Source organism: Botrytis porri (genome assembly GCF_014898465.1).
Source record: "Botrytis porri strain MUCL 3234 chromosome Unknown BPOR_017, whole genome shotgun sequence".
NCBI lineage: Eukaryota > Fungi > Ascomycota > Leotiomycetes > Helotiales > Sclerotiniaceae > Botrytis > Botrytis porri.
Genome location: NW_024066091.1, coordinates 336,718 through 598,039, shown reverse-complemented (window position 1 = coordinate 598,039; position 261,322 = coordinate 336,718). Strand labels below are relative to the sequence as shown.

Below are 261,322 nucleotides of genomic sequence, written 5' to 3'. Positions count from 1 at the left end.
TTTCGTTTCCTTCGTTGTTAATCGTGAAAATCTGCTTATTACTTTGGAGGTTCAACGCTGTAGTGGGTTTCTAGGCTATGAATACCCTAATGAACCTGTAGATCTAGAGATCTACGCCTCCAGTTGAGCTCTTCAAGGGCTTCAGTATAGGCTTTCAAGTGTAGAGATAGCCTATAGCTGGTACTAATAGACTGCTTCTAGTACGGCGAGTTTCTCTGAGTTAGCCATCTCTCCGAGTAGTTCTAATCACCTGACCCTCGCCCTAGATCTCGTGACTTTAATATTTCGAGCATCTCTCGTCTAAATCTTGAAATCTAGTATGTTATTTTAATCGTTATATCACGAGTTCTCGTCTCTTCTACTTGAGTCTACTATCTTACTTCTTTTAGTTATCTTCATATAATAAATCTCTTATGAAAGATAAAATTGAATTAAGTACTCATTGTAATGTGGTTTATCATCGAGTGGCCCATATCATCGAGTGGCCCACTTTCACCTCAATTTACACTTTCAAACCCATATTATTCAACAATAATTGAATCAATTAATTGAAATTATTAAGAATCTAATAATTTAGGATCTATTACATTATTTTGACAGATTCTTGTATTATATCCTGTTTTTCCGTATTTACTATAACATCAATTAGAAGATACTTCCCCATTAGAATTCCCCCCTTTTTAATATTCATTATATTGAATCTAAATATCAACCTTTTATTAAGATAATATATTAAGAGCCTTTTATTCAATAAGTATTCCTCCTTAATATAATTGATTTTTTTTTGTGCGTTAATATTTATTTAATATCTTATTTACTATCTAAAGTATACAATTCTTTATATTTAAAAGTATATTCTTATAAGCTAATCTCTCTATATCTTTAATTAGAACTAATATAATTTCGAATATAAATATAGGAGAGTTTGATTGATAACAAATTATTCGAGATTTAATTAATATTGATTAAGAAAGAGCTTCTATTAGGTTGCGAGGGGTTTGAGAGATTTATTGATCTAGATCGAAAAAGGGAAGAGTAAATATATAAATTTGAATATCTAATTTCGAGAGTACAGCTTTAAAATTAAATAGGATTAAACCTATTCCTCGGAATTCTAATTTTATATTCTAAAAGATGATTAATTCTTTATATATAATTTTAAAAGTTATAAAGAATTCAATCTTTGAAATATAATTAATATATATCTTAATAAATCCATCAATTTGATTATTATATAAATGTTTTAGATTACTAAAATAGTCAATATCAAGTAATTGAGTTAAATAATTTGAATATAATAATAAATATAAATATATAACATTGTTTTCTTTATAGTATATTTAAAAAGCTATTGATTTGTGACTTTTATGTTCATTTAGTATTAACATTCGATATTTACCCTTTCTTCGATTTTTAATATACTTATTAAAGTATTTCAATCATTTTAAATCTGTCTTATTATTCGTTTATCTATTAGATATAGGTTTAATAGCCTATTCTATAGAAAGATTTGTTTCAATATACCAATTAAAGAAATGAACTTGTTTTTGAATTATTAAAAATGAGGGAATAGTTTCACCCTTTTTATTTCTGTATATTATTGTTATAACTTATTTTCAATTACCTGGCTATACTATCTTGCTTTTGTTATTTCGTTTAGCATTAGTTATTACTATTGTTGTATATATAATCCCTATTATAAAACCTGTTTCATCGAAATTATAGAAATCTCTATCCAAAATATCGTATTTCGCTCATATATTCGCAATTAGTTGAAATCATTTTTCAAAAAGCTTAGAATCCTTACAAAAAGCTCTTTGAAAGTTATAAATATAACTAAAACATGTCTTTAATTCAATTTGATATTTTACAAATTGATGCACCTAGAGCTTTTTAATATATTTTGTATTCTTCAATTCGAGAATATTATTCACTATATCTTTTATATTCTTTAATTTAGATGGAAATCCTTTTAAATCTATATCGAATATATATTGAACAATCATTTCTTCTTCTAATTCTATAATCTTATAACAATTCGTTCGAGTTTCTATATAAAAAAGTAAACCTTTTATTTTATATCGAAAAATTGTATAAGGAATATTATAAAGTATAGTAACCTTTCAAATACTTAATTTTTTATTTTTATGAATAGCTTTGATAGTAAGAAGTATATAAGCTTTTTAATTATTCGAATTCATTATAGGTTGTTGATAAAACGTGTGTTGAAAGAGACAGGTGTAAATTGAGGTGAAAGTGAGCCACTTGATGATATAGGCCACTCGATGATAAATCACGTTATATCATCTTAATATAAGCTGTTATAACATGATTTAACACCGAGTGCACCATATCACCGAATGCACTACTTTTACTTCAATTTACACTCTTCAATTTCAACATACAATTTATCAATTATTTATTATATAATTAAACAGAAAAGAAGCTTAAATACTTTTAATTATTAAAGCTATTCAAAAAATAAGAAATTCAATATTCGAAAGATTGTTAAGCTATATAATATAATGTATACAATATTTCTTTACAAAATAAATGATTTACCCTCTTATTGTTACGGGAGCTGCCTCTAGGGTCACGTGGAAGTGGCTAGAGATCTCTCGAGGTGGTTTAGACTAGACTTCAAGTAGGAATTCAATAAGGTTGTAACTGGTTGCAATTCTCGTAACTATAGTAATGAAACTAATGATTGTTCTTGAGCACGAAGCTCTACATTATAATGAAACCCATTCCCTTATATAGATTTTCGTACCTTATGAATCGACAAGTCGATTACCGTAAAGCCGATTTCGACAAGTCGGTTTCCTGATCACGTGATGTCCATCCCGTGACTGGTAATGATGCCACCGCTTATCTAACCTGTGCTCTCTAGCCGACCTGTGACTGCTGCTTACCCTGTGCCCACTGTAGGGTAGGTAACAACAAAAGATAGGTACCTATCTTTTAATCACTGATTACTTATCTGGTTACCGCTATCTTTCGTTACCCTTCAATTCAACTGTCCCTACAGTGCTGTTTTCGTAGGTTCCAACACCAAGGCCTTAGGTTTATCTTATAATCCATGTTGCGGTGCGGGTACCTCCGTAACAACCGGCTTTATGATGGGCATGATATGCCCCGGAATGATTGTAACTAATGCTGAACAAAATGGCAGAAGAAAAGCAATACAACCAGGCAATCGAGAGTGGGCGATAGCGATCATATATGGCAATAGTGAGGGGAATACTATACCTTCATTTCTAATAGTTCAAGAACAGATGTATCTTTCTAATTGGTATACCGAAACCGATTTTCCTATGAATTAAACTATTAAACCTATATCTAATAAATAGACAAACAATGAGACAGGATTAGAATGGTTGAAACACTTCGATAAATATACAAGAAATCGAACTAAGGGCAAATATAGAATACTAATGCTGGATGGATATGAAAGCTACGAATCAATATTATTCTAGAATTATTGTAAGGAGAATGATATTAAATGTATATGTTTATTATTATATTTAAATCATTTAATTCAATCTCTTAATATTGAATGTTTTAGTATCTTAAAACGAAAATATAGTACTCAAATTGAGGGGTTTATAAAAGCACATATTCATTATATTTTAAAGGTTGAATTCTTTATAGCTTTTAAAATTGTATATCAACGATCAATCACGAATCAGAATATGAGAGCTAGATTCCAAGGAGTAGGATTAGTTCTATTTAATCCTGAAGCAGTACTTTCTAAGTTGGATATTTGAATCCATACATTTACTCCCCCTCCTTTTGATTTAGATCTCTGGATCTCTCAAACACCTCAGAATCCTATAGAAGCTCTTTTTTAATCAATATTAGTTAAATTTCGAATAACTTGTTATCAATCAAGCTCTCCTATATTTATATTCGAAATTGTATTAGTTTTAGCTAAAGGTATAGAGAGATTAGCTTATGAGAATATACTTTTGAATATAGAGATTTATATACTTTGAAAAGCAAATGAGGTATTAAGTAAGTATCGATGTGTAAAAAAAAACTTAATTATATTAAGGAAGAATGCTCATTAGATAAGAGGCTTTTGATATATTATCTTAGTAAAAGGTTGATATTCAGATTCAATGTAATGAATATCAAAATAAGGATAATCCTAATGGGGAAGCATTTTCTAATAGATGCTATAGTAAGTGTAGAAAATCAGGTCATAATTTAAGAACTTGTCAAAATAATATAATAGATCCTAGATTATTAGATTCTTAATAGTTTCAATTAATTGATTTAATTGTTGTTGAAAAATATAAATTAGAAAGTGTAAATTGAGGTAAAAGTGGTGCATTCGGTGATATGGTGCACTCGGTGTTAAACCACGTTAGTTAAGTAAATCTTTCTATTCAGCAGATGAAATATCTCGTCTATTGTTCTCGAATCTACTCTCTTGATATTTCGTAATATTCTTAAGAAAGTATTAAAATAAAGTAATCATAGTTTCCTTGTATATATATATATAAAGCTTAGTATCTTTCGTTTTTAGATCTTAGTAGTTCTCGCTTGATTTATTAAAATCTATAGTCTTACTTCTTCTTATTCTATTTATATAAGTAACTACAATTCTAAGAGTCAGTTTAGTTTAATACTTGAAATTTATTTTTTGAATATATATTATAGAAGTTTATCTAGTTTCAAAATATATCAGTTAGATCGCTTTTTATATCTAATCTAGTATAAATTAGATACACCTATAGTCTTCTCTATCTTATTATATAATTTTAAATAAGTAAACCTATCTAGTATTTTTAAGAATCAGTTAGTTTAGATCTATTCTAAATATCTCAATTTCTTCTCATCGAATAAGATATTATAGGAGTATAATGACTAGGGGATTAACTCTTGTCTGTCAATTTCTTTAAGAACTCAACTACTATAAAAAGATCTCATCTCATTTAATCTAGATGAGTATTCTGAAGAATTATATTTGAGCAAGAGTTTCTACTTTAATTACGCTTATAGCTTAGATTTGATTTTCTATATTCTTTTATAAATGTAGTTACTAAGTTCTCGTCTTTAGTTATAGTCACGGTTAAGTCTTATAAGTCTTAGAATAATATATATAATAAGTTAATCTCAAGTATATCTTATGGATTGTAGTTATAAATTTATAGTAAATTACTTAGATACTAAGGTTGTGTAGGAAGATAATAAATAGACGATAGTAGATTATAGTCATTTTTCATTTTACAAGAAATTACTCTCATGTCTTATATTAGAAAATAATTTACTCTTATATCTCATAGATTCTATAATAGTAGAGAATAAATATTCTATAATAAATGGTAGATTCTAAAAGGCAAATTGAACTCTATAAGTAAAGAGGAGATTGAATGAGTATCTTACTAATTTTCCTCTGAACTTTTTACACTATTCTTAATTTCAATCATTTGAGATTAAAGGCTATAGACTCGAGATAGATTTGTTATAGAATTTGAGAGGTATGTATTGATTTGAGAAGAGTACAGATAACGTAGTATTTACAATGATAGGTTCCAATTGCTAATACCGTATTATATCTAAAGAGCTGAACTCACAAAAGAGAGTAGTAATTGGTACAAATGAACGTCTGATGTGTTTACATTAAATTAACCAGTTCGCAAATGGAAATGAAAGTAGGTATGAGAGTGGAACTCTAACTAGTATTCTTGTATGGCTAAGAAGAAGTATTAATGCCTGGACATGTTATTATTTTAGAGAAGGAACGTTCATTGAGATCGTTCTATCTGTTGATTTGAGAAGGACTCAGATGATGCAGTATCTACAATGGTAGGTCCTAAATGTCAGAATTCTATCTTGTCTAAAGAGCTAGCTATGGATAGGAAGAAACAATTCATATATATATGAGACTATCCCTCGCTTAGCTTACTTTAATAGTCTAATGACTTGAAGTTATTCATCTATGTTCATATTACTATTAAATAAATAAAGTACGATTCCTAGAATAAATGAAGCCTGAGGGACATAGGAGTAACTAAATATTCATGTTATTATTGAAATCCTTATATACAATAGATATTGATGAATATCGTTGATATAGTAGATGACAAAGTAGATTAGCCTATTTAGAGCTATTCTCTTTGAAAGAATCTTGAATTAAGACAACTGACTATGAATCTTTCTCTAGTAGTTCAATAAATCAAAAGGTTATAAGCCCGGCTGCGCATCTCTTACTACACCGAAAAACGATAAACTTGCTTCTTCTGTAATTACTAGAGCCCACGAACACAATCATAATACGCACGCTGAACCAAACTATTCAACGTTTTTCGATCTATTAACGATGTGAAAACCTTCGTCTTGTTAGAATCAATAATAAACATTTCAAGACCAATAAGACTAGTATATAAACTCGACTTGATTACGATATAGCCTTGCCAATCAGAACATAAATTTTGAAGATTATAACAGATTTAAAGTATTTGGGAATGTACTGGTATAGTAGACTTGATTCAATCTTGTTGGGCCTTGAAAATAGGTAATATGAAGACTAGTAACTAGTATGTATCGGAGATCGTTATTAAGTATTTGAGCATTCGAAACCTTTGAAACGGTTCACAAATTCCATGCTAGTATATTAAGAATTATTTCAATAGCTTTCCATTTCGACTACCTTGGAAATTTAAATTCACTCTGTTTAGTAATCTTGATTCAATATATAAGGGAATAATGTATATATTAAGGGGCGAATGAAGCAAGCAGTACAAAATAGGGTTATTGAAAGGCATCGAGTTCGGAAAGGAAAGCTTTGCGTTACTATCTTTCCGATGAGGGGGTGTGTTGAATGTTGTTTGTACAGTAGCTGACTGAGTATATCAGCTTAGTTAGGGCTCTCATTCTACATAGAACCTTCAGTTAATATAACTAATCCCACGAACCTTTTTATAGTGATTAAATGGTGAAAAGATGTAGACTATTCTTATAGTAAGAGTTCTGGAACCTCCTCACCGTACAGATTTCGATTTCCCTACTAAAACCATTAATTTTCCAGCTTTTAAAGCCCCTGTTTCTTTACACAAATTTCATATAAAATGATAGAAAGAATTCAAAATCGATTTAGGATTAGTTTAGTTATATATAAAAAAAACCTGGTTTATTTTTAAATATTTTATTTATAAAGTTATAAGCTATTAAAGATAAGAATTATAATTTTTCTAAAAAAATCGCTTATTTTGTATGGGAAAAGTGTTACAAGTTAAAAATTTATAAACAAAAATAATTAAAAATAAATTATATATTTTCTTAGATAAAGAATGATATTAATTATTTATTTTGAAGTTTTGAAAATAAAATTCCTTGAATTGAAAAAGTTATTAATTTTGTTAATTTATATAGAAATACATTATTTTTGTAGAGATTTTGTTACAAAAATTTATAGGGTGGAGTAAATAAGTTCGATAACTCTTATATGATTATGATTATCGAGAAGAATACTTAGAACGTAAATATCTACGTTGATTCTAGATTCTTCAGATGTTGTCACGCTAGCTCCTTAGTGAGAATTCGAATCTATAAGTCGGGTACCCTACTTTCGGGCCACCTCTGTTTTGGGCCACGCTTTACTATTAAAAATCTCAAAAAATGGAATTTTTAACTTTCTTATTTATGAATAGAATTTATTGAAAATTTGTATATATATAATTTAGATCGTTCTGAATCTAATCTGAAATTTTTAGATTTTTAGGATTTTTCTGTATTGAAATCTAGAGCTTCAAAATATCGATTTTTTATTTATATGAGAATTACATATAAATTTAAAACTTTTATAAAATCTTTAATAACTTTTTAACAATAATTATTCAAAGAAAACTATATTTTTTTTTGAAAGTTTTGAGCTTAAATCTATATAGAAATTCAAATTTTTTAATAAATATAAAGATATAGTATACAGTGAGTTGTTACGACAGACATCACATGACACATTCGCGTGTCACGTGAGGGAGCCTTGGGGAGCTACGGGCTCCAGGAGCATACGGATCCCAGGGGCTCCAGAGGACGAAGGTCTATATAACAGAATGAGTTTCATTATAATATGGAGCTTCGTGCTCAAGAACAATCATTAGTTTCATTACTATAGTTACGAGAATTGCAACCAGTTACAACCTTATTGAATTCCTACTTGAAGTCTAGTTTAAACCACCTCGAGAGATCTCTAGACACTTCCACGTGACCCTAGAGGCAGCTCCCGTAACATGAGTTTGAAGTAGTATAAATAATCTCTGTAATATTGAGGGTATTCTTTTAGATATCTATTTATAAAAAGTTTTCTACTTTTTTTATTTTTTTAAAATAAATATATTACAAACTTATAATAAAACTTTTTAGTTTATTTTTAGCAATTTTTATTAAAAAGTTTATTGAAGATTTTATAAAAGTTTCAAATTTATATGTGATTCCTATATAAATTTAAAAATCGATATTTTGAAGCTTCAGACTTCAATATAGAAAAATCCTAAAAATCTAAAAATTTCAGATTAGATTCAAAACAATCTAAATTATATATATACAAATTTTCAATAAATTCTATCTATAAATAAAAGAATTAAAAATTCCATTTTTAGTAACGTAACGTATGGGGAACTCGGACATATGGGGAACTCGGACACTTTTAGCCCATCACCAACTTGAAACCGCAATAACTTTTATTATGCATACCCAATCACCTTCTACATCTGCTCAAATTGAAGAGAAGCTTCAAAAGGCTATAATTTCACTTCAATTGAAAGAATTTAAATCAATTAGAAAGGCTGCAGAGCATTTTGAAGTCCCTAAGTCTACCCTAGCTGATAGGCTGGCTGGGAAGAAAACACGTTCCCAAACCCACGAAATGGCTCAAATTCTTTCAAACGCAGAAGAAAATACTCTTGTACAATGGATTTCACGACTTACCATCACTGGATTCCCTGCTACACCTATGTTGGTGAAGGAAATGGCCGACGAAATTCGTCTTCGACGCGTTCGGGTCGCGTCATCTCGAAATCCTACCTCGACAGAAATTCCACCTATAGGCCACGAATGGATCTATAGATTCCAAAAACGACATCCAGAACTTAAAACATGCTATTCACGTCAATTAGAGTCTAATCGGGCTAAAGAAGCAACTCCGGAGAATATTCAGGCTTGGTTTGACGCGTTTCGCACGCGTCTCATTGAGCGAAAGTATGAATTAGATGATATGTATAATATGGATGAAACCGGATTTGGAGTTGGAAGTACTCAAAGTACGCGCATTATAGTCGATTCTACTCAGAAATCGAATTGGAAAGTTACAGCTGGCAAGCAAGAATGGATAACTGCATTTGAATGTGTCAATGCAGCTGGAAATACTCTATCACCTATGGTCATTTTCAAGGCTCAGAATACGAATTCTGCATGGATTCCAAAGGACACACCTCAAAGCTGGCAGTTCTCTACTAGTACAAATGGATGGACCTCAAATAGCTATGGATTAGAATGGTTAAAAAGGGTTTTCGAACCAGAATCCAAGAAAGTGTCAGGTGACCGACCTCGACTTTTGATCATGGATGGCCATTCAAGCCATATTACAGGTAGCTTTATTGCTTTCTGTATAGATAATGATATTGATTTACTTATATTACCTCCTCATTGCTCTCACTTGCTTCAGCCACTTGATATTGCGGTGTATGGGCCAATGAAACGATATCATGCTTTAGAGGTCGATCGATATTCTCGAGCTGGTGTAAAGCGAATCCAAAGAGCTGAATGGGTAGAACTCTTTCAAAATATTAGAAAAAAAGCATTGAATTCTTCTAATATTAAAGCTGGCTGGAGAGGAGCTGGTTTAGTACCTTTTGCCCCACGAAAAGTACTCGATTCATTACCATTTAACTCCTCCCAGCAACCTTCTACTCCACAAATGAGAACCCCCCAATCAAGACCTAGACTTGTCTATACTCAGGAGTTCTCCTCCAGATGGAACAGAACTAAGGCAAGCAAATCAGATCTTTAATACAGCTCTAGCAAGCAGTGGTTCTCCTGCATCGCCAACTCGTCGATATGCCAAGAGAATGACTAGGCTTGTAGAATCTCAAAATGCTGAGATAGCCCTACTTCGGAAACAGCTCTCTGATGCTCAGGAGGTAATTGAGACTCGAAAGAAAAGAACTAAAGGCAAAAGAGTCAAATTACAAGGTCAATTTGTCTTTAGTACTAAGGAAGTATTGAAAATGGTACGTAAGGCGGAGGAAAAACCGAAGGAGAAAAAGCCACGAGGACGGCCACGCAAACGCCCAATTGAAGAATCAGAAGAAGAGATTGAAGAAGAAGAGCTAGAGAATAGTTCAAGTGATTCGGAATTGGAATTGGAGGATTGTGTGGCTCGTAGAACAAGATCGCGTGTAGAATAATTGAAAAAGTGTCCGAGTTCCCCATATGTCCGAGTTCCCCATACGTTACGTTATAAAAAATTATTTGAAATAAAAAAGAAACGAAAAAATAAAAAGAAAATAAAATTAAAAAATGAATTTATATTTAGTATTGAAGAAGTATTGAAAATTATCGAAAAGGTTAAATAAATACTATTATTAAAACAATAATGTAGTAGATTATTCAAATATCAAATTGATTAAGTAAAAGAGGAGATAGAAAAGGAAAAGGATAATGATAGTTCAATTGAATCAATGATAATTGTAGATCACCCTGTAGTATGTAGAACAAGGTCAAATAGGAAAATATGATTTTTGTGACCTATATTATGATATGACCCACTTCTAGTCAAGTTACGTTAGGGATGAATCCAATATCTAAAATCTTCTTAATAACGTGGAGGAAGTAAATACTCCAAGGTTTTGATTCTTGAATTGTAGTCTGAACTATCAAACAACCTGCGGCGGGAAAGCTTAGAGGATGACAAGATTATCGTTTGATTGAAAAATTCACATATATAATATGCTATAATGAAAATATTATCACAAGAGTGAATACTATTTATCCTTATAAACCAAGCTTCTCGTAATATGCCCTCAAAATTATTGAATACGAATTTCTATCAAATCGTGCCAGTTCATGTCATTATCCTGTATCCCAACGCCCCAAAGACCAATCCTTCAAAGTCAAACCAAAATATCAAAATGGCCCTTGTTCTCCCCTATTGGGTCCCTATTGGGTAACATAATCCTTCATCCCCTTGATCAAATGCTCCAGATTTAACCTCGTACTCCAAACGATCATACTTTTGATTCCCTTCTCCTTTGTACCTTGCACATCTCCCTTCTCAACACTATTAACATTATTATCCTTGTCCGTCAATCCAGGCGGTTTGTAATATTGAAATATCTGAGGTTCCACTGAGAAACATTTCATATCCAAGTAACCATCACGACAAAGCGACGCAAGTGCATTATCAACAGGAAGATTATTACCACCTTTTACCGCAGCCATAAGAATCTTCTGAGCTCCACGATAAGAAACTGCATATCCCAACGTACATTTGGGAGAACCAGCTTTATGAACTATACGGGTTCTTTCGGGATAATCTGCGAGGGTTTGAAGATATGGTTGAGAAGATTTAGGAGCAACGGTTTCGTCGTTGTCAATTCTGTAGATCTCATCCTTTTTCCCTTTGTGGAAAGCAGAGGGAAGTTCTTCGCCACAGTGACCTAACCATAACATATCCCAGTCATCACCATAGGGGGAATGTTGACGTTGAGAAAGTGGGATGTGTGATAGAGTGCGGATCCCCTTGGCGAGTTCGGGGAGTTGGGTTCGGAGCCGGATATCCCAGTCAACATCGTCTTCCATGATAAATACTGAAGCAAGTTTATTTTCTACGATGCTGCGTGATAGCAAATGCGAATCAGCACCAAGGTATTCGTCCCTTTAAGAATGTAAACTGATAGTGAATAGTATGTACACACCTTCGTATCACATTCATGTGACCCCGCCAAGGACCCATCGCTCCTCCATTCAAAAAATGTACCTAGGTCAAAGCGTCAATCCTCAGTTCTAGTGCCATCGTCCCAATATGCAGTGAAGAACGGGTGCTGTTGTAGAGTATATATCACATACCGGCGGCTTGGCCTTATCGACCACTTCATCACTTTTGATTCCATCTACAAATTGTATCTCGAATCCCGTTAGAGACGCAGATAATACTATTGCATCCCGTGTATCTGAGTGTTCTCTCAGCCCTATGACCACTACTTTCTCGAACTAGTTGATTATTGTGTTAGCAAGCGATATTCGCCTAATAAAAATTGGAAATTGGAGGAGGGTGATACGTACACCAAGCGTCGCATTACTGGCTCGACCTATCTCCGAAATGGTGTCGGCCGGTATAAGCTTCTGATCGGAAGTGGCGGATACGTAGTTGCGGATATCAGAAGATGACTTATCTGAGTAGTCTAACCATGTTGAGGTTTGTGGTGATTCCTGACGAGGCTGGAGAGAGATAAGAGTGATGAACACGAGGGCGACAAACGCACCAAGAAGATAAGGGCGGGTTCTTTGGGGGACCATAATTGTTCTAATATTCCATATGCTGATAGTAATTATGAGGCGTACATAAGATAATGATTATCAAAAGGTTACATTGGAACGGGAGTACGCAAAGCTGCAGAAAATAGGGAGGTCGAGGACAGACTGGCCGAACGAAACTGCCCTCTTTCGTGATTCAGCAAGAAATTTCCTGATCTTCGGGGTAGATGCATTGTGGAGCCATCACTGCAGAAGTTAAAATAGAATAAGGATTTTAAAGGAGGCATGAACCTTTTGTCACCTGAGCGGCTAACGGGGGTAACTCAGACGCTAATCACACCACACGCCTATCATTTGTTCCGTTTGACACGCGAAGCACGTGAAATGAGAAATTAAAAGAAGAAAGATCCGATAAGCTGGTACCGCACTCCGCATTAGGGGCTGGAAATTGCTATCACGTTATCGGCTCGGTATTAAGCGCTGGACGTTGACTTCCAATGCCCCTGTGACCGATATCCCTACATCTTGTACACTTGATTTATTGAATTAAAAATTAATTATAAGTTCAAAAATCATTAGAATGATTTCAAAATTGAGATATCCAGATATTTGAGAGAATTTAGAGAAAATATTAAATCTTTGAAAGATTTAAAATATAAAACAAAATAGTAATCGATTTAAAGTAATATTATTATAAATTAATAAAAATTTATTAAAAAACTATATTAGAATTTATTTATAGAATAAAAAGCTAAATTTCTGAATTCTTTTATATTAATGTTACTAAATAAAATCCTAAAAACTTGAAATATATCAAAAATTATGTTTTAAACATGGTTTAAAAATATGTTAAATCTTTTTTGAAGTTTATTTTTATAATTCTCTTAAAAAGCAAAATATATAAACTATCTTTTCAATTGAATATATTAAATTCAAGTTTCATCATTTACAAATAATATAATATGAATATGATAATTTTTTTTAAAAAATAATAATAATATATAAATCAGAATTAAATTTATTATAAATCAATAAAAGAGAAAATTAATAATTAAGAAGAATTTCTTGAATTTATCATACTATAATGCTTTATTTATCTTATTTTCTAAAAAATTACTTTAAATCTATTTTTAATAGAATTTTATTTAAAAAAAGATTTCTTAATTATTAGTATTTCTAAAATATTAAATCTTCTAATTGATTTTCAATTTGATTCTATAATATTTTTAATCTAAAATTAATACAGAAAGAAATTTTATACTTGAAAAATTAGATTAAATAAGAGTTTTTTTTGAATCCTTTATAATAATTATAATTGTTGGGCAGACTTAATAAAGTGTGTATATACAATATGTATGATTAAAAGGGTTATTTATTTCTATCTACCTTTTTCGTATAAAAAGGAAATTGTTATATCTATATATATGTACTACCCTTATTTATGTATTTCATGTGTATATAAAGTAAAGCGTGATATATAATGTCATATTGTTGATTATATATTCTGATATAAACTTAACTTTCTTTTTTGTATGAATAAAATTCATATAAATCAGATTAGTATTTGGAACTTATAACAGGCAGTCATCTTATTGCTTAATCCAATCTCTATTTCCTATAATAAATTAAACGAGTGTAATAAATTTCGTTTTAAATTAATCAAATACTATATTAGAAAACCATCAAAATTATCAAAATCTAAATCATTCTATTATATATATATTCTCCAGTCGTATCGGACGATATATCTAGATTCGGTATTGTACTAATCCTTTTGAAACTATAGAAAATTCGAATTTAATTGATTATCCGAAATATATATTAGTTTTCTATTAAGATATAAGTAGTTTATACTATTAATTACCCCCCCACTTGTTTGTTACGGGAGCTGCCTCTAGGGTCACGTGGAAGTGTCTAGAGATCTCTCGAGGTGGTTTAGACTAGACTTCAAGTAGGAATTCAATAAGGTTGTAACTGGTTGCAATTCTCGTAACTATAGTAATGAAACTAATGATTGTTCTTGAGCACGAAGCTCTACACTGTAATGAAACCCATTCCTTTATATAGACCTTCGTTCTCTGTGCTCAGTCGGATCACAAATGATCCCTCTGATCCGATCAACTGGATCACTAATGATCCCTCTGATCCGGTTACCTAAGCGTCGGGGTCACGTGACGTCTATTGTGGCAGACCATCGTAACACTACATTATATAAAATGATTAATATTATTATAACAAAAAAAAATTATAATAAATAAATTAATAAAAAAATTTCTCAAAATTTCTATAATAATTTAGACTTATTAATATTTAATGATATTATAAAGGAGTTATATATAAAGAAAAAGATTTTAAATATAATAAATGGAAAAGAAAATCCTCTTTAAAAACCATTCTTATTTATTTTAAAGAATATTTTTAAAAAGGTTATTAATATGTAGAAATAAAACCTTTTTATAATATTAATAATTACTTTATATTAAAAACTTTTTTTTTAATTTTAATATAATATAATATATAGTTATTGTGTATTATTATTAATTTCTTATTAAATCATGGTAAAATTTATTAAAATCTATAAAATATACTTTTAATTTTTAAATTCTAAAATCGATAGCTTATATAAATAATTGTATAATTAGATTAAAAATCATATAATTTATTTTTCATAATCTTCTATATTAAAAATTAAAAATTAAAAAAAATTCTTCAAAATATTAAAATTTACTAATAAAATACACTACGAAAATCATAAACTTTTATAAATAAATTTTTAAACAATATAATTAACGATTTGAAAGAATTCAAAAAGTATAAAGAATATGATTTTATTAAATATTAATATCGAAATAATATATATACTTAAATTTAAATTTAAATATTTAATTGAAGTTATTGATTTTATATATAATAAAAGTAGTTAAATAGTCTTTTTAGATGTGATTTTGATAAGTGACTAGTAGTAGTACGCTAGTACTGTACCTAGTACTTATATTATCGGAATTTGTATGAAGGATTTTATTCTTACACTCTCTCGTTTAATATATAGGTTATCAAAAACTTGTTCGAGATAAATCAGATGATAGAATCTCAAGGATCGGATAGCAGATTAAATGAAGATTTGATGTTCAGGATGATGTTAAATAGCTTATTAGATCGTCCAGTGAGTTAGAATACCCAGATAGGTAGGTATACGAAGAATAAGAGATGAGCGGAATGATCTGAAAGAAAAGAGCTTCTGGATTCTGGAAGATGTGTTTTGTAACTTGTAGGGAGATAGAGTATGGTGTATGATAGGGTTTGTGGGATTGAAGGGTGGAGAGTAAATTGTAAGGGTGTGCTGAGAACGAGATGTAGTGTCCACGTTACTTTGCCTCCTATTCAATGCTTTCTCGGGGGTTTATATCGTACCCCCTTTCTACTTTGAACTCTGATCGTGACATAGCGGAAGTATCTCAATATTCTATTGAAGTTTTACTAATGGAATAGAGAATTTCAGACACAACGGATTGATATACGGGGGAGATAATTGTGCTTGGCAATGATTTCGTGAGAGTATATTATCGATTTATTTACTACAGTTCGGGATTCAAGAGGATGATGTTGTTGGCAGAAATCATCAGCGAGTCATTTGGGAATACATCTACAATTCTTTATTCTCGCACGTTCTATAGATGGCTATGTGAGCATTCTATACATTAGGTATCAATATCCACCTGGACCTCGATCCGACTTTCCACATACCAGCTCGTAGCTACGTAATCCAACCCATACATAACGTTCAAAATGGTATCTCGTATATAACACCAAGCCCAAGTAGTCCGAGATTATCAGTACCATCGCATAATACAAGTTATACAAAAGAAGAAGAAACCACACACTCCCTCCATCCTTCTAGTGAAAATACTACCTCCTCATTTCCATCCCCATTCCACATTCCAAATTATATATACCAAATTACATCTTCCATCCCCCTATCGATCCCCAGAATCAAACCCACCACAACACCACACTACTCCATACATTTCTTTCCATCCCACTACATCTCAACCCTCCTCCCATTAACCTCTAACTCCACAGGTTTCACATCTCCCGGTAAAAATTTATCCATAGATCTATCACGTGCAGGCGTAAGAAATCGGATACGAAACGGGATATGAATGGAGTTCGGCACGAGAAACCGGCACGGGACTCATAGATGGATCGTAGTATTCATGCGGTGTGGAGTCGGGGAAGGAAATTGTGGAAGAGATGTGTTGTTCGTGTTGTGGCGAGAGATTTGTTGATGGGAAGTAAAGTTCGCGTGGTGTTGAATTGGGTATTGAGCCATGTGGTGGACTTGTAGGAGGAGAGTAGTTTTCGTGGGGTGTTGGATTCAGTGTTGGGCCAAGTGGTGAGTTTGTAGGTGGAGTGTAGTATTGATGTGGTATTGAATTTTGCACTGGGACATGTGATGGATTTGTAGATGCAGAATAACATTGATGGGGTATTGTGTTTGGTATCGATGTGGATGGTGAATCGTAAGACATTTCTGAATTTGGGGTTGATAGTGAGTCGGGGGGTGTGGATAGTAGTTTGAGGGATGAGTTTTTCTTTGCCCAACGATATTTTCGGAGACCCCAGAATAGAGCGGCGAGGAATTATACGAGGAGGAATCCAATTCCAATTCCCAGGCCGATGGTGGGGGTGCTGCTAGATTTGTTTGGAGAGGCGATTTGTTGGGCGATTTGTTGGGAGATAGTTGAGGTTATTGGGGTGGTTGAAGTTCTTGGAGTTGCTGAAGTTGTTGAAGTTGCTGAGACTACTGAGGTTGTGAAAGGTGTTGAAGTTAATGCGGTCGATGATGGGGTGGGAGAAGATAGTGACGAAGTACTTGAGGAGACTGGCGATACAAAATGAAATCCTGAAATCCCTTGAATTGGGACTGGTATTATTTGAACTATGTTCCCATGCCAGCTGATGCATTCCGGCTGCTGGAACATTGAAATCGATATCATCGACTGTAGGTGTCCAGAGAACGGAATAATTGTAAACATCTTGATTGCCTTTCATGATTTTAGTAAGTGTATTACAAATGGAATGGGAATAACTCACCAGCAAGAAGGAAAAGGTGCATATTTTTGAACTACTGTATTATCTCGTGAATCTGCGCGCAAAAGCCATAAATTCAAAAGAAAATCTCCATTTTTAGCAACATTAAATGTGTGAGGTGTCCACGTAAGGTTTACCAGAGAAGTTGCAGTGACGTTAACTGGAGCCTCAAAAGTCCATCTCTGCGCCATGTTTTTGAAAGAAAGCGTTTTTCAATGTATCAATGGCTATAATACTATCTTGATAGTGCTTGTGCAATGAATACAAGAATCGAAGAAAACAAAAATACCACGACTTCTCGATGTATGAAGGATATCTGGAGCGGAAGGTATTCGGCATGCCACCAAGATCATCGCAAGGGATGCTAATTTTGGAAGGTGTATGTTACGACGGATAACAAGAACTACAGGATTAGCATCACGTGACCATAAAAGCCGACAATCGAAATCGACTTTCGACTTTCGACTTTCGAAACTCGACCATCGGCTTTCGACAATCGACTCAAGAGTTAACAGAGCAGGAAGGTCTATATAAGGGAACAGGATTTCATTACAATGTAGAGCTTCGTGCTCAAGAACAATCATTAGTTTCATTACTATAGTTACGAGAATTGCAACCAGTTACAACCTTATTGAATTCCTACTTGAAGTCTAGTCTAAACCACCTCGAGAGATCTCTAGACACTTCCACGTGACCCTAGAGGCAGCTCCCGTAACACCTTGTAATTTAATTCTTTTACTTTTAGTTCTTTTTTTCGAGTTTTAATTATTTTTTAAATATTAGCAAACTATTTCCAAAATAGAACTATTTCAGTATTTTGAGATTCTACAAGTTTAATTATTCTTTTAGTATATCAACAAATTGATGATATAAGAGAATCATTATTTATTAAAACTTTATTAAAGGTTTAATTTACTTGTCTTAGTTTTGTCCCATTTGAAAGAAAGCTTTTAAGTATAAATAAATCTAAATTTTAATTGGAGATTCTTATTTATAAAGTGAAAGGTTATTGGGAGGAATTAAATAATAATGAATCGAGTACTTTTCGTGGGGTAAAAGGTACTAAATTAGCTTCTCTCCAGCCAGCTTTAATATTAGAAGAATTTAATGCTTTTTTTCTAATATTTTGAAAGAGTTCTATTTATTCAGCTCTTTAAATTTGTTTTATATCAGCTTGAGAATATCGATCGACCTTTAAAGAATGATATTGTTTCATTAGTCTATATACTATAATATCAAATGATTAAAACAAGTAGGAGTAATAAGAAGGTAATATAAGTAAATTGATATTCTTTTTTATATAAAAAGTAATAAAGCTATCTATAATATAATTTGAATGGTTATTTATAATTAAAAGTTGAGGTTGATTGTTTAATACTTTCTTGAATTCTAATTCGAAAACTCTTTTTAATCATTCTAATTTATAATTTTTTGAGACTTATTTATTTATATTAATAAAGAACTGCTAGCTTTGAGATATATTCTTTGAAATCTATATAGAATTTGTATTCTAAATCTTGAAAATGATTATAGGTAATAGAGTCTTTTCAGTTATATTAATATATTCAAATATAATTATTCATTTTTGCTTGTCAATTGTAACTTTTCAATTTGATTTTTGAATAGAATTGATTATAATATATATACTTTGAGTACTTTTAACTTCAAATCCAATTTTGTTTATATTATATATATTATCTAATTTATAATTTCGTTTAATAAGACGTATATGAAACGTGTCAAATCAAGCCTGAATATTCTCTGATATTACCTCTTTAGCTCAATTAGACTCTAATTAATATGAATAGTATATTTTAAATTCTAAATATCGTTTTTGGAATTTATAGATTCATTTGTAGTCTATAAATGGAATTTCTATTAAGGTAGGAATTCGAGATGATATGACCTGAATGTATCGAAGACGAATTTCGTCGATCATTTCCTTCACTAATATAGGTGTAATAGGGAATTCAGTAATAGTAAGTTGTGAAATCCATTGTACAAGAGTATTTTCTTTTGTATTTGAAAGAATTTAAGCTATTTTATAGGATTGAGTATATAATTTCCTTCCAGCAACCCTAGCTATAAAAGTTGATTTAGGAACTTCAAAATATTCTATAGCCTTTCTAATTGATTTAAATTCCTTCAATTGAAATATAATAATAACATTCTATATCTTCTCTTCAATTTGAGAAGATATAAAAGATGATTCAGTATATATAGCAAAATTTGTTAGGGTTTGAAGTTAATGATAGGCTAAATGTGACCCGATTCCCCATATAACCTGGTTCACCATAAGTTACATTATATAATTCACTTTTAATCTTTAATAATTATATTATATAATAGAATGAAAATTATTTAATTCTTATATAAAAAGGTTAGGAAAAGAAACTTATAAAAATTATTAATTCTAAGTAATATTATAAACAAAAAGCTCGAGGTGTATATATTGCAACAATTTGTTAATCAAAAACATTATACAACCTATTTATTACTATATAATATTAAAATTTATTAAATAATAATATTAAGGTATTTAATAAAAAACTTAAATAGTAAATAGGAAATCTTGATTGAAGACTTTCGTTTATTTCTTTTATATAAGATTATATAAAACTATTTATTTTTATTAACAGGTTTTTTGTAAATAATAAAGATTTAAATAGTTAAATAGGTTTTATCATTATATTAACAAATGAGGATATATTAAATGAGAATATATTTAAATTGATTAGGAATATTATACATTATAATAATATAAAAAGCAAAAGAGTTATATATAATATAGTAAAAGTTATAGATATTAGTCTTATAATAAAATTAATTCTATAAATTATCACCTTTTAATTGAATTTACCTAATATTCTAGTTATTATCTGTACAGATTCGTATTTATTGTATAAATATCTTATTAAATTGGGTATAACAAAAGAGAAGAGATTTATAATTAATATAATGATATTATAGTAATTATATAAAAGAAAAGAGCTTATTAAAGTTTAATAGATTAATAAACTTAATAATATTACCGATATAATAATAAAAGAAAATCTTAATAAAATGTTAAAAAGATTTATTAATATAAATACTCTTATTATATATATTGAAGAATAAATAAAACGAAAGATATATATAAAAATTAACTAGATCTTTATACAAATACAAATTATAATTAAGAATAAAGTTAATAATATTTTGATTTTTTGATTTTATTTTATAGTTTTTTTTTCTTTTTTAAAAAGTTTTTAATAAACAATTCAATTTCAAATTAGAAAAATATAAAGAAAATTTAAGAATTATACAATGATATATATAAACTAATTAATAATAAGTAATTCTTTAATAAAACTAGAACTAAGTAAAAGAGAATGTTTGCGAGCATCAAGGATTTTTAGATTAATTGATAAAGAAAGAGTAGAACTTCAATTAGAAGAAGTATAAAAAGAAGGTAAAGGTTAGTATTGTTTATTAGTGATATAAGAATACGAACAATCGGATTGTATATATCGAATCCTATAATCTCTTTATTTATAATTCCTATAATTATTATCGAAATATCTTTATATACAATAACAATCTAAAAAGAATATAAAACTATAATAACGATATTCTCTACAAAAATCCTCAATAAGAATTTCACAACTTTATATTAATAAACTATTTATATATAATATTTGTATTGTACAAATTTATATAGGCGTAATTCAATTATATATGTATAAAACAGGATTATTTAGTATTACCAAAAGAGTAAGTTGAAGATTATTATGATAATATAGTATAAGGACTTATTTGTCAATAGGGAGAATAGGATTTTGATTTAGATCCACTATTACATTTACTGTATTATATAATTAAAGGGCTTTATTTATATAAAAATATTAGTATATTATATATAATACAAAACTAATAACAATGTTACGATGGTCTGCCACAATAGACGTCACGTGACCCCGACGCTTAGGTAACCGGATCAGAGGGATCATTTGTGATCCGACTGAGCACAGAGAACGAAGGTCTATATAAAGGAATGGGTTTCATTACAGTGTAGAGCTTCGTGCTCAAGAACAATCATTAGTTTCATTACTATAGTTACGAGAATTGCAACCAGTTACAACCTTATTGAATTCCTACTTGAAGTCTAGTCTAAACCACCTCGAGAGATCTCTAGACACTTCCACGTGACCCTAGAGGCAGCTCCCGTAACATGTAGTTTATTAGTGAGCGGGTTATATTAATGAATAAGTTATTTCATTTTATATACAAAATTCATTTATATGTAACTATGTACTTTCTTTACATAATAATATAATTTAAAGAAATCTGAAAATATTGAAATTTAATTATATAAATATCATAAAAAATTAAATTATTATAATAGTTATTATAAAAATAACTTTTTTGTAACGAAAATCGTGACAATTTCTACTTTTTTTAGAATATAATAAAAATATTTATAGAAAAACTAGATTTATAAAAAGCTAATTTTTTATTGTTATTGAAAATTCTTTTCTATTTTCAAAATAATGATTAATTAGTTATTAAAATAAGAATATCGAAAAAAGGCCTAATTTTGATATATTTTCAAATGACCCATTTACTAATATGACCCGCTCACTAATAAACCACGTTATTTCAATAAATATAATATATTTCCTCTCTTATAATATAGTTTATCATCAAGTGGTTTATATTACTAAGCGAATCATTTCAAAATATATCAAAATCAATCATTTTCAAAAATTTATATTCTAATAATTAATTAATTTTTCTCAAAAAATTAGAAATTAATAAGAAATAAAAATTTCAAATTCGAAAACCTAACTTTTACATAAATATCTTTCATTATGTTTCAAAATATTTCAAAATTGTTATGATTTTCATTATAAAAAAACTACTTTTATAATAACTTTCATATTAATTCAAATTTTCAATAAAAAGTTTGAAATTTATAATATTAATATTTTGAAAAAAACTCTTCTTGACTTTTTTCATGTTCTTTGTTTATCGATACTGTGATATATCAATATAATTCTTGTCAATGGTATGGATTCTCATACAAGGAGATTTCGTTTCAATTCGTGTTCAAAGACATTCTACGATTCGTTGTCATTGGAATCCTCAAACATCGGAGTTGACCAGTTAGACAATGAATATTGTGACATCTTATCCAAACACATTCACAACTACCATTTCAATATGCCGTTCAGTTGGGACCAGGACTCGAGATGACTTATTACTTGGCACGGCTGAATCAGATACGTGGACAACTTATCGATGTATTGTCAGACTCTTTCGGTGGCGAAAAAAGGAATAATGATATGTGAAGGGCAATCACGTGAACCTCCTCTCAAAGTATCTCTATATTTTGAATCCCTCAATTATGTTGAGCAAGGAGAAAATATACAGATGCCGCGTGATATTCTATAGTGTCTTGGCACTTGTGTCAGATTTCATCTAATCATAACTCAGGCTTCGAAGGCATCGATGTAATGAGTAGAGTCCCTCTTTCCACCACTACTCAATCAACATGGACTAGGAAAGATTCAAAAGATAAATCACTATCTCGATACAAACATCATCGTCACCATAACCATGCATCTTAGATACATTCACTTCTGCCTCAGTCGTCAACTTTGCCTCAGTCATCAACTCGGACCCAGCTACCAAAGGATTGACTACAGAACGTGCTCCATCTAAGACCTCGAAGGAGTATGTTCACCTCCACCATGAAAGTATCGGAGAATCAAGCTGTGATAGGAAGGAGAATTCGGAAGATCAACATTATCAGTATCACAATCTCTCTACAACTGCTTCAACAACTAGCAGCACAGTTAGAGGTAGTAATCTATCTCAGGCTTGACACAAGTATCTATAAGCAATCCTCACTTGCATATCAGATACTGACATACAATAGAAAGAAGAACCTATTTGCTTGTCATCACCATGCACGGAGACAGCAACAATATAAACATCATCACTATGACAATGCATTTGCGATAGCATCTACTTCTGCTTCAACTACCAGCAGATCAACTAGAGGCAGTGACCAAGGCTCAACTTTCGAAAGAGTCATCTTCAATCCTAGGTCCCAAGAAGAGCAACTCGCAGGTGTTGGAAGCTGTATGGAAGAGTACGATGATAACTATGGTGGGTATGGTGGGTATGGTGGAATATATCCACAAGGAATGAAATTAAGAGACAGAGAAGCCAAAGGAGAGGGAAAGAGATGACTAGGTGATGAGGTAGCATGATCAGGTGACGGTCCTGATAGGTAATACCTGATTTGATATGATCCTCTCATCTCGATAGAAGCATTAGAGGAGTGGGATGAAGTATTTTGATGGCGGCTGGTAGTAACAAGGTTGGGACTCCTCAATAACATTAGCTTATCAACCAGGAAAACTACTAGATTCCCATCTCTCGGTGTGTTCACTTTGGGTGATGATGATAGATGGACTTGCTCTAGATAACTCCACGGGTTATCCTTGACTCGATATCTTCCAATGCATCAACCCATCGAGCCATATAGAAAGTTCGAGCTAATACCTCCATAGTGAGACATAACCCAACCAACAAAGCTACAGAGCCCACGATGAATAATTTCCCCATGGCTTCGTCTTCACCAATCCCGATACCAAATAATGATATATCTCTCCACGGAGAATCTCCACGGACAATCTCCACCGTGGACACCCCCAATCCTCCACCCCCACGCACGTTTCCACTCGCTTCCCAACGCATCAACTCGGGCACTTGCGGTTACGCATTGGTAATTGGACGCGGAGGAATAAATTTCCGGTGGTGGAGAGATTGTTTTTTCGACATGTTTGAATCTCGATGTCTCGAGATCTCAACACTTTTCCACACATCTCATTCATTATATTGTATGACCGTCAAGAACCAGCCGTGGAAGCATGCGATATCGCATGCGCCATAGGAGAACGATAAATTATCGGGACCGTGTTAGGGTGATGAACGGATTGAGAGATAATTGTGGGAAAGTGCTGGCGCTTGTTGATGATGAATATGAATATGAATATGAATCAGGGTATGCGGTAGATGGGGATACCGTATATGGGATTGTGCTTGTGGGGGAGCTAAGAAGCTGGATAGCTACCCAGGGATTGAAGAGGTGAAAGTGGATTGGTGAATGAAGTTTGACGTGTGTGAGTGAGTTTAAGCTTTGCTATTTGGGAGTAACGGGATGAAGATACGGTAGAATGATGGAAGGGCCGAGACTGTTTTCCGCCTTTGGTGTCTATATCTACCTTTCTAGTAGAAAGTTTGATGTATAAGGGGGATTTATTTTGATAGTCAGTTGGTTAGTTGGTTAGTAAGTTAGTTAGTTAGTTAGTCGTCAGTTAGTCAGTCAGTTAGTCAATCAATCAATCAATCAATCAGTCAGTCAATCAGTTTATCTTATGATTGAATCTTGGAAGAAAAGATAGAAAAATAACATGTGATCATATTTGTAGTACAGGAATAGTGAAGATAGAAAAATAACATGTGATCCTATTTGTAGTACAGGAATAGTGAAGATTGATAATAAACCCGATAGAATGAATCACGTCGCGAATCGTGTCTCATGTCTCATGTTCAAATCACGGGAGAGCGGAGACTACAGATGCCGCGTTATCCCAATCGGAATAGGAAGGATCTGTCATTGACGCTGGTAACGCTAGAACACTTAGGGTATAAGCTACCCCGCATTTTTGGGAATCTCTGGAAACCTTTGAGTGTTGGGGTGGTTTGTTGGATTGCACCACGAAAAGTTAAAAAAGGTACCAAAGCAAAGGGTTGCCAAGTGAGACGATACCAATCCAGATGGGATTATGGATCCATTCCATGCATACCTGGTATACGAGTACATACATGTGAGGAGTGAGGAGTGAGGTGTGAGGTGTGAGGTAAAAGGAAGGTATAAGGTATGAGGTACAAGGGGATGAGTATGAAAGTATCAGAGGCTGAGTATGAGGATGTTGGTGGATGAGACGGTGAGATTATCTTTGCTACAATCATCACAATAGATCGCCATCTCCAAAAGATAAATGTCCATCATGTGGCCATGTCAGAAAGATATGATTCAATGATAACAAGGCTAAATTCATCCCTTTTTCTTTGTTGTCCCTGTGGTATGACATGAAGCATCTCCGAAAACAGTCAACGATGCATTCAGGAATTACATCAGGCTGAGAGATATCATGCTCTCTCCCCCATTGGGTAGGTGAGGAGATACCATCCCTAGGTAAATACGATGTATATCAGACCTTGGAAGTATCACCTCGGGAAAACAAGAAATGAGAAACCTGAACCCTTGCACCACAACGATAACTATATCAACAAACAATCTTAGATCATAATTCGCACCGAACATGAAGAAAGAGGAGAGGAGAGGAGAGAATCAACACTCGCATTAGCATAGTAGTAGCATCAACATTAGTATCAGAACTAACGAGAAACATCCATTCCTTTCGTTTTTCGTTTCATAGACACAAGAACAACCTTTGCATCCACACCAGAGCAGGTATAGCATGAGCTCACCCAACTCCATACCCTTCCTCACAACACCAAAAGTGCCTTGCAAGCCGCAGCCAAACAAAACAAGATTCAATCAAATCAAACCTTCGACCCCGCACCCAATAATCCATCCTACCACTCTTGCTTCAACATACCAAGTCGACCAAGTCGACCAATGGGAATTCCACATCATCCACCCAATGCGTTGAACCCCATCAATCCCCGAATACTTAATCATGGTCGTGTGTGTCTTTGGATACATTTTATTTGATTTTTTATGTTATTTGATCTCCATAACTCCAGCTTCATTTCTCTACATTACCTCACACTACTCACAGCCACGTCGTCTTATCGGCACACAGGGCTGTACATGATTGATATTGACTAGGGAGACGATCGACCGTGCATAATCCATATCGACCCAGATCCTACCAGCCAAGCCCACTTTCTGTCCCAGAGGTACGCGACGGTAATCCGGTTGGAATAATCCGGTACACGGAGCATTTCAAGTGAGTAAGTAATGTTTCTCTATTGTTCGATTTTTCTTTTACCAAGGTTATCTATCTACCTTACCACTCGTACCGATTTCGCATGCTTCCCTCAGACTTCCCAAGGCCTTCGTTTGTTTCCGGAGTCAATCCCGATCAATCCCACGTCCGTTTCACACGTTTGATGACGCCTGGCTCCTTTATCTGAATCGATGAAAATAGTCCAATTATATTGATCAGATTCCCCACAGCCCACAAGAATCAAAGGTCGTTCTTGGATATCTATTTACATATAAACACCATGTCCCCCGTCCATTCTTCCCTCGTGAAAGATATACAGTCAGTTGGGCTAACAATTCACGGCTGCTTACAGAGCAAGAAGCCTGCTCAAGATCACATCAATCTACCTTAACAACCCATCCATTTATCAAATCATCCACAATGTCCACCACCAATTCCATCAAGCAAGCTGCCGAAGCAGCACGAAATAGAACATCAGAAGCAATGGAAACTACCAGACGACTTGCCGACTCTGCCAAAGCAGATCCCATAGCTGTTAAGAACGATATCCTTCACACGCCATTCATGCGTGCCGCTCTCCCTTTCATCAACGGAGGTCTCGCAGGCATGACAGCCACCACCGTCATCCAACCCATCGACATGATTAAAGTGCGTCTCCAACTCGCCGGTGAAGGAATCCGCACCGGTCCCAAACCCACCCCTCTGTCCGTGACCCGCGAGATTCTCGCGTCCGGCAAAGCACTCGACCTCTACACCGGTCTCAGCGCAGGCCTCCTCCGCCAAGCCGTCTACACCACCGCCCGTCTTGGCTTCTTCGATAGTTTCATGACGACCCTCTCCGCTCGCTCAAAAGAAAACCACACCACCATTGGCTTCAAAGAACGCGCCGCCGCAGGTCTCACCGCTGGCGGCTTGGCAGCCATGATAGGCAATCCTGCAGATCTCGCTCTGATCCGCATGCAATCCGATGGATTGAAACCACTAGCTGAACGCAAAAATTACAAATCCGTCATCGATGCTCTCACATCCATTACCAAATCCGAAGGCATCACCGCTCTCTGGGCGGGCTGCGCACCCACCGTTGTGCGCGCCATGGCACTGAATTTCGGACAGCTGGCATTTTTCTCCGAGGCAAAATCACAACTCAAGACACGCACGGATTGGAACCCGAAAACACAAACACTTACCGCTTCGGCCGTCGCCGGTTTCTTTGCAAGTTTCTTCAGTCTGCCATTTGATTTTGTGAAGACGAGATTGCAGAAACAGGGAAGAGGAAAAGATCGCGTTTATAAAGGCATGGGAGATTGTTTTGTCAAGGTGGCGAAGGAAGAGGGCATGATGAGATTTTATAGAGGCTTTGGTACGTATTATGTGAGGATTGCGCCACATGCTATGGTTACATTGATTGTGGCGGATTGGTTGGGTTTTATGACTAAGTAGGCCCACGGGTAACCTTGGAAGTGGGTGTGGTGTGGCTGGAAGCTGGAAGCTGAGGAGCGGAGTGGAATCACCTTGGAGAGAGGGAAGTAAGTGGGTCCCTTTTTCAGTTGAGGTTGGAAGACTTGGGGAGAAGAGGTAATGAATGAATTTTTGATATCGTAGCATTGTTTGATGGGATGAAATGGAACGGAGTTACAAATTCAGGATACCGATTTTAGGGTTGGATTTTTTCTTGTTCAGCACTTTTGGATTTACATTTAGGTTTAGGATCTAGGATTCAGGATACTCGGAATTAAATTCCATTTAGTTAACTTTATTCAAGATTGAGCATTCCATTACTATTTGTATTTGTATTCAAATTTCTTACTCCTTTTTATTCATCTCCTTGGAGTATTTAAAGAAAAATACAAATAACGTGGTTTATTATCAAGTGACCTATGTTATTGAGTGGCTTAGTTTCATTTCAATTTATACTTTCAAATTTATATTATTTAATAATAATTGAATCAATTAATTAAAACTATTAAGAATCTAATAAGTTAGAATTTATTATATTATTCTGATAGGTTTTTATGTTATATTCTATCTCTCTATATTTATTATAATGTTAATTAGAAAATATTTTCTTATTAAGATTTCTTTCTTCTCGAATATTTAATTTCGAGAGTATAGCTTTAAAATTAAATAGAATTAAACCTATTCCTTGAAATCTTGATTTTATATTTTAAAAAGTAATTAACTCTTTATATATAGTTTTAAAAGTTATAAAGAATTCAATTTTCGAAATATAATTAATACGCGATTTTATAAGTCCTTTAATTTGTATACTATATTTTTGTTTTAAGATATTAAAATAGTTAATATTAAAAAACTCAATTAAATGATTTAAATGTAATGATAAATATATATATATATATATATATATAATATTATTCTTTTTGTAATATAATTGAAATGATATAGATCTATAACTTTTATATCTATTCAGTATTAATATTCAATATTTACTCTTTCTTCAATTAAACATATATTCATCGAAATGTTTTAATTATTCTAAGTCTATCTTATTATTCAATTACTTATTACTTATATATTTAATAGTTTAATCTATAAATAAAGGTTTTTCTATATACTAATTGAAAAAAATACGTCTATTCTTAAACTACTCGAAACGAAAATATAATACTCTCTATACTATTATTATACATAATAGCTATTACTCATTTGCAATTACCTAATTATATAGTTTTACTTTTGTCGAATCTCTTAAAACTAATAATAATCATATTAGAATTTATAATTCTCATTATAAAATCTATTTTATTAGAATTCTATAAATCACAATTAAGAATATTATATTTATCTCATATCTTTAAAAAAAAGTTAAAACTACTCTTTAATAAGTTTAGAATCTTTATGAAACAACTCTTTAAAAATTATAAATATAATTAAAACATATCTTTAATTCTTTATAAGTGTCAAGGTATACATGTAGTTGGCGCCGTGACAATAAGATTTTATAAATCAATATATCTATTACTTTTTAATCTTTTTTATATCTTGTGATTTAAAGATATAATTAATCATATTTTTTATATTTTTATATTTAGATATAAAATCTCTCGAATTTATATCAAGTATAGATTGAATATAACTTATTCTTTTAATATTATAAAATTATTAATTATTTATTAATATTCAATATATAAAATAAAACCGTTTATTCTATACTAAATTATTATATATAATATATTATAAGATTTAATAATCTTTTATAAACTTAATTTTTTGTCTTTTTAAAAAATCTCAATGATGAAGAATAATCAAGCTTTTTTGTTAATAGATTTCATAATGAATTATTGATATATTATATATTGAATTAAAAAGATATGAATTGAGATGAAAGTAACTCATATAATAATATGACCTACATGCTAATGAACTACGTTATATATTCGTAATCAACCGAAATCACTCTTTAATAAACTTAGAATCTTTATAAAAAGCTTTTTGAAAATTATAAATATAGTTAAAATATATCTTTAATTTGATTCGATATTTTATAAATCGATGTACTTAAAGCTCTTTAATATTTTTTATATTTTTCAATTCGAGAATATATTTCGTTATATCTTTTATATTCTTAAATTTAAATAGAGAATCTTTTGAATTTATATTAAGTATATATTCAAAAATAATGTTCTCTTTTAATTCTAAAAGATTTTAGGATTTAAATTAATATTTAAATTAGAGAATAAAACCTTTTATTCTACATTATAATATTATATTCAAAATATTATATATCTTTATAGCTTTTCGAATACTTATTTTTTTATCTTTCTACATAACTTCAATAACAAAGAGTATATAAATGTTGTTTTCTCATATAAGTTAATTATTTTATAATTATTTAATAAATTAAAGAATTTATTTGAAAATTGTACATATTAAAGATAACTATAAGAAAATCTAAAAATTAAATTGTGTTTTAAAAAATCAAAAATTAATGGAGTTATAGGTTTTTAAAATTGAAATTCTTCAAAATTCATAACATGTAATACTTCTCCTATACAAAAAAATGACTTTTTTTTTAATTTTTTAAAGATTTTAAATTTAAAAGTCTAAAATTTTATTTATAAAGAAATTAAAAATATTTCATTTCATTTTTTTAATTATTTGAATGATTTTCAATTATATATATTATTTTTATGAATTTAATTCAAAAAAGAAATTGAATTAATATATAGTTTAAAACTTGAAGAATTGAGGATTTTTAATGTGCTTTTACTTATTATGCGATAAGCCGGGGCCTAAACTCTTATAAATTAGCAATTTTTAATTCTTTCAACTTTAAATTTATAAATTCTTAAATAAAAATAATAAAAAATAAATTATACATTTTTTTAAGTAAAGAATAATATTAACCATTTATTTTGAAATTTTGAAACTAAAATTCTTTGAATTGAAAAAGTTATCAACTTTTTTAATTTATGTAAAAAGAATATTATTTTTATAGAGATTTTATTATAAAGCTATATGAGGTATAATAAGAAGGTTTTAGAATTCTTACTTCTTAGGCTATTAGGTATAATAATCTTAATAAAATTCGCGTGAAATTTATTTTCGAAAAAAATGAGTAATTTCAATAAATAGTTATAAATCATTCATTTAATTAAAGGTTTATTTTCTTAATGATTATATGAATATTAATTATTAGAATCTAGTGAATAGCTTTAATTCATTAGCTATCATATTACAGGAGTAAGCGAATGCGGCATATAGTAGTCCTAAGCGAAAGCAGAAGAGACTAGCTCTTCTTGTAGCGTCTATATAAGGCCTACAACTTCCTGTATTTAACTAGCTCTTTAGACAGAATACAATATAGACATCTAGGACCTACGAATACCGTGAGTACTACGTCTTTCGTATCCTTCTCGAATTAATAATAATCTTACTATTTATAAGAACTAAAGTACTATATATAAAGTTGATTCGTTTGTTCTGAGACTCAATTTAAGCGATATGATTGATTCAAGTCCTTGTATATAATATTCTTGATATTGTAATATTATAGTATTATAACTTAAAATGATTTTTCTAATAAAATTCATTTAAATATCTTATTGAATTCAATTTCAATTAAGAAAATAAATAAAAAAAGAGATAATCATATAGAATCAACTGAAGCCTTTGAATTTATTTAATTTTTGTAATATTAGTTTTAATATTAGAGTCTATATAATAAATTGAAGTTAAATTCTTTTAAGATTTTAAAGTTCATATAATCAATATAAAAGAGAATACATTAAGTATAATGTGGTTTATATTAATAAAATTATTTTAGTACTTAAAGTTTTCGTAGTATAATAATATATTTATTAGTTTAAATGAAGAAAATTGAAATATAACCTATAAATATTATATAGTAATGAAAAATTGAAATGTAACTCATTAATATTATATAATAAAATGTAATTCAAAATTAAATGATTAAATCAAGATTCTAAGAAAAATGAAAATTGTGAAAATTATGAAAAATAAAAATAATTTATTAGTAAACCAACTTCGCTTATAAGCATTCAATAAACTTCTTTTCAAATTTTTATAATAATAAAAATTTATAAAAAAAATAATTATTATATTATACTTTCTTAAGCATTTCTTCGTATCTACTTTATACAATTAGACACACTTAGCGCATCGTATAGTCAGAGTAGCTTAGCTATAGATAGACTAAATCGATTAAGAATTTATTACTACTACTACTTTCTTAAAAAGTAAGGGGTTCGAGGGCTCGCAGGCCCCTAACATATTTACATAAACGCTTATCGATATTGAAATTTCTAAATCAATAAAAAATCAGAGTAATATTTTATTATATTTTGAATAAGGTGAGTTTTTATACAAAAAGGCCTTTTGCGTAAACTTTATACATAGTATTGTATGTATAGGTCGGGTCGAATGGGAATTAGAGCGAAATATGATTTCGATGAGAATATGTAGATAGGTAGGTAGGTGGGTTTCTAATGACGTGGGAGTGAGGAATTTGTAGTAGTTTGTAGAGCTATGCGATGGGATGGAATGGGATGTAGAATCTATAATTTTGGGAATTTGAACTTTTGAACTTTTGAAGTTTGGATAGCTATTTACCTATATCTTTATCAATTGCCAATGCCTATATAGATATCGGAAATTAAGAACCTGCGGAAAGAATCTACTTCTTGGAGAAGTAAAGTTATATAATGTGGTGATCTTGTACATATAGTAGATAGATCACATATTCTGGGAATTATCTATCTACTCATCTAGTAATTTAGTGTGTGGATTTTATGTCTTCACACAAAGATCTGGAAATTGAAACGGGGAAAGCTTGGTACTGGGATTTGGGATTTGGGATTTGAGAGATAGGATTTTGAAGAGTTTGGAGTGGAGGATCAGAAGAGAGATGGCAACTGAAGATTCGCACAACGATTGAATTTTGAGAATTTTTGGATTTGTATAGATGGATGGATTTGATTCTTAGAAGATTCTTAAGTTCCATTGCAAATAAGTGATAGATACCACTATATATAATCCTCCCCCAAAAACTAACGAATGAATTATTGAATTGATCTTTCGCATCCATTTTATCCATCTCATCCGATACAATTTCTTCATCTTGATGTTTGAATTACTTCAAGAAATATGTGATAATACATAGCACTTATCTATACCCTTGATTTCGTAGACTCTCAAAGAAAAGATCAGATAAATCCGGAGTCAGCTTGTTTTGTATCTACGATATCTTCTCCCTATTCCCTCAGAGATATCTCGCTCCCCTGTATCCTTCTTCCTCTCAACAACACAAACCCATACATAGTATTCATCGCCTTTTCGTTCCGAGAACATGGAGCAAGTAATCCAACCTGCTGTTTCTAGCCTTTGGTCTCCGCTTTCTGTTTTTCGTTTCCAGCTCTACGTGATATGGATAGAATATTTCTGATACTTATGAACTCTTATACAAAGCTATCTACTCTACTCCACAACCCCCTCGATATATTCACAAAGTGCAATACACTTCCCATTACTCAATCTATCCTTCATGGCTTATCAATCCTCATATCGAATTTCAAAAGCTTTCAGCCTCTATATCGCTTGATTCTAAGACTCCGAAACGCAAATCTCATCTTTTGGAAGTTGGGACTTGTATCAAAAGTTCGTAACACATGACGGCAGAATTTTCCCTCTTTTCTCTCAATGTTATAGTCATGATGGGGGATGGACTCTTCGTTTTGACATTCATGTTCAGCAGAAGTATCAAATGCCCAGGCACAGGAAATAAGAAATAAACGCCTTGATCACATTTAAACAAGAATTCCAGCAATTGACTACAATCGATGTTGAAAACTTTTAATAAAAAGACTTTGGCATTCTGTGGCTAGGTAGTAAAAACTTCTAACACTTACTAAGATAATAAAAAGCACAAAGTCCGCATCTCTGGTCCGCATCCAGAGATGCGATGATATTCCTGGTAATTGAGTAATAGGTTGTGAAAAAGCTAAAGATGGGTATCGCTTTGTCTACTAAAGAGGAGGAGGAATATAAGAAATGTATATCTTGAGATGTCGGATATTATCTCATATCATTCATCGAGGAATAATATCTCATATCCTCCATCCTATCTAAGTACCTAGGATATATCCTGACATCGAATTTGATTTCTGACTAGGAGAAGAAGATTCGACTTGGTGTTCAGATGAGGATGTGTATTTATCAGTAATGTCTAAAGATAAATTGATGTGTATCAAGTATCTAAGTATTCATCAACATCATCCCTTTAATTTTATCACAGGGTTGTCTGTCTTCGAGCTTTCGACTGCTGGGCTGAATTGTACACCAGATACGATATTTCATATAAAAAAGCAAAAGCAAATGTAAAGATATCAAGAAAGGAAATGGGGATCAAATCCATGGAACTTTAGTCATATTGAGAAGGCTTTTGAAAGTATTATTATTATTGATAAAATAATTGGGCATAAAAGAGAGAGAAGAGAGAGAAGAGAGAGAATATAAGCTCGTTTCCTTTTCTACAAAACAAAACAGGAAAAGAAAAGAACGAATAGTTTGGAGTATATTACGAATAGACATCGTGTGTCAAATCATGAAACATTCAATTAGCAGAAGTAGACATCAAGTTAAGCCAGCAGCCAAATGCTTCAAGACACTTTTATATCCGTGTCGACTTCGTTCAGGATAGATACATAGAATATTCAAATACCCAGTCGCTTGAACTTCACATAGCACACTATATCGTCCAATTTCATTCACTATTCCATAAGAATCATTCAAGAAGATTAGCACAGAATACATAAGTCCTAGATAGGTAGGTAAAAATCTCACAATTTTCCACTTTCCTCTTATTCCCACGCCCAACCAGCACCCACCAGCCGAAGAGGTATTTTAAAGCAGGAAAGGAAGGCATCTATCATACACCTCATAATTAAATTTCTCCATCAAATGAGACCATCCATAGAACGCCCAGCCGCCGTACTGAAATTTTTGCGCCCGCTACCTTATCAGTAGATCATTGAACATATCATATGCATGGTTTTCCTAATTGTTCGCAAGTATCCCGAAATACCACCCCTTCACTCCGTTTCCCAGATCGAAGCCCCTTTCAACCTTGCGTATCCTTGATTGCGACGAGAAGATCTGTCATATAAGTTGCCTGTTTGAATTTAATCGAATTAGTGAAAATGACAAGAATTGATCATTGAGAAAAAGATGAAGTTGAGTATTCAACACTATAAGTCATAAAGATATAAACTGTCTCCCCACGACCTTGCGGTCAATACGGATGAACGAAAGTTATGTGAATTTGTTGTGATAATCATGTGAGAGTTGCTAGACAAGGGAATTTTTGAACTGAGAAGAGGGTTTGGAAATAAAAGAAGAAAGTAGCGTACCAAAATCTTGTTATGCGCATAGATAGCAAATAATCTCGGTTCCACGGGCTTAAACAACCGATCAACCCAAGACACTTCACCCTCCTTGAGAGCCGCCTCCTCTGCTTCAGTCTTACTGACATTCCTTGCCAAGTTTCGGAGAACGAGTACTGCACTGAGTGGAATACCTGCTGCATCATTATGCTCATCGACAGCTGTGAAATGGTATTTGAAGCTTATACGAGGTGGCTGGACAATGTATGATGGCTTGTGTTTCTTGGCTGGTGGAGGACCTGAAGGTTCTTGTGATTCACGTTCGCTAGCAGGGGTACGCTTAGGAGGGAGATGAACTTTGATGTGGGTAGCGGCTTCCGAAAGCTTAGTGGCAGGAGAGGAGCGGAACCGAGAACATGTATCCCATGCACAAACATATTGTTGATTTGAGGCTGAATTGACGTATTTGTTGTCGGCATTAAGTTGGGCTCCAAAATGAGTTTTGAGGATATGTTGATAACCTGCTTCAGGAGTCATATAGAATTCTCCGCAGGGCTTTCCGAGATGAGTGCGCCATAAGCACTTGGTGTATGCCTCTCCCTGTAGGTCTACTGGCTCACTGCGGCATCGAATTCCTTTAATGATGAATTTTGTTACGGGACCGTTTTGAACTTGTGCATTCGCTTTGTCGCCAAAGGTTGTGCTCACATTCTTGATAAAATCTGCAGCAGGAAGAAGTGGTTTTGATGTTTGTGTGGCCAAGTAATTAAATTGTTGTTGATAGGCGTGCCACAAGGCAATTTGTGTGATGGACTCATCAGGATCTTCCTCATAGAGGCAACGTAGCCAGCGTGAACTGCGCTCTGGCTCGTCAAACTTAGCAATTTCGAGTAGTAAATCTTGTGGAATAGGCGCAATCTCTGAAGGTGCAGGCTTTCTGTACTGAGTTCCAAGGTTAAACTCTTTTTCTATGATGCGAGCGCCATGCATAAGAAGTCGCGTCAACTGTTTGACCAATGGCTCTGCTTTCACCTCTGTGATAAGGTAATCCACATTCTCAACAACCGCTGTGTATTGATAGAGAAAATCCAAACAAGCATGGGCAAGGTCTTCGTCATTTAATAAAGTCCAATCAATAATGTTTTGTACAGCGGATGCTGGTACACCCTTAAGGAGGTTGTTCTCCTCCAGATTCATTGATATTCTGCTGATGGCTCTCAGGGCAGTCAAGATAGCGCCTCGATCGTGTGAATCCAATTGTGCGAGGAGTGAAAGGTAAAGGGGATCTCCAACCTCAAAGTGAAGATACTTGGTAAGCTGTTCAGCAATATCTAAAGCGTAGTGTTTTAACTCTACAACGGTGTCTGAATTGGGGAGGTTCAAGGCAATGGTGAGAAAATCTCGTAGAGGTGCAAGTTCAGATACGTAGAAGGCGTTTTCCTCTAACATGACCATATTTCTCATTGTTAATGCTGCCTCGTTGATCTGAAGAAGAGTATCACTAAATTCTTCAGTTTGAATGTTATCATCAACTGGTAGCTTAGCTAAATGTTTGATCCTTTCCAGTATGTCCGGTGTGCCTTCCAGACCGTTGATTGTGTCAGTGGCAGAGATCATGTCGCCATCTTCTGTGTAGGATATTTGCCAGTGAACATCGTAAAATAATGAACTGACTTCGAGCATCTTCTCGATTAGAGCTTCGGCAAGACCTGGAAATCCTTCGAATTTGTATTTGTCACCACGTTCCATGGAGATTTTAACCAGATGGTGTAGGGCGTAATCTTGCTCAGCTTTGATGCCTGATCTCAAAGAACAGAGGCAGCGAACGTAGATGTTAGGTCCATCAAAACCAGCTTCGCGAATCATTAGTACCCACTCTTGAGACGGAATAACTATCTCAGAGGAAACATTAGAGAACTTACTGCCGGGTAACATCATCCCCCTTGGAATTGCGCTGGCTTTGGCACCTTCTGCGGCCGCAGCTGCATCCTCCAATGCCTTCTGACGTCGCGCAAACTCGACGGGGTTATTTCCAGGTGTAATTATAGGTCGCAGTGTCAATGGCATCTGGAGTCGAGGTTCGTAATTTGTAACCGCCAGCGACATATTTTCGGTACCAGAGGAAGGGTTATGGGAGAATGGACCACCAACTCGTGGCATATGATGTTGATGTGAGTGAGAGGGTGTTTGGTGTTGAGGTAAGTGGTGCTGTGGAGTTGGTGGAGGATGGGAAGTCGCGGAAGGATGTTGTCGAACTTGTCGAGATGGTTGGGTATCCGGTTGAAACAATACCCGCTGTGGAGGAGCTTGTCGTAGACCTCGAGTCATTCTGCCTCCAGATCCAGGTGTCTCTTCACTTCCATTTCTATCGCGCACAGGTGTACCATCATCACCAGAAGCCTCCGAATTCTCAGTACCAAGCATGCCAGTTTCTCTACGAATCGAGGGTCTGAAATTCTCCATCGTCCGGAAAAGAAGTCCCCCTCCTTTAGCGGTTGTATCTTCCAGGATTTCTCGGGGAGGTGGTACCTTACCATGGTACGTTGAGATTTCATATGCGGCGAGGTATTTGTAATATGTTGTTTTGAGACTGAATGCCAGCGCAGGTAAATTATTAGCTCCCAAGTTGAAATCTGAACCAAGCTTTCTCCAGGCAAGTTTTTCGTCGCTAACTTTATCGTAGCCACCACGCTCAATTACAGTATTGTAAAGGTGCAATAGGTCGATTGTCTTGGTTCCAACTCGTGGTTCAGGGTCGAAATGCGTGCCTCTCTTTTCATGATAGACTCTAAGCTTTGCGATAAAATCCTCATATTCGGGAGTATGAACGATTGAGGTATCGTGGTGAATAACTCTTGGGGGCGCCATTGTAGTATCCTGCCATGCGATATTTATGGCGATCCAATGGTTGTCCGAAAAGCTTCTTTTGATGCGACAATTAACTTAACGCGTAGAAATTGCGACGGCGACGCGATCGGTCGTTAAAGGTCGTGAGCTCCGGACTGATTTTTGGGCAAGAAATGTAGGTAGGTATACCCGAAATTTAAGGTATTCAATAATCCATTTGATATGAACGCTAGGTGGAGGACCGTGCATCGTTTGGCCGAAGCTTAGTGGCATAATAGTTGCCATAGCTTAACATTTGATGAAGCTATCTCCAACTTTGAACAATCTTCCATAACTTCCCTTACAACAAGTTGTCTTCAGTTCAATTCCATGAACGAAATCCAGTTGAAAAGGACAACTTTTTGAAAGGAACCTAATAGATTCAGTTAACACAGGGACAGCGACAATGATACGAGTACCATCCTAAATTGTCATTGTCAGCATTACTATCATTCAAACATTGATCTCAGACTTACAAATTCCCGTTACTGACTTCCACAGTGTTTATCATCACAAGGTTTTCTATATATTACTCCTGTTCTATTCTTTCTTTCTTTCTCATCTCTCGTCTCTCCATTCTTTTTTCAATATATCATCTATGCAGTCATTGTGGTTTATTTTTCCTTCCAGTATCCTTAATTTCATAATTCGAGATGTCTCGTTTCTTCTCTCAAGAGTCTCCCACTTTCTCACAATCGCAACTCAATTCGACCATCGTCGTCCCTCTTGTCAAGTTCTCATGCTCTTTAACCAATCAAGGTGATACCGCAGGTGCTCAATGGACTCATTACTCGAGAAGTGATCTTGAACTTGTGATTCAAGAGGTGCAAGTTAGTAGTTCAGGGAAAGAACAGCATTTATTGATGAAAGTAGTGGCAGGCGCTGAGTATTTGGTATGTGATAAATCTCTGTGCGAGGCTGTCATTGTTGTAACACTTTTCAAGGAAGAACAGAATTTAAACGATATTGTGATGGTTTACAAGAACTTCGTTTCATCTCCTGGTAGCGAGATTCCAGTGAGAGTAGTTATTAAACCTCCGCTTCTCGCATTGCGTTACCCAAAGCTCAATGATGTAAGTTAAGAGCGCGGCAAGTTCCTTTCTTCCCTTTCATAGCAGCTGACATTAGTTCTTTAGATTCGTAGGTTGCAATTCAGGTTTCGTGGCGACTCAGACTTCAATCATGTTCTCAATATCTTGACAAACTTGGGTTTGACGGCAACAGAAAGTTTGCCATCAGGGCCTGGCTTGCAATTCCGTCCACCAACTGCAGACTCGACATCTTCAGGAAAATTTAGTGGGCAATCTCCAGCTGTAGGTTATCTTCCTTCAACCCCAAACAGCGAATTCAAAGTTCCCATGCGGCCAGACTCAGCTAGTTCTATACTTCAGAGACCGATTAGCTCATATACTTCCCAATCCGACGATTACTCCTACATCAGACCGCAATCTACCATTTCAATATCTTCATATATGCCTCAGTCTAAACCATCTGCCGAGCCACTCAATAGAGCACAATTATTATATGTTTCTCAGTTCGAGCGAGAGGTGTGTCCTGTTCTTTTCATTTTATTTAATTTTGGTTTTAATCTTTTGATAGCAACAACAAAGCCAATCCTTAAACTCTGTGATGAATACCTCAGATAAAGTGCCTGCAAATGGTAATGCATACATGAATCGAATTTTGTTGCCAAAGCCAGAAGAATCCCAACGTCAGTTTTCTACCTCGCCTTTCTTCGAAACACAAAGGAAGCATTGCCTACCCGATAGATTGACTGCATTTTCTTCGGTAAATGATCTACACAATTCAGGGAATTCAATACACCAAACTGCGCTAGAAATTTTTAGTCCAGGCGAAGATCGTCCATTGTCTTGTTCGACTGAGTATCCGATCTTCGGTGCACCAGGAAAACGCCCGATATCTCTTCCAACCGAGAATGATATTTGCTTGGGCCTTCCCATACCACCAAAGCGACAATTACCATTTGCAACTGTGAAAGATTCTTTGAGATCCAAATCTGTATCCCTAGCCGATAGCAGTAGACATGTTCAAGCTCCACAACAGCGAAAGCGACCGCTTGAAAATTTCATCAGAGAAGGTCCTTCAAATGAGAGTATTGCACCTGTTAGAAAGCCAGCAAAGAGACGAGTTGCAAGTCGCAAGGGTACGAAGCATCTACCAGAAATCAATGGCCCATCAAGTGAAGCGTTTTCGTCAAAAGACAGTTTAGCAAGTGACACCCTTGGCGTTCCAATACAGACAGGAAAATCACCTCTTCTTGAAGCTGGGAGCATTACAAAACCAACCGTATCAGATTCTCTGCCGTCAAAAGTGCAAACAGAAGGAATCAAGGCTGGACAGCAGTCTGTACCAACTCCAAAAATGGCGGATAGATCTACTCAAACTCAAACTCTTTCAGGTCGAGACCACACAGCGGCTCCCAAACCTGCTTCGAATGCTCCTGTCGTGGACCTTCAGTCGAGACTACCGACAGCATTTGTATTACAAGGAGATTTGGATCTCGTTATGTCAAGATACAGTTCAGGCTCGCGGGTAAATCTACCGCCAAATTACAACGATCTTCCCGATGACAAACGGCATAAATTGATCAACGATTTTATCATCAAAAACTTAGAGAATGATGACTTTCTCAAATTATCGGAGGATATGGATGTTTCTTGGCGTAGGATGGGTCTTACAAGATAATCGAGATTTGTTAGATCACTCCATCAATGACCATTGATGGAAGAAAACGGCATTTGGCTATTACATGGATCTGATGCTTTATTTTTGCTGGGTACTGGTAGCAACAAAGTACGGGTATACAATTGGCTAGACATCTGGAAAGCTGTGGATGGTTTAACTCTACAACACTGATCATCTTCTGCTAACTTTACAGAATTAACAACAATACATAAAACTCATCGTCTATGTCTGAGTCCACCCCAAGCGTGCGCCATTATATACTCTACATCACGATGACCTTAGCAGCATCGAGATCGATCAATTCTCTTAGTCATTCCATCACCATTCTCCACCGATAGCGTAACGAAAGACTCGTGTAAAAACTTTCCCTCCTGTCATACCCCATACTTGGGCCGCTCCCTATATATTTAGCGTTTATACCATATAAGTATATATGATGGAAAAGAATTACGTACATTTAAATGCTGACTTACCGCATTCAATGAGACTCCGGTGAACATCAACGTGATGAAAACTCTCTCTGCGCCATTACTTCCATTGGGTCGCTCTGCGGCAATCAAATGTCGATTTATAGGCCGATAGTCTGGTATTCGATACTGATCTCGAGGCCAGAACGAGGGATTATCGACATTCTCTGGTATATTTGAGGTATTCAGCGGTTCTATCATATCATTTTATTCCCCTATCTTCACCAGTGTGATGAATGTCATACTCGGCCAGGGTCTGACGGGAAGAGATAGTAATGGGATTATCTGTTATTGTGGTCGACATTCTTTCGAAAACGAACAGAACGAAGTAATTGCTGCAACAGATAATTTTTCATGGGGGATAATGACAGCTACCCAGTTATTGTTCGAATTAATCTACGAACATGCCTTATCTTGAGCAGTGGATTTTTTGGAATCTCGGGGAAACTCCTCCTCACCCTCCACATTCCGTCAACCCCTAGCCTCTCCCCGCATCTCGGATGAGGAGTATTTTGATTCCCTTGAATTTTCCGATATCTATGCTCTATTCTATCTAAGATATATCATTACATAAACCCTTTTTTTTGTAACATTTTGTAGTGCAGGTATCAACATAGCATCATTCGGCATTGACAATCTACGAGCATCTGCAATTGATGGCAGGTGCGACAACGTTAGATACAGACAAAATGAGCTTCAGTGTCTTCATAAAGCTCTACGAAACAATTTTGACAATATCACCTCAGCAATATCCGAAGATCCCTTCGGCCACGTTCAGAAAACCAATACTGAAGTCCTGTGCGTGTTTTACCTTGCTTCTGACGTTATCCGGAGATCCTATCAAAGGCTCAATTTCGAGGAATCAATAAGCAACGAATATAAGGTTGCTAACGGTAAGGATTTCTTGTCGTGTAAAATTGGAAAGGGGTTAGTGGTCATTCGGCCGACGACACACAAAATTTTACTCAATCATATGTCCGATAGCAATTGCTATCACTGCCGGGAACTGTGTCTGTTTAGAGGTACGTGCAACAGATATCTCTGGATAGGTACGAAATATATACTGAGAGATGACTAGCTTGGGGACATAATTTTAAAAGTTGATAGCATCTTGAAAGAATTGTTACCCTAAGCCCTAAGCAACGACACATTTTACATCTCACCGAGAAACCTGGAAGCCCCCTCGATCCTTGAATCGGCACTATTAGTCGATCAAACAAGCAAGTCTTCAACCTCAAACATTAATCAACTCATCTCAAAATCGTCAGATCGAATAGTTGTAGTTGTTGATTGAACAGCAGAAATTGAAAGTGCAGCAGAATCTATTGTCACTGCTCGATTTTCTTTTCAAGAAACTTCGGCATATAGTCCCGATTTAGTTATTGTCAATGAATTTGTCAAAAGTGATTTGATAGAAGCTTGTACGAGACATGCGAGCAATTTATTTTCCTCCAATAGCAGTAGCCAAAGTAGACAGAACGATAGAAGTTCTGCCACCAAAAAGGCACTCAAGGATGCTGAAAACAAAAAGCAAATCTCATTTTTTGGATCCAACAATTTTGTGCTTGTCGATGTTGTGGGTAGGTAAATATATCAATTTCTATGCTTGTTCCCAATCAAAATGGCAGCTAAGATACAACCATTACAGAGATAAAAATTAGCGGCTGCCACCTACTAGTCATGGAATAACAAGTTTAGTGGATGTCATCATGGCGCAGAAATCAAAGTGAGTTCACATAATTTCGTCCAATACTCTTAAGTTCAGTATCTAAAAAATATTCCCAGATCTCCATTACTCGCCTTGCACATCTTTTCAGATCTGTCAACCGTAAAGTTTCTCGCTCAACATTTCAATGCCAGCACCAGTTACGTAAACCATATCCCACTGCACCTCCTCGTGGGGCCCGCTGCTCCCTCAACACCACTTCCAATTCCTGCGTGTCACAAATATAGTGTAGAAATGTATTCATCTCCATGCTCACAATACATTTCTCTTCCGCCCGAAGCACTCTTGCTTCTTGGAAAAGTTGTTGCAGGGGGTCACAGAGCCATGAGCTTCTCAATAAGACTCAGAAGATGGCCGTAAAAGCACTGCCAGAAACGGTTCAGGCTCCTGGTCATGCCATTGGATTTTTTGAACAGGGAATTCTGTTGGGTGGAGATTTGTTTCTGTCGGTTATGATCCCGGCTTTGGGGTATGTATCTTGGGTTGGAGGGAGATCTGCTTGGGGTATCATTGGGAGGCTGTGGGTGGGTCGGGATTGATTACTTTTGGGATTTATCAATATGAGTTCGGTTCTGTTCAAGTATGTTTGTTTAAGTTATGTCATTACTCAATTTACTTTTTGGACGCAAATTGCGAGATAACCCCCTATTTGCAATCTATAAAGGACTGTGAAAAAGATCTCGTCTTTGAGGCCGCTGATAGGACTGAAATATTTGAGAGGATGTTTCCTATCAACAACTTGGCACAATTTTAAACATTGAGAGAAGCTGTTTTAGGATGTTGAATTTCCCAAGACTAAGCACTAATATATGACAGTGTTATCCTTTGGGGTTGAATCTAATAGAGTCGAATGGGGAATCATCAAATTGCTAAACACGCTAATGTGCACAAAAAAATCACGTAATTTAAAGAACTCTCATGCTCCCCCAAAAGCACCTAAACCCTGAGCTTTGCCCGTTATTCTCAGATTCCCAGATCCCCAGTTGCCAAAAGTATATTGGCTATTACACATATTCCTCAGCTCCCAATCCTCCGCCCCCATCACAGCAACAGTCCCCCGATCCTCAAAGTCCCCACAAAGCCCGGCCACAAACATTGCAGCCATAAAATGATCATCTGTGCCACGCGCATCACGATATTTAGATAATTTCATTAACATTGTCACTGCTCTTCGCAATTCTGGTCCGGGGTTCTTGGTCATTGCACCTTCGAATTCTTGGCGGCATTCGAGCATTGCGGCATCTGGGGGAGATTCCATGGCAAAGTTATCTATAGGGAGGTTGTGGTTAGATCTTAGAAATAGACGGCGATAGTAAAAGATTGATTTATACCTCGATATATTAACATCTGAAACCAAATATCCCGATACAAATTGTGTATCGCGCCTCCCGTTCCGATGAAGAGCACGTCTTCTCTTCTTAACGGTCATAACGCAGTTCCTACCTTGGTATGACAATGAGCATCATATCTTGCGTTCATAGAGATAATAGTCGTTGGCGGGCATTCATCCGGGAACATTCGTATGAGGGTTAAATAGTTATCATGAATCCAATCAAACTTACCATTGAGCTTCGCTCTGAGCCCATTCTTCTTCAGAAGTTCAACACAGCGAGTTGTCATATGAATGTCAGGATTTAATTTGTATGGAACGTATTTTGACGGATGCACATAGGCCACTGGAGATTTTCCTGGAAGGGAATTCGAGGCGACTTCGATTTCGTTGCCGAGAGTTGCCCAATGTGCTCCCTGATGAGTTTTTTTAATGAAATGGTAGATTTTCGGGGTTACTCGAGGAAATCTTTTTACTGACCATCATTACCACATGTTTAATCCCTTTTGCTAGAGCTTTGTCGCCGCATTTTCCCCAGTATGTTGCACTATCGGATTCTTCCCCAAGCATCATTGAGGAGCCATGAGAGAAGAAATGAACAGGAGTCAAATTCGTTACCGCGGCCATTTTTACAGACATCAATTTGTTCTTTCGAAGTTGACTACAATATTTGCCGAATTTCAGGATAAATTCTTGTTAACTCAGTCGGATTTGTATATGGACTAAAGTAATTTATCTGCGCTATACACTGACCCAAATGGACCGGCCTAGTACGAGTGCATGTATGAACCCCTGATCAGTCAGTCGCCCGTAGCGTCATCCCGAACGGAAATCTCGCTTCCGTCATCATTCCCCCACATTCCGCAACCTTTCCATAATACCTAGCTCGGCATTTGACAGCAGCCCGGTAGAGACTTTACTAAAGCTCGACCTACTAGTAACGGTGATTTAGTGATAGGAAAGACACCGGGCTCTAGAAACAAATAAACTATTGTTTTGATCAAGTACATCCTGATCACTTGGCCGAAGAGAAATATTAATCATTACCGAATTAACATTTACGATGACCACCACCAATAAATCAGGGATTTCATGGAAGTCGTTGAAGACAAAGAGAATGGATTGGTATCTGAGAAAAATGTCTCTATTCCGATTAAGGCATCTGATCTTCCAGTGAGATGTAATGTCTATAGATCAATTGCTCCAGAAGGAGCCAAATTCCCTGTCCTTGTGACATATGGACCTTATGGGAAAGATGTTCCTTACGATAAGCGAGTTTAGACCACCAAAGGTCTTTCCATACAAATTAATTATAGCTTAAATCATATATACTGACATTGTCGTCCCGAAAGTTTCTTCGTCAAATCCTTCAGCAAGGTAAATTCTGAGCATAAAAGTAAATATAGTGCTTGGGCAACTCCAGATCCAGTATCCTGGACTTCCAAAGAATATGTTATTGTGAGGGCAGATGAGAGAGGACTGGGTCAAAGTCCTGGACTCTTAGATACAATATCTCGAGGCACGAGCGAGTGTTTCTTTGATGTTGTTGAGTGGGCATCGGAGCAATCTTGGTCTTCCGGAAAAGTTGGACTATTAGGAATCAGTTGTTATGCAGGTATGAGATACCGACTGATCAGATCCTAATTTGTCTATTTTATGCTGATCTATCATATAGGCAGTCAATGGCGTGTCGCAGCTCGTAGGCCAAAGGGTCTTGCGGCTATTACTCCATGGGAGGGAATGACTGATTATTACCGCGATCGGTGCAGACATGGTGGAATTCTCTCAGATGAATTTATCCGACTTTGGTGGAATATACAACTTATCTCCAATCAATATGGTCGACCTGGACGTGCAGCTTTGAAATAGGGTGAGGATACCACAGAAGGGGATTTGGATGAAAAGACGCTTCTCAAAAATCGTAATGACCAGACTATCGATAATGTAAACAATCGCTTCTTGGATGACGAGTATTACAAGTCAAAAGATTTCAATTTGGAGGATACTGAAGTTTCTGTTTTATCGGTGGCAAATTGGGGGGCATTTTGTTGCATCTTCGAGGTGAGTCTGTAGCCGAAGATGATTTAAATGTTCGCTGATGAGAATTGCAGGCAATGTAAATGGCTACATGTGGGCAGGTTCCAAGTCGAAGTATCTCCGCTTCATTACTGGATGCCACGATCTTCCCTTTTACTACAAAGAAGAAGTTGAATTACAGAAATCATTCCCCGATGCGTTTCTCAAGGATGACGATAAAATTGGCTGGTCTATCCCCGGAAAAGTCAGCCCTGTCAGCGTGGTTCTTCGAAAAGGAGATGTTGGTTACAATAATGCCGAAGCGGAAAATAAATATAAACGAAGAGAAGAAACAGAGTGGCCATTAGCAGGAGCCCAATATACCAAGTTCTATCTCACACCAGAGAGAACACTTCCCAAAATCCTGCCAGCATCAAGCGCAGACGAAGTTTCATATGATGCGCTGGGAACCCTCAAAGATCCAAAACTCGACCATTTCACAAGCGCACCATTTGAGCAGAAAAAAGAAATTACTGGACATATCACCGCACATCTGAACGTATCCCTCTCTCCTTCTCCGACAGCAACCGCCCCGGAGAAAGACATCGATATATTCCTGACCCTCCGCCATATTTCCCCCTCAGGTGAAGGAAATTTTCTACACCGGCACGGCAGGAGATCCGGTTCCACTAACTAAAGGCTGGCTCCTAGTATCTCTCCGTAAGATTGCGGAGGACCATCCGCGGAATCTACCATATCAACCATATCACGAATATCGTTCGATGGATGTTCAGGAAGTCAAACCGGAAACATCTTATGCAGTAGATTTTGAGGTACGGCCTACTAATGTTGTGGTATAGAAAGGGGGGAAGATTGTGCTAGAAGTGAGTTCGGGGGACACTCAGGGAAGTGGAATTTTTTACTCATGGGAATGAGAAAGATAGGTGAGTTTCTTGTTTCAATTTTTTGTTTTGGTTTGCTGTTGTTGAGGTAGGTATATATGTGCTAACTTTGACATTCTAGATCCGTAGACAGGTTTTCGGGTAAGAATAACATTCATTTTGGTGATGGACAGGAGAATTTCGTCACATTACCTATTGTTCCGTCAAGATCATAAGGTTTAAATACACCTTTTTGTCATATGGTATCTTGAAATCATAGAATTGAAAATTTCATCCAACTTTGATCATTTTGTTCTGGCTTTATGAAGCGTGGACGATCAAAGGCTAAGTGTATCAATTCTTGTGTAATTTGCATGAGATGAAATGTGCAGTTCGAACCGGAAGTGGCAAATGTCAACTGTGATATTATTCATCGGAGGTTAAGAGCCTTTGAAATAGTGAATAAGTCTAGGAAATGCTATTTACTCGCCATAAATCGTTCATGAATATCCCACAAACTTGTGTCCCAAGTCCCGAGCCTTGAAATAAAATAAATTGATATTTGTCATATCCCACTGGTACTATTCTCAATATAAGATGGCAGTGCCCATCTTCCAGGAACCCCAAGATCAAGTAACAGTCAATAAATGGATAGTATATAGGACGAGTACATTCTAACTTATGAATGACGCATGAATTGGACGAGAACACCTTCAAAGCCCATCATTGTGTCACAACTCACATCTCTACATAGAGCTGTCATCGGACAGAAGTCTCTTATTTTTAGATCGATGCAATTGAAAACGAGACAATGTCAACTGATGATATAGGCACAAATAATTGTTTATATTGCAGAACACTTCAATCATGATTTAGCCGTCTCTTCACAAATCCTTAACCACTCTTCCTCACCCCCCTCCATTCCACCCAAATCCTCGTTCAACTCCTTCTCATCTTGACCAATAACTAGTTTTGCCTCCGTCAAGACATACAGCATCCTTGCCCACTCCGTCTCACTACAGTTCCTTCAAGCATGAGCGGTAGCCTTCTGCACACAAATGTCACCTCTCTTCAAGATCCTCTATTCCCCTCCATCCAAAATCAACTCTACCTCTCCCTCGATAACCGCCCCGTAATCTAAGCTCGTAGCTCTATGCATGGGTGATACAAGCCCTAGTTCCATATCCACAACTCGGAGGATGGTACTCCCTAGAACGATTAGGCCTGGTAGAGAAGATAGATAATTTGTGTAGCTGGATACATCTTTGTTGGAGCTCATTTCTACCGGGAATTCTGATTTGTAGTATCCCAGAAAGAAATTGGCTCCTTTGTCGGCTGTCCAAGTAGATTCTGGGGAGAGGGAAGAGGATATTAAGGATTTGCCGTCACGGTCACGGTCGGTGATGTGTCGGGAGATTTTGGGGAGCGGACTAGGATCCACTGAATTAATCATCTTGACAATTATGTAGTGTAAATCTCGATCGAGTCGGGTATGTTGAAGTAGGTATTTGGAGATACGAAGGGTTGGTTATCGGTATATATTCGTTAATGCGTATTGTGATATTACTTCCATAAGGTCAAGAATAGTTAATTGGATAAGTAAGTAAGTCTCTGCAAGTAAGACAAATGCCGCAAAGAGGAACAAGATAGTCCAATAATAAATTGATTAGATTCTACCCTCAGATTCGAGATACTACCGGGACTATGACAATCTTTCCATGATTTTTGCATTTGGGTTCAGTAATCGAAGGAATGTCCGCATGTCGCTGGGAGGAGTATGTGGGCCGAGTGGAGGGTGACGATATAACAACGAAACTGCCGGTGGGTGCGGGGCCCCATACGGCATCGAATTGTGGAATCTGAGACCACATACAGGAATTGATTTAATTTTCTGAAGCGGAAGCTAATCACGTTACAAAAAATCAAAATGGATGCCTGTATCCCGGCAGGAAGCCAGAGAACGGACTTCAGCTCGGAGGTTGTAAGATTACGTCCATGAATGAGAACATACATAACCGATTTCCCTACTATATGCACGTTTTTATTATTTATGTAAAATATTGAATTAAATTGAATTAAAAATTAAAAAAGCAATATTATAACTTGAAATTCAAATTTGAAATAATTGAAATAAATTGGTTTAATATTCTGAAATAAAAAATTTAAAAATCTCAAAAATTATAGTAATAATAATAATAAATAAGATATCAAATTTTTATAGAAAAAAAATATTTATTTATTAATATATTTATTAATATAATTATAAATATGAATTTTATTTAATAAAATTATAAAACTATATATATTATAATATAAAATATTTGAAAAAAAAAACTAAAGTTTTTATTGAAAATTTGAAATTATATTGATATTAAATTCTAATTTTTTTGTAGAAAATATTTTAAAGATTAATTATTAGTAAAATAATAAATTTATAATATTTTATTTCATTTTTAAGTTATATAATATTAATAATCTTTAAAAAAAATATAAATATATTAAAATCTATAATTCATTAATATTATATCTAAATAGAGATTTATAAATATAATTAATAATTTGATTTAATTTAATAATAAATATAATATAAATATTTATTAGTTTCTTTAAGAAATTTTAATTTTAAACATTTTTTATAAAGATTTTAATCAATTATTAAAGAATAAAACTATATTGATTAAATCTTAATTTAATAAAAAATTTAAATTTTGAAAATTTGATTATTAATTAACATTAAATCAACTTTTATTTGAAAAAATTGTTTTAAAAAATAAATTAATAATATTTCGAATTACAAAAAACTTATTTCTAAAGAATTTTATTTTAAAATAAAATTTCAAAAATAAAAGATTTTTTTAAATAATTTCCCTTAATAAATTAAAAATTTATATATTTCAATATCTAATATAATTCCTTTTCTAAAAATATAATTTTTAAATCTTTAATATTAGATATAAAATTTAAATTTATTTTAAAATATATTTTCAACTTTCTCAAAATAACTATAAATAATTCAAAAAATCTAATAATTCATATTAAATTTAATTCTTTTTACTTTTTTGATTTTTTTGATTTTTTTATAATATTATTAATGACAAAAAATCTATAAAAATCTATTATAACTTTAAAAATAAATTATAATATATTGTTTATTAAGAAATTATATATCAAAATTCTATATTCTTTTTATTTAATTATTTAATTAATTCTCAATTTAATAATTTGAAATTCTTATAAATCTAAATTAATAATATTAATTAATTATAGAATTGAATTTTAAATTGATTTTTATTTTGATAACGTAACGTATGGGGAACTCGGACATATGGGGAACTCGGACACTTTTTCAATTATTCTACACGCGATCTTGTTCTACGAGCCACACAATCCTCCAATTCCAATTCCGAATCACTTGAACTATTCTCTAGCTCTTCTTCTTCAATCTCTTCTTCTGATTCTTCAATTGGGCGTTTGCGTGGCCGTCCTCGTGGCTTTTTCTCCTTCGGTTTTTCCTCCGCCTTACGTACCATTTTCAATACTTCCTTAGTACTAAAGACAAATTGACCTTGTAATTTGACTCTTTTGCCTTTAGTTCTTTTCTTTCGAGTCTCAATTACCTCCTGAGCATCAGAGAGCTGTTTCCGAAGTAGGGCTATCTCAGCATTTTGAGATTCTACAAGCCTAGTCATTCTCTTGGCATATCGACGAGTTGGCGATGCAGGAGAACCACTGCTTGCTAGAGCTGTATTAAAGATCTGATTTGCTTGCCTTAGTTCTGTTCCATCTGGAGGAGAACTCCTGAGTATAGACAAGTCTAGGTCTTGATTGGGGGTTCTCATTTGTGGAGTAGAAGGTTGCTGGGAGGAGTTAAATGGTAATGAATCGAGTACTTTTCGTGGGGCAAAAGGTACTAAACCAGCTCCTCTCCAGCCAGCTTTAATATTAGAAGAATTCAATGCTTTTTTTCTAATATTTTGAAAGAGTTCTACCCATTCAGCTCTTTGGATTCGCTTTACACCAGCTCGAGAATATCGATCGACCTCTAAAGCATGATATCGTTTCATTGGCCCATACACCGCAATATCAAGTGGCTGAAGCAAGTGAGAGCAATGAGGAGGTAATATAAGTAAATCAATATCATTATCTATACAGAAAGCAATAAAGCTACCTGTAATATGGCTTGAATGGCCATCCATGATCAAAAGTCGAGGTCGGTCACCTGACACTTTCTTGGATTCTGGTTCGAAAACCCTTTTTAACCATTCTAATCCATAGCTATTTGAGGTCCATCCATTTGTACTAGTAGAGAACTGCCAGCTTTGAGGTGTGTCCTTTGGAATCCATGCAGAATTCGTATTCTGAGCCTTGAAAATGACCATAGGTGATAGAGTATTTCCAGCTGCATTGACACATTCAAATGCAGTTATCCATTCTTGCTTGCCAGCTGTAACTTTCCAATTCGATTTCTGAGTAGAATCGACTATAATGCGCGTACTTTGAGTACTTCCAACTCCAAATCCGGTTTCATCCATATTATACATATCATCTAATTCATACTTTCGCTCAATGAGACGCGTGCGAAACGCGTCAAACCAAGCCTGAATATTCTCCGGAGTTGCTTCTTTAGCCCGATTAGACTCTAATTGACGTGAATAGCATGTTTTAAGTTCTGGATGTCGTTTTTGGAATCTATAGATCCATTCGTGGCCTATAGGTGGAATTTCTGTCGAGGTAGGATTTCGAGATGACGCGACCCGAACGCGTCGAAGACGAATTTCGTCGGCCATTTCCTTCACCAACATAGGTGTAGCAGGGAATCCAGTGATGGTAAGTCGTGAAATCCATTGTACAAGAGTATTTTCTTCTGCGTTTGAAAGAATTTGAGCCATTTCGTGGGTTTGGGAACGTGTTTTCTTCCCAGCCAGCCTATCAGCTAGGGTAGACTTAGGGACTTCAAAATGCTCTGCAGCCTTTCTAATTGATTTAAATTCTTTCAATTGAAGTGAAATTATAGCCTTTTGAAGCTTCTCTTCAATTTGAGCAGATGTAGAAGGTGATTGGGTATGCATAATAAAAGTTATTGCGGTTTCAAGTTGGTGATGGGCTAAAAGTGTCCGAGTTCCCCATACGTTACGTTATAAAAAAGCGTGTATATAGTAGGGTCGTGTATGTAGTAGGGAAATCGGTTATCTTGAATTTCCTGACTTCTTGTGATTATATTGACAACGATCATTAAATCTTACGTGTAGTAACACTAAAAAGCGAATTCACTCTCGAAGAATTTTAATCTCCATACACCACACGATCTCCGAATTAACGATGACTACCAACGATAACATTAACGACCACTACAAACCTTTAAAGGTATTGATAGCGTGTGGTGGAATTGGAGGCCTCTCGGCAGCGATCTTTCTGCGGCAAGCAGGACACATTGTGGAGGTGTGTTGAAGTCCCTGAATTTTACCCAAGATGTCGAGACTAACTAGTAGATAGATTTTTGAACAGTCTCGCCTCGCATCTGAGACCGGTGCAGCAATACACATTCCCAGCAATTTAAATGGTCTGTTAAGAAGATTTGGTATGATACCAGAGGATCATAGCGCAAATCAGACAGAGTAAGTATCAGAGTATCGACCGGATGGAGAATTAGTATTTTCCAGAGATGTGAGAGGTCTATCAAAGGCCTATCCATACCCTTGGCAATTGATATATCGAGTAGACATTCATGATACACTAAAAGACATTGCTACTTCTAAAAACGGTATAGGAATACCAGGAATTCTGCATACCCGAAGTAGGGTTGCGTCTGTTGATGTTGAATCTCCTTCTTTGACTTTGGATGATGGATCTAAACACACGGGCGATTTCATAATCGCTGCGGATGGTATTCATTCAAAGATCAGATCTTTACTGCTGAAGAATCTTCCACCCCCAAAGCCATCTGGAACCAACGCTTTCAGATTCTTAATTCCAATCGACGAGATTCGAGCAGATCCTAAGACAGCACATTTTGTTGAGAAATCTAGACAAATGCTTCTACTTTACGGAAAAGATCGAAAAATAGTTGCGTATCCATGTAGAAACAATACTTTATTGAATATTGTGGCAATGCATCTGGAAGAAGAAATGGAAGCTAGTTCAGAAGAATGGAGTCAAAGTGCATCCAAAGACTCCCTTTTGAGTTGTTACGCTTCGTATACAGATGATGTTCAAGCCCTGCTAGTGAAAGTTTCCGCTGAAGATATCAAGCTATGGAGTTTACTAGATCACGAGGAAATGGGGAGAGAGAATTGGGTTCACGGGAAAGTGGCATTGCTCGGAGATGCAGCTCATGGTTTTCTTCCACACCAAGGATAAGGCGGTACTCAGGCAATAAAAGATAGTGCGGCAATCGGGGCTTTAATTCCATTGGGTACTTGATGTTCTGATGTCCAGCAACGTTTGAAGCTTTACGTTCAAGCCAGATATGATCGTGTTACACTCGTACAAGATTTCACTCGCCAAGCTGCATTTGAGACTGTTCGTGGAAAACATGGAGGAAAATTTATAGATCCCATGCAATTTATGCAGACAAACCTATCCCATGACGCTTACGATCATGCTCATGGAATTTTGATTCGGCATCTGAACAAAAACGCTTTGTATCGAAGAATGCCAATACTCCTTGAGCCTAGCCCAGGTCCAAGACAAGATTTTAACGGAAGACAACGAAAGCTCTTGAAGGCGGCATACAAAACAAGTCATATCACTTTCAAAGCATACAAGAGCTATCTATTGACTCTTTCGCCGTCTGATAATCTCCAAATTGGTACGGAGGGTATGTGGGCGACTGCCACATTGTCTGTCACACGTTGAAGAATCTAGAGTAGCTCGGAGGTAGAGGGTACTCAATGATAGGGTTATATGTTCATGATGTCGTACATAATATTTCCTCGGACAGTCACTCTGGTGATTCGGCTGACATGAAAGGTGATTTTTTGCCAGTTCTCTTCGAAAATATGGCCGATCCAATCATCACTGGCCGAGAGGAATTAGGGTTCTCGAAGGTATTTGCAACATTGGATGAAAATTCTAACTTGGAATCGTCGTTCGTATTGAGTGCTGGTTGGGAAGGTGCCGAGTTTTGTTGCCTAACCTTGAATGATTTGGGGGAGACTCCAAATACTGAGTCTGCTCTATGAAGTCCGGTTTTACACTATAAGGCCATTCCGTCGAGTATGAAGAAGGGAACAGATGCGGAGTACGCGACAACTTATCTTTCAATACCGACAGTGGAAGGAGAGAGGAGATGGAAGGCTGGGAAGGCGGAAATTGTATTCACGGATCTGGAAAATGGGAAACTAGAAATGGCGTTCCCAACTCTAGCAAACATAATCAAGGGGTTGAGAGGTGTCAAAGTTGTGGAAATCATAAGAGCGGGGATTCAAGCTTCAGAGTCTTAGCTCATTCTGTTATTTTGAGTGTTTTTCAAGTTATTTTCACCAGAGTTTTGTGCTGCTTGCGTTTAGGATGGGAGATACTCAACGTTATCTTCTACAAAATTTATTCCATTATCACAACCATAATAACTCTCTTGTATACACCAGCTCCGAATGGCGCCGTGAGTCATTTGAGATCTTTGAGTGTTCAAAACAAACCACAGAGGATACGTCCCAAGTACTGCTACAAGACGCTTGATTTGTTCAATTGAGAAATAGTAAAACGTTGCTACAACAGCAATCATGACATATGCTTTATCAATAGGCTTTAAGAGTTGAAAAACTAAATCTGTCGACTGTCAGTGAACATAAATGTCTGATTAGCTGAGCATGAAGTGAAGTAAAAATTAACGTCAGACTTATTTGCATCATTAAATTCAAAGTTCTCCTTCCACTAGAAATGATATTAAAGTTATGTTTCTATGAAATAATGTAGTATCGAATACAATTATCACCTGTTGAGTTTTATAGAATAACATAACTAGACTGTTGGTTCAAAGTCTATATATACGAGAATATATTATGTATCTGTCCTTTAGCGACTTCACAGAGCGACTAGCTGTCTTCGAGAGCCCGTGGGCGCCGTGTTAATAATACTTTCATGGATTTCTGACTACTCTAAGGTCTTCTATCATAATCCAACTCGTTGTTCACATGTAAGCACTACTTGTATTGTGTATAATTTTCTACCTCTTTGTACCTAGCACGATAAAGCAATGTGTAGTATGCCCACCATGACCTGCGCAGGAAGACAATCGAGCGGCAGATTGGTATCCCAGATTTACTCCGAACTCTTTCCGGCCTCTATCGGAAGCATGATCTGAACTCCATATGTTACACATCTGAGATATGGGTCTCTATTTATAGAACTTCTAAGCTTGCCTAGGCGAGTATTTCTACCCGTTGGCTAGTACTTCATTGGAAGCTAATTATACCAAACTTTATGAGTGTAATTGAATGCCTCATGTTGCATGTCTAAACCAGGCTCTCTATCTGTGCAGCGGCCATGTGATCTTTGCAATTATAACTCGAAAGTTTCATATTGTATATGTAAATGAGATCCCAAATAAAGAGGAACGAAGCAAAACACCTCAATTACACAGAATATTTTCTAACGTCACCTGATCCAAATACTTGTTCTTGCGCATCGAATTGAGGTTCACCGCGTAAATCTCAGACTATGCTGAAAATGTGATCTGAACTTCTAGGTTTGCTCATTCAGTTAAGAAGCCTAAGCCAAGATATTGGTAGATTCCAAGCAAAACGTGATTGAGTCTTTATATTGCATATCTGGATAAGAGATAACAGGCTCACGGCACGATTGAGTTCACTATGTTGCATGTCTGGATAAGAGATAACGGATTCATGGCACGATTAAGTTTTGATCGCCATTGAAGTGATACAATACAGAATGGTTGAGTTCATCATGGCAAGAACAAGCGAACTGTATTATGACATAATTAATGCATGGAAGATGAGAAATGATTCGATATGGATCCATCCAATCCATTCACTAGTCAAAAATGGAGAAGTATAGATACGTTAGGTCGATTATTATGGGTAAAAGTCTTTCAACCAAAGAGCTTAGCTGGATAAGGCCCAGAATCTACATATCCAAAGCAGAGTCCAATAAGTCAGCACTGATGCAGAGCATGCATGATTTGATTACCAGTTCCTCTACCTTGGGTGACGAACTTTAGGTAATCTTAGATCTTTTCCACACAATCCATAGGAGGGAAATTCTCAACAATAGAAGAATATTAATTCACCACATATGAAAACTTTCAATGTTTGATAACGCAAGCATGTTTCGAACATTGATAGATGATTTAAACGGTTTTGATCATTTCAGCGAGGCCTAATCCTCAAATAATCGTACTGATTAAAGATTCTCATTTGCCGATTGCACCTCGAAGTATGGGATCAGAGCTACTGCATACGAAGGAGCTATTACTTCACTAGGTGAAAACGGACGCTGGCTACCGTAGCCCAGATCGTATTGTAGGATGTTCATTCTTAGACATTTAACTTTCGCTTATTTTAAGCGGGCTCACCGATATGCCTTGGGCAATAATTCTTTCGCTGAGTCAAGCAAGATTGCTATGATGGAAGATGTGCTGCCATCATCGGGTATGAATCTCTTCAAGTAATTAAATTAGACATCAGTGCCATGCGATATCCACGTCTGAAAGTTGTCTTATCGGACGTGTCCTCAAGACTCGAGGGACTAATAATAAGAGTATTCTGAATAAAATCTCGACGAGAGTTGACACATGTCTTCAATATAATACAGCAATTGAAGATAATTTACGTGTCTGAAAGGAGTCTTATAAGAAAGAAACTTATAATAGAACTTGCTTGCCGCTCCGATCGTCTAATACGCATTAATCACACTTATTTTAGCAAATGACCTGTCCATTTTGTTGCATGTCTGCATCCACCTGTCAAAATGTTGGAGAGCCAACTAATCTCCTATTCTATTTCTAGCTTGCCATATCTGGCCTAGCACGCTTTGAGTAGAAATTGGCAGTATGTTGCACATCTGAATCTACCTGTCAAAAAATTAGAAAGTGGACTAATTTCCCGTCCACTGTCTTGCACCTATCAAATTCCAGATTCAATTGTAATAGTTTTGTTGCATATCTTGATTCACCTGTCAAAGAATTAGAAAGTCAACTAATCTTTAGCTCATAATGTCTGGCCTATCACACTCTGATAGAAATAAAATAACAGTATTTTGCACATCTGGATCCACCTGTCAAAAATAGACCCAAAGTAAACCTTTAGTTCACCATCTTCCACGAATCAAGTTCTGTATTGGAATACAATGGCAGTATGTTGCATATCTGATTCCCCTGTCAAAAATTAGGAAGCCGACTAACTTCCCGTCTACTATGTTACACCTAGCAAATTCTGGATTGAATCATAATGGTTTTCTGTTGCATATCTGGATCCACCTGTCAAAAAATAGACAGGTAGCTAATCGTTAGCTCATTATCTCTCGCCTAGCACACTCTAATAGAAATACGATAATAGTATGTTGCATATCTGGATCCACCTGTCAAAAGATAGACGGACAGCTAACTAATAGCTCATAATCTTGCACCTATCAAGTTCTGCGTAAAGCTATTACAGTCTGCTGTTGCAGGTCTGGATCCACCTGTCAAAACTAGACCGAAAGTAAACCTTTAGTTCACTATCTCTCACCTATCAATTGCTATATCGACCTCGTGTAATACAGTCTTTTGTTGCATATCTTGAATACTATCTCTATCAATAACCTCAGATTGCTATGATTATGTCATATATTCTAGAAAACACATGTAGATCTGGAGAAGTCTGGATACAAATTTGGCTAGTAAGAAGACTAGTATTGTCTACCTTGCTCTTTGTGGACAGCCTACTTCCTACCAATCACATTCCCTAAAGACAAAAAGATGTATTTTGTTACAAATCTGAAATGAGATTTCTATAAATAACTTCAGACTTCTACCTTTATATCACATATTCTAGAAACACTTATAGATCTGAAGTCTGTATACATATCTGCCTATAGGAAGACTACTAGCATCTATCCTGCTCCTCGCTGACTGCTCTACCAATCATACCCTCGAGAAAGGGAAGTAGTTGCGTTTCGTTGCATATCTAAAATTTAATTTCTATAAATAACTTCAGACTTCTATGGTTATATCATATATTTTAGAATCACTTGTAGATCCGAAGACTCGGTGCGTGTTTAGCTAATAGAAAAATTACTAGCATCTATCTTGCTCTTTGCTGATCACTTCCTACCAATCACACTCTTGGGATAGAAGAAAATGTGTTTCGTTGCATATCTAAAATATTATTTCTATAAATAACTCAACTAACTAAGAGCAATTTAATCATAGTGTGTGACATAGGAAAGGATCTGCGTAAATCCTCTTACGTTTAGGATCAAATGTTACTTTGAGCTAAACGCTTGCTGGTTGGCATACCTTAAGTGCTATCGTTTTCCTTCCAACTTGGAAACCAAGATAAACCGTCTACATGTAGTAACGTCGTTAAATTTTAGATATGCCTCTTTACAACCACATAGGTAGGTCACAGGAAATTCAATGTATCATTCAAAGGCTCAGAAAGCAGAAATTATGTGGTAGCAGAGGGTCACTACTGCATTCTTTCTTTTGCAACTCTTCTTCATTTCAAATATTCAAGCTTCTCACTATCTTCCACGAATTCCATGTACCCGACTAAGTTTGAGGCTCACAAAATTATTATCGCAAGGTATACGAGCCATGAATAGTATTTTGAAGCTTTACTTTGCTCCTGTCACTAAAAGGATAGTGATTACTGTGAAGCTTTTGAGAATAAGAAGCAAGAGTTCTTCAAACGGTGATCATTGTATGTAGGCCTAGCTAACTGAGGATAATCCTATTCTTTAAGTGGCAAATGCACGAGTCAGAGAGGATGCTGCAGTGCGAAGATAATTTCGATTTGCAACTGCAACGACTGACCAAACCTGATCGAGACAATTCCAGAGCGGCAATTGATTCAAAATGCCTTAAGAGATCTCATCCCATTGGTTTCTTTGTTCACCCATTAACTGTCTGCCTTTGAATTTCGGCACTTAATATACAGAGTATAAAGCTGAATGAAGCTCGGTTGATCGAAACACGATCGCACAAAGCTGGAAGTTTATACTGTTCTACACTTTTCATCTCATGAACTGACCTCTGCCACTTTACTGCTTTGCTGCAGGTCTAAAGAGTTGTAGATACATATTACTTCATTTCATATGCTATTCTAGGGTTATAGATACTCTCACCAGCTATGCACCTCGAGACGAACTCGTTCTACACACAGCACAAGATGATTGGCATTGAAATTCTTGGAATTAGAAAGGAATACTGGCATCTGTTTGATCATAAGATAGTCTAAACGGCAATTTCATCGATACATCTCCTTCTACGGTCTGTCTCCTTGCCTGTACACTTCCTTGATATAATGTCAAAAAATGCCCCCACATTTTAGTACAAGTATTCGCATGTGGATTTTGAGAAGAAATAAAACTGCGTCGGTGTCTTTGTTGGACTTCGTTGACATAACTAATCTCATTATTTCTCTGTGTGGGAGTGCGCCAGAAATGATATCCTTAGATATTTGCACCCGACGAAAATGTGTTCACCAAATGATGGGGATAGTAAAAACTACCACATCTGACATATCCACTGCTCTTATTTTTCGGAACGTTCTCGTGGCCTTTTCATTTCGAGTAATATTAAACATTGCAAGTTCCTTGGCCAGTCGTTAATGATTGACTACCAAGAAACTCTTGAGAGATGTTTGTGTGCGCTCGCTGTATGATTGGCCGGTATGGGTCTTCATTCTCAAAATATATCATAAATTGCGACGACGAGAAAGTCTATTCACATCCTGTACTAGAAAGGCAAGAGCGCTCACTAACGACAAACTTCATTTTGAACAATCAACGATAAGCCAAGGCCAAGTTTACTATGTCTGAGCGGAAAGTGAGTACAGATTTGGAATATGTGTCCAGATCGATTTCAATATTCATATATGTCTTAAAGAACCTCTCATGATCGAGAAACCAAGCGCAATATACCCACGAATTAAACACAGTGCCGAGTAGCTATAGAGCACAGTGGCTTTTGTTCGGTCTTAATGCAGGGCACAGGCAGAAGCCTTACTTGATTCATCTACTACCGAGCCATTTATTACTCAGTTCAAAATGCTATTTTAATTTGGTGTAACTCGAGATCCGGTTTCTACGTGATGAGGGAATTGTAATGATCTGACCCATCACGGCACTTAGTTTCATGCACAACTGGCATCTATTAGCGCTGGGAAGTGCTGGGAATGCGAAATGAGATCGTGGGAAGCCTGTGGTGAAGTACCACAGTCAAGATATAAATCAGTAGAATGAGATCTCATTTTATTTCACGTAATTCCAAAGAAGGCAGACATGTCAAGGAGGGCACTTTCACGGCTTACTAGTAATTGAAACCCCAAGTACAGCATGGAAAGAGCGATTGCCTTATTTTGGAGTACTGACTGACAACCTTGACACCTGTTAAATCGCCTCTACTAAAGTTTGGAAAGAATCAATTTAGCGAACACCGTACAATTAGTCGATGGGTATTTTCCTCATGACCAATGACAAACTGTGAATCATGTGCAAACCCTGCTTCTCATTGGAAGATGAAATTTACTAAATAAACTTTCAATGGTAGTCTGTCGCTCACATTTAGTGCTGCACTAGTTCATCGCTTGAGCAGACTAATCGCCCCACATTCGATCTTGAATTCTTCGAAAAGCCCAGCCAGGATTATACAGTATGTTTCTTCATGAAATTATAATATGAATGATTTTGATAACTACAAGGTACTCCATCGGCTTCTCCTCGTTTTTAAATCACAGAATTTGGCCCAGAATTGAAGAAATTCATCCTGTTCTTGGCGGTAAAATTGTGCTGGGTTTAAAAGTCGCCGCACTAAGCGAGAAGATGGGGGGGAGCGTACTAGCTAGGATAGTCGACTCTGACAACATAGCATTGAATTGAAAGCCAAATTTCGAAAACCGACCAAAATTTTGTCCAATGGGCAGAAGATTGAAGGTTTTCCAAACATATTATATTTCAGATGACCCGCGGCGCATTGAATTGAAAACCAATACTCAGCAGAGTCTCGAACTTCCAGAGTTTCCCCATTCGAACAATTTCTATTCTCACTCGTACAATATAGACACATTCGGCAATTCCCTATCGACCGATCATCGTTTCTTATACACTAAACACGAAACTTTCCAGAAGAGCGATGAACATTGAAGTAAGTGCAGCCCTATCACTTGATGCTCATCTGCTCCTTCCCTCTTTGGACTAGACTTCCTCCAATGTTCAAGGTCAACGTAGAGATTACATATCATTAAGCTAACTCATTGACATAGGAGCTACCAGAGCTCATCAAGAAAAAAAAACTTCGCACAGCTGTTCATCATCATCATCATCATCACCCCCTACAAACGAACACAAAACTTTCTCGTTCAAAAAGAAAGAAAAAAACATCAGAACGCATGAAGCTTCAGGAAATATCACACAATCGAACAGTTACGAATAATACTCAAAGCGACTGGAACCCAAAGCTAAATTGACCCCTCGACAAAATGGCCTATCAAAGAATGATTCAGCGCTGCCAACTGAGCAGCGCCGCGAATTGCTTTCTCAATTCTCACCGCGAAGATAACGATGCTGGTAAGCTTTCTTGCACAATAGTATGACAATCACTAATTCTTTAGAACGTATTTCCATGGATCGTCCTACAGCTCCTTATTACGATGGTCACAATTGGAAATCGACTGTGTCTGTTGCGATGGAGCTCGAGCGGCATAGATATTCCATGCTTCTGGATTTTCATCGCATCGGGACGCAGATGGAAGACTCGATTGATAGATTGTATCTTGGCTGTAAAGTAAGTCATACCTGCACATCTCTACTGATTGAAGGTTTTTGTCGCGACGATAGGATAGATGGAAAGACTTGATGAGGAAACAACACAAGCTGACGAGTTACTAGAAAGCAAAAAAGGTAGACACTGTACCCCAGACGCGGTGGCTTGTGCAACGAGGGACTGTCAAAGCCGACAAGATTCCCGCACACTTGCAGACACCCTTCGTTTTGAATCCCACTCCAAGCCGCGTTTCCGAATGGCCTAGGCACTTTGAGAATTCTCACCTCTCCGAGCACACTGGAAGGTTGGGGCTGCCGCTTGATCAAGATCATGTAGACGTGCATTGGAGCCGGGAACGTTTGAAAACCTTAAGAGCAAGCGCTGAGGAAAAGGGACGCAAAGATCAACGAATTTCCGTACAGGACTACCATGATACTGTGTCACTGTACATCCATAATCCCAAGAGTCCTGGTGGAAATGGGCCCATGCTTAAAGAGACGACTTTGTATTGGTGGGATAAAGTACCACAAACCATGGCAGCAATTGATTATGAGATCTTCAATGGAACAGACGAGGAGAAGAAGAAAGCCGAGACTAAATTGACCGAGCTGGAAAATCTTTTCCGACGTAATCAGCTCAAGAGAAAACAAATTTCTGGGGCCGATGGTCGTGCGAGAAAAGCGCAGAAAATGGCCAATCTCCACAGAGAATTTAAGAGATCCGGGTCTGTCCGGGATAAGATTGAGGACTTCGAACATATAAAGGAAAGAGGCGGAGAAGGTTATCTGGCAGTTAGCCATCATCTAAGTGCGGTGCCAGGATACATGATTTATGACTTTCAGAATGAGCGACAGCTGGGTACAGGATTGTGGAACAGTATTGGACCTGGTAATGGAGTCAAACGTGCGCGCTCAAGTCCTGTATGGCGTATCCATGATCCTTATGGTGCGCATAGCTCGTTGAGGTTGGTGAGCAATGCTAGCAGTGAATTTCAAGAAAAGTACGTCACGAAGGCGACTTATAGTCCACCGACTTCGATACATACAGTAGATGGCTCGGCCGAACCACTGCAGCAAGAGTCAGATCCAGAAGATACATATTTAGACTGGACACAATCAGACGAGACAAATTCAGACGAGACCGTATGCGACGAGATTTATCTCGAGACAGATTCCGATGAGTGCGAAATAGCGGAGGAAGAATCAATAGTGATCTAATAAGATGAGATTGGTAACGGGTATGAGCAACAAGAGGTCCTCCATTTTGCGGAAAGGCAACGACTTAGCCAGGGGCCGAAAAATTTCCAGGATTTTCTTGATACAACACTCACTTCTTATATCCCAGAAATGATCTGGACGGCATCCCATCAACATCGATTGTATATGAAGCCAAGTCGAGTCTGCACCTAATGAGGCTTCTCTATCTCTTTCGTCCAGATGTCGTGGATTCGTTTTCGCAGATACACTGGAATGTATCTTTCCAGGACTTTTTCCATCATTTAAAGAATCTTTCAGGATCAAGATTTCTTCCATCGCGTTTTTTGTATATCGTCTCTCCAAATCGAACAGAACAGCAAATGTATCAGAAAGACATATACTACGACTATTATCGCATAACACACACTTCCACCTCCTATCCCTCGAATATATCCGAATAATATCGAGTACATGAACGCAAACTCACACCCCAATATCTTACGCATATATCTGAAGCATGGTTTCAATCTTTGTTATTCGAAATCGAATCTGCCTGAAGCCGATCCGATACATATAGTGAAGTCCAAGCTTGAAGGGACTCATTCTTTGATTACGTTCGATTCCCGAAAATTTTGAATTCAAATGGTAGCCCAGGGCGAACCATTGTCAAAGACCGGCTGTGAAATACAATCTAGATTTTGGGTAGTCTCTTCGGACATCAATATTCGAAGTTGCTAAGTACCAAAACCGATGCTCGACAAAGACTTTCAAATTTTGGCTACCTTAAAGGAGGATCTCAGCATGGCTTCTTGGGTTCATTTCCCAGCCATAGCATTGGCACAGCGGATTCTCTGTGGCTACAAACTCAGGGTTTTTTCAAGATTATCAACCGATGAGTTTTGGGTATCGTGATACAAAAAGGATATATCGAATAATCAGCCAGCCAAAGTACGAATTCTCAACGCCTTTTCCGAAATGGGGCGATTATTAAAAGCTCCTTGATTCTAAAAGCAGCTTTTGTTCTAACATTGTCTACCTTATGACGATTCGCCACGACTCTAACTCAAATTATCTCTGGGAATATCACATCCATCGAAATGTTGACGGATGGAGCATTACTCCTACCCATAACAACAAGACAGATAAGATGCTCAGTAACGCTTTCTTTTCATACGCCCGAATATCCGAAGAAACGTTCAGAGTTTCCTTCCACCATTGAGAGAGAAAAACGAAAAAAGCGACTAAGGTCTGATTTGAGCGCCTGATGTTCTCGATGTAAAAAAAAAAAAAAAAAAAAAAAAGACTGGACACAGACTAAAGTGTTGCGCCTTTCAGGTTCAGGATATAGAACGATGTTGGTATCACTTAATCCGCCCAATAGCCACACTCTACTTTTCTTTGGAAATTAACAATTTGTTTCGAAACGGCGATTTATTGAATATATAAGAGATATAATTTGGAAATCATCATCATAGAAGTTAGAATAGAGCTCTTCTCAGAGGACGCCGACGTGAAAAAAGGATCAACCGTCCTACGATTTCTTTTATATATCATCGATTATATGTTGGAAATAATTGGAAGGATTTAGAGGGAGGAGGAGCCTTGAAAGAGAGATAATCAAGTTAGAATGTGGAAGAGGTTAAAATTTGATGCTTTACAAGATCTATCGAGCGAGGAGGGCTTTTAACAGATCTTTCCATTTTCCTTTGTCGATGGACGTTTATGTATTTGGAAATATAGCAATGAGAATACTTCAATATTAGGTGGCGGAACCTTGTGTAGTGAAAATAAATGTATGAGGTGAATAGAAGAGTGATCGAAGTATTGAAATCGTTTAAACGGTATGGTGATTGTTACCCAAGTAAGCTGACGATATAGGATCGTGATGACGCCCGGTGATGTATGCTAAGTACGTATGGATTTATTGTTAGCCGGGATACAAGGTGAGCCGGGATAGTATGGGAGGCGACATGAAGATAATGGGTCCGGATAAGCTGTAACCTGGTTGAAGATGAAAACAAGTGTGGTGTACAAAATGAATCCATGGAGGGGAAACCAAAGAAATACAGTTGGTGCGTAATGAACGATCTATAAATCATACTACTCAAAACAAACAGTGAAGGAACAGCAAGCATGCAAGAGCAAGACAAGCCGGCATCAACTAAGATAACCGGCAGCGAACCAGGTAAATGTATAGCAGAATGGTATTCATTCTGTAGGATATTTGTTTCTGTCTCTAAGGACTGGACCACTAACTATCAATACAGGTAGCGCTTGCTAATTCATTATTCATCTCTCGCATCGGTATCATACAGTTCCTTCCCTATCGACTTCGTCGCTCCACTATCGTCTCTCCCGGGTATCATACAACACTTGCATATTAAACTTTGCTCTCCCCGGTATTCTTCGCGTCATCCACGATCTTGTCTTCTGGGGCAAACTTCATGCTCACGCTATTGACACAGTGTCTCTCATCCGTCGGTGTCTTATAGCCTTCACCTTTAAACACATGTCCCAAGTGGCCTCCGCAATTCGAACATACAATTTCAGTTCGCTCCATACCCAAAGTACTATCTGTATGTCTTGTTACGGCGCCAGGGATATTGTCAAAATAGGCGGGCCATCCACATCCAGACTTGAATTTGTGTGAAGCTTTGTATAGAGGGGCGTCGCAGCCGGCGCAAGTGTAGACGCCAGAGTCGGGCATGTGCTTGTCGTATTTGCCGACATAGGGAGCTTCGGTGCCTTGTTTACGGAGGACTCGGAATTGTTCTGGGGAGTGTTAGATGGAGTTTGTGGATCAATTAAGGAAGAAGGGAATGGCAGGAGGGAGGCGGGGCAGACTATGTGGGTGGCAAAGGGCGAGAAGGGATACTTTACCTTTTGAAAGAACAGCTTGCCATTCTTCATCCGTCTTTTGCACTGGATAAGACATTTGCTGAGAGCTTGAAGTACCAAAGAAGGATGAGAGAAATGGGATAGTTGGCATTGATCTCAGGACAGTTCCTCGAGTGATGGGTTGAAGGGCTTTGTATTGTGTTGCTGGGAGGCGAGAAAGGGTATAATTGCTGATTGTATAGAAGGTACGGACGAGAGTTGGGAACGTGGGGATACGCATGAAGGATATTTATAATACTTTTGAGGATATATTTGATATTGAGGTATGGCAAATTGGACAAGAACGTAAAGGGCAGGGGGAGCTCAGTCTTATGTGGAATCATTGCTTTGTACGCCCGCGGGGTTAAACGCCACCATGACGGATTCTTAGCGAAGAACCATCACCGAGACATTTCATGGTCGGCCGTAGTCTCGCAAGGATTGTAATTGGGGCTTATGGATTGATTGCATCATGCATGCCGAAATCTTTAGAAATCTCTAGAGGATAATGGATTTGTTGATAAGGTTATGAGGTTATGAGGTTAATGAAGAAACTACTATTTTGGTAATGTGGAAACAACATTTCTAGCGGACTGGGCTTATGTCCAACCTGCACACTTTGACTTCAGCTCAAGCCATGCGTAAGGAACCAGTATGGAACCATCTTTTGGTGTTGACTTCACATACATGCACGGGAAGCAATACCGGATCATTGTAGGGGTGAAGAGGTTGATTCTCATCAGATGTTATGTTGGAATTGTTGGAATCAAGACTTGATCTTCATGATACGCGATGTGATGTGATATGAAGATAGTGATGTACACTGAATCATTGTCAGATTTAGTCAGGTTTAAGAAGAGACGTGAGAGAATCTAGAGCCACTAATATTACATACTAGTCGATAATTCGATCTTCGGTGCGATCGGGTGAATGGAGGGAATGGGAATATTATAACAGAAATCAACCTCCAGAACCAGACATGGAGGAAACATTTTGAGGTCTAGACGTTATAACTAGGTAGGGTGTTTATCAAGCTTTGTCGTCAATGTGATGTTGAATATCAAAGTTACAGACGGTCAAGTTTTACATTACAGTCATTTTTGAAATCCCCTTCAAAGATGTCTTTCAACAATGCATCAACAAACTTCAGTCTAACAGAAATTTTGATGAAAATCTATTACTATTAACTTTGGTGTGAAAAATCTTTCCAGACCATTTCCCCACGGTGAACTAAGACAATAGAAGATCGAGCTGATAGAGGCATCAACAACCTGGAAGTGATCGATCTGTCAATAATAACAGGATTTTTAGCCCCCCCCCCTCCTCATCCTCCTCCTCCCGCTAGATGCTTCTAAGATGATAGACCAACGATCACTCTGCATACCCAGATGGATGATGGATGGATGGATGGATGGATGGATGGATAGGTAGATAGATAGACATTCAAAAGGTCGAGTATAGTGCGGGAAAGTGTCAAGTCTACCATATAGATTACTACAGTAGCCATGATTCAAGAATCGTATTTCACATCTAGATGTGTATCACTAGGTCTCTCTAGCTAGGTACGACTGCTTCTATAAATCAGTCCTTCCGACGGCATGATAATCTCACCCAAAGTGAACCAAATTAATAATATAATAATTATATACCTATAACTTAACCGTAACACTCCGTATATTACGATCCAATTATTCAATTGTCCGATTGCCCAAATCATTCCCAACCCGTACCAATCTTGGGCCTCTCTCGGTAAGCTTATATATAATGACTTTGTTGAGTGGGGACGCAAGGCCGAGCGAGCTGTTCAGGCCTGTGCTGCGCTTTGTGTGTGGAATCAAGAAAGCTCCTTTCAGAAACATTTCATTCAATTCCTTAGGACACGCAACATAATCTTCCAAATCACTACATACAATCATTGTAATCGAAATTCTTCGCCAAAGGGAATACTCAATTTCATTTTCATTACACTTCACTTAATTTAATTTCGCCAGGATGTCGCGCAGGCCAGCAAATCCTCAGGCTGAGCGTATTGCGCAGAACACCCAAACGATAAAGAGTCTTTTGAAACTCGAGTGTAATAAAGTCTGTTGCGATTGCAAAAGGAATAAACGTAGGTTTTATCAATATGCTTCCATCCATTGTATGAAGTGGAAAGCTAATTATTCACTCTAATCCGTTAGATCCAAGATGGGCAAGCTGGAATTTGGGGGTATTCATGTGTATAAGATGTTCCGGAATACATCGTGGAATGGGAACTCACATAAGCCGAGTGAAATCCGTTGATTTGGATTCATGGACAGACGAACAAGTACAAAGCGTATTGAAATGGGGAAATGCCAGAGCAAACAAATACTGGGAAGCAAAGTTAGCCCCAGGCCACGTACCATCCGAAGCCAAAATCGAGAACTTTATTAGGACGAAATACGATTCGAAGAGATGGGTTATGGATGGACCAATTCCGGATCCCTCAACTCTGGACGTCGATGGAGACGACGATATACCCCTTGGACTTGTCAAGGAGAAGCACAACCTTGAAAGATCAACATCACAAAGGACCGCCCCACCTCGTCAAGCCCCTGCCCCGATCAGCGCCCCTCCTCAACAGGATCTCTTTGGTGGTGATTTCGGACCACCTCCGAGAGCGAGTACTGCCGGTCCGGTACCTGCGAGACCTCCACCAAAGTCAGAGCCGGCTCCGCCAAAGCAAACAAAACCGGCGGATTCCCTCCTCGGCTTGGACTTCTTCGGAACTGAGGCTACTCCTCCTAGTCGACCATCGAGTACAACACCTGCTCCAGGCACTCAGTCGAGACCTGACTTGAAACAATCGATTCTATCGCTTTATGCATCCGCTCCTCGTCCCCAAGCGCAACAACAGACATCACAAATCTCACATGCTTCATCTGGATCTTTTGGTGGTATGCAAGCGGCACCCCAACAATCGCCACAGCGTTCTACATTTGGAGGTCTGAACGATGCATTCAGCAGCCTAAGTTTCTCAAATGCAACGTCTCCTCCAGCTAAGACCACAGCTTTCTCCAACTTGGGTAACCTCTCCAGCCACCGATCTACAGGCTCTGGAGCTCAAATTTCTTCTCCGCCCCTTAGCGGCGGCGGATTTTTTGATTCAAAGCCAAAAGCAGCCGCTGCGCCTTCTCAAGTATCTCGTACATTCAGCTCCACAAGTGGGTTTGGAGCCTTTGACTCGGCGCCAGGACAATCACCAGCTCCGCAGTCCACAAATGCAAGATCCTCATTAGGAGATCTATTTGACTTCTCCACTCCTGCTGTACAAAACGTTTCACCGCCTAAACAAACACTTGCTTCACCACCTGCTCAATCATCAGTCTTCAACCTTTCAAGCCCTACGGCAACTGCACAAAAATCTCCTCCCGCAGCACCTGCTATGAGCAGCGCTTGGGGCAACACTGACGCATGGGGTTCAAGTGATGCTTGGGGTAGTTCTGCCAAAACTAGTCCATCCCTCACGAAAGCTACATCACCTCAACCTAACGCTGGGGATTTTGGTAGCTGGGGAGGTCTATCGAGTCAGAGTATAGTGCCAGGTACTGGAGGTAGTTTTAATACAATGGTTAGTGCTCCAAAGGTGACAGCAGATGATGATTTTGGAGGTTGGAGTAGTGCAGCCCCTGCGCCGGCTTCGAACGCGACTTCCGGAGCTGGGAAGCCTGCTGGAGGGTTCTCATCGGGTGGTGAAGATTTATTCTCTAATGTATGGGAGTGAGGATATTGCATGGATACAGTACGCTGTGGAGTGGGAGAGATGAGGGCAAGAATATGCGGGGCATATGAACATGGACGGATGGATGGAAAATGACATGAACATAGATATCCTATAAATGACAGACAATTCAAGGCGCAATTTAAATTTGATGTGTTTCTATACAATTCTCGCGTATATTCATTTCACCCCTGAAAGTGACAACCAACCATGCTACGAAGTATCGCCATGTATCCTAATCCATTCAACCGTAACACTGTATGCAACCGTTAACGCCCATTACAATGCCACACCCGCAGTTTAAAAATATCTGCCAGTGTCCTGCCCATACATATAATATAATACAATGCCTTCTTCTCGTGCTCCATCTCCATCTCCGTCTCTCTTTCTTGCTCATTCCATTTGTTTCCTTCTTCCAGGGCCATTCAGTTTGTACGCTCAATGTGAGATAGGTTGCCATTCTTGCGCTGCATCCTATAGATTCGGAAGTTGACCTTGCCTAACCCTCCAGCTTCAATCTTCAAACTCCCCGCTCCTATCATGTAAAGCCTTTAGCCCCTCATCTAAACAAATAACCCCCATAAGAACCACAAAACCATCACGCATCCAATAATCATCCCACTGAGCTTCAATATGGCGACTTTATTTCCCGAGGAAGCCATACGGCCTAGACGTGACGCGGATCCTTTGAGGGAGGAAGACATGCTGGAGAAGGTATCGGACTATTCGTGGGATACATTAGTCTTTGTTTGCTGTCTATGTGGGCAGTAGAAGGCAAGGAGAAGGGGGATGAGATGGGAACGAAAAGGAATACACACAGTATTATCAATAGCATCTTGCGCTCTGGCATTGTCATATATATCCACCGTCACGCCTCTCAATGCCGACACTTTTGCTGATAGTTCATTGAGACGAGAATTGTTTTGACGTTCGCGCTCGTATGCATCCGACATTTTGAATTGTAGAATTGTGTTTCTTGAGGTAGGAAAGTGTTGGGTAGAGCAGATGATGAGGTGAGGTCCGAAGACTATGATGTCTGTGTTTCAAATCTCGTGGGTCCCGGTGGATGAGAAGATGGATGGCTTTCTTTGTCTGCGAGAGTTGATATCCCAGTTGATTATTTGTGGTTTGTTAATTGTATAGTGCGATTAATTCTCGTGTGACAAGTATCTAGTTTTGAAAGCAAAGTTTCTTTGAGTTATTAATTCATGCAAATCGTGAAACGTAATAATGAGTGTATCTCAGATAATCCAGAGGTCAATTATGATTAGCCCAAAAAGGTCCAAGGCTGAGGCTGATTTGACACAGCCACAAGCTCGGCTCTCATTCCGTCCGACAGGTGATCATTTCATTTACTAAGAACGAACTTGTTAGTAAGGTTCGATTAATTGCGCACCAGCGTAGAGTTCCACGACGTCAAACAACGGCTCTCATCTGATTACTTTTTGACCGAATACCAACATTGGAGTTTACAAACTTGATCGGACTCTTCGGAACCCCGGCCTTTTTATTTGATTTTGGAGAGCTCGCCAGAACACATATAGGAACAGATATATTCTTGTATTCCTAATTAAAACATACTTGGAGTTTGAAGTGATTTCATTCTTATTACAGGATAAGGCGATAGTAAAACACCCCACACTTTGTCACCGAGCATCCCACACTTATTAATTCCTGGTTCGCGAACGCAAGGAGATACATTCATATCTACCTATCTGGACAGACGATATCGACCGAATAGCTTGCGCAACAACATACATTACAACAATCGTTCAAAGATCTACCTTACATAGGTATCAGTCTTCAATATGCCTTTGGGAATTAATAATCCGCTTCCTTCGTCTATGGCGTGTAAGTTATTACATTTGGTTAACCGGCTGATATAAGATTGTTCAATTGCAGGTAGAACATCTAAGCTGACATCTATTCTCTAACCAGCGGAATGCAAAAAGTGTGGAAAGATTTTGTCCTCATTTATTGATCCACGACAAGCTTTTGGACCAGATAAGATTATTCCACCACATGTTCTCGCGCAAGCAAAGGTGTATCTCCCTCCAAGATATATTCCTTCCCAGCCACCAAATTCTCGAACCTCTCACTAACATTTTTCTCACAACTAGGGCCTCGCAATTGTTACAGTTCTTAAAGCTGGTTTCATCGGTTCCGGTCGTTATGGAAATGGTGTGGTTATAGCTCGTCTTTCCGATGGTTCTTGGTCCGCACCCTCAGCAATTGGTATTGGTGGCGGCGGAGTAGGTGGACAAATCGGTTTCGAGCTTACAGATTTCGTTTTCATTCTCAATGATGCTGCAGCCGTGCGCACATTCTCTCAAGCTGGCTCTCTTACATTGGGGGGAAATGTCAGTATTGCCGCCGGACCAATAGGACGAAATGCCGAGGCAGCCGGAGCTGCCAGTATGAAGGGTGTAGCTGGTGTTTTCAGTTATTCCAAAACAAAGGGACTTTTCGCCGGTGTCAGTCTCGAGGGAAGTGCCATTATCGAGCGAAGGGATGCGAATGAGAAATTATATGGAAGAAGATTCACAGCCGCTGAATTACTTGGAGGCGCAGTACGAGCACCACCAGCAGCACAACCTCTTATGAATGTGTTGAATTCGAGAGCTTTCGCGGGCCAGAATCCTGATGATGGGATTTATAATGATACACCTGTTTATGACGAACGACATGATGATGTGGTTTGGGAAGGCAGAAGAGGAAGCGCATTGGGAGAAGGTACACAAAGAAATCGAGGCGCAAGTTTAGGACATAGTGACGATTATGTCAATCCAAATCGTCCTCAAAGAGCAAGTACATGGGCCGATGATATTTACGACAGACCTACCAATGGAAGCAGGGCCAGATCTGGTAGCGGATATGATGATGGTTATGTGTATTCTGATACTCCCCGTGCACCTCCAAGTCAATTTGGTGGTAGTGGAAAACTAGGACCAGGTAGACCTGCTGCGCCAAAACCAAAATTTCAACCAAAGACAGCTAGTTTGAGAAGTAATGAGGCGGTTGCGCAATTTACGTTTGATGCAGATCAGCCAGGAGATTTGGGATTCAAGAAGGGTGATGTTATTACGGTAACAAAGAAGACTGAGAGTACTGAAGATTGGTGGTATGTTTAGATTTGCTTTGCTCTTAAAAGAGGTTCTGGGATTCTGGGGTGGAGAAATAAACAGTCAATGCTAATTTGTCGATTCAATAGGACTGGTACCCTCAACGGACGATCGGGAATCTTCCCTTCGAATTATGTCAAAATGAGGGAGTAAATTTTGTCAATGAAGCACGGACGAGAATCATTCCCTACTCAACTTCGCATTTTAACACACTCTCAACCTCTACGGCCGGAACAATACTCTTGATTCGTTGCTGGTATATCCTTGTTTTCATATCCTAAATTATGGGAGTTCCGGGAGGTTTCATTTGCAGTTCCTAGGGGTTTTATACACATCTTTATGTTTGTTTTGCTAGCGAATCCATTTTTATCTTGTTTGCCGTTTTTCATTTCTCATATCTTTCGTGTACTTTTGGAAGTACATGGTTGTGGATAGAGCTTGGGCTCGGGCTTTAGGGTGCGGATGAAGAATTTGCGAAACGAAAAGCACAGCGAAGGAAATTCGTTGGTACATAGTGATGAGGAGAATTATGGGTAGGAGATTCGAAATGTGGATATAGAAATTAAAGAGATGAATTGGGGAAGAGCTTTTTTGGGATGGAGACGGTTAGTTTGGATTGGGGTTAGCGAAATAAGAATGAATAAAAGCGGTAATTCTATGGTATTTTTCAAGTTCCTGAAACGTGAATATGTGAGTCGAGATCGTAGGGCGAGTTGCTAAAGGTTAGCAGCTGGGTTTGTGAGGTTGCCTTCTTGCTAATCCAAGTGAATTCTATATCTTACTATTGAGTGAGACAATGTGATTCCAATGTTTGGTTTGGAGCACAATTAGACGATTCACAGATTCTATAATACATGTTCATCATTCACTCTCTTTATCAAAATTCAACTCATAGAGTGATCTGTTCACAAACCCCTCCCCCCCCTCCCGACTCCCGAGGCCCTTCGTCTATCCTAATTCCTTCTCTTTCCTTACGTGATTATATAAGTTCTCTCTCTTGTGCTGGTTGGAGAGAGTAGGGTTGGGGAAACAAAGGTTCTTTAGACTTAACAGGGTTGTGTGGGGAGTGAGTGGGTAGGTGAGTGAGTGGGTGGGTTTGAGTTGGGGAATTGGGGAAGGGAAGGGACAGGAACGGATGGGGGGGTTCTCGTCTGGAGTTTTGCGGGTGGAGGGATTGCGGGTGATGGTGATGATAAGAAAAACAACAAACAAAAAGAGTGACGATAAATGATTGCTAACTCTACGAAATATATCTATCGACCTCCCTCCCTCCCTCTCTCCCTCTTCCAATCTCTCAATCTCTCAATACGCAATCTTTTTAACTTTGCGTGTAAATCCCAATATCCAGAAGTGCTTCATGTCGATCCAAAGACCTTGTATCGCATCTGATTGTTGGATTTTCTTCGGTATTGGGTATGGATACTGGTTGATGGTGGGTATATATATATATATCCCTAGGTATGGGAGGTGGGAGATTCAAAGTTAGGTAGTTGGGAAATCGGAAGTCGGAAGGTGGAAGGAAGTTGAAGTTGGAGGTTTGAGGTTGGGATGTGGGGATGTGCGGTGTTACGAAGAAGGGTGGGTATCTAGCTAGGTTTTTGTGGTGATGAGAGAGGGGTGGAGGGTGTGAAAGGGGTATATGATGTTATTCACTGCGATTCTTGGATGGCTACTCACGATTAGGGATAGGTAGACGTTTCTCCGCTCTACCTACTTTCTCTCGGGGTTCTCTGGTGGTTCCAGGGTGGGTATATAAAATGCACTTTCCACGGAATAACAAACCACCAAAGATTAAACTTGGAACAACGGACCATGTGCGGTGTGCGGGTTGGTAGGCAAGTAAGTGTATGTGTGTGCGTGTGTGCAAATTGTGGTTAGAATTTGATTTAGGTATTTGATATAGGTGTTTTGGGTGTGGTATAAAGGGGGATCTTGGTGGGAGGGAGTGTTTTGGCAGTGATGTGGGAGTAGTACGACAGTGATCGAACTACGAAGAGCTAGACAGATAGGATGACAACCACACGGCTTTTTCAGCGACAGGAAAATGGTATTAGTCATTCCAAGCTCGTGGACTTGCATCGCGCACCCGAGAAACCTTTACTGGTGTGCTAGGTTCATCTTTTGCGCGGTTAACCCTTGGTGCTGCAACGTGGGACGCTTGATTTTTCATAGAGGAGAGCTTGATTTTGTACACAAGAGAGATATTTATGCTGAAAGGATCGAATTTTGACTCGGGATTTTCTTGAGCTCGCTTGTTTTGTGGGGGGTTTTACTGGATGTTTGTGTGGTTGTGTGGTTGTGCGGTTGTGTGATTCGCTGTTGGAATGGCGGGGAGGGGAAGGGGGCTAGTGGGGATTTGGGTTGTTGTGATTGTTGATTTGCTACCTATATAAGCTTCACTGAATAGATTTCTTTGTTGATCTTTAGATTTTCCAAATTGAAGAGCAAAGTCCAGGGATTGGGGAGGGGGGGGTTTGCGGCATTGGTGTTGCCGAACTTGGGGGTTTTTGGGAACTTGTGATCACTTGATGGAATATGAAGGTAAATGAGTGTGATGGATAATAACATGATTGATCAGATTGACAATAAAAGAGTAAGAGATGAAACGGCAGTGAGAAGACATAAAATAAATCTCGGGAATCCCTCAAAGTCCCCTCTAGATATTACGTTCTTCAGCTATTTTTGTTACGGGGAAAACGCATATCCACACCTCGTCGTTAGCTAGCTCCTTTTTAGCTCTCCTAACAGATTCCTAGATTCTTGCTCTTCTTGCTTGATACTTTCACACCATTTATACTCGCATCTCGCAAAATATTGGGATTCGAACCAAGATGTGTTTATTGATTCCATATCATATCATTCTCCACTACATGAATTTTGAGTGATTCACACATATTGGGGAAAGCTCTCAACCTCATTATTTACCTATGTTATTGTACTTACATACCCCTCATCACTAAGAGCTGAAGGAAGAGAAAGCTAAACTTGTTCAAGCTAGGGCACATTAGGCGGAGAGTTCTCGTCCTGTATCACCTTTCTCTATAAGAATGGATCTTCGCGGGGATTAGACTGAAACCAAGATAGTGCGCTCTGACAACTGTGGGGGAAACCTACTTGGCAGGTCTGTCAACATGGAAAGATGCTGCTTGTGCTTTTGGTCGGTAGATCAGAGACGAGGTTTTATGTTAAGCGTATAGTTGATATTGAAAATTGAGAGACGATGATAATTTTGTGTGGAGCAACACTCGTGTGCAACAACAGAAACTGTGGTATAGCAAACTGATAATTCGAAGTAGAAACATGGGATTCTAAAACTCATCGCTTCAAAGTTCACCATCGAAACGCTCAAGTTAGAAATCAAGAAGCGGGTTCCCGCCTCATCTCTTGCATGCTTCGCCTTTATCTGCTTTAGGTTATAGGTATTTCTGCGTCTTATGTAGTAGCTAAGTTCTGTTTCCTATCGCACTAGAGCGGAAAGGGTTGAGCATTCGTGAATCTTGATAGTGAATTTTGGAAAGGGGGAAGTCAGTTGTTGATGCATACAGTGGAATCCTCAATCTGATGGAATCATTGTAAGTTTATCATGCGAAAGCTAATCATGTGAATCATCCCTGAGATCTAAATCATACTTAGCCGATAAAGGTCCTCAAGTACCTTGACAGTTTCCGCGATGACTGTTATGGGATATATGTGCTTTTGATAGGAATATGTTATATAGATATCAAACCCCCGATTCTTCCAGTCTCATCTTGTTGGTTCATCAGCGAAAATTGCATTCAATAGGTGAGTTTGGGGATGGATTCGCCAATACTACAGGTCTTCAGAGTTTTGACAAGAACTTGGATGTATCTTCTGCTTAGTGTTCACTGGGTATCTGTTTTCTCTATTTCTAACATTTAATTGGATGTTGAGTAAACGATAGTAACAGAGGCTCGGGAGAAAGTGGTTCTAAGCTTGATGTGTGAAATGAGAACATATTTCAGTCAAATAGTATATATCTATTATAATGTATCAAAAACTTTGACACCTAATTGGATCACTCTGGTAGAATTCACAGAAACAGAACTTTCTCGCCGTCTGACCATAGCGCCAGCTATTGGGAAAATTATTATACTAGTTATAACACCAGGTAGACTTTTGGTTGTGATACGTGAGGGAATTTAATCTATTCAAGAAATAGCATTCAAGCTATTTATCTTCCTTTCCTTGAGCATTCGATTTGAAATCGAGAAAATGAGAAATGTGCCTGAATTGGCCTACCATCTTAACTTGACAACATGCGATCTTTACTCAAATTCTTGCAAGCATAATTGCACCCATCTTTGATGAACTTATTGTCTGCGCGAACAATGCTAAGAGGCTCAGCACAGTGTACTGTCATAGGTTTCAGCAATACCCAAGTCCAATTGGCATTAACGACTTCATTCATTCCCTCACATTCAGGAGTTCCTTTTGACGAAAGCAGCGCTTTAGAGTAGATATATATATCCATACGAAGAGGGAAGGGCTCTGTTAATAAGGGGCATGGATAAGTCAACTACCCCACTTTCCGACCACCCCCTGTTTCCGACCACCTAAAAAATTCATATTATCTACACTTAAAACTTTAATAACTCAATAACTATTGGACTTCAATGAAATCGCCTGTAGAATCACTTTCTATAGCACTAGAGCTATCATCTACCTCATCTTCACGATCTCCAGCTTCAATTTGTGTACGCCTTATAGCTCTAATCCCTGCGAACTTCGAATTTGGAGATACCACAACCTTTCGCCTTTTTCTAGGTAATGCTTCATCTAATTGATATTCTAGCTTTCTAATCTTATTCTCTGCCTCTAAGAGTTCATAATCCTTAGCATCGAATCCTTTTATAATCTTGCGAAATAGTAATCTTCGTGTTGGCAAATCGATCTCCTTCTCTTGAATCATTATATCTCTATATTTTCTGATATCGGCTCCTTTTTGAGGGGTTTTCCATTGAATAAACGATGAATATATATTCCATTGAAGAATAGGATCATCATCAGATTCAGGATTAAGTGATAAAACCTCTCTATTGCTATTTTCAAGCAAAAGTCGACTCATAAGAGGTTTAGCCATATTTTTGGGCCAAAGACCACTAGCTTGCCACCCAGACTTGATATTTTGAATAGTTAAACCTTCTATTCTAGCCTTCTGATAGCAAGAAAGGAAATTGCGCTTTCCAATTGGTGAGGAATCGGATAATAGACTTAATTTATTAAGTTCGATTCGATATGCACTTTTTAGGGGTGAGAACACAGATAAATCGAGTGGTTGTAGTACGTGTGACGTATGTGGTGGGAGAAATAAGAGATATATGTTGTTATTAAAGCATTCTAACATAAATGCTGTAGTTTCATGGCTTCCGTGTCCGTCCAAAATGAGGAGTCTTGAATTTTCCGGCTGAATAGGGGTGGTTTGAGGGATATAGATCTTTTTCAGCCATTCTAAAGCTGTAGCATCTGTAGTCCATCCATTTTCTGTAGCGGTAAAGTTCCAACCCTTGAATAGAGTCAAATCTGTTGGAAACCATTGTTGTTGAACTGATTTTCCCTTATATATTACAAGGGGAGTAATGCTTTTTCCATTGGCTGAAATGCATTCTATAAAAGAGGTCCAAATTCGAGATCCAGGTTGCTTTTTTTGAATAAATCTTCGATCAGTGCTTCCTACTACTAGTCCATTAAGACCCTGACCCTCCATTATACCTGCTTCATCCATATTCCATCTGTTGGCCGGCTTAATAGCCTTGATTTCAGGGATTGCGAGGTTCCGGAACCACTTCTTAATAATATCAGATGTAGCACCTGAAACTCGTGCAGAATCGATTTGATGTTGCTTCTTAGTTCCAATATTAGGATGCCTTCGAAAAAAGCTATGTATCCATTTCTTTCCAAGTGAGGGATCCTCCCCTCGTACAATAAGGAGGTGCTCTGCCATCTCTCTGATTTGACGATGTGTAGGGCTAGTACCAAGAGCTTCCTGTACTAATATCCATTCTGCTAGTCGATTCTCCTGAATTGGAGATAACTTTTGAAGTATTTGGGCGCCTTTTTGATGCGAAACTCCACCATATATTCGATCGTGAAGTGTGGTACGTGGAACACCATAATCCAAGCTAGCTCTTCGTATGCTTGCTCCATTTGTAATCGCTCTAAGAGCCTCTGCGATATCTTCTTCGGTATATCTATTCTTCATATCACAATTATAATAATATCAAAATTTCAAATCAATTGATTAAAGCATTGTTGAGTTATTCAAAGTATAAATTTTATAATTACTCAAAGCGGTGTGGTTTTTGAGGTGGTCGAAAAGAGGGGGTGGTCGGAAAGTGGGGTAGTTGACTTATACCAACTCGGGTAATCAATATCATCGAGCTTGACTCATTTTTTTGACAGTGTGAGTGAACTCAGACTATCCCATCGCTTAGCCAAGTGACCAGATGCAAAATTTCAAGAGCTGAGATCTTTCAATTCTAAAGTTGTCGGATCATCTGAATAAGCTGGAAGATTCAGATGAGTTTAAAAGTTGAATTGCCTCATATTGAACTATAGTCTGCAGTATCAGACACACCATGCAGGTTAGCAGAATAGAATAAATGACAACAAGAGGAACTAGTAGTGACAGAGTGTGGATTTCATACGAGGATACGAGACTACAAACTTCCACATTTCGGTACCTCTTTCCGTAGTAACTCGAGCTTCACAAAGACCTTGAGGTCCCATCTTATGTCCTTGTCCTGGGTCCACGTCGATTTCTTGCTCATCTCTATGAACTTGTGGGTATCAGAGAGCTTTATATATACGAAGATCGAATTCATTTCTTTGTACTTGATGACGCAATCATCGTTCTTCATTTACTTCTGACTTGAGTATATATGTTTCTTTTCACATAGATGGAAATTCCTCTATACACTATATTAGGGATCATGCCGGTGTAGGGTACCCGTTTCTATCAAGTAATTGAACAATACTTCGATAGATCTTAGGGTGATTACTTCTTTAAGCTATCTGTAATTTTAACAGTGCCTTTGATTATTGGTGTTGTCTCAAATATCGAACAATTTTGACGATTGCTATTATTTAAAAAGATCACTGTCGAAGATGAAAATATAGAAAGGAATTAGACGAGAGCATGCACTATTCAGTTTCCGAACGTTCAGATGTCATCCGCGAACTTAATCCTTTACTTGCAAGTGAGATACTTGGAACTGAGACCTGAAACGAGCTGTCGACTCTTGGATCTTCGTCGCTGCCTCGCCATTTTGTCTATGATACGTCTTCTTGAGGAATAATGCCATATTTAAGTTCCCTGAGTGTGGGAAATAAAATATTCTCTACGATGCACAAGATCTTATTACATTGTTTCACTTTTCTTTCCCCTCTTTTCATTCCAGATGACCCATCTACATCATCAACCTGATTCTGTTTTCATTCACCATGCTGGCCATATCCACCTCGCAGCTCTTTCGATTTCATTCCCTAGCTATACATATCCATTACACCGATTAATGTGGCCGCTAAGTCATCTAGAAGTTTTCCTTGGATATCCTGCAATGTTGGAGATTTGGAAGTCCGCTGGCGCGTGTTTAGGGATTTAGATGCATGCGTCACCAGGGTTTTGATCAAATTTTGTTGGATTCTACTGATAGGTAGGTATGTTTTCTGGGGTCATTTATCTATGATCTGATAATATATAGAAAGTTTGAATGGATAAGTGACAGCGATCAAGAAGTAGCGACAATCATCCAATGAAACGCAAAAGATAGACCAGAAACCAAGATAAGAGCGTCAAGGTATCTGAGAATTCCACCCGATCACGAAATACATTTGACGACGGCTCGTGGAGTTGGTGGGCAGACTTGATTAAATCGAAGTTGACAGTTCATTCAACGTTGTAGATTCAAACGCTCACAGGACAGGGAACTATATAGCCCAAGCTCTCGGATTCTAGCAGTTGTTATTCACCATCTCATCACCATCCACATACACATATTTGCACTAAGCCTGGAACAGTTTCCCCCTCTCCGACCCCTCTCTCAATAGCTCTACTATCCCGCGAATCCCATCTTGATTCACCTCATTCAAATACCCACTCACAAACTAAGGACAAGTATCATCCACATCCGATTCCTAGAAATATGGATAAGATCGCCTGCGAAAGTCAGACAAACTAGACACGAGAATTGGACAACACCAAGATCGAATCCCTGCAGGACAACAAAAGCAGATGAGTGCCTTCACGCATCCAGCATCTTAGACCTAGTTCGAAATGATTGTAGATGGGTGACCAGGATTAAGATATGGAGAAGAAAGTCATCGGGAAAGGAGCCATGGGATACTATACTTTTGTGTTGAGCTTATGGCAGCAACTGAATTTCTCATAGGGATGATAGTATTATGGCTGACATTACATCAGACTGCGTGATCTCGTGGACGGAGAAGGAAAAGGCTACATAATGTTAGACAATTAGAATCACCCAACTCAACTAGGAGGATTGACTATCTCCAATTATGTCCACGTTTCAGAGAAAGTCGACGTGTAAGATGGATATGAGTGATAGAAGCTGAGCTAATTGTTAACCCACCCTCCTTAGGGGGGAGGGTCCCGTCTTGTTTTGAAAAGTCGCTTCCAACTTCAATATTAATGATATTAATAATGAGTTGATGACAGCAAAGATCATTGAAGACAGTACGAGATTTATTGGACAAGTGATTAAGGACGATATAAAAAATCACATAAATTTCTGCTTGTGTACCTCCTCTAGGCCACTTAATCTACGTGGCACTAATAGTAAACTTCCGTTCTGGCTCTTCTCACATCTGTCTGTTTATGAAAGTTTTCAATTGCTGCTATACTGTGTAATGTCTTCGAGATGTTTGATTTATATACTCAACAGTTGAAGTTCAAAAGCACCGTACCCCCGATCAAACCCATCGCATTCACTTTACTTTCGACCTCACACGCCATTTCCTCGATACACAGAAAAGTGACGTACTTCATGTCTATATAAAGTCACCACTTGAACTTACAAATCCCCATATGTACTGACTCAAAATGCATGATGATATCAAGACTAAGCCCCTCGAATTTTTCATTCCCAGGTCTATATAATTAAGAGAGAGATACGAGCCGACCATTTATTATGCCCAAGAAAACATAACCACAGTAAAAAAATTGGCCAGGAAGAGTAGCGGGGGAATTCCAGATGATTGGCTTGTTGGTTTGATCAATGATATATCATTGGGCTCGCATACGTTCCTTGACAATTCAAAAGTTTGATGTGTATGATCTCGGATGAAAAACAATCATACTCACTTAACGACAATAGATACTCCCAATACTCAGAGGATAACAAAGCTCAAGGTGAAGTTCGAAAAGAAAAATGAGCACAATTATGCGTTATAATTTTGTTAAATTCCTCTGTACCTCAATGATCAAAAGGTAACTAAATTGGAGTGTAATTCCCAGACGAGTCAAATTAACTTTCTGTACTCGATTATCGCCATTGTGTAGAATTTCTTGCCAGGTGCATTATGGAGGTTGCTGCAAATTAGATATATAGCAAGATGAACGTCTGAAAGATTCGAGTATTCACTGTTTTTCTCTTCCAACATACTGGTACATATTTCGTCATCAATATACCGTAAAGTTCTTCCCTGATTTCTTCTCCACATCATTCACCTGCTTTACTACTACCTTTCCATACTGCTCACTGGTAACTCATTCGCTCATGCACATCAAACCTTCTTACATCACAGCCTTCCACTTTATATCCCCTCCCCCCAAATCTCCAACTTTCTCACCTGGTCATTATATAAGCATCCTTCCATTCCTCCATCTTTTCAACTGAATCAATTCCACACTACTGCATACCCTGACTAGGTGCCCAACAAGCATCGAGACTACTTCTCTGACACGTTTTTTGCTCCAAAACCAGTAACTTCATCCTTCCGAATTTGACCGCAAAATATGAGATTATAACAACGAGCATAAAGCAGACGAATCAACAAAACTCACACATGAAACGACAAAAAACGTCACAAGTAAACCAAAACCCCGCACTCAAAAATACCCAAGAATCGTATTCGAATCCAGACCACGTTTCATCCCAGCTGACAAGAACCCAAGAATCTACTCTCAGATCCTCTCAAGTCTCTCTGTCAACCTGTAATCTCTCATGGCATCCTCGCTTCGTAACTTTCGTGAAAGAATTAGGTCTCAAATGACAAGCCATCAGAATTCTAAAGCTCAATACAAAGCGAAGAAGACAGAGGAAGAGATAGTGAATAATAACAATATGATGATCTCAGGGACTCGAAGATTAAGATATTGATCTTACTAAAGCGCACAAACAATCCCACCACTGAGAATCCTACAGGTAGAAAACCATCCAAGAAAAACTGTCAATGTGGACGGGACACGATGTGCAATTCCTTGACAATACAGAAGGGGAATAAAAACATGGGTATAGAACCAAGAATTCTCGCGACGGCGCGGACATTCGATCGTGGATTTGAGATTGTCATCCAAGTCTTCCGTTGTCATTTTTCGGCTTTAATCTCTCGCGCCTTCTTGCTACATACCCTCTATCTCTATCTCGAACTTCCCCAAACTCCCCTCCAAGAACACGAGTTTCTCCCTTCACACCTACACAAACAGGAAAAGCAGCAGCAGCAACACCAGATCCCACCAGCCGTGTTTCTGCCTCGTCTGTATTCTCGATACTGTTCTAGACTCGAGTATCCATACAAGTGGTGTCTTTGAATACCACCAGAACGAGATTTTGAGGATGAAGTCCCCCCCTCACCCCCGCGTGTCCCCAAAAACCTTGCTAAGAGAAAATCAAAAAGTGAACCAAGATCGAGATCATGGAAGAAAGCTTTGCCCAGGTAGTAAACACCCCCAGCGAGAAAGCACGAGGACATAAACCCATCCACCTCCCAATCCACCACCGACATCCTCTTTAAAAGAGCCTCCCCCATCCCCTAAACTTGAAGCAAGATAAAAGTTGACAAGGACTTACACAACTATCAAGCCTGTGTTTCCTTCTGTGTTATGATGATACAATACCAAAGAAGCGAGTATATTCGAATCTATTTGTAACATGGTGGAAAGCTCGGAGATGTGCTGATGTATATATAGGATGTGATACGTGATACGAAGATTATCGAAATTTATTAAGCATACGGCATTACTAGGAAGACATAGATAAGTATGCGATGTTTGTCATTGATCACGAGCGGTTGTATATAGTAGGTTACTTAGTAGGTGGGTGTTGAATTCACGCATGCACAAGAATAATTAATGGGTTGTACGAGATCATAGATGATGTGTATGATACTTGTATTGTAACTATGTATCATGTAGTATGGATAGGTAGACTCAGAAAAGACCAGCATCTAAACAGCATTTGTCTGTGGTCGAGCAGTGAGCAAAGAATTGAGCATCAGGTATGTTTCAAGCAACAACGGATAATAGACAAATGCCTATCAAGAGATAAAATATGTCATCCCTCGTAAGAACCACGAGAGAATATGCTTCCCAAATCCCAATATCCAAATACACCTCCTATCCCCACTCCCTCCCCGTAAAAGAAATTTCTCATCTCAAAAGCTTTCAGAAAACACGAAGCATCTACTAAAATATTCGTCCAGTTCACATCACACATCAAGTTCCTTTTTGAAACCCAACATAAGCTGTCCCTATCTGGATATTCATCATATGAGCTTTTGAGAATCGAATTTCATCTCTCCACAGTATCTTTCTTATCGGTCCCCGTAAAGAAATAACGTTTGCACTAAATCAACACAATTTAGGTATCTGAATATGGAAGTCGGGTCCCTTGCCCCTCATTCCTCATCAAGTACTTGTTCTTACTAGCTAGGAAATGAACCACTGTTTCTTGAGAAAGAAATGAATGATGTGCAAGAAAAAAAAAAGTTAAGAAAAGAGAAAGGTGGGATGGGGAGAATCCTTCTCAACGAACACACCCCCTCCCTCCTTCCCCATCAAACTGTTTTCAAAAAGCAAAATGAGCTGTAGATTTTACACGTGTGGTCGACACATGCATGCAAACCTTCTTTCTGCATCGCCAGGAAACTGTCGGCGGTTATGCAGTGTACCTTGGACAGTAGTTTAGCACTCCACTACTCGAGCCTAAATGTGGAATCGGGAGTATAATTATCTGCAGGAAATTTTCATTCTATGCTGAAATGGATATCGAATATCGTAATCGAATATGTGAGTCCCATTTCAGCAGTAGAATATTTTCCATATCAGACTAAGTATCCCATGTATGTATGTAAAAACTTTAATCCGCTCTGAACGCGTCCGTTGTAAGATACATTCGGTGTAAATTCGTGAATTCGGAGTTGGTGATTGCCACAAGACGTTTGTGGTTTTGATATGCTGAGCTCGAGTCGAGATAACAAGCCTGATATTCGAAAGCATGGCACACGTACCTGTGTAGAGACGTTTGTTGGCTGCATTTATCGTTGTCGCTGCAAGATCAATAGATACTATGAGGGAATAAAATGATAGATGCAGTATCAATGGCAATTGCAGTTATCGATGCATCATCGACAAACGCCAATAACGAACAATGCAACGCACTGCCAAAGTTCCAGCTGGCTGTTCATTCTTTCCTCACCATTTAGTTGCGTGAATCGGGTAGTAGTACAGTAGGGCTGCGTGCTGCGTGCTGCATGCATCTCGTTCGTAGCTATGAGCGCTGGTGCGAATCGGACGGGACTGGATTGAACTGGATGGGACTGGACTCAATTGAACGAACTCATACCAGCAGTCAGTTCTATTCCCATGCCGTTACGGAGAAACACCTCTTATGTTCTTCATCTTCATCTCCATCGTAGATCGGATATTCGTGAGAGTTTATTTCTTTACGACCATCTATAACTGGTACTTTGAGGTACGTAGGCTGATTTCTTCAAAGGACAATATAATAAGGAATAGTAATAGTAATAGATAGAAAGATGTATCATTCTCCAAGAACAATCATGGTGAAAATTGAAGTGATCAAGAAAACAAGATTGAAGAAATACATGAAGTGTAGAAAGAAAAAACAAAAGATAGACGATGAAAGAAATTTTGTTTTTCTTTTTTTCCTCTCTTTCTCTCCCTCCCCACAAAAAGAAGAAAAAGAAAAGATTTTTTTTTCTTTCATTCAGGCACTGTTCATCCAGACTTCGAAGTTCCACCGTGGCACTGATAATGCGAGTCATTTAGGGGCTTTTTTCTTTTCTTTTTCTTCTTTTCATCATCATTATTACCAAGCTACATAATATACTCCGTACATAGAATCTCCATAAGAATGTCATCACTGATCAGAACTCCATAAAATTGTCAGATAGATAATGATTCATAAATTGTACAGTGATTATGTGTAGATAATGAAGGATAATTCATAAATGACGCCTAGATGAATATAAACTTCACTCGAGTCAACAACAATGACCCCCTTTCCCCCCCAAGAAAAAGGTACAAAGTACAAATAGATTACATCCCGGCCTACCTACCGAGTAAAGAAAGACCCTGACCCACGCACGGTAATGACTGGCCAAAGTAATATAATAAGCATTTCTCTCCCTTCCTTCTAGAAGATCACTATTAATAGATGGGGCAAGAGAGTATGTGGTGTGTACGCAGTAGGAGTAGAATCTAGGTATTTGCTTCAAGGGAGTTACGTCGAGGTAGTTCGATATTTAGACGATTAGTTCCCTCGATACGGAGTAGAACCATATGAAGGGAATCCGGGTAAGGCTATAATCATCTTCTTCTGTTTCTTCAAGAGATACCAAGAAGCTAGCCAACCAAGCATATACTATCAAAGAAGATTCAATTGTATTATTACCTTACCTCACCTGTGCCGTACATACATAGATATCTACCTACTCCGTACATCTCTTTAACTACCTAATAACTGATACTTCAAACCCTCATCGCTAGCTGACCCCTGAACATGAATCGAGAACGCAAAGAGAAACAGATCTCGTAAAATGATTTATTTAACCTTTCCATAGGTACCTAGGTAATGTTAAAAATTTCCATCAGATGACCTTTCTCTCAAGCTTGTATCATGGTATCAAGCCATTCTCCTACCAAAGCTTCCACGGATATGGTTCAGGATTCGGACGGAAATCGACGTCTGACTCTCATTCCAGCTCACACCGCTACCTAGGAGGTACCTACTCCCAATACTACCAAGAATATGAGGTTTACCTTTTTGGGCTCCGCAATCGGGTTATTGAATGAAAAAAAAGTTTATTCTGTAAAGTGTGGGAAATCAAATTATGTGAAAAGTGTGGGTAATTTAAGAAAAATAGAGGACAGATTTATTGGGTCAAAGACCCTTCAAATCCTTATATATATAAAAAAGTGGTTTGATCTTCGAGAATTTCATCATGAATTTCAAGGATTGACGAGTGAAATAAGTTTGAAGTAGGTGGCAAAATTATGGGTTGTTGTAAATTGTAAGTGATTTGCTGTCCATCAATCATCAGTCAATCATCAGTATGGCATCACTGCCTCCAGTTTTACCCAGTTGAGCCAGTCCACAATTCAAACTATTCCTTTCGTCCCTTCGTAAAACGGATCCAAAAAGACTGGGCAGTGTCAATCCGTGTTTTGGATGTCTCGACGCTCAGCAGTAGTGTTAACAGTAGTGTTGAACTCAGAATCGCATCAGATTTGTGACTTGTCCAACTCATAAGCTCCACTAGTTTCTCTTGTGATTGCTTGTTCAGAATATTATCTCCCGTCTAGAAAATAAGCATGGCCCTCCGATGGCTTCTAGAAGAAACATTAAACTTTTTGGGGAAGTTTCTCAAATCTCAATGCTCAATAATGGTCCATATATAAATGTTTCAATGGTTGCTCGGTACCGGCAGGGGGCTTGATACACCTTGTAAGACAGAAGAAAGGCGGGGATCTTTGGAATCTATGGCTCGAACAGCCAAGTCCCTACTCCTCACCCAAATTTCCACTCTCATGAGACACCATCAATTAAGAGAAACAAATACCCCCACAAACAAGCTTTTCAAATCTCCCAGACTGATACCATCCAAGTATGAATGAACAGAGAGGAGTGTAGGGAAACATTTTCCAAAAGTTAAAGATCTCGCCACATCTCATCTATCCATCATTTTGCGTACAGTTTGCAGCAATCGACAATCATGTACCTTGTCCCAATCTGCACCTTGTGGCAATCTGCGCATAAAGCACACCGCTTCATCCTCTCCCACACCATCTGTACGGTTTGTATGGACTCTGGGAATATCGGAGACAAGTATCCTTCCAAACGGTCAATCATCCCCCACGTCTTTTCGAACTTATCATGCACCGCCATGCCAACCTTCTCCTGCACAACCTAGTCATATCCTGGACATGCCAGCCAGTCTGATGGTCGCCCACCGCCGCCACCATGGAAGCATTCCTCTCTGCATTGATGTTCTAGCAAATATCCCGGCACTATAATCCTGGTTCCGGGCACTTCAATAGCGTTTTGAGTGGGACAGACTATGCAAATCAGCACGGACTTTGAAGGGAAGCTACCCTGTAGAACCCTGATCTGTAAGCTTGGGAGAAAGAAAGCTTCGGGGAGGCGCCGACGGAATTATAATAGAGGGAGAAAAAATAGTCTTTGCCTTTGCTTTAAAAGCTCTTTGACTCTTCCAAATTTTTATCTTATCTCCCTTTCATATCCCCTTGATTGCATTTTAGAAGATTCAGATACTCATCCTTCTTCCAATCCTCTCTACTCGTTTTGCCTGACAGCATTTCTGCTTTATATTCATATACATCGTTCGTCGAATTTTTGCAAATTATAGACTACTGTTTTTGGCTCGTCTCATACATCGATAGACCTTTGAAAGGAAAACCAAGAGCTGGATTCCTACATACACAGTCAGCATTATTTCCTTTCAGTGTTCTCTTTCCTTCTGCAATCTCACCAGTTACAAGAGAAGATAAAAATCATCTCCGGTCCGAGTTTCTTACAGCATAAGCAAATTCTGGTGTTCTCCTGTGAACTCCGAATTCTGTTTTGAGACTTGGACCCTTAATGATAAAGATATCTCTTGTGGGGCTTCTATGAAGCACCTAATTGTTCTTGCAGATTCGCATATCAAAAGGGGCAATCTTTAAACGTTATATTTTCCTAACAAGTTAGCAGACTTTTGAAACTTCAGCATACATACATATATACATACAGTTGACATTGTTCTTCATTTATCAAATATAAAAAAAGATCTGTTTCTAAAGGTTCGTTCAATATTCTCATCTCAAGAATTTCCTGATTTTGGACTCTTCACCCCACCCACACTCAGACCAGGAAGAAGCAGGATTAGGAGAGGAAGAGGGAGAGAAGAGAGTGAATTCTAAGAAGAAGAAAAAATGGAATTTGACCAGCTGGCCAATACTTTAGTATTCACTCTTAACTCTTTCTTGACTCCTCAAATCATTGCATCATTCTCTATCAGTCATTGAGTAAAAAATTTGGGTCTCGGTCATTCGGCTTTACTAGCTTGGTTGTAAGAATTACGCTAAGAATTTCTACTTTATTACAGAGCTCTTTTTCGAAATAACTCTTTCAAAACTTCCATACTTCCTTCCACATATACACACACAACTTCAAAAAAGTCTTCTTCAAGAGACAATCATCCTTTCGTTCTTCACATTATCTTACAAGTCACTTTAATTGTCAACGAAAAATACAAATATGTCTGCAATTCGTTCCTCCTTGATTCGGGCTGCCGCAAAGGCTGGTCGCAGAACCACCCCCTCCATTATCTCTCGACAAGCTGTTCGAGCTTTCACAACCACTCCACAAGCCAACGACTATGAGGCTATCCACGAGAAGGAGATTCCTGCTACAAAGTTCCAACCTGGTAAGTTCATTTGTTACTTCCTAACATCAAGGCTACGTGGAGGTTTCAATACTTCATGTAGTTTTCAAGCAGATTCTCCGGTTGTCAGTTGAATACTGACTTCTGGATGTCATAGGTTCTGGAGCAGAAAGAGTAACAATTCCAGTTGAGGAAGCTGCATTGGCTGCAGCTGTTGCAAAGGAGGCTGTTGACGTTGTCACTCCCCTTACACAAAGTGCATTCAAGGGCATGACCCCTACTATGCAGAAGATGACTTTGATGGGCAAGGTCGTTGTTGTCACTGGGTAAGTCTACATTTCTTGAATTCCAGACATATTTTGTTGGATTCCCGATCTACAACTTGATCTACAACTTGATCTCTAGCTCGCACACAAAATCAAATTTCAACAATTATTCAAGATTCGACCCTTATCGGTCTTATCATCTACACTAGTTGTTTAGGATTGATTTAGTTCAAGCATTATCTTGTTTTGAAAGGGAAATTTCAAGGCTAACGCAGAGTTAAAACAGTGGTGCTCGAGGCTTAGGAAACCACATGGCACGTGCATGTGTCGAGGCTGGAGCTAAGGCTCTCGTTATTTTCGATGCCAACCAAGAGTTGGGTGATGCCTCAGCTGCCGAGCTTTACGAATTGACCGGAAACAAGATCCCCATCTCCTTCTTCAAGGTTGATGTTCGTGATGCCGATGCGATTGAGTCTGCTGTTGCCAGTGTTGTCGCGGAACATGGTGCTCCAGATGTTCTCATCAACTCTGCAGGTATTGCCGAGTAAGTACATATCAGAACAATCTGGCAGAAATTTATACTAACAACAATTTTCAGCTCTAACATCCCCGCCGAGACTTATGACCACAACATGTTCAGACGTCTTATCGACATCAACCTCACTGGATCTTTCCTCATGTCCCAAGCCGTCGGAAAGGCTATGATGGCCGCTGGCAAGCCAGGATCGATTGTTCTCGTCGCCTCCATGTCCGGCTCTATCGTCAACTACCCACAAGAGCAATCCTGCTACAACGCCTCCAAAGCCGGTGTCGTTCAACTCGGAAAATCCCTTGGTGCTGAATGGGCTAAGTATAACGTCCGTGTCAACATGATCTCTCCAGGTTACATGGACACTGCTCTCAACAACGTCCCAGCCCTTGATGCCCAAAAGGTTATCTGGAAGTCTCTTACTCCTCAAAACCGCCTCGGTGCTGTTGACGACCTTAACGGTCTCGCCGTTTTCCTCGCTTCCGATGCTTCCGCTTTTATGACCGGATCCAACGTCATTATTGACGGTGGTTACACTTTGTACTAAGCGATAATGAGGAGCTCACTTTCATGAGAGTCCATCAACATCTGGATACTTCATATCTTGGGTAATACCCAAAAACCTACCTGGTCGTTGGATGGTACCTCAGAAAAGGGCTTAATGACTTCTAATACCCTTTGCATAAAGATTTCATTTTCCAAAAATCGATATGATGTTTTCTTTGGTGCATGGCATGAAAAAGGATAGCAAACTTCTCTGTAATTACGTTTTTTCTACAAAGTGGGCGACAAAGGTCTAAAGATTTGTACTCAGGTACTTCGGTTTGGGCTTGGGCAATCTTTGATTTACTCGGCGTTAATATAAAGGTTGCATACAATATGGTCTACATGATCATGAATTGAGCGAATGGGCTCGGTTTAGAGGGAGATGTTTCATCACACTTTTAGATAATGTTATGGCTGGCTTTATGTAATGGTAACAGCATAGCATAGCATTAGCAATGATGCGATCAGCAATGCAAATAATATTTACATATTGATGTCTTTGATACACGGTGATCCATGGAGTGAATTGTAGTTGCATGTTCGACCTATCAGACTTTCAACTCCCGGTTAGTTCCTGATTTACGTCTGTATATGTCCCCTCTCCATGCTTTCCCCTCTTTCTTCCATCTCCCCTCCCTCGCACCTTTTCAACTGATGAAGTAACCAGTTAAACCCACGCATTCAATCTATCGTATCGCATCTCACCGATCCCAATTCACTGAGTCGACTGCATTGTTTACCCTACCCATATTACTCCCATGGCATCCAGAATCCAGTATCCAGAACCCGTAGCATCCATACACACTCGACACACTCACCGAATCAGGATAACAGTGGAGAGACTCAAGAGTGATGAATAGATATAGATATACTTTACAATTACTGCGGAGTGGGTGAGTGAGTGGGTATTCATCTACTCGAAACTCGGAATTGGAATTGGTGGTTTGATTTCGAGGGGTGAGGTATATGTATACCCACTAGCTCTCTCTATTTGACGAGCTATTCGACGAGCAGAAAGATGATGAGCGGAATGTGAGTGTATTGGGTAGGTGGAAAGTCTATCGCATGGATAAATAAGATTTCGTTCTTGGTATTTTGGATTGGATGGATGGTACTTTGGAATTTGATTTCTCGTGATGGATTTGTGGAGAGGTGGATGGATGGATAGATAGATAGATAGATATGTAGAAAGATATCCGGATATTTCTTACCGCCTACCTGCCTGGTCTTGGTGATTTAGAATCACATATCTATTGACTCTTCTCAAACTTTTTATTTTTACGGTTTGTTTTGTTCAATTTGCGGCGTTCTTATTTCTTGTATTGTATTTTATGATTACATATATTCATCGCTTATTTTTATTTCTATTTCTATTCCCCTCATTATTATTACCTATTAAGTCGAATACCTCATTTTCTGGCCACGCCTTTTTTGAGCTACTCATTCATATCAAAAATCGCTTTTTTATTTTATTGATATTTCTTTCAAAATACAATATAATTTGTTAAAAAATATATATATATATAATTCAGATTGTTTTAAATTTATTCTAGAAATTTCAGATTTTTAGGATCTTTCTGAATGAAAATTTAAAGCTTTGAAATAACGATTTTAAATTTACATAGGGATTATATATATAAATTTAAAATCTATTTCAAATCTTTAATAACCTTTCAACTACAATTAATAATACAAAATTGATTGATTTTTTAAAGGTTTTAGGCTTGAATTTATGTAGAGAATCAAAAAAGAATTCAAAAATTAATAGTTATAGAGATATAACTTAAACAAGAAAAAATGTTACGAGGTGATACTAGTGTTACGGAGGTACCCGCACCGCAACATGGATTATAAGATAAACCTAAGGCCTTGGTGTTGGAACCTACGAAAACAGCACTGTAGGGACAGTTGAATTGAAGGGTAACGAAAGATAGCGGTAACCAGATAAGTAATCAGTGATTAAAAGATAGGTACCTATCTTTTGTTGTTACCTACCCTACAGTGGGCACAGGGTAAGCAGCAGTCACAGGTCGGCTAGAGAGCACAGGTTAGATAAGCGGTGGCATCATTACCAGTCACGGGATGGACATCACGTGATCAGGAAACCGACTTGTCGAAATCGGCTTTACGGTAATCGACTTGTCGATTCATAAGGTACGAAAATCTATATAAGGGAATGGGTTTCATTATAATGTAGAGCTTCGTGCTCAAGAACAATCATTAGTTTCATTACTATAGTTGCGAGAATTGCAACCAGTTACAACCTTATTGAATTCCTACTTGAAGTCTAGTCTAAACCACCTCGAGAGATCTCTAGACACTTCCACGTGACCCTAGAGGCAGCTCCCGTAACAACTAGCCCTTCTTGTTCTATCCTATCCTGCTATATATATAAGAGCAAGATAGAATTTTCAGTTCTATTTCCTAGTCTTTTATGCTTTTGTAACATAGTAATAAAGCTTCTGAATACTCTTAGAAGTAATCTCGTGACAAAAAAGAACTCCTATAAGTTCAATAGTATCTTTATAAATATTTATATATTGATAATTTTTAAATTTTAATTTAATTTCTTATATTACAAAAACTTCAAACTTTTAATGAAAACTTTTAGTTTATTTTTAACAATTTTTATTAAAAAGTTATTAAAGATTTTTTTTAAAAAGTAAAATTTATATATGATTCTCATACAAATTTAAAAATCGATATTTTAAAGCTTCGAATCTCTAACCCAAAAAATTCTAAAAGTCTAATTTTTTTTAAAAAAAAAAGCTTAAGACAATCTGAATTGTAAATATACAAATTTTCAGTAAATTCTATTCATAAATAAGAAAGTTAAAAAAGTGATTCTTGGTGTGAAAAGGTGGCTCAAAATAGGAGTGGCCAGAAAATGGGGTACCCGACTTACTGGCCACTTCATCGCCCTCATCGCCTCACCACCTCTTTCCCTCTTTCTATTATCTTATTCCACATTTCCCATTTCCCATCCCATCCCTTTCCATTCCCATTCTATAGATTCTCAACTTCTGAGTAACCACTCACTACTACCAAACTGTACAAGGAGTACGCACCCACAAGACGAATACCATACCAGCCTTGACCAATACTCCGCGGATATCCTATTTCTCAAACTTCCCCTATCACTACACTATCTATTCTACTCTACCATCCCATCTAGATTCCATTCTCGAATTCAAATCCAAATATACACCAGCACTGCACTATTAAATTCTCCCGCCCTCATCTCCATCTCCATCTGCATCTGCACCCCTTCATCATCCCCGTCCTCATTCTCTCAGCTTCCTATCATGCCCTCTCCCCTCTCGCTTCCCCTCCCTTTTCTCCTTTTCTTTACCCTCTGCCCCCCTTGCCGCATTTCTCCTCTCCCTTCCCACCCCAACTAAACATCAAACCCTCCCCTTTCTTCCCTCCTCTCTGCCTATACATCCATCCCATCCAAACTCACTCACCCTACTCATAATCTACACCAACTCGCAGTCCTTAGGGTCTATACTAGCACCATACTATGTCCAAATCATGCATCCAGCTTCTTAAATTCCTTCTCGCTTCCCCATCCCATTCTTCCTCGCTAGATAACGAGCATCGAGAGGTAGGTATCTACCTACTCACATTAAACACAACACATGATGAGCAAAGAGTCGGACCTGCTGTCTGTTGCATTTAGTTCCTTCATTGCCCTTGTGTAAGACTACTGTTACCGGCAAGTCAACAGGTATCTCCACAAAACATCAATCTTCGGTCACATACAATCACAGACACACGAGAATTTTTATATATAAGTACTTTTCAGTCAAATGCATTCAAGTAACACCAACTCCCATGATTTTCCCACCAATATCTTTTTACGATACGAAACCTAAATGTTCTTACTAACTTTCCATTTTCCATCCGCCCACATCACCCCCCAAATGCACCCAGAGACCGCCCATGAAAGAAACATTGGCTCCGCATAAAACATCATGAATGCCTCTACCTAAAAATTCTCATAATGAAACGTGTCAACTGTCTGCATTTCCCATAAATAAACCTCTACCACCAATATCCACACGTATTCCCACCCTTTATCATGCTATCCATCCTCATCTAATATGCAATTAATATCTATCACCACCACGAGCAGGCTTATTCTTTCCCTCAGCAACAGCTTGAAGGATCAACTCCTTAGCCTTCTCAATGCCCTCTTCACTACCAACAACCTCAATTGGATCAGTTCCCTGTCCACGAGGAACAGTAACGTTGCAGCCAGTGGCCTTACGAATACTATTAACCTTGCTGCCATTCTTACCAACAATAGATCCATACAAGCTAGGATCAACAAGAGTAAGGTGTCCAACAAAGTTGTTTTTCGATGCTTGTTCAATGGCTTGAGCTAAGATGGATTTAGCTTGCGCAACATTTTCGGTGGTGCCACGCAAAACCCATGGAATGTCACCAGTCTCTCCAGATTCAGACTTGTTAAAGACGAACCATTCCTCAACGTCATCAGTTGTATCCTTTTCATCTGTGATCAAAGCATCCTTAGCGCTAGCTCCTGAGGGTGGTGTGGCTCTTGCTGGCATTTTAGCTCCTGCATGATCAACTGTGACTTGAAGATCATTTCGCAACTTTCGGAAAAATAGGCCATTGTTTGAAATGTCGTGGTGAAGCTTTCGTGGAACCTGGACAGTTTCACCTTCTTGGCCTTTAACGAGTTCAAGAATATGTGCCTTTGCCTTTTCGACATCAGCAGGAAGGCCAGTAACGGTGATTCCAGTTTGACCACTGCCCTGTCTAGGAATATCGATCGAGACTTTGAAGTTTTTCTCCATACCCTTCTTCGTCTCACCGCCAGCACCGATCAAAGGACGATGCTTGTCGGTTGGAACATCCACAGTTTCTGTTGTTTGGCTATCTCGTTCCTCAACAATCTTTTGAATGGCAGAAACAATGTTATCAACAAGCTGTCGGCTACCTTCAACCTTGATAGCATTACCCTCAGATTCGGCCTTGGGGAATTGCACAACCCGAGCGAGCTCTCGGCGGTCACCAGATCCACCAGCATTGACAATGATGGCATGGATGTTTGCGCCTCCAGCACCGATCAAAGCTCTGTGATGCTTCTTGTCGACATCCAAAGTCTCGGTAACTGTCGAATCAAAAACACTCTTCTTTTCCTCGATCAATTTCTTTGCCTTTGCGACTTGAGATGCTGTTCCCTTGATCTGAATCTCAACTCGTCCTGATGCGTCAGCACTGTCGCGAGAGTTTGGAACATCAATCTTGGCTCCAGTCAATTGTCTCAATTCTTCCATGCCAGCTCCACGTTGACCGATAAGGGAAGGAATCTGGCTTTGCTGAACGCTGACAGTAGCGCTATGAGAGTTATCTTGTAGATATTGAAACAAAGAAAGAATTTCATCTCGGGCTTCATCGGCTCCCTTCTTAGGCCCCTTGATAGAGACTTCATCTGGGGCTTGTTGACGTCGAGCATTTTGACCAGCATCATTTTCTGCATGCTCTTCATCTGTAGGCCGACCCGAGCGTGGGAAATGAATTTGGACCTTGTAACGAGTTTGCAATCTGTTGATCTGGGTTCCCTTGGCACCAATGAGCTCAGGGTGGAACTTAGGATCGATCTTCAGAGTGTACGTGGTCTCATCAGCCCATTGTCTGCCAAGAGCCGAGATATGAGATTTGGCAGCATCTGCTTTGGCCTTAGGTCCCTTCACTTCGACTTGGCCATCCTTGAGTTGAATGTCGACATCGAACTTTTCACGCAACTCGTTCACGAACGAGCCTCCCTTACCAATGAGCTGGTTTGCATGCTTTTGAGGGAAGTCAAAAGAAAGTGTGTAACCACGCTCTTTCTCCTCTTCAATCGCATGTGCGACGAATTCTCTGACCTTGACAGCCAACTTCTCCACAGTGGGTCTAGGTCCTTGAAGTGTGACAACAGTGCCATTAGCAACAACGCGAGTAGGAATTTGGAAGGCTTTGTTCTCCGCGGTGATGAATTTCCTGAGTTTATCGTGGTAACTATGGTTGTCAGCATTCAATCAAACGAAACGTTGATTCAAAGACTTACATTCTTGGAACATCGATCGATTCGCTGGTAATCTCTGCCTGAGAATTAATGACATCAATAATGTGCTTGCGAGCTTCTTCTAAACCTCGCTTAAATTCTGCAATGTCATTTCTTGAAGGTTGACTACGGGGAATACTGTATTCGGGTTCTTTTCCAGCAGGTCCCTCAAAAACAAGGAGTACATCGCCGTTGGGCCCATCTGGCAACACAACGTGCACGCCATAATCCTTCTTGACTCTTGGAGAGATATCTTGTTCAAGATGCTTATGGTAGAAAGAGTTTACTGGAATGTTTGCCATACGTGAGTGAGGGTGAGCATCCATTATGTTCATCAGCTGTCCCTGTACTTCAAACAAGGCATCCGTTTCCTCAGAGAAGATTTCCCAATTCGAGCCACTGCCAACATTTGGTGTGTAAATACGAGCATTGTGAAGCCTCTCGAGTCTTTCGATCTCGCTGCGCTGGCGCAAATATCGTGCAAGGTTGAAAGCATGCTCTTTGCTGTCTGGTGCTCCAGTGAAATGTTGAGTAACATCAATATTGGTAGATTGCGATTTAGTCGATAGCTTTCTGGCTTCCCGCACAGCTTCCTGAATCTTGTCTATAGGGCCAACGACTGTAATGGTGTTATCTTGTTCATCTTTGTCTGGCACAAATAGGGCACATCCAGTTCTGGCAAAAAAGTCCTCTCCTGGGTTACCTTGTTCACCAATAATAGATTGATGGCGACCCTTGCTGATCCCTCTCACTTCTTGGCGCGTGAGCTCTTCGTGCAACTGCTTGGCCCGACGCTCAATCTCCGCACGTGCTGCTAGGACGGCAGCACGGTCACCATTGAGAGTAATGCAGTTGTCAGCAGCAGCTGGAACAAAATTGGGGCCTTCGGGACCATGAGGGGGGGTTCGCCAGATGTAATTAGACGGGATTTCCAACTCGGACAAGTTGTGAGTATTTCTCAAGGAATCGGCATGAGTGTCATGGGGACCAGCAATGAAACGGTAGAATTCCGATGGGATACCACGCAGCTTGGTCTTAGTTGTGCCTGCTTTCTCTCCCACAATTTTCTCGATTGCCTTCTTAGCTTCTGCGACCGCAACAGCATTGCCCACAATAGTGACATCTACTGTGGCATCTTCATCATCGTCGACTGGGCTCGCCTTATTGTCCTTGGGCATTTGAATTCTAGCACCAGTAGCTTCTTGTAACTCCTTAATCTTTGAACCTTGTTTTCCGATGATGAAGGCTCGTGCTTTGCTGGGGATAGTGACGTGGATTTCTTGCTGGTGAGAGTGTTAGATTAAGCAAAGGAATAAAGTAATGATTGACTTACCTTTGCACCAATTTGTTCCATCAAAGCCTTGATACCGGTACGAGAAGCTGCGGGAGGACCATAAGCTGTAAAGGTCATCTTACCTCCCATACCAGTTGTTTGAGTAATATTAGACCTATACTTCTTGTTGATCTCTCTCAAAATTTCTGGCAAAGGCTTCTTGAGCTGGTCACGTTTGAGAATGTGATCTTTGGCTAATTCGATTCTTTCTTGATGTTGTTGGCCTGGTTGATTGACCTTTGGTCGATTGACAGAAGACATTGGGGTTGCTGCGCCTGAGATGGGAGTAGAAGCTCGGGATGCTCCATTTGTTGGAGTTCCATTGGCATTGGCTGACGATTTTCCGCCGCCCCAAATACCTTGAGCTTGAGGCTTAGGTTGGGAAGAGGCTCCGAGAGCTGGGAACAACTCGTGAGATTGTGTATCGATTGAGGGCTCCTTGCGGACGTCCTCCTTTTGTTTTCCTGCAGCTTTTGTGGACACATTGGGGACCCATCCTGGAGCGGTGGAATCTCCATTGACGTCCTCGAGAACGCTGGTAGAGGTAGGTTGTTCACCATGCTTCAAATCTTCTTCATCGGGGACCTCCTCAATAGAGGGTTGATGTTCATGATCGTGTTGCTGCATGAGCTTCTGAGCCCGAGTAAGTTCAGGCCCATTGCCGTTAGCTTCGACATGGCCATTTAGCACAGCAGTATCGACGGCAGACATGGTTGGAATGATTCAGATGTTAAGATTGTAGAATATGGACGAGATTGAGGTTGCAATCGACTAGTGATTCTATGACATGGCAATTACATTAGTATAAGATGCAATGAACAGTATGCTTCCCACAACAACTACAATTGAACAGAGACTATAGCTTACCTAAAGAATTGCTGAGGGATTGAGGACAGGGCGAACGCAGATCAATTGAACCGGGAAGATAAGGACAAGTAAGGCCACGCAGACAAATTATGGGAGAATGAGCTCCAAGGTCTAGAAGACTGGCATAAGGGGCGATGCAGTAATAATGTGGGAAGGTCTGTAGAAATTGATAAAATGCAGAGCTCTTCTCGATTGAATAGGCTCTGTAAGTACAAGTTTCTTCTGTTATCTGAAAAGTTATGTGCAACGACGTTGAAAGTTGTCAAGATGTCAAAAGTTGTATCGTGGGTGGAACGTATTATGGAACTTTCTTGAACACTTAATCAGAAGCTTGGGCTACAAAATGAACCTGGTAAGCGAACCCGATCTAGTCAGATTGTCTTGGCAACCCGTGACTTTGCAAAGGCCTCGAGTCCTCGAGTTATTCCATATCCGAAGAAACATTGAAGCAGTGAACGAAGCTGTTATCAAAATCTGCAGTTTAATTCCCAATTATTCGAGTCAAAGACGTCAAGCTCTGGAAATCATATGAGTGTTGTTTTTTTTCCTGATTCATGAGGAAATTAACTAAGAATGAACGCTTCAAATTCTTACCAAATCATAAAAGCTTGCATGTTGGATTCTAGTATGTATTGCACTGATTTCACCAGGTTCAGCGATGATGAGTACGGTACATAAACATGACCTAGTACTGGGCCTGATTCTATTCAATCTTCCCCGCTGGTTTTCAATGTCAATACAATTGAGGGGTATGTCCACATGCAAATTTCCCCTTCGCATTCGATTAATGTATAAGACTTAATCAGATAGCACGTGAAAGGGTCGACGATGATGCACCTGATGCTTTTGAGAAGGTAGAGCTGGAGTGGCTTCATCATGGAGAGAGCACTTGGGTATACATACATGTACTTACATGGCATTCAAATTGGCAAGAAAAGTACCCTCAGACTCAAAGATATCTGCCAAGGCGAGAGCTTCTTGATGAATTTCTGTGCCAAGTGGCTATACTTTATTCCTGTCTTGAGGAGAGGATTTTGAGCTCTGAGTGCTCTCGAAATGGCTTGTCACATAGTCGAATGGTCATGGACTTCGAATCCAGTTCGAAATTCGATTGAGGATCACCCCTCCTGTTGTGTAGCAGATGTGGTGTCTCGACGTCTCTCAGAGTCAGCCCACCCACCTGCCCCAGGTAACATATCACCACTCTATACAGAACAGTACAAGAGGTCCGCTGCACTGTTGTATATCATGAGCAGGTACTATACCACATTGTAACGGCGTTTTTCCTTTGTCTATTTTGAAATTACAGAGCAGATAATGGTTACTTCGGCAACCAGGAGTATGACCCCACTATCTCAATAGCGGGCGTAGATGAAGCTGTCTCGTTTGAGATCTCGGGGATAAGAGAACAATTTGTATCGAAAGTCACCTAAAGGTTGCATTCAGAGGATAAGAACGATCCGGGCTATTTGTAGAAGAAAGTGATAGTATGCTGTACCTGTACAATTGCATACAACGGCTGAGGATATCTCCTTATGTAGAAGCGAGAAAGATCCCGATGAATGATGAAAAAAAAAAATTGGCGATTGTAGACTGTTGTACCACATTATGACTTTCAAATTCGAATCTATGAGTAAGGATAAGGAGGTGAAATTGAAAAGATCCTTGCTCTCGGAACCAGGGATACAGCTTCATATGTCTTTCCGGTGGTATCTGTTAACTTCATTCACCTTAGTCGTCTGATAATATTGTCACTATCGCTCAGGTGGGGAGGAGAAAACGATGATCTTCAAGGGATCAAAAATCTAGAAGCCGGGAGCATGAAAGCTATGGGGATTTTTGATTCATTGCACCAACGGTTTTCAACAGTTCATTACTAGGGACTTAATATCAGTTACGTACTTTGTACACTAATGAATATGAAGGTGTGGTATCGGATGTTGACAATTTTCGTAGGTATTTTGTCCGAACAAACCGGTGGAACAAAGTGATGGTGGTGGTGGTGGTGGTGGGTTGTTCTTTGGGGAAAGCTACCAGATAGTGTAGCTGGGAAATACGTGAACCACTAGATAGGTGGTGGTTAAGATAGGGAATACAAGTGACGAAAGAAAATCCAATATCAAATGATTACCCAAGAATTCATTTTAATTCAGCCAGCCGACGAGAAAGGCTCTAGATGAATAGCAACCAGGCAAGCCAAGTAACCTCAAGTAATACTTTTGGAGTGTGGTAACAGTAACCTACTATTAGAAGCCATTCAGGGTCTTTGCATGAACCTTAGAAGGCGTTCAAGTACGAATATGACTGTTTGCAAGATAATTGGTTGAGTAATGTAGTCGAAAGGAAGTTTAGATTACCAGACATACCAGTGAGAAAATGGGCTGCAGAGTTTGTATGGCAACTTGATCAATCACACGGTGGCTTAGAGACCTTCAAATACAACCTTGGAAATCATTACATTTCTAGGTGTGATTACCTCCCTACTAGATACATGCTGTCGATGTACATTAGTGTCATGTAATGTACATGTTGTGGTAACGAGGCTTGTTTGAAATGCCGTACGAAAAATGGAGCAACTTATGGGTAGTAATTACTGGCGTTGACATTAAATCGTAGGTAGGTAGATAGAGGGAGGGAGAGGCTATTCGCAGGAGAAAAACGGAATTGACCACTGGCGAAAACCTTCGACGATCTAATTGTTCCCTTTTAATTTAGAGATTTTGAGATTTTAACCGGTAGTATGATAACTGAAGGCTATCCAAAGACTTATTTAGTACTACTAACTATCATTAATCTATGTGTGGTTGATTTATCATAGAATTGATTGAAATGAGCAATTTTGGCATCTAGTTTCTCCTATGTATCGGCAGGTAGGTGGGTAGTGTTAGAGAAGGAGACGAGATCTAGACGATATCAAGTAGGTACTGGTAGTAGATACAACATCCCTTGGTAGGTAGATATGTGCAATAGCTTTCATCATGAATATAGATATCTGGTAAGTATGTTGATATAAAAAGTCGTTTCCTTCCCCTCTCTTGTCTCTCCTCCTTATCGTCTCCAGAATTGATTCATATTTTGGTGTATTGGTTGAATATCATTGATGGATATACTCCAGACTCCTTCTTACCCTCATCCGCCTACCTCCCTTCCTTATATTTCATCTACAAGAGAATTCATTCACCCTATCCTATCCTTTCATTAAAAACTGGACTCAAATTACTCAATCTTTATATTACTTCTTCCCATTCCTTTCCTTCTAGAATCCATTGATCATTCCTTTCCCAAGATTTCATCACGATTACAATTTACAAGCCAATTTATGACCCAGTCATCCTCTCGTTGTACCCAGTCAAATCGGTTAAGCTGACAGCGAAAAGGGTCGTAAAAAGGTCGGGCAGTGGAGAAAATTGAAAGTCTTTTCCGAATCCACGTTCAAGTCGTTCCAACTCAACAGGGAATATAATCAAGGAATTTTAATCCTCTTGGTACCTTCCCTACTTTCCCTACCTTCCCTACCTTCCCTACCGGCCGAGCAGTCTACCCAGTACCTAGCACCGCTGCACCGTGCCTAGGATTCGGAATTATCGAAGGTTTTGTCTCCTGCCATACATTGGGCAAATCACTCGTCGCTGAGTCTCGGTCTGGTAACCACCGCCGTTGAAGCCACCTTATCATACACTGATCATTGGGTTCAAAGATTCAAGAGATCGATAAAAACGTATTAAGCATTGGGGTAGAGAAGAGATGTTCATCGTCAGTTACCCTTTTGGAGAGGATCACAGTAATTCATTCATCCGAGGAGTTGCCATTACAATCAATCATTTTATATCATATACCACTTACAACCTACCAGCAGCAGCACCACGGAACAATCGATTATACATTATACTCACTCATCCCATACCCCTCCCACTCCCTCCCCTCTTTTGGAACAATCTCGCTCCCCTTCAAGACACCTACCTAGTACCCTCCCACCCTCCTACCCTCCTACCCTCCTACCCTCCTACCCCCTAGCTATATCATTCATCAATATCAACAAAAGAAATCCCAATCCCCCCGTCATAAATTGATTCACCTCCATTCATCTTACACAGATATTATTTTGGCCGCCAATTTTATCTACAAACCACACTCCGATCATATATAGTGTTTTGCTGCACTGTTCAACTAGAGATACTCGACACCCATACTGATTATCTGGTAATTCCCGTCCGCTACCAAATAACAGCAAGAACCATTACTTTACCCTCTTCCCCCCTTCATTGAGCGAACATTGGGCGACAACTACTCCAGTACTACTTTCCTGTACCAATATTGATTCGATTTACACCAAGGAGATACAGTAGAAACAGTCCACCCCGTCACTCGTTACCCTGTACCAATTTGATATTGCATGCAGATTTCAGTTTTGATTGGCTCAAAGTGTCACGGCAATTTACGAAACACTCGTCCTCCACTCAAAGCGGCGGACCTCCCAAAGTTCAAACGAAGGTCTGAGCAGTGACCAAAGATATGGACCAGGAAATCAAAACAACCAGCCGTAGGTTAACTAAGTTAACTAAAAGGCCACCACCATCCAAAGCTATAGCTTCATTCGAGGCAAGACAAAACGACAGCTCATCTTTTTCCTTCCATACATCTTTACGGAGTCAGCGTAGCTCTGGAAGCTTACAGCGAGCCCCATCGGCACCTTCTTACCCCAGATCTTACTACGCTCCAGGTCATACCCGAAAACTTACCTCTCCCCATCCCGCATCCAGTAATTCGTCTCTTGAGCATCAATATTCGAACACCTCTCCTGTGCTGGCCGGATCAGAATTCGTGCTTCAGCCCGTAGGCATGGGAGGAGCGAATGACAATCGCCGTTCCATTCCATCGCGACCAATAAGTGAGAAGAGTTCCGAAGACTTTATCGGTGCTCCCTTTGATAGTTCTGGTTTATTTAGTCACATCGATTCAACAAAGTCTTCTAGTACCCCAAATACTTTGCGGCGCCCGCCACCACCACAGTCATCGCATACGAGTCCGGCATATATGGTAAGTCCACAGTTACGGCAATCCGCAAGTTTTACCGCAGGCGATACGATGAGCGAAAAAGCCCCTCCACGCGTGGGTGAGAACCAGCTCATCAGTCCTAAAAGATACTCGGATGAAACCAAGGAACCCAAATCTGGAATGCTGAGAAAAAAATCGGGCTTCTCTGGTTTTATGAGTAGCATTGGCGTTGGCTCACCTAGAGGAGTCAAAATTTCCGCTCCTGAGAATCCCGTCCATGTTACTCACGTTGGGTACGATAACACAACTGGTCAATTTACTGTAAGTATAATCAATGACGAATTGCCCCGCCCCAAAGAACTATTCCGTATCTGACAGGTTCCTAGGGGTTGCCGAAAGAATGGCAGCGTATGATCAACGAAAGTGGCATCACGAAAAAAGAACAAGAGCAACATCCGCAAACAATTGTCGATATCGTCGGTTTTTATAAAGAGAACACGGATAAAGGTGGTGAAGAAATATTTGACAAATTTGATCATGCAAAGGTACCAGAGATGACTATGGCGCGCACTGCGCCTGCGCCATTGCCATTGTCCCCGAGCTTCAATACCCCGAATTATGGTTCAATGACACCGATGATGAGTCCTCCAGCTAGTCCTCGATTTCCCTTAAACAACGAGTTGAGTTTCGAACACCCAAGATCCCCGCCTCCTATTCCGCGCGGAACTCAAGGTGTAGGTTCTCAGCCTAAGCCTGAGCTCAACGGGCTCGTTCCCAGCAGACCAGCCCCTAGGCCACCTATGTCCATGCAAGGGCCTACTCGAATTGCACCACCGCCACCTGCCGCTGGTAAAGATTCAGGAATTGGAATGACCCGTCAAAGTGATGATCTACCGGCATTGGCATACGTCCCTCCAACTGTACAAGACAACGGTCCTATGCTCCCAGAAGAACACAGGTCAAGATCAAGATCAAATTCAAAAGTAAACGGCACATCACCATATGCAACTCCAGTACCAGCATCTCCACAGGTTTACCAGCAACAGATTATGCACCATCAAGAGCAGGCAATGCAACATGCTCAACAGGCAATGAGCCGATCAATCAGCGTCAAGAAGCCCACTCAGCAAGCTACTCCGCCAACCCCTCAAGGTCCATTCCCAGCGAATGGTGTTCCACACCCAATTCAACAAGCTAGACAAGTACCAGGTCCACGTCCCAGGCAACGAGCACGACAAAGCACCGGCTTTGACATTGTTGCCAGGTTGAAACAAATTTGCACAGAGGGCGACCCACGAGATATCTACAAGGAGCTCACGAAGATTGGGCAAGGTGCATCTGGTGGTGTCTACACTGGCTATGAGCGAGGGACAAATCGATTGGTAGCCATCAAACAAATGAATCTCGAACAACAACCAAAGAAAGATTTGATCATCAACGAAATTCTTGTCATGAAAGACAGCTCTCATCCGAATATAGTCAATTTTATTGATAGTTTTTTGGTTACTGGAGAACTTTGGGTAATTATGGAATATATGGAGGGTGGAAGTTTGACGGATGTTGTTACTTTCAATATTATGTCAGAAGGTCAAATTGCAGCAGTTTGTCGGGAGACTTTAAAGGGTTTACAACATCTTCATTCCAAGGGAGTCATTCATCGTGATATCAAGTCGGATAACATTCTGTTGTCTATGGATGGAAACATCAAACTAAGTAAGTTTGCTAGCTTCCGAACATGTAACACTAAAGCTAATATCTTTTACAGCTGATTTCGGCTTCTGTGCCCAAATTAACGAAGCTCACAATAAACGTACTACCATGGTTGGTACACCATACTGGATGGCGCCCGAAGTTGTCACACGCAAAGAATATGGACGCAAAGTTGATATCTGGTCTCTTGGTATTATGGCGATTGAAATGATTGAAGGAGAGCCTCCCTACCTCACCGAATCACCCCTGAGAGCTTTATACTTAATCGCGACGAATGGCACTCCTGCTATCAAGAACGAACAGGAATTAAGCATTGTCTTCCGTGATTTCCTTTACTTTGCTCTTAAGGTTGACCCAGAAAAGCGAGCTAGTGCCCATGATTTGTTAAGGGTAAATATCTTCCTTCACATCAATATTGCCCGAGGCTAATAAATCATCTTTTGTAGCACGATTTCATGAAACAATGCACAGACCTCATACAATTGGCACCTCTAGTACGATCTGCACGCAATGCCCGAGCACAAGAAAAGGCTCAGAAGGCACTATCATGATCTTCACAAAGTTGAACCATGAACGAATAATGAACTCAAAACATGATGTTGGCGCCGCAATCTTTGCATGGAGCAAAGAAATTGGCTTTATCCTCTTGGCGTTTTTGGTGAACATGGCATGAAATGACCTTCTCTGCTGGTCGCATATGTTTGCTTCCGTTGATAGAGCACATGGAGCCATTATATTACCCTTACTTTGGAATACACGTTCTTCTTTGAATCTGGGGCTTTTCATAGATTAATGCACACACCTGGATATATGGTGTGCAAAGCAAAGCACAGCAAGAATTTCTAAATCGTTAAGCGCTTTTTGACCGCAACCAATTTCGGCATTTGCAGCAAGCAAAAGTTGGTATTTGCGAATTGCGACCTTTGGCTATTTTGTTCTTCTATATTTACACCATTGCACAACCCTTTTTTCAATTTACTTTTTTCTTTTCTCTCAGGTTAGGTGGAGATGGAAAAACTTTTTTACATATATGAGATGTAGGGCTCTCCGTGGAGGAGTCTGGGAGGATTTGGTATCACCATTGGATTTGATAAGGATATCATGGAACACATTAGAAGAGTTGATGGGCGGTCGATGAATGATTGGCGAATATATGATATCCTGATTGACTTCAAAAATTTACTTTTTCCGCCTTTTACCCTTTATGTTTGGAGGATTGGATAGGCAATTAGAAGTTGAGGGTGACGGAACGGAATAGGGCATTTGTATTAATGGTGGAGCCTTGTTCGGTCATCCTCGCGGACTTTTTTTCTTGAATGTTTGTTGGGGTGGTTTTTCTTCTTTAGGGTGGGATTTTGAGTGGGTGATGTGGAAAGGTGGGAATGAGATTTAGCTTTCGGGGATGGGAGAATGGATTAGATGTTGAATGAGTACAGTTGATAGTAGTCAAAAACAAAGAGGGATGTCACTTCATTTTCGTCTGATGTATCGGCTGATGTGTAGATTGTGAATATCTTGGAAGGTAAGTGTAAACGCTTCTGTGTCATACTTCTTATTAGTATCTTTTGCAGGAGTGATAATAGGAATCGAGGATACAATAATGTGAAGAATGGCTATTGTGTTTGGTGGCTTTCTGAGAGAAAGAAGAAGACGTGAAATTTTTGAAAGCTGGATGGTTTAGATAGAGGGTATATTAATTTTGTAGCTTCGCGGTGGGTGGGTGCTTGAACTTACGGTGTTTTTTTTGGGGGGGGGGGGGGGGGGGATTTGGAGGGAAATTCTGGTGTTTACTCTATAGCTGCGAAGCAAGGTAGGTAGGTAGCTATTGTATTGTGTGGAGTGAGGAAGTTTTTGATTTGGGTGGGAGGACGGATGGGGGGATGAGTGGATGGGGGAGATGGAGAGATGGGAAGTATGAGCTATTGGTGTTGTGGTGAATGGATTGGGGATATGGATATGGATATGATGTGATTGTGTGAGGAGGAGGGCTAGGTGGGCGGAGTGGTGGTGAAAGGGATCTGAGGGGTTGTTATTGTTATATAGAGAGGGGGAGAGGGTTTTGTGGGAGGGATATTGGAGGGAAAGGCTCAATTTGATATCGACTTAGGAGGTCATGGGGAGTAGACGCGAATGTTTGGACTTGATTGTGGTTCTATATTTAAGAGAGGGAGTTGGGGAGGAGAGGAGGGGGAATTGGACGTAGGATGGAGATGGGAGATGGTTGGGTATGGATACTGTGGGTTTATGTTTACTGTTGTCTTTTGATGTTTAGGATAGAATGGAATGATGGTATGGCGCAAGAAGTAAATACTAATAAAGATATAGCGTGTATCTGAATGCCATGTTGTTAAATATGCCTACTATTGATGTGATGCCTACATGGAAAATTCTTGTAAACATTTTTCTGTAGTTGGAGATGGTGGGTTTTGTAGACTTAGGGTGCGTTCGAATCACTTTATTTCAATTATTCGACAACATTTATTTAGTAAATAATATAAAATAATATGTTTATCGAATGTGATATGTAGTGAAATATTTATTTCGAATTTAAGAATTTAAAAAAACTATTTGAAATTATTTGACTTTATTTATTTATCAAATAATAATATTTATTAAATATGATATATAATAAAATAAATTATTAGGAATTATTTAAATTCAAATAATTATTTTATAAATGTTTTAAGCTTTTCCTATATAGTAATTATAAAGCTTGATTTTCAAGCTTTATAATTAATATTTAAAAGAAAAATAACATCTCAAAACTTTTTTAATTATTTTCATTTATACTATTTTTATAAAAATCTTATTATTTAATCTTTCTTTTTATTCCTTCATTATAATTATAAATATATAATATATAATTTAAATAGTATTTGAATATATTAATATTTACTGAACACTATATTAAATCAAATATATTAGGAATTGAAATTTATTAGGATTTCTAATGACTCATCAAATTTTAAATATTAAGATAATATTTTGTATAATTTATTCTAATCCGAATAGCACATATATTCTAATAAAATATTTAAAGTTATTTGAATTATTTGACAAATAATTGAGCTCTAATAATTTCAAAAAAGTGATCCGAATGTACCCTTATCCACTACCTTCTATAACAAACCTAACAAACATTTAAAGATCAACCTTAGAATTAAAAGTTATAGAACTAAAGAGAATATACTATAGAGCTATATATGTGATTAATTCGAAGCTTAATGTTATACTAGCTCAATCGGATATAATTATGTATATACTATAATTCTACCTTCCTCTTTTAAAATTTTTATTTCGAATTCATTTTAAACAAATGATTTAAATATAAAATATAATTAATAAAACTCATTTTTATTATTATTATTATTATTTTCTTTATCAATTTTTTGTAAAATATCTTAAAAGATTAAATACATTATTATCAAATAAAAAGTATTAATAAAAGCTTATACTTTTTCTAAGCAATCTTCAAAATATCAATTATTAATTACCTTACCTAAATCCTTATTATTATTATTATTATTATTATAAAAGTTAATAGGAGTAAGTATAATAATTAGGATAGGTTTTTTTCGATCTCGAACACCTTGATGTAGATCAAGCGGGTAGGATCGTATCTAATAAAAAGCACTTCTGTATTAAATATATTTATTTTCCTTAACATGTTTTATCAGTGAGTGGGTCATATCAGTAAGTGGATCACTTTCACCTCAATTCACTTATTTAAAATCATATTATTCAATAATAACAAAATCAATTGATTGAAACTATAAAGATTCTAATAATCTAGAATCTATTATATCATTTTGATAGATTCTTATATTATAACCTGTCTTTTTATATTTATTACAATATCGATTAAAAGATACTTCTTTATTAGGATTCCTCCCTTTTTGATACTTGTTGTATTAAATCTGAATATCAATCTTTTATTGAGATAATATATTAAGAGCCTTTTATTCAATAAGCATTCCTTCTTGATGCAATTAGGTTTTTTTCGTGTGTCAATGTTTTACTTAATGTCTTATTTGCTGTTCAAAGTATATAAATCTTTGTATTTAAAAGTATATTCTTATAAACTAATCTTTTTATACCTTTAGCTAAAGTTAATATAGTCTCAAATATAGGTGTAGGGGAGCTTGAATGATAATAAGTTATTCAAAATTTAATTAATATTGATTAAGAAAAAGCTTCAATTGAATTACAAGGGGTTTAAAAGATCCATTGATTTAGATTGAAAGAGGGGGGGTAGATATACGAATTTGAATATCTAATTTCGAGAGTATAGTTATAGAATTAAATAGAATTAAATCTATTCTTTGAAATTCTGATTTTATATTCTAAAAGATGATTGATTCTTTATATATAGTTTTAAAAGCTATAAAGAATTCAACCTTCAAAATATGATTAATATGTGCCTTGATAAATTCATTAATTTAATCATTATATGAATGTTTCAGATTGCTAAAACAGCCCATATCAAGTGGTTGAATTAAATAATTTGAATGTGATAGTAGACTTAAGTATATAATATCGTTCTCTTTGTAATATACTTGAAAAGCTCTTGATTTATAGCTTTTATACCTGTCTAATATCAACATTCAATATCTGCCCTTTCTTCGATTCTTAATATACTTGTTGAAGTGTTTCAACTATTTTAAACCTATTTTATTGTTTGTTCATCCATTAGATGTAGATTTAATAGCCTAATCCACAGGAAAATCGGTTTCGATATACTAATTGGAAAGATGAACCTGTCCTTGAACCATTAGAAATGGGAGTATAGTTTCACCCTTCTCATTACCATATATAATTACTGTAGCCCATTCTCTATTGCCTGGCTATATTGCCTTACTTCTGCCATTTCGTTTAGTACTAATTATTATCATTTCGGGGTATATTATACTCATCATAAAGTCTGTTTCATCAAAATTATAAAAATCGCCATCCAAAATACTATATTTTGCTTGTATATTTGCAACCAATTGAAACTACTCTTCAATAAGCTTAAGATTTTTATAAAAAGCTTTTTGAAAGTCATAAACATGACTAAAATGTGTCTTTAATTTGATTTAACACTTTACAAATTAATGTGCTTAAAGCTTTTTAATATGCTTTGTACCCTTCAATTCGAAAATATAATTCACCATATCTTCCATATTTCTTAATTTAAATGGAAATCCTCTTATATCCATATCGATTATATATTCAGAAATAATATTCTCCTCTAATTCTAAAAAATTATTAGATTTAGATCAACATTTGGAATGAGGAATAGAATTATTAATTCTATATTGTAATGTTGTATTCAGGATATTATACATCTTCACAGCTTTTCGAATGTTTATTTTTTTGTTTTTTTGAATAGCTTCAATAGTAAAGAGTATATAGGCTTCTTGAATATTCGAATTTATTATAAATTGTTGATAAAACATATGTTGAAAAAGAAGAGAATAAATTGAAGTGAAAGTAACCTACTCACTGATATGACCTACTCACTGATAAAACACGTTATATAATTGAGTTCTTTTAATAAAGGAAAACTCAAGCGCTTTGATGCAGAATAGAATCGAAGTGCAATCGGCTTTATCTAAAAAGATATTAAAATTATTAAGGACATTAAAATTACTAATATCCATTGAATCGTAATTTCAAAAATGAAATGAATTCTACAATAAATATAGGATTCTAGGTTTATTAGAATAGAATAATATAAGGAATTTATTTACTATATATATAATTAATTATTATATAATCTAAACAAAGTTGAAATATGAATGAATTAATAAAAGCTATTAAGAAAAACGATTTCTAAAAATAATATTAAGTTTATTACAAAAAATTAAGATCTTATTCGAATCAGATTAGTTTTAATCTTTTGCTTTATAATATAAATATATAAAAAATTAATTTCTTATTTAAAATTAAATAATTTATCTTTAGCTTCCTACACTTTATTCAAATTATTATAAATGTGTATAAATCAATTTAGAATTATTATATAATTTAAGGGAATGTTTTGATTAAAAAAAGAAAGCTGAGGTAGTATTATAGCTTATATATAAGATTCGAGATTGAAATAAATATAATAAAATTGAGTAGTAAAGTTATCAATTGTAATATCGTTTATTTATAATTTTACTTGAATTAAAAATAATTATGTATCAAATTTCTGAAAATTATTATTAAATTTTTCAGGATTAAGGAAAAAGGGTTTCGATTGAGAAAATGTTTAAGTGATAGGAGTATACTTAAGAATTAAAAAGTATAAAAACGAGATTTTATTCTATTAACAAATCACTTTGCTATAAAATTCTATAATTATAAGATTTATCGAATTATAATTTATAGCTAAGAAATTAAAGATAAGAAAAAAGATAACATTTTTAAATAATAATAAAAAGATTTATATATAAATAAAAAAGTAAAAACAATATATTTAAACAGAAATAAATAGAATATATATAAAGACTTTATTTATAAGTATATATTAATATTATTTTATTTTTTATTTAAAAGAACTTTTAATAATATAATAAACCTAATAAACATTTAAAAATCAATTTTAGAATTAAAAGCTATAAAATTAAAAAGAGTATACTATAAAGCTATATATCCGATCAGCTTGGAGCTTAGTGTTATACTAGCCCGATCGGATGCGATCACGTGTATACCGTGACACCTTCTGTACTTAATTAGTATGCTAATGCACATGACTGAGGTTATCTGGTGATTAGTTGGGATTCACTCTCTAACACCTGACCGACCCTTGAAACATACATGGAAGTGAATCATCGAGTTTTGTGATTTGTGTTGGAATACTAAATACAGAGATATGAAAGTTGTCTGTCTTGCTTTCTCCATCTTTTCTTTTCTGTAGCCCATCGGCAGGTCACTGTGCAAGAATGGATTAATGGAATGGTCGCGTGTAGAACAGCTGCTTCTGCGACGCGGTGATTGATATCTTTGGAGAATATGTCATGGAGTAAGTAAGGAGTTTTTCCGCAAAGCTGATGGTAAGATTCGTTGTTGATGGGTTTTTCGATAGTAGCTGATTAAGGACAATAGCCGAGGTTCGCTCTTGGGGATTGACAATGAGTGAGTGTATTGAGTAAATAAGTGACAACAACTTCATTATATTAATAAAATTTATTTCAATCTTACCTACTACCTACTTACAATGAATATGTGAATATATCGGATGATGTGCACTCAAAAACTTTACAAAAATAGACCAGCAACGTCTAACCTCCCTCATTAGTCCTGTAGAAGCTTTTGTCCTCTTCTCATTCTTTTTGCTGTCCATTTGCAAATACGTGATTGAGTATCTAATTTATACCAACCAATAGCAAAAGATCTACAACCTAAAAGAATATACCCCAAGACACCTGCACCCCAAAAAAATTCGCAAAAGAAATTCCGGTACGGGGAATTGAACCCCGGTCTCCCGCGACTTGATTGAAGCTGGCAAGCTTCGAATGAGAGGCGGAAATGCTAGCCACTACACCATGCCGGATATTTGATGGAATGATATATGTCGGATGCCTCTCTAAAAATATGTTACAACTTTGAAACGTGGGGTGAAGAGAATTTTGTTAGAAGAAATTTTAAGCGAGGGACGTGGGGGCGGGCTTCGGGTGGGGGTGAGATGGATAGATGAATGGAATGTTATATATTGAGGGTTGGGAATTTTGAGATTGTATCGTTGTGATACGAATACTAAACAGATACTGTTACATGGTCTTGAGGAGTGTTTTTTTGTCTCTAGATGAAACATATCGATTTTATGCAAATTTATTGGGAGTAATGGGAATGAGAAGTTATCGTATGCTTCTTTCTGACGTCAAATATTACAAAGGGCGACAACTTGTAAGCGCTGTTCTTCAAATATGAGCGCCATCAATTTGAATGTGAGTGTCTGTGAAGGATTTACTACGAACCGTGATAGCTCGATAGTAATCTCGCTGTCGTCAAGTCTTTGATTGCAAATATTCTTTCTACAAACTCGCCCGCCGAATATACCCGCCATCGATCACTTCACGTGAGATGTGTCTTGGCTCCCGTACTATTTTTGATATTAGTACGGTGGATTTATGTCTAATGCAGAGCATAGAAAGTTTGGGCTAAGACTGTTCAATGCCTATTGCCGAAGGAATGCATACTCTGTTTGCAATATATATCGATCTCCGGTTATGGTCCGTGATTCATGTATCTAAGTTTCAAGGTGAACTCGAGAATGCAAAGTATCTACAGTCAAATTGCGGGCGGGGAAATGGCCTAGTTGGCTTTGGATTTTCCTGGTATTCACTATCTCGATCGTAACTTTTTATAAATTTTCGGATATAAAATACGCTGCAGGAGTCGAAGGCCATGCCTCAAAGCTTTGATTCCATCATTATATAGACCTTAGGTTTGATAATTCTGTAAGAACTAGCAAGCTAGGTCAACAGGGCCCCAAAACTGTAAGGTTCTTGTATTGCTAGTAGCATCTCAAGTACCGCGTATCTTCAAGTCTAGTGGCAACAAGAATCTCCTATTATCACTTTCCCATTCTTCTACTATCATTCTCTAACGGAAAGATACTTATTAGTTTCTAAATCTCGAAATACCAATTCGCACACGAGTACTCTGGTATTATCAATCTCTTTACTCTTCTTGGAAACTGGTGATGTCAAACAAATCTCGCTCCCACCGAGCATGTTGTTGTTTTTAAAATCGAACCCGCCGCCCGCGCATTATGTCGGCTGGAAGATGTCTGTGTGTTTATTTATAACATTCCTGTAGCTGCTTGAAGCCGAGATCTCGGAAGAAGTGAAGAGCCTCGTATTCTCATTCAACGATATAAGATTAGCAAACGACACTCTCCCCTCCCCTCTATGGATACCATAAAATCCATAACTCTACTGCTCCTGTCAAAGCTTACTACCCCAGCACAAGCTGACCAAATTCTTCCTTTTTCGGCCACTTGATGATCATTGAAGCTCCCTCTAGATTGAAGATTTAGATGGATCAAACGAGGAAAGGAGACTTATCTGGTTGACTACGAGACCTGGACTCCAAGACCTAGCGAGAAGGCTCAGATATTTGTTAAATGTTCCTATTAAGTCTAAAATTATCAATGGAGAGAAAGACTTGTGCAAAAATAGTATTCGTTGCCTAATCTTCTTCGAGGCAATGAGATTGATAATAGCTATTTGTTATTGTCGTCATCTCATCTTACAGCTTTTTGCCATCACTACCCTCCAATGCATTTAGTTCATTGTACTTTCCTGCTTTTACTTGAAGGAACTATAAAGTTGTAAATTACAATTTGCATATCCTGGGTTGAAACACCTGCCAAGCTCAAGGCGTACCATCACCCCAGTCCTTGATGAAAACTTTTGCCTTTCATTTTCCTTGCAATCCCATGTGGAAAAGAATCTGTTCCCTTTGTAAGTTCTCACATTGTTCAGCCTGCAGTGGGTGGTGCGTACTATGGAGCTCGGATGTAGATGGTGAGTTCAACTGATTTGATCTTCACACTCCTCGTTCTCGTGTTTGGTAAAACCAGGAAGTGAAGCTGCATTTTGATAATAACTTCATACTCAAATCACCTAGAAAAAAGAATCAAAAGAGTCCTTCTGTTCAAAATACTCATGTTGAATCAGAGCTTCAAGAATCCCAAGCGACCCTTAGATATCGCGAGTGCAGACGGACAGAATGGGCTGATATCTTCAGGAAATTATCTTGCAGCCGAGTTGCCATCGTCTTACCTGATTCAAACTTGTTGTGTACGGTACAAATGCTTTCTTAAGACCCAAACGGTGAATTTGATACAAAATTTTAATAACACACAAATCATTGGCATGCTTTACTCTACTTTCTCGCTATCAAAGGTCATACGGTAGTTCAAGTACTAAGCATCCAACCAACCCCAAATAAACCCTTTTAAACTCTTCAACATCCAACATAGACTAACTCCAACGTAGGACACCAAAGTATCAGCACTTGAGATTCATAATAGAGCACTAATAGAATACGTAGCTATTTAAGAATGACACCAGCTGAATGTTTTTGACAGACTTCTATAAATACAGAGGGGAAATGCTTCTCCAAGTCCTTACTCTAATCTCAAGTTGTTTACTTGTCAAAGTTGGACGTTTAAGAAATGATTACCTTCTATGATCATTATTTCAGAAGGCGCAGTCGAGATAGCTTTTTTGAGCCCAGAAGGAGCTTCTGGTTTTTTGCAAAATGGGAAGGGCTTACCCGATTCTGATTCTAATATAGAACCCAATTCTGGAATTTTCGCAAGTGAATACCAAGACTACGAATAGTGTATCAGCTTGGCCACCTCTAGGCTAAGGATTTGGGTGGTTTCGACAAACATGATTGAACTTATTGGAGGTGGCATTCACTACTACCGCTGTACCTACACATGAATGATTTAAGATAGTTAGTAGTTTATCCTCATCTATATATCTCTAGTAGAGAAATTATCATACGGCTATAAACTCCCAATCAATCAGGTGACCATACTCGCTGTAGCTAGTTTGGCCAATACAAGCCAGCCACTGCTAACTAGTACATCCTCTCACATAAGGGCATTCTTCAACCCCCTTCTGTCACTACTCATTTGCAAATACATCGATTTTTTCAACATCTACGACTTCAATAATATCTAGACCCATTCCCGAAATGGATGGTATTAAACCACACCTCGTTCTGTTTCGACAAAATCCATTTTGATTGAATAGAAATCTTGCCGCCTCGGTGCCAAATCCATCAGATGCCTTGAAAAACTCGCCTTTGCGCATAGTTCCAGACGATTTTATGCAACTTTTTGCTAAACATCTTACCCCTGCATCGGCTAGATCCTTTTTCCTCACTTGTCGACAAATTGGCTTGGTGATTGGAACGCAATATATCGATGGCCTGAAGACTTCGAAAGACGACACGCTGGAATTCCTGAATCTTTTGGAACATGATCTTCAAGATCAAATCGTTTGTACTTTCTACAGAAAGCTTCATAGCATACGAAATGCTGAGATATACCAAAAAGTCTTATTACTGAGCCCTGTGGTGGCAAAGTTAATATTACAGACAAAAAGAAATTCAATATAAATCCCTATATAAATTTCTATTATATTTATAACGATATTAATATCTCTTTCATTATCAATAAAACATTGATTTTATTAATAGCAAATATTATTGGCACAAAATGCGATCTGTTTATTATTGAATTTTAATAGAAAATAAGAAAATAAGAGCTCTTAAAAGCCTTTAAGATTTTAAAATCTTTGAATATTAAAGTTGTAAAAAAGATAAACGAAAGAGTATGTGTATAAAAGCTAAAACGAGGTTATAAAAATAAATATAAATTAAGAAAAAGAAGAAGGGGAATGAGTGTAGAAACTAGAATGAATAAAAGATATTAGTTGAAAGTCTAAAGAGAGGTTTGTTCATCAATTATATTACTTCACCTTCGATTTATTCTTTAATTAAAAGCTTTATCATTATACTATATAATATAGAATATATTAATAAATAATATAATCTGATTTTAATATAAATGAATCTTTTTATTTGAAAATAATTGTTTTAAATTAAAAGTTAGAATTAGCTTTCGAAATTCAAGAAATTCATTAAGATCCTATTGATTAAAATAAGCTTTGTAAACTATAAAGATTTAGATTAATTATATTAATACTTTAAAAACGATTTATTCAATATATAATTAAAGGATTAAAGAATTTATTATAATAATAAAGAGTCCACTTCGTTAAGTACTGATTCTGCCACCATAGGGGGGATGGATTTTCAACCGACCCTGAGGGTTTCTCGACTTCCACCATTTGATACGATACCAGCTTGTTTAAAAGAAGATCAATCGCGCGAGATGGATGTGTATATTCACAAGAACTTTGGTGTCACCATTTCTAATATGGCATTGAAAAACCACCGCGTTTTTGGTAACGACGCCCAAACCCAGCGGCTCATAAGACTTTTGTCAGCACCCGAGAACTACTCCCATGATAGGTTTTCCAAAAATGTGACAACAGAGAAGAGAGGAGAATGCCGTTTGGAGAATGGTTCCCTATTCACCCGGAAATTCATGAATTACAATGGGAAATGTCAAAGTGTCGGAGCACTTGTTTATATACCTATTTGCCCTCATCTTAATTTCGAGAAAGATGGTTTTAACTTCCGCGCCACATTATACCGTGCCTACAGTAGAGCTGAAGATATATGGTCAGCATTACAACTACCTTGTCAGGAAAAAACCGGCACCGACGAGAAGAACAAATCTCAGGATATTCAATCGGGGCTTTTGCAGTGTAAGTATTGTCTAACAGTATGCAAATTTCAATTGAAGCACCACAACCGACACGCCATCTCTCACTGTAACACAGCACTGGCAATCGTTGTTTACAAGCAATTTGAGTCGGAGGAAGATTGGAGAATGCACCTTCCGTTTTATGATTCAGATGACGAGGAAAGCGAACCGATCGAGTTTTCTAAAGAGAAAATCAGCTCTGTCTTTGAAGTGGATGATACTGGTTCTGAAACTAGATTTACTTGTTGGGGGGGCCTTACATGATTCCTTAGCTCGCTTCCTGTGAGAATATGGGAGATCGAATTCAAAGAGTGTTATTTTGCATGGCAAAAGGCGTTTCTAGATGAACTGGAATTGTTTTGTCTTGCAGTCGTATTGTTACTAGTGTACTGGCATAGTACATGAGTAAGGTAACGAACAATATCTACAACTCCCATCTTTGGATAATCTTCTCGCTATAAACTCTCGATATGAACATCATTCATGAAGATGCATGTCATATCTCTAAGATTTCACGAAATGCAACAATCTAGGAAGGGATCCGATCTCATTTCCCGGGTCAATATAATGGGCAAGGAACAAACTGATATCAAGATAGCTGAAACTCAAATTATGGATTCCGATATGAGTGTGATGTTAATGGCACTAGACTCAGAACTCTAGACTCTGCTAAAGATTACAATGGGGAGAAATTGGAGAAAGTTATTATTGTGGTTTATTGGGGCAGGCGAAAGATCAGAGTGTCTAACAGTCTTCTGGACTGTAGTTTAATAATAATAACAATAAAGATTATCAAATTTTCAAATCAATCAGAATAATTGTTGGAGGTAATTTTCCAGAATATAATAATAATAATATTCTAGTAATAGTGGAAGACTTAGTCACTTTAGCTTGAAGGACAAATCGAATATAATAAAAGAATTGAATTGAATAAGAAAGAGCTTAATTAAACTAAATTTGCTTTCTTTTTTTTAGGTTTTCTTTAAAGAATATCCTAGGTTTATATAGTTTATAATGAAATTCCAGTAGTTTCTATGTGTTACGACGGCATCCAACATACCGCGTCACATGGTCAGGAAGTCACGTGATGGACCTAGAGGATCTAGGGGATCGAAGAATAAACATCTAGATCCATAGGATCCAGAGGATCCAGACAAGACAGAACTGTAGGTTCTGCAGAGCAGGAAGGTCTATATAAGAGAACAGATTTCATTACAATGTAGAGCTTCGTGCTCAAGAACAATCATTAGTTTCATTACTATAGTTACGAGAATTGCAACCAGTAACAACCTTATTGAATTCCTACTTGAAATCTAGTCTAAACCACCTCGAGAGATCTCTAGACACTTCCACGTGACCCTAGAGGCAGCTCCCGTAACACTATGCTTATAAATAAGATCGATTTAAATCGAATCTTACAGAATCATTTTATATTATAAAAGAAAAATAAAATCAATCAATTTAGTTAGTTTATTAATAATCTTCTATATGATTTCATTTCATTCTATTTCATTATAAATCAATTTGATAAGAGATATAGCTATATTATAATATAACGTAACTTGACTAGAAGTGGGTCATGTCATGATATGGGTCAAAATCACCCCCTTATTTCTTTATTTTACGTGTTTATTCAACACACAATGGATCGAAAGTCATTAAATCGTAATGAATCAGAAGATAATATTCAAAAGGCTATAGAAAGTCTAAAAAATAAACAATTTACTTCAATTCGAAGTGTTATTATTCATTTTAAGATTCCAAAGTCAATCTTGATAAATTAAATAATTGGACAACAATTATGCTCTCAATCTTACGAATCCTTTCAAAAAATTTCCAACATGGAAAAGAAGACTTTAGTATGATAGATCTCATAATTGACAGCTACTGGATACTCTGTAACTTCTAGGTTGTTGAAAGAAATAGTTTAAGAAATTCTAAATCAATGCGTCATTTTCGTGTTACTATCTACCTCTTCATCTTTTCAATCAAATTATATAGATTAATAATGGATCTATAGGTTCTTAAATCGATATTTCAAACTTAAAGGAATCTATTCTTGTAAATTGGAATTTGTAAGGCATAAAGAAGTTACATTTGAAACAATTTCAATATGGTTTTCAATATTTCAAGTATGAATCGAAGAACGATATTATAAATTCAAGAATATATATAACATGAATAAGATAGGATATACAATTGAAGAAACAGAATCAACACATATAATCATGAATTCTACTCTCAAATCAAATTGAAAGGTTATAATAGAAAAGCAAGAGTGAATAACTGTATTGGAATGTGTGAATACAAATAAAGGCTTTTTACCCCCTATAATCATTTTCAAGGCTTAGAATACCAACACTATATGGATTTCAACTAACATTCCTCTAAACTGGTATTTCTTAACAAGCAATAGTGAGTGGATTTCTAATAGTTATAGCTTTGAATGGATATATAAGGTTTTTGAGCCAAAATCTCGAAAAATATTAGGAGATCAGTTTCGATTATTAATTATGGATAATCATTCTAATTATATTAACGTGGTTTATCATCATGCGGCCCATATCATCATGCGGCCCACTTTCACCTCAATTTGTATTTTTAAATCCATATTACTCAACAACAATTGATTCAATTGATTAAAACTATTAAGAATCTAATAATCTAGGATCTATTATATCGTTTTGACAAGTTCTTGAATTATGACCTGGTTTTCCACACTTACTACAGCATCTATTAGAAGATACTTCCCCATTAGGATTCCTCCCTTTTTGACGCTCGTCGCGTTGAATCTGAACATCAACCTCTTGCTGAGATAATATATCAAGAGCCTCTTGTCCAGTAAGTACTCCTCCTTGACGCAATTGGGTTTTTTTCGCACGTCGACGCTTGCTTAATGCCTCATTTGCTGCCCGAAGTGTACGGATCTCTGCACTTAAAAGTGTATTCTCATGAGCTAATCTCTCTGTGCCTTTAGCTAGAGCTAGTACAGTCTCAAATATAGGTGTAGGAGAGCTTGATTGATGACGATTGATTCAAGATTTAACTAATGTTGATTGAGAAAGAGCTTCTGTAGGATTGTGAGGAGTTTGAGAGGTCCAGAGGTCTAAATTGACAAAAGGAGGAGGACTAGGTGTATGTATTCGAATATCTAATTTTGAGAGTACTATTTCAGGATCAAAGGGGACTAATCCTGTTCCTCGGAATCCAGATTTCATATTCTGATTCGTGATCGATCGTTGATATGCAGCTTTGAAAGCTATAAAGAATTCGACCTTTGAGATATGATTGATATGTGCCCTTATAAACCCCTCAATTTGAGTACCATATTCTTGTTTTAACCTATTAAAACATCCGACATCAAGTGGTTGAGTTAAATGACTTGAATGCGGTGGTAGGCATACGCATATAATATCATTCTCCTTGCAATATGATTGAAAAGGTATGGATTCGTGGCTTTCGTGTCCGTCTAGCACCAACATTCGGTATTTGCCTACTCTGCAATCCTTTGTATGTTTATCGAAGTGTTTTAACCATTCCAATCCTGTCTCATTGTTCGTCCACCCATTGCTAGTAGGTTTAATAGCCCAATCTGCAGGAAGATCGGTTTCCGTATACCAATTGGAAAGATGCACCTGTCCTTGAACCACCAGGAATGGAGGTATGATTTCCCCTACACTACTACCGCATATGATCGCTGTCGCCCATTCCCTATTGCCTGGTTGTACTGCTTTACTCCTACCACTCCTCTCAGCACTAGTAACTACCATACCAGCATTTATAACTCCCATCATAAAGCCTGTTTCGTCGAAATTCCACATATCACAATCTTGTATACCAAATTTCGCTCGCATATTCGATATAAGACGAAACCACTTTCGAATAAACTCAGGATCCTCGCACAAAGCTCTTTGAAAGTCATAAACACGACTAAAACGCGTCTTTAATTCTTTATGACGCTTTACGAATCGATGCACCCAGAGCTTTCCAACCGCTTTTCCACCTCTCGATTCAAGAATATGATTCGCCATATCTTCCACCCCTTTAAGTTTAGGTGGAAAACCTCTCGAATCCATATCAAGAATATATTGAATAATGATCTCTTCTTCTAATTCTGTAAGTTTATGGGTTTTATGTCGATATTCTGTACGAGGGGTAAAACCGTCTATTCTACGCCGTAGTGTTGTACGTGGTATATTATACATCGTAGCAACCTTTCTAACACTTAGTTTTTTGTCTTTATGAATAGCATCGATAGCTAGGAGTATACGGGCTTCTTCATTATTCGAATGCATCGTGGGTTGTTGATAAAACGCGTGTTGAAATAAAAGGGTGCAAATTGAGGTGAAAGTGGGCCGCATGATGATATGGGCCGCATGATGATAAACCACGTTACAGAAAGTTTGATTGCTTTTTGTATTGAGAAAGAAATTAATCTTCTTATTTTACCACCTCATTGCTCACATCTACTTCAGCCATTGAATGTTAGAGTATATAGACCGATGAAGCGATATTATGCCCAAAAGGTTGATCAATACTTTCAAACAAGAATACAATGAATACAATGATCTAATTGAGTACAGCTTTTTCAAAAGATAAAAGAAAAAGGTTTTACTTATCAAAATATCAAAAGTGGATAGAAAGGAACAGGTTTGAATTCATTTAGTCCTCATCAAGTTCTAAATAATCTTCCAACCTCGCTTTTACTACTACCTTCCACTCTAAATACATTAGCAAACCTAGAAGATCTAGATCTCTCTTTGCTTAATAACTCTCCCTTGAATAATATTGAGCTGTGATAAGCAAATAAGGTATTCAATTCAACTTTATTCGTTAATAATCTGTCTATTTCTTTAGTATAAAGATATATAAAGCAAATAACTCATTAAATTGAAAACTTAAATATTAAAAATGCTATTCTTCGAAAAGAACTTCAAGAATATAAAAAGTTACTTGAAATACAAAAGAAATAAAAAAATGAAAAGAGAATAAAATTAAAAGGTGAATTTGTATTTAATACTAAAGAAGTATTGAAAATTATTGAGAAGGCTGAATAAACATTCTTATTAAAACAATAATGTGGTAGATTATTCAAACGTCAAATTGATTAAATAAAAAGGGAAATGGAAGAGGAAGAGGATAATAATAGTTCAATTGGATTAGTGATAGTTGTAAATTATTCTGTAGTATGTAGAACAAGATCAAATAGGAAAATATGATTTTTGTAACCCATATCATAACATAACCCACTTTTAGTCAAGTTATGTTAATAATATAATTTTATAATATAAAATCATATTATACTTATATTATTAATACATATATAGCTTGATTAATAAGATATTAATAAGTGATTTAGTATACTTATTATAGAATCTCACAATAATTGAAGCATGTGAGATATTGAATTTGACTGAAATGTTAAATCGTTTTTGAATTTCCAGTTGCTTTTAGATATTTGAAATCTTATGTTGTTGAATGTTGTTGAATTGTGGTTCAGACTACATACGGAATATCTTAAAAAAAAGAGATATAAGGGCTTCAATAATCAACGTTAGTATTATACTATAGGCTTTTCGTTTCTACGTCCAGTCATTTTCAAATCACTTCTTAGATATTGTGCTGCTATGGAAGAAATGAGTGCACTATGCACGGTTCAGTATCTACCAATATGAACTATTGAATACCCTGATACCATAGAAGATACTAACTTTTTACAAACTCTTACTCATCCCAGCCAACCATCTTCAAAGAGTCCAGCCAAAGTCTACCTTCTTTTCCCTTATCAAAAGCATGCTCCACGAATCCCGGGATATTAGCAACATGATCAAGTTGACGATCCGAAGGATAGAGTCCTGCAACTTCGCAATTCTCTAGGTACACTCCGCCTTTATTTTCAAACTCCTTTCCAATCGCAGCTAACACTGTCGTCGCAGCACCTTGCTCTAGACTTTTCATTGTTTTCCTCATTATCTCTGTGGCATTGTATTCCGCTACGTCTTTCGGATCAAGATTTCTATTAATCCCAGATGCTATTGCTCCCGGCATCAGTGACGTTGCATGTAACCCTTGCTGACCATAGCGACGATCAATCTCATTGGCCATGTAGATATTGGCTGTCTTTGATTGTGAGTATGAACCCCATAAGTTGTACTCTTCTGGTCTTTTGGTGTAGTTGTAATCATCGAGTCTGATACCCCCATTACGATGACTGGCGCTGGATACCATGACCACCCGCGAATTGAATGATGGAGACGCAGATGATAGTAACGTATCCTTCAGTAGTTGAAAAAGCAGAAAATGAGCCAAATGATTAACCCCAAATTGTATCTCGAAGCCATCCACAGTTGTGTTATAATTTGGAATTGCCATGATTCCAGCATTGCATACCAAAACGTTCAACTTGGAGCTTTCTCTTAAAAATTTCTCCGCGCCCAATCTCACTCCAGCTAATGAGCTGAGATCAATTTCCAGAATCTCCACTCGGCCGGGTTCCAAGATATCCTCGAGTTCTTTTTCAGCAGTGGTGATGTCCCGCGCAGTTAGATACAATGTCGCTCCCGTGGTAGACAGAGCTCTGGCAGTTTCGATTCCAATTCCCGAAGAGCACCCGGTGATGAGGATTACTTTTCCAGTGAGTTTGCCTGTTAGATCCTCATCTTGTACAATTTGCAAGGCGGTTGGACGTGCATCACCCGGTCCATTAGTTGACTTGTGTGCCTCTGTCCACTTTGAAGGCATATTCTTTGTGATTGCTCGAGGAAGCGTGTAGAGCGATTCGAAGATGATGACAGTATTGAAGATACAGATCTGTATAGCTCCCCTCGAGAATTGGACGATGGAAAGAAACAATTATAACGCCGGGTTTTATGGTACATGTTACATCGTAAGACACTGACTGCAATCATTATTGGTTAACCTTAAAGGATTATCAAAATATGCAGGAATGGGCAAAACGGATAAATCCAACAATTCTCAACCTCCGAGAGACCAAGTACAGAAAGAGAGATGCCCTCAATACTACCCAAGCAAATCCCTCTCGACTCCTGCACCAAAAACAAATGAAGACCTCAAAGTTATATCCAAAGACATCCATCCATCTGTGCTTACCTCTAGTACTTATCATTCCAAGAAAAAAACCAACAAGAACCCCACACTACCCCACCATCACCAAAGCTTCACAAGTTTGAACCCATCACAACTTCCAAAATCGACACCAAAATAATCGAGCAAAGATTTCAACTTGGTTGAACGAGCAAAAGATTGATGCGTTCGCCGGGAATCGAACCCGGGGCCCATCGAAGTTGTTTCGCACTCTTCTGGACGAGGAAGAGATGGATGGCAACGATGGATTTTACCACTAAACCACAAACGCTGATGATTACTTAGTAATGTTGACAGAGTGCTCGCTGTTTAAATGTATGTTGCTACCAAATTAGACAGCCAGACAACATACTAGACATAGAGCCTACATTCGATGCGGGGCTGGATGCATATGCAAGTAATTTGTGTTTCTGAGAAAGGGGCGCGACTTCACAAGTAAATCATGGGAAGGAGTGTTTCTAGAAGAAGTAACTTAAGTATCTGTCTTGCTGATGGTATTCGACTCGAGACTGAGATTCGCATTAGATTTTGGCTACTTATCTTTTGAATCTGTTGACAAAGAAGAGGTGCCTTTTGTCAATTGTCCAGACGATGAGCAGGGCTTTTTCTCCGAAGAGATTGATGATGCTGTCGTTTGGAAGACTATTAAAAATTATAGATTCCATAGGAACTGTTGATTATTTTTCACATTTCTTCGTTAACCAAATCTAAATCTAAAAAAACATCAAAGATAGACTTCCGGATCCAGGGTGTTCTTTTTTGTCTAACAGACACTAAATATGCAGATCAAGCTAGAGAGATCAACCATTTGCGACAATAATGAGAATCTCATCGAGTAGCGTACTATTTCAAGTTGATCCAATTCTCTGGTTTCGAAAATGAATCTGCCGCCGCGGCGCCACAAATTATTTGACTGTGAGAAGCATCCCATTCAAATGGTTGAGTCAGCTGGCAAGTGTCGTAGTGCCCCTTTCTTCCAAATATAATCTTAGTAGACCTATATCTTGTTATTGAGAAGGCATTTGATGAACTATCCGTATATAAGTCAATCCTGTTCCTAAAGGTAATACTAAGATGTAATGTACGATTGGTGTGCCAAACGGAGAGACTGGTAAAGCGACGAGAGAAGTATGATGATCGGAAGTACTACCTCGCGTTATACAGTCTGTATATCTCTAGAAGCAGGGTGTCGAATAGTCCGGACTGCAGTTCAACAATCAAGATTATCAAATCCCTAAATCAATTAGAATATTAAAACCATTCAAGATATTGAATTTGATTAGAATATTGAACTAATTTCAAATTACCAATTGCTTCTAGATATTCAAACCCTTATATTGTTCAATTGCAGTCTGGACTATTGAGTACTCTGCCTAGAAGAGTCAGTGTGAGTTGAATAATCGGGTTAACTTAAATGTTGACTATTTGACGAGAGTGAATATATGAATGACATTGAAGAGTATCGACAAGAAGAACGTTTCATACCTATCATGAGTTCAATTGGCTTCTTCTAGACTGCCTGAACACACGGGAAATTTTCCGAACAATTTGAGCCCAACATCGAAGTCGCCTATTTGAAGTACTCACCCCGATTTAGACAACCTCAAATGTTGGGATGCTACTTTCAGTCCATATAGATTCCATAAATTTACCAAAAGTAGAACTACCAATTCCACCACCAACTGCTACGCCACATTTGTCAAACATGGCAATAGACTCTCTCGTATACCTCTAAAGTTTCGAATTGTTTTAAAACTAGTGCCAGATGGTGGTCATCGTTAATCACAACTCCTTCGAATGAATGAATCAACAAGCAATGCAATTCTCCATAATCGACTCTGTCCTTGATTATTTTTGACAACGCCAGTGGGGTATCTGCCGTTAGCTTCCCAAAATTTGGATTGTCGTTTATCGCTCGTCCCTCTGCTCCCACATCATGGAAGAACAATTGGTAACATTGGAAGTCCTCGTAGAGCAGTATTACTTTGTTGGTGTAACAGATCTTCCTTGCAAAACAATCTTTCCACTTCTGACACCATACATATTAGGCGGATTGATTAGAGTTGTAAAGCAATCCGAAATTTTGAAATCGGGGGCTATACCAACAGTACTGTGGTGGTTCCCTATGTTAATATCATGACCTGACGTCCCGCTTGGTATGAATGATGAATCTAGAGAAGCCCATGACCATGTGGGCGCATTGTATGGGACGATTCGAACTACCTCACGAGGTTTATTCTCCGGGGAGATCCCACACCATAGAAAATCATGAAGCAAGTTGTCTTCTCAAAGACCCGCAAAATAACGTGATGTTGTCGATTTCACATTCTCTGTCCTACGTTTGTGGCTCGAAATGAGACGCAATCCCTGCAATATCTGGGAGCCGATCTGCTGGCTTACTGAAGTTGAGCTTGGAATATTCATCAATTGTGCCCCACTGTCCGAACCGTTGATCCCTTTTTCCCTCTGTGGCTATAGTCATGATACCTTGGTACTGTGTCAAGGCCAAAATGAATATCACACGGGAATATATAAAGGACCATGCTACCATGTTCCCAGATCTTTTCTGATGATGTGAAGTGTACAGTTCGAGGTGCCAGAAAAAGGTCTTGATAAGCCCACGCTCGGAACATCTGAACAATGTGAGTCTAGCTTTTCTACGTATACATGCACTTTTGAAACACTTACCAGAGAGCCCTTCTATATGTAAGTCGAGATCGTGAAGGTGGTTGTGATTTATCTCCCGCACATAGATCGAATAATCGCCGTGGTTAGAAATACTTCCTGACACCGAGTCTCACGCGGGGCCTTCATGAAACATCGTCCTCATACAGCTGTCATAGAGAAACACAGCTTGCAGCCTTCTGCTGCTGTTTTCCTTATCGTATACACTCCGATCTATCGATCTCTAGCTTTGAACTCGATTGAGTCAAACGGGTGTAATACCGAACAGCTTTTACATGATTTTTTGTCATATCCCTGCCTTGCGCATAGTATAGCAGCGTATGATTATCGGCCAAACAGTTGTTATCATCTTCTCGTCCATGGTTGTCCAATGCTACGTCGACCGTGTTCTGATCTTGTCGAAGTTGCCCAGAGATCCTCTCTTGCTGCATTATCTTGCGCAGCATAATTCTATTCATTAGCTTCATCGTTTGTCTCCCGCGGCAGATCATCCAGTTATCCGCTCGGCATTCTAGATCCAACTCTGAAGTAGTTGTTGTTCATTCTAGTGGAGCCCTACATAATATGAATAACGCCAAGAGGTCCAGTGCTCTCGAGAATTCAGTATTCCGGGCGAATACGATGTTTCCGACAGAACAAACATGAGATAGACCCAACGGCTAGGAGTTTCTCGCAATATGAGTGAAGTAAGACGTTGCTGCGTTGTCATTGATCCGCTGGATAAATCTTATCGATAACAAAAGCAGCAAGCCGTGCTGTGATGTCACGTGGAGCACAATTGGTGAACCTCCACTCGAACCACTCTCCTCTCCTCTTCACTCCACTCTTCGTTTCTCAACGTCTTCTCGGAGAATTTTCCACATCTGCCGCAGAACCATCTTTCACGGAGTACTGAACAACTCGATATACGGAGTATGGTCCGACCGTATCCAATACGATCGAGGTTTGCGTTCGTAAATGCAACCACTTTCACACCCTTTTTCCCATTGTTCAAAGAGCTATTTTTCGGAACTTCGCAATATTTTCGGGACGAACGTTCTGTGTATCGAAAGAGACAGTGCTTCTATTTTCAAGCCACAAAGTTCTTGAAACTAATAGGAAAATGACATCGGTATTTATCAGATCGCAGACAAGACAACATCGATTAGATTGGCGGACCTCGGGATGACAGAGGTCGCCGGCTTAACATAGTCTTGTGAATATCAAGCTTTTCTCTCGCTATTTTCCCACTGCATCAGGGCCAATCAAAGCTTCCGGAAATATATACTTTCATACATCTAGTTGACAGTTCCACGTACCTGCATCTGCCGAATTATTCCATCAAGTGGCTATGGTTGGAATTGAAGTGGGTACCGACACCAGTGCTTAAGCGAGCACACTTTTCACATGCACAACGGAGACGGACAACTCGATACGGCGGTTTGTTGCCGGCCTGGGGCCCCGGATTCCAATATTGGGTCAATCACAATTCTTTAATACTCTGGCTTACCCCAAAGATCTAGTTAACAAGATCAATCTGTGTGCTGCCGATTGGAGCGCATGGAATGTCTTTACACCTGCAGGTCTTGGGACCCGGTATTGGATATAAATATCTGCAGCTATACGATCCACTGTTTTAGTCCGGAGAACTACCTAATAGCATATATATGTTCTAAATAAAAGTGGCACGGGTCACTGAAGTGGCGGGCATTTCCTCCACTAATTGTTGACATAGTACCCAAGTTCTACTAACAATACCTATGATTAGGTATGCGGAATGCATTCGGGATGACCCGAGTTCCCCATCAAACTGCTGCTGTCGTTTCTTTAGCACTGTACAAGTCAGACCTCGTGACGCGTATAATACTTGTTCCGTGAGCATCAGAGGTGGAATAAAAGGCTCCATATGACTCTTGGTCCCCGGAAATTCCGATGAAAGCCTATTTTAGAGTAATCATCAATACGACCAGGTAGGTGCATGCTATGCGTACCAATCAAGAGCATGCAAGCCAAGCTTCACAAAGTTGATAAAGATTAATAAAAGGCACGCAAGACGCCGACTTTACGCTGTACAGTTCTACGTTAGTGGCCATCTAAGCTTCTCGTTGATATTTGAGAACTTTTCAGCGTGCCTCACACCGTCGTTCCGCCACAAAAGTGAGTAGTTATGTTTTCACGTCAAAAAATCCAACGCGCTCGCGCACTTGCTCTAGGGCTTGTTGCCGCTAGCCCTCTCGTTGCCGCTGGACCCTGCGATATCTACTCCTCTGGTGGAACTCCGTGTGGTAAGCCTCCAATTGATTACTTAAGAGCTCGTTACGTTGTAAAGCTTCCTGTAGACTGACCCTTCAATCTTACAGTTGCCGCACATAGTACTACTCGCGCTTTGTACAGTGCCTTCAGCGGTTCACTCTACCAGGTAAGCAATCAGATGCTCAACTTCATATTCTTTGGTGAACAATCACTGACTCCTCGATGTACTAGGTGAAACGTGGCTCAGATGGGACCACTAAAAACATTGCACCTCTAGCTGCAGGCGGAGTGGCCAATGCTGCTTCTCAAGACACTTTCTGCGCTAACACCACCTGTCTCATCACAATAATCTACGATCAGTCTGGTCGTGGTAATCACCTGACCCAAGCTCCTCCCGGAGCATTTAAGGGTCCCGATGTGAACAATTACGATAACTTGGCGTCTGCAATTGGTGCACCAGTCACCCTGAACGGTCAGAAAGCATACGGAGTCTTCATTTCGCCCGGAACAGGCTACCGCAACAATGCCCCTAGTGGAATAGCCAAAGCTGATGCAGCGGAGGGTATGTATGCAGTTCTCGATGGCACGCACTACAATGGTGGCTGTTGTTTCGATTACGGCAATGCAGAGACTAGTAATACTGACACTGGTAACGGTCACATGGAAGCCATCTATTTTGGTGACAATACCGGTTGGGGATCAGGATCCGGCAGTGGTCCTTGGCTCATGGCCGATCTTGAGAACGGCCTATTCTCCGGTGTAAGCCCCAAAGTCAACACTGGAGATCCATCCATCACCTCCCGTTTCTTCACTGCAGTCGTCAAGGGAGGACCAAATCTATGGGCGATTCGAGGTGCCAACTCTGCATCTGGCGCTCTGTCGACATACTATAGTGGTGTGCGCCCCAGTGCGTCTGGCTATAACCCAATGAGCAAAGAAGGTGCTATCATTCTCGGAATCGGCGGAGACAACAGTGTAAGCGCGCAGGGTACCTTTTACGAGGGTGTGATGACCACTGGTTACCCTTCTGATGCCACCGAAAACTCGGTACAAGCCAACATCGTAGCTGCTAAATATGCTACCACATCATTGACCAGCGGAACTGCTCTCACCGTTGGTTCCTCGATCTCTCTCCGGGCTACTACCGCCGGATACACAACACGCTACATTGCACACACCGGCGCCAGCGTGAACACTCAAGTTGTTACATCATCCAGCACTACCGCTCTCAAACAGCAAGCCAGCTGGTATGTTCGCGCCGGTCTTGGAAACAGTGCTTGTTTCTCCTTCGAGTCAAACGATACTCCCGGCAGCTACATCAGACACTACAACTTTGGACTTCTGCTCAATGCTAATGACGGCTCTAAGGCGTTCCACGAAGATGCCACATTCTGCCCACAAGCTGGTCTTAGTGGCCAAGGTAGCTCGATTAGAGCTTGGAGTTACCCTACTCGCTACTTCCGCCACTACAACAATGCCCTCTACGCTGCGACCAATGGCGGAGTGAATACCTTTGATGTCGCCGCCTCGTTCAACGACGATGTGAGCTTTGTTGTCAGCACCGGCTTTGCTTAAATTTCTTACCGAATACCCTTCAAGTGCTGAGCGTTTCATTGATTTTTTTTCTGTATGAGTTGGTCCACTGCTTGTTCATTCACGTCAGTCTATTGAAACATGGCAGTATGTAATTACACACTTTATATGGCTAGTCTGGACAGTATTTTCCACAAGTGTTAAAGTCATCGGTGTAAAAATCTCTCATGGCACATCTGTACATATATATTTAAGTAGGACATCAAGCAAGATAGCTCAAAAGTTAAATTCAATCTTTCAAATCCCACATGTGATACTACCGGATCTCAAATAGACTTTCCTCGGATAGATTTGACCGGACTGCTTCCCCATCCATAATCTTGTCCATATATGCCTCACCAGTCAACTGCCAATGCACTTCTCCATGCAGATTCAATGACTTCCATAGTACCACTGGCACACTACAGCCGTATAGAACGCAAACCGAATCACCATAGTTTGCATTTTGAGGAACGAGACCTACGAACATGTTTTCCATCTCCTTGTTGCTGGCACTTACGCTTAATTTCCGTTGACAAAAACGCCGATTCCAAACGATGTTTCGAACAACTTTGAGGTATGCTTTAACAGTTCCCGGAGTTTGGATATTCATAATAAGCTCTTCAATATCAATGGCCAAGCTCGGACACTGCTCACTAATGGAATCGCAGCCGCTGAATACAGTGTTCAAGATACTAGTCATTGCTTCATCACAGGCTGGCGGTGCAGGTTCACCTTTGTCATCGCGATCTGCGTAAATAATGCGCCAAGCATCTAGTACATGTATACTATTTGTAACTCGGCTGGGGCTTATTGTTCCCACTAATTCTAGGCCTTCTGCCGTCAACGTAGCATCAGCGAATCTTGTCGATCTTCGACTGATCTCCCCGTGGATTATTCCTTTGGTGTGTAATGATCCATTGCATACACCGTCAACGCCACGTCCGACGTAAAGATCAACTTTTGTTCCGCCATGGGCATTGTAGAGTTGCTTCTGGTTACGACTGACTAGAGAGATACTGTTTATTCTGCGGTTTGATCCCCAAGATGGACTTCCAGATGGTAAGTTATCTTGGGATGACATCCATGAGGGATACGATTGTACACCGAAGCGCTGCCTAGTTTGGTAGCTGATATCAAGTGTTGGGCAGTTTGAGATTGGGGCCCAGGGACGGTAAATAATTTCCAGTGAGCCTGGTCATCGGCAAGAGTGCGGGATGGCTCTTGTCCCCAAACATAGCTCAAAGCATAGTATTGCGAGGGTGTTGAAGTGTTATGCTCCGAGACCTTGCCAATAATGGTGTTTCCTACTACTCCAGGCTTCAAATGCAAGATCCGAAATTGATCAGCACCTAGCGGCTGAGAATATAAGGGTTGTAATCGTCTCGGCGCACGAATGTTTTCACGCCTTTTGATCTCCTTCACAAGTCTTCTAAGTGCATTTTCTTTTCCTTCGACATATAACATGGACATAGACATAGAGGTTCCAGATAGGCCTAGGATTGAACATGCAATATCCTCTTCAAATTTAGTCTGGCGACTTTTCATCCAAGAAAATTTCTCTTCGGCATCGATTTCGAATGTTCCAACATCGCCTCGGATCACCAAAATTGAAATTCCAGTGAGCTCGTGGATCAACGGCGCCAAATCTTGCTTACTACCAGTAAGTTTATCCTCGCAAGTAAAAAGTGTACCACAGATGGTGCAAGAAGGCCTAGAATGGTCCAGCCCCGCATAAACCACCTACTTCATCGCGGATCTACCTCTGAAGGTTCTTCGAAGCTGTGCCTGCTTGGTACCCATTTCGCTGATACATCTTCTAAGTAAACGCAAGACAGACTGGCATCTCGATACCAACGGAACATCGAAATAATTGCCTCTTGTTTTTCCGAGCCGCTCGATTTGTCGATACAGCATGTGTCTACTCAAAAATATTCGAGACCATTCTTTCTAGCCACATTATCGCAAAATAGAAGTTTCTCGTTCCCGGCTTTGTCTGGATCCCGACCATTCACCAAGTCTTGGAAACTAATCTCGTCGCTACCCCATGTGTGTGAAAGTGTGGTATAGTTTAGTGCGTCTGTGTAGAACGTAGTCAGGCTGATACTTTTCAAAAGCCTGAAACCTTGCGCGCCTCTCTCAAAACCCATTGCTTGAATGAATGATATCGATTGTGTTGAATCCGAGTAGGAATTCTCGAGATATTCAAGGGTACCGGATTTAATTAGAAAGAACTTCTGGTTAGAGATGTGAATGTGAGTTGGCTAAGCTGATGGCAATAGGAAAGAGGGGTTATGAACGTGTCAGCAACCTAGCCTCGTCAGCATGCCTGTCTACCAAATCAGATGTTAGAAATTCGGTATCCATTTCTTACACAGAATAACAAAAGGACATCAACTCATAATAGAGTTCAAACCCTAAACCAATTTTTTCTGCGTAGTACCATTCATTTAGAAAACCATTTCCTCTTACGTTCCGTTCTGGTAGCAGGACCATGTGGTAATTGCTGTTCTGCAAGTCAATGGATGAAGATTCACCACTCATTGATCGAGACGAGAGGCAATCCACACATACAACAAGCTTAGTGATAGTGAACAGATACGAGGCGTATTTACACTCTTCCTAACAGTTTTTGAAAAGTAAAGTACCCAGGGTATACCATGACCATATCCCAATAGAATAGTCCCAATGTATTCATTCCAACACGCCGAACCAACCAAACCAATTGCAGGAAGTACAAGTACAAGATCACCCCAAAAATGTCTTCAGGTCTGAAATAACAATTTACTCCTTCATGCCAGAGCTCTCGCTTACACCTCTCCCATATTCAAACGCACCCATCTCTCCTCTCTCCGACCTTAAGGCTGATGCTCTTCTCTTTCTCCTCCATATTACCAGCACCACCTCCAGTAGCGCAATAGCTGCATATACACCCGCCATGACAGCTACATCAAGAATCTGATCGCTAACTGGATATTTGCTCCCCTTTCTCCCATCGTAGCCATACTGTTGTTTCAATCCAATAACCTGCACAGCACTCATGACAATTCCTCCTATCCAAAACAACATGTTTATTGCTTGCCACCACTTTACACGTCGTTGTAGTCCTTCACTCCAAAACAAGGCAGCTGAGAGAAGGATTCCGGCGTAGCCGAATGGCAATAAACCAATGCCATAGTGAAGATTAGTCAAGCGCACGATTTCGAGAGTAAGCATGGCGATATTTGCAAAAATGAGGAAGTAGTAAATGACAAGGAAGGTGAGGTAAAGACATGAGGAGCGAGTGTTGGAGCGCAGGTGTGCGGTGGAGGGGTTGTAGTTGATTTTGCGGTGGTGGAGCCCTAAAGCAAAGAGGATAGGTACGAAGGCGAGAGCGAGCCAAGTTGGAAGGGGAATGAGGATAACGTCTGTGAAACAAGTTGTGGGGAGGTTTGAAGAATTGAGGTGGGAGGTTGGGCCCTAGAAACCTGTCAGTGGACGCGGAGTTGAGGGGATATGTGTTGGGACGTACGAAGCCCTCGGGTCTGTTTGTACAGAGCATTCTATAGAAGATTTCTAGTTGTAACGATGATAGATAATGTGCTATGAGTTCTGATGGTTTGTTTCGGAGATTCTCCGCAGGCACAAAATTCGTCCCAAGTCTTCAAGTACTTGTATATCTTGTGTCGGAATCGTTCAATTATTCATCCGATCTTCAAAACAATCAAGCCATATTGAGACAAGGATTCGTTCGTTTGTGTAAAATTTCGATCGTCGTGTTCGTCTCAAATCCTACCCTTCGTGTCTCACAATGTCTCCTTCGTGTTATCAACAACCTTTTCTCTCTGAAACAAAGAGAACCTTGTGAAGATATCACGCAGGCATAGAAAGATAGAAGAATAGAAGAATAGAAGAAAGTAGCATAGAAATGAAGTTATAATACCAAAATCTAGGAAAATAAATGCCAGAGGAACTTGACCTACGCATTTAACCAGAGGCGTTCGGGATGTTTCTCTCCCGGAGGATCAACGACTAGAATGTCCTAGTGAAGGCCGAACGACCGGAGCTTAGGATGTTAAGCTTATAGCGGTGCTGTGGGATATGGGACGTGAGGGCCCGGGGACGGCAGTCCTACCAATCTATCAATTGATTTGTGTTTTTCTTCTTAAGAGCTCAATCCCTTTTCAATTCTTTCCGTGTTAATAGAGAATTGACACGGTGCCCACATGGCCTTTTCGTGCGAGAGGAAGCAACAAGAGCGAGGGAAGATTGTCGTATCTATGAAAGACGTCATGTTCTCGGCGATGCAGAAATCCGCGAAGATTCGTATCAGGGTATCTTGCTGATACAGGCCAAACCTTATGATGTCGTTGAAACTTGGAACGCATTCAGGGAGGAACAGTGGGACGTGGATAGAGGATCTTTTGGATCTTAATTTTAAAAACAAAGCGGCGTCCAAAGTATTGCCTATCACGTGCCTTTGGCGAAAGCATCATCTAAAAGCGGCGTCAATTACCCCGTGATTTACCCGCATCGGGCCAAGAAGAACCTTGGGGTGCTGCTATTCTGCTCAAGACTGGTGGACTTTCTGAATAGACAAGCAAGGTAAACCTGTGTATGAAACTCACATATTACCACAATTTCAAACATACCCATCATATTCGTCTCGAGACCAGCTTTAACTTTACCTACCTCATTGAACGGATCCAAGTTCAAATATTCATTGGTATTTCAATGTTCACAGCTTTCTTCCTTCCGACCCCTCCGAGCCCCTCCCCTTCATTGCCGAGGATGAGGAAAACAAGTCTCACCGAATCACACCATCAACTCAGTTCAATGTCTCTTGACAGCCGTGCCCTTTCTGTCAGTCGCTTGTATCTTTGTCTTTCTCAGAAATTGTAGATTTTTGCAATTCTCTTCTCTACACCTATCAGACATTCTTTCGGCTCTTGATTGGCCTCTACTGCTATCGAGCCGGAAGTTCATATACACCAAGTTTCGTTGACAATCAACATCAAACAATGTTTTGGGGAAACTCACGCTCTTGTTAAGCTTTGAGCATTTCTATGAGGGTTTTTGCTTTTCTTCCAACTACTCAGCTTCGGCAATTTCCAGGACTCCGCCATTGCCTTCAGAATATATTTCAATTTAGAAAATATTATCTAATTTCGACAGAGCGTCGGCTCTTCAACCTAATTTTCCGTGGAAAAACTGTGACTGACGATTCACATGCCTCTCTTCTATTCTCACGCAAAGGCACCATTTCTGACAGATCTAACAGCATATAAAGGCCTTCCTAGCTCCTTCATAAAATTGCTTCTGGAGATTGGATCACAAGGCTTTTCATACCCCAGTGAGATCATTTGGAGATTTCCGATCGCCTAGCATTGAAGTGTGTAGCAATAATACTAACAACCATTCTGACGTCACTGTAACGACACACTCGTGGTTTAATTATCTCTTGGAGTTTTGCGGTGCAACCCCGAGTTCTCTCAACTACCTGCTTATATTCTGTCGCACTTCTCTATCATCTCCCCAAGTTTGATGGGTCCTACCGTTTTCAATGGTCCAGGCTACAATTTAACATTCAGATATTTCCAATATCTTGATTCGAAGATTCTATTGGTTTAAAATCTCAAGTTCGTTTCAAATGTTGGAAGAATTAATAGTTTAAGCTTACATTAAGACTGCTAGTTCCAAACTGTGGAACACTCTGATGGACGCTAAGCCAATTTAACCCCACTACCTTGAAAAGCTTGGATGTTTGCAATTGCTTTCATCTCCACGCTTTCAAGCATTTAGAAATATATGCCCAAGCCAAAAGTCCCTTTCGTATCATCAAGCAATTTGGGAGACCCTTCTCCAGACGCTGTGTCACCTAGCAGCGTAGACATGGGGGATAGCGGGGTCGTGGAATTGCCTTCGAGGCTTGGAAATTTGTCTTGATGATTATTAATAGTAGTTGTGATGGCAGCCGTAGAGAATGGTGAATCGATAGGATCTGTAAGTCGGCGCGGATTTTGATCATGATATTTTGGAGAAAGTTCTGCTTTCGTAGCCATAGATTCCACAATTTTTTGGAGACCTGTTCCATAACTCAATTCGTCTTCTATGTCTGCTACCAGCTCATCTGGTTCGACATACCAAAACAACTTCTTGCCAGGGGTACAAGTATGAAGAGAAAAGTTGGCGTCAGCGAACTGTTGTTGACAGACTCTAGGAGTCTCTTCCTCCTCATCCTCCTCCATTGTCAACTGCCTCAGAACCTCCCCTCTCTCCCCGTTTCTCTCCGCTTGCCTTTCTCTTTCTTCTCTCGCCTTCCTCTCTGCCACTCTTGCCGCTACTGCTTTTGTAACACATGTAGGGCAGCGTTGCTTAAGTCTCAGCATCTTAAATTCAGTCTTTTGGCCATTTTGACCCCTTGCTTCGCTACACCTGTTGGTTTCTATTGATTGATCTTCGATCTCGCGGAAGAGTCCACAACGTTCTAGCTCCAATGGTTGTTTGATTCCCGTCTTGCAACTAGGGAAACAACTATAAATGGTGGAGTATAGGACACACATTCGGTAGAGAGCTTCGACGACCTGATACTTGGCAAATTGTTAGGTATATGGAGGTATGGTTGGGTAGGAGGCGACCACAATGGAGATACTCACAGTTACTGTTGAAGGCTGGTTGCTGGTTGGGCAGTGAATCCAGGAACAAAGTCGAATGGGTTGAATTTAACGTCTGACAGGCTGAAGACGGGATGGGATGTATCAACAAATTAGTAACAGCTGTACTTCTTTCTATGGCAATAGCAGTTTATAATGTCACGACTATAAGAGACCAGAACAGCATCCCCATCATCGGTGTTTTATGATCTTTAAATACGGCACAGTATGAATAATAAATATAGTTCAAGAGTGGGATACGGCCATTTTGATGAATTATTATTATGAGGCGCCGACATGCTCACTCTGCCGTATGATCAAAGCAGGGTTGAACTTTCAGTGTGAGTGAATTGAAAGATTTCTGGACTTTGGATTGTGCCAAATTGCATAGCTAGTATAAAATAATCGACACTATCGCCTAACTTTCAAACGTAAGGGTGCAGTTTAAGAATTGTGCTGAAGTCCTGGATCACGAGACGGCTATAAATCACTTTCCTCGAGATAAGCGAGATGGTGAAGACATAATGATTTCAATGAAAGAAGCTCTACGCGAGTTGAGATAAAATCCGCAGAGCATATAAGTTCTCGAGAATAGCTGCGGGGTTTACAAGCAATCCTGCACAAAGCCGACACATTCCCCCAATCACCGTAGGGATCTTGCTCCGAAATCGAATTTCTTCTCGACCTTCAGAAATTGATAAGAGGATTTCGCATTTGTACTTTGGTTTAGCGTCCATACTACCATATTCATCTTATGTACTTGTAACCGAACCGGTTCTGTGTTGGTTTTTGTGTGGCTTTAAATTAAACGAAAATTAAGTATTGTCGAGTCACCTGAACTGAACGCCTATTTGGTGTGCAACTATATAAGGAACCATCGAGTTTATATTGAAGAATTCAAGCCTGTTACTTTGCAGAATAAAAGAACACATTTACTGCCTAGGGACCATGATCATTTTATCCCCACATAATAGAGGAGAGAAGAATGACTAAGCGAAGCCTACATGATGTACTTGTTTACCGACCTACTTGCAGATCTCCATCACACTAATGTTTAATCAAGTCTGGGGATCACATGCGCTAGACTAAGTATGTAATGACGCTCTTCTTTTGAATAGTTACATCACAACTTGTCCAGACCTTTTCCCGAAATGTGTCCCTTTTACAACATCATCCATTCCCACAACACCCAGCTCCAATCAAGATGGATCATGTCAAGACACCTTCCGCCCTCCTTGGATTGCCAAGAATACACTTTGCTCACAAGCTCAATGCATTAACAAACTCATCGTTTGAGAAAATGCCTAGAGAATTGATCCAACAGATTGCTGACAACTTGGATGTCGCATCGGCCGCATTATTCTCCATTTCGTGCAAAACAATCTATGTCTTCGTTGGATCTCAATACATCCACAATCTAACACGCCACGAGAACATGTTATTTCGAAGAATAATGGAATATGATATTAAGAATATGACCTTGAATGGTTGCTGCGATATATTTTGTGCTCTGCAACATTCGAGCCCCGCAAAAGGTATCAGCAAGATTCTTCAGAAGCTTTCAAAACTTTCAGTTGATCAGAGAAAAAGATTGAGTATATCATATCGCATGAATGAGATGGCTGCAGCATATCTAGCCCGGGATCTACATCACCACATCTGCTTCATTGCCCCCTATACCCGAGATGATTTTCCCTGGACTGTCGAAAGAGAGGTGTTTTGGAATATTCTCCGCGAAGGCAGTGAATCTATCGGTTTTCAGAAGGATCAGTTTACATTCGTTAAGAAAGGCCGTTCTACATTAGTGCGGCAACGTAGGGTTTTCGAAGGAAAATGTGGCGAAGTAATACGGCTACGCGTCGATATATGTGCCCATCTTCAATGTTATTCGAATTCGATGCATATCCGTCCCCGGATTTGCCCAACGAGCCGGGATCGAGTTATAGATATAAACAAAAATCGTCCTGAGAGCTCATGGGGGTTATACTGGAAGAACGTTGAAGAAGAGACAAGTGAGATTGAACATTGTATCGAGTGCCGGACTGAATTTTCTGTCCGGTTCGTTCACGTGCGAGACTGTATTCCAAATCTACACTGTCGCATGGAATTCACAATTACTACCTGGAAAGAACTTGGGCGAAAGCTTGATGACAAGAGATGGAGAGAACACTTCCCTGAGCCTCAAAAATTCGTCCCGTCACCTATCCCGAGAGGCCAAGGGCGCAGAACAAGAATCTCTGATATCTTCACCCCTTTGGTCGTTCTCAATCTATTACCATTTGTATAGGTCGACATCTCCTAAGATCCTTCCTAAAATTGGCCTAAAATTGGCCTAAAACTCGGCCTAAAACTCGGCATAAACCTTGATGTCAGTTTACTATGATGAAGCCTTGGTAATTGGATATATCACATATGTCTTCGTATGGTAACGTTTCAAACTTCTTTGGCATCTTATAGACAACTTTCAACTCTTTCTAGCATCATGGAGAGGCTTCTATAGTAACGGGATTATGTGGTAGAGGGTTGATAATGATGGTTTCTTCTGCCTCTCAAATAAAGATACGAAATAACAAATGAAAAAGCGAAGGGGATTTCAAAAGACCTGCAGAATTTTAATTTAGGGAAGGTTTTACAATGGCAAGGATATGTTATGGGTGTTTGGAAAGATGGTATTACAAGGAGCCTGGATAATGAACACCTTCTGTATCTCAGAAATAATCTTAATTGATATATAAAATTAAATCGTCTAAAGTGTCTTGAATCATTGAATCGGTCATACCGGAGTCCTTGCCGAGCCGCCTCGAGAAATAATAGGCGGTCTGGACTACCACTTCGTTTACCACCATAAAAATACCAGAGATCCAACGATTCGATGCTGAAAATGTATATCTGTACTCAAATAAATCTCGAATGAAGGGAGTGATCAGATCGATTTTATAAAGGTGAGCACCCGATTTCTTGTACAGTCGAAATTTATTGATGGCATTGAACAGAATGAGATAGGATGATTATGGGTTTTATATCGTGGCTGAGGTCCAATTCATCGAGGTCCCAACCTTTGCGGCTTAGTGTGAGAGAAATGGATACAGTGTCTCCAAAGATTCAAGGAAATCCGACCTTCATGACTTCCTGAACATTTTGGAATATTCGCGTTTGGAAACTATCACCATTGTGGCTCATGTTTTCATTGAGGAACAGACAATTCAGCGTTTAGAGCGCTCTTTCTCTTATTATCTTCTGTGTTTGAGGGACTCCTTCTAAGTGGGGTTTTGGACTTTTGGAATGATGGAAAAGAGTAACATATCAGGAAGAAGCCATCTCTATAACGCTGCATGAATATGGTTGATTGTTCTGTAGGAATCAATGCTTTCCATTTCATTCTGTTTCAAGCGATTCATTGAGCATAATGCTTTGAATATTGCCTTGTCCTCAAAGACACTTGTCTTTATGTCAAAAAGGCATTTCACAGTTGATATTCATAATATGAAATGAGAGCAGACTTGTTCTTTCCATGCTTCGCAACAGTTGCTCCTTCTTTTCTAGAGTTCTGGATGGCCACCTTTCACACACAAGTTTTTCACAAATCTCATTGGACTACCTAATGGTTGTCAGGTGTGAAGGGCAATTCAACCATGCAATTTTCTTATGTCCATCGTGGAAGTTGTACTTTTAGAGCGATTCAGCGCTTGAACCCCTGTTTGATTCCTGGTCTTGTGACCGTTTCCAGGAGTGAATCTGAACTACAGATACATGAGTAGTGTCACTCAACACACAGATATCATTCACCTGGGACTATCAAGGCTTCTTCCATCCAAGAAACCAAGGGAACCGCCACCCGACAAGGGTACTGATCTTTTCAACCAGAGTCTCAATGTTTACTGGCATACAAAGCAGGACCTCAACGGGAAGAAATGAAAAGTTTCTTGATGGTCATTATGTACAATTCACTTCTGGTCACACTCTCAAAGTCAACAAGATGAAGAATTATGATCAGATATTTTTCTAAAGTCATGTGAAATGGAGAAATAGCTTAACATCAATATTGTGGAGATTTTCCACCAGTTGCAGATCAAGAAAATCGCGACATCAAGAAAATCATTGACCAATCATATTCAGATTTATTTATGGTCATCACTCAATACTTCGCTCTCTATCGGCATAAATAGGGGAGAGGAACTTTTTAACGATCATGAGGATGAGAGGTTGGAACGCTCCGTAGTCGGACGGAAGGACTATATTCACCAGTGCTGTGAGGTGATCTTTTGGGTCAATATTCAATAGGTATGGGAAGCTGGAGGCTTGTGGTACTTTCAATCAGCAAGGTTGGAGTGAATCTAGAGCCAATATACTTGGATTTGGAACGGCTTGTATGTCCATGGGTGTTGATGTAGAGTTTGATTCCATTCCCAAAACACCTTGACAGGTAACGTTATTGGCTTTTTGTTGAGATCAAGAATGAATATGTGATATCATTCACTTAACGAATGTTCCTTTCCAACCCAACACAGCCTCTCTTTCTGTATGATCACTAGGTAGGTAGGTGGTCTATTATATTTTCGACTTCTTTGTTTGTTTTGAAACTACCTAGGTCAATGACAGATCTTTGGGGTTTTCATCAAGAAGAATTTATCTCAACATTTTTCAGCCGTGCACCGAATCTAATCTAATTAAGATTCTGGTTGAAAAAGGTTGAAAAATTGCCCTAAGAACTAGTTGGGTGTCTCGGAACGGGACAAAGCGGCCGCTGGTGGTGACTCCAGCATCATTTTTTCCCCTCCACAAATTTATTAATTTTGTCTGCCCCGCGTATCTCAGTCTTTCAATTCTAGTCTAGGTATTTAATCTCCAAGCAACAACCTCTCCAATTCCTGGAAACCTCTTTTCAAAAGACAAAAACATCAACTCCCTCAGAATATACCAAGATCTTTGGGATAATCTATTCAAGATGTCTGCCAACGATATCTATCAAACTCCCTTGACTTCGCGTTATGCAAGTAAGTATCTGATCTCTCCCTTCAGCAATTGATTGATAAAATCACAAACCCAAGTGGATTCTTCCTCTCGAGTCCATTGGCGGCATCTCATAATGCGCTCTTCTCTTCTCGCAGTTGAATCTCATATTTGACAATCAACTTATTTGTTCAACCATATTCAAAGACTCAATGCTAATCATTCTACGCTCTTAGGCAAGGAGATGAAGGAGATTTTCTCTGCGCGCAACCGTGCTTCAACATGGAGAACTCTTTGGATCGATCTCGCTGAAGCCGAGAAGGAGTTGGGTTTGGATATCAGTGCTGAGGGTATTCAACAAATGAAGGAGAACAGAATTATGACCGATAAGGACTTTGAGGTTGCTGCTGAGGAGGAGAAGAAGCGTCGTCATGATGTGTAAGTTCTCTACATCCTAAATTCTTCAATTTAAAAAATGCATTTGCTAATTCCTCATTTCTAGTATGGCGCATGTTCATGCATTTGGCCAAGTCGCTCCAAAGGCTGCTGGTATCATTCACTATGGTGCCACCTCCTGCTACTGCACCGATAATGCCGATCTTATCTTCCAACGTGATGCTCTCGATTTGATCCTTCCAAAGTTGGCTACTATCATTTACAAGTTGTCACAATTTGCTCTTGAGTTCAAGGATTTGCCTACCTTGGGCTACACTCATTTCCAACCTGCTCAATTGATCACAGTTGGTCGTCGTGCATCTCAATGGGTTCAAGATCTTCTCATGGATTTGGAGGACATCAAGAGAGTTAGAGCTGATCTTCGTAAGTTTTTCTGATATCTCTTCAACTTGAGCTTAACTTGCTTTCACCTCTCTGGGTATTTGCTGATTCTTTTTGAATACAGGTTATCGTGGTGCCCAAGGTACAACTGGTACTCAAGCCAGTTTCATGGAGATCTTCAAGGGCGATGGTGCCAAGATTGACCAACTCAATGAAATCCTTTGCGAGAAGGCTGGTTTCCCAAGCTGTTACGCTATCAGCACCCAAACCTATTCCCGCAAGGTTGATCTCAGAATCGCCAATGCTCTTTCCAGCTTTGGTGCTACTGCCCAGAGAATCTCAAGTGACATCCGTCATCTTGCCAACTTGAAGGAGTTGGAAGAGCCATTTGAGAAGGATCAAATTGGTTCATCTGCCATGGCCTACAAGCGCAACCCAATGAGATCCGAGCGAATTGCAGCTCTTGGTCGTCACCTTGCCAACCTCAACAAGAACGCCAACGATACCTACGCTGCTCAATGGTTTGAGAGAACTCTCGATGACTCTGCCATCCGTCGTATCACCATCCCCGAGATGTTCCTCTCAGCTGACGCTGTCTGCATGGCTATGGATAACGTTGTCTCTGGCTTTGTTGTTTACCCAAATCGTATCCATTCTCGTGTTATGGAGGAATTGCCTTTCATGGCTACAGAAGTCATCATCATGAGAATAGTTGCCAATGGAGGATCAAGACAAGAGGCTCATGAAGAGATCCGTGTCCTTTCTCACCAAGCTTCTGACGTTGTCAAGAAGCAAGGTGGTAAGAACGATTTGATCGATCGCATCAAGGCCACCAAGTACTTTGAACCAGTCTGGGCTGATCTCGATAGCATGATGGACCCAAAGAACTTCATTGGCCGCAGTGCACACTCGGTTGAGAAGTACTGTGGACCTGGTGGAGAGGTTGAAGCTGCTCTTGCAGAATGGTCTAGCCAGATCAAGTCTAGCAAGGCAGTTGAGTTGAGTCTTTAAATTTAAAATTTGATGACTTGACAATTTCTTCCGTTGGATGATTTTGAAATGGTTGCATATGGTTGGGGGAGCATTGGTTGGAGTTCATGGAGTTGGGCAATTTTCTAAAGTAACTTTACGACTCATACCCATTCTACCTAGAAGCTATTGCTTTACGCGATACGAATAATCTTGATAGAAACATCGGTTTGGTATTTTGATTTTCTGGAGGTGCAATATTGCAACTTTAACAAGTATGTATGTATATAGCCTTGCCAGCGACTTAATACAAACCCATATTACATATTCTTTCTGCCCCTTGAATTCGCTGATTGAAATGAGTGGACCTAATAAAGGACTAACGGAACGCATTAACATATTTATTGATGTAGTGAGTGAAATGCAGATGGATTTCTCTAAAAGCATATGGCCTATTGTTTATTGATATTCCTGCTCAAACATATCCCACAGATCAACAAACGGATACTCAAGTCCATTCATTAAGCTTTCGGTATCCGCGAGAAACGGTACATTTATTGGATCCTCAAAACTTTCACCTACCATACCCACACCCAGCTGTTCAGTCCTATCCTCTCGAACACCCGTCGCCGTTGACCGCGACGAGACGTTCAATCTTTCAATCGGTTCTGCACATTGCGCAAGACATATTTCAGCGAGATCGCAATGATGAGAAGTATGTGCCCAATCCAACCATCGCTTTACTTCCGACAGGCTAGATTTGCACGACTCAGCGGTTTCGACATCAGTGGTGTCGATGGCGCAGCGAAGAAGGATGATGGTTGCGGAACAGATGTGGTATGCGCTATCTTATGCGGGGATTAGATATTCAAAACATAATGAGAGGGAAAGTAGAACGTACATGGCATCCAGAATTCGTTGAGATTCTGTTCTGTGAGAGATGTGAGGAAGGTTGCTATTGCTTTTGCGCACTCGCGGAGCATGGCTTGGTGGTATGCTTTGGCTTCTTTGAGACATGGGTCGGGAGAATGGGTTGCGCTCTTTGTGGTGGTTAGTATTCGGCTTTTATATAAGTGTGTGCGTCAATCAAACTTACATGAAAGGCTATGCGGCAAAGTAGCATTTTGACCGAGAGAAATCCGAGCCGTAGACTGCTGAGACCTGATACTTGTTCGGCGTTGGATTTACTTATCGCCCATTGTGGAAGAGATTCTTCCCATTCGTCAAGATGGGTTTCGAGTTGGCGCAGGAGTTTGTTGGTTTCGGCAATGGGTCTGCATCTGCGATCATATAGGAGTGGAAGGATGTCGCCGAGAATTTCGGTTAGCGTACAGAGTAAGATAAAGCATCCTGCTGGGCGGATGCGTGAAGTTTCGTGATTGCCTTCTGTGAGAAGTCCCTCGAGTGTAGGGAGCGGGACATCATATTCATTGCTTCGAATATGTGCGGGTACACCGTGGGCGAAGCTCGACCTAGAAGATGATTTTGGTAAGAAATTGTGATCATTCGTAATATGAAAGATGATACTCACCAACGATCGTGTATTAAAACGCCCCACCAAAGACGAGTTCGTAAATTCTTTTCATGATCAGATATTCTCCATCTGCTCGGATCACGATTTAACCCCAGACTATGAGCGAGAGCAACAGATCTTCCACTAGTAAGCGTATTGCCTGTAATTGAGACAACAGGCCGCCCAGACAAATCAAGGAGCGCTGCATAAAGGGTCGAGAGGCCTGGCGCGAGAAAGTCTCCTTGAAGTGATTCTACCGCCAGATTCCAGCAATATCGCTGGTCTGGAACCGGAAACCGTTTGAGACCTGGGGATTGCCTCCAGTATACTAAAGCCGAAGCTAAGATGTCACAAATAAGTGCGGGTGATAAGCTTTTATCTCCCTTGGAGTACAATTGATTGAAATTATGCTCGTCAATGATAGGAAAGCTAGGATGGATATGGCGAAAGTAACTGAGAAACATTTAGCATACGCAATGAGAGATTGGCATGGACCATACAGATTAACCAATTCTCTGACATTCGATCCTAGGATTTGTTCCAAGATTTCCTTTTGTTTTTCACCTGCTCGCTCACTTGAAGAGAGCCCTTCTCTTCGTCGAGAAACGCTGAGATAAATCACAGGGTCTTGCGGATTGTCAGATACTGTGTCATATAAGCGTCCCCGTTTAGATCTTTCAGGACGAGCTTGAGATTCCATATATTGTTCTAGTAATTGGACATCCTCTGCAATGATGGGACTGATGATCATAGAAGACTTGCCGTTGACACTGTGTCTTTCCTGTCGACTATAATCGGGACTTTGGAGACCAGATTGCTCTGCGGTACTATTTTCTGGGAAACTATTTTCATGTCTCGAAGAAGTAGAAGGGCTTGGATCAAGTATTCTGGGGCGTTTAATTGAGCGCACTGAAGATACTTCTATGTTATTTGTGCTATTTCTGTTTGGATTAGTACGTTTGTTGGTTCTCGAGGCTTCAGATCTAACACAATCGACACCTTGCTCCCGACATATACGACATGGACCAATGGATAAGTCGGCTTCACATCTTAACTTACGCTTTCGACATCGATCGCAGGCTGGAATTTTGTGGGACCGATAGGGTCGGGATTCATTTAACGTGGAGGGAGGATTCATGGGTTTAATGAATTCTATTGCTGTATCCCACTTGTTCCAAAAACACAGTCAAGCATCAGATTTTGTCAATGTTATTGGTTGTCCGAAGTATTTTGTGTTTAGCAAGATATCAAAAATGGTAGGATGGGATGGGATGGCTCAGTTTTCCGAAGCGACATTCGAAGAACGGTGCAATATCGGATGTGGATTGACCTGGACCGTGCACTTCATTTACATTGACAGACATTTTCATACTGTTCGAGAGTGTTTGCGCATTCAACACGTTGCAACAGAGTTGGTGAATGTAGGCTTGCTTAGATTAAGTAACAAGTTGTGCAGTTTAAACAGGTGCTTTCGGGTTCTTATATCTACTCATTCGGCATTGTACCAGGAGTAGTCCTCAAAGCCTCCTCAAATATTCGAAGTCCAGCCGTCAACTCTTCATCAGCAATAGTGATAGGAGGAGCTATACGAAACACCCCACCAAACGACTTCATTGTCGATAGATTTGCAGACAAACCCAGTTCACTTAGTTTTTCTGTCAATGCTGCTCCCAGTTCCGGTGCTGGCTCTTTAGTGGCTCTATCCTTTACAATTTCCACTCCTGCCATTAAACCTCTACCGCGAACATCTCCAATACAACCATACTTTTGCTGCAATCTTTTCAACTCGGCGTTCAATGTTAAGCCGGCTACGCGAGAGCGTTCGACAAGATTATCTCGGACTACAATATCCAGGACCTTGACACCTACAGCTGCAGGCAACGGGTCATTCACATGAGTTGTGTAGAAAAGGTAACCGCGATCGAAACAAGTTTCTTCGATTTCCGTCGAGGTGATAACAGCTGCAAGTGGAAGTCCATTGCCTAATGTTTTGCTGAGAGTCAAAATATCAGGAGTGCATTCGTCGTACTCAATTGCAAACATAGAACCGCATCTACCAATTGCCGTCTGTGCCTCGTCGACAATGAGAAGCATGCCACGTTTTTCGCAGTGTTTCTTCATCGCTTGCATGTATCCTTTTGGTAAGGCATGCATGCCGCCGGAGCTGAGAATGGGTTCGAGAATGACTGCAGCTAATGAACCTGTCGATTGTTGATCAATTAAATTCCATCCATAATTCAATTCTGTTTCCCAGTTATATGAGCCATCTGCATGGCGAAACATCGAACGATATGCGTTTGGAGATGGTAGAATGAGGTTTCCTGGCATCTTTTTGCAGTCAGTATTGCTATTCTTTGCAAGTTCATATTGAAGTGGACCTACACAAGGGCCATAACCCGTTCTCCCGGAGTGGTAAGTTGATGCAGCCGCACTTCCCGTCATTCCATGCCAACTCGCTCCCAATCCAACGATCTCATACTTTCCGGTATAAAATTTAGCCATCTTAATCGCAGCCTCATTTGACTCAGCTCCAGTATTGAGAAACATAGCACGATCAAGTCCGGGTGGTGTCAAAGACGTCAATTTTTGTGCGAGTTCTACCACAGGCGGGCTTAGCATGCCACTGAATAAATGATCCAATTTTGCAGCATGTGCAGTAATTGTCTCGACAATTTCGGGATGTCCATGGCCAACTAGACAACTCATTTGTCCAGAAGTAAAATCTAATATCTTCCTACCATCGGCAGTGTAGATGTAAACTCCTTCTGCTCCTACAATAACTTCAGATGAGAAGTTTCCTCCGTATCTTATGAGAGATGAGTTTGCAACTTCTCTCATGGCTTTACCGTCGACGTTCTGGTAGAGAGGTACGCTCTCCGAGGTGGGTGCTACCGTAGCAGATGCTTGAGATTGCGACATCTTTATTGTAGTAGTTCCTAAGTTGTGAGTATAGAAGATGGATTTTGAGTGTTCAATTTGGATGAATTATGAGAATAACTGGAATTGTATACTTTTCACATGGGAAATGTCGTCTCTCATATAGTAAAGTAATCATCATATCCTTCCCCCAATTCATCTCGCATCACCTATCAGAAGTTTTCCACATGACACATTCATATCGCCCAGTGCTTCCGATAGCAACGATAACAACTGCAAATAAGTTCCATAGTGGTCTGATTCCATTGACAATCTATCTCTTTCTCGGTCTTCGCAAGCTGGCGGTTTGATATCTCGGAAAACTTGATGCGGGGCATGGAAAACTAAGCTCCGCACTATGACAAGTTTTCCGTGTGGGTGTTCGCCGTTCGGGAAACTTGGTGTATCCCGTTTACCCCATATGTCACACTGCATTGGTAGAAGAATATTATCTCTGAGATTTTAGATGATGGAAGTTATCTTCTCTTTCGATTGAGTTTTTCGCAATGGAGTCTAGATTGATTCGCTTTTTTGACTCTGCTGGTGATGAGTACAGGCCGAGACATCAAAAACTGAATATCTCAACTGGGATTTTGATGTAATGCGGACATTACCTTCAGCATCCTTTGATGTCCTAGAAGAATACCGATGGAATCCTTGAATTTCGATTTTCATACTCCTGAGATTCAGTATTCATGCTTCTACCGCGTGTGAGCGTCGGGACAATACCACTTCGATGATACACCGACAGAGTGATGTCTATCAAGTCTAGGCTGCGCAACGGGTACCCGCAGGGCAGATAATAACCTCGATAGATAATCCGCGGATAATCTGTCTGTGGAATAGATAATTTAGAATCTGGATGGGTAATTTATAAAAGAAATAGAAATTATTTATAAATATTTATTTATTTATATATTATATAACTATTTATAATCTTTTATAATATTAATATAATTTTATAATTAATATAAAAATTAATATAAATCTAAACTTGGATTATTTTTAAACTGAAAAATAATTTGAGAATAGCTTTATATTTTAAGCAAAAAAAGTGGAGATTCTTTATTTTTTTGAAGAATTTATATATTTATGGATTATTTATAGATAATTTGTAAATTATTTGTAGATAATCTATTTATTTATAAGTAAGTAAATTATTTATAAATAATTTATGAATTATTTATATAGAGTGGATAATTTTAAAGTTTGAATAGATAATCTGTAAAGCGGGTAGAATCTTTAATAAATAATTTGTAAAGCGGATTATTTGTAGATAATTTATAAGTATAGATAATTTGTGTGTAGTCTAATCAAGTCTATAAATTGAAAATCGAGACAAATGTTGACTTGGAGAGAAAAGCATGCAAATTATTCACATTCAGCCGAATAATTCTAAACGACAACTATTACCTCAAGTTCATTCGGACATTAAATTCTTTTCTTGTTTTTTTCAGTATCTATGATTCTGTACATCGGCATTTGAGTGAGATATCAAGTACTCGTCATATTCTCTCTCTCCAATTCAAATATCAGTTGATCATCATCCCCATAACATGATTCATCAGTATGTAGGTTATATAATTATATAGACTACTTCATTTCATATATGATTTTATATAACGTAACTTATAGTGAACCGGGTCATATAAGGAACTGGGTCACATTTAGCCCATTACTGACTTCAAACCCCAACAAATTTTGCTATGTATATCAAATCACCTCTTACACCTTTTTAAATTAAAGAAAAAATACAGAATGCTATTATTATACTTCAATTAAAGGAATTTAAATCAATTAAAAAGGCTGTAAAGTATTTTAAAGTTCCTAAATCAACTCTTATAGCTAGAATTGTTGAAAAGAAATCATATACTCAATCCCACAAAATAACTCAAATTCTTTCAAATATAAAAGAAAATATTCTTGTATAATAGATTTCACGATTTATTATTATTAGATTCCCTATTATATTTATATTGATGAAGGAAATAATCAATAAAATTCATCTTCAATACATTTAGATTACATTATCTCGAATTCCTACTTTGATAAAAATTCCACCTATAGGCCATAAATGAATCTATAAATTCCAAAAACAATATCTAGAACTTAAAATATGCTATTCATATCAATTAAAGTCTAATCAGATTAAAGAAACAATACTGAAGAATATTCAGGCTTGATTTGATACATTTCGTACATATTTCATTAAACGAAAGTATGAATTAAATGATATATATAATATAGACGAAATCGGATTTGGAGTTGGAAGTATTTAAAGTATATATATTATAGTTGATTCTACTTAGAAATCGAATTGAAAAGTTATAGCTAACAAATAAGAATAAATAATTATATTTAAATATATTAATACAATTAGAAAGGCTTTATCACCTATAATTATTTTCAAGACTTAAAATATAAATTCTACATAAATTTTAAAGGATATACCTCAAAGCTAATAGTTTTTTATTAATACAAATAAATAAACTTTAAACAATTATGAATTAAAATAACTAAAAAGGATTTTCGAATTAGAATTCAAAAAAGTGTTAGATGATTAACCTTAACTTTTGATTATGAATAACCATTTAAGTCATATTACAAGTAGTTTTATTACTTTCTATATAAAGAAGAATAATAATTTATTTATATTACCTTCTTATTACTCCTATTTATTTCAATCATTTAATATTATGATATATAGGCTAATGAAACAATATCATACTTTAAAGATCGATCAATATTCTCGAGCTAGTGTAAAGCGAATTCAAAGAGCTGAATGAATAGAACTCTTTCAAAATATTAGAAAAAAAGCATTGAATTCTTTTAATATTAAAGCTGGCTGAAGAGGAGCTAGTTTAGTATCTTTTGCCTTACGAAAAGTATTCGATTTATTTGTTACGGGAGCTGCCTCTAGGGTCACGTGGAAGTGTCTAGAGATCTCTCGAGGTGGTTTAGACTAGACTTCAAGTAGGAATTCAATAAGGTTGTAACTGGTTGCAATTCTCGTAACTATAGTAATGAAACTAATGATTGTTCTTGAGCACGAAGCTCTACATTGTAATGAAACCCATTCTTTTATATAGACCTTCGTTCTTTGTTGTCCTATTGATCCCATCGTGTCCCACCAGGTGGGAGCAGTGGGATCCAGTGGGAATCTCTAATCCCGTGACTTTCTGATCAGGTGACTCGGTATGTTAGATGTCGTCGTAACATTATTATCATTTAATTCTTTTTAATAATCTTCCATTTTATAAATGAGAATCTTTAATTAAGATCTAGATTTATTTATATTTAAAAGTTCTCTTCCAAATAGAACAAAGTTAAGACAAGCAAATCAAATCTTTAATAAAGTTTTAGTAAATAATGATTCTCTTATATTATTAATTTGTTGATATATTAAAAGAATAATTAAACTTATAGAATCTCAAAATATTAAGATAGCCCTATTTCAGAAATAGTTTGTTAATATTTAAAAGGTAATTGAAATTTGAAAAAAAAAAAAAAGTAAAAGAATTAAATTACAAGGTTAATTTATCTTTAATAATAAGAAAGTATTGAAAATGATATATAAAACAAAGGAAAAACCTAAGAAGAAAAAGCTACAAGGATAATTATATAAATATTCAATTAAAGAATTAGAAAAGGAAATTGAAAAAGAAGAGTTAAAGAATAATTCAAATAATTTAAAGTTGGAATTGAATGAATGTGTAGCTTGTAGAATAAGATCATATAGAAAGAATTGAATTTTGTGACCCGGTTCCTCATATGACCTGGTTCATCATAAGTTATATTATATAATATATATATAATTATATACTTTCTTTATTTTTCAACAATTATAGAAAGCAACAACAATCATCTAGTCATCGGTTAATCTTTAAAAAAAAGAAATCATTCAACTACTGAAACGATCACGAATCAACTACATCTAAGGGCCTCACAGGAGGCTCCCCTATGCCGCTAGTGATGCGCGCCCCCGGCGCGCCGAGCGGCTCCCCAACCCAAGAGGTGATCCCCCCTCAATCAAGTACCATTACCCCAGGGGCAAGCATTGCCCCTCCACCAATTATAAGATCGCTCACAGGCTCTGCCCTTGGCGTAATTAAGGATCGATTCGAAAGGATCGATAAGACAGAACGGGAGAAGCGAGAGGTGATCGAGGCGTTCGCAGCACTAGCGGATAAGCTTGCACAAGGCTTCCAGGGTCAACAACATAGACTCGCAGTGAATATTAAAGGGACGATCATCTCCACACTGCTGGGAGCAGCAAAGGCTACTTCTGATCAATGGATAGGGCTCACAACAGAGCATTCACGAACAGAAAGCAATAAGCAGAAGACCTACACTGATGCACTGAAAACTCGGATAGTGCCTGAGGCAGAAAGCCCCACTAAGGCCCCCACCAACACAGGACGCCCTGCTCCTATTGGAGGAGCGAACACTGAGCGTATAGAAGCACGCAGACTCAAGAGGGAGAATGACCGGATCGAGAAAACGATCCTTATAATAGCTAATGGGGAAGCTCTGCTCTCAGAGACAAATCCCTTCCTACTAAGACTCAGAATAAAAGAGGCAGTTACTGGACTCACATTAGCAGAGATCCCCTTCCTTCAAAGGAATAATACGGGCTGGACTCTACGATGCAGCTCTAGCGCCAGCCGGGAGAAGATCATGAAAGCAGATAACTCTGAGCGGGTGCTTAAGACCCTCCATGCAACAAGCATGCGCAGACTAGAGAAGTGGTTCATGTATGCAGTCCCACAAGTACCTCACGATTTTTATCACATCGAAGGAGCTCCTGCTCCTATGCCTACTGAGCTTATCAAAGAAGAGATCACAGCTCAGACCGGCAAGCAGCCGGTCAACTACCGACTGGCACGTAGCGGGGTTAACCCGATCACTAAAAGAGCCACCTGGATCATTGGCTTCAATACTGCAGTATCGCGGTTCCGACTATTCAATAGTAGCTCCTACTCGGTTCTCCTAGACAAACCCCGGGAAATTCAACTTCACAGTACTGGCTGCCTAGGGTACTGCAACCCCTTCACCTGCAACAGAGCCTCACGATGCTCGACATGCGGTAAACTAAACACTGAGCACGAGGGTGCACTCGTACACCAACAATGTACTAGAGCAGCTCAATGCGCCAACTGCCACGGACCCTTCCGCGCTGGCCACTCCAACTGCCTAGCTGCCCCTAGGGTCTATGCTAAGCGACGGATCGTTCTGACCGCAAAGGAACTGGCCGCAGTCAGAGCTGTCGGCAGAAAAGACTACGAGACGCTGCACAGAGCAGATATAGACGAGGCAGAACATACCTCTGAATCACCTCTGTCTCCTATCGTAACAACCGCAGAAACCCCGATCACTTCGGGGGCGAGGATCATAGCATATGAGAATGAGCGCCTCAGCAAGCGCCCACGCAGGCTCAGTACAAGTCTGCCGATCGCACCAACCGGATTACGCACACGCTCAGCTCGTAACCAGAGCCAACGGAATCTCAATATAGAAGCGCTAGCAGAGAAAGCCTTCACTCCAATAGACCTGGAGATGATCGATACAGAAAACTCTATAACAGTTGCCACTGCACCTAGACCCTCTCTATGAGTGATGCAATCAATGGGTACACTCAAAGAAACAAAGGCCTCACTATCGCTTGGGCGAACGCAGGCCGGGGACACGCGAATCATATCACACTACTACAATTAGCAGCGGAGGCTCAATTAGATGTGATCTGTATACAGGAGCCAAGACTATACTGGAATTCAACAACACAAAATCACAACGCATACGATCGATATCAGCCGACCGACAACTGGAACCTCCGAGGAGACTTGGAGGAGAACGAGCAAGGCCCTAGGGTCATGACATATATACGAAAAAGCGCGAACCTGAAAGTAGAGCAAATGAGTCGACTCGGAAACAGAGACCTACTCTGGATACGAGTCAATGGATACTCGATCCTGAATGTCTATAGAGCTCCGTGCACTTTGGATATTATTAATTACATTACACACCTGGTTCCAAATGAGCGTACAGTCGTAGGAGGGGACTTTAATGCAAAGCACGATCTGTGGGAACCGGGGGTGATCACAGCCAACCAGGGGGCACAGCTCGCAACATGGGCAGACGAGCAGGGCATGGAGTTTATAGGTACTCCAGGCATACCCACTCACGCAAGAGGGCACGTGATAGACCTGACCTTCTCCAACATACCGTTCGCTTATACAGAGGTACTGGAAGAACTCCATTGTGGATCTGATCATGCTACCCAGGTCACTACTCTGACGAATCGTGGAACAACAGAGTGGGATCAGTATCGCTATCGGATAAAGGAAGTGGATCTGCCTAGATTAGATGGACTAATGGCCAACCAGCTAGCTCACCTCAATGATGTAGACATTCAGACTACAACTGAGATTGAAACCCACGTCAGTGAGCTGGCGAATGCGTTAGAAAAAGCGATCCGAGCAATCGGCAAGACTGATCGGAAGGTAGGAAAAGCCTCGCCGTGGTGGACGGACGAGTGCAGAGAAGCCCACCGAGCACACATAGAAGCACGGAGGGGATCAGACCCGGAAAGGAAGACTAATGCTACTCATCTCTTACAAAAGGTAGTGCGACAAGCCAAGAGATCCTACTGGGCAATGCGTCTCGACGGAGTCAAAGACGACAAAGAACTCTATCGGGTTATGGGATGGCACAAATTAACCCCCGAAAGTAATGCGAAATCCCCCTCCCTAATAATCGGCGAGCGGGTGATCTGCGATACAAAAGAGAAGGCAGATGCTTTATTCACAGCGGTTCTGGATCGTTTCAGGGCAGACGACGACCTACCAAACGATCCGCTGCTCAATCAAGCACACAAAGGGATACTCCCCTGGAAAAGAACGATCTCTGCAGAAGAAGTGGAAAAACATGTCATAGGAGCTACTTGCACTGCGCCTGGAGTGGATCGAGCCACTGTGCGCATCCTCAAGGCATGCTGGCCGAGCGTCAAATCACTGATCCGGGAGATATTTGCATCTTGCCTAGCTCTAAACTACTATCCAGAAGGTTGGAAGCTAGCGGAAGTAGTAATGATCCCTAAGGTGGGCAAGAAAGACAAAACGTCACCGCGGTCGTGGCGACCGATAGCCCTGATCTCCTGTATCGGTAAGGGGCTCGAACGGTATATAGCTAGTCAAATATCCTGGACAGCCCTGAGACACAAGGTAATCAGCCCGCAGCACTGCGGAGCGCTCCCCAGAAGATCAGGTACTGATCTAACGGCGGCTTTCACTCACGATGCGGAGCTTTCATTAGCAACGGGTAATGTGGTCTCGATTGTTACAATGGATGTTCAAGGAGCTTTTGACGCTCTCCTAAAGCGCCGACTCCTGAGCCGAATGATCAAGCAAGGATGGCCAACTCCGCTGCTCAAACTAATAGACTCGTTCCTTACAAATAGGAAAGTCAGAGTAAGACTCGAAGGCATCACAACAGAGGAATACCCAGTAGCATGTGGTACTCCTCAGGGGTCCCCCCTATCACCTATACTCTATATGCTATATCTCGCTGAGCTCCTCAACCGAGATACCAAATATCGCTTTGGCTACGCTGACGATATTGCGATCTATCACTCCTCCAAGCATCTCTCCACGAATGCCAGGATCCTTCAACGACGCGTTCGACAGATCATCCGATGGGGTAAGGAGAACAAAATCCTATTCGCCTCAGAGAAATTCGAGCTACTCCATATAACCAGACGACACGATACCACCAACCCACCACTAGTCGTTAACCCGGATCTGATAATCACTCCAGTACCGATTGTAACGAGTGGAAGCACTCAACCCACTCTAAGATGGCTTGGTGTCTTCTTCGATCGTCGGCTCTCGTTTCTACAACATGTCAAAACACGCACAGCGAAAGCCATGAAAGTAGCCTCGCACATCAGGTCGATCGCCCGCACTCTGCATGGGCCACCAGCTTCCTACTTGAGAAAAGCAGTGATCACCTGCGTCCTTCCAGTAGCACTATTCGGCACTGAAGTATGGTACGCTGGCAAACTCAAACCGAGCCTCGGTCAAAGCGAAGCAAGCACAGGCACAGGTATCAAAGGCCATCTCCGCTACATCAACAAAGTGATCAATACCGCCGCAAGAGGAGCGATCCCGGTATACAAAACTACACCGACCGCAGCTCTTATCAAAGAAGCCGGCCTGCCATCGGGGATAGTCGCATTAGAACACGCCAAGCTGCGATTCGCACTCCGCTTAAAAACGGTCGACAATCAGCACCTGCTAGTGAGCCGCCTGAAACCCACAGTACGAAAGCGCGGGCGAGGAGCAGGCACAGCTAGAAGGCCCCTTACAAGAATCCAACGGCTCGGCCTCCTCATCCCAGAGACCCAACGGCCGAAGTTACTTCGCCCGCACTTCTCGATAGGCTGCAGAACGGATCCGACGGAAGGGCTAACCAAAGAGGAAGCAGCTCAAGCCTTCAAAGAGTGGTGGCTGCAACTCCCACCTGAGGACTACACGATCTTCTCCGACGGATCAGAACAAACCATTGATCGTAAACACTGTGTCGGATACGGATATGTAATATATCACAATGGCACTCAATTAGCCTCCGGATCCAAGCAGATCCGGAGCGACTCACATGTGTTCGATGCAGAAGCGATCGGAGCGTGGCGAGGGCTGGAGCACCTGATCAGCATGTTTAAAGATCCCCCGAGTGGCCGGATCTGGATGTGTATTGACAGTACATCGGTCATCTGGGGTGTTCGCGGAAACGCGCCGCCCACAACGCAATGGGCCTTCCATAAGTGCCATAAGGCAATGAAACAACTTGACATTAGAGTGAAGTGGTCACCTGGTCACATGGAGATCGAAGGGAATGAGGAAGCAGACCGCCTAGCAAACGCAGGCGCAATTGGACCCATGGACCAGGCGATCGACAAGCTACCAACAATTAGCGGTGTCCGGACGATCGTTCGCCAAAAGCGCCTACGCGCAGAGACTGAGTGGTGGGAAGAGATGAATCCCTCTCTCTCTGCTAATTATAAAGAATGGTCTCCCAAGTACAACACAAAGGAGCCGAAGGAACTAACTCTGCCAAGAGCAGTCCTTCACCGACTACTAGCTATGAAAACAGGTCATGGCGACTACGCCGCTTACCATCAGCGATTTGGTCATCAAAACAACAAGCTGGACTGCTCATGCGGCAGCGCTAAGGAACCATATCACTTCTTTAAATGCACTATAAACAACCTAAAACGTTCAGACTGGCCCCTGGCCCCTGTAGAAATACAATCTAACAAACAGGCGATCACATATATCAAGAAACTCTTACACACACCTAGCAAGCTCACTCAGCTGATTACCGACTCAGAGTTCTACACTCAGATCTGTCCTAACTACTAAAGGACCCTTAGAAAGCGACCATCTTTTCAACAAAGCCTGCCGCCCCTTTTATAAACTTACCACTCAACTGATCACTCGAATATACCACACCCCTAAAAACCGCAAACCCAATATACAATATAAGAGCCTTGCCGCTCGGCTAAACAAATAGCAACCCACTCCCACTTCTTCTCCTTCACCATAGGGATCGGAGCCCACAACGAGCCTATCCACCCGGGAACCAAGCTCTACCCTAACAAGAACCCGGATCAGACGTACCCTTCTGGAAACAGAAGTGGATCGCACCTGCAGAGGAGCGAACAGCCCCTGGCATTGAAGTTAAATTGCTAAATTCGGTTGCGACGATCACGCCGCTCAAATAGTCCCTTATCTTAGCACGTCTAAATACCCTTAGGGAGGTTCAAGACAGACGTTAATTAATATAAATAAATAAATAAATAAAATTTATTTTTCAATCGAATTTTTCAAAAATTTCAATTTTTAACCCAGATTTTTGTATATTTTAAAAATCTAATTTCTTTAAAAAGAAAAGTTGATTTTATATAATAGTTATTATAGAAATAGTTTTTTATAATAAAATTATAATTAAATCTATTTTCTTAGAAATATAACAAGAATATTGATATAGAAAATAGGCTTTTGAGATATTATTAATTTGTTATTATTTAATATTTTTTTTCTTTTCAAAAATAATAATTAAGTTTTAAAATCTAATAATAATAATAAAAAACCATGATTTTGGTACATTTTGAAGTGGCCCACATGGTGATATGCAAGGATTATTACACTGATAAGACTAAGAGTGGATTATTCAACTTTTTTCCAGAAGAATTTGTGGGTCAGCCTACATTCTGATGAACTACGTTATCTTAACTTCTACTCATACCCCATCATCCTCTAATGAAAATACTTATAAACTCCAGAGATGTGTTTCCAGCACTTCTCCAACGCCTCTACTACCTCATCCGGCAATTCTCCATTCTCCAAATCGTTCAGATTTTGCTCCAACTGCTCGACACTACTAGCTCCTACAATCACCGCATCATTCAATTCTTTCTTCATGGAAGAGTGATGCGCCATCCACCTCAATCCACATTCAGCCTCGGTAAGTCCATGTTTCTTAATCACAGGTCGAAGAATATCTTCCAATGCGTAGAGATTTCGATCATTAATGTAGCGGCCATGATGTAATTGTCCTTGTGGCTTGGAAGGATCGAAGCGGGAACCAGCTTCGTACTCGGTTTGATCTCGATGGTATTTCGAGGTGGGGAAACCACCGGCTAGTGGTTGAAATGCATAGAAAGACATGTTGTAAAAGTGGAGACAAGGGATAAGTTCTGCTTCTACCGAACGGTTGAAGGCGTTGTAAAGACCCTGGTAGACGGATGGCTTTACCCAACCATTTTTCTCGGCAATGTCGCAGATTCGAGCTACCTCCCAGGATGTAAAGTTGGAAATACCGAAACGATCGAATCTTCCTTCTTGGTGGAGTTTGTTGACCTCACTAAGGGTATCTTCGAGGGGGGTGCTGCGATCGGGACCGTGGAGATAGAACATCTCTATACGATCTGTATTCAGCGCTTTCATACTGGCTTTGAGATCACGACGGACATCGGCAGCAGAGAGAGAGTATGTTTCCCTCGTGAGCCAAGACATTGCTCCCTTGGTAGGATACAGCTTGGTTTGCATAATGAGGCCACGTGATTGCCTATCTATTTCTGCGAGTCTTTCTTCGGTGGAACCGCCGCCATAGGCACGGGCAGAGTCAACTTCTGAATGGCCATGTGCTTGGAATACATCGAAGATTTTCTGGGTGCCTTCAACGGTTGTGACACGGATTCCATCACCTAGAAGGGAATGATGATCTTGAGTTGAAGGAGTTTAAAGGGGAGATATATACCTGGTCTGCCAATGGTCATTGAACCAAAGACAACGTTGATTGCACTTGTTGGAGTATGCATCTTGATTTATGTTAAAAGTCTTGATTGAAATCAAGAAATATGTATCTTGTCTGCACAATATTGTTTGTTTGCTTCTCTACTATGAAGTGAACGAACGAAGATGTAGTATTTCTCAACGGACTTTACGGGCATAATAACTATTAAACCCAAAACCATCATTCTATTTCGAGCGGAAGGTCGACCCCTCCCCCAATTGGTAACGGGCATAAAATTGCATCGTCAGGTACAAGCGAGGTCGCTTACTCTGATAGGAGGTAGGTTGGTAGGTATCAGCATCAATGAGCAAATACTGCAGTACAAAATTCCATGAATGAACGCATCACAAGCATTTTCATACATTAAATCTCTAGTCAAACCGGAAAAACATGAATCAGCGGCATACATTAAAACCCGAATCGGTAATAAGAGCCTCATTTGATTCTAGGACGGAGAACATTGAATGATTAGGAGGTTTGACTTGATGGTAGTTCCTATAAAAATGATTTTTCGGCCGAAAGATTCGTCTGATGCGGTTGGTGCACTTACCTCCCGGATTTATTAAAGGTAGTTGGACCCCCTCCCTGTGGTGACAAAGTTAATATTATAGACGAAGAGAAATTCAGTATAAATCCCCATATAAATTTCTATTATATAAATAACGATATTAATCTCTCTTTCGTTATTAACGAAACGCTGATTTCGTTAATAATGAATATTATCGGCACAAAATACAACTCATTTATTGTTACATTTTTAATAAAAAAAAAGAAAATTAGGGCTCTTAAGATTCCAAAATCTTCAAATATTAAAGTTATAGGAAAAATGGATGGAAAGGTATATACATAAAAACTAGGAGGAGGTTATAAAAGTGAATAAGAGTTATAGAAGAAAAGAAAGGAAGTAAGCGTAGGGGCTAGAATGAATGAAGACATTAATTGAAAATCTAAAGGAAGATCTATTCATTAATCGCAACACTTCACCTTCGATTTATTCTTTAACTAAAAGCTTTACTACTATACTACATAATATAGAATATATTAGATAAATAATCTGATTTTAATATAAATAAACCTTTTTATTTGAAAGTAATTGCTGTTACAAGAGCTGCCTCTAGGATCACGTAAAAGTGGCTAAAGATCTCTCGAAATAATTTAAACTAAACTTCAAATAGAAATTTAATAAGATTAATAACTAATTATAATTCTTATAACTATATTAATGAAACTAATAATTATTTTTAAGTATAAAGCTTTATATATAAAGAAACCCTATTCCTTATATAGACCTTCGTTCTCTACAGAACTATAAGGCTCTGTTCTACTTGAATCCTTTGGATCTTATGAATTTAGACATTTATTCTTCAATCCCCTAGATCCTCTAGGTCCATTACGTGACCGTTTGGCCATGTGACGCGGTATGTTGGATACCGTCGTAACACACATTTACCCCCCCTCTTTCAACCTAGATCAATGAATCTCTTAAACCCTTTATAATCTAATTAAAGTTCTTTCTTAATTAATATTAATTAAATCTTAAATCACTTGTTATTAAATAAGCTTCTTTATATTTATATTTGAGATTATACTAACTTTAATTAAAAGTATAAAAAAAATTAGCTTATGAAAATATACTTTTAAATATAGAGAATTATATACTTTAAATAATAAATAAAGTATTAAATAAGTATTGATATACAAAAAAAATCTAATTATATTAAGAAAGAGTATTTATTGAATAAAAAGCTTCTAATATATTATATTAACAAAAGGTTGATATTTAAATTTAATACAATAAGTATTAAAAAAAGGGTAAATTTAATAAAAAAGTATTTTTTATTCAATATTATAATAAATACAAAAAGATAAATTATAATATAAGAATCTATCAAAATAATATAATAAATCCTAAATTATTAGAATCTTTATAATTTCAATCAATTGATTCGATTATTATTGAATAATATAATTTTGAAAGTATAAATTAAGATGAAAGTGATTTATTTACTAATATAACCTATTCACTAATAAACCATGTTATTACTAAAGCAATAGTATTCTAATATTATTATATTTATTATTTCGATTTTGTTCAACTATTTAGCTCTATAATATAATCTTGTCCTTTATATTAATAGAGTAGTTCGATAGGCCCTAATATATTATATTCTATATCGATAGAGTAATTTAATGGAAGAAAAGGAAATAGAAGATATTAGGTTTTAAAAAGAAATTATATATTATTGATGTATTATGGGAGAAGGTGAATATAAGGCTTATAAATAATAAATTAGAAATTATAATAGGATTCCTAAAGGACTTAAAGTATTAAAAAACAAAGACAACTTTTTGAAAGGGATACAACATTATAATTAACTACAGCTTTTATAATATTTTGAAAAGAATTGAATAAAAAGAGAAAGATTATTATAACAAAATAGGAAGTATAAAGTTTCTATAAGTATATTAAGGGATTTAATAAAAGAAAGATTTTTGAATATAATAGATTAATAATATAAACAATTTGAAGGATTTGAAAGAATTGCTTGGAAAATTGTTTATAGGTTTTAATAGGGAAGTTCAAAAGAGGATGAGTTTTTATTTCTTTTTTCTATTTATTTTATTCAATTAGAATTATATACAAGTGTATTGTATGGTCTTAATATAACTAGATAGATTGAATCGATTATGACTTTATTACTACTACTAATAATAAATATGAACTTATTCTGAAGTTTATAAATAATTATTTTAAATAATAGAGTAATTGTATTATCATTTTTAATTATAATCTTTATAAAATAAAATAAATTTATTATATTTAAGATTTATTAATGTACTTTTCAATAAAATTTATGTATAAAATTAAACTTATTTCTTTTACTTTAATATTCTCTCTATAATATAGAGAATTTTGTGAAAATGTTTTAATAATTATAAAAAAAAGGTTTAAAAATATTAAAGAAGAATTTACTTTGATATTATTTTTATTATCTTTAAATTAATTTTTATAACTTTTGTAAGTCTTAACTTGTTAATAATAAATCTTCATATTCTATATAATATATTTTCTCATAAAATTAAAGATTATAATAAATTCAGATAAATTCTTAATCAACTAATTCTTAGTATTTTCAGATTCTTTTTCAAATAAGTTTCTATTATTATTCGAGATAAATTCAAGTATATATAAGATAATTAGAGTTTTAATTAGTTTAAATATCACTTAGGTATTTTTAAAAATATAAAGATATTAAAGTTAAAGGAATTACTATATTTAATATTCTTAAGTAGCTAAATAAATTATCTTTAGCTATAATAAATAATTTTATAGAATAAAAATATAAAGAATAAAAAAATAATAATAAGAAATATATGAATATATTATATAATATTCAAAGCAAATCAAGCTTAAGATTATTATAGAGAATAGCTATACTATTTGATTACTTTGAATATAGGGAATAATAAGAATAAATTATAATAAACTAGAATCACTTAAAAAATAATCATAAAAATTATATATATTATTTATATCCTGAATAAATAATGAAGAAGTTTATTTTGAGTTAAGTATAGATTAATAATATACTGATATAAGAGTTTAATGATTAAGTCGACCACCCTACTTTCGGGCCACCCCTGTTTTGGGCCACCCTTTTACACCAAAAATCGCTTTTTTAGCCTATTAATATCTTTATCAATATATAATCTAATATAATAAAAATTTGAATATATATAATTTAAGCCATTTTAAGCTTATTTTGAAAATTTGAAAAATTTAGGAATTTTCTGTATTAAGATTTAGAGCTTTAAAATATCGATTTTTAAATTTATATGGGAATTATATACAAATTTGAAACTTTTATAAAATCTTTAATAACTTTTTAATAACAATTATTAAAAGAAAACTATATATCTTTTTGAAAGTTTTGAACTTAAATCTATATAGAAATTAAAAAAAAATTAAAAAAAATTAATAAATATAGAGATATAGTATACAATAAGTTTAGAATAGTATAAATAATCCCTGTAATTTTGAGGGTATTCTTTTAAGTATTTATTTATAGGAAATTTTCTTTTTTTCTGAATCCTTCAAGATAAATATGTTATAAATTTATAATAAAATTTTATAGTTTATTTTTAATAAAAATTATTAAAAAGCTATTAAAGATTTTATAAAAGTTTCAAATTTGTATGTAATTCCCATACAAATTTAAGAATCGATATTTTAAAGCTTTAGATCTCAATATAGAAAATTCCTAAAAATCTGAAATTTTCAAGGTAAGCTAAAAATGATCTGAATTATATATATAAAAATTTTCAGTGAATTCTATTCATAAATAAGAAAGTTAAAAATTCCATTTTTGGTGTAAAAAGTGGCCCAAAAGGGGGGTGGCCCGAAAGTAGGGTACCCGACTTAATGCGACACATATAGGGTTTTTCGTGACAAGATCTTAAACAGATTAGTTTTGAATTAATTTTGAAGAGAATCTATTAAACGATTTTTCAAAGGAATGTAAAGCAGGTCATTTATTTCGCTTAGGTAGAGGGGCTGAAGGGATATTCATAACCTTGTTATGGAAAAATCTGAAAGATACAACGTTAGTAAATTGACATATAATCTAACTCTTTAGCATTAATGATTCTATACTCCTTCTATACCTATAGAATCGACTCTCTTTGGAATAAATGATTGAATGATGGAAAGAGGTTAGAGAGGGAAAGGTAATGGTGTGAGAGTTTCATGACTCGGGAGAGGGGTAATTCCTGGATTAGGCCCTTCGAAATATTTCTTTTGCTTGTTGCAGAGGAAGGGAAGGAAGGTTATGACTGCACTTTCTGTTTTTCTTTCGGGGCTTATCCGTGGTCTTATCGACATGTCTCTCGCTCTCTGTCAGCGAAGAACAGACCGGTGGATGATTAGATATCAAACTGATTTTTACTCTTGAGTGATTTGAGTGTGGCATCAAATCATATATAGTAAGATAGATAGTAGGTGCCTATGAATGACCTCAGATGACTACTAGGCCATATTAATATTTGAGAAATAACAAGTAGATATATATACGCACCTCTATTTGGGCCAAAAATTTGATCTCGAAATCTGATTTTGATTTTGTGTAAAGCTAATTTGCATAATGTAGTTTATCAGCATATAGCCCATATCAGCATATAGTCCACTTTCATCTTAATTTATACTTTCAAATCTATATTATTTAACAACAATTGAATTAATTAATTAAAATTATTAAAAATCTAATAATTTAGGATCTATTATATTATTTTGATAGGTTCTTATATTATAATCTATCTTTCCATATTTATTATAATATTAATTAGATAATACTTATTAAAATTCCCTTCTTTTTGATGTTTATTATGTTGAATTTGAATATCAATTTTTTATTGAGATAATATATCAAAAGCCTTTTGTTTAATAAGTATTCTTCCTTAATATAATTAGGTTTTTTTTGTATGTTGATATTTACTTAATACTTTATTTACTTTCTAAAATATATATATCTTTATAATCAAAAATGTATTTTCATAAGCTAATCTTTTTATGCTTTTAGTTAGAATTAATATAATCTTAAATATAAATATAAAAAAACTTAATTAATAATAAGTTATTTAAGATTTAACTAATATTAATTGAAAAAAAGTTTTTGTTAGATTATAAAGAGTTTGAAAGATTTATTGATTTAGATTAAAAGAGAGGGGGGTAGGTATATAAATTTGAATATTTAATTTCGAGAGTATAGTTTTAGAATTAAATAGGATTAAACCTGTTTTTTGAAATTCTGATTTTATATTCTAAGAAATGATTGATTTCTTATATATAGTTTTAAAAGCTATAAAGAATTCAATCTTCAAAATATGATTGATATATATCTTAATAAATTCATTAATTTGATTATTATATAAATGTTTTAGATTGTTAAAACAATTAATATTAAGTGGTTAAGTTAAATGATTTGAATATAATAATAAATATAAATATATAATATTATTCTCTTTATAGTATACTTGAAAAGCTATTAATTTATAGCTTTTATATCTATTTAGTATTAATGTTCGATATTTACTTTTTCTTTAATTCTTAGTATACTTGTTAAAGTATTTCAATTATTTTAAAATAGTTTTATCCTTTTTATTTCCATATATTATTACTATAGTTCATTCTCGATTATTTAGTTATATTGATTTGTTTCTATTATATTTCTCAATATTAATAATAATTATTATTATATATATAATCCTCATTATGAAATCTATTTCATTGAAATCATAGAAATCTTTATTTAAAATACTATATTTTGGTTATATATTCGCAATTAATCGAAATCATTCTTTAATAAGCTTAAAATCCTTATAAAAAACTCTTTGAAAATCATAAACATAATTAAAATATATCTTTAATTCGATTTAATATTTTACAAATCAATACACCTAAAGCTTTCTAATATTCTTTACACTTTTTAATTCAAGAATATAATTTACTATATTTTTTATATTTTTAAATTTAAATGAAAAACCTCTCAAATTTATATTGAGTATATATTTAATAATAATATCCTCTTCTAACTCTAAAAGATTATAAAATTTATGCCAATATTTTATATAAAAAGTAAAACCATTAATTCTATATTGTAATATTATATATAAAATATTATATATATTAGCAATCTTTTGAATACTTTGTTTTTTATTTTTCTAAATAACTTCGATAATAAGGAGTATATGGGCTTTTTGATTATTCGAATTTATAATGAATTGTTAATAAAATGTGTATTGAAAAAGAAAGGTATAAATTGAGGTGGAAATGGGCTATATGCTGATAAATTACATTACCTGCTTGTATAATTGATACCTTAATATAATCACTATTTTCTGATCTGATTATGAGATAGTGATTTCAAAGATGAAATCAAACACAATCAAGATCAGATTCCAGGAATTCTGGTTGCCAGACGGGCTCTTTATTGGAATCCTTTTCAAATATTTTTGTGCTCAAAGCTATTGTAGGTTTTGATTGATCTAGTAATTATATTCCAGCGCTTTGATTCTGCGATGGAAAAAGGATTAGTCATCCAAAGATATTATCTGTGAATCGATTTTCTCCCAGAATGATGCAACTACCAACCTACTAGGCAACAAAAAACTGACTGATTACTAGATGTTGCTATATCTCATGCTCAAACTTATTATTAACATACATACACAGCTTGGTATCTCATTCCTAATCACATAAGAAACATAGTCCAATAAGGAGGGATATTCCCTAAGGATAATAAGACATTCACATTCATCCCTTTGCGCGCTTTGTGCTGTTTTGAGAGTTTTTGGCGGTTTGCGCTTTTTGTGCGGAGGCTCGCCACCTTAACAACAGTCATACAAACTTACTATACAATACCGTGGTTGATATCTAGTTCCTTCGAATTTGGAATAAAGTTTCTTCCAAATTTGACTTTTAGTAGAAGTCGCTTTCCGCAAAACTTATAAGGTTAAGTAAGGATGGCTTTAAAAGAAGACATGACGGCCACGACCTGTCCAACAACAACAAACAACAGTATCAATTCTGGTGAGAAGATGGAGAATATTTCAACTCAAAATTCAGTATTGATCACAACATCATATTTATTATCGAATCTTCATTGTCCCTCTTGTGTTTCAAACATTCAAAAGTCCCTTTACGCCTTAAGCCCCCGGCCACAAGATGTTACTCCATCTCTCATGTCTTCATGGGTGACTGTCCAACACGATAAAAGTCTATCAACTAAAGTTATTCGGAAGGCGTTGCAATCTGCTGGATTCGAAGTGTGCGATGTTACGTCTGAGGAGTACGGTAGTCTGGCAAGATCGCATATACAACATGACACTGATACAGGTTACCTAGACCAGGTGCTTCATAAGTGGTCAGCTACCAGAAGACCCCGAAGACAATTTTCATCGTCATACTTTGATTTGAACTATGACCGGCACTTGGAGAATTGTGAGATTTGTCGCCAGGACGCTACCACGGGAGCGAATCAACAGAAAGTTTCAAAGAATTTGGGACAATCAAGTATACTTTCAGAGCCGCCATATAATAACAATACAAATGACGGTCGGAACGATGGTACTGCAGAAAGTTCCGGCAAGAGAATGGAACCTTTGGTAGTCGTTGATTCCATCGATTCAGTTCCTCACACATTTCGAGCATCCTTAGCTATTGGTGGTATGACATGTGCCTCTTGCGCCAATAACATCGTGATAGGACTCAAAAAGAAGTCCTGGGTGAGAGATGTCGTTGTTAATCTCATATCGAATAGCGCTACAGTTGACTACGCCGACGAAAAATACACATGTCAAATAGTTGAAGAGATAGAGGACCTTGGCTATGATGCAGCTTTGGATAGTGTTGTTGATTTGAAACCGGAGCCTCAGACACAAAAAGTGACGAGGACGGTTGAGATTATGGTCAATGGCATGTATTGTGGTCACTGCCCTCCTCGAATCAACGACAGTCTGACCAGTTTTGGCGATCGCATTACCATAGAGAGAGCCTTGAGTTTAGAGAACCCAATACTCAAGATAACTTATACCCCATCGGCACCCACTTTCACAATCAGGCAGATTCTTTCCAAAATCTCCAACGTCGAAGAAGGATTCGTACCAACAGTATATCATCCACCGACTATCGAAGAACGATCTCAAATTATTCACAAAAGGGAGCAACAACGAATACTGCTTCGAGTTGTCGTCACTCTCATCATCGCAATACCTACTCTCCTTATCGGCATCATTTTCATGAGTTTGGTACCGCCATCTAATAAAACCAGACAATTTTTCATGCAACCTCTTAAAGCCGGCGTCGATCGTGCGCAATGGTCACTTCTCGTCATGGCCACGCCGGTATATTTTCTTTGTGCCGATGTCTTCCACAGAAGAGCTTTGAAGGAAATACGCTCATTATGGAGACCTGGCAGCACGACACCAATACTTCAAAGATTCTATCGTTTCGGAAGCATGAATATGCTCATGTCACTAGGCACTACAATTGCCTACGTATCATCTGTGGCTCAATTAATTGCTGCTGCAATTCATCCGACTGCTATGGTAGACGATAGCTCTTTCTATTTCGATTCAGTTATCTTCCTGACTTTGTTTTTACTCGTTGGCCGTCTTATTGAAGCTTATAGCAAGTCAAGAACTGATGACGCTGTAACTATGTTAGGGAAGCTACGACCTTCAGAAGCACTTTTGATTGTCCCGACTTCGTCCTACGAACAAGACGGGGATTTTATTGTTCCATACTCTGACGAACATTCAGGAACCTCGGGTGAACAAAGCTCCATCAGAAGCGTCAATGTTGATTTACTTGAGTTTGGTGATACTATAAAGGTCTTACACGGTGGTTCCCCAGCATGTGATGGCAAAGTTATCAAGGGAGAGACTAAATTCGACGAATCGAGTTTGACTGGGGAGGCAAAGTTGGTCAAGAAAAGTGCGGGAGATGAAGTATTTTCTGGAACAGTCAACAAGGAATCCCCAGTAACCGTCAAGATTACTGGAGTCGCTGGATCTTCAATGCTCGATCAAATCGTCAAGGCAGTTCGTGAAGGACAAACCAAAAGAGCACCCATGGAACGAATTGCCGATACTCTAACCGGCTACTTTGTACCTGTCATTACCCTCATTGCTATTCTCACTTTCATTGTTTGGCTTTCTCTCGGACTTTCAGGAGTCTTACCAGACGATTATCGTGGGTCTAGTGGTTGGGCCGTTTGGTCTCTTCAATTTGCTATTGCAGTCTTTGTCGTTGCATGTCCTTGTGGTCTAGCATTGGCCGCTCCAACAGCGCTGTTCGTTGGTGGTGGGCTTGCAGCTCATCATGGCATTCTAGTGAAGGGTGGTGGTGAAGCATTTGAGAAAGCTAGTATGCTGGATTGTGTGGTATTCGATAAAACAGGCACCTTAACCCTAGGGGGTGAGCCAACTGTTACAAACTTCGAATTTGTCTCAGAGAACGAAAACAATCTGATTACCTCAAGCGGCCAAAGTAGCTCAAACATTCACATTGTTCAAGGCGATGAGAATATGACAAACAATAACATTATCTCAGATAATTTGATTGTCCCAACGAACGACAAAGAACAAGATCTTTTGAATCTGATCAAGGTCGCCGAAGAAAATAGTAGCCACACCGTGGCTAAAGCCATTGTCTCATTCTGCGCCAACAATTCAAAACATTCTTCCAAAGCCTTAACAGATATCGAAGAAATGCCCGGATACGGTATGAGAGCTAGTTTTGATAGCGGAAAAATGCTAATTGGGAACGAGTCGCTTATGACACAACATAACGTCAAAATCACCCCTATTCAACAATCTCGCTTCGAGATATGGAAAGAGCAAGGCAAGTCGGTAGCACTAGTCGCTAATTCTACGTCGAATGGGCCATATAAACTCACAGCCGTTTTTGCAATCTCTGATCCTATTCGTCCAGAGGCTATTTCTATTATCTCAGCCCTAAAAGCGCGTGGTACGGCTGTGTGGATGCTTTCAGGCGATAACCAAACTACAGCCAATGCTATTGGTCAGCAAGTTGGAATTCCCTCGACCAATATCATAGCCGGAGTTCTGCCCTCAGAAAAAGCAAACCAAATTTCCTATCTTCAAAAGTCTCTCCCCTCCAAACGCCTTAAAAACAATTCATCTCCCCAAAGAGCGCTCGTAGCAATGGTCGGCGACGGCATCAACGATTCTCCTGCTCTAACCACTGCCGACGTAGGAATAGCTATAGGTTCCGGTTCTGATATCGCTATCTCCTCGGCTGAATTCGTGTTAGTTTCTAGCAACCTCCATTCGCTAATTACTTTGTTGGATTTAAGTAAAATGGTATTTCGAAGGATCAAATTCAACTTTGGTTGGGCTCTGGTTTATAATTTGGTAGCGCTACCGGTGGCAGCAGGCATATTCTATCCAATTGTTACGGGGGGAGGAAATCACGTTAGGTTGGATCCAGTGTGGGCAAGTTTGGCAATGGCAATGAGTAGTATCAGTGTGGTTTTGAGCAGTTTGGCGCTGAGGAGTAGAGTGCCAGGATTGGGGTTCAAGGCTAGGAAGGTGGAAGAGTGATTTTGTAGATTCAATGGCCCCGAATAGAACAATGGGAAGCGTAGATATTTCATGGCATATTGCAATCTCTGGTAGTGAACTCATGTCAGGTGATAGAAACTTTTTGTAAAGGTTTATTCAAATCTGAATGAATGTTTAGTCTAGCTTGAATATATACTGAGATTAATCTTGCCACCCATAACAACACAAACATCCCTCGTGGCGCAATTGGCTAGCGCGTTCGACTGTTACTTGAAGTAATTCAAACAAAAATATCGAGAGGTTCGTGGTTCGACCCCACGCGAGGGAGGTGAAATTTTCGTTGGTTAATTACGATTATCATTTTACAATATTTAGATTATTAATTTTTTTTTTAAAAGTATTTTCTTTTTTTATATAAATAATATTTAATATTGATTGTTAAAAAATTTTAATACCTTATTAATTTATATAAACAAAAACTTAAACAATGGATAAATTCTTTAATTTCTCTATGAATCTGAGTCTACGAACAAGGTTGGTGGTTCGAGCCCACCCGAGGGAGACTTCTTTTGCTTTCGTTTTTGTCCTGCTGTGGCATGGTAGATCATTATCTCGTCGCTTCACGAAGTAGTTTTTGGGAGAGAAATCTTTGAGCATATTGACTGACACGCTGGCCCGTGCACCCGCATTGGGATAAGCCGACCCGATGTCATCTTCACATCTTCAGTTCCCTTGCTTCCCTTTTGCCCTACGTGAAAAGAGATGGGGGTGTGGTGGGGTAATATCAAAGCCTTGTGGAGTTGTAACTTCTCAAAGCGGATCTGATTGGATAAGAAAAAACTCCGAGGTGGGTGCTTTTAAAACTTTTTTTGATGTGCATGAAAATTTTGTTTTAGCTGAAGCTCTATGGATTTATCCTAGGATCAATTTCTTGAGCAAAAAAGGTAATATATTCATTGGATTTTGTTCCTCCTAAACAAAATAAGCCAAGCGTCAGTTCCGTGAAAAGAACCTGCTCGAAAATCTTCAAATAATCAAAAAGACATGTTGATGAGAGTGGGATTCGAACCCACGCCTATTACTAGACCAGGAGATTGCAAACAACCATTTGTTAAGAGTTATGTACCTTAACCTGGCGCCTTAGACCAACTCGGCCATCTCACCTACTTGTTGCAGAATCTGCTCGAGGTTTCTTTATAAGAAGCTGTTTCCAAGCGGGGCAAAAAGATTAGACTCATTAGAGGAAGTACTTTCTTCTCCACTCCATACTCAACGAGTGACCCGCTATACATCTGAATTCAAAATGGGTAAATTTTTCCTTGCTCTCGACTCATAAAGCGTAAGGTGTGTCTTCACAGCGAGAAAAGCAATATAGTGATAGGAATTTTTTAGTGATTTCTCGATTCATTTGTTCATACAGGATGACCTTGTCGCCTGGAACGTTTTTCCCTTTAGATTGATAAAGCCCACCTGCTAATCAAAATCGATGTACCCCCACCGTAACGCCTCGCTATTCCTTTCTATACCTTTGAGATATTATCATTCCTATTCCGTTTTTCCTGTCGTGGTTTTTCCATATGCTCCACCTGCCGCTTTCCTCATTTCAAGAGCTCTCTTGTATGGAGGTGCTGTTGGAGGTTGTACAGGATCAAGTGTGATGCGATCCTTTGGTAAATGATATGAAGCATCAGCATCATAACTAGATAAATCGCCACACGCCAAAAATGGAGCTATCCATCTTCCTGATTTTCTGGCTCTCGCTTCATCATTAGGAAGTTTGATTTCCCATACTCCATCTTCTCTTCGTGTCGTTGTCTTGACTTGATTTTCTGACAGTTTGTCGTCTTCGACATTTTGTGCATCAATAGTTGGAACTATTGGCTCTCGACTAACAGCTGTATCGACCATTTTGGCCAGTCTATCCCCAACGCCCATAGGATCTTCCATGCTAGCTTTGAATCCTTCTGGAGGTTGGAAATTTAAGCAGACAATAAAAGCTTCTACACTGCTTGCACGACTTGACCTTGGTTTTGCAACAACCACCCTTTCGAAGAAAATTTTCAATTGTGCAAATAGAAGATCAACATTTCTTCCTCTGAAGATCTTTGCAACAAACTTTCCACCTGGACGGAGGACACAAAGTGCAAGATTCAAAGCGGCGAAAAGTAATTGTGATTGAACATAAATGTCTAGATCGTGAAGACCTGTGACATCAGGAGCACCATCACTAATAACAAGATCTACGGGGTTTGAAGCTTGTTGAGACGAGGATTTCGGATCATAGGAAGAATCGAGAGCACTTAAAAGTAATGGAACGGTTGCCGGATGTGTGATATCTGCTCGAAGCGTTATGATTCCTTGTAAAGGGCTCATGGGTTGTAAATCGATAGCCACAATTTTTACATCTTTCTTAGGTTTCAATTCGGTCTGGTTTGATGGCCGCTTCTCTTCTGTTGAAGATGGGAGGTTGATTTCAAGTATATTTTGTCGCATTCTAGCCTCCTTGTCTTCCCATGCTGCCCGACCAAATTTCTCTCCTTTAATCAAGACTCGGGATAGGACTTGAGACCAACTTCCAGGGGCAGCACAAAGGTCCACGACACGAGTAACATCGGAGAAGAGGTCGAATTCTAATACTAAGTTAGTCAAGGTACTTTGCGCAAAGCAACACTGCACAGAGTAATTATATAGTGGGGTTAATGCCTTCATCGAGTTGTAATAATTTGAAAGCACTTCGAGCTCTCCATCCTTGTTCTTTTGCGAGCCTGTAGTAAGCATCGCGCTTATCCTTTGAGGATTTTCCCATCTTGGAAATGGAACGATGATGAATGAACAAAGATGTGGAGAAGAATTGAAGTTATCGATGAATGATTGATTTTTACGACAAGGCTGAACTACTAATCTAGCGCGGGGCTGAAAGGCTAGATCGACAGGGGTCTCTAGGAAAAAAAGTTATTGATATGCTTTTCTGGGAGAAACGAGTTGACTTGATACAACGAGAAAATTCAAGAATATCGACCTCGAGAATTTTCAATACAAGATGGATAATAAGCAGAAGAAACGCTCTCATTCAGAGACCAATGGCTCACAGAAAGCCCCAAAACGTCAAAAGATCCAGAAACAATCCAAGAAACAAAAGAAAGATGCGCCGAAGAAACAAGTTGCGGTAGATTCTTTACCATGGAACGAAGTAACGATGCCAGATATGTTTGAAGATGCCGAAGGTTTCTATGGATTAGAAGAGGTGGATGATGTTGAGGTAGTACGAGATGGAGATGTTGTCAAATTTGTACGTATTTCCTTGAAGGAGATCTGAAAGGGTGCTCATTTCTCTTAGGTATCTTCCAAGATACAGCCTAAAAAGGACGACGACGAAGAATTCGAAGGCTTCGGCGATGACGGTGAGGATGAAAAAACAACGGAGATGGATACCACTAGCGAAGTGAAGTCAATCCTGCAACCCACTGAAGAGAGTATGGAAAATGAAAAACCAGAAGGACAGAAAGAGATCATAGAGAAAAAGCCAAAGCCCGAGAAGAAACAGAAGAAGGAAAAGCCGGATACAAAAGACCAGGAGGACAAGTTGCCACATAAGAAGGAAAAGAAGCAGAAAAAAGAGAAAGCGCAACAACAGCCCATTGACAAAGATGCCGGCCTTAAACAAGACCCTCTCAAGAACGTTTTCGAAGCACTCGAAGAAGATGCTTCAAAAGAAGTTGACGTTTCAAGCTGGGAAGAGCTAGATCTTTCATCTAACACTTTATCCGCATTATCTAAAATGGGCTTCTCGAAGCCAACTCCAATTCAATCAGAGGCTATACCAGAAGTACTAGCTGGACACGATGTTGTTGGAAAGGCATCTACTGGTTCTGGAAAAACATTGGCCTTTGGAATACCGATAGTGGAAAAGTGGCTTGAGACATATGGGGAACTCGATGAGGACGAGCTTAAGAAAAATACGAGACCGCCAACCGCATTAATTCTTTCGCCAACAAGAGAATTGGCACATCAATTGACTGAACATATCACAGCTTTATGTAAGGGTATGCCTACAAGTCCATGGGTGGCTGCTGTTACTGGAGGTCTTTCCGTTCAAAAACAACAACGTCAATTAGCCAAGGCAGATATCATAATCGGTACACCTGGTCGTCTATGGGAGGTTATAAGCTCTAGCAATGAATTATCAGCCGGCTTGAAAAAGGTTAGGTTCTTGGTCATTGATGAAGCAGATAGACTTTTGACCGATGGTCATTTCAAAGAAGCAGAGGAGATTTTAAATGCTTTGGATCGTACACACGGTGATGAAGAAGACGAAGAGGAAGATGCATTACCACCCAGGCAGACTTTAGTTTTCTCGGCCACTTTCCATAAGGGTTTACAGCAGAAGCTTGCAGGAAAGGGCAAGCAATCTTTCAAGGATGAAAGTCAATCTATGGAGTATCTTTTGAAGAAGCTCAATTTCAGAGAAGACAAACCCAAATTTGTTGACGTTAACCCAATCTCGCAAATGGCAGCCAATTTGAAAGAGGGCATGGTAGAATGTGGCGGAGAAGAAAAGGTAAGATTCAACAAACCACAATTCACATCCACACTACTAACAACCCACAGGATCTCTACCTCTATTCCCTCCTCCTACACCACCCTAACCAACGAACCCTGATCTTCACCAACTCCATCCACTCCGTCCGCCGCCTAACCCCCATGCTCCAAACCCTCAACATCCCCGCCCACTCCCTGCACTCCCAAATGATCCAAAAAGCCCGCATGCGCTCCATCGAAAAGTTCTCCCGCACAAACAACACCGGTTCCGTCCTCGTCGCCACCGACGTCGCAGCACGCGGTCTCGACATTGGCGGCGTCCAACTAGTCATCCACTACCATCTCCCCCGCACCGCAGACATGTACGTACACCGATCCGGTCGTACCGCCCGTGCCGCCGCTTCCGGATCCAGCATCCTCCTCTGCGGCCCCGAAGAAGTCGTCGGAACCCGCAGATTGGTCGCGAAAGTCCACGCCCGAAATGCCCTCAATGGCGAAGGAAAGAAATCCAAATTCTACATCCGCAGCTTGGATATCGATCGCAGAGTCGTGGCCAGACTGAAGCCTCGTGTGACCCTCGCGAAAAAAATCGCAGATAGTGCGTTAGCGAAGGAGAAGAAAGGTCACGATGACGATTGGGTTAAAAACGCAGCGGAAGAATTAGGCGTTGAGTATGATGAGGAGGAATTTGAAGCGTTGGGCGGAGGGAGAAAGGGTAGGGGAACGGGAAGACGACTGAAGGAGAAGGAAGCGAGGGGGATGAGTAAAGCGGAGGTGGGAGCGCTGAGAGCGGAATTGAGAGCGCTGTTGGCGCAGAGAGTTAATGTGGGGGTCAGCGAGAGGTACTTGACGAGTGGCACGGTTAATGTTAATGAGTTGTTGAAGGGGGCGAAGGGTGAGTGGTTGGGAGAGGTGGAGGGGATTGGTATGGAGGATGAGTGAGGGGTGATGGGTGGGTTTTGGGAAGGTGTAGTCAGTGTACTGTAGCATAGTATAGTGGATTAAATTAACCTCTTCTTGATGAGGATTGTTGGCAATGAATAATATAAATCTAACCATACTACATACAGAGTATGATCTAAACTCCTCAGTCCTCACTCACTTACACACTCATTCAATCACTCACTCAAAGCATGCACGTAACGATTATTTAAAATGTATATTCCTACAAGCCGACTACCGACTCTGAATGACCAGCTAACCTCTTACTCATTAAATACATAATGCTACTTCTCATCCGCATTATCCATCCCCAATCCCCAATCCACAATCCCCCCCACCCCAAATCAATCCTCCACACTCCCCAATTCACACAAAACATTGAAAAAGAACTGCCTATGCATCATAATCGAAGAAGACCACCGATCACGACACGTATAAGCACGATATCGATAACCCATACATCTCAAGCCCCTTCCCACTCCTCCCCCATCCAGGTACGAATTCCTCTCATCTGAAATTTCTGCACACCAACCACACCAATCATCCACCACCACGGTAATTCATTCCACAAAACCGTAAAAACAAAAAACAAGAAGAAGAAAATGCACACAAGAAGCAAAGCAATACACCACCGCACCCCCTACTCCACAATCACCACAAGCGAGCCCCCTCCCCTCCCTCCCATTCCTTTCCATCCATTCCAATCCATTCCCACCCCCATCCCTCCACCCACAAACCAAAACACAAACCCATAAAACTAAAGGCTCAATCTCAATCTTAAACCCAAGCCCAAACACCTACCAATATGCAGGGTATGATATGCAGCATTTTCCCATGTCCTGAATCATTACAAAATAAAAAGCTGGGAATTGCCTATACTCCTAACGAATGCAAACGAGTAAACAAGCGAGTAAAAGCTTGAATCAAAAATCCCGAGCCCTTTCTTTCCTTTCCTCATCCCATCCATTCTGATAGAAAGAAAGAACGAACGAAAAAAAAAATCGACCGGGTATACGACAATGAATATAATTCCGTTATTGGGATGCCAACAACTACTAGGTATAATTTTTCGGCCACAGACCGATCAATTGGTGTAACGAGGAAGAGCATTGCGAAATTAATAGCTCAAATTTGCCTCATCCTCGTCATACTCGTCCTCCAAGTCAATCTGTCTTTGCTCATCATTCCAATCCCTCGTCTTGATACCCATCTTTGCCCTAACATCTCTCTGAATAGCCAAGAAATACTTCCTCAAACTCTTCAATCCTCTAAGGAATCCCAGATCCGGTTGATCGGGATGACGAGGTGGACAATTTCTTCCTGGTGCTAGACAATCTTCTCTGATTGCACAATTTGCGAAATCTGCCATCTTGAGATCAATCTCCCTTCTTCTGCTTAGAGGCTCAAATGTATTACTATCAGACTCTTCCTCTTCGTGCGTTTCTCCATCATAGAACAGGAGCAAGCTGGCAGCATAGAAGCGGTATCCGGGTAGACTTCTGATCAAAACCTCAAGTGTAGAAAGCTTATGAATCAGAGTCGGAATATGTCGTAAAATACTTCCATCATCGACACCATCATACAAGAATCGAGTAAGAGCCTTTTGAAAATCCGGTCCAGCTTTAAGATCTCTTCCGAAATACTTATCATGAAAGACGTACCCTTGAGTCTTCACATCCCAAACTTGCAGACCACAAACCCTTACACCTAGATCGTGAGATGTTGTCGCCTCACACTTGGTGCGTTGAGATTGCTGTTTTTTCTCCACTGCATCGATACCATATTGACGAGTTCCCATCTTGAGATCCATAATACAAGGCTTCTTCATGCCAGCAGTCAAATCTTCCAAGAGTAAGAAATATTGAATTCGTTGACCTTGCGTCTGGGCTTCCTTGGGATTGACAGGCCGAGGAGGAATTATAAGAGCGCTCGGTGTAATCTTTGGCGTGACTGGTCGTGTAATCATGGTCTTAGAATCAACTGGCGTCAATTCAGGAATGTCATTGACATTTCCAAGCTTAGGTGTCGGCTCCTCCTTTACAGGCGATGTCATCTTTTGTTCGTCTGTCGGTTCGGGGTCCATAGCAAAAACATCTTCTTCATCGCCCTTGTAACCAGCATCATCTGCCTCTTCAAAATATTTGAGATTGCCTCGATCATCAGCTACTTCCGTAGGCCTACGACGAAGTCCACCACTAGAAAACCGTCTCTTTGGTCGTTTAGGAGAATCTTGAGGTCCTGCAATCTCAGGCTCAGGAGCACTAGTGCCAGCCATATAATCGAATTCATCGTCATCTTCTCCATTTTCGACATGGCCGTGTCCGTTCACTTTGGAATCATTGGTCGACACTGGCGGGGCAGGGGTAACAGGTGTCATTGGTGAGAGCCCAGTCTTTTGTTCAGCCGCAGATTTGATAGCTCTTGTGCGCATTGAGTCTTTAGGTTGTTGGCCATCGCCCATCTTACTTGATTGAACTTTCAAGCTAGATTCCGAATTAGCATTTCGTAGCGAGGCACCGTTACGCATTGCTCGGTTTTGCGTTCCTAGCTTCTTATGTCGATGAATGGGGATTGGTTGTTGTAAAAATGCTTCGCCAAAGACTTTGTTTCGGAGTTCCTTGTTAATGGTGGTTGCGCCCCAACTGACTGCATGCTTGTCTGATAATTTGGGACGAAATGTGAAATCACCGCTGGGTGGGGGTTGAGTTTGACTTTGACCTTTTTGCTGGTGAGACTCCTTAGTACTAGGGGCCTCGACGGGGTCAATTAAATGAGGATGAGGTTGTAGAAAGCTTTTTGGTATGATGTGTCTATTGTCGGCAAAATTGACAGTGGCTATAGGAATAGAAGATGTTTTGAGTGACTGGCTGATCATCCTCGGTGGCTCTGGGGTCTTGATCGAGTTTGCCTGCCCATTCGTGCCGGTCGAGGTAGCAGCATCATCTTTTGTCAGTTGTCCGTCAGTACCATTGGATTCGGCCGTGGCATCTTTGTCATCCTTGGGTGGGACTTTTGGTCGCACATGCTTTTTCTCCAAAGTCACATTCAAAACACCAATATATCTAAACATCAATCAAAATAAGTACATTAGTTCAGGTTGAAACTGGTGCCTGAGGAAGGACTTGGTATGTTGTCTTGATGAAGACTCAGCTTCAATGCCAGAAGCGGGGATGAGTCAATGAAATACACACGTACCTTGGAAGAAATTTCATAAGTTGCGGATGTTTTTGCTCGCAAATCTCGTAAAACTTATTTTCACCATTATTTAATTCCTTGCAAACTGCACGGTTTGAAAATCTCCACATGGTGGTGTGGCCACCGACTTGATGCTTGTAGGGAATTAATTCAACGGAGCCTTTTGATTTTCTAGCTTCGTCTTGTTCTTCGGTGACATGTATCTTGGGTGTCGGCACCCTGAAGCTACGACGACGCCTTGAAGATGTGGGTGTTGCCTCAGGATCATCAGTTAAGCTTGACTCTTCATATGCCGTGGATTCTCCTTCATCGTATGAGTCATGATTGGGGTCATAAGTATCTGTAGGAGTAATATAGCCATTGCTTTCTGCTGCCGGCTCATGCTGCTTAGGAAGACGTGGCGATGGTAGTGGTCGTGATTTACCTTCTTGACTTTCATAAGTTTTATCTACTTCACAAGATGGGACTCGATGTTCTTCAAGCCACTGTTGTGGGTCTGAATCTTCTGATTGGACTTGATCATTACCCCCAGCCCTTGCGACAAGGTCTACTCTGTCTCGCAGGCCCTCTCCTCTCCGTTCAGATGTACCATGGGGGGTCTTGTGAGGAACGAATAACGCCGATGAGATCTTCTCCTCGCCGGATTCATCACCGTCATCACGACTCTTAGTCTTCATTAGTTTAGTACCATCTTCACTGTCTTCTCGATCTAACTGAGGCTTGCCTAATGAATTCTCCTCGCCCGAATCCGACTTGGACTTCTCAGATGCTGGAGCGGGTATACTTCTTGAGAAGGAAGATCCTTTCGCATTACCGGGTGTCAAGTTGTGATGCTTGCGTATATCCGCGAGTAGCTGTGAAGGCATTCGTCTTACTTTGTCTGGCCGCAGAGTTTCAATACTGTGAGATGGATCAAAGTAATCAGTTTCGGTAGCCAGTCCCTCGGTAGGGTTGGGAGTGAATTCGTAACCGTTGCTGTGGGCGGATGACTTGGTAGGCGACTTCGGATCTGGAAAAGGTGATAACGGTTCACTTGCAATGCCTCTTGTATCTATCGTCCCACCTTCTAGTATGCTACTGATCCTAGCAGAAGAATTTGCATCTTTTGGATGAGCTCTGTTCTTGTTTTCGCGCTTCTTCGTCTTATCTTCTGGCAGACCTTCTCTAAAGAATCTCAGACTGTGACTTGCTTTGCGACTGCGGTTGTTGTGCTCGACTCCCGATAAAGCTTCCGCAATAGCCTTTTCGACCGAACCCCCTTGGTCATCATCCCCTTGCTCGCAGATTGACCAGGCCTTCTCCACAGGTGGGCTTGTCCTGGCATCTCTCCATGATCGATAGCTAGCTCGGACTCCATCTACAGGGGGGTTATCTGAAAGTGACCGGACTGGTTCTTGCGTGGGTGTGGATGGTCGAGTTATGATGGCAGTATCGCCCGGATTGGTCGAGAAAGACCCCTTTGGTAAATCCTGGACTCTCTTCTCCTTCGCTGTTCGTTCAAGAGAGGTTCCTCTTCCTTTAACATTTGAACTTCTAAAGGGGTCCCGGTGACCAGAGAGAGCATGATTGACTTGATCCATATCGAAGATCAATCCTGTGGAGACGAATGGCGTTGCCCCGGCACTGACAGGTCTGTTGGAAATGAGTCCGTTTGGATTGAACCTAATCGAAGCTGTACCAATGACCGCGTCGCTCAAGTCCTCTGCCAAACTCCTGGCTCTCTCATTCTGATATTGATTGTTCGAGGAAGAAGGGCGTGGCTGTCTCATGCCGGAGGATGGATTTTGAGGTGTGCGGGGAGTTGGATCGATATCGGTTGCCGCCGATTCTTGATGATTGAAGGATAGAGCTTGAGTTAACAAAGAGGATGAATTTGCACTTGATGAAGTTGGTGGCGCGTTGGCCCTTCCTTGTGCTTCATGTTGATCGCCATGCTGAGAGATCTGTTGACCTTGCTCAGTACTCACCGGAGGGGTGTGTGCGGCATTTCTGGAGTCAGTAGGGGAGTTTGACATGAGGCGCACATTTATCGAATCCAGTGACAGTGTGAGAAAATGATTCGCAGGTATTGAACCTTCTTTTTTTTTTCAATGGCTGGATTGAGTCTGGGAAGAATGAATTGAAAGCCAAGGATCAATCAGGCAAGGATTTACGATCAGGGAAAATGTATGTTTGATAGAAGAATAAATTCTCTAGGAAACAACAGAAGAGATCTCTTGAAGCTAGTAAAAACACGTGGAAATTCTCTTCTTGATATAGAAAATAGGAAATTCTATGGAATTGGATGAATTGGATGGAATTTCAGTGTTTTGTACTTTCTTCTTCTTCTTCTTCTTCTTCTTCTTCTTCTCCTTCTTTCTTTTTTCGATTGTCTGTCCCTCTTCTGTTCTTTGATAAGGTTAAAAAAAACAACCACAACAACTGATTTTCCTCTTGTCTTGTTCTTTCCCGATTATCTGATATATTGTTGGATGAGCTTGATATGTTATCTGTGCAGCGTAGTGTGATGTAGTGAAGTAGTGTTGTTGATGTTGTTGTTGTTGTTGTTGTTGTTGTTGTTGTTGTTGGGAGGATTGGTATCCGTATTGATTCATCAATTGGAAGAAAGAGGAACGGAATGAATAGTAAGGTACAGACAGGTACGGGTACAGGATAGGTTGGGTTGGGCTGAAAGTTAGTAATGAAGTTACCAGGTATCCGCTGTAGTAATCGAACTTGTAAGAGGTTAAAAAAGTGGGCAAGAAGTGGTCACACAGATAAATGGAGAGGGGCCGAAGCAGGACAGGAACAAGAACAAGAAGAACAAGAAGAACAAGAACAAGAACAAGAACAAGAACAAGAACAAGAACAAGAACAAGAACAAGAACAAGAACAAGAACAAGAACAAGAACAAGAACAAGAACATGAACAAGAACATGAACAAGTGCAGTTAAACTTTTGATTCAAAACAGGAATGAGTACTTATAGTATCTAGATACTAGTAGTACAATCATGTAGAATCAAATCTTTATCATTCTTACACTAATAAATGAAATGGTTGAAACAAAACCAACCATTGAATGTCGATGGACATATTACAAAAAAAGCATATCACGTTCAGCTGGGCACGAATCAAAAAACGTAATTTGGGCTTCGAGAGCATGACGAATGAAGTTGAAGTGGAAGTGAATGGTAATGGTGACGGCGGTAGAGAGAGAGAGAGAGAGAGAGAGAGAGAGAGAGAGTAGGTGAGTAATGTTCAAAACATGTGCATATTTACTTATATCATTTTGCTGCGTCGATATCAGTATCGGAATTGGTGTTGGTACGTACTATCTATCAAATTACCTATTACCTATGTAGGTAGGTGGAAGAGCATAGGGCTGTCACACACACAACCTTACACATATACCACGTAGTATGACGGGTGACGGTAAGGGATCGATTACCTTCAAATCCGATAATTAATAAGTGATAGAATTCTATGACTGGGGTTGATGGAAAGAGAACCGAGAAGGAACCGTATTATCCATCCATCGGCTTCCATTTTAATTCCAGAAGCCGATGAAGTCACGGAATGAATGAGATTGGTTAATTAGATGAGAATGCGGATTGTCGATTGTCGATTGTCGATTGTCGATATCACACTGGAAAAAGCAGCGTGTCCACTGTCAATCCATCCCACCGGTTGATCCAACTACTATTATCATATAAGAATTCTAGAAACCATGATCTAACCTGGTGGACATCAACTTTATTACTTCTTACATGGCAGGCACACTAAACACCTACCTACTTATTTAGTACTTAACGCGGGTCCCCATTAGATTAAAAAAAAACATCCATTCCCTTCTCCCGCAAAACCCATTCATTCTCCACTTCCACTTTCACATCCGACTCCCATTCTATCATCATGGCATGGTTCTTTCTGCATCCTTATCAATCATCAATGCCAAGTGACGATGGTACTAAGGGGGGGAGGCAATCGAAATGGAGATTTACTATTAAAGCGTGGCTTACTAGGTATTTAGCATCCAGATAAGCATCTTATCACTCTACCACACCTATATCTATCCGATAACCCAGCTACCTACACTGTGATCCCATTACCCCATTATCCATCCGAATCTCGAATTTAGCCATTTACCTCTACATACATACCTACCTACCTACCTACCTACCTAGTATCTAACCACTAACCACTAACTAATCTTCCCCTCCAAGTTCCAACCCTCCCTCCATCCATCCATCCATCCATCCATCCATCCACCCTTTAAAACAACACACCCAACACCCAACTCTATCTCCATCTCCATCTCCATCTCCATGCAAATCAAACTCCAATAACCATCCCCCATCACAAAACGTGGGATCATCGATAAGTAATCCCTCGCTCCCACAAATTTCACCATGGCCTCCACGACACCCCAATATGCATTCCATTGGTCAGAAACTACTCGAGTAGAAGCGGTCAACCATACTCGTATACTGTACTTTGTAAAAGAATTGACTTTGCGGGGGAAAGAAAATGGTCTTCCTTCCGGTAGGTAGGTGCCTCAAATATTGTTACAAACTAGCACTGCCCATCTAGATACCGGTGCAAATAATTGAAAACTTCTAAACTCAATTTCCAAAGATCGAACGAATCACAAAAGATCTCAGGTAATTATGTACTATAACTACGTACAACTATAACTTCATCATAAGATCATCTGTCCATGTCCAGGCTATGTAGGTAGGTAAGCAAGGGTATTCTATTCATCTCGCATCCCATCCGTTTCATCCGGTACCGATATTCCATCCACCCATCCATCCATCCATCAATCCATCCATAACACCAAAATCCCAGCAATTTTACACATCAACTTGACACACTCATGAAAACAGCCCCTTTCGCTACAATACCCTACCCCATCATGTCCATATATTCTCAACAGAAAACATGCCTCGTAAATGTAAACCACTATCCCGTTTCGGCGTTGCCAATTCAAAATCCGTACCAGCTTTATTCATTTCCCCTTCTACCGACCAACCCCCTCCTAAGAAATCTTCCGCTTCATTCAGGAAATCTCCCAACATATGATCTCCCAATTTTGCATTACTAGAAGTTTCATTCAGAGCTGAATGTGTAGATAAACAAGAATTTGACACTTGGCTTCCCAAATCACCTTCATCTACATCCTCAAAAGTTGTGTAGCTTTGACTTTTGGATTTCCGTCTTCGTGAAGGACTTGTTGTGAGACGACGTTCTCGCTCTCGTGAAGAATGGCGATCAGCTGAGATGAAGGCTTCTGCCATTGCATCAATTGCCGGGCTACTGGCAATCAGGTTGGTCGCACCCGAAATTGTGGTCTTGTACTTCGAGATCGAAGAAGGGCGCTGAATGGAGCTGTTGGATTTCAGTGTACCAACACCCACAGATTTTCTACAAATTGCGGAGAAGTGATTTTGGAAGCTATCAATATTTGTGATATTGTCGTCAAACTCAGCCCTTTTACTTCCGAGATCCCCTGGGCGATATGAGCTCTCTGGAGACGGGGAGCGACGTTGACGCTGTGAGCTACGTTGAGATTGGGATGGATCTACTTCATCCAATATTCCGAATGATACTCGCTTGCGTTTCGTACTCTTCTTCTTGGAGCCATTTACCCACGGATTCAGTGTAGCGGCCTCTACGAGAAGCTGTGTATTGGATGGCCGTTGGTCAATTTCTGGTGTATTTAGTTCTTTTGGTGGAGGACTTGGTGTCATGAGATCACGGAAAGGTCGAATCATATCAATATCTGGCGTGACTGGGCGCTCTTCTCTCTGCCAACCAGAACTTGGAAATTCGTCAGTAGTCTGTGGTTCGAAAGTTTCAGTACTTGCAAGTAATTGAGGAACAGTTCTCAGTCCCGCTTCAGCTGGTGCCCAAGGACTCTGTGGGCTGTCATTTTGAATGATCTTTTGATCTTCGGACCGAATGATTGAAATAGGAGCTTCGACAGGCCTGTTATCTTCTGAAGGAATAGCTACGATTTCTTCCCTAACGCCTAGAGATTCGGTAAGATCCTGGTAGCTCGCTGGTGAGAGGACTTCTTCTCTACTAGGTATCGAGGGCGTAAATTGGTCTAACATAGTGATTTTGGAATTTTGGTTAATGCTTCTGGATTTTTGAGATGATGTGAGGTTGTTTGTTCGTGCAGGTGATGATGACGTTGATGTTTGGCCGCTAGAAAGAACCGAATTTAGGGCGTCATCGGCATCGGCCTCCGTCCGCATAACTTCCTGCACCTCTTCCGGCATATTCTGAGCCACACCTTGCATACCTCCTTCGTCTTGGATTTTTTCAGAAGTGGTTATTATATCAATATTAGATTTTTGGTTAGCTTGCAGCTCGGTAACCTCCTTAATCTGTTCGCTCTCAAGCGCAATATTCGTCACCGAGGCGACTCCTTCTGTCTCAACTTCTTTATTGTCATCCAATCTCTGGACACATTCCAAGATACGACCTTCAAGATTGTTCTCCTGGGTCATTTCAGTGGCTTCTGCGTTAAGTGTGGCTGCCATGTCATGAGGAGATTGCTGATTGTTGTCCAAATTTTGTGGCAGATCGGGGACTTGTGAAGATTCATGGGTATTCACTATTGACTTGGCTGGACTGGTAATGTAAGATTGTGTACTCGACCCATCGAGATTATTGTAAGGTGTTGGCACATCGATTTGACTGGAAATTTGGGGGAGAGTCGGTAAATGGGGCGATGTTGTTGAGACAGGGTGTGTAGATCGTGCAGGAGAGGGATTTCCAAGGCGTGATGATTGTAGACTACTTTTATACTCGTAGTCCCCAAACATGGGAGCCTCTGTATGCTCAAAAGGAATTGGCTGTCCCAGAAAACTCGAACTTTGATAGATCTGCGTGATGTCCATTGAAGCGGATGATTTTGGAGCATGATTAAGGTCATCTTGTGTTGTAACCCAGCTATCATCGATATCCTCGTGTTGTGGACGATGTTCTTCTCTAATTGTTTTATCAGAATGCATTGTCGATGGAGTAAGTCCAACTTCTTCTTGTGTAGTAAGCCAACTTTCATCGGCCCGAGAACGTCTACGAGATGAACCTTTGGATCTTGAAGATTTTGTTCGCCAAAGCGGAGATACTGAGGTTACTTCCACATTCTCGGTTGAGTGTAGAACCGAGGGAGTCGAGAGCACTGCATCGCTCTGAAGGTTTGGGTAGGACTTAATCTCTTCAGGTAATGGAACTTCGCTACCTTCTCTTCTAACAGTCATGGGCTGACTAGGGACGTCTGGGGAAGCAGTCTTGCGTCTAGACTTCTTTCGAAACTGAAATTGTTCCAAGTTGACAGAAGAGGGTGCAACATCCGTGACAAAACTGATATTTCCAGGAGTTTCCTGATTTTCAAGAAGTGCGGCATCAATTTTAGGATGTGAAGGGAGTTGCGGAGAAGTCACCGATTTTGTTGGCGAAGGCTGCTGGACACAAGCTTCTTTGCTCTCTGGGCTTTCAAACGGTACAGGAGAGCTGAGCCTAGGCGATTCCTCGTGCCTATAAGTGGATTTGCTACAGGATTCCAAGATGGAAGAGCTGCGGAGTTGCTGGCCTTGTTGTCCGATATTAGTGTGAAACGATACTCCCGTATCAAATGCGTCGCTACTTGGTTGCTGCGGAAATGCATAGTTCTCCGGTGTAGGTAGCTTTTGTTGTGGAGCCTCTAGTAAGAAATCGGATTGCGGATTAATTGTATGCTGAGTCCGCTTCTGTACAATAGTTGTAATGCCTGTGACCTTTTGTTGGAGTTTCTGACTGTCTACATGAGGTAGTGGGGTGGGCGATGAGACTGCTGGGTCTTCCCAGCGAGCTCGTTTCGAGACATGAGAGCCTTTCAACCAAGCTACCTCCACAGGTCTCTTGACAGCAGTCCATGTTTCCGACCGTCTAACATAACCATCTTTATTCGAAATCGAGCTTCCCGTGGTTGGTGCATATTCAAAGCCCCTTAGTTTCCCAGATGTAGGAAGTGATGATTTTGAAACCTGTGGCAAAGATGGTTTAATTATTTGATTGCCTTCAAACATCCTACCTCCTTTTTTGATAATTGTATCTTCGTGTATGGTCTCATCCACCAGTATTCTATTTGGGCCACCCGAGGACTCACTCCCCATTTCCATATAGTCGTTCATTTCCAATTCTTTTGCTTGTCGTTTAGCGTCTCTTCGACACCATGCAAGTGCTTCTGAGGGACTCATATCCTTTCTGCCATGTTCCCGAGCTCGTTGCATAACATCCTCCTTTCTAAATAGCATGTCTTTTGAACCAGGTTTCCACCAGTCCCCCTCTCGATGTCTCCAAGGATTTACCCACTCGTTGAGAGGACCTCTTAGTTGCGCAGATTGTATGATTGGCAGTTGTCCACGGTCCACCCTTTCCGCACATTGTTCGTATCGCTGTCGTTTTTTGATTATTGCTCTCGGATTCGCCTCGGAATCAGAACCCTCACAAATGAGGTCTTCTGGCTTGCATGCTGGAGTAAAGTAAAATGGCTCGTCATCGTTATCGGAGGTGAGCGAGGACCTGCTCATGTGGAGAGACATTCTTGCAAATAGTTCATATGCTACATTCCAATAGTTGGGTTGTGTCTCAAAGTGTGAATGTGATCACAGAAAAGTAATCAGTTATCGCATTTTGATGTGGCTGACCAGACAACTCTTTTCGTGTCTGCGTGTTTTGGCGGGGACTCGAAAACACGTGACACGTGGCACTGATTTAAAGTGGTTTTTTCAATCATTAACCTTCTCTCGCAGCACACATTTTTGGGTTCAACTCAAACCTTTCGAGCCTTTGATTGGAGGCTATTGTTCTTTTTCTAATTCAGTAATTCAGTCCGGATATTCAAGACCTCGAAGTCACACATAGTATCCGACTTTGCAATGAAGGATTGAGCAATATAAAATGCAATCATTGGCCATGTGCTATCGAGAGCAACACAATGAATGCTCTTCCCTTCGTACCTCGTCTATTCAGCCCCGAGAAAGGATATGTACGAATCTCATGCAGAAACATTTCAGTAAGTACAAGCCCGATCTTACATGAGAGCTGCACGGGAGTATGGTGAGATATCTACCTACTTTACTTGCGTTGATATCTCAACAATGTTGAGCAGGTACCAGCAGGTTACTGTCCCAATACGTACTCATGATCGAAACCACTTTGGATGAGAAGTCAAGGTTTATATTGGCCAACGATATACTTCCAGTACGATCCGCTTTAATAAGGTTATCGGAAGATTAAAATACCTAATGAACTGATTTGGGACTTGGTAATCAAGAGGATAAATAACATCTGGAATACCTGCATTGCCAACTCAATTGAGCTCCGCAATATGTCCAAATATTTCAGCCTTTCATATCCCTTGACAAACAAGAAAGAAGTAGTTTGCTGAGAACTGCCATACTGAATGAGTGTCATAGTATCGTCGAGCTCGAGCTGTAGCTGTCGGTACGAACGAGATCACATGAATCTTCATCTACTCCATACTTATTAGTATCATGCCTAGTACCTTGCCTTACTACACTGCGTACCCTTTTTCCTTCTTTCCTTGCTTTATGTATTATTTTTGGATCCATTCGACGTGGGGTTGAGACTGTAGTGGCTTGGAAGATTAATTACTGTGATCTCCTACCTAGTCCTGTTTTTGTTTTTGTTTTGATAGGCCATTTCCATTGTTTTCCTTGTTCCTTCCTGCACGACTTTTATCATTAAAAATGTCCAAGTGCCAACCCCCAGCCTAGACCACAATTCAATGTTTCAATCCCACTTCGCGACCATCTCAATTCACCACACTCTATTCTACGGCTTTTAAGTATGTTAAACAACCAATAAATTCTATTCTACTCACTACCTTGGGAAATGTATATTGTCTCAAGACTCATTTATACAATTAACATTGCATACGCTTAGACGCGACATTATTTACGCGATCGTTCACTTCAACAACAATAATAAACAACAAACATTCAGCACAAGACAAATCCGAATTCATGCTCACTGCCCATAACCTTGCGAATCTATCAAGATGGACCAGGCCTGGTTAGATTCTCTCTCCGAAGACTGGGTATCTCAACCTCGATCAGAATCTCCACCTCGATCAGAATCACCAGAGCCCGAACTCCCATCTCTCACCAATGGCACATCTGATTCTTCAAATTCCCGTCCAACAACTGCTCCGCCTAGTCGCATACCGAAGTTTGATGCAGAGACGAAATCTTGGTCGAATCCACCGGATAGTAATCCATTGAGCGAAAGGAGTCGGAACGAGAATAACATTCCCTTATCCCAGCGAAACCATCAGCCATCAAAACTACGAAGTGAGATACCGCAGAGCCCAAGGAGCGGGAAAGTCTCTCGTCCTTTGTCGGCTTGTAGCACACACACAACAGAATACAATACAATACAGCACAACAAATCTCTCAGCGCATCGCCCAAGAAGAGCTCAAAAGATACACCGGAATGGAAAAGGAGGCTGCTCCGAGGGGATGTCGGATATGGCGAACAGCGCGATCTATTTAGCGCCGCCGGTCTCGAGACGATATTTCAACCACCGCCTGCCGAACCTTTAATAAAGAAGCCACCCACCTTTGGAGAAAGTAGTATCATGCCATCCAGTCCCCCCCTCTATCGCACAAGATTGGAGCCTCCACGATTTGACGACAGCGAGTTATCATCTGAGGATTCTGTGCAAGGAGATGGGAATGTTCTACGGGGCATGAGATATAAGGTGACGGAAGATTTTGGCAGTGAATTTTCTACAAACGATTTGAGTCGAGGAAGCGATTTCAGGCCCACGGTATTGAATACTCTGAGCCCCGTCAAGGAACACTTTTCTCCTTCCGACTCTGTTTTTAACAACGACAAACTCGGCACCAAAAAAGAAAATCTCGACGTAGGGCGAACTATAAGCGGGCAAAGTGACAAGAATAATGAGTTCCTCTCGCCGATATACTTAAAACCACAGAGCACCTTGCCTGACAAGGCAGTTGTTTCACCGATGGATATATCACCTACTGAACTCCAAGAACGTCTAGAAAAGCTTCGCGCCGACGACTCAGATGCTGATGAAATAGAAGACCTCCAAAGCGCTTCCCGGCCTATCACTGGGGATACGGATGATTTTAAACACAACGGACAATTTGTCAATGCTCGAAGAGGCGGTCATTCTGAAGAAGGTTCTTTCCAAAAACGAATGCTGAGTCCTTCTTCCCTCCCACAAATCGATGAATCAGCCTTATCAGTTGATGATTCTCGACACGATACCCCTGAGAAGCAACTCCCGAAGATACGAAAAACAAGAGCCTCCAATGAGCTTCTAGAGCCACCTGTAAACCTACAATCTCCTCCCATCGCGCCAATGCCGCATCCCAGCCCAGTCAAATCCCCCGTCAAGAGCAATTCCGGTAGTCCATTGAAATTGTTTGGTACTCATGATACGTTTACAAGTCAAAAGCTTCTACGTAGACTCAGTCAATACGAGGAGGATCGGGGAAGTGAGCTCGAACCAGATGTGCCACCAAATACTGCTCATGAGGCCAATCATCCCCATATCGACAATGCAGATGATAGCCGGCCTGTATCGGAAAGTAGCTATTTCCCAAAAGAGCGTAAGACAAGGAGATACAGTAGTTTTGGCGTTGGCGACTTGGATACTTATCGGTTCAGCGAGGATGCCTCTTTTGAATCGAATGGATCTATCTTACACAACGATGATGAAGAAAAGCTCGATCTCCCTGTCCTCGATCCGAAGTCACAAACAAGATTTAGTTTTCGACTAGCTTGTTCACCAGGCGTTAAGGAAGGTGAAGAAAGACGAAATAGTGGCAAATACAGAACTGCCAGCAATAGTACCAGCAGGCACCGCAGCTTGAACGTTAGAAAGAGATCTAGCACTGGCTCTACATCGCCATCTACAGTCTTGCCCTCGTTTCAAATCAACGAAAACCTCAAGACACCCAGGAGATCGAATGGTGAGGCGGAAGGAAAACGACTTATGAGATCCCCAGCGAAAGATTCAACGCCAAAGAGACGTCGGACACTGCACAGAGCGGACATTTCTCTTCCACTACAACCTGAAGAACCACTGGTCTTACTTCCTGGTCCTTCGCGTCCATCCACACAGCCAGCTATGGGTAAAACACGCCAATACAATGAGCGAAACGTTCAAGCTGCTGATCCGAAGATACTTGCAATGCGACAACTACTTCGCCCTCGGACTCCCACTCCTAGTCAGCGTAATAGTCAAGAGCACGAAGAAGCCCCCTTTGCTGAGTCAGGCCTCACATCGGACGAACGTGCAAGGCTATTGCAAGAGCAAAAGATTGCTATGGTACAAGCTGAGCTTGATCTGGCCAACCCAGATAGGCCTCTTAGCTCCAGTCAGCAATCTCAGGAGAGTCGAAAACCCTCTGTAACTACCCAGGACTTTCTAGACGAGGCGAAGAAGATTATGGCAGGCATTCGCGGTAGAGCAAGACCTCGTAGTGGTCTTACTAGCGTAGAAGAGTCGGAGTCCGAAAATGATCGTGCTCCATCAAACAATGCAGCAGATGACGAGTTGGAAGATTCGTACCAGGAATCAACTCAGGAGCTGTTTGAAAGGCCACCAAGTCGCGAAGGTGCCCCAGTATCAAGAACGCCGACAACTCAAGACCCAGAGCTTTTAAATCACTTACGCAAATACGAGGAGAACAGTGAAATGGATGGCATCATTGCTTCATCCATAAAGTCTATGGCTATGGCAAAAGAAGTTGTCAGAAATGCGAGGGAAGTTGACAGAATGGCAGACGAAACAATCTCAAGATCACTTGGTCACTTCTTAGATCCTATCAATGCAGTTCAGAGCGAACCTGCCAATATCCGTATATCTAACAACCCAGATATTCAGCGAAAACGTAAACACTCTGGCTCTTCGCGACAACTGGACGAAGAATATGATGACCTTGATTTTTTCACACAAGGTTCGAACAATTCCATACCCACAACGTCATCCAGAGGTTCGGACTCGAGGCGTGTAATTGCTCCACATACAGTATCTCATCTGATACCAGAACAACTTGCTGGCATGGTTTTTGATCGAGATCGGAATATCTGGGTAAAGAGGAAATCTACTAGAGAAAATGATGGGCAAGATTCCCCTATTTCCGAAGGAAGTGAAGAAGATCCTTTTGAAGACATTCCTGATTTGTCATTTGATGAAACACAAGAGCTCATGAGGCTAAGGGCTGTTGCTGCCAAACAAAAGGAAGACGCACGATTACGCTTGGCCGAATATCTCGACAACGAAGGACAGCACGGTGCCTTGAGTGGCCAATTCTCGCCTCAAAAGACTTCGAATATGAGCGTTCCGCAGGTGGATAACAGACCCCGGTCAGCACCGTCAGAGCCCATCCAAAGTGCCGTAGATAGTCCTGTCCCAGAGATAAAGGTTCGATCCGTCTCTGTAGGTGAAGATAGCATCCTACATCCAAAAAAGACCCGGCACGGGGATGTAAACAAGTCTGCTTTTGGAAGTCATAGCTCAACTGAGGGCAAAGCCCCAGAAGAGAGTAGGAGACTGGCCGAAGACGATGCTTTCATTCAACCAGATAGAGACCTGAGTACCACAACTCCAAAACGTCAAAGGAATGTTACAATCACTTTCTCGTCTCCTATTGCGGAGCTTATCGAGCCGCCTACTTACCATGATGATGATAGCTCAGCGAAGGGGGGAGCTTACCAATCCGATGATGACAGTGTCAACGAATCGGATAGCGATGATGGCGGGAGTATTCGAGTTAGAAAGGGAAAATCTAGACAAGGTAGCGGAAATCATGGATATAGAAACAACTCTCGTAGGCTATCGGTAGGAGGGCAACAATTCTTGCCGCGTCCAGTATCACGAATTGATGAGCAGGACGAAGAGTCTTTCAACAAAGAAAGAGGTGGCAGGAATAAATCTGGAAACAATCTCCTCCCAACACCATCTATCTCGCCAAGAAGGGTTAATAGTGTAGTGCTCGCTACACCGCGGCCCATTCACGAAATCGGGACTCTTGAACTTACTCCACTCTCGGAATTCACGATGCATCAAGCAGACGAATCTTATGGGATGGACGTGAGCTATGTGGCAAACGGGCAACAGCATAATGCAGGGCCTTCTTCAAAGACAACACTTTCTCATTCGATCAAGGAAATGGTTGAAAAATTGACCGAGATAGAACCATACGAGCCATACTGGGAGCATATGAAGAGCGCCAATCTGCATAGGAGGAAACTGACAAACTTGCATAAACTGGACGAGTTTTGTGAGCACTTGGAGGAACTGAAAGTTTCCAAGAACGAAATTAGTCAACTGAACGGTGTTCCCTCGTCACTTCGCACGCTCATTATTAACCATAACCGCCTTTCTGATCTTACATCTTGGGGCCATTTGTGGAATCTTCAGGAAGTCGATGTCTCCAACAATGAGATTGAAAGCCTCTCCTGCTTCAAAAACTTAGTGCACCTAAGAAGCTTACAGGCAAACAACAACCAAATCACTTCGCTACATGGTATTGGAACTCTAGATGGCTTGATTACACTTAGACTTCGAGGCAATCCGATTGAGACACTGAACTTCGAAGGAACAAACCTCAAACACTTAGAACATCTAGACCTTAGAGGTTGTCAAATTTCAGAAGTCAAGAATATCGGGCATTTGCCGAAATTGTCGAGCCTTGATTTGGAGAACAATAAATTGGTCAGTTTCATGACATCAGACGATACATGCTCGGCTAGAGAAGTCAGGTTGAGCTTCAACAACCTTGAATCTTTCAATGCGAATCTCACACCCGAGATTCGCATTCTCTATCTGGATTCCAATCGAATCAAGACAATCACCGGCCTCCTCCACAAAAGAAATCTTTATAGTCTCTCAGTGCGTGAACAGCAATCTGGTACGGTTCTGGACAAATCGTTTCTCCGTGAGGCTTTCGAAGTGAGAAAGTTGTTCCTGTCCGGTAATCACTTGGGAACCTTCGATCCTGGTGTCGAATATCTCAATTTGCAATATCTTGAACTTGCAAACTGTGGTATTACTTCTCTACCAGATGATTTTGGTCTTATGGTGGCAAATGTAAGAGTTCTAAATCTCAACTTTAACGGGCTGCAAGAGTTTCAAAGTCTGCTTGGTATTGTCCGTCTCAAGAAATTGCTCCTTGCCGGAAACCGTTTGTCTAAAGTAGAGAGACTTACAAGAACCTTGAGAGCGTTTCCTCATCTAACTACTGTCGATATGAGAAACAATCATGTTAATCATAACTTCTACCCAATAGCATTGGAAAGATGTTTGATCAAAGATGGCGGGCTCGAGAGAAATGACCTGGATGTTATTGATCCATATTCTCTTGGCAATGCAGATCCAGTAAGAGATGCTCATTACATCTCATGTTCGGATATGGCAACAAGATTGATGCGACGTGTATATGAAATGCTCGTATTTGGAAAGAAAGGCGACAATCCGAAACTACAGAAGTTGGATGGTCTTCCAATCAATAGAGAGGTCTCAAAAATTCGAGACGACGTTTGGGATAAGCTTCTTGAAATGGGTTATATAAAGTCATCGGGAAAATCCAAAGGGAAGACAAATGGTGGTCCAACCGAGGATGAGAAAACAGAAGAGAGCTTGTTAGGAGGAGATTTTCATCAGCATACCCCCAATAAAAGTTCATTGGATGAGATAGCTAAGAAGACGGAAGGGTCCCAACATCACCGATCCGATAGTATTGACGCTGGGCAAAGAGTTCAAGGCCCACATGATACGAAATGTAATTTCGAAAACATCGAAAAGAAGGTCGAAAAGCCACCTGCTGGCAGTTTTGGCAAGAAGGTCGTGGAGCCTAAAGTTGATGTAAATCCGATTATTCGAAAGAGCTCTACACAAAAATCAACAGGGTATGATATTGCGCAAGAGAGTACCGGAAATCATTCCCAAGGTGGGCAAGCATTTAATACTTACAAACCCAAGGCACAAGTTCCGCTGGACCTCAATTCCCGGGGGAGTAGAAATGTTGAAGCACCTGAAGTCGACTCGGCATCAGGACCATCCACAAGGAAGAAGAATGAAATAACACGCAACATAGAGAAAATTATCGCTGAGAGTCAAGCTACTGTTGCAAAACACAGGGCCTTAGTAAGACGTATGGATGAGGAGGTTGGAGAAAGCGTGTCCGAACCGAAGCGGATAGAAACCAATAGACCTAAGGCTGGATTTCCACCTCCAGTAATTCCACTCGCCAATCAGGCTATTTACCAGCAACAACCATCACAAAATTTTGGAGCTAGCCCCCCAACAGCTGCTCAATTAAAAAAGGAGCTGGAGGAGATGTTGCAGTCATTCGAGCGTGAGACAAAGTCGAAAGAGGCCAAACTGTTGAATCGAAATCGATTTGACCATGGGTCTTCCATTCGACAGAGCAGCCGAAGCAAGCCAGCTAGCAAGAGTGGCGCTAAGAAGGTTGAATTCGCTGAAGGGAGTAAGGAGGCTAATGCAAGCAAAGAACCCCGCTGGCCAGCTGAGGATAGCTTCGCTTGAGTAGCGAAAGTTACGAATTATGGATAATTACGAGTAATGCGGTGGGATGTTTGGGTTGTACAAATAGGATAATCACTAAGGTATGGTGTTGGTGGTTCTACAAAAGAGTTTGGGGTTTGTGGGATTATATTTGTATAGTATTATTACAGTATTGTTTGGAAGACCACGGAGTGGTCTAGTGATACCTTTCGGCGTATACAATTGATTGCTACATATTAAAACATCATTTTTCTATAATTTCGATGGCTTCTTTGCTTGCTTCTCCCACTCTGCAACCTTACTCGTAGCCTCTTCTTTCCTCTTAACTTCTCTATCCATATTTACTCCGTCCCTCTCTTCGTTCTGTGCGTGCCCTTCCAAATATCCCAAGCTCTCTCTCCACATCTCCGCCTTTAACACGCCATAAACACCAGTCTTTCCTTTCTCCAATAACTTGCGGTCATCAACTAGCTTTAACACTTCTTCCCATCCACCTAATATATCTACAAGTCCACCTTGGAGCGCCGCTTCGCCGTTGAAACGTTTTGCTTCTAGAACGAGGGAGCGGTAGGTAGAGGGAGAAGAGAGTTTTTGGCGGAATATAGAGGACATGGGGGGTTTAAGGGGCGCGCCGAATTCAAGCTCGTTAAGACAGAGAAAGCCCCGGCTTGGGTTGAAAACGCGGTAATCGGTGTACATGGCGGTCATGAGTCCGCCAGCAAATGCGTGGCCGGGGAGGAGGGAGATGGTAGGCATGGGGTAACTTTATTTTATCAAGGTGTTAGAAATACCCTATTACTAGAGAGACTGGAATTTATAGAATGAAAGTGAACTTACGTCAACAGCCTCTTCCAGAGCGCATAAAGGCTCTTTTCCCAAAATCCTTTGACCTCGGTCGCATGATTCAAATCTAAACCATTGGAAAAGAATTTGGGAATAGCGGAAGTAATGCAGACGGCACCGACGGGATAGGAGACTTCGAGGATATCGAGGGCATGCATGAAAGTTTGGCAGAAAGAAGTTGTGAGACGGTTATCCGGGGGCGAAGAGAAGGTGAGGAGGTAAAGGTTTGGGTGCGCAGGGGAGGGTGTAGTGCAGGTTAGAGTGCCGGGCTGGGATTGGAGGGGGGAGGATATGGGTATAGGGAGGGTAAAGAGGGGAGTAGTGGTAGACATGATGTGTGGTTGAATATTGAGATAGAGATAGAGATTGAAGGTAGAGAAGTATTATCAGCAGAGACGCGAAGTTGCGATTGTGAAAATGCAACAATCAGTCATCACCTATCATGCCGAGGTTCAAATAGCCTAGCCTTCTGGTGAAATGCCGTCTAACCTAACAGATCCGGACTTTGAGATTCAACAGCGGATGAATCGCTCTAAGATTACTTCTAGTCGCTTATATCTACACATTGAAAGTTTTCAGATCAAAAATACCTCTGGTTCTATATCTCAATGTTCTCGTCGATAACATCGCTCTTTCTTCGACATGTGAAGGTGCAGCTTGATAATTTTAGCACAAGGCTGAAGACCCTGGGCATATCCCTGTCAGCCTACCCACCTTTTATTACCAAAGAGCTTGCGACAAGTCTATCTGTCATTTCAATGATCAAACACAAACCCCAAATTTCTGCACGACGTCGTGATGGCTATCGCAGAAAAGCAGAAGACAATTGTGTTCTTCCATCCTGATCTAGGGATTGGTGGTGCCGAAAGACTCGTTATAGATGCCGCAGTAGGACTACAAAATCGGGGACACAAAATTGTTATATTTACCAGCTATTGCAATCCTAAACATTGCTTTGATGAAGCTCGAGATGGTTAGTTGGACGATGGAACCTTTGCTTTACGGTACCCAAGCTTATCCTGTATAGGTACACTTGATGTGCGAGTAAGAGGAAACTGGCTTTTCCCATCCTCAATCCTCTCTCGATTCTCCATCATTTGCGCCATTCTTCGACAGCTACATTTGATTGTGCAGGCCTACTTTACCTCTGAAATCAGCAATCTGAACCCTGATGCTTTCTTCGTGGATCAGCTCAGTGCTGGAATACCGTGGCTACGATACTTTTATCCCAATACTCGAATCTTCTTTTACTGTCATTTCCCGGACCTGTTACTCGCACAGGGAAGAACTCATTGGTTAAAACGCGCATATAGAGTACCTTTCGACTTCTTGGAGCAATGGAGTATGAGTTTTGCGGAATCAATTGCCGTCAATTCCGGGTTTACAAAGGGTATGGTGGAACAGGTATTCCCTGAATTGGCTAGGGAAAAAGATTTACAGATTGTACATCCTTGTGTGGATGTAAATCCAAAGAAATCTGAGACCAGCGATGATGCAGTTCCAGTCTGGCAGGATAGAAATATTTTGTTAAGCATCAATCGATTCGAAAAGAAGAAGGATATTGGTCTTGCAATCAAAGCATATGCAGGACTGGGCAAGCATGGAAGACAGGGAGTGAGATTGGTACTTGCTGGTAGGTCATATTTTGCTAGTGGTGAGAAGCATGCTGACACGATTGACAGGTGGATATGATAACCGAGTTATGGAGAACGTCGTATACCATAAGGAGCTCGTTAAACTGGCTACCGACTTGGGATTGAAGACAGCTACCACAAGGACTATCGTTACAGCATTAAATGTACCTGATGATGTGGATGTTCTGTTCTTGTTATCAGTACCAAATACTTTGAAGGAGATGCTACTCAATTCGGCACGACTTTTGATATATACTCCATCTAACGAGCATTTCGGTATTGTACCTTTGGAGGCAATGTTGGCCGGAGTACCAGTATTAGCCGCCAACACAGGAGGGCCACTCGAGACAGTAGTGGAAGGGAAGACAGGCTGGCTCTGTCCACCTGATGATGTTGAGAAATGGACGGCTGTCATAGATAAAGTCCTGAACAGGATGACGGATGATCAAGTTAAACAGATGGGAATTGACGGTGTAAAGAGGGTTAAGAATGAATTTTCTGATGTCAAAATGGCCGAGAGAATTGATGGGTTGATTGATGGAATGGCAAATACACCCAGGAAGAGTGCTCTGCAACTCTCCACGTTCTTGCTCACTATTATTGTGGTAGTATTGGACATTGCATCCTGGGGCTTGGGTCAGAACAAATCAGTCAGCAAAAAGCTGGACAAGTTTTTGTTGCCTCCATTCGTTCTCACCCTAGCGTCATTAATATCGTGGGGTGTATATTTTATAGTTAATTCTCAGATCAAGTCGAGTTCGCGGCAGCCGACTAGATGAGGATGATTAGATTATTAAATGCATTGATAACATCCCACTCTGTAGATCTTGCGGCAAGGATATATATATGCGTATCATTGAGAAAAAAGGGGTATGATGAAATTGATGAAATATGATTGGCTGGAGCCCGCTGAGACGAATGGGGTTTTTCCTGACACCAACAAATTTCAATATAGCACAACATACAGCATACAATCCCACATATAATATATACTCTATGACATTCGTTTATTGTTTTTAATATCGAGTCAGTATAGATACCAAGGCACCCTGGTCTAGTAAAAGAAGATTATAAATTGTATTACTGTACTTCCCTAAAAGTCCAGACTCTCTCTACCATTCATCTTGAAACCTCCAAAAATCGCCAATTTGCCCCACCACCAGTCAATATAACGCGTGTTTTGTCTCGACACCGTTCTCTTATCATTCACTCATTCACAACTGAGTGGAACCGTATCTTCATATACTGTTACCAATCAACACGCCAATCATTACCACTCACTTGGGTTTCCACATAGCCAAAGCCGACATATAGTTCCCGGAGCTGCAAGCCCCCAAAAACTTTACACTGCACGAAGTTTGCGAGGTACGAAGCAATTCTTGGATCACCCGCCAACCAATCGAACCCGTTGCATTACCCACGATTGCATATCCTGGTGTCATTAAAAGGGTTGACATAGTGAGATACTGGGGTAGTGGTTCTATCCGTCGATATCCGATACCGTACTTGAACGCTTGATCTGTCTGCAGGGAGCTCCTTCTACATACGTATACCCATACTTAAAGATGTTGTTGCTTAAAAGTTCTCCCTCGCCCATGGCGACTGGGAGAGTTTCGACACGAACTCTTTTGCATGTCTTGAAAAGTGGTAGATTCAGGGGCGCGATGGGGGATTTACAAGCACCATTGTTTAATCACGTGCTGCAGAGGTCCCACAGTCTAAAGAGTCTCAAGAAGGTGGAGAAGTTCGGCTCTGTTGTCGTTGGCACTGGGCCAGCTGGACTTGCGGTTGTGGGTAATCTTTTGGAACAGAAGAAAGGTCCAGTTCTATGGGTTGGAGACGCTAATCTTCCGGGGGGTGGTAGATTAGACCGAGCGTATCGAGCGGTGCCTTCGTGAGTTCTGTCCTTCTCTCTATCGGTCGAATCTTGAGTACAAATCTAATGATCACCTGCCATAGCAACACGAAAGCCAAGTTCTTTTCTATGTATGCAGATGCTTTGGAACCTTTCAAGCAAATCACAAGTGAAGCTGCTACTCCTAACGCTTATAGCGTTTTGCAAGATCTTGATCAAGAAAAGACTTGTCACATTGCTGAAGCTGCTGATTTAGGGTTGATGTTGGGAGCCGGGCTTCTCAAAACCGAGGGTGTTTTTGGAGTCAGTAATGGCACAGTCGAAAGTGCTTCTTGGTCCGATGTAAGTTCAGTGTCTAGGTTAAATTTTTTGCAAGCTAATGCCAAATAGACCAAGGGCTGGAATGTCAAATTCAGTGCCTCAGGGAGTAAAACACGTTCAGTTTCCTCTGATCTCCTTTTCTTATGTACTGGTTCTCACCCCAGTTGGAATAGGCTTGAACTTGATCAATCTAGCAAGCGTATACCTAGCTTTGCTCTTGATAGATGTTTGAAGCCTTCACTATTGAGGCAAAGTATTCGTTTTGCTATGAAAAAGAATCCAGATCCAACTCAACCCACCACCATTGCCGTCATTGGTGCATCTCACAGTGCAATTCTCGTACTGAGAAACCTTTACAATCTCGCCACTTCCCCTGACCAGGAATTCCAGAACCTTCGCATCAAATGGTTCACTCGCCATGAGCTTCGATATGCCGAGGAGCGTGATGGATGGATCAAACGCGATAACACGGGTCTCAAGGGTGAAGTCGCTACATGGGCAAAGGAGAATCTCGAGGCCGATACATTACCCACATCTGACGTATCCAAATACCTCGAAAAAGTAAAGACCTCGGCAGAAGCCGAGAAGGAAGACTACGAGAAACATTTACCCGGATGTAACTGTGTGGTGCAGGCTATCGGGTTCACCAAGAACGAGCTTCCAACTATTGAGAGGGATGGTACGCCGTTGGAGATTACTTACAATCATGAGACCTCAGAATTTGTGGATGCTGAAGGAAAGACGATCAGGGGGTTGTATGGTGCTGGAATTGCGTTCCCGGAGAAGGTCGTGGATCCTGAAGGAACAACGGAGTACGCCGTTGGCCTGTGGAAGTTTATGAAGTATTTGAAGAGGGTTGCGCCAACATGGACTGCATAAGACGAGATGCTGTGATACTACCATGGTGGTAGGAGATGCTGCATGATCAGTGATGTAATGAGATAGACTGTTTGGTGCCTTCAAGTTCAAATTGTACATACCCTGATGCAAGCCCTGTACCTATTGTCGCAAGTATAAGATAGCGAAGAAAGAATATTGCTACTCAACATTATACCCTTCCTTTCATCGTACAGCTATTATGGGCGCCTTTTTAATGTGCTGCTTGAATACATGTATATTGACCTCGAGCCTCGACATCACTTCATAAACTGAATATATACAATAAATACCTCGAACTTATTATGTCCCATGGCAAATTCATGTTGCACATCAAACCCAGGGCATATAGCCCAACCAATCTTACCTACTTCAAGCAGCACATTTTCCTTCCATCTTCCCCATGTCGCCATCAAACATTTCTCAGTGCTCATCGTGCTCATCGCAAGCTCCATCCAAGTATAAACTTCGTTCCTGTTTGTAGAGAATTCAAGCATATTGAGTCTAAATACTGGAGATTTTGGAACTTCCCTTAAACCTTTACACAAAGTGTGCTTCTGCATGATTAAGGTTATAAGTATGAAGAGAAACTAGCACTTCTTTTGGGCTGGTCGTATTAGACTGTTCCTTTAACATCGTTTGTTCGTTCATTTAACTATTAGTATCTCCTCCGCGGTAGGCTGAACTAAAACTGTCTCCTCATTCTAGTAACTTATATCTGACGCAGAACCGGCGCTTACTCCGTATTACAATAGACGAGGGAGTTCTATGTTTCATACCTATCTCTGCGTGTTTATGTGCATGTGCGTATCTCGTACCCACGAATGCGAAACTTCTTGCCATAAGACGGCATCTATTGGATCTATTAGATGTTAAGGTATGGGCATTGCTTGGTGACGTAGCGATCTGATCTTCAAAGGTGATGGTCGTCGAGTTACTAAAGACTACTTCAAGTTTTCTGTCATCGAGATTCTCATGGTGCGAACGGAAAGTTTTGGAGAGGTTGACATCGTTTGGATTACAAGATAAGGTAGTAGATTTAGAAAAGAGGGGGTCGACAGTATTGACTTCCTTAGGCGAGAGAATCGCATCTTCTGATTTTTCGTGCGATCCAAGGGATAAGCTCATAACGACGAGATACGAAGAGATCTTATTGCATTTGATGTCCCGGCTGAGCAAACTCGATAAATTCATGAGGAGGAGTGACAGGGAGTTTCGGAATAGCATATGGGATTTGAAAGGTAAGATCGACTGATTACATTGGTTGTGGTAAGGAGGTGATCTTCTGAACCAGATTTGATATCAAATAACGCTTTGCAAAGTAATTGGCTCCAAGATAGAAGTGACACGATTGCCCTTGATTCTAAATCTAGTAGGAGATTGATTTGTAAGAAATAATGCCGGGTTGTGCAGTAAGATCTGTGTCTGGATGATATTGAAATTGTGGATGACAATTGAATAGTAGAAAAGATCATCGAGGGAGAGGAAAGAAGGAAAGGGTGACCACTCAGTTAGCTCTGGAGTGGGTACAATTAATGAATTGACAACAAAGAGTTTCTTGATGAAACAGTCACGTTTTGATTGTTTGATAAAAAGGTAAGGAAACAAAAGCAAGCGAAAAGGGAAGGAGAAGAGAGGAGAGGAGCTAAATTCCTCTAGCTTAATGGCCTTCTTTCCTTACAAGATGATAGATAACATTGTAGGAAGTCAGCGTGTTTTTCTGCATCGAATTCTGCTTCTTCTCCTCGATTGTCTCTTCATCATTCCCAATTGTATTCCCAATTTATCCATTTTCGTCAATTAATCTCCTCCATTTGATCTAAAGACTTCCTGTTGCTCCTACATTAATAATCCAACGAGTGTGAATGAATGGTATCAAATTATTTCTCAAAAATCTCTATTATATTCATATCTTCATCAAAGCTTGTCGGTCCAGATGGAATCATCCATTTTCACAGACCAAAACAGAAGATCCTTTTGGATGGACATTAGCATTGTGCATCATGACTACACGAAGTCACTCTTGGAATGGCGCTATGGTAAGAAGACAAAATCCATCTGAAAGCTTCTCTCATGATTTCCGAGAACAATGATACAGTTTTCCTTCGATTTAATTATTTGCGCATACTCCATTACAATTGGCGATAGTGAGGAATATCTAATTTACATCATATCAGCCAGATGTTCGGTTGGCAGATGGAAGTCAAAGAGAGTGATTACTAGCCTATACCATTGGCATCAACGAAATACTGGGTACCAGAAACCATCAGTTGTGTCAATATTTCTTGCTAATTGAGCCACGAGGTATCAGGAACTGTTCAATTTTTGTAAAAGGAATTCATTCAGTAGCTGCGTTTCCGTTGAACGTCGTTTTTACCTTTAACTCCACGGGTTCCTGCTTCTGTCCTCCACAACAAACATATGGGCCGTTTAGCGGGGCATTTTGGGGCCATCCTCGCGAAGTCGCAATTTCGCGTTGAAGTTTCTATCAAAGTGTTAATGATGTGTGTTTGATTCCAAAATCATCTTGCCTTTCCGTTATAACAAACTCTTATATGACCCAGCTTCATTCCAAGTATTTGCCTATCATTGTTAGTAATTTCCTTCACCCCAACTTCTACTCTCGATTACTCACATATCCTTCTCGGTGATGTCCTTCACCACCTTCCAATTATCAAATCCGGCTTCCACCAAGCGATTCAGATAACATAGCATCTGAAGTCTTATAAGTATTAACTGAACTTCTCTGTCTGGAGGATTCATATCTGGCAGATCCATTTTTGGTAGATCAAAGTTCGAGAGATCCATAGCAGAAAAATCCATCTTTGGGAGTTACCTATTGCGAAGTTCTCCAAGAAGATATCGAAAAATGAAAGTCTAGATTGCGAGAAGCCGAGGACGAAGCTCCGTGCGCCTTACTTCAAATGCAGTGAGCAGGATAATGCCAACTTTAGTTGCGTGTTGAGATTCTAGCGGCCTAATCACCTATTACCTGTCAACCCTGTATACCGGGTTTGATACCACGTTCGGCCTCTCTTCCTATTTGACCTGCGCACCTCGAGTGCAACGCTTGACCATGATATACAACCCTTGTATAAACACACAGACGCGCTAGTTCTTTGATACGCTCAAAGGCCATGATATGGTACTATACCATCCAAAGAATGACAATAACTACCAACAGCAGGAAGTCTTCCTCGAGAAGACTCCCCAAATATACACATGGAAAGGCGTCTTCCAAGGACATTCCCTCCATTAACAATGTGTGACTACCACCCCCGCCACCTATTACCACACCTCATTCAAACGTCCTCGAAGCAATCGGGATCCCCGTACAGAGTATGATTATAAACTGAACCAACCATGCCTTCGGAGATACGTCCGGTGTTCGCTTCGTCTGGGCACGAGCCACATTATAGGAAATGTGGAATGTTAATGCTGGCACGGGAGTTCTACGTGCGACTTTTCACGAGATATCACTGGATTGCGACTCTGGAAGTCATGTCGCGATTCAACGTTTTATTATCGAGCATTCGGGATCGCACCTCTCCCCGGGTTCGGAAAAAGCCACGTCCGAGACCGGTTGTGCAACGCGGGGAGTACAGAAGGGGGAAATGTTTGAGGTCGGTAGGTTGCACCATTGCACGAACAATCATTTTTATACTATGCATTTATCATCTGATTATGGGGAATTCCTGTTGATGGATGATGTCACTTGGTCATCATTCATATTGTTGGTTTGAGAAGAGTACGTATGACATAAGACCTACGGTGTAGGTTTCCAGTTGTCAATGTGTATTCAATCTGAAGAGCTAGCTAATTACAGGAAGAAGCAACCCTTACATAGGCCATGCTATAGGACTAGCTCATTTTTAGTAGGCTATAAATGACTTGAGGCCATTTATTCAGCCTTTGTTCACACACATATTTTGATAAATTGTTTGAAATCTCTAGGACGTCGCTTCTTATTCGAAGAATTTATAAATATCTTGAATGTCTCACATGGCTTGAATAAACTAAAGCACCCATATGCACTGCATTTCTGAACTGTGGCGAGTCTCTCCACGTTACAGTCGTTGCCACGCAAACACGGCGAAAAGGGGATATCAATTAATATTACTTTTTGTTATATTAAACAATAGCTATATCTCGGAGGAATCAATTGGTGTAAAAGAAAACAATGTACCGATAGTTGATTTATAAGTATATTAAGATAGTAGAATAACGTGCATCTCTTCAAGGAGGGTGAACTTCCCTATTGAACTTAATCCTGGCGAAGATATATTCCTAGGTTATCGCCCAAAGAATGGATATGGATACAGAACTGCGAAGAAGGGTTTCACTTGAATGAAAGAGTCAGAGCTCGAATACACCTTTATACTAATTCTCAGCTCAAGAACTCAAGAACTAAAGAGCTCAACACCCTACGTTTCGACAGGGCGAGAAGATAGACAAAATTCAACGATGCAATACACGCATCAAACATGTCACCCAAAGCACTACGCGCAAGAAAAATCGCGTACAAGGTAAATCATCATTCTATTTGTTCTTGATCTGCGCACTGTCATTATGTTTTGTACTCCAGATATCGTCTTCGATCTCCCTTCTAGGATTGTCCAATCAACCGGATTTCCCTCCTGCCTTCTTTCCTTCCTGCTATGATGTTTCATGCTACCTCAAATCCAGCAAGGTAGTCGCTTTAGTGCATACAAATCCGATTAAAATGTTGATCTCATTGTTGTCATTACCTCCACTATCAACGGGAACTCTTCGTCTACCCATTTCTTCCACAACTCCTTCCTCTCCACTACCGATATGTATCTTCTCCAACCAAGAAACCCATCATACAAGCATTATCCGCCACCCACCACACTCCCTTCAAGCTATCTTCCCCGCTCTCACCATATCACATGAAGAATCAAAACTAAAAATCTCTATTTGAGCATAATAAAAATGTGTTTCCTCCCAGACGACAGAAAGAAGAATCAAAAAGCAAAATTGCAAAGATCATTCGCTAGTCTAAACAAGCAAATAAGCAAATTGGAGAAATGCAAACATCAATACCGTTCATTGCCATTTTCGTTTCGCTCCATAAAACACCTTCGCCAATTCAAAATATCAAAAAAAAAAAAAAAAAGCAAAAATGGTCTTCGGTGGCGCAAAAGTAAAAAACAGTAAACAAGTTGGAAAACTTTGTGGTATCTCGTAAAATCGCGGGACGTTAAATTATAAGGAAATAAATTGGTGAGTATGGTGAAGCAAAAGTTCGATTCTAGACCTCCACTTTCATACTACAATCGCGATATTTGAATGTTGTTTGCGAGGAGTGCTCGCAGTTTTCGCGGGTTTGCGGTGAGATGTTGTGGCAAGTGAATTCGTTGAGATAAATTACAGTGGCGTGTATTAGATGTAGATGTAGATAAGATGGGAATAAATCGTAAAGCGAAAGCCAGTAAAAGCGACGTAAGCAATTGCAGTTTGGAAGTGTTGATACAGGGCTTCGGATTATTCTTTTAGAAACAATTCAAACTGCCCTTCTTCTTTTTCTTACTACTAAGAGCATTCATACGTTCTTCAAGGTGAGCTCTTGCGAGCTCTGCCTCTTTCCTCTTCCGCTTCTCTTCTTCGACTTGCATTAAGCTCCAACGATTTTCCTTCTCGGCATCGCCATTCTTGGCCTTTTCCTCGGCAGCTTTCAATTCAGCTTCCAATTCATTGGCACGTCTTCGCCATGCATCACAATCGGCTTTGACCTTGTTGCTTTGTTTCTCGAGATCTGTGAGAGCTTCTTCGAGGGTGGATGTGAGTTGCTTTTCGGCGAACAGGTGCTTCTCGATAGTGCGGATACGAGCTTCTTGGTCCTCTTGAATTTGAGTTGCAGCGATGTCTTTACTATTGCGAGTATTGAAGCTACTTTGTGTAGGTGTTGGCGGAACTGGTGATGTTGAAGGAGCGGGTCCTGTCTGGGCAGTTCCCGAATTTCCAGGTAGTGGCGGCAAAGGAATTGCCGGGGGTGGTGATGGAAGTGATGTCACGGATGCAGATTTGTGGAGTCGTGAAGTGAGCGAGTTGGAACGCTTGTTGTTGGCGTCAGATTGCAAAAGTTCGTGATATTTGGCCTATTGAATGAGTCAGACATACTTAATACATAAAATGAACTCGAGCTTCGCAACTTACCTGAAGAGTGGCGTGTTCCTCTTTCATTGCATCCAGCTCAGTCTGGGCACGAAGAGCATTTGAATTGGCTTCGTCCAATTGAGCATTACGCTCTGTTTGGAGTGTAGACAAGCGATTGTTAGCAGCTTGATGCTCATCGAAATTTGAGGCAAGTTGATCCTCAAGCTCTTCTACTAATCTTGAATTTTTCTTGTTCTTAGTTTCGAGGTCATGCAGCTCCTTTCTCAAAGCTGCTAGTTGATCTGCGACTGTAGCATTTTCATCCCTCAGTCTGGAGCCTTCGGTGGTCTTGGCCAAGAGATTATCCAGTTCCGCCTTCGTATCCTCTAGCTCCTTCATAACAGACTGATTTATTGTTGATAACTCTTTAGTGAACTTCTCGAGCTCGCCGACTTTAGCTTCTTGGCCCGAAAGCGCTTTTTGGCTTGCAATGAGATCTGTGATCCTATCTTGTAGCTTCTCTGTACTGACATCTACTCCAAGTGCAAGCGCGACCTGGGTAGCGATCTTTGTCAGATCATCTCGCGCGCCAGAGAGCTCTCTTGTCAGTGCATCGGTGCTTTCTTGATGTTTAGCCTTCAACTCGTTTACCTGAGCCTCGTGGTCAGCCTGGCTATTTGAGCGAATTTCCTCAATCTCCTTTGCATGGTTTGCGTTTAAGAGGGATATTCCTTCGTGGTGAGCCTTGACAATGCTTTGATGCTCGGCGATCTGCTCTTCCAACCGATTCACAAGAATTTTGTGCCCTTCCATCTCGGCGGAGACAATATTTTTCGACTGGATGGCTTCCTCGAGCTGTTCACGAGTTGATGCATGGGCTTGCTCGAGCTCAGCGAATCGCGAGACGTTTGCGACGACAGAAGCCTTATGTTCCTCAACTTCTCTTTGCAAGTTTGAAATATGTGTGTTATGATCTCCAACTTCGCGGATCCTATGCTCCCCGCTCTTTACCAAGCTTGTCAATTGTTGTTCCAATGCAAATATAGTAGCTTCGAGAGTATTTTGAGAACTTTGCATAGAAGACAATACAGCCTGATGCTTTCCTTCCCAATTGATAACTTCTGCTTTCAGCTCTGCTATCTTTCTTTCATGATCATACTCTGCTCCATTACTCTCAGAGGTATCTTTGTCAGCGGAGTTACCATTAACCATATGGCTGAGATTGATTGAAGTCCGAAGAGATTCGATTTGCTGAAGCAGCTCCTTTTCACGAGCAGTGTGAGTTTCCTGAAGCATTCTCACTTGGTTCTCCGAGTTGATGATTTGGTCCTGCATAGTCGAGACTAACGACATATCCATAGGTGACGCCTTCATGCTCGATCGTTCTCTTGCAAGCCCACTAATGATCGTTGTCTTGGTTTCCAACTCCTTCTTGACTGTAGTGACGTCGGCCTCGAGCTCCTGAATGCGTTCTGAGCGGGTATGTAATTCGTGCATGGCGGTGTTCAAGTTCAACTCAAAGTTCGCCATAACATCAGGATCGTGCTCAAAATTTTCCGCTGCGATATTTCTCAAAGAGGCGAATGATCTATGAGCCCGATCGATAATCATAACATTTTGACTGGATTTGCGACGTATAACTGGCGTGCCCGAGCGTGGTGATGTAACTTCGGCATTCATTCTCGCTTTTGAAACCTCGGCCTTGAGCTCCTCCATGCGATCAAGAGCCGCTATGTGTTCTTCTTCTAATTGGGCATATTTCTCAGCAAGCATCACTTGTGCCTCTTCGTGCTCTGCGCCTAGCTTTCTTAAATGGTCAGCTTCCGCCGTACTTGTCGTGTCACTGGCCTCATCAGAGGTAGCTACCGACTCCGAATTTTTGATCACGGCTTCAGCATCAGATTGTTCTACGGTAGTGGGTAATTCCCCAGCTGAGGACAATTCCGATGAAAGTGATCGCGAGGATGAGTATCGTCCTCCACCCTTTAGCTCGTTCACCCTCGCGTCTGCTAAAAAAGAAGCTGTTCTTGCCGTAGGAGTTGACAAAATAGAATCACGTGCACCGGTATTACGGGCTTCGTCAACAGCGTCTTGAAGTTCGGCCAGTGTACGAAGAGCTTCTTCGTACTTATTTGAGAGAAGATCATATTCACCAACAGTAGCTTCATGCTCAACTCTTAGATCAACGAGTTCTTGAGTAACACTCTCGAGCTTATCCTCGACAAACTTTGACTGAGCCGGGCTTTGTGGCGAATACTGGCTACCGATTTCCTCACTTAGCCTTTTCAGGGGAGTGTCGAGCTCAATTGACTCTCCACGATCGGCGGGGCCATCAGTCTCGGGTCTGATACCATTCGCGGGGCTCACCGAAAAATCCTCATCACTTTCGTTGTCGGTCTCTAGAATGACATTCTTCTGATTCCTCCTACTTGCAAGACTTTGTCGACGGCTATTCATGGCAATGGAAGATCGCTTGCTATTCAGGGCTTTATGGTCGTCGCCATCTTTTCCTTCATGCTGAATGCTATCCAAATCATAAAGCAGGCTGTCTAATTTCCCAAGACTTCGTTGGCGTTCAATAACGTGCTCCAATCGATCAATCTCACGTTGCATCAGTTCCGAATCTTGATCGGCCTCGGCTAAGCGTTCCTCGAGAGTCGAGATGTAGTCTTCGGAAGTAGCTTCATTTTCGCGAATGCGAGCAATCTCTTTGCGGAGCTCCATGACAATTGCCGAATTTTTATCTTCGCCTGATGTATGGCCTTCGAGCCTTGTTTCTAAGTCATGTAAATAGCTTTCTGTATTAGCTTCTCGATCAGCCAATTTTTGCAAGCGTGCTTGAAGCTGTTGGTTAACTGTCTCGGCATAAGCACACTTTGCTTCTTTTTCTAAAAGTTGAGTTTCGGTATTGGATAAAGAAGATCGAGTGCTAGAAAGAGAATGTTCAAGACTTTGAATCGTTTTTTCGTATTCGAGGACCACTTGTTCAACCGCCTCGGCGAATGAGTTCGAGCGTTTTAGTCTCTCTGTGGCACTGTCACCCAACGTGTTTTCATGAGCCTGATTATCAGCAACTTCCTCATCCCTGGCTCTGGCTAATTCCGCTATAAGTTTAGCATGTCGTTGGCTAAGGGCCGTGTAATTTTCCTGCGTGTCAAGTAGCTGATTATGCAGTTCCACTTCTCGTTCGTTTTGTCGCTCGGGCCTCTCACTCGTGGGCTTGCTACGACGATCACCCCCGCTTTCACTGTGCTTAATCTGATCCCGAAGAAAAGCGACTTCGGCTTTCAGGCGGTCGATGACAGCTTGCTTGTCGCTCTCATCTGAGACTTGCTGGATCCGAGGCTTGCTTTGAATTGCGCGGGCACGCTGAGCATATTGCACTGTATTCAGAGTTTCGCTCAGGTGAAATTCAGCCGGCGTAACACACGCAATCATGTAAGTGATCGCGTTACCTCCAAGTGAATCCTGGAGTAACCTAGTGAGTTTTGAGTCTCGGTACGACACGTGGGATCCGGCTTGTCGGGATGACAATTGCGATATAACTTTGCCCAAACTAGCCAAACCAGCATTGATGGAAATACCTTCCTTAGCTCTTTCTCCTTGTGCGCCGGTATTCTTTAATCTCTCACTGCCAGCTAAATCGACAAAATGGAATTTGCTGTCAATTGTGACCACTTCTCCACCATTCATGGCTTCTAGTGGAACGGAAAATCTCTTTTCGGAACCTGGTGTTACTTTCGATTTGCGCTGGACCAGGTTCAAACTGAACACAGCATGAGATCGTGAAGATTTGGCGTTGATCGCGGTTGCATCAGTTTGGCGAATCATAGACCCAAAGTTTAGTGCCGCCATGAGATCTTCCACAGTATTGATCTCGACTTGGTGTAATCCGGTAAGAAGGATATGACCCTTGGTGTTCTCTCGAATATTGACCACCTCTCGTTCATGAGCTGGTGTATGTTCGGGAACTAATAAATCTCGCAGCTGCTCGTTGTAAATTTCGACATACGTTGCCTTGAGACTCCAAGTCTTGTCCTCCGCAGACACAGCAGCAGGAATCGTGGAGTACCTCTTGGGAGCTCTTAGACCAGTCATGGAACTCCGATTGGATTGCTGTGCTTTCCCGCCGCCGAGTTTCTCAAATATTGCCATGGCCGCACGTGGAATAACACCTAGACAATTGCACACATATTAGCATCTTCCCGATTTGAGTTTTATAGCACGTTGTGCAGCAGCTCAATATCGGATTGAGTGCGACGGATCTCGAACTCACCCATAACCTCGGATTTTCCTTGCTCGCCTGGACCGGATGTACCCATTGTGAAGGACTTTCCAGCACCAGATTGTCCATATGCCAGCATAGAGACATTGTATCCCTGAATGAACGCATTTGTACTCTCTACCAGATATTCCCAAATCCCTTCCTGGTCCACATCTTCACTAAATACTCTGTCAAACACGAAGATCTTCTTTCCCTGGGGAGATTCGATTGCTAAGTTTGTGGGTGAGGTGACCTGTACCATAGGTCGTTGAAATCTTTGTGGGATGAGGTCGAAGCCAGGATCGGTTGGTCGAAGGGGTGGTCTAACTCGCACAGCTGCAAAAGTAACTCATATTAGCATTATGAGCGACACATACAAAATGAATCAGAGATTCCATACCAACTTTGACTGCAGTTTTGCCATCTTCGTCTGAGGCTCGACTTCCTCCAGCTTTACTGCTCATGCTCATCCGACTATTCGATCTTGGTACTCCTTTCATCATTGCACTTGCGGGCCTAGGCAGACTCACTTGGGGCGATTCTGGAGGGGAGCTGGCCATGGCTCTACAGGAGCGTTCGTTGCGACAAAATGTTCTGGAGACCGCAATGTAATATTATGTCGTTGTGATTGTAAATAAATTGGACAATGTTTTGATAAGTGATTAGAAGGTGTCCGATATTGTTAACCCCAACGCAAATTCATTGATTAGAGATTGGCAGAGTGAGAGTGAATAATATTGTAGTTGAAGAATCGAGCGCTGCAGGTTTTGGCTTCCTATCTATTCTCCTCTCCTGTTATTATCCAGGATGTATAATGCTTCCTGTTTTTTTCGTCTGACCAACAGGGCCAACCAGAGAGGTAAGCGAAATGTTGGAGATGAACACGCGTTATAGTTGTTGTCGATTTATTAGCAACTAAATTGACTATGTAAAGATCTTTTCCTTCAACGCGTCCTGAATTACTTTTAGGATATGCGGTATTAATACAGGTTGAGAAGTATGAACGATAATAAGAGTTACAAAGGGATGATTGGGTATACAAAAACGATTGGAGGTGATGTGAGGTCCGAGGGAGAGACGAGAAAGACAGTGGTAAAGTTAGTAAAGGGCAGTTTGCGCCGGATGCTGAAAGAGAATGGATGGCGATTATACGGAGCATGTAATATGTAATGTATGTATGTATGTATGTATGTATGTACGGAGCATGCACTGTGTAGGAAGGGAAGGATGTGAAGAATTACGAATGAGGGAAGATTCACGCAAGCCAATCCTAAAGCTTCAACTCGGCGGAGACAAGGAAAAGGACTGAAATGGGGTATTTGCGGTGCGGTTCGTGGGTCTGAGGAAAGTGGCCATGGCGAATTTGTATGTACGGAGTAGTTAGTATGTAATTATGGATATATGAGCCTAGGTAGTATGTACTGTACAGTATTCAGTATACAGTGTACAGTGTACAGTGTACATTGTAAGTTTGGAATGAGGGTAACTTACAGTGGATATTTCTTAGCAATTGCCTATTATTTATTGTCTATTATCTACTCGTATGATTTAGGAAAACTGGCAATTGAGTATGAGTGAATAAATTCATAAATTCGTAAATTCAGAGGGGTTTCAACCCTAACAAACACCAACTATCGACCTAAGTACTATTGCTAACTACTAGGTACCTATTCTGTACAAAATAGATAATAGGTGATATACCAACGAGACAGGGTCTGACAGACAGAAGTATAAAAAAAACATCGGCTTGTTATGGAGCACTTAAGGTACTCAGGGTATCCCACAAAACTCTAGAATCCACTACCAATGCCTACCACGCACGAACTACTCGGTATTATGTCTATGAAGGAAGTCCTGTGTTTACTGTATCTACTGCACCTACGACCTTCATCGCATCCACCACTACATCCACTATATCCATTCTAACTTTCTTACTAAACATGCTAACTCCCAGAATGAAAGTGGTGGTTTTTTTCAAATCTTCCAGCATATCAAATGGGAAATCTGACAGGGGAAATGTAGTCGATCTCCCATCCTTGTTTGGCGCTTTCATTGGTCGGTTCCTGATGTTCCTGGCGTTCCTGCTTCATTCAGGGACAAAATATCTAATTGCTGTGCTGCACCTCATAGCATAGCTAGTACAGGAGAATGAACTATAACTATACGGTCGTAAACTTTAATCTCCATCTACCTACTTCGTAAGTAAAAACCTCATCTCCAATGTGCCTCAACCAGCTATTAAATAATAAATCAACGAAACAATTAAAAGTGTTGATCCTAAAAGACGAAGTTAATCACCTCTCTCCCTCACCCCCTTTTCTCGTTTGTTGTATGCAGAGCACACATTAGTACAGATGCATAGGTAGGTTTGCAGTGTACATCGTTTGATACCAGACAACATGAAAGCTACTCTCCTTACAATCCCCACGAAGAGAGGCCAACACCAAGAGCATTCGGCGATTAGTCACAAGAATCGAGCCCCCTAGATCCCAGATAGCACACGAGGCAGCAAGGGACCAGATGTACAAAGCGTGTATTAATAAGTATCTAGGGTACCAGCTTTCAAAAGGGGGTTAGGGTCAAATGTACTTACGGCGGTGGCACAATTAGGACTTGGACTCCCTTTTGATCTTTTTTTTTTTCATCCAAAGTATATCCATAATATGAGGATTAACCTTGTCGAGATCTTGCAAGCTAGATTTTTGACCTTTCCTTTGACACAGTGACAGATTGATGAGATTGAAAAGATCAGAAATATCTCTGAATAAAGGGGTGAAGGATGAGGACAGCGACAATGAAGGATTATGGAGTTTTGAAGGAGGCGGCACGCCGTTGGATGCAAGTGTGAAATGTGCAATAGATGTCGACAGACATGTCTACCTTCACTACCTACCTACTCATCCCTCCAATCATTGGCCAATGTGCGTAAGCACACGATGTGTTCCGACTCCCCAGAAGAAGTGTACGGAGGAGGTAATAGAGGTGAAGTTCCTACCAGCCTACCAACCAGGTATCGCAGGGTTCATCAAACGTGAGGCTAAGATGCAAAGATAACGGCTTGAGAACGGCTATATGTAATAGGAAATGATCTTGATGAAGTCTTGGTCGCTTGGGTAAATGAGAATCATTTGTATTGTCTACGGAGTAGTCTCATAAAAACTCTACCAGAACTTGAAACTTAAAATTCACATTGCTTTCCTTTCCTTTTCTCCACCCCTTAGGAATTTTTAACGCCTTACGGAGATTACACTGTCTCTATCGCCTTGAGATTTCAGCTTGAGATTAAAATAATGTCTCGAATCATATCTTCGAGACTCAAGAGGCGTCGTCCATACAAAGTACCAAGTCGTCATCCACAGAGGCCCCAAAGTGTACAAAATGTACAAAATGTGACTTTGCCTCTTACTTCCCCTCCAAGATTTGTGGGCTGTATCAATAATACCTATCTAGATAACATGCTCATCGGTTGTACCTGTCGTCTTGATCATGTGCTAGATCACTACTACATGCATCGGAATATTTTATTATTATGCATGCCTTACGACTTGCATATTGTACATATAAGCACGCTTTGATAGAGTCGTTAACACGCCAGAACAGTCGTGTTGAACCCTGTCTAGGCAGGTCTTGTATGGTATTATATTGACCAGCTGGATATGGTTGGCATAGTGATGCTACCATGCTGGCTGGAAGCAGTCTTAACTGAGCCTCATTATGACTTTTAACGTCATTCTAAGATTACACACCTAGCCATTATTATATTATCAAGATTAGACGCAATGAAAAGGCCTCGTTCACCAACGGAATTCGCGGCACGAAACTCGACGAGAATCTTTGTCTGGTCAACCGGAGAATATTTCTACTCTGTAAGCTCAAGTCGATGGTTTCACATGCGGTGCATACTATAAGTCGTCTACAATCTCAACTGTCTGAGATTCGTTTATACAGTGGCTCGAGGGACGGCGATCTCTTGATACAGGTAGCATAACCTCTCAATCACTTAACAGTCTGGTACAACCATACCACCCTCTTCTCCATCTTCTCATCACCATTCCGTCTTTTGCGAATCCACTGAGCCATCTGCATGGTTCGTGCAGTAAGGTTATCATCGGCACGGGCCAAACATTCATCTGTCCAAGCGCACATCGAGTGAACCCAAGGAATCCTGTTCATGTATGCACAGTAGTAGGCACAACTTCTTGACCCCTCGAGTTGATAATCCAGTGTGAGTATTACCAATCATCATCACAAACCACGATACCCTGAAGCTTGGCTTACGAATATTTAGCTATATTGCTTTTTCTCCCTCAACGGGCCCCCAAATCTTATCATACAGCATGAAACCGTTGCATTTTTTATCAAACCGGTAACTTTTACGTTCTCCGTGCAAATATTCCGGCGAACAGATGATCGTCGCCCGAATCACCAGCTCATCATACCTCTACCAATGATACTCAACGTCCTGACTACTATTACGCTTTGGCCATCACGCTTCTCTGATCCGGAGGCCGGCCGGCCGTCTTCAAGACGGCCAAATAAAGGTTCACGGGAATGCAAGATTGATTCCGAAAGCTACGACGGCCTTGGAAGTTCTTATATTTGACGTCAAATACGACTTCGTCCATCCGGCAGTTTATGTACGGATTATTCGGAGAATGTTTATGCCGTCAGAGTATTTGAGGATAAAGTGGCTCCTCGCGTCCCTGAAGGTGATTTGCTAAAACGGACATCTCGTTGGCCTCTATTTTCAGATTATCTGGCGACATGAATGATCCTTCGTAAACCTTACAAAGTATTGAGGCCCACAGGTATGCACGCGTGTGTTTATGCAGCTCCTGCGGTACAATTAATATGGCATTTTGAGCCGAGATCCATGCACAAGCATTCTACCTCTCCCCTCGCAAAGAGGCCAAATATTCAAAATGATATCAGATTTCTCTACACGTGAAGAGTATTAAAATCTGTCAGAGGGAGTGCCTATCCCTCCCAACATTTCGGCATATACAGCATCAATAGCAACAGAAAGTGTCAAAGTTTTTCACTTTCATCGGGTCCTCCAAAACATGAGTCTCTTACCATGATCAAAAAGTTGTCTTTCTGGCAAAAGGCGCAGGATATACAGTGTGGAGTAAAATGTTATCGATTCCGTAAATGCAAACCTTTTTCATTTTTGTTTCCACCTGCACTTTCCCATATTTCAGTCATCATTCATACACCAGCTACGTCTCTTAGACGCTCAAATCAAAATCGAGGCATAGCATCTCTCTCGCTTGAAAAGGTCTTTCATATTATATTTCCATTCTCGACATATTTTGAGGGCTATGGCTATATATTCAACCATGGGAGAGCATAACAAAATAAGAACGAATAACTCACGGTATCCAATCATAAATCACTCCCTTTCAATATTTCAATATTTAAGTTTCTATAAATCGTATTTTCCCTCTTTTCATATCTCAATATCCGGCGGTCGAGGGGGTAATTCATGGATAAAGCTTTCGTTATAAATACCTAAGTATAGCGCATAACATAATAGTAGAGCATAGATAAACCCTTCAACAAGATTTTCATCTCTACCTCGATTAGCTCGTATAAGATACCTACCTCATATCAACTCTATACAAACAAAAAACACACAAACAAACTACATCCACCCCTTTCTCATACTCTCCTCATTCTACTCTTCCATTACATACTAGGTGGACAAGTTACATACACATATATTTACACATAAATATAAAACTAATACAAAACCAGCACAAAACAACCTCACAGAACTCTTCTTCCTGTATCTTCAAACTCGCCCCGACGAGAAATTGGGAAATTGATGATGGGTAGGTACACTGACTGGTAGGTAGCGCACGGTGCGATGGCATGGGTTAATGTGATGTATGTGACAGTATTTTGTAGTAGGGGGTGGAGGGATTTATTATTGGATTATGGGGTTATATGGGATAGTAGTGGGTGGTAGTTGATGGGGAGAGAGCGCGAGGTGTGTGGTTTGTGGGTGTGTGATGGAGGGGTTTGAGGTGAGGAGGAAGAAGGAGGTGTTGGTGGTTTGGATAGAGAGGGATGGGGTGAACGAGGCGAGTAGACGGAAATAGGTCACAAGTGCGTAGAGTGAGATTTAGGTAGAAAGTTGAATGGGCGAGATGGGTTGAATTGTTTGCTTCGGCATGTGTGAGTTTGTACTCTAGTATTATCGAGAAGGAATAGAAAGTCACAAGATTCTGGAAGCAAAACTTCGACGTGTATAATAAATCTTGAACTGGATCATAAATGAATCCCAGTAATCATTGTAATCAACTCCATGAAGGGTATCAATCCCAATACACTTACACCTTCGCTATGCTTCGATATCCATCACATGTCCATTCTCTCCCTCTTTCTGTAGCCTTGCAATCTTAGCCAGTATATTTCTTTTCCACACCTTATATTCCGCTCTCTTCTTCTCCGTCAAATAGTCTACTTTCGCCTGTCGCATCGTTCCGAGTCCATATCTCATTTCGTCTTCGCGAACTCTGACTCTCTGGATTTCATCTAGAGCATCCTCTCGCTCTTGATCATCCTCCGAATCATCTTCACCGTCTGCTCTAACCATATTCTGATACCAATCCATTTCCAAGCATCCTTTATTACAAATCTCCGCCATCCATCCATTAACTTCTTTCGCATTACTCCTCTCCTCCTCCTCATCCTCCTCATCCACCTCTGGTAAATCCCAGCCCTCCCACCCTGCACCCCCAACCCTCCTCTCCACCTCTTCATCCCCCCTCGCCAATCTCAACACCCTCAAAGTCTCCAACCTCTTTTCCTTAAACTCCTCATCACTCAACACCTCCTCTCCCGTCCTCAACTTCCCCCAAACAATACTCCACACCGCCATCATCATCGCCGGCCACCTCCCCATCATCTCCTCCCCCTTCCTCATCTTCTCTTCTTCCCAGAAAATCAAACTCTCCACCCCAGCCAAAACATGCGGCGTCGCTTCCTTCATCCCCAATGTCGCACAGAGTTCTCGACCAACCACGCCCACCCACCTTGGGATCTTCGACTCATCTCTCTTCTCATACCGTAACCCTTTCTTCGGAGTGCGAAAACTCGCGAGACTTTTGGATTTAGATGGCGTACTTCGTTGCGGAAGTGTAGTTTTTATGGGTGCATCATTATGACCCGGTGTGCGTTTCTTCGCTGATTGTCTACTCGGCGTCGCATTTCCACTTTCGAATCCGGATCCCTCAACTCTGGCGCGTTTTTTCGGTGTTGTGCTATTCAGTGTATGCTCAACATACGCGTATAATTTCTTGTAAACTCTAGGGGGAAGTGGAGGACGAGGTTCGATTTTGGGAAGATTGAGGGTTGTTTTTAAACTGGGATGTGATTAGTAAATAGGTAAAGGAAATTTTGTTCAATTGTCTGGGAACAAACCGTTCGCAGGCAAGATTGGCACATGCATATGTCCTCCCAATTTCCTGCTCTTGACTTAAGGAACATCTCAGGCGCGATTGAGAAATGAGGGAACTGGTTAGGGCGAGAAGTTCTGGGGGAAGAGTGCCAGAATATCGGGGGATGAGATTCGAGAGGACTTGTGAGGTGGCTTGATTCATTTTGGAGTATTCCAATTTCTGTGATGGGTTCAAGTGCTGGTGTGAAGAGAAAGTTTTGGGTATGGTTAGAAAGTTATGGCATTGATAAAGATGTCGATATACATCCAAGCTCAACCATCATGTGTAAATATACGGCAGCTCAAAAAAATAAAGGTCCAGCCCCAACCTCGAGTATACACCCTGTCTTATCCTTGTACTGACGTCGGCCCCGGAGCTTACCCCTGAATTCCACATCCAATCGTCTCGTCTCGGCGATGCGATTCCCAATTCAAATAACCCCAATACCGACTTCATATTTTGCGACAACAAACACAATTCATCATAATTACCTTTAACGACCTACGATAATGACTTTGGGACTCGGAAGGATAGGCGGGCTTTTAGCTTGTGTCGGATTGGTCGTGGCACATGGAGGTGTAGCACATCAGAAACCTTTGGCCGTGGATCCAGACGCGGATTGGGGGACTAGACATATGGCTGGTGAGATTCCTTCAATTGTTTTATTTTTCACTTCGATGCCGATGCGGTGTATCAATTGACTAATTTATGAATAGAGGAACATCATATAGAAAATTTTGATGCGGGAGCTTTCTTCACACTGCACGATTTCGATGATAACGGCGTATGGGACCAAGCGGAAATCCTCAAATTCTACGGCATGGAAGACGAAACCGCAAAGGATGTGCCGCAGGAGAAGAAGGATAATATATTGAAAGAGATATTGAAGTTGATGGATGATAATAATAATGGACAAGTGGAAAAGGAAGAATGGGATAGGTATTCGGGAACGGGAGGATTGTTACCAGATTTTGGATTGGGACCTGGTCATCATTGGGATATTGAGATGGAGTATGAGATTCATCATTGGCAGAAGTACGTATGGATTCCTTGGGGTAAATTGAGGAAGGGAATTTTATCTTAAAGAATGCCGGGCTAATGTGATGTAGATACCATGATGAGAATACGAAAGAAGAGGATCTCATACACCCGGAGGATATTGAACATTTTAAGAAACACGATGAATTGGAAGATGAAGCCGATAGAGTTGCAGCTTTGGATAAGATGTCCATTGTTGAGCAGAATATTCCTGATAAGTTCAGAAAGGATAAACAATAATTGGTTAACTTATGTTGAAAGTATAGACGTAATGTCCAGACGTTGAGATGATAGATTTTATACCTAATAGATAAGTATCAATACATACAGAGATACCTTTCCCAATACCTAGCTTTTACATACAAACACTTTTCCAAGCCATCTAAACAATGGGAAATGTCATGCGCCCGCATTTATCATTTATTTCTTCCGTCATTTATGTACTTATTTGGATTTCAAAAAATGCTAGAGCTTTCCTCCAAGTACTCTTCTCTGATCTTGAGCCAAAATAAGGTTCACCAACCACTTCTTTTTCTCCCACAAAACAAAAAAAATCCAATCATCCAAAATGGCAAAAAACCGTCTAGAGGGAAACCTCTCCTAAATGAAGTTAATTTCCAGCTGCGCTCTTCGAGATGAGGGCATCACTGTCGATTCGCTGCTCAGACACTCCATCCACCCGAAGGTGTTACAACGCAGCGGTCGACCAACTGCGCCAAGGCGACCCGAATGGAGTGCTGATGACCGAGAGTAGCGACGTTGTTTGGATATCTATATGAGGATTAGGCGAGGCTGGTGGTGGTGTTGGAGAGGCGATGGGTAAGTTGGTGTTCATGAATTGAATTATTTGGGGGGTTTTTGATTCCCCTTCTTGTGATCGGCAAGGAGTGATTCGAGCTTGGGATTTTTGGAATTTAGGGTTAGAAATCAAATGCTGATATTGGGCTTGTGGGAATCTTTTCGAAGTCTCGATTTAGGAGATGTGGAGCTATTGCGAAAATTCGTTTGTCGACGGTAAAGGATAGGTTTCCATACTTATAATGTACGTATATGGTACATCAACTCCTCCACCCTCTCACGGTTTGAAGTTCACTCTTTCATTTCATCGATATGGAAGACCGGGTCAATCCTCCAGATTCCTTCATATTCAACCATGTGCTCTAACCATTCTCTGGAAATAACCTTGCTGCAAGAGATGGGCTCGTCGCCCTTTATGCGATATTGTCGGATGATGAATCGATACCTACTTCTATGGTGCTGCCGGTGTGATTTGAATGCATTTGGAGGAGTTGAACATGCTATCTCTTCAATTATGGAAGCATTACGGTGGAGCGATTGAGATATCACCATCCTTCTCGATATCTTTCGATGATAAGTTCCAGACATATAGTAGTCTGCCCGTGTGGATATTATAGTGATTATAAAAAGCTGGAAACTCGCAAACGGGCTGGATGGGTTCATTAAAGGGATTTTTGGGGTCCATGATAACCATGGACTTTGGGCTCATTTGACGCTTGTGATGTTTGGGGTTAAATGGTGTTATGATCGAGGTTATCTCGAATTCGACTATGAGTCCGATGGAAGGAGATGGAGAATATGAAGCATTCTTTGGTGGATTATACAGTGAGATGGGCTTTGGGTATTCTATTTGATATGCTGAAAATCGAAACTGCGTGTCGTAGATGAAGTTAGGTTAGCTCTCGCAGTTTACCTCACTCAATAACCAATCACTTTGGATGGAAGATCTGCATCAGTTGGAAATCATGAAATCCATAGTTTATCTACCGACATAAACGTCAAAAACACAATGCCAGACATCGGGAGCAAAAGTCTTAACAAATTCGACATGCTCAACCGTCGCATTCCTTCCATTAGCTCGTTCCTTAAGCCAGGCTTGGAACATCGCCTCAATCTCCCCCTTCCTTCTTTCCACCTCTGCAATCCCGACATTCTCATGTAAATGTAACCATCCGTCCCCTCCCAGAATATTCATAGCCGATTTCCATGTAGGTTCGCTTGTGGGCAAGAAACCACAATTTACATGTTTCACCAAGCCAAGGCCCTTTATAGTTTCCAACTTCCTCTCAGCCTCCACATTACTCTCCAAAAACACCACAATCCTCTCATCTCCAACTTCTTCAACCACTTCCCCCTTCTTCACAACCCTTATCCCCCATCCATTAGCTATCGCTCCCCTCCTCAATCCCTCAACACTCCACCCATTCAATTCCCATCCCACAACCCTTCCCACCCCCATCTTCACATAACTAAACACAAAATACCCAATCCCCGCATACAAATCCACCGCAGTCCAATTCCTCCTCTCTTCCTTCCCTACCTCCCTCTTCCCATTCCCACCCATCAAACCAGCATCATGAAACCCCAATAACCGAGCCTTCTCCTTCACATTCCCCCTACTAAACATAGTCCACCTAGGCGCCCAAACCTGTTCAATCCCATTCTGTTTCGTACTGACCCAAAACGCCTTTTCAAAATCTTCTTGCGTCGGTTCATCACCTTTGAAATCGGGTCCAAAATCTCCATGTAACATGAGCAATGCACTAGGACTTCTCAAGATATTTTCTTCATCGTTTTCTCCTTCTTTCTCTTTCTCGTGAAGAGGTATCCCGGCATTAATAGCAAGATGCGTGAGTTTCTTGCCTTCTTTCTTTGATACGCTCTGTAGAATTTGTGTGAAGAATGCTTCTTTTGGGGAAGGGGAAATACGAGAGAAGAGAGAGATCCAATGGGGTGAGGAGAATGATCCAGATGGGAGAAGAAGCATGGGTGAATATATCACCCAGCGCTTCGGGGAGGTGGATATGAGTAAGTCGAGGGAAGCTGAGATTTCTGAAAATAATGTGGAAGGGAGTGTTTGAAAAAATGATCGGATGGTGGACTCGATAGGATTTTGAGGTTTAGGTTTTGGGGGACGTTTGTTTTTGTGCGGGGGTATGATATGTGATTCCATGATAATATTCTAGAAAGTACGAAACTTTGTGGCGTTATGTTTATATTTGAGGATAGTGATCGAAGAAAGATATGATCTATTTACCCATGTTTTGCTTCAATTCAATTTCTAGTGATCTTTACGGTGTGGGTTTATCGATAGCGGATCGATATCACATGACAGTGCTAGCCTTTGATGTGCTTAATTTAATAAAGCCACATCATGATCCGTCTAAGAACACATTCCATTATGTAAGCTTTGGTTTTTGGACTTCATGTCAATCAACCTGCACAATTCCATGGAGCATATTACAAGGCTACATTGTAATCTGACAGCTTTACAGAAAGATTGCCCTCTTATACACTGGCATTTGAGGAGAACTCGAGATACACCAAAAGGAGGCAGAATGCTGGCTGGCACGGTATGATCAAAGCTGTACTCGTGTAAGTTGTATAAGCTCAGTTGAAATTCTTGAATTACCTGGTGACAATTTGAACCTGTCTCCTTGAGTAAAGACACTAAACCCCCGACTAGTGTTGAGGATTCTTCGGAAGAAGCACTTTACAATGCAAAGCTTACAGCTACTCGTATCCAAAGTCAATGAACCTGACCATGGAAACGACGTCATTCCGAAACGAGATGGAAGGAGGGAGGTAGAGAGACATTGTGTCATCCTGTTGAAATGGTTGTTTCCTATCATAGACCTTATTTCATATCTACTCTTTAAGAGGCAATTCATTTCACCTCTTATTATCGTCTACGCGAGTAATGCTCTCCTCGAGCGCTAGAAGTAGAGAGGGCGAAATGTTATCATTCTGTATTGATTCCAATCAACGTCTTGTCAAACCTTAATGTTACGTATATACTATAAACATCAAGGAACCCCCCTTTCACCGCCCTCCCTCAATATCTCAGACCGCTATCCAGAGAATTTCGCTTTTAAAAGACACTATCGCTTCATGAAATGGTTTTCTGTCGAGGAGGAAACGATGACTCAACTCACCATTCAATATCGCGAGAGACTCGGCCGAAAAGAAGCCCCTATAAAAATCTCCTCGCTTAGATAAACTGCACTGTCAAGCCAGGTCTGATCTCTCACCCTTTGTGTTACAAACATGTATACCCATGGCAAAAACGCATCAAAAGTTCGATATTTCGAGGAATCTAGATCGTCTGTATCCAGGAATAAGCAAAGAATCATTAAGACTTACAGTCAACCCCACGCCTGGAATCCCTACTGTGACACTGTCAAGTCCGAGGTAATATTGAGAACTTATTACCTAGGCACCTATCTAGACTTGTTCTAAATATATGATTATATCTACACACTGCATCTATGTGAACACTTGAACTGCATCTCCATTCATCCCATCTATTCATCCCATCTATTCATCCCATCTATTCATCCAGTCCAACCCAAACAGACATAACCCCAACACCCAACCCAAATCAAAAGCCAAATGAATCAACTAACCAACCCACAACTCCAAATTTATACAGACATTTGATTTATACAGCCCTGCAGCCATCTTTCCTCCTCTTCGCCTTCCCCTCTTTCATGTTCCCAAATTCCCAGTCCTCACTAGTCACTCCTTCAGAATCTATCTCACCCACTGACCTACCTATTAATCACCTACCACCTGTTCACTACCTACCACATACCACCTCATCCCCATCTCCATCCCCATCCCCTACCAACCACCCACCTCATCCCCTCAATCTAATCTCCATCCCCAGGTAGCAAGCACCCCACCATTTCAATACAAACAAACATATAAACAAACACCCATACACTTCTACAAAAGTTACTCCACTCCACTCACATAAGCTCTCCTAGTCAGCACTCCCAACCCCTCAAAGAATATCTATACCGCATCCATCCCTATCACAGCGCATGCCGTACTTGTACTACCTACCTACCTACATACAAGTAACAGGGATATTTACTGCTTCCAACTTCCAAAGTTCCATTCAGTCAATCAGAATCAACATTAACGTGCTACAGATCCCAAATTATCCCATCACATCGATCACATCAAACAAGTACCAATCAAAATTGAATATTTAAAAGATTTTCATTCAACTCTGTTCTCTTCTACTCTTACTATCCACTTCTTCCTCTCTTAAATGCCATTGCTTAATCTGTGTTACATACAACTAACTGTTCACATCGGGTATTATCCTCAAGTCGCTCGCTCCATCTTAACAAAAAAAAAAGAGTAGTATCACAATACATATCATGCCCATTCGCATGGCTATCCATCCACTGAACCATTCATCCACCACACCCAATTTCCCTTCCTACCCAACCTAAGAGTTGATACCTCTCTATCAACTCTGTCGCCCATCCACAAATCCAGTGAAGAAACCTCTCCCGAGAGAATCTTGTAAGAAAACTATAAAAAAAAACTAAAAAGTGATATAAAAGTGTGATGGAGAGTGCTTAGCTAGCTAAACCCAGCAAAAATTCAACAGATGTTGCCTCACCATCCAACGCCCCCGAAAACACGCTTGAGAGAAATGAAAAGGTGGGATTGAAAAATAAAGGGTAGAGGCGTTGTTCTGGAAAGTTTAATGCTTTCGAAAAGATTCGTCCATTCCGAGTTTCTTCAAAAGCATTAAAGGCTGTAGTGGCTAATGACCACCAAGAGCGCTTATCCTAGCTCCTGCAGGCCGGCCGAGTAATCCTCCAGGCTTTCCACTCATGCTGTGTCGTAGACTTCCAGTGTCGCTTCTGCCACCAAGCTCTTCATCGCTGTCTTCGATGATTCTGGTTGGTAAGTCATCTCGGACATGGTATTGCTGGCTGTGTCTTTCGGGTGTAGTGACAGAGGAGCTAGCGACAGACATGGCAGTGCTGGATCTGTGGCTGAGATCTGGAGTTGGAGGAATGCTGGAAGCGCGACCACTCGGATGGAGCATGCTGTCTTCGCCTGATTGCTCACCATCACTGGTCATTGTTGAGAGATTGCTTTCACGATGTCTTCGTTGCTCTCTCATGGCAAGTTCCTCAGCTTCGGCATCTGCATCATGAGCCATCATGAGACCCTCAACAGCTGCTGCACATTGATCGCTAATATTTCGGATGATGTGAGCGATGGCATCAGTCTTATCTCGAAGGTGACGATCGGCAACATCGGCAATGCTGATTGCACTGTAGCGTTTGCTATTTCGTACGCTACCAACCAGTCTAGCCTCCATCTCAGGGGTCATATCATCGCCAGATCGGGTGATTCGGTGGGTACGTGAGGGTGTGCGAGACGAGGCACGGGATGACCCACGCTCGGAAGGTCCTCTGGATGCGGGTCTCTTGCCGTCGGCCTTGCCCTCCTCGGCGATCTCGCTCATCATTTCTCCCTCTTCTTGGTCGAATTCAGCATCGAGATACTCAGTGATATCTGGACTCTTCTGGATAGTGCGGACCAAGTGCTCCAAGTGGTGAGATTGACCACCAATAAGACTACGGAGATGCAGCACAACTCGCTGTGCCTCATCTCGTTGTCGTAGTAGGGTAGAGTTGGTGCGTTGAAGGTCTGCAAGTTCTTTCTTGTTGCGCTTGCGTTCACGCTCGAGTTCTTCAGCAATCTCTTGTTGGAGAACAAGCGCTTCGAGGGCGTCATCACGCTGCTTTTCTGTACCAGCGAGACGGGTGTTAAGACGAGCTGCATCGTCTTTCTGTTGGTCAATAAGGCCGGTAAGACGTCTGTTTTCCCGTTTGTGGGTTTCAATCTTGACTTTAAGATCTTGAGTCTCCTTAGTGAGTTGCTCAGCAAAGGCTTGGAACTTGAGGAATTGTTGTTTCCAGCTTTCGAGCTCTTCAACCAAGAAGTTGTTTCTCTTGGTGACTTTGCCGAGCTCTGTATCCATGCGACCCTTGAGGTTGATGAAATCTTGCCATGCCTCAAGCGCATCTCTGGAATATTGATTTCTCTCCCGTACAATCTCGTTTAGATGTCTCATGGAAACCTTAGTCATTAAGGGTTTCTTTTGAGCTCCTCCAAATACAGCCTTGATTCCGGTGTTTCGTCCCTGAACAGAGTTAGTGCATTCCAGAAATAGCAAGTTCAAAATTTTACTCACCATCTTTTCACAAACATGATCCATCACGGCCATAGTAGCATCTTGATTCCACCATTCTGGGTCTTGAATAGACTCAACTTCACCGCGCATAACAATGATTTGACCAGCTGGAATCAATTTACCACCGCCATAAGCTGAACGAAGATGCTGTGGTACACCAGAAGGTGTTACATCACCGTTGAGAGCTTGAGTAATGCGATTGACCATCTTTGTGCGTTGACCAGCGGTCAAAGCGGTAGGTGGGCTGGATGTTAGAACGAAGTTGCGATCCAAATCCACAACCAAAGCGTCTGTGGGTGCGGTGAATAAGGATCGACATTCTGCTGTGATTCCAAGAATGTATGGCCCAGGCTCCTGAACAAGTTCTTGCGCGTGTCTTGCATGAACAACCGGAACATAAAGGCCACTCCATTCGTAAACTCGAACAAAGTATCGAATAGTCTCTGAAGCCACTGTGAGCATGGCAGGGTAATGGGAGACGAAGATGATTCGGCGAGTGGGTGATAAAGCTGCTTCAATTACTCCTACAATGTTAGGAATAGATAAGCAAGAGAACAATGGCCACGTGGCGAAGTTCTGGAAGCCCGTTGGAGAAGATGGGAATTGGTAACAAAGCGCGTAGTCCTTCATATCAATTCGTACGAGATCATTGAGTCTGGGAGCGGGAAAGCTCAGTATTCTCGAGACCTCTTCGGCGTGAAAAAGATTGGTAGCTTTGTTCCAATGAATCCACATTCCTCGGAGGTAGTCACCTAGCAAATTATACAATGGGTATCTGGAAAGGAAAGACAAGCAGTATGGAATCCAGTAAGTTTCGTCTGCCGAGTCGTAAAAGTCCGATTCTGTCCTCCTTCTCAAATCGCGAATTGTCTCTGCACGCTTCTCATCCGCTCGGGACCAAACTCGTAATGCGATACCATACAACGTATGCGAAGAATCTTGCTGAAGAACGAAAGAATGGTGAACGCAATGAGGTTGACTGCGTCCTGTACAGATTTCGACATCGTGAGGGAAGCATGCCTACTATCAGTTAGTAAAGTCTTACCAGGGACTCATTTTGTTCCTTACCCTCATCGCAGAGTGAAGAGCTCTGGCGATTTCATTATCTTGCTCCAGTCGAGGACTGCTACCGAGAATTTCAGGAAGCCAAAACTGACCCACGGCGCCTTTCATATGTTGAATCTTCCCTTGCGCTGGGGCTGGAGCCTTCACCCATTGTGCTGGTTCTCGGCCAACACCGCATACCATGTAGGCATGAGTGAGAGTTTTTGGTGTGCGAGTTTGAGGTTTTGCATTGAGCGAAGAAGGAATGGGTTGTGTAATTCTCGAGTGGAGAGAGGAAGTTCGGCTAGGAATTATGAGGTTGTGATCCTGGTTATTTTCCCGAGTACTAGGGCGCTCATCACCACGATCTCTGGTTCTTGGTCGGAGGTAATTGGATGAACTTGTAAGAGATGGAGCCATGGTTGGAGATGTCAAGAGAAGTTACGACTCCTCTGATTGTAGAATCCAAGTATGATGCTCCTCTGAAAGAGTAGAAGACAATTTGAAAGAATATTGAAGATACCTCGAGAACCCGACAGATGCCGACAAGAAAGAATAATACGGTCGTAGAAGCGTCGAAGAATCAAAGGAGTGTGTATCTTGAGTATATCAAGTGAATTGATTATATCATTCGATCATGGAAATTCACTTTTCTTTAGGAACGACAGCTCGATGTCTTGATGCTTTGCAGTGGCCCCCTTTTTGGTACAATGCGCGTTTCTTGTTCCCTTCGTAGTCCCGGTTGGTAGAATTGACAATGGAATCTTTGATATCTTGATCCTACCTTTCTGCTGCTTTCTGCAAATTGCAGATTGTGGTGCAGTCACGAAACTTAAAGACTGAAAGAATGAAAGATAGGAAAACGAGTGAATGTAGAGAATGGAGAAGAAGAAATCCAGATGATGAAGAGATATGGTAGACCAGCAAGCAAGCAATCGAGCAGGCAAATGGCAGGTAAGGGAAAGCAGGCAACGTGGGTTGGCAAAGGACCAAAAAGAGGAGCATGCACAGAAGGTTAAAATTGAGCAGGGGAGGGAGAGAGGGAAGTATTCAAACCGAAGCTCAAGGTATTATTTATTATTTATTATTTATGATGATTGATCAATCGTTCATTCATTCATTCCTTCATTATTTATTCCACGTCCCAAAGGGTGTCTAGCGTGGTTTTAGTTTTAGGGTGTGAAGCGAGGGTCTAATATAATTGGGTTAAGATTTAGGAGAGATTCAAAATAGTGGGTCGATTTTCAGGAGAGTGTATGAAAAAAGGAAAGCTAATGAATGCATAGGTAGTCAGCCGTCAAAATAAATAAATATATGAATGACTGATTGATTGAATGGTCGTATACTTATGATAGGAATACCGATAATAATAAGTGCAATGTACTTCGCAGTGTATCTTGACACCTCTCTAGTATATCTAGATAGTAGGGATTCACATATATAATCACCATGATATATAGCCATCTAGCACATCCTTTCAAGCCTTTCTTTCACTGTGATAGCAGTCGTGAGTAGTGAGTGAGTGTAGTGATGGAAAGGCCAGGAAAATGAAAGTGCAGAAAAGAAAAGAAATGAAAGGAAAAGAAAAGAATGACAGCCAAAAGCAATTCCTGGAAAAGTAAATTCCCCCTCCCCTCCCCCCAAAAATTAAATAACACCAAAACATTTCCAACCACCCTACTCCAGAAGAAGCCATTTTCCCATTGGAACTTTTGATTGCAGAATGGCGAATTGACCCCAATGCAGTGACATTGTGACGGGTAGCAAAATCGAGGGGTGCTTTGATGTTTCTTCTCCATTTCCCGTACCATTTCTTCATACCATACATTAGTGTGATGTGTACTTACATTAGTCTCATGCGCGGGATTGCAGCTGTTTGTATCTTTGCTCCATCAATGGGGAGATCAAACCAGAGGAGAAGGAAAGAGAGAATGAGTCGACGAATAGGTAGCTCATATCTAATACCGAATCCCCATATCTCCTCCCACTTTCTGTCTCCTTCAACCAATTACTTTATCAATATCACGATTCACAATCATCAAAAGGAACGAAATCTCGAACGGTTCGGTTTGATTCATCCATCAACCCTGCCCCCTTCCACGGGATGTTTCCTTTCCAAGCTTCTTCCCCCTTACTCTAGTTCATAGAAGGGTCTATATAACTTTACCAAATATCGTAACGATTATCTGCCATTATACGAAGTAAAGACTTACCAAGTTACCAACGCGTCCAGATTCAACACAGACAGACCAGCCAGACATGATTGGGAAAAGGAAAGATTCAGCTCATGGCCGTTTTTAAGTTTGCTTCAGTATTTATCCATCAAATCTCCCCTCAATTTCTGATATATGACACAAAAATCTTAACTCATGCGCAAACACGCCCGGACGCGTACTACTTACTATAGTACAACTACCACCACCACCACCACCACTACTAACGTACCGTCTACAAAACATCAAGCCATATCGTGGTCAACATGTGGTTTTCCGCCTTCAAATTTGATTACTCCGGACTTCGTATGGATGTGCGAATGTAACCAATGAGCCAAGAGGAACTCTAACTCTTTTCCAACTGGTCCAGGGTCGAATCCAGGCACGGATAGCAGACTCAGGTACGCCCATCCCATCATACAGGGCCACACAAGTCCATTCACAGTGCACACAAGCACAAGCACATGAGTCTTACTTAAAGCACAATTGATATGAATCGAAGCTCCGTAGTGTCTCCGCACATGTGGCCTTGGTTATTATTGTCATCGGCAGTCAATCAAATTTCCCCGACACGAGTGGACTTCAGGAATTCTCCTTTGGGTCATTTAAGATCTTAGTATCCAAACTAACCATTGGAAAAATGAAAGCTGCTGCCAAAGTTGATCTGTGCTCATTATTGGGATCCATTGGATATTTGGCTGGAACACGGGAACAATGCTCCCTCCCCTATACATTTTCAAGATGGGAAGACAATGGACATTGGGCAATGGATAATGTACAATGGGCAATGAGCAATGAGCAATCCAAGAGCCCACTGTTGGTTATTTGAAGCGAAATAAAAAGTCATCCCAAAGCAGCAACCATTGAACCATGGATCATTGATATGGCTCCGGTCGGTACCAAACTCGAGACTTGACACTGACCTCGATTCGTCACCATCCCGAAGTTCTTTATATTAATATTTGAACAAGTCGATAACTTTAATTCATTACAAAGTTCACATACTTGCTGCATGAGTCTTTCGTCTCCAGATTTTGCAACTAAGCATGAAATTCTCCCTCATCCGTCTATCTGAGTGACAGCAATACCGGTCGGCCAGCACGATCAAAAAGATTCGTATCACGGTATCACGACACGGATATCACGCACGCATTGACCCAACCATCCCAAATAGTTCTTCTTATCCGCGTCCACGCAAAACCCACGGATGGCATGGATATTGCCACCACCGATTTTCCTGTGTACATATTTATCGAACCTTATCGCCTTAACATATTATCGCGGCAGTTTCAAGAGAGTGGCAGCTCGGCATTTCAACAAGGCGCGAAATGCATCAAGGATGGAATCATGTAGTCATGATTCAGTTTTTCATGCGCTATAACCATCTGATTGAGGAATCGAATTTTACAGTACAGAGTGAAAGTCTCCCGAGTACACTTTTTGATCGACCTGTCTGCCCCGATATTGCCCCAAGATTACTTAGATACCTTGATGAGAAAAAATTGAGTCTAGCATCAAGAGATCTCCCCAAGTACCCGCATCTAAGCATGCGGGCAACATGTCTAGCCGACGACAACGAATAATGGCACATTTGATGATGGCAGAACCATACGCGCCGTGGCTGCGCAACTTCTTCATTTAAGAACTAATAGCTGAGTAGTGGGTACTCCCTTGGTCATGCCCCTTCGCGATCTTTTCATCCCTACGTAAGGATATGCTTGCTCATGACCAGTGGCACCTTCAATTACTACTACAACAAACATTTGATCAGAAATCTCATTGGCCAAGCTAAATCACAGATCTGAACAACCAAGAGTCATGGTATCGAATAAACAAGCTATCAGCCTGCAAATTGGTCACATTTTGAACATCAGATGAAATGGATGGTGACAGTGTGACTTCTGACAGCTTGTGGCGGCATGCAACTGTCAACAGTACATTATCGTTTGATATTCCTTCTGCTTCACTTATATTAAGTCGTATTCGTATCAATTGTCCCAACTTCCAGGCGATTGGATTTCCCTCCTCGCGGTCGTCCACAATATCGATTTATACTCCGAAGTAGATTCGACTACCCCACGACGATGCTATTATTCATATACTCTAGATAGGGTTTCCTTGTTGAGCCGCAGTCTAGCAATAGCAATATTAAGTAAGAGAAGGGAATCATTAGCATACTAATGCAAAAATCCCTGATTCAGGACCGTTAACATCCGCACGACATAAGGATTAGAACACGATTAGACTACGCAGCCTTGTCTTTAATATACGTAGTGAAACTTTATCTCGATCGATTCATGACGAATGAAAAGTTCCTTTCTTTGATAGGTATGTAAAGACGATTGATTTTCGTTTTTATACTGGGGCGGGATTGAGGTCTTGACATCTCTAGCCGAGGGAGTCGGCAGCTCAGATATTCGTTTGTTTGCATCCGGAATATTCAATTGATATGTCGTTGATGTCTTTGCTATAAACTATACACAACATTATCACTCTCAGCGCGTGGATTCGAATTTGGAAATTTCAGGACCTGGATCCATGTGGGTACGATTGTTCGAAAGAAGAAGCTACACTAGCAAATAGATAGGCAGTATGTTTGTTTCGACGTTAATCTGGAGTGTTGAGGGGTAGCGTTATAAGGGTATCCAATTGAATGTGCTCTCTTAACAATAGAGAGGTATGGATAGCTATATGTTTAGCATTTGCTTACCTATAAATCTTGGTGACTATACAGTGATACTGTCGAGATCTTTTCATTTGCAATATATGCGATGTATAGATTGAGCGATTGTAAAGATTATTTATTATTGTAGGATTATAATAATTGTTTATGAAAGCCATCTAGGTAAACAAAATCATAAAACCAATTGAACTAACAATTTATACGAATACCTTCATGAAAAGGCATAACAACGCTAATGGTGATATTTTCGAGATGTGCAACATTCCTCTCCATCTACTTTTCTCCGATTGGATCACATCCCTTGTCTCACGTGCTTCACTAAGTCTAATCTTCAATCACGTCGCAGATTGTTGAATATAGGAACTGACAAAGCTCGACTCCCAGATCAATAGGACCGCTGGCGCAACGGTAGCGCGTTCGACTCCAGATCGAAAGGTTATCCGTTCAAATCGGGTGTGGTTCAATACCTCCTACGTTGATTATGTTTTTGCAGATTTTGTGCCTTTTGTTTGTGTGATTGATGATGCGTTGAGGATTTGACTCGAGGGTTGACGGATGTGCGTAAAGTTTTTTTTTTTTGTTTTTTTTCCCTCTTGGTGTGGATTCCGGGGATTGTCGGACAGTGTCGGATGGCCTGGTTTTGTTCAAGTCCTGAACTTCTAACGCCGAATAATTACCTCGCAACTTAGGTATCAAATCACAACAAATGGATTGAACATACCATGAACATGAATATTTACCATCTGTTTTCCCTGCAAAATAACATCATTATTGTCCAAATCTTCACTTCGATATTGTAATCGGTATGTTCGGATTTCTTCCGGATGACATTATTGTAATATCCAGATATCCAGGAAGTATACACTGTCTCAAGTGAGCGCAGCCAATCTAGTACGATGTGAATGTCACTCATACCTCAAGTACAAGTATGAACTCATATCACATTTTGCTTTTGATATATAAACCTAGAGAGGCTTCGTCAGCTCTCTCGAGCATCCCACATATTTCTTCCCATCCTTTCCTTCTCCAGGAAATCCTGCGTCGGCCGGCAGTTTTTCCTCTGCGCGGCTAATCACAAGCAATCCGAAAGTCGTTTCATATGTGTCTGTATATGTGCGTAATTAATGTTGGGGTAAGTCCCATACTTCGGTATTGCAGTTGCCAAGTGCACTTCATCGCACCCATCCCTTTTAAGGGCAATCACCAAGCAAATATCCCTCTGACCTTCCCGTTGAGAAATATTTCTCCGATGTTGAAATGTCATACTCGAAAAAGGATTTCCAATCATCTTTCTGGTATTACGGTTGTGGTATGACGAATGGCATATGTTTTTGTCCTTCCGCTATATCGTCAAGATGGCGCTCCTATACAATGAGCATGAGAATCTCAACTCTACATGGTTGTGACACGTATCTCAGACGCTTTGAGATGGGATCATATCTGTGAGGGTGGAAATATATCCTCAAAACCAATACAAATCGTTTGGACGCGTGTACCTTTGTCTTGGGATGATCCTCAATATTTTCCGAAATCAATCACCTACTCGATTCTGTCGACGTCGTTTGCGGGAAAAGTATATCCTGTCTGGAAGAATTGAAATTGTCTGACTGGGGAAGATCGTGGAAGCCTTGGCGCTGTCGACATCAAGATGTTATTTCGTTTTGCATGCTGGCATTTGGAAGACGTGATTTAGGATTTTGTGGCTATAGAGCTTTCGACACGGGGTCAGAATGATGTATATATATACAAAGAAAGTCATCCTGTAGAAATAGAAGAATACCCAAGCTCATCAACTTCTTTTCTCCTGAGTATTCTATTCACCATGCATTTCACACGTCTTGCCATCCCCACGCTGGCCTCCTTGGTTGCTGTGCAAGCACATCCAGGACATGACATTAAGGAAGAAATCGCTCATATTGCACGAGCTCATGAATTCCGCAAGAGAGAAATCAGTAGCTGCTACTCCAAACTCAAGGCTCGAGGTCATTACCAACGCACCACCGATAGAAGACACGAGATTCTCCAGAACGAGCGAGCTAAGCGTGGTCTCCCTATTGGTAACTTCCCATTCACTCACTCATTCTCTACCCCCTAGCCCAAACCAACCAACCCAGACACCTCCATCATCAAACTCCGCGATCTCCCCAAGCTCTCCACCCGCGCGACTCCGGCACCGTCCTAAACACCAGCCACCTCTCCACCACCCCCTACTTCCCCACCGACCCCTTCACCAGCATTTTCACCGGCAACAATTCCTGCATCCTCGTCCCTGAAGTAACCGAAGGACCCTTCTACGTAAGCGGCGAATAAATCCGCGGCGACGTGCGCGAAACCGCCGCTCAATCGGGCATCGATCTCATACTCGATATCCAAGTCATCGATACCTCGACCTGCGAACCCGTCCCCGATGTGTATATCGATTTCTGGTATGCGAATAGTACCGGGACGTATAGTGGAGTGACGGATGCGTCAGTGCCTGGAAATATTAATGCGACGTTTGCGAGGGGGATTTAGGCTATCGGGGAAGAGGGCGCGACGCAGTTTACGGCGTTTTTTCCCGGGACATTATCAGGGGAGGACGCAGCATATTCATATTGCTACTTATGTTGGTGGAACGTGGGTTTTTTTCTTTTCTCTTTCTTTTCTCTTTCTCTCTCTCTGCCTCTGCTTCTCAGTTTGCCGAAACAACATCGGTATATCACAAGTCAGGTTGAGAATAATACTGATGACACGTACAACAGAGCCTTTCCAAACGGCACATGCCAAGGCTCAATAGTCTCACACATCGGCCAGCTCTTCTTCGATACCTCGCTTTCAAACCAGATCGAGGCGTTGACTCCATACTCAACCAATCCAAATCCAGGATCGACTACTAATGCCAATGATGGGATTTTCCGTAAGCCATTCATTCCCCTACTCACACATTACAATTCTCAACCCCCAACTAACCCCTCCCCCCACTAGTTCAAGAAGCCGCGCTCGGCGACCCCGTCGTCGAACATTCTCTCCTTGGTTCCACCCTCCGAAGGTCTCTTCGGTTGGATCGCCTTCGCTATCGATCCTACTCGCGCGGGGTTGATTCAAGCTGCGGCTGCGTTGACGTCGGATGGAGGTGTACCTGTTGCTGGCGGTGGGGGGGGGGACCTCCTCCTCATGGTACGTTTCCTGGTGGACCGAGACCATCGAGTAGTGAAGTGGCGACGCTGACGATTAGTAGTGGTGTAGGACTACGACGACGACTGTTCAGGAGAATGGGGAATGTGGAGAGAGGAGTGGAGAGAACAGGTGGGCAGAGGTTTGAGATGGGATTGTGAAGGTGAAGGTGGAGGTTTGAGCTAGTGAAGCAAAGGGAGAGGAAGTGTTTTACATTCATTTCCACACAGGTTGTGAGATATCCTCTGGGATATCCCATTTGGACTATTCGCGATCATCTCACTTCCTTATTTTAAATACAAAAATATGTGATATTTTGAAAAGGGGATGGATGTGTTAGTTGAGGTTTCGAAGTCTCTCTTTTCTCCGGGGCTGTGTAGGTAGCTTGTTTTAGGTAATTTTTGGAATTCTATTATCTTTCGCTTAACGTGGTTTATCAGTACATACATCATATTAGTATGTGCACCATTATTTTTATATATAAAAAACGGTCGTATATAACCATATACTTTCTTTATTTATTGGTATAATTTAATTTTTCCTTATATATATTATATTTATTTATATAAATAATATAAAAATAAATTAAAATAGTAAAATCTTATAATAATAAAAAAGTTATTTAAAGAAATAGATTTTTGTAATGTAAAGTGTGATATTCTTGAGCTATAATTAAGATATCTATAAAAAGATTAAATTTTATAAATATTTTATTTTTATTATTCATAAGGAAACTTTTTTAGAGAAAAAATAATGATTAATGATTTAAATAAAAATATTAATAAAAGACTAATTTTGATGTATTTTGAAGTGGTGTATATACTGATATGGTGTATGTACTGATAAACCACATTATTTTTAAGTTTGGATTTGTGATGTCTGAGGCTGTGGAGTTTGTGGGGTGGTGAGGGTTGTGAGATTGTTGAGATGAGGTGCAGTAGAGTAAGTGGATGTATGCTAAGGCATTGAACAAGATTCTATGTACATGAAAATCGGGGAAAGTGTAAAAGAAGAGATGGTAAATATAACATGGGAAAATATTAAAAAGTAAGGAGGAAAGATGGGGGGAAGATAGAAAAAATATGAAGATCAAGGAGATGAAGAATGAACCTGAATACCGCGAGACTGATTTGTGGAAGAAGTGGTGAATTGATTGCAATAGTGAAGGATAAAAATTGATGACGAAGGGAAATAGAAAAGATTTACAGGGGATGAAAAATTGTATTTGAAAACTGACTAGATGGGTATGAACAGACGCCGTAGGTGAAGAATGAAATGATTAAAAACCGATCACAATCAGTATTAGTCTACAGATTTACATCCCTCAAACAAAAAGAAAGATACATAATTCCGTGCTGTCGTCGCAATATCCTTGTCTCCAGGGACAGTCAACTCTCTCGACCCTTTGCCGTTTGCAGTCTTCATATATCGTATCCTCCTCAATATTTCAAATGTTCGTTGCCTTGAGCTTATCCTCCTCCTCCTTCTGCTCCTCTATTAATTTTTCGCTTGCTTCCCGTCCATCTTCTAGAGCTTCTGGTATTTGGATATCGACGGTTTCGTTTTTTGTTGCAATGATTGAATCTGCGTCTTCTTCCTCATCTTCTTCGTCGTTTTCATCCTCGTCTGCAACCTCCTCCTTCCTCTCTCCTTCTTCTCCTTCGGAAGTCAAGAATAGAGATTTCTCTATATCCGAACCAGATGACCAGAGTAAATTTCGCTCGTATGTAGAGAAAATGGATTCATCACCGAGCTCGGAGACTTCAGATTCTGTATCGCTTTCAGAATCGGTTTGGCTTGCGGATGATATCCTTCTGGCCTTTCTCTGTTTGCGCTGTAATTGTTGTTCGAGATTTACGCGTACAATCGCGCAATCATGCTCAGATTTCAATGTTTTGGGATTATTGGGCCCTAGCGTTGCTAGTCGGTGTGCATAAACACTTTCAAAATAGGTCAGGGATTCGGAACATTTTCCTTGATCTTCGAGAACGAAGGCTAAGTGTTTCATAAAGTGGATTGTAGTACTGTGATTTGATCCAAATATTCTTTGGCTGTCGTGAATCAAGTTCCGGTAAAGGGCTTCAGCATCAGCATATTTCCCTGCACTTTGGAAAACACAACCAAGGGCGAGGACACTTGAAAATGTTGCTATGTGATCATGTCCGAGAACCCTCTCTTTTATCTCGATGACTCTTCTGAGAATCCTCTCGGCTCTAACAAGTTGTCCTCTTTCCATTAGACTCCATCCAATGTTATGTGTATCTCTCAATACATCTGGATTTTCGGAACCAAAATGTTTCCTGCGTAATTTTAGCACCTCTCGGTCTATATGAAATGATTCTTCGAAGTTCTTTTGCCTAGATAACACATCTGCCAACCATGTACGAGCATCTAAAGTTTCAGCGTCCTCCGGTCCATATTCGCATGAACTCGCTGCCACCCATTGACGAGCAATCTTCTCAGATTCTCTATATAAACCGTTGTCAAAGTAAAAGTGCGAGAGCTTCGAATAACATAGATACAGCATATCGCTACTGAGCTCTTTATCTTTCTTGAGTGTAACCATCAGCTCTTGGTTTTCTTCGTGCATACTGAGATGGGATAGGAGTTCCTGCCGCAGAGATAAGGGCATCGTGTACATTTCATGAGAGTAACATCGTTTGAGAACTGTTGCCATGACATAAGCGCCGAGAAGGGCGGAGTCGTAGCATAGTTGTGAAGAAGCGCGCACGCGAATCCAGTCCTGAACCAAAGGGTGTAGAGAGAGATGACAACGATTATTCTCGTCTCGGTACCAGCTTTGGATCAGGGACAGCCGAGAGAGATCATTCAAAATATCCACAAACTTTTGTCCATCCCACTTCTCGTCTTCACCAACAAACAAGAGTAAAGGTTCTTCGATCTCTAGTATGTCGGGCCAGGAGAAGAGTTCTGTTGTGCAATAAGTCTCAAATAATTGTTGGGATATATTTTGACAATTGAAAAAAGCAAATAAAGTCAGAATCTTCGACTTGTAACGTTTCTCGTCATCAAGCGTCTCTAATTGCTGGTAGGAAAGCTCCCAGGTTGTAAAGACGTTCAATGCCGTTTCGTCCGCAGCCTCCCCAATCTTACGTCGATACTGTGACATTCGTGGCGTTTCCCGTAATATTGCTTCTCGTTGGCGATTATATTTATCCATAAATTGAGATAATGCAATCTTTTGACTTTGGATATATGATCCTGCCTGCGTGATAGCTAGTGCATGGTACCCCAAGCGATCAACGATAGCGTATGCGTCGTCGCGCGATGCGGTATTGCTTACCCGGCTTTGTTTGATGAGAAGATCACAAGCATCATCTTTCGGGAGCCCATGTAGCTCAATGTCATGATCTCTTTCAGCTAGTAAGGCAGTATCTGCGTGTCTACTCGTGATCAAAATTCGTCCATGTTGCCCTGATGGCATGAAATCGAGGAGATGAAAACTGGAAGGGTCGTCATGATTATCAAAAATAATTAGCCACGGCTCATCCCAGTCCCGAAGTCTGTTTAACACGGAGGTAACTACTTGGTCATCTTGCGTTAAGTCAGCTGGGCTTTTGATATGCTCCGATACCGACTTCAAATCTTTCTTGACCGTGCTCTCGGATGTTGCATCAACCCAGAATATGGCCCGAATATTATTTTTTCTTGCACGATGGCAATACTCAAGTGCAATTTGAGTTTTACCTTGGCCTCCTAACCCGCGAAGGACAACAATACGAGACTCAGATTCAGAGGAGAATCCATTTTCGATCTTGTCTAGGATATCCTCACGCCCAATAAATCCATTAACACGGCGGTTTGGCACGATGAAGTGACTCTTCTTGATATTTTCTATGGGAGCGACAACATCCGATCGAGAATTCATCTAAGCAAGTATTAGTTGGAAGGTGTGTGGAAATGTAGCAATTTGCTTGGCTACCGATACGAGTATAGATTTGACATCCGTAACATCATTTGCAACCGCGCCAACTGTCAAATTTATATTTTTTGCATTGAAATTGACTGTCTGCAATATAGATCTTTGAAAATCAGTAGGGTGAATGTGTCATAGTTGCGCACTCTTACAAATCGATCCTTTGGATATGGAGACTCAACAAGGACTTCTCTCTTTCGAGATCCGCAATCATAGAGGATAACTTCTTTTCTGCTCTCACTCCTGTAAATGCTTTTCGCAATTTCACCCTTTTCCCATCATCCGGAGTAGCAAGATAACTTTCAAGGCTGTCCTTGATATCTTTTGCAGAATTAGAACAAGTTCTCACAACCGAAGACACTTCGGAGGTTTGTAAAGAGGTATTCTTAATAACTAATGCTAGAAGAGTGATGAATTGCTCAATGTGTTGTATTTGTCCACGAATCTTCTTCGGACCATGCTGCATTTGCGTTTTGATATCGTTCAAGAATTTAATGGCATCGTAGCTTTGCTGGGCGATTTGAGAGGAGGCTGCGATGGCGCCCAAAACAGATAATGGATCCATATTGAAAACACAAATAATATATCTTACAATATCCACACACAAACATCTATATAGTGCGTTGGGAGTGAAGTTTGTGACAAGTATCAAATCGTCAAACTCGTGAAACACTTGAGAATAATATTGATATGACCAACCTGAAAGTGGGCAACATGTAGAGATCTTCGTAAGACAGTAGTTTTATGTGCGCAGCCTCAAGATGGAACAGCAAGATAGTGCAGGGAGCGAAGCCCCGCCTTGTCAGCTTGCCATTGCACTGCAATCAATAGGCCATGATAAATCGTAAGCTTTTTCGACATATGCAAGACAGCGGCCAGCGCGACAACCACGCAATTCATCAGTGAACTTACATTGTGATTGTATGAACTCGATAGACGATATGATCTAAGCCACCGAAGACCCTTCAAAAGTACAGCTTACAGTTGATCATACAATTCAAATTCTTTGGCATCGAGACATGGCGACATGATGGGGCATGAAAGAATGAAGCCCAACCGGGTCAAGAAATGCTTATCAGCGGAATCTGGTGGGCCACATTTTTTTAATCGTGTATCACGTGATAACGAGCTCTAGCGTGTGTTGGTCGCGTTGACAGTGTGTGACAAAGGATCGCAAACGAAACACAAATCTTATTAGAATTTGTCTATGCCGTCAATTGTCTTCCTTTGCTTTCTTTAATTCAATACTTTCATTTCTTCTGGATTGATTGCACACAATAGCCGGTATTTCTATCCGCATATTCCAATTTTAATCTCAATAAAATGCAGGAGTTTATTGATTTGATAAGTTCGAGTCCAGAGCCAGAGCTCCCAAAGACTCAAGCCAAAGTCGCACCCATTGTTGCACCCAAAGCTCCACTCAGAGATCTTTCACAGAATATCCATAGACCACCTACAGTCCAGCTCTTTGACTTCAGCTTTGCCAATTTCGATAATGCGACGAGTATTGAGACAGCGAAGGCCCCGCCACCAAATCCGTCGATACGATCTCCCAAACCAAAAGCTTCCAAGATAATACCACTCGATGATGGCAATGAACTCCAATTGTGGTCTGATGATTTCGATACGACAATTGGTTCTATACCGAATAGTGCATCTGCAAAGCAGGATACTGGAAACTCGAAGCAACAACAAGGCGACAATGCTCCTATCGAAATAGCAGACTCAGACGACCCGTTTACCTCTCCGCCACCTGCGAAACGACATAAAGCATCACCACCAACATATCAAGCCCCAAGGGCCGCAGGCGGGTACAAACGCACCGTTTCGAATATCGAGTCCGTCCGATCAAGTAAAGCAAGACTGCCCAAATACAGTTTAAATAGATCAAACTCTTTGGGTGCAGACCCTTTATTGTTTACAAGCTCGCCCGATGCGTCCGCTGCTCGATCGAAATATGGCAAGGGAAAGGTACCTTCCATTGGTTATGATGATGATGATGAAGAAGACGAAGTGGAGATACCACGGAAGAAAGCCAGCAAGCCAATTTTTTTGGATGTCGAGGATGAAGATGACTTTCCATCCATCGAGAATCTGAAATCCTGGAATCCGCCACCAAGGCGATCGAAAGCGATTGAAGAGCCAATGCTACATCATTATGACGACGATTCAACACCTGAGAAGAAGAAGCGGGAGAAGGGTGATAAATCTAAAGAAAAGACTTTAAGTGCTGCAGAAAAGAAGGCGGCAAAGGATGCTGAGAGGGAGCAAAAGCGTATCGACAAAGAGTATGCCAAAGCAGAGAAGGAGCGAGAAAAAGAAAAGGCAAAGGATCTAGCTAAGGTTAACGTCGATCGTACCAAACCCGAGATTTCGACTCCAGAAATGATTGTCGATTTGCCTTCCTGTATTCAGGATAAAAGTAATATGGCACTGAGAACTAGGATCGATGTTCTACTGAAAGAGTTGGATGTTCAGCAATCTCAATGGGAGAATTCAGATCTAGTCATCAAGTGGCGTCGAAAAGTCATTTCGGAATACAATGAAGAAAGTGATATCTGGGAACCCAAACCACGGCAAATCAAGGACGAAAAGCACATTCTATGTATCATGCCAGCTAGGAAGTTTGTTGATATGGCTTTAGGAAGAGGAGATGTGGATTTAGATACTCATGTTTCCATCCTCAAATCACAATTCGAATCATGCAAGCTGATATACCTTATTGAAGGTTTAACTGCATGGCAAAATAAAAATCGGAACATCAAAGACCGACAGTATCAAGCTGTAGTGAGAAGTCGAATACCAGAGGATGAAGTGGCTAGTAGCAGTTCCAATCAGAGGAGAAAATTAACACAAGCCGACGAATACATTGAAAATGCAGACAGTGTCATTGAAGACTCTTTACTCAAACTGGAAGTCATCCATAAAGTACAGCACCGTTTGAGTACCAACACACAAGATAGCGCAAAATGGGTAGCACAATTTACCAAACACATATCTACAATTCCGTATCTCGCCCAACGCGAAGCTCTCGGTTTGAATTTCTGCATGGCGGGCGGGCAGTTCAAATCCGGAAAAGATACCACAGATACGTATATTAAAATGTTGGAGGAGATACATCACGTCACAGAGAAGATGGCAGAGGGAATAGTAGCTGAGTATCCTACCCCTCAAGCTCTGTTACAGGGATTCAAAGAAAATGGTTCGTCGGCATTGGAAGGATGTCGAAAATTGGCGAATAAGAATGGTGCGCTTACGGATACGAAGATTGGGAAGGCAATTAGTAGGAGGGTGTACAAGATTTTCATGGAAGAGGATCCGGAGAGTTTTGATATATAGGGGTGTGTGGACTTGGTCTTGGGAGGGTAGAATACCAAAGTCGTTCTCCGACACAAGGAACTCGGTGTCTTTTGGTGATACCAGAGACTTTGGGCTCAAGGTCAAAAGGATTATTGGGATTATTGACATCTCTATAGGAAGTCTACGTTGTAAGGAGTATTAAATATGGTTTTGTATTTGTATCGATATCTACAACGAACGCAAACCAAATTTTGTCTTACGATAAATGAATATTCACGCAAAATACATTATCGTAATTCTTCACAACTATTTTCCTCTCCCAAAGACGCGTTTGTATTATATGTGCCTGTAGTGGATAATGATCACTGAGTCCAAATGCGGCCGCAGAGAATTATGTACGAAATAGTCTGTCTCTCAAGAACCCGATAAAGTTATTAATTAAAAAGAAAATAAATCTACGCAATCGAAGACATTCGGGTTTAGAGTCATATCCAGACTCGATAAAGAAAGCCATCCATCTCCAAGCATGTATCATAATTTCATATCAATCCTCCATTTCCTTGGCCCGTCACTCCGTATGCCCTCGTAACCGTGGGCCTATGTGAGATAGTAGCAAGAAGTACCCGACTTCTGCTTTATACCCCAGAATGGGGTCCGTATTCCTCCAATTCCCTTAACCTTCCCAAAGATATCCGTTCGTTCCTTCCTGTTTGATTTGATACCATGAAGAATACCCCCAAAATCCGACCCAAAAAAGCTCAAAAGTAAATCATCAGACGGGAAGCTCCTCAATCTCATACTGTTCATCAAATCGCCTGTTGGTTTCCCTCCTAGCTCTTCTCTCTCGTCGTCGTCGATCGTCTTCATCGTGAGTATCTCTTCTTGTTTTCCCGTATGAATCATGTCCATGTCCATGCCTCATTCCTCTCGTCTCTTTCCTCTCTTCTTCTTCTCTACCCCTCTCGCTTCGGTATCGATATGCCCTTTCATCCTCCTCCTCCTCCCTCACATCCCTCCTCCTCCTCTCCTCGTCAAACCTTCTCTCATCCCTCTTTTCCCTTTCCCTCTCCCTCTCCCCTCTCTCTCTCCTCTCCCTCCTCTCCTCCCTCTCCTTAACCACCCTCCCCTCCCCTTCCCCCTTCCCATCAAAGAAACCCCCACTCTCAAGCACCTGCTCCATGCCCACCACCATAGCCGCAGCAGCCATACGACTCTTCCACGGACCCCCCTCCGTCAACAACGTAGCCCCAATCGCCAAGCCGATCATTCCCAACGTGGCCGCTAGATTTTTCGGCGTGACTTTCTTTTTCTCGTGACGAGCTTCATGTCGAGTATCTCGACGGGAATGAGAGTGCGGATGTGATTTCTCATTTCGAGAACTGTGGTGATGTGGTGACATCTCGATTTTGCTTTAGCTTTCGACCTCGGCCTTAGTCTTAGTCTTATTCTTGGTCTTGAACCTGTACCCTTCTACTTGCGGAGAAGATATCGCTTTTGATGCGCAAAAATCGCAATAAACTCAAACTCAAACAAGCAAACAGCAAGACCTTTTACACTTCTCCTCACAAATCTTTCTTTGTTTAAAAACAAAATCAAATCCTCACAAAAATCGCCAGCAAAATACGACTAAAACAAATGAATCACCCACGCGGGCTGAGTCTTCGCAAACCGTTGCCTGACGATCTCTGTGGATCACTTTTCGCGGCGGGGGCAAATGTGAACCTATGAAATTTTCAATCCTTTACGATTTCAGGTATGAAGAATCTTTTGTCTTATGAATTAATGACTCTCAGGCTGAAAATGCTCGGTGAGAAGAATTGTGAATGGTGGGAGGGGAGATTTATGGGGATGGATGTGGTGATAGGTATGGTATGGTATGGTATCATGTGCAGATTTTTGGGGGTGTGGAGGCTGAATGAATCATTTTTTGCGATAAGGAATGGGTGGAGGTTGTGGTGAATTGAATTTGTGGATTTGGGTAGGAAGATGGGCGGGTTTTATGAGAGATGACGGTGGGTGCACTCGAGTAGGAGGGTTGATGGAGGGAATTTGATGTTTATTGATTTGTTAGGTATCTTGGTATCTTGGTATCTTACTTGGATATCTATCTACCTACCTACCTACCTATCGCTACAGTTTATTCGATATCGGAAGAAGATATTGATAGGTATGTGATCTGATTTCATGTGCGCGTGATATAATACAATCTCATGATCACGCGATCAAACATCTCGACTCTCCTTTCCCAGAGTTGATCTGCAGCGGGATTAGAACGTTACTACTATCCGTCTTGCTCTAGTAGAGGGAGGGAATCTTGAGAGGGGTCTAGAGCAAAGTATTGAAGAACCTCTGTGCATTATCGAAAACATCAGATCTTTGGGACATGTACTAGGTACTTTATATACTTTTACTCCACTCCATCTCACTCCATCTCATTCTAACTCATTCTAACTCCTCTCTAAAACCTAATGATCTCCCCCTTTCCGCAGCTAACTAGGTTACTACCGGTAGATAATTAGTTAGCTACCATTTTCTATCTACTAAATCCACTACACGTCCCTATCCACCTAGATATTTAAACCACAACCATCTCCACAATCACGAACAACCTTAATTAACTACCTAGATATCTATCTATCTACCTACCCACACCAATCCCGAGCGACAAAAGCCCACGAACAAATCATCTCTTCTCCATTTCCAAATGCCAATTCTATATCACACTTTCCAACGTTCTAGCGTTCAAATAACAAACTCTACCATGAAAATATCCCATAAATTAAGTCCCCATGCGGATCCACTCCATCGTGAGAATGGAGTCGATGCAGCAATTCTGGGAGCGGTAGTATTCTTCCATGTACACACCTTCTACATGCATGAGTTTCCCATCTACTCATCGTATTCTACCATTCTTATTGATCGAATTCTTGGATCCGTCCACTTCATGAGATAGCCCTACTCTGAAGAAGATGAAAGCTATGGATCCCAATGCATTTTAGGAAACACGAGGGGACTCGGAGTAGAAAAGAAAGGGGAAAGGGTCCGTACCTGACAATAACTGATTTAGCACACTTTGCAGCTGTTGAAGACTTGGCAGTACACTCGTATTTCACTGATATAATTGCATTCCCGTTCTACTGAGTATTGGATATTTCAATCTATCACTACACTCGTTTTTGACGTTTGGTTTTCTGTTGTAGATATTTATCTTGAAGTAATTTTAAAAGTGAAGGGGGCATCTTTGATTAGTTTGGGTTTATTACCCGTTTTGTCAGTCAATGCAGTTTATACTTGGCCCTCAGAGTATGATAAACTAGAGGATCTTCTATATCTTCAAGCTGGTTTCATACGTCATGGCTTCAGAGATGGTAAGATATTGGGGAGGATGTTCCAAGCTGGTTTTTGTAATTTGCTAATTCTCGTACCAGGTGTTATGCCGTGCTCTTTATCATCGGCAGGAGGTGGGCGTCAGACGGCTGCAGAATGGATATGAACAGCTTATCATGACATGGCTACCCATGATGTCGATACTGGTCTTGGAGTCCTTGATGGTTCTATAGCCTTTGAGCTTGGCCGAGCGGAGAACCCTGGTGCTGCTTTCAATGCTACCTTTGGGTTTACAAACAACTATCACTCCATCAAAGCCTCATCAGCCAATCTTCTCGCAATGTCCGTTGTCGTTGCATCAATGGCTTGTGACAATCCAATTGTTCCATTTAGAGGTGGACGAGTGGATGCGATCGGAGCTGGAGTCTCTGGCGTACCCGAGCCTGATCAGGATTTGGCGACATCCACTGCAATCTTCGTAAAGTAAGGATTCAACACTGCCGAAATGATAATAATGGTAGCAGGCGGTCATGCTCTCGGAGGTGTTCATGGAGTCGATTTCCCCCAGATTACTGGCAACGGCAGTGATTTTTTTTCCCCCCAAAATTCGACAGCATCTACACCACATTCGACAAAACTGTTGTAACCGAATATTTGGAGAACAATTCGACGAACCCGCTTGTGATTAGTCAAAATGATACCTTCAATTCCGATAAACGCATTTTTTGATGCCGACAACAACAAAACGATGGCTTCATTAGCAGACCCAACCAATTTCCAAACTCAATGCACTGACATCTTTGCTCGAATGATCGATACAGTTCCTGCAGACGTCACGCTTTCTGAAGTCATCACACCCATCGAAGTGAAGCCATCGCAAATTGCTCTCACTTTGGCTGGAAATAACACGCTATCTTTCGGAGGATAAATCCACGTTCGCACCACCAACCGTAACGCCGATGATTTGACCGTATCTCTTCAAATCCGTGATCGTAATAATAACACCTCAAACACCACAATCTCTACCATCAAACAAACTTACTTATTGGGCCAGAGTTATGGCTTCAATAAAGAGCTCTACATTGGTTTTCATTCAGCACTGTTCTTGATGCTACTACCGGAATCTCATCTTTCGACGTTATCTTACATACCGTCGGTGCAGCTGATGAAATCATCACCAAAAACGGCGGGGGATTCCCACTCTCAGACGTAATTGTCTACCAATCAGCATAATCCTGTCAACCACAGGTATGCGTCAATGATGCAGGCCAGTGGAATTTAACAATTAGTGCAGCTGTTCGCGCCGATCGTATCAGCGAGCCTGTCGCCTTTGATTGGGTGTACAGACGTGCCATACCAGGCGTGACTGTGAAAGCACTAGAAGTGCAACGTACAGCCATGGAGAAAGTGAGTGGGGAGATCGATGGATATTATATATTCAGCAGGACGAAGTCGATCGAGAAAGAGCAATGGTCTACCACTTTTGATGTGGTATTGGGAGAGGGAGATGGCGTTACGAAAGTGGAGTTCCAGTCGACGTCGGGAATAGCCACGAGCTGCAAGGCATTTCCTTGAATTACGAGCGAGTCGTATTTAGTGTTGAATGATAGCGATGATATTTCTTAATGACAACCCAATTTTGGATCCGATGAGAGACTGCTGTAGATTCGAAATTGCTGAATCGTGATTGTGAGCTCCGAGATCTAGTCAGGGGAGGTCGGACAGTATGTTGGACAAAACGATACAGGCCAGGGGAGACATGCACGCAGCATCCTGAAAATGACAAGAATGCAAGGATGTATCCAGTAGAGTGTGCTCAATATTGTCCGTCATAGTTGGATAGCACAACATTTCCTCGGACATTAACAACATTCCACAATATAACATCACCGCCTCTCAATTTTGCCTACCATTCCCACAATTCCAAACCGATCTACAATCTTCACATTGCAGACCTTTTCCTTCTCCTCCTCCATCATTATCCGGTACTCCTCACCAACATAAAATGGACTTGTAGCTCTATACGTAACCTTTTTTGGTAAAAGCACCGTGAGCTTATCATTCATTGTGCCCCCCTCACTCCTTGCTATGATATGCCTCCACAAATCAACCATGTGTATCAAATTCAACGGACCATGCACGACGCAATCTCGATGTCCCTCAACTTTCCGACACCAGTCCCGGTCATAATGTATTTTATGCGCGTTGAAAGTTAAAGCAGAGAAGCGGAAGAGGGAGATTGGTGTATGGGTAATAGTATGCTCGTATTTGGCGGGAGAAACTAGAGTGAAGGGAGGAAATGGCGGAAGAGGAGGGGGATTATTGAAATCAATTGCTTGCCTGAATAACCAATTCCTGGTTGTATTTTGATTTAGCATATGTTACCAACCTCCCAAATTCTGAAACTCTGAAATCACTTCTCCAATTGAACGGCAATCTCAATATTCCAACAAAGTGGTATTGTGAGATAAATTCCACTTACCTTCGATCCACAAGCGCGAGTCCCTTGGAATTCTTGAATGTCTTCTCAACCCCCACAACTATCATCTCATCTCCAGCTTTCGTCTTCTTCACTTCCGCACTCTTTAATGTCGTCGTTTCCTCTGCCTTCTCCCCCGTCACCAATTTGTTCCCATCCACCCATTCCAATTCCCCGCCAGCCCACATCCTCCTTGTAAAAGATCCTGGCGGATTGAATATCGTATCCGATCCATCAAGCCCCAATTTATCCTCGGCATCTGGTGGCGTGAAATATACTAAATGGTGACAGGGAGGAATTGGAAGGGCATCATGGCTAGACTCTACAGCGAAGCTGGAGGAGGAATCAGACAAGCTATGAGAAGCAAGCGTGGCGCTCAATCGCTGTCGTTGATTTACATCGAGGTATTGTGAGCGGACCAACGGACCATTTGATGAATGTTCTTCCAGCAGCATAGAGGCCAGTGCGGTTGCGTTTGCATCTTTTGCATGTGTGGTAGCCCGAAGGCCATACTTGATGAGTGAGGGTATCATTCTGGATTAAAAAGAACTTCCAAGGTTGGGCTCGATATGGAGCTGGATATGGGTAATCGTTCGGTTTGAGACTACTAGGTAAGCTCTCTTATACCCCACGTCATTTACCCTTAGTAATAAGTGCTTAATTTATAGTTTATCTCCGGGCTCTAGAATCCCCACTAAATAAGAGTTCGGACAATCGACATGGGCCGGGGCAACCGAGGTAACTTTCAATCAACCTCAATTTCAATCACAACTACAACCACAAGCTCTATCTTTTTTCCGGTTTGAAAAATAGATATAATAAATGTATGAAAAAAAAGCCTAGGTATCCATAACACCTGCATCCTAAATGGACATCTCATATGTTTCATCTGATCTTCAAAAATGCACATTGTGGACACAGAATGTTTTACACGCAATCTCATGGTCTCCGAAATACACATATGAAACCATAAGGATGTTTTATGTCGAAAATTACGGGGCTTACGAATAAACAAATGAATAGCAGTGAAACGGCAGAGCCAGACAGAAGGTAGATTGACTTAAAATTCAAAAGTATATTCAGGATTCGCGTTGTTGCGATCAAAGCTTGCTAATGTGCTATACAAAGTTTCCTATTGGAAAGGATTGATAGATGGATTTGAATGAATGCCCCATAACTCCCCTCCTTGCGCCGAGAAAAATAGATCTTCGTGCAAATACCCTCTGTTCCCAAATCGTATTCAAGTGGAGCTCGATCTCCTCCCCTCCTGACCATCATCCAATCCGTGTCGTGTCAATAAGATTACCATTTCTTGTGTACCACCTGACGAATGAAATCGTGAATAGATATAAATGATAAAGAAAGAAAAATTATTTAACACATCTCCCTACTCTCCTCCAATCTTTTGATCATCTCTCTTTCCTTAGGGCTACGGGGACTAGCATCAATACCGAGAAGTGCCGAGATACTGGTAGCGTTGTTCTTGATATCTTGGCTTGGTGATGGCAATCTTTGAGGTGCTTGGCTGCTGTTGTAATGATGATAGCTTGCCCGGTTGAGATTTGGCATGTCTGGAGAGACACATGGGGTTGGTGGCCCGTTGGATGCGACACCTTGCTTCCAGGTCTCCTCAAGTAAAAGAGGAGATACACCTCCGCCATACTCGGATGCGATGACGTTCCAGAAAGAGTTGCGATGAGCTTCGTATACACGACGAAGACGCTCTTTGTCAACGCTGCCAACAGTGACTGGGGTGGAAGTTATGATGCAATCGAGACGGAGAGCTTGATCCGATGAGGAATCATTGATTGCAAGTCGAGAAGGGGTTGGCTTTGGGAGAATAGCAATGGGGTGACCAAGAGTTCGAGAAGGGCTGTTGGAAGCTGAGCGGGATAGAAGTGAAGATGCAGATGGGAGTTGAACGTGTTGAGGTGATTGTGGTGAGTAGTTGTAGACAGGTGATATGGCGCGGAGATGGGTAGCCTCATCAATTGGAGATGGCTTTCGGAGAGGTAAAGTCGAGGATTCTGAATTGGAGCTACCGGAAGAAGTCATAGAGTTGGTACGCTTGCGGCGGTTGCTTCCATGGGACAATTGATGATAGTGGAGACGGCAAGCCAATTCGGTCTTCTTCAAGTGAGAAGCGATATGCTTGTAAGGCATTTTCTGAAGACGAGTTTGAAGAAGATAAACTTCCTACAATAAATTAATTAGTAAATTTCCCTATTGAAGGTTTCTGTTTCACTCGTACCTCATCCTCGCTCCAAGCTCTGCCACCACCAGTAGAAGCCGTTTTACGGTTCTTCTGGATGCCATATTCGTGTCGTTGGGCTGCGTCGACTGGAACGTATGTGGATGATGCCACTTGGGTGTTCATCTGGCTGGATGACATATTGATAGTCGTTGGTTGATGATAAATTGCAAGTATATTGTGTAAAAGATGGTTGAACCGGCAATCGAAGAATCGAAAATGTTGTTGAAAATTGGTATAGAATATAATCTTTGTCAAAAAGTCGGAATAAGATAAGTAAAACAAGATATAACTACAATAAAGAATGTAAGGCAGCCAAACCAGTTGGTGAAGAAAGGAAAGTAAATATTAGCTGCGAAATAGGTAGTCACGTCAAGTGTAAGGAAAAAAAGGAAAAATTAAAGAGCAGAACGCTGGGTATTATATGAAGAACCAACTTGGTGGTCTGGAGTATCGATATGAGCAAGTTCAGTAACCTCTAAAGTTCAAAACCATCTTGCAGGGAACGACGAGTAGTCGATGGAATCACAGTTTCTGATTGTGCATGGGTGGAGTTGCATATCTCTATGAGTTTTCATCCCGTTTCTGCATCAAAATAGTGTTTCTTAGGTACTGGGGTAAATGATGTAAATGTCTGTTTGACATTCGAGGAGGGGTCTCAAGTACGATAACCTTGATGACATTCAAAACTTGCGCCGACATTTCATAGGAAAACTCTCCTAGATGACCATCGGAAATTGAAATATCCGTAAACGCAAACTTTTGGATGGTTGGATTTGTACATACAGCCCATGCGACTTCGCAACAAGGCGTTCTCTCATAGCAACATCAAAATGGCAATGTATTATTGCAATTGACGATTTCTGCAATGTTACAAGACCTGGAGGGGTCGAGGGGGAAGCGAGTTTCGAAGAGTTTCGTACCGGGATTATGGTGACCCTTATTGACCCTCGAGCCACCGATACCAAGGACTTTGTAATTCTTATCTCACTTATCCTCGCTGGGAAAAAGCTTCGAATGCATGAATAATCGTGGAGATGGGACGTAAATAAGACCAAAGTTGGAACAATCGCCGCGCGCCTCTGTGATCATGCTTGATGTTCCCGTGTTTGGACCATTTAGAACCGTTTGGAGTGGCTCATTAGTACGACGCAATTTGCCCTACACACCAAGTGGAAGAGCAACCAAGAACTACTCACAATAAATGACAGGTCAAGAATAGGAACAAGTAATATCAAAATAGAATAGCGTCATTAAATTGGTCGTCGCACCGCACAGGCACAACACCATCTATCCTTAGCTGAGGTACTAAGAAACGTTGTGTTGACGCAAAGCAATGGTACTCGCAGGAGATACTGCAAACGTGCTCTCCAATATTCTCTCTAATCTGCATTGAGCGTAGAGATACTAACAAGTCGGGAGGTTAGTTGATAGTGAATGCAAGTGGACAGTCAGTTCGATTAGAGTCTGAAATTGATGAAATATTTCTGCATAAGACGTTTCGAGGTATTTTGAGATGTGATCATGAAGCTATTGAGAACTTTTCATGTCAGATACTTGAACGACCGATTCGAATATTTTTCATCGTTCGTCTCAAATCCTGTTCTTAAAGATACTTGATTGCTGCAAAATGAAGCAATACAAGTGTTGGAAAAAGAGATTGGCCAGTGTTCGGAAGGATGAGCGTCCGATCTTTTGGTGAGGTGACATCCCACCAAAGAGGTATGTATCGACGGCCCGTACTGAGTTCTGACTACCTAATACAGACCTCCCTCCCTACTAGATTGATCTAGGCAGGTCCAGTTTGGTAGGGGGCAGGTAGGAAGTAATCGATCACCAAGACATCAAGGGTTCCAATTCTGACAGCCACAACAGCCCTATGAGGAAAGTAAGTAACGGAAAGTCTAATCATGGATGTGGTTAGTGTACTTGGGTTAATATGCTTAAGTTTCAATGGATACTCTCGTATGAGTCGTTGTCTCTGATTCTCATTATCAAGGGTCGGACAATTTAAACTCGAAGGGCATGATGGAAATCTACAAAGTTGGAAACTGGACTAATTGGGATTTTATTTTTCAGATGAAGGGGGAAAGGTCGTTAATCAAACCTTGTCACCTGAGTACCTATTTGGGGTGGATACTAGGTAGATACATACGTGCTTGAGCACCTACCCTGAATTGAACATTGGTACCTTTGAAGTTGCTCTTAACCTTGTTTATCATCAACGGATAATTCGATCCTTCTTCGTCTTCTGCTACGTAATATCTACTCTATCCCTCAACTACCAAGACACAACATATGCAGGCCACCATCGTATCTTTCTATCATCACCACCTAACTTGATTCTATCATAGGTAATATTCCAATTACCCCATATACGACGATATACATACCAATACATGCATACGAGATGCGATACCGTACTAAGAACGGATAATGGATCGCCTAACTCTACATTAACGCTTGCTATTCTAAATTGTTCGACTTGGCAAAGTAGTCACTCTGAAATGAAATTGGAGCAAGTATTGGATGAATATGGTGGCGTGGCCTCAAACAAAGTCGATGGAATTCTGTCACTCGCTATGTCTCGAGGTCATCGCATGAAAAGAAAGAATCTTCAGAACGGTGAAGGAATACAACAACAGGTACATGACCCTCCTTTGGTAAGCAGGAACATGTCACCAGTAAGAATGTGTGAGAGTGCTCGGAGGATAAAGTGTTAGCTTCTTAATGCGCCTGTTGCGCTGTTGTACTGCGGTTACGACCTTCTCAGATGTAATGATTTGTTGGTTAAGGTTCATTTGAAGACATGCTGTGTTTTGATTCTCTAAATCCTATCATCATTTCTCTCCGCAAATCTCCACCATAGAACAATTAGAAACTTGTTCTATCTTTCCCCCCTCTTTCGCCCCCAATTTGTCGAATTTCACCCATCCGAGTCCAAGAATCATGTAGAAAGCATCGAAATGAAAGACGTCAGAATGATACCCCAAATAAGATATGTTACAATGTGATAATTCACCGAATCTCTATAGCCTTCGAACTTTGTGGTCGAAAACTGTGTGATACATGTCACGTGTGGTGCACGTGGTTGTACCATCTCACTCTCGTTTTCTCTCTCGGATTTCAATTTGGATGAGTTCCAGAAGATAATCGGATGTGAGTAGCTGGCGGACGTTTCCTCCGAGTATTATTCCATAGTTTTACAATCATGGCTAGGTGCAGAATACACCAGGATTCATACGCCGTTGCTTTGGTTAGCCAAGATCATGCATGTATCCGGAGGTATTCCATTTGACAGTCTCACTACAGTTCATTGTTCACGAGGTATACTTGCTCAACTGCCATAATATAGCCGTCAAGAAGGAAACAGTCACGAGTCCCCTTGTTTTATGGAGAAACAGACTAATACAATCGACCATCGCAAACTTCGGAGGAACCTAAGGCGTTGTGACTTTGGGACATCAAACAAAACAAACGAAAAAGCCGTTTGAATGAGAAACTAACCACCTCAAGGTTTTCCTCATTAAGTAACACCTGTCCGCTCTTGATCCCCTTAGAGATCCCCTTGAAACAAAGACATGAAGCTAAAATTGTTTGTTTGCTCTAGTCTTACGCTTTATTATTATTTCAAGAGCCCAAAGCCAAAACCATACTTCTCTGAAGACAATCCAAACGGTCGGGTCCACCATTCATGTTGGTGGGTAGATGATTCCCAACCACTCTTTTCCAATCACGGCCCGAGGATCCCGTCTATTATCCAATAACCGGCACGGAAGTGTCAACGAGTCCATGTACCGCTTTCCAATTCATTTTGCATCTGAGATTTGAATGATATGTCGGCGAATGCCTAGTGCGGGCTGCGGCGAAGCAACCCCAATTTCGAATCATCGGGAACGCCTTGCAGTTCAAAGCAAACATTTCTACCATTCACAGTGAACTCTTTGCGCCGTTTCCCTTGGCCTCATTATTTGATTGCATTATCAAGGTAACCCAAAGGTCATTCCTTGTACTGTACATACGGAGATATATGCAATTGATGTCAAAGGATTGAAGATGCACAATGCTGTCAGATTAACCAAACATTGCCAACATGATGCCTCGTACACGCATGGACCTGCACATGGATTGTCAATTAATAAAGGGACGGAAACCAACCTAGAGGGGAACAGAATTAAATAGGGGAGGTTCCACGAACGGTAACGGACCAATTCATATTGTTCAAATAGTGACAACAACTCTAGCCAAGATCTGGATGAGAAGGAAGAAGTGCGATAGCCTCGTCTAGAACTTGAATCCTCTATACACCGCTTTGATTTCAAGGTGTTGATTCAAGAAGAGTGATTACGGGGATATTTCCACTGATCTAAGATACACTCTCATCACATATCTTCTAGCTTGAAAGCAATATTGATTAATACGTCTAGTACAGGAATGAGTACAGAGAAGCCATGGCACATTGGCAAGAGAGTGGATTAATCGATAAGCTCCAAGAGGATAATTTCATTTGTTGATGTGCTTCCAAACTAGGTAGATTGCAAGATGTATGGGATATTGTGCTAAATGTTGCATACCCCGCAGCTTTCGGTTCTAGTTTAAACGACAAGACAGCTCTTCAACCATTCAGATCTCCCCTCTGACAAGCATCATTTATGAACCTCCAATCAAGACATTCATATTCACACCTTTACATGCATCTTACTACTGCACATCGAGCTGAGTCAAAGCAACCAAGCAGAAGCCGGCAGAAAATGTATCACGATGACTTACTTCTCTCCGGGGTCAAGGAAAATTATGAAATGCAATTAACTTTGCATCCTCTTCACCAACAACCCACGTTCGTCCCCTGCCCAGTGTAACCAAAGCGCCGGAGAAAGACGAAAGAGTTTGGGGGCAGTTCGAGTTTCCTCATCTTTTATGTCTAGGGATGACTTCCACAGATCCTAGTATTTGGTGGTAACACAAAAGTTTACAATAAACGCAGACGTGGATCTGACGATCTTTCGACTGAGAAAGTACATGGATGATGACCATTCATGTACGCTCATTTTTCCACCCACCTCATCCACACCACTTGTCAGCCTGTTTTTGCAATTCAAGCCAGTCATTCCCCTTGACTTTCCGTCCTCGCAAGCCGCGCTGGAAATGAGAAATCCAGAAGTATGCTTGGGCTAACGAATATATATTAATACATGGCCAATACTTAAAATTACGGAGATGCATCTCAGGCTCTTGTAGTGTGTGCGATAGACCTATGATTGGCACTTCAGCCGCTCAAAGTCACTGCAAGGACGGTTGGTATCGTGTATGTACCGTGGCCCGATCGTAGACAGGCATATTTATTATTGTTTCTTCCGGCTTCTATTCCTTGTCCACATGTCATGTCCTTGGAACATGTACCGAGGATACTTAATGTCTGGATGTGGCCGCCCCCCTCTAATCATCAGATCACACCTATAACAACAAAATTCCCCATCATCAAATTTCACACGAAATCTTGCTTGTCACACAATATTAGATGAATGGTCCATCGACTATATCATTGACATCTCCACTTCCCCAGACGCCTTACTGGTTGTCCTAGGATCCGAAGTGGTGCCAAGCGCTTCCAACGGTCTTCGGCAAGATATGCAAAGAAAGGGATGTCAGCCCTGTTGACTACAATCAAACGTTCCCAGGTACATGAGAACGTAAGTATCTTTGTATCTATACCCCAGCCTCACACGGTGATCTTATGAACCAATCCACACGCGAGCCTACAGCTCCCTCCGACACCTCTTTCGCGCAACAACCACCTAAAAACTTCTCGAACCTTCCCGACCCCGAAGATTTCTCTGCATTCTTTACCTTTCCCGCGCACTCACCCCCGACCATCCATCCAATGTCTAAGCGTGTAGATAGACAAGAAATCGATCCTAACGCGAGCTTTCAACTTTCACATAATCATCCATCGACTACCGACACGTCTACTCTCAAGTCTGAGATTCCTTCGCCAGCCAGCTCGCGAAATAAGAGACGCGCCTCGGGGCCGGCGACGGCAACAAATACTTCGGTTTTCAATATGCAGGCGGGTTCATCTATTGCAGGACCTTCTTCGGCGGGCTTAGATGATCCCATTATGGCCCCTTCGATGGCACCACCTGCTAAAAAGAGTCGTACCAATACTCCTTGGACACCTGCTGAAGAGCAGAGATTGAAGAATATGAGGGATGCAGGTAATAGCTGGGCGGATATTGCAAAGGTGAGATGAGATGAAAATCTACTTTGGAGTGACCCAAACAGACTTTTCACGTCATGTCACACAAAGCTTGGAGACGAAGCTAAGACGTAAACTTTGTGTTTATAGACTTTCCCAGCAAGAACTGAAGGAAGTGTTAAGAAGCACTGGTACAAGGTGAATACATACTTTCATTCTCTTCATTTTCTTCCCAGATATCTATCTCGCTAGGACGAAAGTAGTATGGGTGGTTTGTTATGACATAGACTAATAGAGTTTTAGGACATGCATTATGCAGAATTCGCGGAAGATGAGGTACGTTCTATCTTTGCAGCATATCATGCATATGGTACGTGCTGATGCTCAAATAGAGTCAGGCTTTGCTCGCGGCCATCAAGGATTACGAGGCGAATAAGTGGAAGGCTATTGGACAAAAAGTTGGAAAACCCGCCAAGGTAAGCTGTCATTTTCTCTTGTGGTTTGGTTTTTGTATCTGGGACATCTGGTTTTGGAAGGTGGTCTTGGATATGTACTTTCTGAAGTACTGAGACTAGTATCGATACACTAAATAACCCATGACTTACCAAACTCCCTAACCATCATCTAGGCTTGCGAACAGTATGCCAAAGATAATTTTGGCGGGAAAATATAAGAGGGCGCTGGATGGTATTCGGGTGGGATGCTTTTGGCATGCTATTGTTTCTCTTCTCTTTCGTTTCTGTTTCTTCTTCTTCAAAATATTGCTTTTTCAGTGCATTTCTTCGGAAGTAAGTACAGGATGCTGGGTATTGGATTGGCTCGGCTCGGCTCTTGATTTGATCATTTCGGTTTGAGGAGAAAGTTATCTTACCTATCTTTATATGTATAAGCAAACAAGCAAGCAAGCATGGATGGATGTTTATTTGTCCATTGAATTTATGTTGATTTTGTTCGATTTGCTCTTTTTGGTTTTGCAACTTTTATGCTTGGATTGGATTGGGTTGGGATGGTTGGGTGGGTTTATTGCATGAATGGTAGATGGATGGATTATGGATGGACGGATCATGGATGGATGAAAAAAAAGGCGGGTTTCTATATCACTATTAAGGCGTTTAAATAAGAGCTCATTTCACTCATCTCATCTCATCTCGACTCCTCTTCTTTTCTTTCTTTCTTTCCTCGGTTTCCCCTATTGTCCGTTCTTCTGTCCCTTACATGGAACTTCGGGGAATCGTAATGGATGCTGATAAAAAGAGCAACATCAACATCAACACCACCACCAACAAGACACCACGTACCATGCTCACAGGCTTAGCGTCCAGTTGGATCTGGCTAGCTTGACATCTTTCGCTGCGCTTCCCTTTTTTAAGGCTTCTGGAATGGGAAACCGTTGTTGTGAATATTGATCGATGTTTCTTTGGCTGGAGAAA

The 261,322-nt window shown here is 40.1% G+C and overlaps 60 protein-coding genes across 60 annotated transcripts; 27 read left to right on the top strand and 33 right to left on the bottom strand.

Annotated features, from left to right (window-relative positions):
* Positions 1-10,952: 10,952 nt before the first annotated feature.
* EAF01_010697 (uncharacterized protein) lies at positions 10,953-12,761 on the bottom strand. The gene is made up of 4 exons (XM_038918954.1): positions 12,289-12,761; positions 12,073-12,216; positions 11,922-11,983; positions 10,953-11,839 (listed from the first exon to the last, which is right to left on the bottom strand). The coding sequence occupies exons 1-4, from the start codon at positions 12,520-12,522 to the stop codon at positions 11,164-11,166; spliced, it is 1,116 nt and encodes a 371-aa protein (XP_038765657.1). The 5' UTR covers positions 12,523-12,761; the 3' UTR covers positions 10,953-11,163.
* Positions 12,762-16,598: 3,837 nt separating this feature from the next.
* EAF01_010696 (uncharacterized protein) lies at positions 16,599-17,009 on the bottom strand (the record flags this gene model as incomplete). The annotated part of the gene is made up of 1 exon (XM_038918953.1): positions 16,599-17,009. The coding sequence occupies one exon, from the start codon at positions 17,007-17,009 to the stop codon at positions 16,599-16,601; it is 411 nt and encodes a 136-aa protein (XP_038765656.1).
* Positions 17,010-17,172: 163 nt separating this feature from the next.
* EAF01_010695 (uncharacterized protein) lies at positions 17,173-17,762 on the bottom strand (the record flags this gene model as incomplete). Its single annotated transcript, XM_038918952.1, has 3 exons — positions 17,173-17,525; positions 17,575-17,605; positions 17,709-17,762. The coding sequence occupies 3 exons, from the start codon at positions 17,760-17,762 to the stop codon at positions 17,173-17,175; spliced, it is 438 nt and encodes a 145-aa protein (XP_038765655.1).
* Positions 17,763-27,023: 9,261 nt separating this feature from the next.
* Positions 27,024-28,043, top strand: EAF01_010694 (uncharacterized protein; the record flags this gene model as incomplete). Its single annotated transcript, XM_038918951.1, has 1 exon — positions 27,024-28,043. The coding sequence occupies one exon, from the start codon at positions 27,024-27,026 to the stop codon at positions 28,041-28,043; it is 1,020 nt and encodes a 339-aa protein (XP_038765654.1).
* Positions 28,044-35,199: 7,156 nt separating this feature from the next.
* Positions 35,200-38,329, bottom strand: EAF01_010693 (uncharacterized protein; the record flags this gene model as incomplete). Its single annotated transcript, XM_038918950.1, has 3 exons — positions 35,200-35,250; positions 35,489-37,314; positions 37,384-38,329. The coding sequence occupies 3 exons, from the start codon at positions 38,327-38,329 to the stop codon at positions 35,200-35,202; spliced, it is 2,823 nt and encodes a 940-aa protein (XP_038765653.1).
* Positions 38,330-39,000: 671 nt separating this feature from the next.
* Positions 39,001-41,053, top strand: EAF01_010692 (uncharacterized protein; the record flags this gene model as incomplete). Its single annotated transcript, XM_038918949.1, has 4 exons — positions 39,001-39,240; positions 39,292-39,420; positions 39,484-39,894; positions 39,947-41,053. The coding sequence occupies 4 exons, from the start codon at positions 39,001-39,003 to the stop codon at positions 41,051-41,053; spliced, it is 1,887 nt and encodes a 628-aa protein (XP_038765652.1).
* Positions 41,054-41,371: 318 nt separating this feature from the next.
* Positions 41,372-41,721, bottom strand: EAF01_010691 (uncharacterized protein; the record flags this gene model as incomplete). Its single annotated transcript, XM_038918948.1, has 2 exons — positions 41,372-41,452; positions 41,527-41,721. 2 exons carry the CDS (start codon positions 41,719-41,721, stop codon positions 41,372-41,374), a joined length of 276 nt encoding a protein of 91 aa, XP_038765651.1.
* A 2,441-nt stretch (positions 41,722-44,162) lies between these two features.
* Positions 44,163-45,203, bottom strand: EAF01_010690 (uncharacterized protein; the record flags this gene model as incomplete). The annotated part of the gene is made up of 3 exons (XM_038918947.1): positions 44,163-44,515; positions 44,809-44,992; positions 45,057-45,203. 3 exons carry the CDS (start codon positions 45,201-45,203, stop codon positions 44,163-44,165), a joined length of 684 nt encoding a protein of 227 aa, XP_038765650.1.
* Positions 45,204-45,639: 436 nt separating this feature from the next.
* On the top strand, positions 45,640-46,445 carry EAF01_010689 (uncharacterized protein; the record flags this gene model as incomplete). Its single annotated transcript, XM_038918946.1, has 3 exons — positions 45,640-45,701; positions 45,929-46,191; positions 46,252-46,445. The coding sequence occupies 3 exons, from the start codon at positions 45,640-45,642 to the stop codon at positions 46,443-46,445; spliced, it is 519 nt and encodes a 172-aa protein (XP_038765649.1).
* Positions 46,446-46,674: 229 nt separating this feature from the next.
* EAF01_010688 (uncharacterized protein) lies at positions 46,675-47,289 on the top strand (the record flags this gene model as incomplete). The annotated part of the gene is made up of 1 exon (XM_038918945.1): positions 46,675-47,289. The coding sequence occupies one exon, from the start codon at positions 46,675-46,677 to the stop codon at positions 47,287-47,289; it is 615 nt and encodes a 204-aa protein (XP_038765648.1).
* Positions 47,290-48,554: 1,265 nt separating this feature from the next.
* On the bottom strand, positions 48,555-48,926 carry EAF01_010687 (uncharacterized protein; the record flags this gene model as incomplete). The annotated part of the gene is made up of 1 exon (XM_038918944.1): positions 48,555-48,926. One exon carries the CDS (start codon positions 48,924-48,926, stop codon positions 48,555-48,557), a length of 372 nt encoding a protein of 123 aa, XP_038765647.1.
* Positions 48,927-52,792: 3,866 nt separating this feature from the next.
* EAF01_010686 (uncharacterized protein) lies at positions 52,793-54,915 on the top strand (the record flags this gene model as incomplete). The annotated part of the gene is made up of 6 exons (XM_038918943.1): positions 52,793-52,912; positions 52,967-53,088; positions 53,134-53,779; positions 53,909-54,290; positions 54,371-54,560; positions 54,657-54,915. The coding sequence occupies 6 exons, from the start codon at positions 52,793-52,795 to the stop codon at positions 54,913-54,915; spliced, it is 1,719 nt and encodes a 572-aa protein (XP_038765646.1).
* Positions 54,916-62,127: 7,212 nt separating this feature from the next.
* EAF01_010685 (uncharacterized protein) lies at positions 62,128-63,613 on the top strand (the record flags this gene model as incomplete). The annotated part of the gene is made up of 3 exons (XM_038918942.1): positions 62,128-62,200; positions 62,245-62,417; positions 62,522-63,613. The coding sequence occupies 3 exons, from the start codon at positions 62,128-62,130 to the stop codon at positions 63,611-63,613; spliced, it is 1,338 nt and encodes a 445-aa protein (XP_038765645.1).
* Positions 63,614-65,972: 2,359 nt separating this feature from the next.
* EAF01_010684 (uncharacterized protein) lies at positions 65,973-66,710 on the bottom strand (the record flags this gene model as incomplete). Its single annotated transcript, XM_038918941.1, has 2 exons — positions 65,973-66,364; positions 66,473-66,710. 2 exons carry the CDS (start codon positions 66,708-66,710, stop codon positions 65,973-65,975), a joined length of 630 nt encoding a protein of 209 aa, XP_038765644.1.
* Positions 66,711-68,307: 1,597 nt separating this feature from the next.
* Positions 68,308-70,355, top strand: EAF01_010683 (uncharacterized protein). The gene is made up of 2 exons (XM_038918940.1): positions 68,308-68,579; positions 68,650-70,355. Exons 1-2 carry the CDS (start codon positions 68,462-68,464, stop codon positions 70,212-70,214), a joined length of 1,683 nt encoding a protein of 560 aa, XP_038765643.1. The 5' UTR covers positions 68,308-68,461; the 3' UTR covers positions 70,215-70,355.
* A 419-nt stretch (positions 70,356-70,774) lies between these two features.
* Positions 70,775-71,164, bottom strand: EAF01_010682 (uncharacterized protein; the record flags this gene model as incomplete). The annotated part of the gene is made up of 2 exons (XM_038918939.1): positions 70,775-70,933; positions 71,030-71,164. 2 exons carry the CDS (start codon positions 71,162-71,164, stop codon positions 70,775-70,777), a joined length of 294 nt encoding a protein of 97 aa, XP_038765642.1.
* An 855-nt stretch (positions 71,165-72,019) lies between these two features.
* On the top strand, positions 72,020-73,486 carry EAF01_010681 (uncharacterized protein; the record flags this gene model as incomplete). The annotated part of the gene is made up of 4 exons (XM_038918938.1): positions 72,020-72,062; positions 72,150-72,253; positions 72,332-73,332; positions 73,423-73,486. The coding sequence occupies 4 exons, from the start codon at positions 72,020-72,022 to the stop codon at positions 73,484-73,486; spliced, it is 1,212 nt and encodes a 403-aa protein (XP_038765641.1).
* Positions 73,487-77,954: 4,468 nt separating this feature from the next.
* EAF01_010680 (uncharacterized protein) lies at positions 77,955-79,553 on the bottom strand (the record flags this gene model as incomplete). The annotated part of the gene is made up of 1 exon (XM_038918937.1): positions 77,955-79,553. One exon carries the CDS (start codon positions 79,551-79,553, stop codon positions 77,955-77,957), a length of 1,599 nt encoding a protein of 532 aa, XP_038765640.1.
* Positions 79,554-90,090: 10,537 nt separating this feature from the next.
* EAF01_010679 (uncharacterized protein) lies at positions 90,091-91,559 on the top strand (the record flags this gene model as incomplete). Its single annotated transcript, XM_038918936.1, has 4 exons — positions 90,091-90,259; positions 90,375-90,543; positions 90,770-91,027; positions 91,082-91,559. The coding sequence occupies 4 exons, from the start codon at positions 90,091-90,093 to the stop codon at positions 91,557-91,559; spliced, it is 1,074 nt and encodes a 357-aa protein (XP_038765639.1).
* Positions 91,560-95,670: 4,111 nt separating this feature from the next.
* On the bottom strand, positions 95,671-99,681 carry EAF01_010678 (uncharacterized protein; the record flags this gene model as incomplete). Its single annotated transcript, XM_038918935.1, has 3 exons — positions 95,671-97,591; positions 97,641-98,920; positions 98,971-99,681. 3 exons carry the CDS (start codon positions 99,679-99,681, stop codon positions 95,671-95,673), a joined length of 3,912 nt encoding a protein of 1,303 aa, XP_038765638.1.
* A 4,668-nt stretch (positions 99,682-104,349) lies between these two features.
* On the top strand, positions 104,350-107,093 carry EAF01_010677 (uncharacterized protein; the record flags this gene model as incomplete). The annotated part of the gene is made up of 4 exons (XM_038918934.1): positions 104,350-105,153; positions 105,219-106,545; positions 106,598-106,932; positions 106,989-107,093. 4 exons carry the CDS (start codon positions 104,350-104,352, stop codon positions 107,091-107,093), a joined length of 2,571 nt encoding a protein of 856 aa, XP_038765637.1.
* A 10,129-nt stretch (positions 107,094-117,222) lies between these two features.
* Positions 117,223-119,128, top strand: EAF01_010676 (uncharacterized protein; the record flags this gene model as incomplete). Its single annotated transcript, XM_038918933.1, has 3 exons — positions 117,223-117,251; positions 117,282-117,528; positions 118,427-119,128. The coding sequence occupies 3 exons, from the start codon at positions 117,223-117,225 to the stop codon at positions 119,126-119,128; spliced, it is 978 nt and encodes a 325-aa protein (XP_038765636.1).
* A 5,460-nt stretch (positions 119,129-124,588) lies between these two features.
* Positions 124,589-125,605, bottom strand: EAF01_010675 (uncharacterized protein; the record flags this gene model as incomplete). The annotated part of the gene is made up of 1 exon (XM_038918932.1): positions 124,589-125,605. One exon carries the CDS (start codon positions 125,603-125,605, stop codon positions 124,589-124,591), a length of 1,017 nt encoding a protein of 338 aa, XP_038765635.1.
* A 5,087-nt stretch (positions 125,606-130,692) lies between these two features.
* EAF01_010674 (uncharacterized protein) lies at positions 130,693-132,707 on the top strand. The gene is made up of 3 exons (XM_038918931.1): positions 130,693-130,917; positions 130,993-131,051; positions 131,117-132,707. Exons 1-3 carry the CDS (start codon positions 130,800-130,802, stop codon positions 132,458-132,460), a joined length of 1,521 nt encoding a protein of 506 aa, XP_038765634.1. The 5' UTR covers positions 130,693-130,799; the 3' UTR covers positions 132,461-132,707.
* Positions 132,708-132,734: 27 nt separating this feature from the next.
* Positions 132,735-134,273, bottom strand: EAF01_010673 (uncharacterized protein; the record flags this gene model as incomplete). Its single annotated transcript, XM_038918930.1, has 3 exons — positions 132,735-133,465; positions 133,555-134,171; positions 134,221-134,273. 3 exons carry the CDS (start codon positions 134,271-134,273, stop codon positions 132,735-132,737), a joined length of 1,401 nt encoding a protein of 466 aa, XP_038765633.1.
* A 109-nt stretch (positions 134,274-134,382) lies between these two features.
* On the bottom strand, positions 134,383-134,953 carry EAF01_010672 (uncharacterized protein; the record flags this gene model as incomplete). Its single annotated transcript, XM_038918929.1, has 2 exons — positions 134,383-134,694; positions 134,930-134,953. 2 exons carry the CDS (start codon positions 134,951-134,953, stop codon positions 134,383-134,385), a joined length of 336 nt encoding a protein of 111 aa, XP_038765632.1.
* Positions 134,954-135,241: 288 nt separating this feature from the next.
* Positions 135,242-137,006, bottom strand: EAF01_010671 (uncharacterized protein; the record flags this gene model as incomplete). The annotated part of the gene is made up of 2 exons (XM_038918928.1): positions 135,969-137,006; positions 135,242-135,916 (listed from the first exon to the last, which is right to left on the bottom strand). Exons 1-2 carry the CDS (start codon positions 135,996-135,998, stop codon positions 135,242-135,244), a joined length of 705 nt encoding a protein of 234 aa, XP_038765631.1. The 5' UTR covers positions 135,999-137,006.
* A 1,228-nt stretch (positions 137,007-138,234) lies between these two features.
* EAF01_010670 (uncharacterized protein) lies at positions 138,235-138,999 on the bottom strand (the record flags this gene model as incomplete). The annotated part of the gene is made up of 1 exon (XM_038918927.1): positions 138,235-138,999. One exon carries the CDS (start codon positions 138,997-138,999, stop codon positions 138,235-138,237), a length of 765 nt encoding a protein of 254 aa, XP_038765630.1.
* A 1,294-nt stretch (positions 139,000-140,293) lies between these two features.
* On the top strand, positions 140,294-141,376 carry EAF01_010669 (uncharacterized protein; the record flags this gene model as incomplete). Its single annotated transcript, XM_038918926.1, has 1 exon — positions 140,294-141,376. The coding sequence occupies one exon, from the start codon at positions 140,294-140,296 to the stop codon at positions 141,374-141,376; it is 1,083 nt and encodes a 360-aa protein (XP_038765629.1).
* A 2,658-nt stretch (positions 141,377-144,034) lies between these two features.
* Positions 144,035-145,827, top strand: EAF01_010668 (uncharacterized protein; the record flags this gene model as incomplete). The annotated part of the gene is made up of 4 exons (XM_038918925.1): positions 144,035-144,083; positions 144,276-144,477; positions 144,542-144,858; positions 144,941-145,827. The coding sequence occupies 4 exons, from the start codon at positions 144,035-144,037 to the stop codon at positions 145,825-145,827; spliced, it is 1,455 nt and encodes a 484-aa protein (XP_038765628.1).
* A 295-nt stretch (positions 145,828-146,122) lies between these two features.
* EAF01_010667 (uncharacterized protein) lies at positions 146,123-148,541 on the bottom strand. Its single transcript, XM_038918924.1, has 5 exons — positions 147,799-148,541; positions 147,317-147,751; positions 146,882-147,257; positions 146,687-146,825; positions 146,123-146,633 (listed from the first exon to the last, which is right to left on the bottom strand). The coding sequence occupies exons 1-5, from the start codon at positions 148,434-148,436 to the stop codon at positions 146,245-146,247; spliced, it is 1,977 nt and encodes a 658-aa protein (XP_038765627.1). The 5' UTR covers positions 148,437-148,541; the 3' UTR covers positions 146,123-146,244.
* A 242-nt stretch (positions 148,542-148,783) lies between these two features.
* EAF01_010666 (uncharacterized protein) lies at positions 148,784-150,217 on the bottom strand (the record flags this gene model as incomplete). The annotated part of the gene is made up of 2 exons (XM_038918923.1): positions 148,784-149,626; positions 149,681-150,217. 2 exons carry the CDS (start codon positions 150,215-150,217, stop codon positions 148,784-148,786), a joined length of 1,380 nt encoding a protein of 459 aa, XP_038765626.1.
* A 10,310-nt stretch (positions 150,218-160,527) lies between these two features.
* On the bottom strand, positions 160,528-161,591 carry EAF01_010665 (uncharacterized protein; the record flags this gene model as incomplete). The annotated part of the gene is made up of 2 exons (XM_038918922.1): positions 160,528-161,477; positions 161,531-161,591. 2 exons carry the CDS (start codon positions 161,589-161,591, stop codon positions 160,528-160,530), a joined length of 1,011 nt encoding a protein of 336 aa, XP_038765625.1.
* Positions 161,592-169,084: 7,493 nt separating this feature from the next.
* On the top strand, positions 169,085-172,687 carry EAF01_010664 (uncharacterized protein; the record flags this gene model as incomplete). Its single annotated transcript, XM_038918921.1, has 1 exon — positions 169,085-172,687. One exon carries the CDS (start codon positions 169,085-169,087, stop codon positions 172,685-172,687), a length of 3,603 nt encoding a protein of 1,200 aa, XP_038765624.1.
* Positions 172,688-174,193: 1,506 nt separating this feature from the next.
* On the bottom strand, positions 174,194-175,454 carry EAF01_010663 (uncharacterized protein; the record flags this gene model as incomplete). Its single annotated transcript, XM_038918920.1, has 2 exons — positions 174,194-175,278; positions 175,352-175,454. The coding sequence occupies 2 exons, from the start codon at positions 175,452-175,454 to the stop codon at positions 174,194-174,196; spliced, it is 1,188 nt and encodes a 395-aa protein (XP_038765623.1).
* A 234-nt stretch (positions 175,455-175,688) lies between these two features.
* EAF01_010662 (uncharacterized protein) lies at positions 175,689-178,129 on the top strand (the record flags this gene model as incomplete). The annotated part of the gene is made up of 3 exons (XM_038918919.1): positions 175,689-175,937; positions 175,986-177,206; positions 177,257-178,129. 3 exons carry the CDS (start codon positions 175,689-175,691, stop codon positions 178,127-178,129), a joined length of 2,343 nt encoding a protein of 780 aa, XP_038765622.1.
* A 1,117-nt stretch (positions 178,130-179,246) lies between these two features.
* Positions 179,247-183,339, bottom strand: EAF01_010661 (uncharacterized protein; the record flags this gene model as incomplete). Its single annotated transcript, XM_038918918.1, has 2 exons — positions 179,247-181,191; positions 181,325-183,339. The coding sequence occupies 2 exons, from the start codon at positions 183,337-183,339 to the stop codon at positions 179,247-179,249; spliced, it is 3,960 nt and encodes a 1,319-aa protein (XP_038765621.1).
* A 665-nt stretch (positions 183,340-184,004) lies between these two features.
* On the top strand, positions 184,005-184,265 carry EAF01_010660 (uncharacterized protein; the record flags this gene model as incomplete). The annotated part of the gene is made up of 1 exon (XM_038918917.1): positions 184,005-184,265. One exon carries the CDS (start codon positions 184,005-184,007, stop codon positions 184,263-184,265), a length of 261 nt encoding a protein of 86 aa, XP_038765620.1.
* Positions 184,266-186,217: 1,952 nt separating this feature from the next.
* EAF01_010659 (uncharacterized protein) lies at positions 186,218-189,898 on the bottom strand (the record flags this gene model as incomplete). The annotated part of the gene is made up of 1 exon (XM_038918916.1): positions 186,218-189,898. The coding sequence occupies one exon, from the start codon at positions 189,896-189,898 to the stop codon at positions 186,218-186,220; it is 3,681 nt and encodes a 1,226-aa protein (XP_038765619.1).
* Positions 189,899-191,379: 1,481 nt separating this feature from the next.
* EAF01_010658 (uncharacterized protein) lies at positions 191,380-197,907 on the top strand (the record flags this gene model as incomplete). The annotated part of the gene is made up of 1 exon (XM_038918915.1): positions 191,380-197,907. One exon carries the CDS (start codon positions 191,380-191,382, stop codon positions 197,905-197,907), a length of 6,528 nt encoding a protein of 2,175 aa, XP_038765618.1.
* Positions 197,908-198,138: 231 nt separating this feature from the next.
* On the bottom strand, positions 198,139-199,061 carry EAF01_010657 (uncharacterized protein; the record flags this gene model as incomplete). The annotated part of the gene is made up of 2 exons (XM_038918914.1): positions 198,139-198,649; positions 198,724-199,061. The coding sequence occupies 2 exons, from the start codon at positions 199,059-199,061 to the stop codon at positions 198,139-198,141; spliced, it is 849 nt and encodes a 282-aa protein (XP_038765617.1).
* Positions 199,062-199,527: 466 nt separating this feature from the next.
* On the top strand, positions 199,528-201,142 carry EAF01_010656 (uncharacterized protein; the record flags this gene model as incomplete). Its single annotated transcript, XM_038918913.1, has 3 exons — positions 199,528-199,702; positions 199,757-200,362; positions 200,412-201,142. The coding sequence occupies 3 exons, from the start codon at positions 199,528-199,530 to the stop codon at positions 201,140-201,142; spliced, it is 1,512 nt and encodes a 503-aa protein (XP_038765616.1).
* Positions 201,143-201,928: 786 nt separating this feature from the next.
* Positions 201,929-203,418, top strand: EAF01_010655 (uncharacterized protein; the record flags this gene model as incomplete). Its single annotated transcript, XM_038918912.1, has 3 exons — positions 201,929-202,257; positions 202,323-202,560; positions 202,609-203,418. 3 exons carry the CDS (start codon positions 201,929-201,931, stop codon positions 203,416-203,418), a joined length of 1,377 nt encoding a protein of 458 aa, XP_038765615.1.
* A 648-nt stretch (positions 203,419-204,066) lies between these two features.
* Positions 204,067-204,642, bottom strand: EAF01_010654 (uncharacterized protein; the record flags this gene model as incomplete). Its single annotated transcript, XM_038918911.1, has 2 exons — positions 204,067-204,095; positions 204,195-204,642. The coding sequence occupies 2 exons, from the start codon at positions 204,640-204,642 to the stop codon at positions 204,067-204,069; spliced, it is 477 nt and encodes a 158-aa protein (XP_038765614.1).
* Positions 204,643-205,634: 992 nt separating this feature from the next.
* Positions 205,635-206,238, bottom strand: EAF01_010653 (uncharacterized protein; the record flags this gene model as incomplete). Its single annotated transcript, XM_038918910.1, has 4 exons — positions 205,635-205,703; positions 205,793-205,900; positions 205,965-205,998; positions 206,051-206,238. 4 exons carry the CDS (start codon positions 206,236-206,238, stop codon positions 205,635-205,637), a joined length of 399 nt encoding a protein of 132 aa, XP_038765613.1.
* Positions 206,239-208,928: 2,690 nt separating this feature from the next.
* On the bottom strand, positions 208,929-214,356 carry EAF01_010652 (uncharacterized protein; the record flags this gene model as incomplete). The annotated part of the gene is made up of 4 exons (XM_038918909.1): positions 208,929-209,534; positions 209,593-213,707; positions 213,809-214,132; positions 214,197-214,356. 4 exons carry the CDS (start codon positions 214,354-214,356, stop codon positions 208,929-208,931), a joined length of 5,205 nt encoding a protein of 1,734 aa, XP_038765612.1.
* A 5,786-nt stretch (positions 214,357-220,142) lies between these two features.
* EAF01_010651 (uncharacterized protein) lies at positions 220,143-221,403 on the bottom strand (the record flags this gene model as incomplete). The annotated part of the gene is made up of 2 exons (XM_038918908.1): positions 220,143-221,166; positions 221,225-221,403. 2 exons carry the CDS (start codon positions 221,401-221,403, stop codon positions 220,143-220,145), a joined length of 1,203 nt encoding a protein of 400 aa, XP_038765611.1.
* Positions 221,404-221,621: 218 nt separating this feature from the next.
* EAF01_010650 (uncharacterized protein) lies at positions 221,622-222,847 on the top strand. Its single transcript, XM_038918907.1, has 3 exons — positions 221,622-221,883; positions 221,958-222,276; positions 222,351-222,847. Exons 1-3 carry the CDS (start codon positions 221,751-221,753, stop codon positions 222,517-222,519), a joined length of 621 nt encoding a protein of 206 aa, XP_038765610.1. The 5' UTR covers positions 221,622-221,750; the 3' UTR covers positions 222,520-222,847.
* A 1,209-nt stretch (positions 222,848-224,056) lies between these two features.
* Positions 224,057-225,250, bottom strand: EAF01_010649 (uncharacterized protein; the record flags this gene model as incomplete). The annotated part of the gene is made up of 2 exons (XM_038918906.1): positions 224,057-224,959; positions 225,080-225,250. 2 exons carry the CDS (start codon positions 225,248-225,250, stop codon positions 224,057-224,059), a joined length of 1,074 nt encoding a protein of 357 aa, XP_038765609.1.
* A 1,953-nt stretch (positions 225,251-227,203) lies between these two features.
* EAF01_010648 (uncharacterized protein) lies at positions 227,204-231,360 on the bottom strand. The gene is made up of 3 exons (XM_038918905.1): positions 230,378-231,360; positions 229,310-230,329; positions 227,204-229,258 (listed from the first exon to the last, which is right to left on the bottom strand). The coding sequence occupies exons 1-3, from the start codon at positions 230,771-230,773 to the stop codon at positions 227,864-227,866; spliced, it is 2,811 nt and encodes a 936-aa protein (XP_038765608.1). The 5' UTR covers positions 230,774-231,360; the 3' UTR covers positions 227,204-227,863.
* Positions 231,361-233,206: 1,846 nt separating this feature from the next.
* EAF01_010647 (uncharacterized protein) lies at positions 233,207-233,395 on the top strand (the record flags this gene model as incomplete). The annotated part of the gene is made up of 1 exon (XM_038918904.1): positions 233,207-233,395. The coding sequence occupies one exon, from the start codon at positions 233,207-233,209 to the stop codon at positions 233,393-233,395; it is 189 nt and encodes a 62-aa protein (XP_038765607.1).
* A 3,676-nt stretch (positions 233,396-237,071) lies between these two features.
* On the top strand, positions 237,072-237,344 carry EAF01_010646 (uncharacterized protein; the record flags this gene model as incomplete). The annotated part of the gene is made up of 1 exon (XM_038918903.1): positions 237,072-237,344. The coding sequence occupies one exon, from the start codon at positions 237,072-237,074 to the stop codon at positions 237,342-237,344; it is 273 nt and encodes a 90-aa protein (XP_038765606.1).
* A 786-nt stretch (positions 237,345-238,130) lies between these two features.
* Positions 238,131-238,550, top strand: EAF01_010645 (uncharacterized protein; the record flags this gene model as incomplete). The annotated part of the gene is made up of 3 exons (XM_038918902.1): positions 238,131-238,145; positions 238,214-238,405; positions 238,467-238,550. The coding sequence occupies 3 exons, from the start codon at positions 238,131-238,133 to the stop codon at positions 238,548-238,550; spliced, it is 291 nt and encodes a 96-aa protein (XP_038765605.1).
* Positions 238,551-239,849: 1,299 nt separating this feature from the next.
* Positions 239,850-242,904, bottom strand: EAF01_010644 (uncharacterized protein; the record flags this gene model as incomplete). Its single annotated transcript, XM_038918901.1, has 3 exons — positions 239,850-242,291; positions 242,346-242,445; positions 242,492-242,904. The coding sequence occupies 3 exons, from the start codon at positions 242,902-242,904 to the stop codon at positions 239,850-239,852; spliced, it is 2,955 nt and encodes a 984-aa protein (XP_038765604.1).
* Positions 242,905-243,662: 758 nt separating this feature from the next.
* On the top strand, positions 243,663-245,678 carry EAF01_010643 (uncharacterized protein; the record flags this gene model as incomplete). Its single annotated transcript, XM_038918900.1, has 1 exon — positions 243,663-245,678. The coding sequence occupies one exon, from the start codon at positions 243,663-243,665 to the stop codon at positions 245,676-245,678; it is 2,016 nt and encodes a 671-aa protein (XP_038765603.1).
* Positions 245,679-246,411: 733 nt separating this feature from the next.
* Positions 246,412-247,038, bottom strand: EAF01_010642 (uncharacterized protein; the record flags this gene model as incomplete). Its single annotated transcript, XM_038918899.1, has 1 exon — positions 246,412-247,038. One exon carries the CDS (start codon positions 247,036-247,038, stop codon positions 246,412-246,414), a length of 627 nt encoding a protein of 208 aa, XP_038765602.1.
* Positions 247,039-249,147: 2,109 nt separating this feature from the next.
* On the top strand, positions 249,148-249,453 carry EAF01_010641 (uncharacterized protein; the record flags this gene model as incomplete). Its single annotated transcript, XM_038918898.1, has 1 exon — positions 249,148-249,453. One exon carries the CDS (start codon positions 249,148-249,150, stop codon positions 249,451-249,453), a length of 306 nt encoding a protein of 101 aa, XP_038765601.1.
* Positions 249,454-250,117: 664 nt separating this feature from the next.
* EAF01_010640 (uncharacterized protein) lies at positions 250,118-252,047 on the bottom strand. The gene is made up of 2 exons (XM_038918897.1): positions 251,449-252,047; positions 250,118-251,321 (listed from the first exon to the last, which is right to left on the bottom strand). Exons 1-2 carry the CDS (start codon positions 251,976-251,978, stop codon positions 250,853-250,855), a joined length of 999 nt encoding a protein of 332 aa, XP_038765600.1. The 5' UTR covers positions 251,979-252,047; the 3' UTR covers positions 250,118-250,852.
* Positions 252,048-252,819: 772 nt separating this feature from the next.
* EAF01_010639 (uncharacterized protein) lies at positions 252,820-253,837 on the bottom strand (the record flags this gene model as incomplete). The annotated part of the gene is made up of 2 exons (XM_038918896.1): positions 252,820-253,641; positions 253,697-253,837. The coding sequence occupies 2 exons, from the start codon at positions 253,835-253,837 to the stop codon at positions 252,820-252,822; spliced, it is 963 nt and encodes a 320-aa protein (XP_038765599.1).
* Positions 253,838-259,430: 5,593 nt separating this feature from the next.
* EAF01_010638 (uncharacterized protein) lies at positions 259,431-260,565 on the top strand (the record flags this gene model as incomplete). Its single annotated transcript, XM_038918895.1, has 5 exons — positions 259,431-259,937; positions 260,043-260,090; positions 260,196-260,228; positions 260,285-260,368; positions 260,521-260,565. 5 exons carry the CDS (start codon positions 259,431-259,433, stop codon positions 260,563-260,565), a joined length of 717 nt encoding a protein of 238 aa, XP_038765598.1.
* Between the last annotated feature and the right edge of the window lie 757 nt (positions 260,566-261,322).

What these genes read in the sequence shown, in the direction of transcription:
- EAF01_010667 (XM_038918924.1), bottom strand. Translation starts at nt 148,436, where the DNA reads ATGAATCCTCCCTCCACGTTAAATGAATCCCGACCCTATCGGTCCCAC. An exon ending in GTCAGAGAATTGGTTAATCT is followed by an intron (nt 147,752 to 147,798) that starts GTATGGTCCATG and finishes AATGTTTCTCAG; the next exon opens with TTACTTTCGCCATATCCATC. An exon ending in CAACGAATTCTGGATGCCAT is followed by an intron (nt 146,634 to 146,686) that starts GTACGTTCTACT and finishes TCCCCGCATAAG; the next exon opens with ATAGCGCATACCACATCTGT.
- EAF01_010683 (XM_038918940.1), top strand. Translation starts at nt 68,462, where the DNA reads ATGTCGCGCAGGCCAGCAAATCCTCAGGCTGAGCGTATTGCGCAGAAC. An exon ending in CGATTGCAAAAGGAATAAAC is followed by an intron (nt 68,580 to 68,649) that starts GTAGGTTTTATC and finishes CTAATCCGTTAG; the next exon opens with ATCCAAGATGGGCAAGCTGG.
- EAF01_010640 (XM_038918897.1), bottom strand. Translation starts at nt 251,978, where the DNA reads ATGATACCCTCACTCATCAAGTATGGCCTTCGGGCTACCACACATGCA. An exon ending in CTCGCGCTTGTGGATCGAAG is followed by an intron (nt 251,322 to 251,448) that starts GTAAGTGGAATT and finishes AAATACAACCAG; the next exon opens with GAATTGGTTATTCAGGCAAG.
- EAF01_010650 (XM_038918907.1), top strand. Translation starts at nt 221,751, where the DNA reads ATGACTTTGGGACTCGGAAGGATAGGCGGGCTTTTAGCTTGTGTCGGA. An exon ending in GGGGACTAGACATATGGCTG is followed by an intron (nt 221,884 to 221,957) that starts GTGAGATTCCTT and finishes ATTTATGAATAG; the next exon opens with AGGAACATCATATAGAAAAT. An exon ending in GAGATTCATCATTGGCAGAA is followed by an intron (nt 222,277 to 222,350) that starts GTACGTATGGAT and finishes AATGTGATGTAG; the next exon opens with ATACCATGATGAGAATACGA.
- EAF01_010648 (XM_038918905.1), bottom strand. Translation starts at nt 230,773, where the DNA reads ATGGCTCCATCTCTTACAAGTTCATCCAATTACCTCCGACCAAGAACC. An exon ending in CTCTTCACTCTGCGATGAGG is followed by an intron (nt 230,330 to 230,377) that starts GTAAGGAACAAA and finishes AACTGATAGTAG; the next exon opens with GCATGCTTCCCTCACGATGT. An exon ending in ATCATGTTTGTGAAAAGATG is followed by an intron (nt 229,259 to 229,309) that starts GTGAGTAAAATT and finishes AACTCTGTTCAG; the next exon opens with GGACGAAACACCGGAATCAA.
- EAF01_010697 (XM_038918954.1), bottom strand. Translation starts at nt 12,522, where the DNA reads ATGGTCCCCCAAAGAACCCGCCCTTATCTTCTTGGTGCGTTTGTCGCC. An exon ending in CCAGTAATGCGACGCTTGGT is followed by an intron (nt 12,217 to 12,288) that starts GTACGTATCACC and finishes ATAATCAACTAG; the next exon opens with TTCGAGAAAGTAGTGGTCAT. An exon ending in CACATGAATGTGATACGAAG is followed by an intron (nt 11,840 to 11,921) that starts GTGTGTACATAC and finishes GCTATCACGCAG; the next exon opens with CATCGTAGAAAATAAACTTG.
- EAF01_010674 (XM_038918931.1), top strand. Translation starts at nt 130,800, where the DNA reads ATGTTTTCACGTCAAAAAATCCAACGCGCTCGCGCACTTGCTCTAGGG. An exon ending in CTCTGGTGGAACTCCGTGTG is followed by an intron (nt 130,918 to 130,992) that starts GTAAGCCTCCAA and finishes TCAATCTTACAG; the next exon opens with TTGCCGCACATAGTACTACT. An exon ending in TCAGCGGTTCACTCTACCAG is followed by an intron (nt 131,052 to 131,116) that starts GTAAGCAATCAG and finishes TCGATGTACTAG; the next exon opens with GTGAAACGTGGCTCAGATGG.